At 34.9% G+C, this 288,358-nt stretch overlaps 12 protein-coding genes, 1 long non-coding RNA gene and 1 other non-coding gene across 14 annotated transcripts; 4 read left to right on the top strand and 10 right to left on the bottom strand.

The window, feature by feature from the left end:
- Positions 1 to 14,285: 14,285 nt before the first annotated feature.
- On the bottom strand, positions 14,286 to 16,471 carry LOC136822744 (uncharacterized). Its single transcript, XR_010848940.1, has 3 exons — positions 16,309 to 16,471; positions 15,137 to 15,203; positions 14,286 to 14,475 (listed from the first exon to the last, which is right to left on the bottom strand). It is a non-coding gene; the product is annotated as an uncharacterized lncRNA (long non-coding RNA).
- Positions 16,472 to 92,528: 76,057 nt separating this feature from the next.
- LOC136822765 (uncharacterized) lies at positions 92,529 to 93,935 on the bottom strand. The gene is made up of 2 exons (XM_067079047.1): positions 93,831 to 93,935; positions 92,529 to 93,557 (listed from the first exon to the last, which is right to left on the bottom strand). The coding sequence occupies exons 1-2, from the start codon at positions 93,933 to 93,935 to the stop codon at positions 92,529 to 92,531; spliced, it is 1,134 nt and encodes a 377-aa protein (XP_066935148.1).
- A 39,990-nt stretch (positions 93,936 to 133,925) lies between these two features.
- On the top strand, positions 133,926 to 135,744 carry LOC136822764 (uncharacterized). Its single transcript, XM_067079046.1, has 2 exons — positions 133,926 to 134,250; positions 134,597 to 135,744. The coding sequence occupies exons 1-2, from the start codon at positions 133,926 to 133,928 to the stop codon at positions 135,742 to 135,744; spliced, it is 1,473 nt and encodes a 490-aa protein (XP_066935147.1).
- Positions 135,745 to 155,750: 20,006 nt separating this feature from the next.
- LOC136822724 (uncharacterized) lies at positions 155,751 to 160,235 on the bottom strand. The gene is made up of 5 exons (XM_067079003.1): positions 159,910 to 160,235; positions 158,577 to 158,764; positions 158,074 to 158,182; positions 157,409 to 157,634; positions 155,751 to 156,915 (listed from the first exon to the last, which is right to left on the bottom strand). Exons 1-5 carry the CDS (start codon positions 160,205 to 160,207, stop codon positions 156,117 to 156,119), a joined length of 1,620 nt encoding a protein of 539 aa, XP_066935104.1. The 5' UTR covers positions 160,208 to 160,235; the 3' UTR covers positions 155,751 to 156,116.
- A 2,055-nt stretch (positions 160,236 to 162,290) lies between these two features.
- Positions 162,291 to 166,410, bottom strand: LOC136822723 (uncharacterized). Its single transcript, XM_067079002.1, has 6 exons — positions 166,079 to 166,410; positions 165,336 to 165,502; positions 164,642 to 164,768; positions 163,956 to 164,184; positions 163,639 to 163,666; positions 162,291 to 163,242 (listed from the first exon to the last, which is right to left on the bottom strand). The coding sequence occupies exons 1-6, from the start codon at positions 166,374 to 166,376 to the stop codon at positions 162,661 to 162,663; spliced, it is 1,431 nt and encodes a 476-aa protein (XP_066935103.1). The 5' UTR covers positions 166,377 to 166,410; the 3' UTR covers positions 162,291 to 162,660.
- Positions 166,411 to 168,914: 2,504 nt separating this feature from the next.
- Positions 168,915 to 171,097, bottom strand: LOC136822722 (mucin-7-like). The gene is made up of 3 exons (XM_067079001.1): positions 170,992 to 171,097; positions 170,181 to 170,730; positions 168,915 to 169,002 (listed from the first exon to the last, which is right to left on the bottom strand). The coding sequence occupies exons 2-3, from the start codon at positions 170,654 to 170,656 to the stop codon at positions 168,924 to 168,926; spliced, it is 555 nt and encodes a 184-aa protein (XP_066935102.1). The 5' UTR covers positions 170,657 to 170,730; positions 170,992 to 171,097; the 3' UTR covers positions 168,915 to 168,923.
- Positions 171,098 to 173,809: 2,712 nt separating this feature from the next.
- Positions 173,810 to 177,336, bottom strand: LOC136822721 (uncharacterized). The gene is made up of 6 exons (XM_067079000.1): positions 177,049 to 177,336; positions 176,632 to 176,819; positions 175,815 to 175,923; positions 175,190 to 175,502; positions 174,870 to 174,894; positions 173,810 to 174,711 (listed from the first exon to the last, which is right to left on the bottom strand). Exons 1-6 carry the CDS (start codon positions 177,296 to 177,298, stop codon positions 174,388 to 174,390), a joined length of 1,209 nt encoding a protein of 402 aa, XP_066935101.1. The 5' UTR covers positions 177,299 to 177,336; the 3' UTR covers positions 173,810 to 174,387.
- Positions 177,337 to 178,814: 1,478 nt separating this feature from the next.
- Positions 178,815 to 262,204, top strand: LOC136822763 (serine/threonine-protein kinase Nek10-like). Its single transcript, XM_067079045.1, has 28 exons — positions 178,815 to 178,832; positions 181,790 to 181,869; positions 183,004 to 183,090; positions 186,332 to 186,421; positions 186,875 to 186,914; positions 187,458 to 187,549; positions 235,902 to 235,962; positions 236,170 to 236,197; positions 236,402 to 236,463; positions 236,593 to 236,685; positions 237,595 to 237,659; positions 238,210 to 238,312; positions 238,693 to 238,821; positions 239,429 to 239,470; positions 240,041 to 240,136; positions 241,050 to 241,095; positions 241,633 to 241,754; positions 242,261 to 242,363; positions 242,693 to 242,771; positions 243,645 to 243,774; positions 244,249 to 244,319; positions 244,700 to 244,742; positions 245,001 to 245,581; positions 258,017 to 258,072; positions 260,572 to 260,678; positions 260,915 to 261,025; positions 261,236 to 261,314; positions 262,012 to 262,204. Exons 1-28 carry the CDS (start codon positions 178,815 to 178,817, stop codon positions 262,071 to 262,073), a joined length of 2,676 nt encoding a protein of 891 aa, XP_066935146.1. The 3' UTR covers positions 262,074 to 262,204.
- Positions 188,295 to 190,084, bottom strand: LOC136822751 (uncharacterized). Its single transcript, XM_067079033.1, has 3 exons — positions 189,927 to 190,084; positions 189,251 to 189,453; positions 188,295 to 188,481 (listed from the first exon to the last, which is right to left on the bottom strand). Exons 1-3 carry the CDS (start codon positions 190,063 to 190,065, stop codon positions 188,461 to 188,463), a joined length of 363 nt encoding a protein of 120 aa, XP_066935134.1. The 5' UTR covers positions 190,066 to 190,084; the 3' UTR covers positions 188,295 to 188,460.
- On the bottom strand, positions 205,110 to 206,923 carry LOC136822752 (uncharacterized). Its single transcript, XM_067079034.1, has 3 exons — positions 206,741 to 206,923; positions 206,065 to 206,267; positions 205,110 to 205,296 (listed from the first exon to the last, which is right to left on the bottom strand). Exons 1-3 carry the CDS (start codon positions 206,877 to 206,879, stop codon positions 205,276 to 205,278), a joined length of 363 nt encoding a protein of 120 aa, XP_066935135.1. The 5' UTR covers positions 206,880 to 206,923; the 3' UTR covers positions 205,110 to 205,275.
- Positions 216,887 to 219,944, top strand: LOC136822719 (piggyBac transposable element-derived protein 4-like). Its single transcript, XM_067078998.1, has 2 exons — positions 216,887 to 217,997; positions 218,402 to 219,944. Exons 1-2 carry the CDS (start codon positions 216,967 to 216,969, stop codon positions 219,729 to 219,731), a joined length of 2,361 nt encoding a protein of 786 aa, XP_066935099.1. The 5' UTR covers positions 216,887 to 216,966; the 3' UTR covers positions 219,732 to 219,944.
- Positions 222,815 to 222,887, top strand: Trnaa-ggc (transfer RNA alanine (anticodon GGC)). Its single transcript has one exon. It is a non-coding gene; the product is annotated as a tRNA-Ala (tRNA).
- LOC136822720 (uncharacterized) lies at positions 223,243 to 225,118 on the bottom strand. Its single transcript, XM_067078999.1, has 3 exons — positions 224,895 to 225,118; positions 223,785 to 223,996; positions 223,243 to 223,336 (listed from the first exon to the last, which is right to left on the bottom strand). The coding sequence occupies exons 1-3, from the start codon at positions 225,040 to 225,042 to the stop codon at positions 223,325 to 223,327; spliced, it is 372 nt and encodes a 123-aa protein (XP_066935100.1). The 5' UTR covers positions 225,043 to 225,118; the 3' UTR covers positions 223,243 to 223,324.
- Positions 231,289 to 233,118, bottom strand: LOC136822758 (uncharacterized). The gene is made up of 3 exons (XM_067079039.1): positions 232,894 to 233,118; positions 232,284 to 232,522; positions 231,289 to 231,724 (listed from the first exon to the last, which is right to left on the bottom strand). The coding sequence occupies exons 1-3, from the start codon at positions 233,048 to 233,050 to the stop codon at positions 231,716 to 231,718; spliced, it is 405 nt and encodes a 134-aa protein (XP_066935140.1). The 5' UTR covers positions 233,051 to 233,118; the 3' UTR covers positions 231,289 to 231,715.
- Positions 262,205 to 288,358: the final 26,154 nt, after the last annotated feature.

The raw sequence follows: 288,358 nt of genomic DNA, 5'->3' as shown, positions 1-288,358 counted from the left end.
AGCTAATTCCCCTGCCCTTGTTGTTCTCCTTTCTTTCGTACCGGAACTCATCATGGGTGTCTTCAAGCGTTTGAACTGCCTTAAACCTTTACGGCGGACCATTCTTCTGACCGATGTTCTACTGATGCCTGTATGCTTTTGAATCTCACGTGGGGACATGTGGCTTCCAGGGTTTTCCTCTTGGGAACAGATTAGCTCTTCCACAAGGTCTTCATTTTCTTCTGTGCACGCTGTCCTTTGTCTACCGGAGCCAGATTTTCTTTCCATCGATTCCGCTTTCTTTAAATCTTTGCAACAGTCTGTAAACAGATGATCTATCCCATTTCTTTGTAGGATGTTCTGTGCATATACGGTTTGCATTCCAATTCTTTTCCAAGAAATCATTTTTTATGATCGCCTTATCCTCCGCTGAAAACACCATTTTTGTTTGAAAAATTTGGTTGATCCTATCAGCGTGACGACGTTTAGTCTGGAAATGAAATCTAACGTCTTTTTCGCAATGCAATGAATTCAAAACAAGCAGCCTGGCGGCATGAAGGCCCAGCATCAGAGATTGCTGTTAATTTTGCACTTCAAAGAATAAAGTGCTCTAATTGTTTGCACTCGTTGGTGTTTTTTTTTATTTCGGACATAAGACTTTTCTCTTAGAGTAGTCTGTCGGAGCCTTTTTCGATAACAAAATTCACGACTGTATAGAAGTCTTGCGTATTTTTGCGCATTCGAAGATAGAGCGAAAATTATTTTTCTTTTTCTCGCCCTTTTAATCGAACGGGCTTTTTGTCGGTACAACGGGCGAAAAAGACTGGGCCAGTGTGATAAATGCTCAGCTTGGGTGGGGCTTGGGTTCTCTACAAGGCCTCTGGACATCAACTTTTACAATTTTTATATTTTTATTCATGTACCGCTGTCGAGACGTTCAACATCATATGACGTATGCAAACGAGCACACAAACGAATAGATCAAATGTTACAATCACGTCCAAACAACTATGCGATTACGTTCAAACGTCAATTTACGAACATTAATGCGAACAGTTCCAATATATATTTCATATGCTACATAAATGAACCTGTGTACTTTACTGTTTTACTTTGTTTGTTATCTCACACTCCTTAACCATAGGTCAACAACAAAGTGGCGGTTTTCGGACCATTATTTAAAACTTTTTTAGCATTTTTGGCATTAGGTATTTCGACCAACTTCAAATGTTCCTAATCTTTAGCCTTTTTCTTTGACCCAAAGTTAGACTTCCTTAGGATGGCTCTATTCTCATCTCACATCATAGTATACTGATCAATGGATTAACTCTCTGTAAACCTCGAGCAGTTTTTCAGAAATTTAGGAATTCAGGTCAAAATTACCAAAAAGCAAAGTTCTGACAGGAGTAGACCCTAGTCTATTGTTTTTTCCCCTTCGAGTTTAACGCCCCGACGGGGCTAGAGGATAAACTTCTGGGTGGGAATATTCGACTTTCTATAAGCTGCCGTTTCCGATGAAAATTTGAGGTCCCTTGAAGGTTTTCCGCTCTCATCACTTTTTCTTGCCTGGGGGTAGTGATTCTATAGTTTTTCGGGCTTTTAAAACAACAAATAACTTCTATTTGAACATTATAATTTACAAAGTGAAACCTTTGAGATCTTGGATGAACACTCTTCTATTTAATTAAAGTATTTTCAGGGTTGTTCAAGAAATCGGTCTCAGTGAAATTGAGTGCGGGTACTTTTTAAATTTAGTGATATAGAATTCCAAGGTAGTTAACGTTAATTACGGTGATATCGAGGCAAGGTTTTCTATCTTGTAGAAAAGTCAAACAAAACAATTCTTATAAATCGAACATTCGAATGTTTTTTTATTTTTTAATGATTTAAATCATTAAATTGTTCACGGAATTGGAAATCGAACTATTTTATTGTTTCTCTTTACTTAAGAACAACAGAATAAGTGACAAAAATCAAATTTCAAAAAAAAGTTATGGCTGCTTTTGCCTACGGGTGTATAATAATAATAAAGATTAGATGACACAATTTGAATGCTTCATGAAAATGTAAAAAGATATCTTCATGTCTAATAAAAAATAAAATCATAAATTTGAGTTGCCTTTAAAATCAGGATCAGAGTGTAAAGTCTAACCTTCAACAAGTAAAAACAAAAGTTAAGGAAATACATTTTCCTATTAAATAAAAACTGTTAAAATCACTAATATAAATCTTTTATAGAATATAAATACGTTTCCTAGATAAATCTTTATAGAATGTACTTTTTTACACAAAAATAAGATATGTTCTAAACTTCAATATAAATCTGTCAAACGAGAACTGGAATTCCAGAGTCATTTTCCATGTTTCAAACTGGGAAAATTAACTTTGCAATTACATGTCTCCTTTTTTAAGATACAAAAATATTAACTCTGGTTTTTGCTGTGAAAATAACAAAAGCTCCTATAGTAAAAATAGTCAATAAATGAAACCTGCAAACAAAAGAATTACTCCTACAAATGTTATTTACAAGTGAGCAAAAAAAATAAAATAAATGTTATCAATTTTGTAAAAAATAGACCAAAAACAAAAACAAATTAAAATAGATTGTCACTTTTGCCAGGTGAAATTGTGTTTGTTTATGAAAAGGCTTGTATCATTGTGGAGATTAAGTCTGAAAAGATAAATACCTCTTTTGTCATTTTAATCAAGTATAATATGAAAGACTAAATTGTAAACATCATGTCAGCTAGCCTAATTATACAAACATTAAAGATGAAGTCTTTCAGTCTAAGATCCCTCATTGTATGGATATGCTTGTGACAGTGTTAGTTCCAGAATTATATTCCATAATGAAGTCACTGCCACTTCCCAACAATTTGTCTTCTATGTCATCCATGTCTTCAACATCTGCATTTGAAAGTTTTATAAACGATTGAACCACATCATGTGGCATGTCTAGTGATATAACTACATCATCTTTCTTCATGAGGGTTACCTTTGCATAAAAGAATTTGGGTCCAAGCCGCCCTTTACCACAAATGCTACAAATACCTAATTTACCTTTCACGATAACATTCCTGTTGCAAATAGCACACCGATGGTTGACATCCAATGTTGCAATGGTTAAGATTGGAAATTGTATTGTTTCAACTTGGTTGTGGTTTTCCTTTTCATTGACTGGATGAAATATTGCATCAGCTGTTGAAATTTCTGTGTGAGCCGTCGAAGTTAAATACTTCCCATTGTAAGTCTTGACGCGGAGTTCTTTAAACTTGTAAGAACCACTGGTGCGGATGCGATTGGCATAGTTTCCCCATAATATCAGCTGCATCTGATCAGATACTGAGTCATCGTGTATGTAAGTAGTCAGCTTAAGTCTACTCCCAAAGCGTGTCTCTTTCTAAAGGAGCAAGATTGAAAACATTCAAACATAATTTCAAACATGTTGGCCTGTGGCTCAGGGGGTACTTATCCAAAATTGAGTACTCTTGGATGGGATGACAAAGTGACAATTTGATCATTTTGAGACAAATTTCCCAACTACTATAAATTTTAGGAAAAGTCAAGAAATTTCAGAAACAAATTTATTGAAGGAGCTGTGAATAAAAGTATATCCCAAAAACATAAAAGGCCTCCCTAGTAGATATAGGGTTTAACTTTTAAATTCTGTCCAAGCCTGTAATGCAATTTTCACTCACTAACCTCTTCAGCTTGGTGGATTACAGAAACATAACATTGTACATTCACTATGGCATCTTCAGGTTTTTGTTCAATTTGACTCAATTGAGTGAAAGTATGAACGGCTTGAACTTTGCTTTTCACAAGATCGAAAGACAATTTCCGTGTTGACATCTCGACGGCAGACTGTTGCCCAAGTTTGAAGGTTGTAACATCCCTGACATCATCATGCATTGGTTGGAAATTCACTAATTTTACGGGCATATCTTGCAACTTGGCTGACTGGAACGTTTGGTGTAGTTCCGGCTTGTAGCAAACCAAAGAGCGTTCTGAATCACCATCATCAAGAAGAGCATTGAAGTACCTCACCCTTGATGGTGATGTAGTCAAGTTGAAAAGCTTGATAACGTACCCATGATATTCTTCATCTAAAATAAAAGAGCAAGAAAAGTTGACTACAATTCAATGGTTCGATATATACCAAGTAACCCTTAGTCCTTACTGTAGTTCAATAAATTTGAATTTAAAAACCTGAAACATTAACATGCCACAAGATATCTGTCAGAATGTTAAAAGATGCAGGTGCATGTTAAAATCTTGCAGCTGGATGATCTGAAAGTTCAACTGTACGTAGAATTATTTGTTATTTTTCAAGACCTGTGGTTGCTTATCTAATGACCAAAACTTTGGGCACAAAATATGGTCTGGTTTACCTTCAGAATTCAGTTTCTGTCTTTTAGGTGTTGTTGGGATTGAATCTTTATCTCGTGAGCAGCCTGATTTAATAAATAAAAGAGGTGCGATTATAAAAAGATATTTCTCAAATATTGACATGAAGTATTCCGATATTCCGATGCAAATAAAAGTCATTTTAGTTATAAGATTGTTTTATTTATCACCCCAATCAGCAATATAAGTGAGAATTCATATTTTAAATTTCTTAAGACCAGTCTCTCCTATTGGTACAACCAATGACTTTTTCCAATTGATGGATTAGATATTTATTGGTTTTTGAGCCTTCTTTGGAAACCTGACTTAACCGATTGTTTATCTGTTTTACAGTAACCATAGCCAAAAAGTCATTCAAAAGTCACTTGATAATTAATCAATCATTTACAAGCCAATAAATGACCAATAGATAAATCAATAGGTAAAAAAGCCTCCCTCATAATCTTGATAATCGATTGTCTATCAATTATCAGAACCAATCGATAGCCAATCAATCGGTTGGAAAAAATTATTAATTGTATTGAGTGGGAGGGACTGGTTTGAGATGAATTTAGAAGCTATGCGATGACTTTTTTTCTTGTCAGGCATTTGTCAACTGACCAGGACAATTACTTAAAATTTTTACCTGCTACTTGATTGTCTGGTTTAGCTTCATTTTCTGAAAATAAGAAAGTAATTACAGTTTATAGCCTGTCAACTGCCAGATGCTCCAAAGGTTACTAGGTTTGAGAGTTGAAGTATGTGAATGCCAAACTTCAAAACTCAAATAACAGTTGACGCTATCTAATCTATCTTCAAGGGGGATTGGATTTTCATCGCATAAGGGAGCTTATCGTATAATAGAGCGTTGTTTAGGAGTTTCTTGTTAAGGAATACTTTATCGAATAAAACGGATATTGGATAGTGGAACCTCAAATTAGTGTGTCAACTGTAAAAAAAAATTTAAACTCAAGACACTATAATTAGGGCCTATCTTGATCAATTTACTTTAAATTTTGCTCTTCTCTTCATCTGGGCCATAAAAAGTTGAAATTTTCTATATTAGAGATCCTTTTGAAGAGTTAAAATAACTGATTGATTTTACAGGTCTTTGAGGTCCCATAAGAGGTTCTATTCTTTCAAACATCCCTCTTAGCCATTCCATTCACACCTGTTGCTCAATATTTCTTAATGATGCCACTTGGAAACCATTTAATTGAAGGAGGATACGGTTAGGAAAATTTTGATTTCTATTCTATGATTCTGATATTGTTATATCGGTGTAAAATTTACTGGTTATCAAAGATGCTCACTGTAAGAATATGAATCATGTAATGTTTACCTACCTTTCGTTGGAGTAAGTGTTGCTTGGGATCCAGAATCCAGTTCTAAATTGAGAAAGTGATTTAATGAGTTTCTCACTGTAAAATTGAGCATTATTATGTGACCACTTTGGTCTAGAGGTAGTGTGGGTAAGTCTGGGTAAGTGCAGATTACCTGTCAGATACACAGACAACAAACAACAAAGGTTGCTGAAAGTGTGCTAAACTCTTGCCAAAGGATACAGAGGAAATCTATGGTAGAGAAATTTCTTAAAAGTGATCTGAAACAGGGCCACAAGGGTGTTACATATTTAAATTTCAATCTGAATTCTGAATATACCATAATTTTCAGTTTTAATTTCTGCCCATGAGTTGTGTTATCCTCCTTCAGATAACATATCTTTTAAAAAATTTCGAAGTAAACTCATCTTTTAAACCCCAATACATTAGACGGATTAATTGCTTACCTTGAGCTGCTGCTTTTGGTGATTGAGGTTTGATTTTCTTTGGCATTGTGATCATTCAATTTTGTGGTTTGCAAATGTAATTAAAGTCAATTAGATCTCGTGTAATCTTTCCTTGTCTGAGGTTGATCCGCAAAGAGAGAGCTCATGCATGGTTTTCAAGCTTCATGCTGCCATAGATGTATTTTGATTGGACAAAAATTAATTACGCAAACTGATTGGTCAATAGAAGCAAATTTGAGCACGTGACATAGGCAAATGGCATATTAACATTTTACTCCAGGTTTTTTTCCACTGCGCACATGTTTCTTTATGTCGCGGTCTTGCTCTCTGTTATATTTTTCCTTGCTCGCGCCCATTGAGTTCTTCTAGCCCGAAGGGGCTAGAGGCGACTCTTCTGGATGACGCGTATTTTTTACACAAACGCCGGGTTGAAACTAAAATCTATCGCTAGGTTTCAAAAAATGTAGTCCTCCGAAACAAAAGAACCACTGGATACAATCCGTTGTCATGATTATGGCGCGTTCTATGCGCGTTTTGGATGGGAAATAAGAGGCTTCAATTTTTCTTGCCTGAGAATGGTTGAAGATTCGCCTCTAGCCCTTCGGGCTTGAAACTCAATGCTCGCGCCTTCCCTCTTCATCCATTATCCCTACGCCCTCTAATATTTCGATGGCGTATTATTGGCGACCGCCCACGCTAGAGAACATATGGGATGGAGGAGGCGACGCGGGTAGTCAATCGTCGGGAATAGCGCGTTGTTTTCATCAACTGACGCACTAAAGCTCTGTAAGGTTGGGAATATGATCGTTTTTGTTGATATGAATATGATAATGGATTTTTACTTTTTTTCGCGATCATGAATGCCTTCTTCTTTTATTAATGTTAGATAGAGATTTTGATTTTTATTGCATCGTGATCTGAATAATATATACTGTGAATATTAGTACTAATATTGAATGATGTCTTAAAGTCATTATGAACATAAACATGATCAATTAACGAACCAGAAATGTGTGTTCCTTCATGAACAATCATTTCATAATCTTGTAGTAAGTAAGTTTTCAGGAAGTTACTTTCTTCAGTAAAAAAGTTCTTGTTAAAGTCTCCAAGGATGATATGAGCTTTGTCGACAGTTCCTTGTAAGTGGTGGATTATATATAAAAAGTTTTCATTGTTAAGATTCTGTTGGCGGTATAGAAGAATAATTTTCAAAGGAAAATTTATTCTACAATGCTTGATCGTAAATCGTGACGCTCCAGGTATATTATAAGTTTCCAATATTTCTATTTGTTCTTTATAAGCAATAGCTGTATTAGAATAAGGGTGATTTGCTTCATTATTATAATTTAGGGAAAACATTTCCAGTACATTTTCTATTTCATTACAGTGAGAGTGGTCCGCTAGTTGAGTTTCTGTCATACAAATTAAACAACTCTCTGTGAGTATTTTGTCAGCTCTTATATCTATAGAATGTTTTCTCAAAGATCGAACATTTAGGAGAGTTATAATGATGTCATTTGCATTTGTTTCATCGCTATTTTCAGTTTGAAATGATAGGTTTTCTCTCAAGTAGTTGTATTCCTCGGAGGCCTTCTCGTCACATTTTATGATTTTTTTATTAAAATTTCCCATCAAATACAGACCTTGCAATGAAGTAACACGACTCAAAGCAACATAAACTTGACCTGGCTTAAAACTTCTTTGCCCGTGTAAAGTAACATCAAAAACGATTTGAGAAAATGTTTTCCTCCTGTACTTTATGAACGGTGCATGCCCATGAAAGCATTAGTGGAAATGGATGCGTTTTACAGTGCAGTGGGAAAAGGTCTAGTAGTCCTAACACCAAAAACTCTTTTTCTATTTTTTCTATAGGAACAAGGTTATTAGATCGACCATAGTTATCATTACCTTTCGCTTTCAAACCAATCTCGTCACTTTCCATTTTCAAGTATATGCATTTTACGTTTCCACGATCGTCAAACTTTATATGTTCGACTACTCCAATCTGACCATTGCAAAGTTTATCTTCGACATCGATATTTGATGTTAGCATAACTCTAGCGCCATATTTGAAAATAAATTTGTTCGCTAAGCCTAAGCCTCCTGTTTGCATTGCCCCCTTTTGTACACGTCATTTATATATCGGCATTGCTTATATTTCTTGGAAACTTTCTGATGAAAACTACTTCGAACTCTTCACCAGGAAGCTCATCTAGTTTCTTTTTGTTGTTATGAGCATGTACTGGCTTATTTTCAGCCCATAAATGAATTGCTTCCTTTGGATAATTAGGGTGGGTCTTCAGTGATGGTTCTCTGAGCAAGAACTTCCATGTCATTGTCTCGGATGACCCCTATTCTGATATTGTTTAAAATATCAATGAACCTTTGATCGCCCCTTTGTCTCATCACCTCAGTCCAAGCTCAACAATTTTGAAGTTCCTCCAGCAAAGATCAATGTTCAGCAAATCCTCTGAAAATCGGGAAAATATTGTACCACCTTTAATCGGAGGCAATTGATAGAAATCCCCACAGGCTATGATTGAAATACCTGCAAATGGGATATCTTCACCGCAGCCAAAGATATCACAAAGTCGTTGATGAATATGGAGTAAACGATATTTTGAGACCATTGAGATTTCATCAATGATTATAACTTTCAATTCTGATAGCCGTTCCCTGAGATTTGACCTAGGTTGATCATGGAGTCGGGGGATATGTTTAGAGTATTCGTGATTAGGTGGGATACTAAAAACCGAATTTAGGGTTGAACCAGATACATTAACTGCTGCTATACCAGTCGGTGCCACAATTAGCAATCTTTCTTTAGATGCATTTTTTGTTCCGTACGTCAAAGCCTTCTGGAGATAAAACTTGATGGTATTTAGAGTGTATGATTTTCCGCAACCCGCGCTACCTGTCAAAAATATATGAAAAGGTGTCTGTCTTTGAACTCTATTAGTTCTCAAATTTTGGGATAATTTTCTGCTCCATTGTACAATAAAGTCAAAAATTTCTCTCTGCTTCACATTGAGTGATCGAATTCTCAAACTTAATTCGTCATCTGATATCAACGGCTCGATTGTTTGTAAGGAAGTGCCCCCACGGTAATTGTTTTCATTTCCTTCTTCTTCGTCTGATCCCTCGCCATTTTCATTATTTTCTTCTTCTCTAACCATATCGTTTTCTTGTTCGCCGTAAATGTCATACCCTCTGGCATTTTCGTTGAAGTTCATCATGGCTTCATCTACGACATCGGCAAAAGGTTCAAAAATGGCTTTATTTCTATTAATGATCTCTAAAACCTCGGGTGATGATAATCTTTCCATGTATGTTCCAGAGGGGATAGCTTTTAGTTCTTCTTCATTTCTGAATGGGTAGAACATGAATAGCAAATGATGTGCATAGTGCTCTGGCTTTTTCTCTCTACTTGGTACATGGTATCTCAAAACGCACCTAGTTTTTCGCAATTTCAACCGCTCCTTACTTGACATTAGTGGAACTGATTTTGGTAAGCTCAAGTCCGCTACTTCAGATGCATCTAACTCTTCCAAAATTTCTGGTTGATAATCATTTTCTTCTTCTTTGTTTTTTGAGTCTAAAGAGTAATTTGCTAAAAATTGTGCATAACATAACCGATCCATTGCACTATATCTGCCGTTCTTAAAACTTGCATTCGGCCTATCCAAATATCGATCCAACATATTTCTCTTGAAAACATTTGTGTCGTTCTCATCCATAATTGAAATTTCTTCTTGGGTTTTGCAAACACGATACCGGTTGTCGGGTAGATTACTGTTCGCAAAAATAACAGCTGGAGATGTTTTTCGTAACCAAATCTCTGGAAGGATAATAGAAACAGCTTCTTGGATTGACATTTCCCTATGCGTTCGATATGCTCTTGAAATGGCTTTCATTTTTTCTCTTAAAGATACGTTGTTTTCTAGAGCTACTTTTGCTGCTTGCTTCATTGCTTCTGTTGATTCGTCTTCGGATTTCGAAATGTAAGCACACATGTAGGACACTGCTCGGTGATAATCCAGGACGGGCTGGATATCTATATTTGCTTCCCATGCAAGCAACCCTTCTTCGAAATAGTTGTTTATAAAACATGCTGCTGGTGAGCGTTTAAAATGTATTTGGAAACTTCTGTCTGTTGAAATTGCAAGTTGCTCGTAATAACTCTCTTTTGAAATTCCTAATTCTCTGAGAATTTCGTCAATAGATTTTGGTTCTTTATAATTATCTTTTGATGGATCAAGTACATTATTATGCCTTGGATCAAAATTTTTATCAATGTATTCTTTCACTGGGGCAAGAATACTTTTTCTCGTATTCAAGATTTCATCTCTATTTGGTAAATTTTCCTCTAAGGGCAAGGCAACTATCGTTCTTTCAGTGAAAAATCTACCGAAATGGTATCTGCAAGTTTGATTTTTATATTTCTGACACGACTTTGTATGACGATGTGTTTGATATGTTATGACTAATTCATAGAGTTTGCTATTCTTATCCTCTGGCAGGTCACATTTAATAACTCCATCAATAAATTTTACATATTCATTGATAGTCTGGTATGTTAAAATGGGAGCATTTTCGATCCAAAGAAGACAGTGAGAATGAGCACTACCTCGAGCCTGAAATTCTATCCTTGAAGCGTGATGTTTTAGTTTTCCTCCCAGTGCTCCTTTGGCAATGATATGTTTAAAGAAACATTCTAGACGATATTGAAAGTGTCTTGCTAATACAACAGGATTGGATTGCAGTATTTCTGTTCTTTCCATATAGCTCAAATTACTTATTTGATCTTCGTTCATGTCCACTCCTTTTATTTTTTGAATAATTTCAACTAATTCTGGCCATTTTAAGTCGGCGCAAGACAACGTCATAAAAAATGTTGGCAATCCTAGTTGTTTTACCATTGCGAGAACTTCATAGAGGAATCTTTTCCAGTATGCCGGAGTACCTTTCAAATTATTCATAAAACTATACGCATTATCGTTAGCAATTAAATTAGTTATTGTTTCTTTAAAATTTTGTGATAAACGGCCAGCGGTCAATCCTTCTGTTTGAATCTTTTTCAGTGCTGTATTAATGCTACTGTTCAAATTCAAGTGTTGCATTAAAGATTGTGCATAAAAGATGTAATCACTATCAGATGAAAACTTTTGAGAATAGTTTAGTAATCTCTGATTAAAATATCTGCAAGGTGTTAATTTTTCTTCCCTTTCGTGCGTATATCAAAATTTACAGGTAGGAAACAAATGTGGGTGGGCAAGTATTTCGCAATCTTTATCACAAATTATGGGCAACGGTTCCTTGTTTTCCCCTGGAGCTACAGTGACATTTGAGTCGTCAACAATCTGGTGCGGCAACTCTGGTACGAACACTGTTTCAGAAGCGGGAATTCGGAAATTGTCCAATGGGTTATCATCTTCCTGTTCTTCTCGGGTAACTTAATGCATGTCCCAAAAATGCATTAATTTTTCCGCCCCAGTTCCAGTCCCTAAACCATAACAAAGTATACATTTTTGGAAGCGTATTTGGATGTAGAATACCGTATTCGGTGTAACTTAAATTCTTTCTCAGCAGAATTTGAGTTTTTTTAAGAAAACTTGATTATGACGTCATTATTTATGACGTCATAATTTTAAAAAGTTAAATATCTCAAGAACTAATACTCAAAACTTTATAAAATTTGGACCAATGATAGAACTCATCAAGAGGAGGAGAGTCTTTTTTAAAAAATCTGAAAATTTGCTGATGTCAGCATTTTATCGCAAAAATTCGAATTCTTGCAATTTCTGCTGATGTCATTAATTTTGGGAAATTTTTTCAAAACTTTTTGAATTATCTCAATGTACTCTACCACTGGTCCAAATTTCATAAAGTTTTGATTTATATTTCTCGAGATATTCAACTTTTTGTATTTATGACGTCATCAATCATGACGTCATAATCAGGTTTTCTTAAGATATCTCTAATTATACTGAGAAAGAATTTAAGTTACACCGAATACGGTATTCTACATCCAAATACGCTTTTAAAAATGTATAGTTTGTTATGGTTTAGGGACTGGAACTGGGGCGGAAAAATTAATGCAATTCTGGGACATGCATTAAGTTACCCGAGTTCGTCAACTTCATTGCATTCAGTGTCACCATCTGTTGCAATTTGCTGAATTTCACTCTCATTGACAAAATGAATATCATTACTTTGTTCATTTCCATCGTCGTTATTGATAGAATCTATCCAGAATCTAGGTATAGAGTCTATATTTATTTCGACGTCGGCATATAAAGCATTATTTTCCTTGAGATAAGTCAGATAAGTCTCTCTTATATAGAGTGGTCTAACGGGTTCGAAGTAAACATTTGACTTGAATGTCATTTTCTTTTTTAAGGCCACTCGAACTACACCATTGTTGTCCATTCCAGGAAGGCAGTATGTTGCAAATATCATCGGCTTTTATTGGTACGTTACATATAGCGCCTTTCATTTTAGGGGCTTGACCTTTGCTCATAATTGTTATCCTTTTGAATAGTAGTCGCTTAGCAATAATCACCTTTTCTAGCTTTCTGATATCTGAAAATCTCTCTGGTAAATTTATGATTTGTAAGTCATTTGCAACAGCTTGGCAGGGAATTTTGTTTTTAAGTAATTTTTTATGGCAAGTGTTACATATGTACTCCTTGTTATCAAAACTTAAAACGCGATAAAAAAATACCTCTTGATTGACATTACCATACCTATTTTCATCAAATAAGATTACTGATACTTTGTAAAGAAGCCTGTTACATATCACGCAAATGTAAAACGGTCCTTGTCGTATTTCAATTTTAAATCTCTCTATTCTAGCTGTTCTACTATCTTTTTTTCTTGTTGCTCTCAATTCAGACCTCTTTTTGTTTATTTCAGTCTTTTTTTCAGGAGTCAGATTTGCACGGAAATTAGCCATGTTTACACGATTTTTTTTCATTTAATTCAGCCCTTTTTTCAGGAGTGGCGTTTGCACGCAAATTCTCATAGTGACACGGCTTCTTTCATTTAGTGCAGTTCTTTTTTCGGGAGTGAAATTAGCACGAAATTTGGCCGTCTTAGTACGATTTTTTTCATTTTCTTTAACTTTCTCAGGAGAGGCATTTGTGTTATTTCTCGTGTCGACACGACTTTTCTTATTCAATGCAGCTCTTCTCCACTTTTCCTCTGCAGTAGATATGCGTTTCTTAAACGCTCCCACTAAAGTGCGAAAATGGGTTTTCAGGTTTTGGAAAGACTCGCCTGTAAGAGAAACTTTTATATATTGCACTTCCATACCAACACTCTCCTTTGAAAATTGAGTAAGATGAAAAAATTTCAAATAGCGTTCAATTTCAAATTTAGACCTGAATACTAACAAAACCAAAACAAACCACCGTTCCCGTGACACCGTCAAACATACCTTCCATGTCACGGCTGTGTGAATCAAATAGGTAGTATGAATTATTGTGAAACACGAATGCTGTACCGCTAGACCCTCCTAAAAATATTCCGCTATTATAACCGGCTGGTATATCTATGAAATTGAGACTTTCTGCCGACAATATGGACGTAATTGGTTGTGTTTTTTCAAAGTCAATAACGTTATTTTCAAGTACAATTTGTGAAGGCAGGTCAGTAACATACAAAAAGTCATCTACATATCCAAAACTGCCGTAAAGGTCGTTGCCTATCTTTAGAATTACATCTAAATCATTTTGGGTCCAATAATGTATTGCTTTTACACGCGAATAGACTATCGCCGATAGGGACATGAACATACACTGGGAACCCGCTGTACGACCGAAAACTGCTGCATTACCTTGGTGAGTGGATGCTTTAACTACTTTGTGAATCGTAACAGGGCCTGGATTAGTTTCTATATCACCCGACTGAACTAGTATAATGGAAGAGAATAAAATAACTGCTAAAAATGGGAGGGGTTTTAGAAATGGGGAAATTTCATTACTATTTGGGGAGCCGTTACTTAATTTTCTATATATAGAACGAAGGTTAAATTGCCTGGTAGAATCAAAGTTGCCGATCGAAATCCGATAAGCTTCGATAGATATCATCTTATTAAACGGTGTATTAGGGATGTAAAATGCAACAGAAATTTCGTAGAGATTTCAATTTATATTCAAACAATTATAATAAATTATGAATTAAATAAATTAGACAGTAAAAGGCTTTGGCTTTGGCTATGGCTTTGGCTGAATGAATAGGTGGTAAACAATCCACGACGAGGGCTTAATCGTAGATGATACCGAAACGTTAGGTGATACCAACACGTTAGTTGTCGAATCCTAAAAATAAAGGAAGAGTAATAAATTGAATAAAATTTAGTATTTATATCGGAGGGGGGGTTTACACCACCCTGTCAGTTTTTTGCTTATAATTCCCTTAAATTTTTTTTAAATCTCATGAAACTTTGCGACTTTTAACATAATCACATAATGCAAAGATATACCAAATTTCAAAAGGGATCTCCAAGAGCTAGTACCAGGGCCAAGTATGGCAGTATTTCACGAAAAAATTGATAGTATTGTGTATTTGAGCAAAAGATTGATTAAATCTTAAGTCACTATTATGGGCATTGGAAACAGACTCTGCTATTATTAAAACATAGTCACAAAATAGATATTTTTTCAAAAAGGACGTTCTGTTGAATAATAATGTAGTCCAGCAGAAATTACATAATGAAAAATACCTTACATCAGCTGATCGGCCGCAGTGACGCATGCTGAGTTTTTTTCTGTATGGCTGTTAGCTATATAAGTGTCTGCACGGCAAACTAGAAAATGGAGATACATCATCAGGTCTCGAATTCAAAACCTAACGAACGCATATGTACTTTTAAGTTTGCCGCACGGACACTTGTATAAGGTAAACAGTTGTAAAGAAAAAACTCAGCTTGTGTCGCTGCGGCCAATCATCTGATGTAAGGTATTTCTCATTGTTACTCACCTGGAATCAAGATAAATGAAGGGATCGATTTCTTTGTAGAAAGTACCACGTTTGATAGGTTGCAAATCTGAAAAAATAAGTGAGAAACAATAAACACCAGCTTTTGTCTCGATCAACCATGAACCTGTGTACTCTCAGGTGCCTAATAAACGTGCCCCCACGCTTATTAATTTTTCAAAAATTTTCCAACCCCCACGGACTATACATTTTTGAAAAATTATTAAATTTCCAACCCCCACGTTCATTTGTACCCCAATTCTGCCATAGCAACCTTTTCGTATTCGGATGTCGATTAGACTGCTTAATATAATATGGTCTGTGGTTTATACAATATAAATAGCAGTGAGAAACTATAGTCCGGCATGAATCCGTGGCGCAGTGGATAAGGCATCGGGTTTCTGATCAACAGAACTTTGCATTTAGTGGGTTCGAATCCCACCGGTGGCGATCTTTCGGTAAGTCATTCAACAAGCATTCAACAAGTTGAAAAACATAGAAAATAACTCACAAAGTCCCAGAACATCAGAAAAATATCAAATCAGAGACTGGAAAATACGAAACAAGTCAAGATGTGACTTTCGAGGTTATGAAGAAGCCACGACCGCATCACACATGGGAACATCGTTTGGATTATTCGCGTGTGCGTATAGTTACTTTTTACATGATTAGCACAGCGAGCGCTATCGGATTTATATCGCGGAAATCATGCACCAAGCACCGTGAACGTTCCGGTGCAGCTCGATCCGGAGAATTCTTCCACCGGAAGCACCGGAACGTTCCGGTGCACGAAAAAAACGGCACTTTTTGCACCGGATGTTTCCGGAGCGCCGGGAGGGTCCTTCGATTAGTACCGTCTGGAACAAAGCATCTTATGATCGACTTCGGTCACTTCGATTGACATCCCCTGGGTTTGATAATTTTAAAGTCTCAAGGGCAACATCACTGAAAATTGGCCTATTTTGTCACTTTTTCGGGCTTTTTAAGCTTTTTTGAGTGGGTTCACAGATTTTAGGGGCAGGATTTTAATGTTATAATTTTTCCTTGGGGGCAGCCATGACATGCTCTGAAAACTTGGTGGCAGTGTATCTAGGTAAAAATTGTTTCCTTGCCACACCAAAGCAGTTATACTTTTACAAAGTTACCAGTAAGTAAAAATTAAGTTTTAAATTTACCTTTTGTAATGTCACATTTGTCAAAATATGTTAGGTTTTTCCTGAGAGCTTCTTCTTTTCTTTTTTAAAGTTCCAACAACCAAGATTTGTGAGGTGGCTAAACCACACAGAACTTCACATGAAAATATCATAGTACAGTAGAGAGATTTTGACCAACGTTTGAGTATACTTTAAAAAGATCAAAATTCAATTTCTCCCAACCAAATTTCAGAAGCAAGAAGTTAAAAAGATAGAACGTAGGAAGGTGCGCACGAAAATACTAGTTCTTATCCGCTAAGCGAAGATTTTAACTAGCTAGCCTGTAAAATGTGCGAAGTATATTTTGAAATCCCGTCTAGTAAACAAATGGTAACAAACACACACCACAGCGCTCTTGAAAGGCCCGTTTGCTTGCGCTGGGCCAAAAAAAAAGAGAAGACATTGTAGTGCTTAGATCAAAACTCTACCGAAGCATGCGAAAGGTTAAGAAGCTGAACCTTAAAAAATGCTGTTGAAAAATAAATCAACATTATACTGCGACGTAAATTTTGTAACAAATTGAGAAATAGGACTCGTACTAAAACAACGATAATTGCCTTTGTAAACAACAAAAGATAAATGATGAGACAGAGGTATTTTTGATTAACAAGTTGTGCTATATCAATGTTTCATTCTTATGTCTTCAATCTAATGAATCCGAATAAGTTTCTTTCATCATTATCTCTTCGTAAAGCTAAAATCATATTGTGAGGTTTCCAGAATGAAGAAACATGAGGCTCTAACTTCCAAAAGGTTAAAGAAACACTTAAGAAACATGGTCAAGCTGAAATTCAGAAACATGATTTTTTAACCAACGAAAAAAAATATTTTAAAAATAATTTTAATAAAAAAGAAACATAAGGGTGGGTGGGAACTATCAAATTTAAGAAACATCTATGAAACATATCCAGCAAAAATCGATGATTTCTTAAGAAACGTCGAGTCTGTTGAGCAAAACGTCAATTAAATCTTTATCATATTATATAGATTTCAGATACTGGAAGCCCTGGAATGCTTATCTTGCTCCATGATGGATATTTTTTTGCGCAAAACAAGCTGCACCTTGGATCATCCAGGCTTTTATTGGTTGCATTGACTTTGGAAATTTTTATCACGGTGATGAATACGCCACAACGGTTATTCAAAGTACCGTCATTCTTCTAATTTAATCCTCCGGAAAAAATAATTATTTTGAAGGGGTCGTACTAATAATAAGAGGAAATAAAATACCTACCTTGGAAATTGACGTTGATTGTCGTACTAATAATTAGAGTAAAAGAGATATCAAATCGTATTAAATTAGGGGTTGAAAAATTAAAAACACACTTTTTGGTACTTTTTATTTATTTTTTCTTTCTTTTTCAAACTCTTACCAACTTTTCTCTTTTCTTCAAAAGTTTCCAGTTCCTTGAGAACTTTCTCTCTCATTTGACTGTAAAGTTTTGCATTGACCGTTTTGAAAATGAAATCAGCTGGTATCTCCATACCTCCTTGTCTTTGAAGTGTCTTTGAAACAAAAAAAATTCGTTTATTTTTACTATTCGTACTATAATTAGAGGAAAATTTGACTTTTATCGTACTAAATTAGAGGAAAATCAGAAATTCGTGATCATGGACTCGTACTAATAATTAGAGTTAGATAAATTATTTCATTTTGCCAAAATAATTAATTCGTACTAATTAGAGGACGGATTAAATTAGAAGAATGACGGTATTCATCTCCTTCCATTCAATTTTGCGATCAAGGATGAACATGACTGTTCTTCGAATGAACTTTTTTCAGGCTTAACCCAATTTTCACTCTGTATTTTTTAGTATCTTTTATGTACATTAAGCAATCGGTCGGGTTAATTTGTCATATATACCAAGTCAGCAGCCCGTCAGCAGTGAAAAGCAAGAACATTGATTGGTTCTTGTGGAGGAGAAGGATCAATTAACTCTAAAGCATCCACCACGCTATATTCTGCAGTTGTTGAGGACGGGTCGGCAAAGGCTGCTGCCGAAGTTGATTCGACGGTTGTTTCTGGTGTTGATATTGTTGTTGTTGCAGGACCAGTTGTCGACGATCCCAACGGGAAAGCTTTAAGAATAAAGGTATATCTTATAATAAAATTTTCATGATAGAGCAAACACTCAAAGTTATATTACCTTACCAAGTCTTTACTACAGGCTAAATTATATCAGAATAATTTGATTGTTTGTTTTACCGGTACCAACCCTAAAAACACTAAAATCCATGTTTGTTTTTAGATTCGCTACGGTATGCTATTGGCCTTTTTGTATTTGCTACATAAAAAGAGCTCTTTTCTTTAGAGAATGTAATTCATCACGGTAGAATTGATAACAAACGTTTAGTCAAAGGCTAACACTAACTTTCACGAAATTCAGCGGTAAACAACCCCTTCAGTGCATCTTCGTGTCCTGGCTTCTTCATCAACTCGTTGATTAAGCCAGGAGTGGCGAAATGGGGAAATAAATGAATAACCATTTTTTGTTTTTCTTTGCAAAAAGAGTTAGCTGGTGATAACCGTGGTGCTGATGAAGGGTGTGAGTCTATAAAAAATCAATTGCGTTGAAAAATGTTAAAATGTTAAACTAGCATGTATTAAATGTGTTATAAATAACTTAACACGCTTTGGTGAAAAAATTTTCCCGCAAACTTCTTCAATTCTTTTCCATAACAACTTTCACTCTATTTTTATTATGTTATCAAGGAATCGTCGTCAACTTTTTTTAAATTGATGTAATTAACATTCAACTTTTTGCCATAGGCCAAGGCTACGGCAAAACTTGCAAATTTTATAACACATAAAAAATGAATAGAAAACGTGCACATACTTTAAAAAATCAAAAATGTCATTTTTTCTCTTTGTTTTGGTTCCTTTGTTTGAATTGAAATGCCAGAAATTGCTCCAAAATGGCATTTCAAATGCCAACGAAATGCCAACACGCTGGCATCATCAGGCATTTGACAAACAGAACAATAGTATAGGTAGAACAATTGAAAACAAAAGAAAATCGAAAGTAATATGCCAGGGTGTCTAAACGCACCCACTGTAAAAATGAGGATTGCAGATAGATGTTCACATTTGCGCGTGACGATAATTGATGACTCTTAACATCAATCAAAAGAAAAGAACAAAATGCTAGAAAAATTTTCCCAGTTTCCCAGTAAGTAAAACGAAAGTCAAGAGATAGGAACCTTTCGACAAGGTATCCCAGAGAATTGTAATGGAATAGAAAAACAGCTTTTCTGATTACTTAAAGCTCAACGATCACTTCTTTTGAAAACTCTATTGTAAAAACGTTGAGTAAGTCATTAAACGAAAGTCCAGAAAAGACAGCTCGCCATATAAATCGGACGGTTTCTACATGCTTTGACGAAAAAAATAAAAAAATTTTCCACTTTTTTGCCGATTACTAGTTCAATTTTTAAGAATAACGAACAATTTTTTAGTCAATTAATGCAATGATATTAAATCGATTCTGATAAAGCTGTCAGAAATTGAGTAAAATCAAGATGGAATTATAATTACCTTGAGTTCTAGCTTTCCATAAAATGATGCGGTTGTGATGCGGTTATATCAATAGAATCACTAGGAAATTCTGAGCAAGAAAATATAGGTACCTTTTTGTAGGAGTGAGGTGTGCCCAAAATATAAGCCCCTAAAGTTTACACTTAATTTAGACCTGAAACAAAAGAATTTTTTTGGAGAGCCGTTTTTCCATTGTTTTCACGAAGCTGTTTTTCCATCTCTTAACATTCCTCTGGGTATCCCAAGAATGTTTTAGTGTCACTCATCATATAGGCGATGAGAATAATGGTTTTCCATCAGGAATGTTTAAAACGACCGCTGGAGGGGTTTGTATAGCGTTCATCCCCAAATCCGTCATCGTTCCGATGTCTCTTTTAAAAGGTTGATCAATATTATTGTAATGTTCTAAGAAGGCTTTTATGCCATTATTGAAATCATCAGTCGAGAATTTTTCTAATTCAAGCATTGAGCAATTCAAAGATAACCGCTTCTCTTGGTGTGATTGGATTTTGTCGATGAGATCTTTGCATAGAGCGGCGTTGTGTTGGTCAATTATTCTTGGTGATAGGTTTTTGAAGCAGTTCAAGAGAAGCGTATCCACGTCATGTGGGTACTTTTTTGACTCGTTGAGTTTCTTCTTTGTAGTTTCTGCAAGTTCATCAGGAAGAAAGCTTTTAAAGAAAAGCCGGTTTTTGATGCGCCTATTGAGACCAGCATTGACTTCTAGAAAGGCTTTCATTTCCTTATCGTATCCAGCAAAAACAAACACAGGATTGGAATTTCCGTTTGGGCAGGAGGTCATATGTTCCATTATGGTCTCGATAGCCTCTTTTCCATAATCCACACGGTCCGTTTGCGATGAAAGGCGTCGACAAAAAGTATCACACCATCGGCTTCTTGGATCTTCTTTTGTGTTCTTATGGCCGTTCCCCCAACATGTTGAGCGACTAAATGAGTCCGCTGGACTTCTACAACGTAATCCTTTTTAACTACGCCTATTTCTTTCAAGATACCTGAAAGAAACAAGCGATAGTTTTCTGGACCTACCTGATTATGAAACATGTAACATATAACAGTAATAATGAATTCTTAATTTAACATGAACAATTTCAATTCTCAGTATTGAGAATCAGTAAGGAAAGAATAATTATGAAGAATGTGAATATGGTTTTCAAAAATCCGAAAAAATGATGTATTTCCGACATATTTCTGGCTGCACAGGGCAAAAATTATTTTTTTGAAACGGTTTTGGAACCTTTTGGTAACATTAAAACGCATCTATGGGCAAAAAATAATATCCATCAAACTCCTAAATATACCCCAATACCCCCTGTTTAGTACAGTGTGTTTGATGATTTGCGCTCACTTTCCCACTCTTCAATAATTGTTTTTTGTATTGTAATGTCTTCTTTCACAAACCAACTTTCAATTTGGGATAAAAACGGCAATAGAACGACTTAATTTGTTTGAAGAAATAATGAAATTGCTCAAACATTGTTCCACACATTTAATAAGTATATCACCAGAGGTGCCAACTCTCATGCATTGAGAGTGAGACTCACGCATTTCAAGACTGTCTCACACAATTCGAGAAAGGTTTGATTTCTCACACATTTTTAGCTTTTGAGAAAAAATTCCTTGTTTTTCTGATTTTCATCAAAACAATTTCCCTGATATTCCGATTTTTGGGAAAATAATTTCCCCAATTTTCCGATTTTTGGAAAAAATGTTTCACAATTTTCCAACTTTCGGAACAAAATCTCCTAATTTTTCGATTTTTCGGAAAAAATTCATTCTGGGTTAAGAATCCGGATTTTGGTTTAAAATTTTTATCTCAAGCAAAATGAACATCTTAAGTTGACAGGTCTGTACACTCATATCTTTCGATCAGATCTGATCAGATTACCATTCAAAATATTTTAAAACGTCCTAAATGAATCTGACAGAGTACAAAGTTTTGACCAAATATATCTAGCGTCCTAGTAGTAAACAGTAGTGGTAGTACTTAATTTTTGTCCCAAACTGCAGAATTGTACACAAATAGTCAACAGACAATTTGAAGTTTGACCCTAAAACCTCATGTATATTACACAGATGCTAAGCAGATAATACAAATTTAGACCCTAACACCCCCTGTATAGTACAAAAATACCAAGCAGCAAATTTGAATTTTGACCCTAACACCCCCTTGTATAATACACAAGTACCAAACAGCAAAATATTTTTCAAAACACCCACCCACCCATGATACATGCCGCTGTTTTGTACATGGACCCCCCCTGGTATAATGTACATAGATAGATAGAAGCTTATGTTTGAAGTCAATAAAATTTCACTTTTGCAAAAGTCAAAATGACTATATGGGCGATTTGCACTAAATCTGTACATTGTCCCATCCGAAATCATGAAAAATAGAGTTCAATTTCTTAACATCATTCTGTTTTTTTTTATGACAGTCTATAGAATAGTAACCCTTCGAGCATCTTGGGGGGGGGAAGAGGCTTTGGATTGGAAAGAGGATTGGAAAATGCTATTGACTTAAAATTTTGACAAGTGTTAGGTATTGATGATAAAAGCTTACAACCAAAATTTCAGCAAAATCGGACGATTGGTTATGCTGAAAGTGAGCATTTTAGGCAAAAAATGGACCAGTCTGTAAAATACTAACCACTCACGTGACAAAATTTTGCACACTGCCTCAGGTAGTCAATATCTATCACTGGTGCAAAATTTCAAGTCAAAAGCTTCAGTAGTTCCTAAGTTCCAGCAGGTGGTCAACGTTTATTTTAAAGACCGGTCTGCAAAGTACCATAAACTCATGGAATTGATTTTTTTTTGTTACTAGTCTCTTTTATTTGACAAATCAGCCTTCAGGAACAAATTTCAGTCAAATCAAACGAGTAAATCAGTCAATACATGATTTTGATCAAAATTGGTCAAACCTTCAAGGTCATAGCATTTTTCGATCTTGAGATTTTACGGGGGGCCTCGAGCCCCCCCCCCCCCAAGATGCTTTCCCCATCATTAAATTCTTTTTATAGATAGAAAAACTAGATTGTAAGGAAGATTCTAAAAAAATAGCTGTTTTCTTAGACGACTACGTTACAGGCACACTGCTTTAAATGTTCACGCAGTGTGCTGATAGAAAACAAAGTTTGACACGCCTTACATTTTTCTTTTATTGATGATGATGAACTAGTTGTTTGTGGGTTTTCATCTGCCAGTAATGATAAGTCGTGTTGGATTGGCCGTATGTAGATTTTAGCTTGACCACCTCAAATGCATGTTTTAATATCTTGACAGTTGGCCATACACCTCAGCAACTCAAAACCTCCAGCTTCTTTTAATTTGTGGAAATTCTCAATTAGAACATCTTTAACAACTTCTTCTGAATTTCCAAGCTCATGCTTGATCTTTTTAAATCCAAGATTCGTTTTAGAAAGCAAAACTTTTTTTGTTTGCATTCGGAACTTTTTTGGAGAACCGAAGTGCCACACATGAAGTTTGCTGTCCACGGTTGTGCAACACAGGCGACCAAACGTTCTGTGAATACTCTATCAGCTACAAGATTTCTTACATTGGTGGGTTGTGTTGCTATTGATCTATACTCTCGTTTGAAATTTATCCTGTCGCCAACAGTAAAAGTAAGCCTATTGTAATAGAAACCTTTTACCGCTTCAGAATTTATCCTTGCTTAATGGTACAGGACAAGATAATCACACCATAAACCAATGACTTGATACAGAACTTCAAATCTTACTTGTGACAGTGGTGACATATTAGGCAGTGTATCGTTTGTATTTGGTGTAGACTGCATTGGTTGAGCCTATAATTTTCAATTGTTGAGATTTTTTTCTTGTAAGAAACCCTGCACTGCTTCTGCAGAAGTAGTACTCTTGTGAGTACAACACGTCTTGGTTGCGAGTCAAAAGGCAAGGCAAAATCAAAATAATCCATCAAGACCATCAGCAAGGTAAATACTAATTATGCTAGCATAGCATTGATGGTTAAGTCTCATATCTGGCTGATTGTTGTGACTCATCTAATGCTTCAATGTTCTAAAAGCTCTAATGTTTCAAAATAGAACACATTTTGAGTACTTTTGACAAGCGCCTTGAAATGCTGACCATTTAAATCAGCATCTGTTAAAAATAAATCTTAAGAAAGATTAGATCTTTCCATTGAAAAATTGTCCAGGAACTGGCTTTATAATACCATTTTGGGCAATGCAAATAGCAGCTAAAAGTAAGCCACTGTGTACTGAGACTTTGTAAACTATAAATACGAGAAAGTAAATTCTATGGGCAAAGACCTCTGAAAAAGTAATGTAAAAAATTTTAGCTGTAACCTTTTTTGCCAATGTAGAGTTGTATTTATTACTTAAATATTCAAACAGTTCATTTTTCGACATATTTTCAAATGTCATAGTCGACTCCATCTCTTGTCTTGTTTGTGACAGACCCACGTGAATAACCAAAAGAAAATGATCTACATGAGATGAAAGCTTTGCGCACGCTGCGCTGGAAGTGAAATGATGATCTATCTCTCCTGATGATCTATCTCGACTGATTCAGACCTCGCTTTGACATCCGCGGAGTACAGACGTGTCAAAATTTTTGTTGCTTAAAACACAACACACCTAGTTTCTCGAGCCAAATTTTGATTTTAATATGTCTATCACAACAAGAAAGCAAAAGAATGACCTTGCTGATATTATTGCTGAGATTCCTGATGATTATCCCACCCAACTGCAGACTCAAGATCCACCACCAAAGGAAGGAGATACATCAGTTGTTGATGGGGAAGTATATTATTCTACCTCTAAGTCTTTTTTTGATTTGGATCCCACACGAGAGATAACTTTGGAAATGATTTATTATGAGATGAGAATTATAAAACATGACATTGCTGAAAAGATCAAAGATACTAAGGATGAGATCATCATTAAACTTCAAAACGAAAACCTAGCTATGAAAGCAGAAATTGACACTTTGAGGCAAGATTTAGATTCAAAGTCCTTGATTATTGATGATCTCAAATCTGAATTGAAAAATATCTCAAGTGACTTATGTAAAAATGACGACATGATACAACTTGAAAGGGAATCTGCTGAGCTTCAACAATATACAAGACGAAATAACATTGAAATAGCTGGTATCCCTGATTACGTTAAACAACAGGATCTAGAGGCAAAAGTTATTGAAGTCGCTAAAGCTGTTGACATTACAATCTCTTCACAGGATATTGAAGCCTGTCATCGACTCACTCAAAACAAAAATCAAAACGGACCAAAACGTACTATTGTCAGATTCGTAAACAGAAAATTTGCAGAAAATTCATCAAAAAAGGAAAGGAATTCAAAAAAGAGAGAAGTTTTGTCAAAAGTGAATCTTTCTAACACGTTGTATATTAACAATAACCTTTGCAGTTATTATCGATATCTTTGGGGAAAAGTGAAATCACTCTATAATAAGAATGCAATTGAGTCGTTTTGGGTCTTTAATGGGACAATTAACGTGCGTTTTGCTGACAATAACAATGAAGTAATGAAAGTAACACATCTGAATGACTTGATTGAATCTTTTCCTGATTATAAAGACATTTTCTATTCTTAAAAAGTAGATAATTCCCTGATTTTTGTTACGCATTTCTTTCTATTGTGATAGAGTATTCTCTTATTGATATTATATGACACTAGTTTTGGCTCGGGAAACATATCCCTTTGAACTTTGAGACACAAGATTAACAATTCTTCAAGCATGCAAAGTGCGAAGTGCACTGTTTGCCTAAAAAAAATCTCTAGAACCACTCAAATTTTTCATTTTTGTCCAAAATGTGAGGGACGATCCCATGCAAAGTGCCTCGGCGTTGAACCAAAATTTGTAAAAAACATCTGGCTCTGTAAACTATGCAGGCAAGACGCTTTACCTAATTTTGAAACTGAGGATAAACTACCTATTGGCAAAGACATAAGTCATCTAAAATCCTATTTTAAACATCTCAACTCAAAATCTAATCATGTTTCTAACTTTGATTCTCAAGTCGACGATCAAGAAGACGATATAACTTATGATGATCATGTATCTCACTTTAATTGCAAATATTATAGTACTCAAGAATTTTCTTCTCTGCCTCTTAAGAAAAAATCTTTTTCTGCTTTCCATCTAAATATCTGTTCTTTGGAAAAACACCATGACAATCTTACAACTTTACTTTCTGATCTTAATCATAATTTCAGTATTCTCGGTATCACTGAGACAAGGCTCCATTCTAAAATTGAAGATACCGAACTTTCCATCAGCGGCTTCAATACTTTTGATACTCCAGCAGTCTCCACTGCTGGGGGTACTGCCCTTTTTATTTCTAAATCTCTTAAAGGCAAACCTCGTGAGGATCTTCAAAATTTTATTAATTCTAACAGCGGCAATCTTGAATCCACCTTTGCTGAGATTGTTTTGAAGAATCGAAAAAACTTCATCGTTGGTTGTATCTACAAACATCCTCTTCTTGATGTTGATCTTTTTAATAAAATTTTATCTCCTTTGTTGAAGAAAGCCTGCCAAGAAAATAAAAATCTTATCTTATTAGGTGATTTCAACATCGATCTTTTAACTTGTGACACTGACCTTTCTCACTCTGCGTTTCTCGACAATCTCGGTGCCTACCAAATCCTACCAACAATCACCTTGCCAACAAGAATTACTGACACTTCGAGCACTCTCATTGATAATATCTTTACCTCTCCTGTCAACTGTACTTCAGTCTCTGGAAATCTTACTGTTGCTATTTCCGATCATCTTCCTCAGTTTTTGGTTCTAAACACAGACTGCGGTCCCGAATTTAAGCCTGAACTTCCTTTTCGTCGAGAATGGTCTAACTTTGATGAAGCCAGCTTCAAGGAAGAATTTGACAGTTTTGATTGGGAAAATCTTCTTGAAATCGACAAGGGGAATGTAGACTCATCTTTTAACACTTTTCAAACCCATTTCTCTTCATTGTATGATAAGCATGTCCCTTTGAAACAACTTACTAGGCGTCAAGCTGATCTCCTGCTGAAACCTTGGGTTACGAGTGGCATTCGTACCTCAATGAAAATCAGGGATAATCTCAAAAATGACTATCTGAGCGTTCCTGATTCTGCAAAGGATCTCAAATCTTTCCTTCGAGGTAGGTTTAAATTTTATCGTAATCGAATAGTTTCACTCATTCGTGCAAGTAAAAAACTTCATTATTCTTTAAACTTTAATAACCTTCGTAAACTTTGGCAAGGTGTCCGGGAAGTCATATCTTCTTCAAATTCTAGGTCTAGTATTTCTCTCAACATCAATGACTCTCTTTCTTCATGTCCTCAAGAAGTCTCAGAAGGCTTCAATGATTTCTTCTCAACGATTGCTGGTAAGATACGATCAAAAAACCCTTTCACACGTCATCACTTTTCTGAATGGCTATCAAATGAACGTCGAAATCCTAACAACTTTCTCATCTCGCCAGTCTCCAAACTCGAACTCTCTAAAGTTTTAATGTCCTTAAGTGAGAACAAAGCTTCTGGTCCCAATAGCATCCCTTATCGTATTATTTCTTCTAACCTAAATAGTCTTTCTTCGATCTTCACTGACATCATCAATCTTTCTTTTTTTACTGGTGTTTTTCCAAGTCAACTTAAAGAAGCGAAAGTCATTCCGGTCTTCAAAAACAAAGGATCTCCTTTTGATGCTGAAAATTACAGACCCATTTCACTTCTTTCAAACATCGACAAAATTTTTCAAAAACTTATGCACAAACGACTGATAAATTTTCTTGATCAGACAAATTCCATCTATTCTTTACAATTCGGTTTTCGCTCTGGACATTCTACTGAGACAGCCCTTCTTTACTGTGTTAACCAAATCTCAAGTGCCTTGGATGAAGGTGATTTCGGTTGTTCCATCTTTATTGATCTGCAAAAAGCTTTTGACACTGTCGACCATTCCATCTTACTCGCTAAACTAGATTTCTATGGCATTCGGGGAAAATCTCTTGACTGGTTTCGTTCTTTTCTAACTGACAGATCACAGTTTGTTTCAGTTTCAGGTAAAAATTCTACATCTAGACGCATGCAACATGGTGTCCCCCAGGGTTCTGTTCTTGGCCCCTTCTTTTCCTTCTTTATGTGAACGATCTTCATACTGCTCTTCGATATTCTCTTGTCAATCTGTTTGCTGATGATACTATGCTCTTTCTGAGAGATGAATCTTTAAAACCTATAGCTAAACGAGCAAATATCGACCTTAAGCTTCTCATGAACTGGCTGAAGGCGAACAAGATCTCGTTAAACGTTGGTAAGACTGAACTTATGATCTTTCGTCCGATTCGAAAGAAGATCAACTATGACTTAAAAATCAAAGTCAATGGACGCAAACTCATACCAAGCAAAGTTGTCAAGTATTGGGTGTATATCTGGATGAACATTTGAACTGGAAACACCATATAAACTTTGTTTGTAATAAATTAAAGAGAGCTAATGGAGCTCTCAGTAAACTCCGGCATTATGTCGACAAGAAAACATTAACATCATTATATCATTCTATTTTTCAATGTCATCTTTCTTACGCAGCCCAAATATGGGGTCAACGACAGACAATCTATGCTCGCAGGGTCCACATTCTTCAAAAACGAGCTCTTCGGATTATGACTTTCTCTGACTTTCGTGCACATTCATCTCCTTTATTTTTAGATTTCAAGATTCTTCGCTTTTTCGATTTTGTCAAATATCTAAATATTATCTTTCTTTTCAAGCACTTAAAAAACAAACTTCCTACTCCTTTATTGCAAAGTCTCGAGTATAAGCGATTAAATGATACTGATCGTCATGAAGTTATCCGTTCTAAGTCCGGACTTTTAAAAATACCCGAAGTAAATACAGTGACTTATGGCAATTACTCAGTTTTATACCAATCAATTCTTGCTTGGAATGAAATTCAAGATTTCTTGACATTTGATGACAACTCCACACTTGCATTGGATCGTCTTAAGGACTTTCTTAAGTTATACTTTTTGTCTTCGTATACTTAGCTCTCGTTACAGTTTGTCTTCTTAGTTATTTGGTTATTTGAGTTGGTTTATTTTGTTTTTAAACTTTATTTTTTAAAGCATTTTTACGAAAAATTTCTTGTCAATTTCTACTTAAAATAAGAGCTTAAATTTATTCAATCTTGTAACTATATCGTGCGCGATCGTGCGGCCACCTCCTTAGTTTAGCTTTTTTGTCTATGAGTGTGGTCGCTCGTCTCGCTTATTAGGACAAATAAATCATTTACTTACTTACTACTTACTTACTTACTTACTCCTCATCGAAATTGCCTGATATTGTTTGAAGTGCTTTTTAGTGAGTGAGGCCTGTGAAGCGCGGGTTTTTAGGGACGAATATATCCTAACCTGAGATCAGATCGTCATTGTTTTCTTCCCACCACGCTTAAGCTCTAAAGGATGGGTGAAAACATAATATTCAAGCGCCTTCAGAGGTTTACCGTGCGCGTAAGAAAATTATGACCAGCTGTTACGATACCAAGATTTTATACTTTTTTCTGTGGTGGCGGTGGCTGAGATAGTTCAGTCTACAGTTGAAACACCTTTTGTTTTGAACATTAATCATTAATTTGAAGTATGAATATGAGAACCTGGAGTAAATTTATTGATTTATTGATTTGATTGATCTGCTTTGCACCACTCATTGCACATTGGGGGCAGATTGGCTCTGATATTGGATTACTTTGGACTTTCAACTTTAACTTCATCATCATTCAATGGAGTCCAAATTTAAATGGCAACGTTGTGAAATCAAAGTTTGTCATTGTGGTTCTTTGGAAGAGGAACATACTCACTGTCCATGCACAAGCTGCGAGGGTTCTGCAGTTTCAAGATCTACAGAACATCGGCATTGGAAACAATCACGTATAGTTTTTGTAGTGCCACTGAAAGTGATACTGATACTGATACAGAAATCAATGAAATTGATAATAATGGCTCATTTTCCAGTAATGAACGCCATGATGACGAATCACTATCAAATGCAACAGAAAGACCGAGCCCCCAACTACTAATAATCAACTTGTATTGGTAGACAATAATATCTATAATGATGGAAGAAGTTCTCCTGAAAATGGTCAAAATAGCAATAATACTGATGCTCACGATGGAGTCGATGATGTGTAAGTGCTTATTTTAAGATAACTACTAGTTCAGAGCGAAGTTGAACATATACCGTGAAGTCGGGAACTTGCATCAGTGGAGGGAAACTTGCATAGCCATTAAATGACTGACCAATCAAAGCAGCAAAATTTCAAAACAAATTAACTATGTTGCTCCGCTCGTAGCTCTACTCCACCATTTTTGTTTTGATTTGACTTTGAATTTTAGTGACCAGCCAGGTCATCCACTGATGCAAGTTACCCGACTTCAAGGTAACCCTGCCGACAACCCAATAGACTGTTCATTGTTTTCTTAATGCTGGAAGTAATTAGACCGTCACGTTTTCTCTGAAACCAGGCATAATTAATCGAACCAATTGAACCAATTTTTAATCGAACTTTGTTCTCCCATTAATGTTCGAATGTAAAACTTTGTTTGGCAAAATGTTTGGTTGTCAAACTTTTTTAAATAGAATACTCACAAAGTTGTTTATTTTGGAATAAAGCGAGTGTTGCATGCCCCTCTCGTAAATGAAAAAAAATTAAAAACTTTTACACACACCTTGTCTAATTCTGTTATGGCACTTATCTGGTCTGCAAAGTAGAATCAGAGGTATTTTTTAAACATCTAACTTAGAGGGTTTTATTTATAAACATTTAAAGGACCAGATAGTTGCTACAACAGAATAAGACAATGTATGTCGGCATTACCAGAAGTTATGGTATACATTGAAACCTTCTTTTCAGTGAGCAGCTTGTTGCCCATCACGTTGGAAAGACAATGAATGTTGCCGCTGAAATGAATTCCTCTCGCAAGTTGACTGAAAAATTACTACGGTACACAGGAGAACTTTTGGAAATTTCATGGCCTGAAATAAATGATCACTGGCCTAAAAGCTATGCCAGAGCACAGCCGTATTCTGTTCCAGAAGCAAAGTCAATTTGTTTTCATAAAGAAGAACACCCCCTGCACTGGTATGAGCTAGATGTTGGTGAGCCATGCCGAGATTGTCTAACAATTCCAAATATTCACAGGTATAACCTTTCTCTGAAAGGAAAATTACTTCGTTGGTTTTCTTCAGAGAGGATGTGTGCTCTCATGCTTGGCCATTGGAAAAAGAAAGACAGGTGGCTTAACAAAACTGGTCCTACCTTCCCATTGAATAAAATATGGGATGGCTCAAGGCTTAAAGAAGTCCAGTGGTTTTGGGACCCTGCTTCATCATGGGCGCTTCCACACCAATGTCATAAGTGTGATAGTATCATTAATATGCAAAAACTAGACCCTAACCCTGGTCAGAGGATATCTGTCGCTTGTGATCACTGTGAAGAGCTGCAATTGGTTCAACCAATTTTTGTCAAAGGTGACCCAAGAAAATGCATCTTCAATACAAACATAATTCCAGAAATTCAAGACCAGTTCAATGAAGAAATGCAAAATTTTCCATTTACACCAGGTGAGGTCTATTTCAATTATTTTGTTACTGCTCTTATATATGTGACAATTTTGAAGTGTGCATTTTACTTTTTTTAACCTTTCCACTTTTGAATTAAAAGAAGGGAGGACCAAACAGACTTACATTATCAGTATACATTCTCTAAAATGATGTGAAGATAATGCTGTGTATTTTAATCAACGCAAATATATTTTGTACATTTTTATGCTGTTTGATTATTACAATTACAAGATGGTCACTATCCAAAGCATGTCGAAAAATGCAATTCTTGGACTGCTGAAGAATGGCGAAAATTTGCTTACCCAATGGCTGAGGCTCTTCTTCTCAAAATTGTTTCTGATGATGAATATCACCTTGTCTGGCTAACTGCTCGCATAGTTGAGCTGCCGTTTCACAGACGCTCTGGTCTTACTGAAGAAAGTGAAAGATTTGGAGAAAATCTGCTGGCGTCGGTTAATCATCTTGGAGAACAAGTTGGCCCAAAAAATGTGTTATTACCTGCCACAATAGCGTTCATATTTCAGAAGATATTCTTCGGTTTTCTCAATGTGACAACTTTTGGGTTTGGGAAAATAAACGATCCATCAAACGGTAATTCCTTTATTCCCTCAATATGCATATGTAAGATCAAAATTAAACCTTCCTTCTGCTAGTCTTGCTAGGGAGGTGAGAAAATTGTAACCAATAATGTAATTAGGGTCCAGTGCAGTACCTTAAGGGACGAAATTTTAGCGGGAATTCAATTTGGTGGATGAAGGACATTTTTGTTCAAAAAACGCTATTAAATAAGAAAAGACCTGTTTATAGTACACATATTACACATTTGGGGGAATAAGTACAGCAGTAAATTTGGCGGATAATGGGACCGGACGGGAAATAAATTTCTTCCCTTAAGTTTGTTTGAAATGGTTGATATTTTTCGAATTCTGTCATAACAAAGACAAGGGTTTTTTTTTCAGATTCAAAGCTGTTCCGACGAATTTCAAAAATATCGAACTAACGTATGCTAAGGCTGAGATTGCTCGAGAATCCAGAATGCTGGACGGAAAAGAAACACCTGGTTGGACACACAAGCAGGTAAGTTTTTACTTGTTTTATGTCACTGGGATTAAAAACTACCATAACCGAAGGAATTTAAGATCAAAGCGGTTCTTAGCCAAAAGATATCCAAAATGGTGCTATTTAATAGATCGATCCAACACTTTAGTAGTCAACAACAGAAAAATATATCTTCCAGAAAATGCAACCTTGCAAAAAAAAGTTTTCTCACGACCATCAAAAGCATAAAAAAGTGAGAATCAGTTACGAGTTTAGTCAATAAATTGAATATGGCCATTATTATCAAACATCAATTTTCAGATTATCTTGTCAAAAGTTTTTCATACTCCTATGAATGGCACAACAAAAACTAAAGTCTGTCCAGATATAATTAGCAGTGGAAACAAGAATGCCTGTAACTTTTGATAGTCAAATATAATTATGGAGATTTTTTTTGCTTGTTTTAGAGAATCAAAAGCGTTATATTTGAATGTATTTTTGGTTGAAAAATTCGCGATTTTTATCGATTAAATTTGCGATTGTAAAAATTGAGCTTTTTTTCTACTTATGCAATAACGTTCATTTTTACACCAGTGGTAGTTCAACCTTAGTTTAAGAAGTTTATTGAATTCCAAGGCAAACAGAAAAGTCCTTCGGGAGATATGGGACCCGAAATACCCCTTGGTAGCACTTTTCTGTGAAATATCAAATCTCCAACTTATTACTAAAAACGGGGGTAGTGATATGATTGATGAAACAGTTTTTTCGATCATAACACATTTTACGATCTCTTTAATGACCTCATAGCCAAACTGTGTTTAGTGTTTTGGGAATTAGCAAAGTTGTAGCAGGGCAGGACCGCTAGGGATGTTTGTAACACGTGAATTTGTTGTGGTAATGGAGTAGTGTTCAAACTAAAATGAATACAAAGAAAATGATTTAGAAAAATTGACAACTTGACTAAATAAATGAAAATTAGGAAAATGAAAACTAGCAAAATGACTAGTTAGTGAAAATATGACTAATTAGTGAAAAAATGTCTAATTAATGAAAAAATGGCTAATGATCAAACAAAAAAGGCACGAAAAGTGAAGAAGGTGAGAACCAAAGCTGTGACCACCAAGAAGCCTGAGCACGAACGTGCGAATGAGAATGCGTGCGAAACGAGTGCACAGCTGAGAAGACCATGAAACCTGGGCACGAACGTGCAAATACAAATGAAAAGTCCAGAAAATGAACTGAACTGAGCTAAAATGAAAACAAGGCAAGGCCAATGAAATAGAGAATAAAGTTACCCTTACAGAGACAAGGCGAAAATGTGACTCTTGAGCACATTTTCAAAAAGATTTAAGTAATCTGTACCATGTTTATTTTAATTATAACTAAAATGAAAGCAAAAAATCTTCGTTCTAAATCACCATTTTTTATAGAATGAAATATTCTTTCTGAAAAGAACTTAATGGTCTGGAATTATCTTTCATAATCATTAGGTGTCTATTGAAACTATCGAGAGCGGCGCAACAAGGACAAGGACACTCAGTGGAACAGAAGCAATCATTGTTAAATTGATCTCTAATGGGATGCATAGAGGTATTTAATGTACATTTCAAAACATTTATTTTTTTATGGCACAAAACGACCCAGATTTATATATCCATTGCTATGAACAATAAATAACTTCAACTACAAAAAGTTATTCAAAAATAAGTATGGAAATAGATACCAACTTTAAATATCCTAATTTTAAGCAGGAACTCGTAAACTAAATCATAAAAATATTTGCCCCAACCAGGAATCGAACCTGGGTCAATCATAAACGAGTATGATGATCATACCACTAGACTATTTGGGGCATGAGTAGTATGGTAACAGGTCTTAATTTTTTTATTTTAGAAGCAATGATGATGCTTATCAAACTTCCAGAGTACAAAGATTACCAAAGATTGCAAAGATTACCAAAGATTGCAAAGATGAGCTAACAAATCTTTCATCACTTCCAACGAGTTCAATCCTAAGGAAAACGGATTCTGAATCAATCAAAAGTTTGGGAACAAATGCTGTATTGGAAGGAGTTTTTAAGGATAATTCCCACCCTAACTAAAATGATTAAAAAGATCACAAAGGACGATGATTATTTGCAAATTTGCAATACAATAGTTTCCTCTCACAATCAACATCTAAGTGCATTGAGACATAAAAATGGCTTATTTTTTCGTCAATGTGGGTTACTAAGAAAGGTATATAGTATGTTTATTTACAAAGGTTACTATGGTTGCATATCTTAAAAAAAATTAATAGTATAAACTGAAGATTTGTACGTCTGGGGAGGTCTGATCCGAAAAAGACTTGGCAGACTTTACATTATGATATTGTACTTGAAGGAAAAAAATTCCCCTGTTTGAAAGATAATTTCAAGTAAAAGAATTCCAGCTTAAAAAAAAAATGAAGAAATGGACTTTGCTTCATATACTCTTTTAAACATTTTATCAACAGGGACAAGAAATGTTGTGCAAAATGAAAGTGTCAACCCTTCCTACAGAGATAAGGACAAAACTGATCGAAATGGGGAATAATCATGACTCTACAGTTCTCAAATGGAAGACAGAGGTACATACAGTAAAAACGACACAAATGATCAAATCATTAATTTTTTTATTCAGAACAGGATTTTAGCGGCAATGATTATACATCTATAGATTTGTAGGACATACTGAGTATATTGAGAAATTATATATTATATTGGATATTTATTATACAGAAGAAGAAGCAATCAAAAAAGGTGAATGTGGAGAAAATCCTATCGTAGTTGGGGATAATTTGGATGGAGAAGCCAACACAAAACATCAGACTGAAACTAACACGAACAAATCATTCCACTATTTCAACATGTATGCAATTAAAGAGAAAGTATGTCACTTATCTTCTTTTATTAAGGTGGCCTGATATCTTTCAGATGTGGTCTTGTTCCTAAATAACATGGATAACAACTGATTACATCATTCAAGGAACCTTATTTTGATTAGGAGTAAATAATTTTGAAAAATTAAATCAAACTAGTTTTTAATTTGCCACATTTTGGTTCTCACAAAAATCACATTTTGTTGGAGTAATATCTCTAAAACCATTTAAAAAAAAAACACCCTTCCCCAAGTTCTACCCGAAAATGAATTTTTTTTGAAAATAACTAGAACTTCTCAAAATAGTTTCTTTAACTTTTGACCAAGACAATAGACCTTTTCATAAATTACGTTACAAACATCACTTGCCTCATTTTTTGAGATTATTGCCATGGTTATTAACCCCCAGTAGATTTTATTAAAACTGCTTTATATTCTTAAAAAAATCATTGAATGTCTTAAGTGACATAATCACCATGGTAATTATTTGAATACGAGGCAAGTGATGTTTGTGACGTAATTTCTGAAAAGGTCTATTCTGAGCTTTTGCAAACATCCAATATAAAGCTAATAATAGGTATCTTAGCACCTTATGCTATGGTTCTTAATCAATGATGTCTGAAATTTTTAGTACTAAAACCCCTGTTTTGCTACTGTTTACAAATTGTTTTCACAATTGAAATGTAAATTACTTAAACAAATTTATTAAAGGTAAATGGAAGTGAGTTAAGTGATACTCGAAAAAGAGAAATCAAAGACGTTTCTCCCGAGGAATTTATGCCAACAGAGCGAAGTCTCCAAATAGTTGAGAAAGATTTCGTTATCCTGGCTGCCACAGTTATAGTGAAATATATCCCTTCGATGAAGATCTTCAAAGATGTGGTTGTACAATGCAGGTATTGCCAGCTTTGTCATTTTAAAACAATCTATTATTTTGAATTTAAAAAAGTGAGTAGAAATAACATTCTTTGCCCTAGGTTTTAGACATGGATGAACAAACAAAGCTTGGTTTACAATAATAAAAAATCTCTTTTACAGGTTCCATTAGGCGCATACGCCCTCAATGAAAACCGACATGAGGATATGATAGAGATTATTGAAAGAATACAAGACAGGTAAACAAAAACATCTTTCATCAGAGAGAGAGAGAGAGAAAAATTAGATCCTATTCTTGACATCCCTTTAGCTTAAAAAATATCTCCATAAATTCCTGCTCAAATTTTGTCAACCTTCTGTTACCAGGGAAACGAACATTTATTTAAGAGCTCAAAAACTATAAAAACTTCAATAATGATTTTCAGGTATGTGGTAAAAGATGAATCAGGTAAAAATACGACCTTCTTGGGTGGTGATCAACTAACGGAAGAAAGGGCCAGAACAGTGCAAAATGCTCGCGCAAATGGAAAGACAGTGGAAGAACGTTTGCAAGGCATTGCACCAAAATTTGAAGATCGGCATGCCATAAGAACAGCATACGATGTAAATATATTTATGTAAATGAACTTGATTTGCCTGCTAAGAGATGAATATAATACATCATGTTTATGGCTGATTGTATTAAAAGTCAATACAAAACAAAGAAATAATTTGATATTATATGTTTATCATAAGTAAAGACCTATATGCAGTGTTTTGTTGGCTGGTGCATTCTTCAGGCAATACAGGACTTAGTATTAACCCCACAATATTTTCCTATTTCTTCCATTTTAGTCTGCTCTCAAAATCTTCAGAAATACACAAACTACTGGTGACAGTGGGACGCAACCTCGTGCCCGTGTATCCCAGGCTTTATTTATACTACTGATGGACGCCAGAGAATACCCTGGTGTTGGCTGATGCGAGTTCCCCCTCTCAGAGGGGGAACTTCTCAAAACAATACGTCATAAAAAAATCTGACGTTACAATGTTGCACTGCAATGCAATGGTTTCAAACCCAGGAACAAATGAAATCTGACGTTTTGTTTTTGAATTACGTAATCTTACGCGTTCGAAAACCAGCCAATGCCAGGGTATTATCTAGCGCTATCAGTAAGTATAAAAAAGCTGATAATACGCAGGGAACGAGGTTGAGTGGGACGTATCTTCCGAACGCCATAAAATCAGGCAACAAAAATGCCTTGAGAAAAGTGGAAAACAAGTTCCAGGAAGTCAAGGAGTTCTTTGATGTTGAAACAAAAGCTCTGTTAGTGTCAGGATTTTTGGAGCAAGTAGGTAAAGAGAATTGATGGTCAGAAATGTAAAAAAAGTAGAAGGCTTGAGGTCATTACTAAGATGATAAGATTTGGTTGTGATTGATGCTGCACAGTGCTAAATGGAGACCAGAGCCATAAACAAAATTAAAACATCTTTTATCACAACGATGGATTGATGGATAGAATTCTAGAAACTTCATGTTTTGTATAATTTAACTTTATTTTGTTATCATTCAGGTGCAGAGAGGATTGAAAATTATCATCCACCGTCTGAACTGGTAACCAAAGACCCTGACACAAGGAGAAGATGGCTTCATGGAAGGATACATTTGTTCCTCAAAAACAATGTCATGGGTTGTTTGAACTCGCTGTCAAAGATGTTACCAGAGCAGCAAACACACAAATGCCGTGACAAAAGCGGTACTAAAGTAAGATTCTTTCGAGACAAAATCCACCCAAATTCTAATTAGTACTAAGAGATAAAAGAAATAATAGCAATTTTTCTTTTTTTTTTTGAAATCATCCCAGGCCAACAAAAAAATTAAAAATATTTATCAGAAGAGATCAAGAGCCTATGAACACATTCGTTCTCTTCTTTTTACTAGACTTTCTTCTTTCTGCCTGCAAAGAATTTACACGAGGAGATGAAGCATGGTCTTCCACCACTGGCAACACTGGTACAACCAGAAGCACCCAAAGTCAAAGATGATCTGTACAAATAAAGCTGTACTAGACTCTGCACAGGTCTTTTGCTACTGAATGCTAATGATGCAGTCAAGGAAGGAGATGGTGATAGACTGGTCCGATTTTACAATATCTTCACTTTCATTTTTCGCATGAATGGGAATGATAAATATGCCTACATTTGTCTGAGGCTGAAAGCAAGGGAGCTTGCTTTGCTATCCCCAAGAGACTTTCACCGGCTTAAATGGAACAGGTATGTCAATAATAAGGGCGGTTATGGCCAAAACATCTCATGTGACTTAAGACAGAGCACATTAACAAAGTAACAAAAGCATTAATAAAGTCTCAAGGGATGCAAAGCCTGACAGACGAGTTTAGCTAAAGAAGGACAACCAGATAGAAAATAAAATTTAGCCTGAAGATTACTTTCATTGTCATAATACTTAGAAAAGCCTCTAAATTTTATAGGTTAAAGCTGTTTTTCAAAGCTGACGTTGAATGATAAAAAAACCTATTAAAAACATGCAAAAACAATCGAATGTCTTCATTTTTTCTCTCTCAAGATCGAGGACTTTCAATTATCTTTTTACTTGAAACATTAAGTTTGCAAAGCATAGATTTCAAAACACGGAATAGAAATTCCGAGGTCATTTTGAGCTCCGAGGTCATCCGAACACAATGGTGTAAACTATTTCTCCGAAGTCGTTTTACAAGGTGAACAATTTCCGAGGTCATATTATCCGAACAATATGGCGTAAACATTCATTCTGGAGATCATTTTGAGCTACTGCAACGAGTGAACTAGTTCCGACGTCATTCGGGCTACGAAGTGAGCTAAATAGGTCAAATCCGAAATTTAAGCTGAACTATTTCCGAGGTCATGGAGCTATAAGGTAAAGTATTTCCGAGTTTTCGAGCTCATAATAACTACCTCAGCGCAGTAGGTAGGATTATACCTAGCACCTACGGGAACTAATTTTCGTGGAACTTCTTTTCACGGTGAAAAGTTGAAAGGGTCCCCAAATTAGTGCAAACTAATTGTTAGCAAAAAAATTTCATTTTCCTAGGGGTTATTAGATAAAACTACATTTTCGAGGAACTAATTTGCGCGATACAGACGCGGCACTCTTTTGCTAATAGCTCACTGAAAAATTTTTTTAGCACTCTGAAAGTTTTTGACTTTTATTATAATTCTATTAGCAGCATTTATACCAAATTTTACAATAATACACCGGCCAGATCAGGTTTTATGACTTTTTTGTGCAGGCATATCATTAAATCCAGCCAAAACACTGTAAAATTCTAAAATCTTAAATTTAGCATAACTTTTGATGTAGGCATTCAACTGACTTCAAATTTTGACAGGTTTTAGGTATCAATAATAAATTTTAAAAAATATTTTAAAAATTTTCAAAAACTGCTGACGTCAACAAAAATGACGTCATTGTCTTTTGAAAATATTTACTCATTTTCTGCATGGATTTTAAACCTCAATTTTATTAGTATGTTAAAAACCGGCAAATATGTTAAAGATATTCTTTTTGGCTTTTAGAAATTCAAAACAGAATTGAAAAATCCCCATTCGTTCAACTTTAATTGCAATTTCATCGAATAGTACTTTTTCATTGGTCAGCGATAATTGTGAAACTTTGTGATGACGTCATCACCTTTATGATGGCGTCATCAACCCAAATTCTTTTCTATGAACTCCTATTATGGTAGAGAACATTTCTGCCAAATTTCAAGTCCATATCTTTTCTAGATCAAAAGTTATGTAAGGCTGGTGGAAAACACCCCCCCCCCCCTCCTTGAGAATACAAAATCCAAAAAAGCCTGATAATAATAGGGTTAAAACATTATTTTCGAGATTCGGGTCTAAAAAAATTGCCCAGTTTGCTTGATTCAATTTTCACCCGAATACCAAAAATTTTTATGAAAAATACCGAACTTGGAATTTTATATTTACCGCTAGGTTAGTTACCAAAATATGAGCTATAATGAAATACCTTCTTGCATCCTCGAACCCATCGCCCACTGCTGATGCTGATATATGGTGATTGATGGGGAGCATCGACGTGACGTGGGGATAAGTGTCGGAGATAGTGACTAATTTTTCGGGGTAGTTTTTTGTCCCTGACCAAATCTTTTCCTCAAATTGACTTTTTTTATTTCCCTCGTCTACTGGATCTTTCCTTTCCTATAAATGATTGTCTTACAGTTTGACCGAATTTGATAAGAAATCGAGATACTTATATAATAATAGCCTTTTCGCTTGCGATTTAAACTCGCACGGGACTTTTATTAGAGGGTATTGTTTTATTAAAGAAGTAACAGTTTTTCTGCCTGTTTTATTCGAAATACGAACATTCGAATTCCCCTGGTGAAAACACGTCACTGAATTAATTGAAAAATAGAGAAAAAACAGGATTACCCTAAACATAGTTGATCAGTCATCGTGTAAATTCTAAAAAACTTCTCGGTGAAAAGTGTTTATTGACATCCTATTTTGGTATTGCTGCATTCAATATTAATGGAAAAACGTTGCACAGCACTCTTAAATTGCCAATTAGAAACTAACTGAACCATGAACTCAAAGGAAATTCACTTGATAAGTTACTACACAAACTGACCTTGAAGATATAGAGTATATCATTATTGATGAATTTTCTGTAGTAGGCCAAAGAATGTTAGGCTGGATAGATAGTCGATGTCGTCAAGCTAAGGGAAACATGGAAACATTATTTGGTGGAATATCTATTATATTAGTTGGAGACGTTGCACAACTGCCACCTGTTATGGATGATGTTTTGTATAGTTCTTTTCCAAAAAATGAAATAGCACTTGCTGGCTATGTTGCCTATTGTTGTTTTAGATCTGTTGTGAAACTCAAATCAAATATGGGATCAGCTGGTGAGAATGAGTCTCAAAAGAAATTTAGAAAAGCTTTGAAAAATTTGAGAAATGGAAAATCAACAATGGAAGACTGGAATTTTTTCTTGACTAGACATCCTGAAAAAAACCCTGTTGACTATGATAAATGTATTAGACTGTCATTTGCAAATGAAGTTGTGAGAGAACATAATGGGAGAATGTTGGATTCTTTACAATCACCTATTGCAGTCATCAAAGCAAAAAATACTCCACCAAGTGCGTCAAAATCTTCCTCAGAAGAATTTGGTTTAGTAAATGAAGTTTTCCTTGCTAAAGGTGCCAAAGTAATGTTTACAAGAAACTTGTGGTCAGATGTAGGGCTTTGTAACGGAAGTTTAGGCATTGTCAAAGACATAATATTTCAAAGAAACCATCTACCACCTGCGCTTCCTATAGCTGTTATTGTAAAATTTGATAAATATACAGGGCCAAGTTTTTTTTTGATGACGAAGATAGTTGTGTTCCAATCGTGCCTATCGTTGAGACTTCATCTGAAGATAATATTCAGAAAGAAAGGATGCAGATACCTTTGAAGCTTGCATGGTCAATAACAATTCACAAATCTCAAGGTCTAACGTTAGATAAAGTTGTGGTGGATTTGGGAAAGAAAGAAAGCATGGATGGTTTAACTTATGTTGCATTATCACGTGTGAAAAAGCTAACTGACATGGTCATTGAATCATTTCCATTCAAAAGAATAAATAAATTGAGTGATGGGAAAAGATTTAAATTTAAAGTGGGCGAAGAAAGCAGACTAGAAGAGTTAGCATCAAGAAATAAGAATGGATATTAAGAAATGGATGAAGGAAAAAGTTTGCATGAAGAATGGAGACTAGAAAAATTAGCACAAATAACAAATGAAAAGAAATGCATATAATTTGCACATTCACAGTTAGTGATGTCTTGTCTTAATTAGACGCTAAAGGTAGTAAAATTTCTTGCAATATACCTTTGTATATGAAATCTTGACTTTTACTTCAGATCAAAAAATTGAAATATTATTGACAAAAAAAATGAGTTCCGAATCAAACCATTCAATGTCCCAAGGTTAGTTTTATTTTTACATTCTATTTTTTAATATCAATTTTGCAAAATCAAATTTTGCGAATTTTCTTCTTTATCTTATTGTTTTTTTGCAAGAAGAAAATCTTCTTTTCCAAGCTTCTCTCAGTAAAGAAGGAAATAGGGCCAAAATTTGTAATTTCTGCTTTTTTTCTTAAAACCTTTTGCGAAACTTGCGAAATTTAATTCCAGCAAAATCTATCAATTTATGCTAATCGCAAAAATAACTTCTCGCAAAAATTTTAAATTTCGCGAAAAAAATGTTTTGCAAAAAATTAGTCCCCTTTTTTAAGGTATGTGGAAACCTTCGTTTGGAATTTTTATCAAAAAAGTTTTTTTTGTTTAATCTGATGTAAAATTTCCAGAGCTTTCCAGACATGTAATTATTGTTTATTTATTCGAAATATTTTGGATGTTATGATAGAATTTGTATCTCGTCCTTGTTTCCCTTGTTTATAAATAAAATGTCTCTCTTCTCTAGTTCAATAAGACCGCCAAACAATGTTCAAAAAAGAAGAGGGGAACATTTGTGTTTTGCCCCTTTTTATATAAGAACGGCTGCTTGAAAAGAATTTCTTAGAACAGTCAATCTTGTGCCCATTATCTTTTCGTCCATAATAGAGCCCTTTAGAAGTTACCAAAACAGATGAATGTATCATGATAAGGATATATGATTTATTTCGAAATACAATAGCGAAACTTTTTCGACAAGAATAATTTCATTAAATCTTTCTTGTAAAAAAATGTTAGAGAGAACAGGAACTTCATATTTATAACTTTTGTTGTTTGATGAATAGTTTTGTTTAATCTTTGTGCAAACAAAAGATTAAGGGGAAAACTTAAATCGATGATATCTCAAGACAGAAAATTGGGATACCTAGGGTCATTGCACGAGTAATAAGTCCCCTTATCTCTGAGCTACGGACTTCATTTTTTCTTTATTGTACTCGTGAAAGATAGATCTAAAAAACGTTGCCACGTTTTTCTTTCTTTTTGCCTTAAACTGAAGTTATGACCCTTCAAAGCAAAAAATCGCCATTATTTTCATGTTTTTTGTCGTTTTTTGACGTTTTATCGAATAATTCGAAAACTAAGCGTTTAGAAAAAAAAACGTGGCAACGTTTTTTTCGTCTTTTTTTCTGGATCATGATCATATAAAAAGCTTTATTAAATTGCCAACATAAGGGGACTTATCACTCTCTGAAGATGACATGGTCATTTTTCCTTTGTCACCTTTTATTTCTTTGTCAAATTGACAAAATTTAATGTTGTCAGTATCATTCGATAGAGAATTTAATAAGCTTTCCAAAAATATATACTTTTACTATTGAAATATATCTGTATCGAAAGCTATTAATAAAAGAGTCAGGTGTGGTGTAGAAGGTTTCCACATACCTTAAGGGTAATTTAATCCGCACTAATTCCTCCAATTGATTATTGCAGCTAATTTTGCAAACTCTTTGCTCAAAATTTATTTTGACTAAAATCCTTTTTTGTTTTTACTATATGTCTCAATATTCTATTTTTAGATTCTCTTTCAACAACGCCTGAAAAATCTTCATCTACAAGCAGTAATAGAGGCACAGTATAAATTGTCAATCACATTTTTATATACAAACAGTTTTAGATGATTCTCGAAATCACATTCTATGTCTACATGCAACAAGCGAAAAAATAGGAAAAAATATTTGAGCTGTTTTCATTTCAATTTTTAAATGGTAACTTTTACCTCGTGCAACTTTAAATTTATCTTTTAATTTAATTTTTTCATTTTTAAAGACTCGGCCCCAGGAAGAAAACGACTTTAATATTCACAATCATCCTCTCATTCATCACCAGCTAAGCAATCTGCTAATTTACAAGGTAATTTAACTTCATTTTACAATTCAGTTGACAATGTCAAACTGAACGATGTCTGATTTCAAATGCCAATTTTTGGGTTACCCTTAATAAAGGAAGAAATTTTGGCTGGAATTTAATTTGACGGAAGGCCGAAAAAGTTTTTTCAGAAGGAATTTAATTTGGCGGATCAGCCATAAAATTAATTTCTGTTTGAATTTAATTTGGGGGACAATGGATTTTAAAGTTCAAAATCAAGGTGAGCATGTTAAAAGTACACCCTTTTGGGCCAGAAATAGTGAAAAATTTAACTAAATATGAGAAAATTTGGCAGGAATTAATTTGGCGGATGACGGAAAAAGGAAATTTTGGTGGAAACATAATTTGGCGGATTTTGGCCAAATCCACCAAAATTTCTTCCTTTAAGGTAGTTTGTCAGAGCTCAAATTCCTCCCCCCAAAAAATTAGACTTTATTTTATTTTATTTTATTATCATAAATTTAATTTTATTTAGATTTAACTGGTTACATTACAAATGTCACTCAATCAGTCATGAGCAAACACACTGGAAACGAATATTTTGATGTACATTTGGATGGATGGATTTGATTTGATTTGGTGAAAAACTTTGTTTTTAACATTTTTGTTAAATATTGAAACCATAACCGAGTTTGCATTAGCATAAAACGTTATTATTTATTTTGTTCTTCTGACGATTCAAGTCTAAGGCTGCCCTATAGAAATGTTCTAATTCCTAAAAGAATTTACCATTTCCACGTAATGCCATTTTCACATGGAAAGGAGTTTTACAAGGAAATCGACCTAATGGCTTAGCTTTTGTTCAAGTTCTTCTTTGAACAACCTGTGCGGGCACACGTTGATCGAAGTGAACTTTTTTGCATTACGTTTTACTTTACTTTTAGCATATTTTGCATTCTGTTACCTTTATTCCATTCATTGATGAGTCGAAAGAAATCTTTTTGACACGTTTCATAGTTGGTCATCATGTAATTTATTCTGATTGATGATTATTTGTATAATTTAGATACAACTTGTACAGATCTAACACATTACATAAAAATAGTTTATTCTATAGTTTATTCTATGAGAGTTTTATATTTTAACATCGAAAGTAGTAATATTTTGGTTTATATTTATATCAATCAAGGCAGAGAAAAACTCACAAAGTACGTTTGCTGCCAAATAATTTCATGAAAGAAAATTTAAAAGGAGGAGGGAAATTAGGTCTAAATAGCTGAACGTACTTTATGAATGCCTCGGGTTATTGATTTTTTTTACAGAGCCTTATTCCCATTTATTTATCTTTTGTTATAATACGCCTAACTTTTTTATTGGTGTAATAGACTTGTTGTTTTTGAAAGAAAGCTTTATGCAAAATTGATTTTGTGCAAAAAGATTTTTTCTACACTGAACTACTACCAGATCTAAAATGTCTTTTCATATTGCGTTAGTCTAGTACAGCAAGCCAATCGCCAATTAAAGGTTTTATGCAGATTTATAAGGGGAGCCTTCGAAAACATTGGACCCGGCGTGCTGACAACGCATTATAAAATCCATTTGGTCATCCTAACCAAAACATTAAAGCGAAAGTTGTTTAAAGCTATAACTTGACTTTCTTGTTTTTGATTCGTTGTATGAAAACAATAAAAATAACAAAATTGATTTCAAATAAATGAACAATGGAATGTCTTTGTCTGAAAATAGAAACATTCCATTTCATTTGATTTCAAAACATTCTTAAAAGCCTTTTGAAAGTTTATTTATGCTGAGAATGTATTTCTGAAGAAATGTTTTCATGTTTTGAAAAAATCTCTATACAAATGTCATATTTGCTTTTTGTTGTGATCAGCACGTCTGATTTTTCAGCGAACCCTTAAAAACAACAAAAACCTTTAATCAAGCTTTTAAAGTATAATTATGGGTGGCATGTTTAGTGCAAGCTATGGCTAGTCCTAGGGGTATTTGAAATTTTTATAAAAAACTACATTTTGCAGAATTAAAAATTAGTTCCCGCGAAAATTAGTTCCCTTAAGGTATTGATTGAAGATTAATTTGAAAAGAAATAGAGTACTAAAGCACTACTCTAAACCTTTCACACACTCTATAATACAGCATACCCTTAAAGACAATAGTTTAACGCATATTTTATCATTTCCTTACTCAAGAAACAACATTTTTCTCCCCTGCACGGACGAAAATATTTTTAGTAATTCTGCTGACGTCAGGTTCAGAGTACTGTTTGTTGATAACCCCGTATAATGGCTCTAACTTTTCCAGCACGCAACATTTTTTTAAACTGAAAATTGAGTGGGTTTAAGGTATTAACCATGGTATCATTGGTTCTCAGATACAAAAAATAGCAGATCTTTCTCTTGAATCGCAAGTGGTGAGGATAGTAAAATGAGCTTTCAAAACGTATTAGATACGTCTTTCGGGCTGGAAAGGTTAAGAAAAATCCTCCGTTGCAAATCCCTGTTCCCTGTGCCAAAAGTACTTGTGATAGCGTACATTTAAGTACTGTTAAGTGTACCAATACTAGTTGTTCAGTTTATATGGACCATTTTTAATTTGAAGATGTTTGTCCCTCGATTGTTGGTTTTATTGTCATCATTTTCTTGGAATTTTATTTTATTATAGGCATAAAATACCCAACTGCTATTTCAAGAAATAAGCATCAGCATCATTTCCGCGTCGAAGAATACAAGAACCTCAAGATCACATCGCACCTAGTGGGAAATGATATGACAACTAAGCAACTTGCTAAACTGAGAAATCTCATTCTTACAATGAAGTTGAAAGACATGTATTGCTTACCTTTCGAAAACAGAGGACGCGAGCTCTCTATCGAAACGTTTCCAGAGCTAACTTCTATTTTGGAAAGAGTTTTTGAAGCAGGTGGTATGGAATCGCATCCTAGGTTAACAACCTCAACTCTATTTCGTGCAGAAAAAACAATCTCTTTATGCACCAAGCAAGGGAATGCATCTTGATGCACGCGTCATCCCACTTCAAAGTTAGTTTATCTACATGCTACAATTACACCATGAATTACCGGGAAAATAGCAGAGCAGCAATACAGCACCATCACGGCAGAGGAATAAATGCAGATATCTCCCTAAAAAGACCTCAAAGAGCAAATTCAAGAAAGGTTGGCTTGTGCTTTGTTTACAGGTTGTCACCTCACATTTCTTTTTAGGTTTCTTTAAAAATTATACATTGACTTGTCGCTTCGTTATTTTTCGGTCAGACATTAAAGACAGAGAATTACTTTCAGCGCTGTCTTGAAAATAGGTTTTTTCATGAATAGGGGTATTCTTATGAAAATAGGTTCCTCAGAAAGAGGGAAAAAGTGGTAAACAAAAGAATTAAACAAATGCGCTCTTAATCATTTTAACAGCACTCCTTCGCAAAGCCTTTATCACAGTGGCGTCACTAGGGTGTCGCTCCTGAAGACTCAGCGACACCCTTTTTTGACAAACAAAAGTTTTTGAAAGACAAGAAATAAAAAGCGCTGGTAAGAGGACGACGCGCGGCGACTAGCGCTCGTACGGACACGCGCGGTGTGCGACTTTTTTAGAATATTACGTCGCCTTCAATGGGCGGTTTTCAATTGGCGGCGATGTTTTAAATTGGCGGGGATATTTAGATTTTAATAAATTTACGGCACCGAATCAAAATTCAGTATTGCGATTCCTTAGCTTAGTAGAGCTCGGTAGAAATGAAGACAGCTCCGGGACCGTAAAATAAGAAATTTTTCTTCACTTTGGCCTTCATCGTCTGCACAAAAACAATGACACGGCTACCGACTTTAATGTTTATTGTTATCCTCTTTGTTAAATTGATAGCAGAACAAAAGAGGTCTCGTCGGTGACCGTAAATTATAATTATTGTATCAGAAAACGAGTAGAAGAGGAGGGGACCCATTGAATGCAAGATCTTTCTTCGATTATATTATGATGTGAGACTATTACCATGAGAGAGCCGAGAGATATATTTGGAATACTGTATCAGAAAAAGTTTTCAAGACCTGATCCCGACCTGATAGTGCTTCTCTTGTTTTTGGGAAGAATTGTACTGATGAAGAAAAAAGAATGCTATTTGTCGTAAAGACAGCAAAAGTTGCTTGTTTCCAGAATGGCAAATAATAAAGTAAAGATTTGTGATTGAACATTGACTATCGTATGTGGCAATATATAAGAGAGAGTACTTGTACAGATCCTATGCTGTAGTTTTCTGATTGGATTGCATGACATGATATTGTATTATACTGTAATGGATAGATGATAGACAGTTCTTGGTTTTTGACTGGTTGTGGCTTCTTGTTGTTTTATGAATTTGAGACTTTATGCTCGATTTTACAGACAATGACATCTTTCGTTTTCGAAGAACATAAAATTGTCGGTGCTTATTTTCAGTGACAGCTATACGAGATCAAGACTCAAGACTCAAGAAAATGTTTTTTTTTTGGGGGGGGGGTGATTACATTGTTTTGTATACGGTATTTTAGCCTGCTAGTCTAAAGTAATTTTTATTTATTTTGTTGAAGGTTATTTTTATGATGAGCTATGTAAAAATCATACAAAATACTTTTATGTCAAATCACAAAATTATCACTCAAGAAACGAATTTTTCTCTTGTTGACTGTTCTATATAACACGAACATAACATAACTTTTTGAAAAAAATGAACAAATTTTTTCTTCACTCTCCATCGGCACACTTTACAATAGAATTTCATTTTATATTTTACAAAAGGAGCGCATAAACTGTAAGACGGAGAGTTTGTTTATCCGGGAATTTTCCTAGGACAAAAGGAATTTCCCAAAGGGCAATATCATTCTTTTAGAAACCACAAGCTATTATTACGAACGAGACACTCACTCTTTGAATATTTTCAATTCAATGTGTGGCTCTGCCACCCATTCAACAAATGGTAAACTCGTTTAATGGTGAGTTGCCGGTTAACCACGTGCAACGTGGCCTGTGTTTGGGGTTCACAGGTATTGGGATCTGCAGCCCATAACGTCCCCCGGTTGTTTGGAAGTATTTGGGCGTTATATTTTATCACCGCCCTGATGAAATTAACAACCGCCCTCTAACCGCCCATTTGAAAATTGAAATTTGCGACACCCCTTGAAAATCCTGGCTACGCCACTGTTTATCAGCAAGGGGGTTTTTTTGTTCATCTTGTTATTATTTTTTGTTTTTTTTATAAGAACAATAAAAAAATATATTTCTTATCTAAAAAGCTTAACCGAGCACTTGTGAGAAGTGAAATGTGGGGCAGTTGACGTGATGTCAACTCAAAGCTGAATCACGGGGGAAATAAAATATTCTAGTTAGAAGGGGGTGTTGGGTTGGAGATTGCTGGGGGACGACTACTACATTTTTAATTTTGCATGGCGTGATTTGGACTTTCTTACGTGATGGCTGATTCGAAATTATTTTTGGCGTGATGGCGTTATCAGCATTTCGGCTTAATGTTATGTTCATCATAATGGAAAAAACAAACTGTCGCAAGCTTTTATTAATCGTAACAGTAAAGCGTAGTATACTTTTTGAAAAAGCAACGAGTCAAAAATCGGTAAAGAATTTTTTGATGACATACATGAATTAATTTAATTTGTTTTTCTTTTAACTAACCGCTTAACAAATTAAATCTACTTTTGCAGCGTTTTTTGGGTTAGTTTTGGTCATTTTCTGTTTTAAACTGGCAATCGGAAAGATCCGGGAATGAGAAAGTTTAAGCATCCTACGGTAATGTTTAAAAACCCTTTTTACAATTGATTTAAGGAGGGGCGTTGAAAAGAAGGGGGTGATTATTCGAAGTAATACGGTATGTCGTTTCCTTTGACATATACGGATATATGCGTATATTTAGCTCAATAAAAATGCTCCGACTCTATAAGTGAAGCAAAATCTTTACATACTTACAATTTTCTATTTTATCAAAAAAAAGTTTAGAAAAATGTTATATAATATTCAATTTACACGAAACGGATGGAGGTATATATTTTTTTACTTAAAAAAGTCATGACGAGGATAGCAACCTTCTATATGCCGATCAGCGGGTCTCTATCAGAGTTTTAGAGTTTAACCTGATGCAACAACAAAATAAGCATGTTTCGACTAAGTGAATAAGGTCGTACAACAAGAAACAGGAAATATTCTTCATAAATCACCAATTGCAATTTGAAACACAACAAAACATAATAAAGTTGGAGATGACAAATGAATTGACATCTGATGCATTTAAGAGAGCATTTGAGAGCATACAACGCACTAAAATAGGTGAAATATTTGAGGTAAACAAAACAAAAAGCCAAACCGAAAACATTGAAAGTCAGAAAAAAAGATAAAGTGAAAAACACTATTGTTACGGGTCCATCTACCCAAAAAATAAAACCAAAAGAAAAATTTTCATCGCAATAACAAGAACTAATCACTTTCACTTTCAAGTCTATGCATATACTCGGGTGTTCGAGCCATTTCTCGATCAAGAGCGCACCATTTACAGTAACCAATTTCCTTCTCCATCCATTCAGGAGGAGTAATTGAAACAGATCCTGATTTTGGGTGACGAAAATAACCCGACTCTGACTTGTACGAATTACCACAAAAAAGACACATACCTATGTCAAATCCTGTATAGTAATACTTTTGCTTTGTTTCTTCATCCCAGAGATAAGCGTCGAAATCTTTGTCTAAGAACCTCTGCTGAACAACGGTTCGAAACGGATGATTATCTACGATGTGACACCATCTCTTGCAGACAAGGGCAAGGGTGCTATGCATGGATTCTTTCTCGTGACAAAGGTCAACGAAAATCTTTCTTAAAGTTTCTACAGGTAGCTCGTTTATCATAGACCCATCAGGGTTATAGCACAAATCGCAAATCACATTGTCAATATTCTCAACAAACATTTCTTCTTCAAGACAAGAGGGATGAAAAAATTTAAAGCATTTGCTGCATTTTTTCAAGTGAGCAAGATCAGACTCTGGCTGCAAGCATTTACAATGCAAACGTACTTTCCAATCATAATTGGTCTTGATTTCTGAAGATGTTTTATCGCTCAAAAGAATCGCACTCTCAATGCCTCTTCCTGTTTCCAAGAAAGTGACAAATGAGCTTAGGAGTTGATCAGGCTTGAAAATACATTCACTTGGATCTTGGTCGGTACACAAAAGATGTGCAATACATAGTGAATATACAGCACTAAGTTCTGCTGTGTCAGCCTGCGGAACATCTATCACCTCAAAATTGATAACCTCACCCGGATATTTTATCAATTTGCGTACTTCTTTTACAAACGAAAATGGATACATAATCAGCCCCTTTTCAGTCACCTCTGATGTAGAACGAAATGGATCGAAAATAAAGATTTTGTCAGTAGGATCTTTCTTCCCGACTATCACGGGAAAGCTACTACTGACAACTAGCCATTGACTAGGATAGACATTCACTATCTGCACAAATCCTTCATCGGGTCCGTAAAAGCCATTTTTCATTCCAACTGATTGAAGATCCGTATATCGAGGTGTCTTAATAAGACCCCCAATAAGGTTCATCAGTTCATGAGAAAAGGAACCACCCGAAAGGATACGACATTTATCTCGTTCATATAAAATAACTTGCATTGATTTGCATTCAGTTTCAACCCAGACATCATCAGGTCTTTTGGAATACTTTGCCGTACGCCTGCGTTTTGTAATTCGATCATCTATTTCGTAATCAGTAAAGCGTCTTCGTTTATTCCTCATCGGATTTTTACGCTGCTTTAATTTGGTATCAATGCTTTCGTCGTCCGTGAGATCGTCATCTGTATTCTCTTGATCTTCTACCTCTGAGGGCTGTAAATCAAAAAATTGACTGGTGGATTCAGGGACTGATACAATTTCAGCAAGTTCGTCGACACGTTCTTCAGAAAAACTTTCATCTATAGCGTCTCCAGGTAGACTTTCAGCATTTTCCCACGCTTCTCCAGTTCTGATCCTTCCCAATGAGTCATAATGAATGCTGTCGAATTTGACTGAAAGTTTTTTAAGCCTTTCATTGTCTCTTTGCTTGTTGTTGTGTCCAAGCATAGAACGGAGAAGAAATATATGATTCACTTGACCACACATATTCAAAAAATGTGTCGAATCTTTAAATTGTCGATGCAATTGTTCCTCGACTTGAGTGTTTATTTGACCATGAAGCTCGGGGATGAGTGTTATTCTTCTCAAAACCTCAATTTCTGAATTTGTGTTCCCTTGATGAAACCGATCAAATAAGCAAAAACGCCTATCGCTACCTGTAACAGGATGGCAATTGGGTTCCACATTTTCTGAGCAAGATAAATGATGAATTGGATTCATCCATTTAAATGAACGATTTAAGTTACCACTGCTTGCAGCATCTACCATCTCACCATCCTCAGGATCCTCAACCCTCCCATCAAACGGATAAAACAAGTTACCATCCTGATCACCTTTGTCATACTTCAACGTGTCTCCTCGTCGAGCCCCATTTGCGTGATTTGCAAGTATATGAGCCATATCAATAATGTCGAGGCCCTACCTGTCCTACCTTCATAAAATCTAATTTGCATCAGAACAGAGAAAATCCGAAAAGGGGTTTTAGATAAATTGGTCGAAATAATCTTGAAAACATTATTTTAAGAAATTCAAACTCAAGGAAAAGATATTTCAAAACAGTGATAGTGTCGAAACAGTCTAGCACAAAGAATCTACATTCAAAACAAAACTTGGTTCAATAGTTGGTGTAATGGGATTTCCGAGCCCTCCATCTGAACTTACTTAATTTCATGAACAGATAGAGTAAACAAAACAAAAGGGGAGACGAGTACAGAATGAACTTAGACAAAGTCAGTTCCCTATAAAAATAATCTTTGACATAACCAGCTCCTAGAGTTACAAAAGAAAAGTTACACTTACATTATGAAAATAATCGTTGAAGCTCTAATATTTGACTTCACTAACCTACTTATAAAAGAAAATTGACCTCTATATATACTAGGTCCCTACTCCTAAAAATAAAACTTAATTACTTGATTATATAATCCTAGTGGGGGTTAATAGGGTTAACTTTCATATTTCAAAATAACAAAATCATAAAAATTTTCATAAGGAAGGCTGAACAGGAAAACATAGAGGAAGGTCATTTTAAGATGATTAAAAGGTTCTGATAAGAGGGTAAATAAAAGAAATATCGTTAAATTTGCCTTACTTCTATTTAGATTAGTAGATATTTGCTTTCAAATAGTAGAAACGGTGTACTCTGATGAGACTCGTAAAAATGGGACATGGGTTTCCTGTTGTTACATAATAGCTCACGTAACCAAAGTCGTTAACATTTCACAACCTGAGAAGGGGGGGGGTTCTGGCTTCGCTCGTGATTCAACATCACGGGGGCACGAAAGAGTGTTGCCCTCAACACACAAATCCAAGTGTCTTGATCACATATCTTCTTCTGTTGTGGGAGATTGTTGATTTTGATAGTTGTTTCTAGCATTGTAACTGTTGTGACGGGCATTATGATATGACTGGCGAGGTTGCCTTTGCTGTTTTGAATAACAGACTCTGGCTATATGACCTGGCTTCCCGCAGCGAAAGCCGGTGAGTGGCTTCCTAATTTTGTTTTCATCATCTTTGGGCCCCATGGCTTCCACAGCGGCGAGGATGCTCTGCATGGTGGTTGCGTCATCCCTTGGGGGACTAATTGATTCTTTTAACAAAAGGGCATGGGTTGCATCGCTGTAGGACTTGGGTTGCTTCATCTGTATATAATTCCTATAGGGTAAGTCTAAGCCAGCAATCATAATATCTAGTTTGGTTTGGTCCGCCACTTCCAGATTGTGTGAGAGCTTTTCCACTTTTTCTAAGTATTTTGTAATGCTTTCGCCTTTTTGTTGAATGCCGTGTAGCTCTTGGCGTTTCCGATATTTCAATTCTGGAGCGTCAAATTCTTTTCGAAGACAATCAGATAACTTTTTATAGTCTTCTTTCGAGTTATTAGGTAGGGTCAAAAAGAACGTGTACGCTCTATTTTTTAATAATAGAGGTATTACTCTTGCTTTCTGCTGATCGTTTAATTGGTAAAATGACAATGACAAATCAAGTTTGGTCAAAAACTCAACTATGTCTTCATCTGATTGCGCACCAAATTTTGGGAGGGAAGCAATGTCCACTCTATTGGCAAGTAGGGAGGTAAGTAAAACTGTGTCTGACATTGGATTCGACTCTTTCACAATTTTCATTGTGTTATTAGGGTTGGGTTTTTGACTGTCACTTCTAAGCCCGCGAATAGCAGGGGTAGAAATGTCAATAGGGAATGGGGTTTTGGACGAGAAGGGTTCTCCACGATTGACTGTGTCATTTGTTTCCATTCGTAATCTTTCTAGGAGATTTTCATGGTTTTTGTTGGTTTTTTCAACGAATCGTTCTAAAATTTGGTGGGACTTCTTTAGAGATTCGAAAGCTTCTTCAAGCTCGTCTCTCAATTTTAGGGACGGGGGTGTGCTATCAAATTGCACTTCTTCTTGTAAGGTCTTTAGTTCTTGAAGGATCCTGTTGACTTCTTTGGATAGGGCTTCTTCTTGTTGGGATCCTTTGTGTTGTAGGGATTCAATCGATGGGATCGAAGGTGTTCCTGGCTCTTCTGGTTGTCCGTGACCTTGTTCAATCTTCTGTTCCAATGTTCGGGGGATATCCTTCAAGGTATTGACGTATTGTCTTTGGCCATTAGACAACTCGCTGATACCTTGCTTGGCGATTTGGATTCGATATTGGATATTCTCGTACATCTCTTCCCGTGATTCTTGGTCAACAGAGTCAGTCCTTGCGTCATGAGTCTTCTCTCCCGCTGAATCCCACTCTTGTCCTAGATGCATTCTGATTGCACCCAGTGCGTGGCGTCGTGCTACTTCTAAGTTGTCGTGAGTTGACATGATTACAGTATCTCTTTAGATCTAAAAGAGGTAAACAAATAGTCAATCGCTCTTTCTTTTTTCTTTTCCTTTTTTTTTTTTTTTTTTTTTCTTTATATGCATATATTTTCTTTTTGGGTCAAAGGGGATTTGTGCCATAGAGGATTCGCCTCTAGGCGGACCGGTCAAATTTTTTTTCTTTTAAGTACTTCATCAAAGACTCCCATTTAGTCTTTGGCTAACCACCGTCAAAGAATTTCTTTTTATTCTTTGGAATACCATAGAAGCTCCCTTTTAGCTTCCGTATACCTTCAAAGGCTCCCTTAGTCCTTTGGCTATCTGTCTCAAAATTTAATGGGATACTCTGTCAAATCGCTGGAGTTTTCTTTTCTTTTCTCCGCAAAATATTTTCGTTACATGTTTTGACTTCTACATGTACAAATTTTCAAAATAAAAAGGGTTTCTTTCTACAATTAGCTAATATTTTCTTCAAAGGGGATTTCTCTTTAATTAGTAAAATTTACATCGCCTACATCAGGGGCTACGTCAAGGTTAATTGAGGCAAGTTCAAGTTCAATATCTGATTTATTAAATCCGGTTTCAAATAAGAGGAGTAGATCAATTATATCTATAATTCGATAAAAAAAATTGATAGAGGGATTGAGAAATCATTTGCTTGAGATTTCTAGGTCAATTAAAGTTAATATTAACAAAAAAAAATAGGCATGCCAAAAGAAAACATCAAAAGGGAGTAACGGATAAGCTACCAGTCGCGAAAGGAAAAGGAGAGAGGGGAAGGGAACATTTCTGCACTCGTCGAGGGTAAGGTTGGAAAAGAAAAGGGGACAGGTGGGCAGACATCTCGGTAGAACCTCCATGTCGAGGCCCTACCTGTCCTACCTTCATAAAATCTAATTTGCATCAGAACAGAGAAAATCCGAAAAGGGGTTTTAGATAAATTGGTCGAAATAATCTTGAAAACATTATTTTAAGAAATTCAAACTCAAGGAAAAGATATTTCAAAACAGTGATAGTGTCGAAACAGTCTAGCACAAAGAATCTACATTCAAAACAAAACTTGGTTCAATAGTTGGTGTAATGGGATTTCCGAGCCCTCCATCTGAACTTACTTAATTTCATGAACAGATAGAGTAAACAAAACAAAAGGGGAGACGAGTACAGAATGAACTTAGACAAAGTCAGTTCCCTATAAAAATAATCTTTGACATAACCAGCTCCTAGAGTTACAAAAGAAAAGTTACACTTACATTATGAAAGTAATCGTTGAAGCTCTAATATTTGACTTCACTAACCTTCTTATAAAAGAAAAATTGACCTCTATATATACTAGGTCCCTACTCCTAAAAATAAAACTTAATTACTTGACTATATAATCCTAGTGGGGGTTAATAGGGTTAACTTTCATATTTCAAAATAACAAAATCATAAAAATTTTCATAAGGAAGGCTGAACAGGAAAACATAGAGGAAGGTCATTTTAAGATGATTAAAAGGTTCTGATAAGAGGGTAAATAAAAGAAATATCGTTAAATTTGCCTTACTTCTATTTAGATTAGTAGATATTTGCTTTCAAATAGTAGAAACGGTGTACTCTGATGAGACTCGTAAAAATGGGACATGGGTTTCCTGTTGTTACATAATAGCTCACGTAACCAAAGTCGTTAACATTTCACAACCTGAGAAGGGGGGGGGTTCTGGCTTCGCTCGTGATTCAACAATAACAATTACATTTGGTATGTGTTTGAAAGAAAGGATACCATCAACATAATCTCGGCAACTTTCAGCCCTTATAAGGAATTTTACGTAATACACTATTCCGTGTAAACAAGAAAATGTTAACCATCCACCAGAATGACCCCAAAGCTTAGTGAAGAGCTTTTTAAATCTTGGGCCTTCTTTTTTCATGTTTTTTTGAATACGAGTTAAGATGTCAAGCTTAGAGCCATCACTGTTAAAACCACACGACTTTGCAATACTTTTTACCTTTCTCGAAGTTTCATTACTAAGCATTTCCAGAATTCTTTCTTCACAAACCTCTCTGAAATCATCTTCCATGGTATCTGTACGTGTGGAAACCTTTTTGAATTCGGTGTTCAAAAGTATGGAAGAGTTTTTTGATTTCTCATTCATGAAAGGTGACCAGTTTGTAAGATTAGGTTTGATTTTGGATACTGGTCCTGGTCCAGGGAATGCTCTTCCAATGATTTAGAGTTCTACGTCCTCCCAAAATCTATTAGAGTCTACCTCGCCATCAAAGTCTTCCTCGATCTCATCCTGACCAATTTCCTCCATGGAGCATTTGAATGCAATTTTCCGATTAACATCCGTTACTAATGCCCAGGGATGATCACCACAAATAGAGCATTTGAAAAATACCTCAGGTGTTGCCAAGATTTCAAAAAGCAAAAAAGCATTAGAGACTTTCTGCTGGTCCAAAACACAATCGGTAACAAAAGCCGAAGCGGAAAGAAAAGAGTTTATTGAGTTGTTTTGTAACACATGGCCACGAAGATGCATGCAAAAATCGAAACCAAGTAAAAGAACGTTGTCAAAGTTGTGTATCCCATCCTTACTCTCCTGGTATCGATAGTAAACTTTGCAGGTCGAACAATACTTACTGTATGTCGTAAAACCTGTATATATGCGGTTCAACGTGACTAATCTAGCCTTGCGGGAAACGAGTTCTGGAAGAGGTAAGGTTCTTCTGCAGTAAAAACAACAAGTTTCACTCGGGACTAAATCCCTTGGTATGTCAGAGAAATCATTGTTTCTTTTATTCTCAATATCGCACTCAGAGTAATGTTTTATTTCGCGAATGTACGAGCAGGTTTTAAAAATATCAAATTGAAGGTGGTTTTCATTTTCTATATGCTCATCAGCGATACTGGAATTATTTGAAGACTGTTTGCTTCCCTTGTCACATCCAACCAATTCAACTTGGCCAATCCTTTCCACCTCCGGAAGATTTGGTAAAAGGTTCTGCATTTTCAAAAACAAAACTGACAAAGCTTTATGCACACAAACATATCTTCGTTTGTTACACCTACAGTCGAACTGTCCGGTAAGACAATTGTAAGAAACCACAAATCTCTGCAACCTAGCGTTATAATGTACTGCTTCAGAAAAAACAGAAAGATGAAAATAGTTTCCGACTTTCCAGGGAACGACGACTTCTTTTAATTGTGAATTGGCAGAATTAAACAAATCAACACACTTCTCAACAGTTTCTTCTTTGAAAATCGCTTCCATACCTTCATCAGTTACTGTTTCTCGAATGGATTCTTCAGTCAACTGTATTCGCTGTGGGTACTGAGCATTATCGTCAACGTTGTCTAAATGTTGACAGGAAGTTGCCTTACGATTTTCGCTAGAGACTGCAAAAGCGGTCTTACAAGCATCGTCCTCACAATTAATTACAGGGACCTCAACTTGCAACAACTTTTGGACATGAATAGGATAAGGGATCCCCGTTTTGTTCTTCATGACCATAAATAGAGCGTTTTCTCTATCAACACAGATCGCCTTTGATGGTACACTGTCCCCGTGTTTTGTAGCAACATGTCTTGATAAAGAATCTTTTCGCATTTCAACGTTACATATATCACATTTGACGAGTACAGGCGGTAAATAATTTAATTTTGATTTCGGAATACGGTAAGACTCTATACCACTTCCACCTCCTTTGACAGTTGGCTGCTCTGTAGATGATTTTTTTTCTCGGTCTTCTTTATTTTGATGAGCGCGGTAATGCGACAAAAGGTTACATTGCTGCTTTATTACTTTACCACAATCGGGACAATGGTAATGGTAATGTTTATTATCTTGGTTCGATACACCAATGAAATGGCTTGATTTTTTGCATGCAACAGACATAACATTATTTAGTTTGACTGCGTGTTTTTCAGAAAAATGTGTCTGCCTTAAATGTCGATTGAGACGTGCAAGTTTTGGGAATGTTGTAGCATCGCACAACATGCAGTGAAAATGATTCTCGCTGTAATTCGAGCAGAGTTTTTTATCTTCATTGCAGATGGAACCAGCAGCTTTGAATCTCAGAGCAGAAGTTAAACCTTCGAATTCATGAATAGGTATATTGTACCCAAAATTTTCGCTGTCAGTTACGCGAGATGCAATAGAGAAATCAACAGACTCAGGCTCAGATTCTTTGACCGTATTATCAACTGAGGTAGTAATGTTATCAAGAAGCCTGGTGTTGGGTTCAGATTTTCTTTCCGTGGTTTCAGTGGAAGCAGTATTATCACCAAGAAACCCTTTGCTAGGTTGCCCAGAAGAGGTTGTGATGTCAGCTTGCCGTTTTAGGTCACTCAACAAAACTTCTAAATCTATTCCCCCAAATAACCAGCGAAGAAGACAACAACGCAAAAAGCAACCATAAGAGGAAACATCCCTTAAATACGAATAAACAGAGTCGTTCCTGACGATATCAGTCAATAGATAAAAATTCTCTCTCTCGTATATGCATATCACAGCAGCTAAAGAAACCAATACACCACATATTACCCCACAAGTTTGCAAAGGATAATTTTCAGAGCATGCACCCTTCGTGCAAGAATGCGGTACCTCTGTTGAGCTAATGTGGCAGGAAATGGTCCGCTCAAACTTATCTAAGCTCAATCTTTCAAAAAGTTGATCTATTCCTTCAGAAAGAATATCGGGTATTTCCCAACCTGTTGAACATGCATAGTAGATATTCTTCTTTTTTAGATCAATGATCGTCAAGGCGTAATGGCAGGCTGGGACGTAATCAGAAACGTCATCACGGGCCCCAAGAAATGTTCTAAACTGACCCGTCGAATTATCTTTAAACCTTCCAGTATTCAAGATTAAAATAATGATTTCAGGTGTACAGCGAGATACGACAGTATCACTCCATTTTCTGTCACGAAATTCTTCCGTGAATGAAAAACAAAGTGCCTTATTTTGTTCATCAGAATTAAGCTTTTCTGAAACTAACGAAATAATATTATCACTGACCCACTTGTTCTTAGAAAAATCTTCAGCCAAACGTCTAAGGTTACCATCCTCGGAGATAGCTGTGCTTTTAGATAAAATACTCAAAACTGATTGCGTGAAATGTTCACTTAATTCATTTGGAGAATGGATCCCCTTCTTCACCTCTTTGAGAAGGCTCCAAGACACTCTCTGAATGGTACAACTTTTTTTCTTTTGATGTTTTTCGCCACCACAACGCACTGGTTCGGCCTACAAATAAATGAGATTGAGATTTCACTGAATGTACACCTTTAAAATGACTTATCCAACCTTGATTTTAAAACGATATTCCCCACTCTCACTTATCGAATCTTTAAAACCCCCAACCAATACACATATTCTCACAATTCTTATTCAATCATATTTTTCAAAGTTTCTCTTTGCCTGAATTATTTTTGACCGAATACTCAGCGGTACGTAGAATCTAAAATCAAAAATCTTACCATTTCTATTTTCTTTTTGCAAACGATCACATGGTCTAAATATTTGTTTTCGTCCGAAAACGACTGTTTCTTACAGTAGAAGCACATTGATTTCTATAAGCAAAAATGGCAAACTATTATTAGGGCAGTGCCACTACTGAGTGTCAATGGGACAGTTTACGCTTAATAAATTGTAGTTAAGAGACCCTCTTGTTCATTACAATACATTGAACAAAAGTCTTCCGGTCCCCGTGAAAAATTACAAAAAAGCTCACAATAACAATTATCATCATGTACCCCTATATTTCCGATTTTTCATCAGTGGTTTATATTGGTCATTGTGCCAACATACAGTTAATTTTGAGGCTTATAAAAAGAATCCGTTGAATTTGATGTTTCATCAGAAAATAAAGTTACCGTTCTATACGTCGTTCTGAAGATTTTCGGTTGACTTTGATTTGTTTTTTTAACACAGTGGGTGGCGGGCCGCCGAGAAGATCTCGTTTCCTATAAAGAGAGTTTAATTTTCGACTAATCAGTCAAGATTTGGACCAGATGAATTTGCGTACTTGGCAAACATCCTTGAAATACACGCTCGTACACAAAATCAAATTAGTGGTAAAATGAGTCGCAAAATAATTAATGTGATACGCAGAAAATCTCTAAAAATTCATCTAAAGGCATAACGAATATAAATAATATTATTCCGTGATATATCATCAACTTACAGGTTTTACAAAGTCTTTGAGAGTTTTTGTCTTTATAAAGCTCCTGTACTCCGGGTCATCATTGAGGCAAGTGTAGTTAACAAGCCTATAAAATTTGAAGGTTGTTTGCTAAACTCAGCAGAAATGGAGATTATGTGTGGCAAAAGAAGGCCATTAGTAACAAATGTGCTGGAACTTTTTGAGACTTCAAACTAAGAAACTTGTTACTCAATAAGGAACTGGGGACTAGTTAAAGAATGCATAGTATTGAATATTAATACCAACGAATGTTGGTGTTTCCATGCCCTTATTGTATTATACGTACTTTTTCATTTCTTGATCTCTGAACTTTAAATCAACATTCCTGAAAAAAAGTATTGATTTGTTTTTAGCTTTTTAATTTATATGAACGTATCGGAGTGAAGCACCATAGGTATTGTTAAGACATCTTACACATTTACCCCGAGCAGAAAAATAGCGCGGCAGCCCGGCTAAAAACGTTAGATATCAACCTCAGGAAGTTTTTCTTATGAGTGTCTCATAAAGCTTTCTTCCTTTAAAGTATACCTTTCTATTAAATTCCACTCAGTCGGATGCTCAATGTATACTTGTTGTCTATGATATCCATAGTCGAATTTGTTCCTTTGAAAGGGTTTTGCCTTTTCGTCTTTGATTTTGTTTGGTTTGCTTCTTTCGTTGGAGCGTTTTTCTAAAAAAAAAGATTTATAAGATGGTGATGAAACATTATTTTACACATTGTGGTAGAAAGTAGGAAATTTGGGCAAAACTTATGAAAAAAAGTGATCACTTTGTTCCCAGGGGGGGGGGGCGTCGCTGACCTTGACGACTGACGGCGATGAGCCGCTGGTGTCTTCTCCGAAAAAGATGACAGAGCAATAATAACCATGTTAGAGATTTCCAGAGGTTGAAAAAGGGACCCTGCCCAGCGGTATGTCCCTGTACCCATTTTTGCTTAAGTGCCTTCCCGGGGCTTTGTTCATCCTGTTGTCCGCTAAATAATGTTATCCCCGAGATCGTACGTCTTTCTCAAATTCTATTTCGTCCAAGATATGTTTGACTTACTTGGTTTGGTTGAATGGGTAACAATGGCGTCAAAATATCTAGGGAGTCCACACCGATCTAGGCTGAGGTGGAGTGGATCACTTCTTTTCCATGTTTTTGTATCTTTGTAATCCATCTCAACCTTGAGAAAACCAACTCTCTTGGACTGGCACACCTCTTCCCAAAGAATATTCAACCACGAAACATCCGCATCCAAACGCTCAGGAATTGAAACTACAGTTATCTAGAAAGAAAAATGTTTTTTCCGTACTCTTAGGTTCCAAATAAACGGCCCCCCGCTTGTTAATTTTTCGAAAATTTTCCAAACCCCCAGACCTTATTAGGACCCTCCCCCGTTTATTAATATCTAAGAATATTTTCAACTGTTAAAGAGAATGCCCCTTATTTTGCTCTAAATAGCCTGATTTTAGCCTATTTTTACCTTATTTTTGGGTTTCAGAAGTACAATTTCCAACCCCCCCGGCAATTAGGTCCCCCCCGTTTATTAAAATCTAGAAAATTTTCCAACCTCCCCCCGTTTATTCGAACCCCCCCCGTTTATTTGGAACCTAAGAGTGCATTCTTCAAAATAAAAAGTTAATAGCATCGATTCAGAGCACTAAGTATATGATATTTAGTCTGAAATAAACGTGTCTTACCTCACTGAAAGGAAATTTTTCTTTGGCAGCTTTAATGAGATCATAAAATTGACTGCGCGTATCATAGTGACTGTTATTAATATTGTTGGTCCCAACAACAAAATAAATTTTGGAAGGGTTAACGTGACATGCCTCCATTTCCTTTCTCACATGGTAAGCTGTTCCACTAGGTGTACAATTGAGATAAAATGTGGGCGGAGCGACCAGTAAACGGTTTTGCAAAAATGGGCGTAACAATGAATCCGAAAATACGGCAACCTGAAAAATTAGGGTGGAAATTGTCACCTGGAACATACACACTAACCTATTCTAAATTTAGATTTTTGTGATTATAAAGGATGATTGAATGATGACAGTTAGATCCTCTAAGCAGCATTCTCTAGAGATAGTACTTATAGAAAAAGTTTTCTTTTGGCTAAAAATAACATTAAAACATCAAGCTTCTAAGAAGATAACCTTCCCATACTTACAGGGTTCAAATTGCAGAAAGGAGACGGGTGAAGAATTTTATTTTGTTTATTCGTAATGCCAGATCTCCAAGGATCGGCACGATACGTTTTACCAGTCCCTACACTAGAAAAGAAAATTGGAAGTTTTCAGAAAAACTCGGACCTATTATTATGAATGCTATTATACTGTATATCGGATTTCTACTGATAAAGAGATCAAATCTTCTTAATAATCAATTCAAGAAAAATGAAAATATTGTCGCAAATTTTTGCTTATAAAAATTTGAAACCTCTGTTCATGAAGATGAGAAAAGAAATGATATTAATGCAAATTTGTGCTTATAAAAATGTAGGAACCTCTATTCATGAAGATGAGAAAAGTAGCAATATTAATGCAAATTTGTGCTTATAAAAATGTAGGAACCTCTGTTCATGAAGATGAGAAAAGAAATGATATTAATGCAAATTTGTGCTTATAAAAATGTAGGAACCTCTGTTCATGAAGATACCAAAGCAATGATATTAATGCAAATTTGTGCTTTTAAAAATGTAGGAACCTCTGTTCGTGAAGATACCAAAGCAATGATATTAATGAAAATTTTTGCTTATAAAAATTTGAAACCTCTGTTCATGAAGATCAGAAAAGTAACGATATTAATGCAAATTTGTGCTTATAAAAATTTAGGAAACTCTGTTCATGAAGATGCCAAAAGTAATGATATTAATGCAAATTTGTGCCTATAAAAATGTAGGAACCTCTGTTCATGAAGATGCCAAAAGTAATGATATTAATGCAAATTTGTGCTTATAAAAAAGTTAGAACCTCTATTCATGAAGATGAGAACAGTAATGATATTAATGCAAATTTGTGCTTATAAAAATGTAGGAACCTCTGTTCATGAAGATGAGAAAAGTAACGATATTAATGCAAATTTGTGCTTATAAAAATGTAGGAACCTCTATTCATGAAGATGAGAACAGTAATGATATTAATGCAAATTCGTGCTTATAAAAATGTAGGAACTTCTGTTCATGAAGATCAGAAAAGTAACGATATTAATGCAAATTTGTGCTTATAAAAATGTAGGAACCTCTATTCATGAAGATCAGAAAAGTAACGATATTAATGCAAATTCGTGCTTATAAAAATGTAGGAACCTCTGTTCATGAAGATGAGAACAGTAATGATATTAATGCAAATTTGTGCTTATAAAAATGTAGGAACCTCTGTTCATGAAGATGAGAACAGTAATGATATTAATGCAAATTTGTGCTTATAAAAATGTAGGAACCTCTGTTCATGAAGATGAGAACAGTAATGATATTAATGCAAATTTGTGCTTATAAAAATGTAGGAACCTCTGTTCATGAAGATGAGAACAGTAATGATATTAATGCAAATTTGTGCTTATAAAAATGTAGGAACCTCTGTTCATGAAGATGAGAAAAGTAATGATATTAATGCAAATTTGTGCTTATAAAAATGTAGGAACCTCTATTCATGAAGATGAGAAAAGTAGCGATATTAATGCAAATTCGTGCTTATAAAAAAGTTAGAACCTCTATTCATGAAGATGAGAAAAGTAGCGATATTAATGCAAATTTGTGCTTATAAAAATGTAGGAACCTCTGTTCATGAAGATCAGAAAAGTAATGATATTAATGCAAATTTGTGCTTATAAAAATGTAGGAACCTCTATTCATGAAGATGAGAAAAGTAATGATATTAATGCAAATTTGTGCTTATAAAAATGTAGGAACCTCTGTTCATGAAGATACCAAAGCAATGATATTAATGAAAATTTTTGCTTATAAAAATTTGAAACCTCTGTTCATGAAGATCAGAAAAGTAACGATATTAATGCAAATTTGTGCTTATAAAAATGTAGGAACCTCTGTTCATGAAGATGAGAAAAGTAATGATATTAATGCAAATTTGTGCTTATAAAAATGCAGGAACCTATATTCATGAAGATCAGAAAAGTAGCGATATTAATGCAAATTTGTGCTTATAAAAATGTAGGAACCTCTATTCATGAAGATGAGAAAAGTAATGATATTAATGCAAATTTGTGCTTATAAAAAAGTAGGAACCTCTGTTCATGAAGATGACAAAAGTAATGATATTAATGCAAATTTGTGCTTATAAAAATGTAGGAACCTCTGTTCATGAAGATGACAAAAGTAATGATATTGATGCAAATTTGTGCTTATAAAAATGTAGGAACTTCTATTCATGAAGATGACAAAAGTAATGATATTAATGCAAATTTGTGCTTATAAAAATGTAGGAACCTCTATTCATGAAGATGAGAAAAGTAATGATATTAATGCAAATTTGTGCTTATAAAAAAGTAGGAACCTCTGTTCATGAAGATCAGAAAAGTAATGATATTAATGCAAATTCGTGCTTATAAAAATGTAGGAACCTCTGTTCATGAAGATGACAAAAGTAATGATATTGATGCAAATTTGTGAAGATGGAGATAATTAAGATGAAGATGAGAAAGTGAATACCTTATCGGGGAAAAATTCGTCGGGGAAAAGTGACGAAATTTTGGACAAGTGACGAATAATTTTCCCCGACGAAAATTTTCCCCGACGAAGTTTTCCCCGATAAGGTACCCACACTACTAGGTCTTAAAACATCAATTGTGGACACGGTTGATGTTTTTTATCCACAGTCAATCATTTTTATGGACAGTCAATATCCAAACATCGACTGTCAATACTTTTCATCAACTGTCAATATCCAGATATCAACAGTCAACATCCAGACATCAGCAGTCAATATCCAAACATCGACTGTCAATATCCAAACATCGACTGTCAATACTTTTGATCAACTGTTGAGATTATCTAATTGACTGCTGATGTCTGGATATTGACTGTTGATATCTGGATATTGACAGTTGATGAAAAGTATTGACAGTCGATGTTTGGATATTGACTGCCCATAAAAATGATTGACTGTCCATAAAAATGATTGACTGTGGATAAAAAACATCAACCGTGTCCACAATTGATGTTTTCAGGCCTAGTAGTGCCACTTGTCATTCATATTAAAACAAACACGCTACAATTATTTAAACAATGAAAATAATATAAATCTTACCTCATTGTCTTCATTCCTCGGAAGAAAATCGAAAGTTACAAAAAGTCTTCAAAAATGTGATTTACCAGCAATATAAAAAAGTAACAAAGTATTAAACAAACAGTGAGGTATATAAAATTCCGTTGCAAAAGTTCAAGAAATTTTTCGAAATTAAAAGCACGTGAACTTCATTTGTAAGCTTCTTCTCACTGAATGCTATTTAAGTTGAAATGTACAGTTTGTTCGCGTGCGTGTAGGCAAAGGTTTACTTTTAACATTGTTAGTTCTATTGTTATTACTTACCTTATGTATGATTCCTAAAATTCCTTTTTAATGGTGTTTACATAATTAGATAAGTCAGAACACTTTAATGAAGAAACAACATTAGCGATAAATATTTTGTTTCACCCCCTGAAATAAACTCTCTTTGAAAGAGAAAAAACTCCATCGCTGTTGTCCAGGGAACCTAGATTCATGAAAGGAACCTGCATTCATTTAAAACCTATTTTCATATCAGCGCTTAAAGGATTGGTGTAAAGACATGTACCTTATCGGACAAAATCTTCGTCACCTCCACTTTAACGTTTCAGGCTTGTAAAAGTGAAAATTTAACTTTCTGCCAAAATTTTGTGCTTTCCATTCTCGATTTTTCGAAATCTAGCGATAGATTATATTTTCAATCTGGCATTTGTGTGAAAGCCACGCTCCCCGTGCGTTGGTGTGCGACTTTTTTAGGATATTAACTGGCTTCATTTTCTTTTCGAGAGTTTCGCTTCTAGCTCTACATGCTTTAAATTTAATGGCCCTTATTACGCTATCATCAAAATAACGCCAATAAGGGCCAGCGTAAAAAGGTCCCCTAAGAAAATGTATGTATATTGCTAAGTTAATTTATATCATTACTTCTACTGTAATCATGTAGGTTTTGAACCTCCATTGGTCTGCATCCAACGTAAAACTGTTTCTTGCCAACTCTAATGTAAAAAAGACGATGATAGACTCAAAAGATGCAAAAGTATTAGTATATGGTAATTACTTTTTGTCTTTTATTTTCAACAGGGGAAATTATTGTTCGACTTGGAGTTGGGGAGGGGGTGGGGAAACTCTTAATAAGGATACACTCTACTTTCTACTTTAAAAGCAGAAACTTTCGTGAGCAGAAGCTTTTAAGTTTAAGTTTGGCGAATTTTGCTTTTGGGACAAATTTAGTGAATTCTAGAAAAACATAACCCGTCTTTCTATTGGCTTGGGGATCCATTGGACTTTTGGGCTGTGGCACAAGGGTATAATTCAGTAGCATTAATTCAAAGCACATCGTTTCTATCTATCAAAGGTGATATTACCCCGGTACAAAAGCCAGGCAAAAGTTGGAGGAAGATCAATGCACCCGATCATGATTGAGACCAGAGCAAAACATATGCAGTGACACCAATGACACATTTATTTCTTGAAACAAAAGAGGTAATGATTAATTAACTTTTTCCAAGATTTTCGTTTGAGTACTTTCCTGACTTTGAAATCGTAATGGACGTTTTAGTATTCAAGTTAGTGGTAGGTGTGGTTTGACGTGTTTTTGCTGGTTTTTAATAATTGTCCGTTAAAATGGATGACGATACAGGAATATTTCATAAGAATTTAGAAGGAGGCCCATTGACGTGATTCTATGAAATAAATAGGAGGCCTACCACTTCTCACTTTCATTTGTAGTTAAATTTCACTGTTTTTATTTTCGTTTTCTTAGCATGAAACTATTGAAGTTGATGTTGGTAGTGAAAAACGGAGCCAAACTACGATTACGCGTGGTGGCAAGGCCTGTACATTTATCAACATAAGTTATTTTGAGTCAGATAACACATTTCGACGATTCAATGAGATCTTCAAGCTGATGGAAAATCCAGGATTGGACAGTAAATTCAGAAGCACTTTCACTTATAGGCTGAAACCAAATTTTTCGTTCATTGTAGATAATGGGCCAGGAGAGGCACCAAGCAGTTGGCTTGTTAGAATGCTGCCCGTGCGCTTATTGAATTATTTCAATTTGGATTCCGTAGCCCAGCTTTCGTTTGCTGAACACAACAGCAAAATGAATTTTGTAGAAAGAGTGCATACAAAGGAAAACTTTATATGCACATGGCCCTTTTGACACAAAAACCGTCCATCAAAATTTCAAAGTCGGCTATGAAAAGCACAAAGCCAATATGGAAGCCATGGCAACAGAAGTTGTAAATTGTATTTCTCAGGGACAATATTCTGACCATCCAATTTCTACTTTTCGTGGCATTAAGAATGAGGAATATGTATTTGACGACGAAGAGAAATTGAGACAGTTTTTATACTTTTGTCAGAAGAAGGAAAAGGGGAATGCGATTGGAGTTACATGCTTAAAGACGTCCCATTAAACAGTGCTATGACGCTCACTTGTGATGCCAATGGAAGTACAGAACGAAGGTATACGTGTTTGTCGTTTGTAATAATACCATTTGTTCTCTCTGAGAAATGTAATTGTTTAAACATAAACTTCATCTCAATTGGGATATCATAGTTGCTTCTGTTACATTAGGAATCAATTTAAAGGCCTCAGATAATCAATATTGTATCCTTTAGCAAAATGGTAAACATTATTAGAAGGAATATAACCTAGGTTTGCGAGTTGACAGGCATGTTCGAGTCAAAAATGAAAAATAACCCCTACGAAGATTTTTTCCCAAACATTTGCTCCAAATTTTAAAAATTGTGATGCTTTAGACAAAGAGTTTCTGGGGTTCTAGTGAAATTTTGGAATGGATTGGTTTTTCATAACCATTAGAGAGAGACTTAAAGGTCTTAAAAAGGGACACTTATCGCTTGCATAAGCTAGTACCAAACCCTACTATTTGGATGTAGCTGACGGATAGTAGGGTTTGTTAAGTTGAGTGAGATTTCGTGTGCAACATGATTTTGAAAAACTTTTGCCATTAACAATAAAAGCTTACACACATTTAAATGAATCTCAAAGGCTCTCCTATTTATTGTTACAGGAACCCGTCTTTAGGTTTTCTTGAAACACAAGAAAATCAACTCGACGTAACAAAATCTTACACGAAAAGATTTTTTTTTAATCGACCCGATGTGCCGGTTTGGTACAGGCTACGCTCGCACATACACGGTACGATTTTCACCCGGAATATTACTGATCGTTTACTATCCTTTCACTTTAGATACATCGACGATTATAAATATTTAACCAGCAGTCAACCAAGAACAAACTGGATGGATAAATATAGTTGCGTGGTTTATAGGTAAGATAGGAGCGAATTAAACTATATTCTTTGGAATCTTTACGCTAATCTCATAATTTTATTTCATAACTAAAAAGTAGTGCACTGTTAAAATAATTGATGATAGAAATGATGCTAAAATTACCATTATTGAATGAGTCTCTGCAACCGGTGATTTTCCTCTAATTTGTCGGCACTTAAGAATTAGCTTATGTTGTGATTATGATTCTTCAATCTTTGTCTTTTCTCAGAGAAAATTGGACAAATTCAGCCCCAACCTATTCCAGATTTCTTGCGATGGTTTGAGACAGAGGAATTGCATTATCTCTCTATCGAGAGGACAAAAGAAGTGATCAAGGCTAGATGACGGAAGTCGCGGAATTTGATCGCGACATAACCCGCGGGGGAGAAAAAAGAGATAAAAAAAAAGTTCAGAAGGCAATATAGCAACGATGAAAAAAGATATATCTACTTACCTTTTTTTTCAAACCCAAGAAAATTTACTTGTCGTTCTAATGCAAAAAAACAGAAGTCTTTAGCTGCTTTCGTTCCCTCGCTATGTTGTTTTTAAGTCGGGCGGCTGCAATCTTTGTTGACAAAAAAAAACCGGCACCCGGTTTTCCAAACAATGACCTTCACTATTGTTTGGATTCCCAGTGAGATATTCGGTCTCGTAACTTGCGGTTTTTTGTAAACAATGGGGAAGGCTTTTGGCTTTCTTTTGCTTCATGGCTGCCTTCATGAAACAACACCGTCTTTCTGCAATTTTAAATCGAAGAATTATATCCAAAAATTTTATGTCAATCGTTCATTTTTTCTACCTCCGCCAGACATGGTAAGAAAGCTCTAACCTTCTTCTTTCACCCTGTGAAGAAATTTTTTCATAAAATCAAATATCTCACTGGGAAATTGAAGATTTGTACTGATTGGTAAGTGAAAATTTTCGACAGACAAGATTTTTATTTTCGGTTGGAACATTGCGTAATTTTTTCACGTTTTCTGACTTTTGATTGGTTTAAAAACGTTCGAGAAATGGCGGCCTCAAATATAAATAAATTTTTCTCAGAAAAAGATCTCAGACAAATTGTGTTTGAAAAATTACTTCCAGATTTTTGGAATGTTGAAACTAGTCAAGTTAGCTACAAGATTCTTTCTGAAATTTTCTCTTTCCTTGATGAAAATTCTCTCTCTGCCAATGCCAATGTAGTCCCAATTTTGAGTTTGTTGTGTAATAGAGATGTCTCTGCAATTATCAAGAATACTTCAAATTTTCAAAGAAAAATTAGGAATTTTATTTCCAAAAATAAAGACTGCCTTGACAATAGAGTTGTGGATCTCTATAATGGGGAGGGTTCATCATTACAAATTGGTCCTCTATGTGATTCCATTGGGTTCACCTCAAAAAAACTTGATGTGAATGATGTTAACTGTTTAAAAAATGTATCAACGGAATTGAAAGATAACAACAACAGTGGTGAAGTAGTAGTTTTAACAAATGGAATGGTCTTGGAGTTAAAGTCCTATTGGCTTAAAAATTTTGATTGGGAAAGATTTCATCAATGCTTTATTCCATTGTTTCCTGAATCTGCCCATTCATTTGACAAGTTTCGCAAATTCGTTAAAAGTTTAAGTGAGAAAAAAGAATCCTTGCGAAATGAAAATTTGAAGACCTTTTTAAACAAGCCATTTTGTTTTCCACTTCCTTCGACCAAGAAGACCTCAAATGTTTCTAGCAACAAGCCAAATTGCAGTGAAATTGTAAGTCCTGAAGAGTTTGATAAAACAATTACTTCCTTATTAGAAAAGATAGACGAAGTAGAATCTAAAGTTTTTATTTTATCCGAGTCCCTAAGCGAAGGGTAAGCCGAGCCGAAATATCATCTGCAATTTCAAAGACGTGCGGAGAAAGCTTATCACAAAATGAACATAGTCTCATCAGAAGACCAAGAAATATTTGGTATTAAGAAAAAGAAGTAAAGATGGTTGTTTGACAACACAACCAAAGAAACATCTTCAATGAGGGAGAAATACAGATCAGACGGAGAATAGGAGAACACTCGGGAAAAGAAGCACGATACACAACTGAAGAAGTAATTGTTCGACTTATTTTGTTAGCTGGTTCATCCTTTTTTATACGAATACAATTTCTTGAACCGTAACCTAAATCTCATCTCTTAAATTCGAATAATGCTTTACAATGTCAAATTTTGCCAGAAATATCCCCTAACCCTATAAGCTCCTTCTATACCACATCAATTCTTGTCATTTTTAAAAAGATTATATTTATGAATTATTTATTATCTTATATTAATTTAAGTCATTTTATGTAAATAAGGCATACTTTGGATTTTTAGAACACGAATTATGAGTAAATAGATATAACTATGAATTTATTTAATATTGACTTTAATTTTAAAGAAGAAAATCATCCAAAAATATTTAATAATTCAATATCTTATCAAATCAAATCGTCCGCCTAATTTCATTAAAATGGCAGTAATGTTATGAAATGAGACGGATCAAGCATTTTACCCAGATATATATTATCAATAACGAAAAGTTGGTTATTTCAGCCTGGTTTAGATCTGCATCTTTTCGAAAATACGTAAATAATAAATTGTTAATCTTTCCTTTTATTAAAAAAGTTTTGTAATTTCTTTTACAAAAAAGGTTCACCTTTTCTCAATTTTGAATTTAACATTTCCATGGACAAGAAAATAAGTAAAAGTGAATCTTCACTGCGTGGAGAAAGTCTTATATTTTCACTTCGGAGAAAAGTGGTACTTTTCGTGTCTAAAAATGTAATCATTTTGTACATCGAAAAGTTAATCATGTCGATATTTAGAAAATTTAGGCTTTTCGAGAAACAGTGAAGATTCACTGTTACTTGTTTTCGCACAGAAGAAAATTCGATGATTTCAAAACAAGAAAATTAAGAGAAAAGTTAACTTTTCGTCATATATCTTGCGTTAGAGAAGACAACTTTTCATGCAGTGTAATACCATTTGTTCTCTCTGAGAAATGTAATTGTTTAAAGATAAACTTCATCTCAATTGGGATATCATAGTTGCTTCTGTTACATTAGGAATCAATTTAAAGGCCTCAGATAATCAATATTGTATCCTTTAGCAAAATGGTAAACATTATTAGAAGGAATATAACCTAGGTTTGCGAGTTGACAGGCATGTTCGAGTCAAAAATGAAAAATAACCCCTACGAAGATTTTTTCCCAAACATTTGCTCCAAATTTTAAAAATTGTGATGCTTTAGACAAAGAGTTTCTGGGGTTCTAGTGAAATTTTGGAATGGATTGGTTTTTCATAACCATTAGAGAGAGACTTAAAGGTCTTAAAAAGGGACACTTATCGCTTGCATAAGCTAGTACCAAACCCTACTATTTGGATGTAGCTGACGGATAGTAGGGTTTGTTAAGTTGAGTGAGATTTCGTGTGCAACATGATTTTGAAAAACTTTTGCCATTAACAATAAAAGCTTACACACATTTAAATGAATCTCAAAGGCTCTCCTATTTATTGTTACAGGAACCCGTCTTTAGGTTTTCTTGAAACACAAGAAAATCAACTCGACGTAACAAAATCTTACACGAAAAGATTTTTTTTTAATCGACCCGATGTGCCGGTTTGGTACAGGCTACGCTCGCACATACACGGTACGATTTTCACCCGGAATATTACTGATCGTTTACTATCCTTTCACTTTAGATACATCGACGATTATAAATATTTAACCAGCAGTCAACCAAGAACAAACTGGATGGATAAATATAGTTGTGTGGTTTATAGGTAAGATAGGAGCGAATTAAACTATATTCTTTGGAATCTTTACGCTAATCTCATAATTTTATTTCATAACTAAAAAGTAGTGCACTGTTAAAATAATTGATGATAGAAATGATGCTAAAATTACCATTATTGAATGAGTCTCTGCAACCGGTGATTTTCCTCTAATTTGTCGGCACTTAAGAATTAGCTTATGTTGTGATTATGATTCTTCAATCTTTGTCTTTTCTCAGAGAAAGTGACCAGGATGGAAAATTGGACAAATTCAGCCCCAACCTATTCCAGATTTCTTGCGATGGTTCGAGACAGAGGAATTGCATTATCTCTCTATCGAGAGGACAAAAGAAGTGATCAAGGCTAGATGACGGAAGTCGCGGAATTTGATCGCGACATAACCCGCGGGGGAGAAAAAAGAGATAAAAAAAAAGTTCAGAAGGCAATATAGCAACGATGAAAAAAGATATCTACTTACCTTTTTTTTTCAAACCCAAGAAAATTTACTTGTCGTTCTAATGCAAAAAAAACAGAAGTCTTTAGCTGCTTTCGTTCCCTCGCTATGTTGTTTTTAAGTCGGGCGGCTGCAATCTTTGTTGACAAAAAAAAACCGGCACCCGGTTTTCCAAACAATGACCTTCACTATTGTTTGGATTCCCAGTGAGATATTTGGTCTCGTAACTTGCGGTTTTTTGTAAACAATGGGGAAGGCTTTTGGCTTTCTTTTGCTTCATGGCTGCCTTCATGAAACAACACCGTCTTTCTGCAATTTTAAATCGAAGAATTATATCCAAAAATTTTATGTCAATCGTTCATTTTTTCTACCTCCGCCAGACATGGTAAGAAAGCTCTAACCTTCTTCTTTCACCCTGTGAAGAAATTTTTTCATAAAATCAAATATCTCACTGGGAAATTGAAGATTTGTACTGATTGGTAAGTGAAATTTTCGACAGACAAGATTTTTATTTTCGGTTGGAACATTGCGTAATTTTTTCACGTTTTCTGACTTTTGATTGGTTTAAAAACGTTCGAGAAATGGCGGCCTCAAATATAAATAAATTTTTCTCAGAAAAAGATCTCAGACAAATTGTGTTTGAAAAATTACTTCCAGATTTTTGGAATGTTGAAACTAGTCAAGTTAGCTACAAGATTCTTTCTGAAATTTTCTCTTTCCTTGATGAAAATTCTCTCTCTGCCAATGCCAATGTAGTCCCAATTTTGAGTTTGTTGTGTAATAGAGATGTCTCTGCAATTATCAAGAATACTTCAAATTTTCAAAGAAAATTAGGAATTTTATTTCCAAAAATAAAGACTGCCTTGACAATAGAGTTGTGGATCTCTATAATGGGGAGGGTTCATCATTACAAATTGGTCCTCTATGTGATTCCATTGGGTTCACCTCAAAAAAACTTGATGTGAATGATGTTAACTGTTTAAAAAATGTATCAACGGAATTGAAAGATAACAACAACAGTGGTGAAGTAGTTTTAACAAATGGAATGGTCTTGGAGTTAAAGTCCTATTGGCTTAAAAATTTTGATTGGGAAAGATTTCATCAATGCTTTATTCCATTGTTTCCTGAATCTGCCCATTCATTTGACAAGTTTCGCAAATTGGTTAAAAGTTTAAGTGAGAAAAAAGAATCCTTGCGAAATGAAAATTTGAAGACCTTTTTAAACAAGCCATTTTGTTTTCCACTTCCTTCGACCAAGAAGACCTCAAATGTTTCTAGCAACAAGCCAAATTGCAGTGAAATTGTAAGTCCTGAAGAGTTTGATAAAACAATTACTTCCTTATTAGAAAAGATAGACGAAGTAGAATCTAAAGTTTTTATTTTATCCGAGTCCCTAAGCGAAGAGAGTTCTGAAAAAATAAAGAACTTGGATGAACTCAAATGTCTTCAAAAAGAAAATGCTAGAACTAATTTAGAACTAAGCAAAGCTTTAACCAAGTTGTCACGCTTGTCAACACGCAATGTTAACAAACGTGTGAAACGAAAAAAGAATCGAAAATAAATCTATGAAAGCAGAGGTAGATCAGAAAAATGAAAAAATTGAAGCTCTTGAAGCCTCCTTGGCAGCAGAGGTAGATCAGAAAAATGAAAAAATTGAAGCTCTTGAAGCCTCCTTAGCAGAAGCCATTTTTGACAATGAAAAATATGTTGAGAAAATGAATAAAAAACTCTCAAAAGCCTTCGCAAAATCAACCAAGTATAGAAGGCGGGGTTATGAATGGTTCTTCCAAAAAACATAAACTTTTCGAAAAAAAAATTAGCGAAACAGATGGTGAAGGGTTTCAATCCCACACTAAAAATCTTAAAGCTGAGATTAAAATTTTGAAACAACATGTAGAGTATCTTGAAAATGAAAAGTCGACTGTTGAAGAAGAATTACAGGATTTATTAGAAAAAAATGAGGTAAAAGTTTTTCATAAGGGTCGTTACAATGCAGACATTCGGGCTGTTTACGAAGATCTCCTTTGTATGGGTGTGGGTACATCCAAAGTAAAGGAGGTCATCAGAACAGTGCTTAAAAATATTGCTAAGCGCAATGCACCTGTCCTACCTGGTCCAACTTTCGCTAAGGGAATGCTCCTTGAGGCAAGATGTCTTGCAAGACAACATTTAATGTACGAGTTGTCTGGGGAAACAACTTCTGAAAAGGAAAATCCAAATGAAAATGCAACAAATTTTTCTGATCTCAACACTCTTCATTCGGACGGTACTACCAAAAAAGGCCATTCATATTTAACATATGACATTACAACTAAATCTGGTAAGACTCTCAATGCTGGGCTTCGCCAGACCAGTTTTGGTGACGCTGAAATGCAGCTAAAAGTTTTGCAAATGATTGTTGATGATATTTCTAAAAAATCTTCGGATAAGTCTTTCAGCAGTAAGGTTTTTGGCTCAATTAAAAATCTCATGAGTGACCGCTGCAGTGCTCAAAAAAAGTTCAATCAAGTTTTTAAGGAGTACAGGGGTAGTGTCCTGCCGCAAATTATAGAGGGATGGGACACTATGCCAGATGACGAAAAAAAGAAATTAAAAAATGCGAATGAGTTTTTTTGTGGACTCCATTATTTGGTCGGCCTAGCTGACCAAGCAGAGGCCACACTTAAAATATGGGAGGGTCTCCTGTCCGAAAAAGATCAAAAGGTAGGCTCGCTTGCTCATGGTGGATATTCTAATGGTGAATCAGGTTGCACTCGTACTATAAGGACTGTGTGTAAATCTGTCCAAAGTCGGGGGTGCGACAAAAGCGGTCGCATGGTTCAGTTTAGCACCTTTTTGCTCAGTGAACACAACATTTCTGAGATTCCACTGTACCCTTTCTTGGGCAACAGATTCAACATACTTTTTCTTAATGGTGCTGGGGTATTTCACTTACATTCCCTTCTAGAAACTTTTTTTGCTGATTTCTATGATCAAAATAAACTTTTGACTGCAGTCTATCATGACCTAAAAGTTGGGTGTAAAGGTCTGGGTGTGTTACACAAAAAAGTGACAGGTCCATTTTGGAGGCAAATGGTGGAATCAAAAACAGCCTTAAACATGTCAGAACATTATCAGACAATGTTAAAGAAATTTGAAGAGTGGAGTGTCGATTCATCTGAATTTCTTTTTGGTTCTGATTGTCTTTTTCCAAATCACATACACAAAGATGCGATTTTTGAATCTTTAACATCTCCATTTGAACATGATGAAGCCATGACTAAGCCTTTGCTGGAAATGATATTTGCCAGCTTTGTGGTTGTATCCAAGCGAATGTTAGATGACCACTTAGCTGGTGGAAAATATGATAATCCTTCAGACCAAATTTGCGCTGACGCTAAGGCAGTGCCAACAACCAATGCGCTGAATGAAAGAACATTTGGAATGCTTGATTATTTAAAACGCTCCAAGCCAAAAGCGCTTGAAATTGTTTATGAGGGCATCATCATGTTCAAATTGAATAAAACCAAAGAATGGAGAGACAGTCTGTCCAAATCTGATTTAGAAGTGGTGATGGAAAGGGCTCGGAAAAGTGTTAAAACTCAGAAAAAAGATTACTTTGACCGAAAACAACAAATTCATAATGAAAAAGTAGAGAAAACTAGGCAAGAAGCAGCTGAAAAAGAGCGAAAAGCACAAAACCAAGCTGCATTAAAAGAACAATTGACTGTTCAAATTCAAGAGAAATATAATGGATTGTGGGTCGATAAAAACCAAGTTGAGCAAGAACTGAGCAATTTTGGAACTGTTAAAAGCAAAAGAGAGGCTTTGAAAATGCAATTAGATTTCAGGAATAAGGTTTTGCAAATGAAATGTGGTAGGTCACTTTTCTTCCTTACTTCACAAGGGAGAAATAAGAGCATAGAAGAACTGACAAACAATTTGCTGACAATTATTGAAGAGAAGGAAGTCCAAAACACTGTTGAAACAACATCCTCTCATTTGAACTTTTCTGAGCCAGTGATTTTGTCTCAAGAGATGGTGAAAAAACAAAAAGAAGGCATACTTTCTGGTGGGAAAAAAAAGAAAAGTACAGAACAAAGGGAAAAGAAAAATAAAGATGCCAAAAATCAACCAAGGCCTAAAAAAAGATCTGCTGCAAATCGTCAAAATCGTTGCTATTAATTCAGAACAGTCACCAATAATTTCTTCCCCCTTTGATTTGATTGGAAAAATTGTTAGTCATAGAACTGAAAGGGATGATGAGGTTGGGTGGCATAAGGGGGTAATTATCAGACAAGTAGGACGAGCAATAAAAAACCCTAAATTTCTCATTCAATATCATGATTCTGATTCAGAAGGTAATGATACATGCACTGCAAATTTGTATGAAGATTTTTTGAGCGGTGACTTGACTCTTGTAGGCATAACTTCTTCAGATTTCATTGATTCGAAATTAGAAGTTCTCTACTCTGACGAAGGGGAGATTGATAAGTGGTGGGAGGGAAAAGTTGCAGATATTGATGTGAAGAGTGTCAATAAAGACAATCCTGATTTTTATGTTTACTATGAGTTGGATGAGGATAGTGAAGATGAAATTGTGGATAAAGAAGACTTTCTAGAACCTTTAGTGGAATTGTATTTAAATGGACAAGTAAGATTTTTAGAATGTGTGATAGGATTATAAAAATGAATTGCTCTATAATTTGAGGTAAAACAAAAATAATCCTGATTTTTATGTTTATTACGAATTACAGGAAAGTGAAAATGATATTGTTGAGAAAAAATATTTCCTGGAGCCTTTAATAGAATTATACTTGAATGGCTGTATGAGATTTTTAGAATGTGTTGTAGGACTAAATAATGAAATTGCTGACTGACTGTTTTTACATCAAATTTACTCCTTGAACTTTCAAAGAATATCAAAGGATTTGAGTCATATTCAACCATGAAATTTGTCTATAAATTCACTTAAAAACCCACTCTTTGAGAGAAGGCAATATTTTGCAAAGCAAAGTCATCTAAATAAAGGTAGTGGGCCACTAGAGGAAAATTAAGGCAAAAACTGAGAATATATCAATCTTGTCCTTGTGAAAGAAAATGAACTGTTCAAAGGAGACAAAAAGACTTACATTAAACTTTAGGAAATTTTTTGACAATTTACATTATTTTGAATACAACACAAGCTAACAAGCTTTCATAAATCATCTATATTTTGTCCTTAATCCACAGTGTTAAGTAATACAGGACCATCAATTTAAAAAAGGAGTGATGGACTAGAGGGCTGCGAGGTGGGGCAGTTCCTCAAACTTGCAACTTAACTATCCAATTGTAAGCCATGGTATAGTTACAACCATTATTTCCGAAAATCAGAAATTTATTATGCTTTAAAGAATTCATGACGTTCTTTATTTTAGGGTATGTAAGGAATTCATGCCGAGACCATTGGGGATTGTTGAACCACGCATACATCATACTTTTGCCTGGGTCTGGTTGACCATTGTCGTGAAAACCGTCAATGTGAAAGTTCAATTCTTTCAGCAGGCATGTTTTAATAATAACAAAAGCTTGCTTGTATCAATCCTGTCACTAATCAATATCGTCAAATCAACATGAAGCAAAAGATTTTAGCCTGCGTCTTGTTGACAATTCTCATTAGAGAATTGAAATTCTTCTTTCTTGCATTTTTCAATTTTTCTTTTCTAACAAAACTATAAGAAATTAGAAATGAATCAATTCATTGATGACATCAATGCTCCCTCCCCACCTTCACCGGCATCAACAATTGCTTATGTAAGAGTTTATTTTAATTTGCTTTGGTTAAGGTGAGAATGGATTATTAACCTATGTGTATTCTATTGTTCTACATTGTTTGTCAGGTCACATGACATAAATTATCAAATCAGTTTCTCAAAAATGATTGACAGTTGTACTTCAGGGCTACAATATTCTTTGTTAAACATATTCTTCACAATAGCTTGAATGTAAATTTTATCTTTTATCAGGGCTTAAATGATGACGAGGATGGTGGGGTTACAGCGGAGCATATCGTTGTTATGGTCCAGGATACCGAGCAACCATCTGACGATGATGATCTTACACAGTCCTTGGATGAAAGTTTTGAGCAAAATGAACCAGTAGCTAATAACCAGGTACCAGAATTAGAAGCTAATTACCAAGTTGAAGCATTAGAAGGTATAAACCAAGTTCCAGTTGTAGAAGCAAATAACCAGGTACCAGCATTAGAAGCTAATAATAACCAAGAAGGTAACCAAGTTCCAGCTGAAGAAGGTATAAATGAAGTTCCAGCAGAAGAAGGTATACATGAAGTCCCAGCAGTAGTTAACCAAGTCAACAAAGTTCCAGCAGTATTTAATCAAGTTAACCAACTTCCAGTAGTAGCTGCAGGAGTTAATCAAGTTCAGTATGGAAGAGGTGGCAACGGTCGAGGCGGAAACGGTCGAGGCGGAAACGGTCGAGGCGGAAACGGTCGAGGCGGAAACGTTCGAGGCGGAAACGGTCGAGGCGGAAACGTTCGAGGCGGAAACGGTCGAGGTGGAAACATTCGAGGCGGAAACGGTCGAGGCGGCATTGGTCGAGGCGGCAACAATGGGCGAGGACGCGGTGGACATCAGCGTGGAAGAGGGGGGTTCCACCCTTACCAGTATCAACCACCACCTCCTCCAAGCCCAGTGCAAATAGCACACCTTCTCCTCCTAACAATCAACAACTTCTTCTAAATTTTGAACTCGATTTTATATTGAATCGATACATTACAGCTCATCATTATATTTGTTATATTTTTGTTACATTTTTTTATCTGAAAAAAGAAAAGGAATACCATGACATTTCATTTCTCACATTTGTGCTCAATTAACATTTTCTGAACCAATGTAGAACAGAAATTTCGGACACATGTAACATAAAACTTTTCCCCTTTTGAATAGAATGATTTTGAATTTTGGACACATTTTGAAAGTTTCTGGTTTGCCTGGATTTTACTTCTTTGTGTGTTGTATCCTACATTGATGTGGAATGATCAATAACATTAACATAAATATTTTTTTGTTACAGTGAAATAATAAAATGAAAAGTAACTAATGACAAGTGCTCACCCCAAAACAAAAAGGAAGGTAAAAGCTCAATATATGCCTGGTTATTTTATTGTATGGAATGGAATTGAAGAGACAAACAAACGGCAGTAAGCTTTTTTGTATCTTTTCTGTGTATTTTCAAAGTTTTAGTGTGCAAAATTTCAGGCAAATCGGACCATGGGATCACTTATTTTTCATCAAAATGTGTAATTTACAGACCAGTCTGTAAGATACCTATCCATACAGAGAAAAATTTCTGAAATTTTGGATGAAAAACGGTTACCAGGACAGAAGTAACTGCCATTTTCCTTGTTTTCGCATAAATTATCTCACAGAATGTCATTTTGCATAAATTAAAGATGAATTTGTATACCAAAATGTTTTTGTAAGATGTCTTTTAATACTGAGAAGCATTTCTGAAATTTTGGGCGTAAAACGGTCACCAGGACAGCAGTTACAGCAATTTTCCTTCTTTTCGCATAAATTATCTCTCAGAATGTTATTTTGCATAAATTAAAGATGAATTTGTATACCAAAATGTTTTTGTAAGATGTCTTTTAATACTGAGGAACATCTCTGAAAATTTTAGTGAGATACACACACCAGAACACAAGTCATTTTCTGATTTTAAGCGCTACTTTTTTGCATAATTTAACTAATTATTTTTTAATTTATCAAATTTTCAAAAGGTAGGCCCAGAACCCGGTTCGACACCTAAAGTCCGTGCAGCCGTCTGTACGGTATATTATTGCGTTTGAGATTATTTTTAAGGGTTCGAATTCTTTCAGAAAATTACCCTCGAATACTTTAGATATTTTACCTCTGAAACAGAATACCAAATACTATTAAGTTTGTGCATATTCCAAAACGTCCTATTTTTGTATATCATTACATTTCATAGATCCCCGAAGACGTCCTTCAAACACTCTCATTGATTTGCTGTGTAACGCCGAATGAGTTTAAGCATGCTATCGGAGACCCGGGGGGGGGGGGGTACTAGGGTTGCGAGCTGACGGGGGGGGGGTGCCGCCCGACTTTCGAACTTTGGACCCTTACCGGGACTAAAAAGGAGAAAACAAAGGAAAATTTTGCGAATTTTGTGACCCTTAGCGGGACAAATTTGACCAATTTTGACCAAATTTCGATCTTTCAGGGGGTAAAAAGGTGAAATTTTCCTATTTTTCCGACCCTTAGTGGGACTGAAATTTGATTTTCTGATTTTTCCGACCCTTAGCGGGACTTTGGAAGTCCAAAAAAGGTACCCTTCAGGGCGGCACATACCGTACCCTCCATTTGCCTAAGTACCCCCCCCCCCCCGGGATCGGAGAAAAGAATGAAAAATTGAAGACGGCGATTGAAGATGAAACATAGTCAATATAAAAAAACCCCGGTCTGGAAGCCTATTGTTCGATTTATTGTCTCGCAATTTTGGGGTCACGTGATCGAAAAGTTTGCAAAACAAATCTTCAAAACAGACAAAATGGCGGCAAAATACTGCAAAATGCTGTGATTTTTTTATTTCTTGTGTATCATTTTGCTTTCAAAGATGCCTGGAAGAAACTGTTGTATACCTCAATGTACTGCATCAGAAACTAAAAACCACGAAGGAGTCAAATACTTTCAAATTACAACAAGGAAGGATGAGTTTTACACGAGATGGAGGAAGAATATCCTAGATATTATAAAACGTTTTCGAGTCTTTGATGCTGCTTTTGTCAAGAGAATTGATAATGGTCGTGCTTATATTTGTTCCAAGCACTATACAGAAAATGAGTTCGAATTGACAAGTGAGTACTTTTCTGTTTTTATGATTTTAATAAGAATAAGCTGCTTTATATACAGTAAAAAAACCACTTGAATTTATCCTTTCAAACCAGAGAAAGTCTTTAGTTTTGTTTGAATTTTTCTATTTTTTTAAATACATATGCATGCTTGTTCCATAGAAAACCCTTTCGAAAAATTTCATAGAGCTCTGGAATAGTTCAAACTAACCATCTTATTATTAAAAAGAAGCCTATCCGTCTAAAAAGGTCTTTTCTTTTTATATTCACTACAGGAGAAGGAAAGAAAGATGAATTTACTGCCAGAATAAGCAAATTGAAATTGAATGGCTGGTCGTATTATGTCACTGACTCAAAAGTTCATTTTAAATATATTGATTCTAGTTACATTGTTCCAAAGTACGAAATTGTTGTTGACAAATGTTTATCGTACCAGGTGATATATTTGGGATGGGTCTTGCAAACCCCAGTCACATCGTCTACACTAAAAACATCATCCATGACTGTCATTATGAATGAAATTTTAAACTTCAATATTTGTCCTGGTATTACTTCTTCTGAACAAACAGTTCCTCACATTTGTGTCAAAAAGTTAAATGTTGATCAACTTGTACCTGGCTCACCACAATGTGATACATTTTACAGAGCACCGTTTTGTACTGTACTCATAAACAATTCAGATAAAGAAAATATTTTGTGCAAATGTTGCAAAGACCTTAAAACTTCTATCGGCAAGAAAGTTGCTCGACAAGAAAGAAACATTAACACACCAGCACCACTGTCTAGAACTCACCCAAGGAAACTCCAGCTGGCACTCGTGGAAGAAAGAAAGAAAAATAAGCAATTACAAGACCAGATATCAAAACATGGTATTAAAATTGACAAAACTTTAGCAAAGGACATTCATACTATCATGAAAAACAATGAGAATGATGTAACACCATTCATGGAATTATTCTGGGAGGAACAGAAAAAGGCCCATGAAGGAGGGTCTATGAAATTTCACCCAATGCTGATTCGCTTTTGCCTGTCACTCCAATTGAAATCTGCATCGTGTTATGAAGAGTTGAGAGCTTCTGGTGTTCTAAAGCTACCAAGTCAAAGAACTCTTAGAGACTATATACTGCATGAAAAGTTGTCTTCTCTAATGCAAGATATATGACGAAAAGTTAACTTTTCTCTCAATTTTTTTGTTTTGAAATCATTGAATTTTCTTCTGTGCGAAAACAAGTAACAGCGAAAAGCTTAAATTTTCTAAATATCGACATAATTAACTTTTCGATGTACAAAATGATTACATTTTTAGCCACGAAAAGTACTACTTTTCTCTGAAGTAAAAATATTAGACTTTCTCCACGCAGTGAAGATTCACTTTTACTTGTTTTCTTGTCCATGGAAATGTTAAATACAAAATTGAGAAAAGACGAACCTTTTTTGTAAAAAAAAAAACGAAATTCTTTTAATGAAAGGAAAGATTAACAATTTATTATTTACACATTTTCGAAAAGATGCAGATGTCTAGACCAGAAATAACCAACGTTTCGTTATTGGGAATATATATTCTAGCTTAAAAAAATACTTGATCCGCCTCATTTCATAACATTGAAAAGGTAAAAAACTTCTAATATGGAAACATTAAATTTCTGGTTATACTGTAGCGACAATTAGACGTGAGATTAAATTCAATAAGATATTGAATTATTAAATATTCTTGGATGATTTTCTTCTTTAAAATTAAAGTCAATATTAAAAAAATCATATTAATATCTATTTACTCATAATTCTTGTGCTAAAAATCTAAAGTATGCCTTATTTACATATAATGACATAAATTAATAAGATAATGTAAGATAATAAATCATGATATATAATTTTTAAAACAATGGCAATAATTGATGTGGTATAGAAGGAGCTTATAGGGTTGGGGGATATTTCTGACAAAATTTGACATTATAAAGCATTTTTCGAATTTAAGAAATAAGATTTAGGTTACGGTTCAAGAAATTGTATTCGTATAAAAAATGATGAACTAATTAATAAAAGAAGTAAAACAATTACTCCTTCAGTTGTATATCGTGCCTCTTTTCCCGAGGGTTCTCCGATTCTTCGTTCATTGAAGTATTGAAGATGTTTCTTTGGTTGTGTTGTCGAACAATCATCTTTACTTCTTTTTCTTAATACCATTTATTTCTTGGTCTTCTGATGAGACGATGTTCATTTCGTGATAAGTTTTCTCCACACGTCTTTGACATTGCACAGAATTGATGTTTCGGCTCGCACCGCCGAGCTCGCGATACGTTTTTCGACTTTCTGTAGAGAGAAACTGATAAAAATTATACTCTATTTTTTAAACAGGATTATCAAACAGATTAATTGTCCCGGGGGGGGTACTACCCTTGTGGACCGACGGGGGTGCTCCGCTGAGGTTCGAAAAATGGACCCTACGTGGGACTCGAAATTTGCGAAAAAGTGACCCTGAATGGGACTGAAATTCCAAAATTTTCTCAAATTTTCTACTTTTTCCCCAAATTTTCCAAAAATAGGCACCCTACGAGGGACTGATTTTTCTATTTTGGTGTTTTTGCGACCCTACCTGGGACTCGTGGAGGTTTAAAAAGGTACCCTAACCAGCGGAGCATCCCCGTAACCCATTTTGCCTTAGTACCCCCCCCGGGTTAATTGTCCATTTATTTTTATTGAAAATTGAATTGAACTTTAAATTGAAAATAACTAGTAAAAATCCAAAATGACTTGAAGATTACAAAAAAACATAATGGTCGTGTTCAGACCTGAAAGTTTAAGTTTAAGGTTTAAGTAGTATTTTGTTGATATGGGAATTCAATTATAATCACTTTTCTTTTGTTATCATCGATTGGCGATCTCGAGGAATCTCCTTTCCTAACTTGAAATCATGTCATCTTCTCTCTTGAGATAATTTGAAACAAAAAATATTTCAGGGAATCCCTCTGCAAAACACTCATTCGTGTTCGTTGAAGCCATTACTGCTAGAGATGCTCCGAGCGTCTCTAAGTCATAAATTTCACGTTCTTTATTCTTCATTTACAAAAGGAGCATGCTTTTCACTTGCGAATTCTGATTTTGTCTATTCAGAAAACTGTAACGAAATCGTAAAAACTTTTTTTTAAACCAGAGGGTGATTTCTTTTTAAACTTTGGTTTAGCTAATGAGAAGCGTGCCGTTAAATAGAAAAGGAATATAAAAGAAACATGTAGACCTAATTGCTTTAAACCTTGGTCTGAACACGACCAATAGCAAGAAAGAAATTACGCGTTTTAGACTGGTTATTTCAAAAATAACTTGAACAAGTGAGTACTTACATGATCATTGCATGGCCTTTTTAGCATTATTGACGCATATTCATCGCCAAGTCTTTACTTGTTTATCAACATTTTTCTATAAGAGACTTAATTGGACTGCAATTGAAAATATCGTAATTTCTCCATAATTATAAATGTGTTAACACAGGGTCCCAAAAGGAATGGTGTTGTTCAGTTCAAACAGTTAGTTGTAATTTTTTGATGAAACCGCCGAACAAATTTTTCAGCCTTTGAAATATCGCCAAAAAAGAGAAACTACGAATCGTTCTTTTCTTCCATCAAGTTAAAGCATTCGAGTTTAATTTTAACAAGTTTAATTAATTGAACTGATTTTAGGAGCTCTTCGTACACACCACTGCCCCAAGTTTACGAGAATTAGTTGAGGCAAAAACTTAATACTACACGTTTTTTATAAGAACAAACTATATAAGAACATAAGGCTTAAAAGGCCAAAATATTAAGAACAAGTTAGGAATATTTCAAGGCTTTGGGAACTCAAAAACTCCCGATCTCTTAGGAAAATGGCCATAAATACTCATAAAATGGGGGGGGGGATAAGAACATGTTAAGCACACTTTTTAGGCTTCTTTCCGAAGGCAAAAATTTTGGATGTTTTTATAAAATACGTGTATTCATGAAATATCAAAATCAAAGTGGTTTCTTTTTATATACATTCCTGATTCGTTCTGTATGTAAAACTCGTCAAACTCACTGACCATAAAAATTATTTTTGGCTGATTTGCAAAATATCTAATACATCCAAAATTTTTATGCTATCTATAATGTAAAATACAGGCTTAAATGCAACCTACTAGCCGTAAGCAAAGCGTCACAAACGCTGCGAGGCCCAAAACAGTGAATCGCTATACATTCAAAAAACTCAAACGAAACAAAGGTAGCTGTCGAAGGATTATACTATTTTCATTTTATGAAAGAATGCCTCAAATAAATTGTTCTTCTTTCCTTCTATAAAACACCCTTGCATTTGATTCAAATATATAAGGAGTAAAAATTGCCTCGCATTACATTTGTCAACTATAATGAAGTAAATCGAGATTAAGACTTAAATAAAAGATCTTTGAAAGATTTTGAAAAGTTTTGCAAGTTTTACAAAAACACAAAATTTTAAAAATAATCTCAAAATGGAATGAAATGAAAGCTTTAAAGTCATGTATAATGAATTTGAAGAAGATTAATTTGAGCATATCCAATTTCAAGCCCTTAAAACAAAAATCGTTTCTAAACATCTCCAATTAGTCTAGTTGTAGAAAATCTCGTGAAGATACTAAAGCACAATGCTTCAAAGCCAAGAAGGGGAGGATTTGTAAAGCTTTTTTAGTAGATTGACAAAATGTATAGAAAATTTTTTAAACTTTTAAACTAACACGAGTAAACGTATCGATGAATAGATTTTACCGGTATTCTTGTAAAGTTTGAAAATTTCCAAGAATAAATTCAGGCGAATTTTCAGCTATAGCCTCACCTAAAACTTTTATGTTAATAATGAATTAATGAGTTAATAATTTTATGTTAATGCGTATAAAATCAAAAAAACAATTTTGCATACAATGCATTAAAATCAATAAGTAATTGAAGAGGGAATCTTCATACACAACTATTTACTCAACTCCATTGAGACACCCCTGTGTCTGGATAAACAATTCTTTCAAAATCCCAATGGGGATAGAATTTATATACTTTTCGAGTTCAAAAATATAATGGAATGGTTTTGAACGCAATTTCTTAAATATAATTTTTATATGGGGATGAATTCAAAGTCAATTTCCCAGTGGGGCTGAAATGATAGGGTATTTTTCATCAGAGGATGAAATTTTTGCTAAATTTTCCATTTGCTAAATTGTGGTTCCATGTGGGAAAAAGTTCCACAGGGGCTGTGAGACAGGGATGTATTGAGTTTCTTTAAAAGTAGTGATACAAATTTTACAAAATTGGCCTACAAATGATGCAAATAATGCTGAGGTTGCGCGAAGTGTGGTTTGCACTTTCAACAGTTGTTGATCTGACATTATTGTCAAAATTAAAGATTTAAAAGAAAAATCTAGAATTTGAAAAATCTGTATATCATAGAGTACAAAGAGAGCTAATTAGTGGGGATGAAAGTTTATACAGTGCAATTTCTAAGCGGAGACGAAACAAAGTAAGAGATGTAGGACATTTCTTTCTCCTTTCGCCTTAAAACTTCTAATTCTAAGGTGCGAAAAAGAAAAGCGGCACCTAGTTTGGTCAACAGAGGACACCTCTTCTTTTTCCTGTCGTCACGCTAACAGGCACAGGGGTCATTGGACAATATAATATTTTTTAATTAAAAAATAATCTTGTCAATCAAGAGATCAATCCTAAAGAACACATTCTCATCTTGCTCCCATAAAATTGAAATATTTATTTTACTTTTGCCAAATCAGCTGCAAGAAAATCTGCTCCTTACTTTTATCCCGACGTAGAGATTACAATGTTCTTTAAAAACGAAATTATTACCTTTTTTTATTGTATTTGATGATTGTATTTTCGATAAATTCGGCATGAAAATTTGATATTTTCATGAAAAATATTTTCGTTTAAATTTCAAGACGAAAACTTTATATTTTCTTGAAATACAAACAAAGAAAAGATAGTCAATCTGGAAACATGAAATATTTCCTTTTTAATGAAAAACGACAAAAGAAATTATCCACCTTTTCGAAGCAAGAAATATTTAAAGATTATCTTTTTTCAAGAACTTAAAGAAAAAGAATCTTTTCTTAAAACTGTAAGGAAAAATCGATATTTCTGCAATCGTACGTTCGAAAACATTAAGTTTTCAAGGACAAGAAACTGGAAAGACATATATTTCATGCAGAGAAATGCGATCAAACCAAAAGCTGGTTTCAATCATGAAGTAATTGAAGAGTTAAAGGAGTTAACCAATCAACATCATCCAAACCAAAAATTTGTTGTCTTATCATTTGATGAGATGAAGATCAAAGAAGACCTAGTTTTTGATAAATATACAGGAGAATTGGTTGGATTCACAGATTTTGGTGACGATGACACTTAAATTTTGCCTGTCTCGAAAACATGGATACAGTTGCAACACATGTTTTGGCATTCCACTTGAGAGGTGTTTCATCAAATCTGAAATTTTGCCTGGCTCATTTTCCTACCAACTGTATCAAGGGTTTCCAAATAATGCCACTATTTTGGGAAGCTGTCGCTATGCTAGAGCTATCATGTGGTCTTAAAGTCGTAGCTGCAGTTTCTGATGGTGCCTCACCAAATAGAACGTTCTTCTCCATGCACGAACTCATTGATCAATTTGAGGAAACCATTGACATTTTAGATCATCGAGTTGTTTACAGGACCATCAACTTATATGCTTCGGACAAGAGATACATCTGGTTTTTTGCAGACGTGCCACACCTAATGAAGACAATCAGAAATTGCATCTACGTTTCAGGTCATTTTTATTAATGAATAGTTTTTCAGAGAATTAAAATTTTTATATAGTGTCGTTGTTGTCAAATATAAATAAAAAATCAGTTTCGAAATACCATTTAATGAAGCTCAAACTTTGGTACAATTAATGATCATCAAAATAATTATCTTTTCATTTTACAACCTGTGAGCTTATGGTTTTTTTTGCCAATTATACTTGGTAATTGTTATGTATCCATCCCAAAAATGTTATGTTATGATGCAAGATTTGCTAAGAAAGTATATATTGATTTCAACAGATTTTAAACCCATTTCAAATTTTAAAACTTTAATGAAAGATTAATAGCGTAAGAACAGCCTGGCCTGAGCAAAAACTTACTGGTTCTTATAAAAAAAATGTGGACTTGAACCAAGATTTACTGAATAATTGATTGTTTCAAAATTAATTTTCTTTATATAGCTTTTGTTTATAATTGCATAATTCTCTTATTTTCTAGGAAGCACAGAAAGTTTCAAACGAGATTTGTGGAATGATGGAAAATCAATTCATTGGTATCATTTCGTTAAAATGGTCAATGATGATTTAATCAGAGGCATCAAATTGATACCGAAACTCACAATACAGCATGTTCACCTGACACCATACTCCAAAATGAATGTCCGTTTAGCCACCCAAATTTTGAGCAGTAGTAGCAGTAAAATCCTGAAACTACGTTATCCTTTGGGCACCCAAGGAACTTCCGACCTTTGTTTGCAAGTAAATAAGTTTTTTGATTGCTTAAATGCTCGTTCCGAAGAAGAAGCTAAACTAACCAGAAATCCGAATTTGTTACCCTTCAAATCTGAATCGGATGAGCGATTCGATTGGCTTAAAACGAAATTTCTTGGGTTCCTTAAATCCTGGAAAGAATCCACTCAGAGTCGTGAGGGAGAATATTCGGAGACTGACCGGGATAAAATGTTTTTATCATGTCCAACTTACAAAGGAATTCTGATTTCAGTTAATTCAATGATTGAAGCTACCAAGTTTTTGCTTCGATCGAGTGTGAGCAGAGAGATTCAATCAAGACATTCTTGAGGAATATTTTGGACACCAACGAGCCCTTGGGCGACGAAATGATAATCCAAATTATTTTCAATTTAAATATCAAGCTAACACATTAGCAAAACAAAGACAAGTACACGACAAGAAAACTGGAAATACTGGTGGGCGATCAAGAAAGAAAAGGAAATACACATGGGATGGACCCATAGACAATGAACCAATGAAAAAAAGGAAACCTGGAAAGGACATTTATTGAATGATGGATGTCTCAGAACTTTTAGGAAAATCAAAAAGTAATTTGTTTTCATATTTATGTTGTGTTTTTTAAATAATCTTTGTGGTTTTGGCTCTTCCAGAAAAAAAATGTATTTACAATGTAGTAGGAAGATAGTCCCTTGAAGACCTTGATAGTCCCTTTAGCATAAATCTTATACTCCTGAAAATTTGAAATTGCTAATTTTCAATATTTTTCAATTCCAAATTCCTATTTCTCAATAATACCTGGACAATTATGGAAGAGTCTACCCATTATCATACTCTGTTAGGAAGAAATGAGGTTGGCTTGTTTTTTCTAATTTTTCTATAGAAAATATTTTTTAGGCATTAGTAGTATCTATATATAGTTTTAATATCAAAGCACATCATGTCTCATCCTCCTTGAAATGGTACGATGGCATTGCCTAATTTACCTTTTAAGAGAACTCCAAAGGGGAACGTATTCTAGCAATTTTCAGGTGTTCACCAATAGACAACAGAGAATGTTTTTGAATATTAAAGTAAGATGAATATTTTTAACACTACGTTAGAATTTTTTTTTCGTTCAAAAGTTTTAAATATTTTTACAAATTGTCACTAATAACAGGTTGTAAAAATTTTGTTAGTATCATTAAACCCAGTCAACTAGGGTCCTGGGAAATATAACACTGAAAGAGTCGAAAGACTATTTTATCCTTTTACTACTACTTTTACTTTAGGCCCCTCAAAATAGTTATTGAAAAAAAATCACCTGGAATTTTCTTAATTTGTCGCAAAATTGTAACATGAAAACTTAAGAATATTCTAAGAATATTGCCAAAGAATATTGCCATCATGAAATTTATTTTGTCAGCCCACAATTTATATTTTGAGCTTTCTTTTACTTTAAAATTCTTCTAATTTATACTAAAATTTCAAGAATTTCAGGGTTTTGCTTATTCGACTACCATTAACAAATATACAGTACATTTGTGGGATAATTTCTTTTCTTTCTTTCACCTTTAAAATTTCTATCAAATATCAATGTCAGCCAAAAGGCTGTAAAATATCTTCTATAAAACCACATCTAACTAACTATTTAACAAATACAAATAAATATAATATCAACAATTTAAAAAACATTAACAATAAAATAAATAGTACAGTAAAAACACAATGTGAATACAAATGCAAATGCAAAAATATCTTTATATATTTCTCTAAAAATTTGAAACAATAAATATATCTTTTTTCCAACATAAAAATATAATTTTAAGTTTGTAATCCCTTTTAAGTGGTCTTATTGACAAGTCTCTGATAAAAGCTACCCTAGTAAGCTAGTTTGCATGTGCCATTCTATAAAAGCCAAATCAAAAGAAGGTACCAATGAAACAAAACTGAAGTATTTATTTCAAAACCATATCAATGAAAATCAAACAAGAAAAGCTGACCATGAAATTATGATTACATATCTGCATAGTCAATACATTGACTATGATATCTGAGAGCCTAAAAAATCATCACACAGTTAAGTAATTAACAAAACAAAAAATTTAAATGTATATAAATGATAAACTGAGTAGCAACTAAAAACCATGAAAGTCTTGTAATTAACAGTCTACTTCTTTAGATGCTGAAGACATTTTTGCTTCAAGCCCTTTTCTTTTTCAGGTTTCTTTTTTTTCTCATTTCTGTATTTTTGAATAATGTCTTTAGCAGTTGAAAAGGCTCTCACTCTCAAGTAAAGTTTAAGTATTTTCTCCAATAAGTTCTCTTTTATTTCGCTTGAGCAATTGTTAAAAGAGTCAGTGACAATACTGTTATACAGGCTTCGAATATCCGAGTCTTTTATTAAAGAAAGAACTACTTTTTTTGTATCGATTTTTCTTCTCACTGCGCAAGAATTGGTTTCAATCCTATACTTCTCTTCTGTAATTTTAAAAATAGACTGGATTTCCAGTTTCACTGCTTTTAACCCTCCTCGGGTCAGGGCTTGAATTAAAAGTTGGTCTTGAATATCGTCGGTCAACATTTTGCTTAGAGCTGATATAACAGCTTGTGAAGTTGGACACTTATAATCTCTGCAATTTTTTGTCTTTTTCAAGATATTTCCGATGACATAACCAGAAATGTATTGTAAACCACTCATCTCGCGCTCAGTAATAATTGGAGGTTTGGGTTCTGGACCAGCAGCAGGTCGACGGTGAAGGGCCAAGATTTTGTCTGCCAGTCGCTTGGCGATTAAAGTTGAGTATGGCTTTTCAAAGCCTGAGAAATAGATATCTGAATTCAAAATTACAGTAGAGTAGAAGTTCTTGTAGAATTTTTCAGCGTCTCCCTTTTTCCCAAGCTTGGAATATTGTGATTTACACTGTTTGAAGAAATTTTCAGGAATTGGTTCCACTGTATACGTCTGAATCTTGTTTCGTACAGCTTCTGGATAGTTCTTATCCTCTTTAAAATCTTGTTGAATGTTTGTTAGTAAGCCTTTCAAGATATTTTTGTCGAAAAAGTCTTGTTCCTCCTTGGAAGTAGCTTCATTAGTTGATTCAGATGGATGTTTAGTGTTTGTATGTCGTGTCAAGCCTCCCTTGGATTTGCAAACTTTGGGGCATTTCGTGCAATTAAATTGGCCAGTTGTGATGATCTAAAAAAAGAATGGAACACAAATTAATTTTTGATTAACTTTTATAAACATAACTTCATTAATGGAATGAAAGACTGATCATTTGTTGTGATATAGTGCTCTGTGGTAAGTAAGAGTACCTCATCAACCAAAGTAAAAACAAGCACTAAGATGAAAATTCCAAAATAAAAACTGTCTTCACCTTTTGCTTTCCTTCCCATATTAAAAGTTTAAACAAAACTTCTGGCAAAAATAATAGCTCTATAAATAAAGCAACAACGTAAATCCATGTACCTCTGTTGTTTCAAGTTCAATTTCATCATTAAATGGGTCAGTATCTAGAAAGGCAATTAATAAATCAAGTGGCTGACCACAGAAAAACTCCTCCAAGGTCGCCATTTTGAGAGTTTGTTTTGCAAACTTTCGATCACGTGACCCGTTTCTCGAGAGAACACAAGCTCCGACCCATAACAATAGAAAAGAACAATAGGCTTCCAGACCGGGGTTTTTTTATATTGACTATGATGGAATTGAGCAGGAGAGGTATCGTGAACATGCGCTTTTTAAAGAAAAGAGATGTGTCTTGGAGGAAAAGTGCAAGATGGAAAAAATTGCAAACAAGAACTTGAAGAAGCATGAACTAGTGAAAGCGTTGCTGAAAGACGAGAAGAATGTACTGCCCCAGTATATTCCAAGACGTTTGAAGGATCTACCGACAACTCTCTACAAGATCGCTTCTGATGTTCCAGTAGCAGATCTTCGCCATATTTTAAACAAGAAGGTCTATCAACGATGGGAACGAAAGACGAGCTCGCAATGAGATGCTATCTCAAAATACACGGTAAGGAAGATTACATTTCAAGAAACGAAGTTCAATACCCCATGAAAGTTATAGACATCGCAAAAGAGGTTGTTCTGCAAGAAAAGCGATTGCTCTTGATTCGCTTTCAGGACACCCTAACCGTGAGAAAATTTCAAACAGGCTTCGAGAAATCAATGCTAAAAAAGTTAGAGGGTACAGATTTGGATTTTAAGAGAAAAGCAGTCACTATAGCAAAGGTTTGAGTAACTTTTTGTTTTTTGCCTAAATTACACATAATTTAACAAGAATGTCCTAGAATATGAGTGTAAAGCGGGCAGCAGAACTGAAATTAACTTCATTTTCTTTTATCTCGCATAAATTATCTCCTAGAATGTCGTTTTGCGTTAGTTAATGGTGATTTTTTGTGTGAAAATGTTTCTGTGAGAAACCTTTTAGGTATGTGAAGCATCTCTGAAAATATGGGTGTGAAGCGGGCAGCAGAACTAAAATTAACTTAATTTCAAAGAAAATACTTAAACTTTACTTGAGAGTGAGAGCCTTTTCAACTGCTAAAGACATTATTCAAAAATACAGAAATGAGAAAAAAAAAAAACCTGAAAAAGAAAAGGGCTTGAAGCAAAAATGTCTTCAGCATCTAAAGAAGTAGACTGTTAATTACAAGACTTTCATGGTTTTTAGTTGCTACTCAGTTTATCATTTATATACATTTAAATTTTTTGTTTTGTTAATTACTTAACTGTGTGATGATTTTTTAGGCTCTCAGATATCATAGTCAATATATTGACTATGCAGATATGTAATCATAATTTCATGGTCAGCTTTTCTTGTTTGATTTTCATTGATATGTTTTTGAAATAAATACTTCAGTTTTGTTTCATTGGTACCTTCTTTTGATTTGGCTTTTATAGAATGGCGCATGCAAACTAGCTTACTAGGGTAGCTTTTATCAGAGACTTGTCAATAAGACCACTTAAAAGGGATTACAAAGTTAAAATTATATTTTTATGTTGGAAAAAAGATATATTTATTGTTTCAAATTTTTAGAGAAATATATAAAGATATTTTTGCATTTGCATTTGTATTCACATTGTGTTTTTACTGTACTATTTATTTTATTGTTAATGTTTTTTAAATTGTTGATATTATATTTATTTGTATTTGTTAAATAGTTAGTTTATGTGGTTTTATAGAAGATATTTTACAGCCTTTTGGCTGACATTGATATTTGATAGAAATTTTAAAGGTGAAAGAAAGAAAAGAAATTATCCGACAAATGTACTGTATATTTGTTAATGGTAGTCGAATAAGCAAAACCCTGAAATTCTTGAAATTTTAGTATAAATTAGAAGAATTTTAAAGTAAAAGAAAGCTCAAAATATAAATTGTGGGCTGACAAAATAAATTTCATGATGGCAATATTCTTAGAATATTCTTAAGTTTTCATGTTACAATTTTGCGACAAATTAAGAAAATTCCAGGTGATTTTTTTTCAATAACTATTTTGAGGGGCCTAAAGTAAAAGTAGTAGTAAAAGGATAAAATAGTCTTTCGACTCTTTCAGTGTTATATTTCCCAGGACCCTAGTTAACTGGGTTTAATGATACTAACATAAATACTAACAAAATTTTTACAACCTGTTATTAGTGACAATTTGTAAAAATATTTAAAACTTTTGAACGAAAAAAAAATTCTAACGTAGTGTTAAAAATATTAATCTTACTTTAATATTCAAAAACATTCTCTGTTGTCTATTGGTGAACACCTGAAAATTGCTAGAATACGTTCCCCTTTGGAGTTCTCTTAAAAGGTAAATTAGGCAATGCCATCGTACCATTTCAAGAAGGATGAGACATGATGTGCTTTGATATTAAAACTATAAGACTTCATCTGATATTTTCCCAAATTGTCGAAGAAAGTGTCTAGGTCTCCTATAGGACACTTCAGAGGAGTTTTGGCATTTTCATTAAACCAAGATTGATAAGTAGTATAGCAGCCAGCTGGTGCTGATTTTCCGTTGATTTCAGTTACAGTTTTAGAGCCAGAAATAGCGGATGATACCAAGTTAGAAACAAAAGAGACTGGCATCACCCAATTCATATTCAAAATACCATACACAGTTTCAATTAGAGTGGCAAATTGTGTTTTACCAGAATCTGAAAGATTTTCATAAGTTTTTCCTGTTGATCCTTCAACAAAAGCTTTCAGAATTGAATTTCTACAATTAACATAACTGTCAAGGTCAATTGTTTTTAGTTCCTCATCAATTCACAGTAGATAGAATTTGGAACAGAGTCAAGTAATTCTTGAGTAGAGGTATAGCTTTCAAAGCCTGAGAAATAGATATCTGAATTCAAAATTACAGTAGAGTAGAAGTTCTTGTAGAATTTTTCAGCTTCTCCCTTTTTCCAAAGCTTGGAATATTGTGATTTACACTGTTTGAAGAGATTTTCAGGAATTGGTTCCACTGTATACGTCTGAATCTTGTTTCGTACAGCTTCTGGATAGTTCTTATCCTCTTTAAAATCTTGTTGAATGTTTTTTAGTAAGCCTTTCAAGATTTTTTGTCGAAAAAGTCTTGTTCCTCCTTGGAAGTAGCTTCATTAGTTGATTCAGATGGATGTTTAGTGTTTGTATGTCGTGTCAAGCCTCCCTTGGATTTGCAAACTTTGGGGCATTTCGTGCAATTAAATTGGCCAGTTGTGATGATCTAAAAAAAGAATGGAACACAAATTAATTTTTGATTAACTTTTATAAACATAACTTCATTAATGGAATGAAAGACTGATCATTTGTTGTGATATAGTGCTCTGTGGTAAGTAAGAGTACCTCATCAACCAAAGTAAAAACAAGCACTAAGATGAAAATTCCAAAATAAAAACTGTCTTCACCTTTTGCTTTCCTTCCCATATTAAAAGTTTAAACAAAACTTCTGGCAAAAATAATAGCTCTATAAATGAAGCAACAACGTAAATCCATGTACCTCTGTTGTTTCAAGTTCAATTTCGTCATTAAATGGGTCAGTATCTAGAAAGGCAATTAATAAATCAAGTGGCTGACCACAGAAAAACTCCTCCAAGGTCGCCATTTTGAGAGTTTGTTTTGCAAACTTTTCGATCACGTGACCCGTTTCTCGAGAGAACACAAGCTCCGACCCATAACAATAGAAAAGAACAATAGGCTTCCAGACCGGGGTTTTTTTATATTGACTATGATGGAATTGAGCAGGAGAGGTATCGTGAACATGCGCTTTTTAAAGAAAAGAGATGTGTCTTGGAGGAAAAGTGCAAGATGGAAAAAATTGCAAACAAGAACTTGAAGAAGCATGAACTAGTGAAAGCGTTGCTGAAAGACGAGAAGAATGTACTGCCCCAGTATATTCCAAGACGTTTGAAGGATCTACCGACAACTCTCTACAAGATCGCTTCTGATGTTCCAGTAGCAGATCTTCGCCATATTTTAAAACAAGAAGGTCTATCAACGATGGGAACGAAAGACGAGCTCGCAATGAGATGCTATCTCAAAATACACGGTAAGGAAGATTACATTTCAAGAAACGAAGTTCAATACCCCATGAAAGTTATAGACATCGCAAAAGAGGTTGTTCTGCAAGAAAAGCGATTGCTCTTGATTCGCTTTCAGGACACCCTAACCGTGAGAAAATTTCAAACAGGCTTCGAGAAATCAATGCTAAAAAAGTTAGAGGGTACAGATTTGGATTTTAAGAGAAAAGCAGTCACTATAGCAAAGGTTTGAGTAACTTTTTGTTTTTTGCCTAAATTACACATAATTTAACAAGAATGTCCTAGAATATGAGTGTAAAGCGGGCAGCAGAACTGAAATTAACTTCATTTTCTTTTATCTCGCATAAATTATCTCCTAGAATGTCGTTTTGCGTTAGTTAATGGTGATTTTTTGTGTGAAAATGTTTCTGTGAGAAACCTTTTAGGTATGTGAAGCATCTCTGAAAATATGGGTGTGAAGCGGGTAGCAGAACTAAAATTAACTTAATTTCAAAGAAAATACTTAAACTTTACTTGAGAGTGAGAGCCTTTTCAACTGCTAAAGACATTATTCAAAAATACAGAAATGAGAAAAAAAAAAGAACCTGAAAAAGAAAAGGGCTTGAAGCAAAAATGTCTTCAGCATCTAAAGAAGTAGACTGTTAATTACAAGACTTTCATGGTTTTTAGTTGCTACTCAGTTTATCATTTATATACATTTAAATTTTTTGTTTTGTTAATTACTTAACTGTGTGATGATTTTTTAGGCTCTCAGATATCATAGTCAATGTATTGACTATGCAGATATGTAATCATAATTTCATGGTCAGCTTTTCTTGTTTGATTTTCATTGATATGTTTTTGAAATAAATACTTCAGTTTTGTTTCATTGGTACCTTCTTTTGATTTGGCTTTTATAGAATGGCACATGCAAACTAGCTTACTAGGGTAGCTTTTATCAGAGACTTGTCAATAAGACCCCTTAAAAGGGATTACAAAGTTAAAATTATATTTTATGTTGGAAAAAAGATATATTTATTGTTTCAAATTTTTAGAAAATATATAAAGATATTTTTGCATTTGCATTTGTATTCACATTGTGTTTTTACTGTACTATTTATTTTATTGTTAATGTTTTTTAAATTGTTGATATTATATTTATTTGTATTTGTTAAATAGTTAGTTAGATGTGGTTTTATAGAAGATATTTTACAGCCTTTTGGCTGACATTGATATTTGATAGAAATTTTAAAGGTGAAAGAAAGAAAAGAAATTATCCCACAAATGTACTGTATATTTGTTAATGGTAGTCGAATAAGCAAAACCCTGAAATTCTTGAAATTTTAGTATAAATTAGAAGAATTTTAAAGTAAAAGAAAGCTCAAAATATAAATTGTGGGCTGACAAAATAAATTTCATGATGGCAATATTCTTAGAATATTCTTAAGTTTTCATGTTACAATTTTGCGACAAATTAAGAAAATTCCAGGTGATTTTTTTTCAATAACTATTTTGAGGGGCCTAAAGTAAAAGTAGTAGTAAAAGGATAAAATAGTCTTTCGACTCTTTCAGTGTTATATTTCCCAGGACCCTAGTTAACTGGGTTTAATGATACTAACAAAATTTTTACAACCTGTTATTAGTGACAATTTGTAAAAATATTTAAAACTTTTGAACGAAAAAAAAATTCTAACGTAGTGTTAAAAATATTCATCTTACTTTAATATTCAAAAACATTCTCTGTTGTCTATTGGTGAACACCTGAAAATTGCTAGAATACGTTCCCCTTTGGAGTTCTCTTAAAAGGTAAATTAGGCAATGCCATCGTACCATTTCAAGAAGGATGAGACATGATGTGCTTTGATATTAAAACTATAAGACTTCATCTGATATTTTCCCAAATTGTCGAAGAAAGTGTCTAGGTCTCCTATAGGACACTTCAGAGGAGTTTTGGCATTTTCATTAAACCAAGATTGATAAGTAGTATAGCAGCCAGCTGGTGCTGATTTTCCGTTGATTTCAGTTACAGTTTTAGAGCCAGAAATAGCGGATGATACCAAGTTAGAAACAAAAGAGACTGGCATCACCCAATTCATATTCAAAATACCATACACAGTTTCAATTAGAGTGGCAAATTGTGTTTTACCAGAATCTGAAAGATTTTCATAAGTTTTTTCCTGTTGATCCTTCAACAAAAGCTTTCAGAATTGAATTTCTACAATTAACATAACTGTCAAGGTCAATTGTTTTTAGTTCCTCATCAATTCACAGTAGATAGAATTTGGAACAGAGTCAAGTAATTCTTGAGTAGAGGTATAGCTTTCAAAGCCTGAGAAATAGATATCTGAATTCAAAATTACAGTAGAGTAGAAGTTCTTGTAGAATTTTTCAGCGTCTCCCTTTTTCCAAAGCTTGGAATATTGTGATTTACACTGTTTGAAGAGATTTTCAGGAATTGGTTCCACTGTATACGTCTGAATCTTGTTTCGTACAGCTTCTGGATAGTTCTTATCCTCTTTAAAATCTTGTTGAATGTTTTTTAGTAAGCCTTTCAAGATATTTTTGTCGAAAAAGTCTTGTTCCTCCTTGGAAGTAGCTTCATTACTTGATTCAGATGGATGTTTAGTGTTTGTATGTCGTGTCAAGCCTCCCTTGGATTTGCAAACTTTGGGGCATTTCGTGCAATTAAATTGGCCAGTTGTGATGATCTAAAAAAAGAATGGAACACAAATTAATTTTTGATTAACTTTTATAAACATAACTTCATTAATGGAATGAAAGACTGATCATTTGTTGTGATATAGTGCTCTGTGGTAAGTAAGAGTACCTCATCAACCAAAGTAAAAACAAGCACTAAGATGAAAATTCCAAATAAAAACTGTCTTCACCTTTTGCTTTCCTTCCCATATTAAAAGTTTAAACAAACTTCTGGCAAAAATAATAGCTCTATAAATAAAGCAACAACGTAAATCCATGTACCTCTGTTGTTTCAAGTTCAATTTCATCATTAAATGGGTCAGTATCTAGAAAGGCAATTAATAAATCAAGTGGCTGACCACAGAAAAACTCCTCCAAGGTCGCCATTTTGAGAGTTTGTTTTGCAAACTTTTCGATCACGTGACCCGTTTCTCGAGAGAACACAAGCTCCGACCCATAACAATAGAAAAGAACAATAGGCTTCCAGACCGGGGTTTTTTTATATTGACTATGATGGAATTGAGCAGGAGAGGTATCGTGAACATGCGCTTTTTAAAGAAAAGAGATGTGTCTTGGAGGAAAAGTGCAAGATGGAAAAAATTGCAAACAAGAACTTGAAGAAGCATGAACTAGTGAAAGCGTTGCTGAAAGACGAGAAGAATATACTGCCCCAGTATATTCCAAGACGTTTGAAGGATCTACCGACAACTCTCTACAAGATCGCTTCTGATGTTCCAGTAGCAGATCTTCGCCATATTTTAAACAAGAAGGTCTATCAACGATGGGAACGAAAGACGAGCTCGCAATGAGATGCTATCTCAAAATACACGGTAAGGAAGATTACATTTCAGAAACGAAGTTCAATACCCCATGAAAGTTATAGACATCGCAAAGAGGTTGTTCTGCAAGAAAAGCGATTGCTCTTGATTCGCTTTCAGGACACCCTAACCGTGAGAAAATTTCAAACAGGCTTCGAGAAATCAATGCTAAAAAAGTTAGAGGGTACAGATTTGGATTTTAAGAGAAAAGCAGTCACTATAGCAAAGGTTTGAGTAACTTTTTGTTTTTTGCCTAAATTACACATAATTTAACAAGAATGTCCTAGAATATGAGTGTAAAGCGGGCAGCAGAACTGAAATTAACTTCATTTTCTTTTATCTCGCATAAATTATCTCCTAGAATGTCGTTTTGCGTCAATTAATGGTGATTTTTTGTGTGAAAATGTTTATGTGAGAAACCTTTTAGGTATGTGAAGCATCTCTGAAAATATGGGTGTAAAGCGGGCACCAGAACTGAAATTAACTTCATTTTCTTATATTTCGCATAAATTATCTCCTAGAATGTCGTTTTGCCTTAATTAATGGTGATTTTTTGTGTGAAAATGTTTCTGTGAGAAACATTTTATGTATGTGCAGCATCACTGAAAATTTATACAAAAAATAGTCATCTTAAATAAAGTTATAGCCATTTTCCTGATTTTTTGCATTAATTTTTTGAATAATTGAACTCATTATTCCATAATTTATGCACTTTAAATATGCTTTGAATAGGTATTGATTACAAAAAAATCTACAGGTGAAATAGTTGAGGAGCTCCTGAAAATTTGAGGTCAAAAGCTTCATTGGATGGAAAGTTCTATTAATTTTTGTATTGAATCCAATTTGTAGAAAGCTTCTTTTGGTGCCGTTCTATATTGGGGTTTGGCTTATAAAAGGTTGTAGACTTATTCCTAAATTGTACCAAAAAAGCAAATTTTAGGCAACTTTGAACAAGCATATCTTGAGAACCGCTTGAGCTATGAAGTTGGGTGACCCCTCATTGTTTTTCTAACGGAAAGGGCTTTTAGAAAAACCTGGTTTCATTTGGATCAAACCAATTTAAAATTTCCACTGGCCCCCCTACCTATTACTAAAGTCCCATTGGTCATTCCATACCTCATTCGTGTATTCGCTATTTCCTAGACCTGTTCGAAATTATTCAATTTTTATCGACCTCCGTCTTTGAATATTTTCTTGTGATTTTTAGCTCGATTAGCGTGTTTCAGAAAATATGACACATGACTACTGACCCCTTCCCTCTGTGAACATATGGACGATATATGGACAATAATATCGTCCCCTTAATCCTGTGCATAAAACATTTTTTGGAAGGAAGGCAGCTGTTACCTTGATTAATAGGCTTTCTCCAAATCTTTTTGTGCTTAAAATAGTATATGTAATCACATGATAACGAGTGCAATTCGAATATAATTGCACGAGTGATTCTTTTGTTATTTATTTTCCAAGTCCGAAAGGACTAGGAAAATTCGAAACAAAAAAATCACTCGTGCAATTATGTTCGAATTGCACTCGTTATTCTCTGATTACGAGCTAATCGCACAATGGTTGTCCAGTCAGGATTAACCGCCTAGATAGGAACAAATTTTTCGATTTCACAAATATTCCTAACTAGGAATTAAGTACTTACCTTGGAATAAAATTTGTTCCTAAGTTAGAACAAATAAAGTTATCATAATTTACTCAAGAAATTGAAATATTCGCATACTCAAAGCAATTTTAGAAGGTTCCATTGCCTAATTTTGATCGAAAGTGAAAGTTTGAGCACGAGAGATGAGCGGAGGCTCGACTTACAAGCCCCTAAAGATTGTTCCGTATACCGCGGGAAAAACGCGGGTAAACCGCGCTTTATTTTTCGCATAAAGGCCTTTCTACATTACATTGACAGAATATCGACGGCCTTAATTTAAAAACATAAACATTCAAAATGGCGCCGTGCGGTTGTCCCATCCACAAGGCATGGACAGCCAAAGAAAAAAGATCATTTACTGTTTACAGAATATCTAAAAAGAAATTTAAAACGGACGTCATTAAATATATGAGAGATAGAAAATTGCTTTCTGAAAGAGGAGTTTTTGCTTGCACTGTTTGTGTAGAGAAAGGAGAAGAGCTCAAAAACCTGGAAGAATTGCCAAGTGAAAAATCTGAAGAGGCTGATCAGCAAGAACCTGTAGAAAGCTTTTTGCTGCAAATTATAAAGGAATTGATTGACTCAATCTATACCTCTACTCAAGAATTACTTGACTCTGTTCCAAATTCTATCTACTGTGAATTGATGAGGACTTTTGGTTCCAAAATATTGTTTGAAAAAATGCAAATTGATGGAGAAAACGTTGCAAATCTGCATAGATCTCATGAGAAACTAAAAACAATTGACCTTGACAGTTATGTTAATTGTAGAAATTCAATTCTGAAAGCTTTTGTTGAAGGATCAACAGGAAAAACTTATGAAAATCTTTCAGATTCTGGTAAAACACAATTTGCCACTCTAATTGAAACTGTGTATGGTATTTTGAATATGAATTGGGTGATGCCAGTCTCTTTTGTTTCTAACTTGGTATCATCCGCTATTTCTGGCTCTAAAACTGTAACTGAAATCAACGGAAAATCAGCACCAGCTGGCTGCTATACTACTTATCAATCTTGGTTTAATGAAAATGCCAAAACTCCTCTGAAGTGTCCTATAGGAGACCTAGACACTTTCTTCGACAATTTGGGAAAATATCAGATGAAGTCTTATCGGGTGTCCAAAGATAAAACAAAATCTGCAGACATTATCACCACGACTCTTCACATTAGCCTTCCCGATGAAGGACTACAAAAGAAGGAAGAATTGAAATGCAAGCATTGGCCTAAGCTTAGCAAAGAAGAAGAACAACAAAAAATGGAAGCAACCATTGAAAATTCTGAACGCATATTTCGTCGTTGTCGTCTCCAATATTTTACAACAATGATTGACCTGTTTAAGACTCAGCGAAAGGTTGAGAGCAGAATTGCAGAGCTTATGGAGTTACAACATAGAAGATGTGTAAATGAGGTATCACATGAAATTTTTTATATTATCAACCTTTCTTATAATAAAAACAAGCTGTTGCTGGTTGCCTTGCATACTTGGAATGCTTTTTAGACAATGTCACTATTTAGAATCATTTGAAAATGACATATGAATGCAAAAACATTATGATTTATCTGAGGCAAACTAGACAGCTTTCACATCAGCCGTGCAAGATTTCATTCACACCTTCTAAAATCAAGATTTTTTTGTATCTCTTATATAATGTGTTATCTTGAAGACAGAATAATAAGTAAATCATATAAAAGATTTCATAAGTCATTATTAACCTTTGATATGGAGAGGGATTGTGAATATATATTTGAATTGGCTTGAGTTAGGCTTAGCTAATGTTTACCATTTAAAGGGACATAACAGTACTTGCGAAATTTGTAAACAAACTGTATATATGCAGCGGATACAAAATCAAAAAAAATGTCACATGTCAAAATAAAAAATCAAGCCAAATATACCTAATTTTGATTGTTCAATTGTTTTACAAGTTTGTTTTGGACACATGATTTTAATTGTTCTCTTTGATGACACATGGTTTGCGCAATGTTTACATTTTACTGTTTTAATGTTCCTTTAATGATATTGATTTTTTTTTTCTACAGAATTGCAAAACTCTATATACCAATCGAAAAAGAAAATGTGACAAGTGTGGCTCTGCAGTCAAAAAGATAGTAGAAGAAAAACAAGACCGTAAGCAGACAACTTCCTCTGGAGACAAATATATCTTTTTGGGTGAGAAATTGAATGTCAACAACAGAGCTCAACAAATTGGTGAACCAGTGCTATGTAATCCCAATAGCTATGAAAGTTTAGAAGAAGTGTTGGATAGTCTTCATGATTACCTCGGCATTGGGCAGGATCGTGAATGGACCTATCTTGGTTGTGACGGACCCCCCTTTACTCTGGCAAGTCGTCTAATCGAGAATGAGCCAGAAAGATTTGATTGGGCCATTATGGTTCCTGGAATGGGTCATTTGAGCATGAACCAAGTAAAATCATATTTTAAGGTACTATCATAGAGTCTTGTTATATATATAGTCTAGAAGTATAAAACCTTCAACTACTCAAAATGGAAACAATAAATACAAAAACCCACAAAACAAAAAGACAATACAAATACAACAAAAATCTAGAATGAACATTCACAGAAAATCAATCAGGTTGGAGTAGAAAAGGAAAATATGATGACATAGTTTTTAATGTGCTACTTTCTAAATATAGTACAGTTAAAAAACAACATATTGCTTACACCTACTTGGTTCAAAAGATAAAAGAGTAACAATAAGATATTCCTTAGTCAGATCAAAAGAAAATTTATGTATAAACAAAATGAAAAATGGAAAATAACAAATCCTACTTTTAGTTTTCTATTTCCAAAACTTAAAATCCCTTAGTTAGTACATAGTATAACAAATGACCATAAAACCGTCTTATTTAGAATGTTGTGCTCTTTCTTATAGGCATGAAAAGTTTCTGCCATTTTATTGGATTGCTGTTATTATGAATATTTTGTAATCAAATACTTATGAATTTTATCTTTAGATTGCTGAGCTTATCTGCATGGAACCACTCGGATCCGATGTTTTGAATTTTACAACACTTAAAGCATCAAAATTTTTCACCGATGCTGGAGACACACACAAGGCCTGGCAATCGCTGGAGATTTTCATACATGGCATTACTCTTGAACTGCTCCATATTTACTCTCAAACTACTAGTAATATGAGTGCAGTTGGCTTCATTGCTTGGCAAAATCGACAAGAATCAGCTACCCTGAAATTGATTTTTAATTTTGTTCTGAAGTTTGGTTTCGCAATATATGTACAAAGAGTCGGTGATCGCAACAATGATGTTGACATAAGTGATGCTGGTCGGTACTCGTTTTTGAATTTTTTCTACGCATTTAACCATCCAATTTATCAGGAAATCGAATATCGCGACCTATGCAACAAAGTCAAATATCCTGAAGCCATCAGAAAACAACGCGATAAAAATCTAACCTTTTCAATCTCTGAAAACCCTGGTAGAAATCAAGGTGGTGATTTTTTACTTGAGCAAAAGATTAAACGCCAAAAGATGTTATCACCAAAAGGTCCTGTGAAAAATGAAACTTGGCAGAAAATTTCTCGATCTGTGGATAAGTTTGATGAAATTTACGAAAATATGTCATCTTTTTTTAATGTGAAACAAGAAACTGTGTCTCGAATTATCTTGCTTAGCGAGGAAATATTGGAATGGCGAGCAGTATTGAGACACTCAGGATTTTTAGAGCATAAAGATAAGTTTGCAGCTTTTAACATACATGGTGAAGTGTTGAATGAACAGTTTTTGAATTTCTCGTCAACTTTGAAAAAGTAACGTCTTTCCTACTGGGAAGCTTATAAACAGGGAATTCCCCTTCAAAACATCAGAATTGGTGCTATTTTACCTGATGAAATTTTACCTCCTGACATTATTGTAGACTCTTCTGATGAGGAAGATTAGTATATTCTAGTTGATTTTTTAATTTAGATACATTTTCACTTTTGTAGGAACCCTCTGGGAAATCCAATTCTAGATAAGTATCATTATACTTTAAAGAAAGAATTGATTAGGCACAACAAAAGATACCCTTTTATTAGGAGATTTTAATTTTTATTGAGACATGTGTTTCAATCTTAACCTTAGAGTTTCAAAGTTGCAACACTTAAGAAAATCTAGCTTATAGGTCAACATATACTTTATACTAAATGCATATAATGTAAAACATACTATTTTATACTACTTTATTGCATTTTGGTCATACACATACACATTATCTGGTTCCCTTACACAGGTCATTTCATTTTATCAGCTTTCTTCTAACCTGAGATAGTTTTGTTTCTCTATGCACAGGACAATAGAATTTGAAATCGGATTTTTCTTGTTCCTCGGTTCTCTTTTTAAATTCAAAGCCAATGCACAAAAAGTGTATGTTATAATTGCACTTTCTACTAGAGCATTCAACCCATGGTGATTCAATGTCATCAGGTTGTCCATATTGGGCCTTGCAAATTTGACATGTATTTCTGTCATATTTTTGACTAGTTGTAATGTTAGATGATGGGGAGTTCTCCAAGAGAAAGTTGTCAATAGTGTCTTCGGTAATATCAGTAGATGTTTGTAAAATTCGATTAAATTCAGATTGATGGTTTTGACTTGGCTGCTCTTGAATTACCATGGAAGATCCTTCAGATTGAGACGTTGTAGATGTTTCAGTAGGTGGTGTCAGCAAAGCTTGGCTCAATGTAGAGGTTCTAGGTGTAGATACTGTAGATGGTGTCAGCAGAGCTGTAAGCTGATTGACATTTGTAGTTAGTGTTGATGGAATGGTTAGGTTTGAAATTGCAGACTTTACTGTGGCTTTTTGGTTTAATATTTCCAATGTTGTTGAAAAAATCTTTGGGATACCTCCCAGGTCAGCGTGGTAAAATTCAATATAAACATTATCACCTGTAGTTAATGTCAGCTGGGCCATTTTAGATAAAAGTCCAGTTCGTCTCTTTGTTCTTGCATTAGCTCGTCTTATCTTATTTGCAATATAGTTCAATGCCACATCTCTTTCCTCTTCGTTCTTTGGTTTCTTGCGTTGTTTTGAAGAAATTGAATATCTAATTGTTCTCAGGCATTTTAAGGCCTGTCCAAATTTTCCGTAATTTTTAAACACCAATAGCACTCGCCAAGAGGTGTTCATTCATACCTTTTTGGAAGCGTATTAGGGTGTAGAATATGAAAAGTGCTGTTCGATAATTGTTTTGTTTGCCTCAATAAAGATATATGGATAAATAATGCAAAAAATGTAAAAATGCTGACGTCAGCAAAACTTATTTTTTAAATAACTTTTGATTGGCTTAATTTTAGATGCTGAAATTTTGCAGAATGCAAGGGAATATTGAGAAGCACATTTTGGATTAAATTTTTTTTTAGAAATTTGATGACGTCAGCAGAAATAAGTAAAAAACGCATTTTTGCAAAAATATGCTGACGTCAGCAAAATTTCAAAATATTTTTTTATTTAAAATGTGCATATTCATAATGTCCTACTTTAGTTAAAATTTCAGCATCCAAAGTTAAGCCAATCAAAAGTTATTCAAAAAATAAGTTTTGCTGACGTCAGCATTTTTACATTTTTTGCAATATTTATTCATATATCTTTATTTAGGCAAGCAAAACAATTATTGAACAGCACTTTTCACATTCTACACCCTAATACGCTTCCAAAATGGTATGAATGAACACCTCTTGGCGAGTGCTATTGGTGTTTAAAAATTACAGAAAATTTGGACATGCCTTAAAATGCCTGAGTTCCACATTCTTTGTAAACGTTTACTACTTTTTCCATTTTTACTTACTTTTTTGCTCTAAATATAAAATAGAATGATATGTCATTTGCACAGTCATTTCTATCCATACACTTTTTAATAATAACAATTATAAGAATAAGGGCCAGCCTTATTATTTATATTTATTAAGAAAAATTAGTATGAAAATAAGCGTTTCTAGTGTAATGTAAAATATATACTGTAAATAAATTTTACTATGTTTATTAGTTTACTCTCTTATTTACATTTAAATTCATAACTAATGAAACTATCAGTTAATAAAAGCTTTTAAAACATAACAAATAAAGAAGAAATGTGATCAAAAGAGCACTTTTTCTAACCCTTACCTTCCAAGAAGACCCAATATTTTATACAGACCGGTCAATATTTCACCTAAAATGCTCACCTTCTGCATAACTACTGGTTCAATCTCGCTAAAATTTTGAGAGCAAGCTTCTATTATCCATATCTACCACTGGTCAAAATTTCAAGTCATAGCATTTTCCAATCTCGAGATATAAAAATTTAGGACTAATTTAAGCAAAAAAGGCAAATTTGGGCCGGTCTGTAAAATACACCCTATGGCAGGTGGGCAAAATCGACCCTGTGCCCCTTATATGTATGTCAAATGGAGTTCCTGTACAAAATTTAAGCAAAAAATATGGAAGAGAAAAAAAGTTAGAGGGGGGTTCTATTTTTGGAGGTGTCAAAAATGATGATGTCATCAGGTGGCAATGACGTCATCACTAATGACGAAATTTTGACAGAAGGTGTCAATCCATGATTTAGCCACACTGCCCAAATTTCATGAAAAAATATTAAAAATCTTTGGCTAGGGAGATTAAAGATGCATGAAGGGTTAATGATTGAAAACCTTTGACATCCGAAAAAACTCAACGCAAGAAAAACTCATTAAATACTAAGGTATAATATAAATGAAACAACTTAAGAACATCTTAGTACAGAGCCCTAATAACAAATAACAATAACAAAATAAGTCATCTCATGGCATCGATTGTACCCTATGGTACATTGGCTTCATCAAAGGCTATCATCCTATGCAAGAACTGATTTGCCATCTCGTTTCTTTTATGAAAGTTTGAAAAATCTAAGGCGAAAAAACAAACCAATTTTGGTCCATCACCCAAGTCCACAGAAGGGCCATGCTGCCATTGACCGACCTTCCAGTAAACACTTGTACTAATAATATGTCCCTCATCCATGTAGTTTGCAACGATCTCTGCACAGGTCTTTGGCATTCTTCCAACAGGTATGTTGTTTTGTGTCATAACAATCTTTATTGCATTTTGGTCGTACACATTATCTGGTTCCCTTACACAGGTCATTCTTTCTTCCATAGGCTTGACTTTAAACTTATGCCCGTTTATCGTGGCATAGAAAGACAGGAAAGGTTTTTGGAGCAGTTTGTTCTCTTTTCGATAAATGTTGTGTTTAACTACATCTTCCAGGTCACATTCCTTCATCACTTCAGACACCAAACAGCGAACTCTTTTAGTTGAAAATTCCGCCATGTCGATCACCACTTTTTTTTCCACTGACCTGTTCAACTCAATTTTTGAAAATGATTGAGTTTTATTTGAAAAAAGGAAAAGTTAGGAGTTTATTGCACACGACACCCAAATTACATTATATATAACTCACGTGTTTTTTTTCTTTCCCGCGCTATTTTGGGAGTCTGGCTTTTCTTCGGCCAGCAATCGGCGCCACAATTTCCTCGGCGCCGTTCCCAACTTATTGAAAAAAAGCCGCGATGTTTTGTTCTTAACTAGGAATATTTTCGGGGCGGAACATTTTTAATGATATTTAGACCACCCACCCATGAAAGTTTCCAAATTTTTGCACAGATATCAATTTTGCTGTTCTTTGACTTATGGCCATAGCTGGAAAATGCGACAAATCTTGAATCGTTGGCAGCTCGACTTTTAAAGATTTGTTCCAACTTAGGAACAAATTTTATTCCAAGGTAAGTACTTAATTCCTAGTTAGGAATATTTGTGAAATCGAAAAATTTGTTCCTATCTAGGCGGTTAATCCTGACTGTTGTCACTACTTTTTCCCAGTTAGGAAAGTAAATTGCAGAAATTACACTGAGAGTTTTATATTTTTCTCTTCTCTTTATGTCTTTCTTTTATTGTTGTTTATTGATTTTCTTTCTGGGGCTCACAATATAAATTACGAATGCAATTAAAACGTTCGATGCAAAAAAATCTAAGAAAAACATTAAAATCAATTTGTAAACATTGGCGCGGCATCGGAGAGTGTGATTAACTCTTTTAGGGCGTGTAAAATCGTGTGATAATGGTTTTTTAGCGCAACTGCATTTTTGAAATTTTTTTTTTTTTTTAATACTATGTATTGTATGTTAGTTTTCTCAGTCATTTTCTTTTTCGTTCTTTCCCGTACAGACGGCTGCACGGACTTTAGGTGTCGAACCGGGTTCTGGGCCTACTTTTTGAAAATTTGTGTTTTTTGATACTTGTATTTTGTCGTTTGTCTTGTTCTTGTCTGTTGTTTACCCTTTTTTGTTTCTTTGTATTTGTGTGGGAGTTTTTGTTTATTTTTCTATGTTTGTTAGTTTGTTTGGACTGCGGGTTGGTTCAGGGTTATGGAGTCTGGGGGAGGCTGAGTGTTGGACGTCCTTAAAACATGTTTAAAGCCGCTGCGCCTGCCGCAAGTCAGGGACTCCAGATTGCATTGGTTGGGTTTTTGAGTGGTTTTTGGTGTTTGTGTTTTTCTGCTTGGCTTTTTAAACTTTACGTCTATTGGTTTGTTGGTTCTTTTTCGCATAAAATTCTCATTTCCTGACAGGATGTTTGATTTATATATTTAGAAAAATTCAAAAAAATGGAAAAAAAACGTATAATTATTAAAATATTAGTGCCTTTTTATGTTTCATCTTTATTTTATTTAGTATTTTCAACACTTTCTCTCCTTGAGGTCAGATCTCTGATCTTCACCATATATAATAATCTTATAAAACTGACGTTGAAAATAGAACCTCGCGTATTAAATGACCTTAAATATTGTGCCGTAATAAGCCTGACCTTATAAATCGGGTCTATAAATATCGTAATTTTCCCCTTATATCGACGATCGACGCTTACTCGCTTTTTACAAAAACTGCTTATTCAGCAAAATCAGCGAGCCAAAAGGTGGGCCATATAGTAGGCCAAGTGAGGCGAGCCAGCTTTTGTTCAAACCCGGATTATTTTATAAATATACATGATATGCCTATGCCTGTATTATAACCCTGTAATCTCCCTATATTTCAATGATCAAAGCTTTCTAGACAGTATTGTTTTGATTTGGTGATTTAGTTCATGATGTCATAATGTGAGTCTTTTCGAACGTGCAGATCAATTAGTAAGCCAATGCGGGGCTCGAATTAAGATCACTCACTGCCTTTTACCCCAACCGACCAAAGAAACTGCATGTACACCGAACCAGCAACCTCATCGAGACAAACAATCCTAGTGATGAAATTCCTGTAACGCCGTTAGCTCCTCCACGACCCGAATCTCATTCTCCATCAAAATCCCTAAATCTGCCGCTAAGTAACCAGCCTTGTTCCGCTGATCAGTAGTCATGCAACATAGCCTGCCGAGGAGATAGCTGTTGATGCTAACGAGGAGTCGTCAACTACCACAAACGATTCACAGTCTTCATCGATAATAAAGCATCTCCCGGCAAAATAGAAATCGCAACAAAAAAGACAAAGGAAAGACTGCTCCGCCTAAATCTCCCTTGATCGGCAAAAAGAAAATGGGAGCTCAGAAGAAGAAAAAACCATCCAAATCAATAACGGTACAAGTCAAGGAGTTGGCGGCATCTACAGCATTCGCCCCACCAACTACAATAGCAACAGCAAAACTTGTGAAATATAATTTAGGTGTGAAAAAATAGAGAAGTTGCCGTTGTGGCTCATTCTTGATTCCGCAATTATTTTTCACAACGACAACGTCTATCTATCATTTTTTAAAAGTAACGAGAAACGAAAAATGCTGGAGAAAATTTCGAAGCTTTTCTTTTTCAATGCAAACTAAAAATATTGTAATGATCAGAATTATTTTGTAATGTTATTAGTAACGAGATTAACAAACTGAACTAATTTAAAATCAGTCTTTTGAAAATTCAATACTTGAAACTTACACATCTAGGTCAAGAAAAAAAGCTAATAAATGATAAAAAGTTTAAAGATTCCGAAATTTTTTTTCAAAAATGCCTTAGTTTTTGCTTTTTATGTTGATTTTTATGTTTAATCGTAACAATGATCCCTTTTTAATAATTTTTTTTTTCATATTTCATCTATAAATTATATTCCCAAATTTATAATTTCAAATGTAAATTCTAATTTATTTAAACAAATTTCAATTTTGCTATAAGCATCCAAAGGTTTCTGAGATGGACGCAACATATTCAAACAACTGTTATTAAATTAACTAAATTAAATTTAGGCTTCCTCATTGTCATTTTGAAAGAGTTCGTTTAGAAGAGTTTAGATTGGAATCTTTATGGTCTGTGTAACACCAGCATTAGCAAAAGCCTTTTGGCGTATTTGATTCATGAAATCTAGGTTTCGAAAGGATTGTCTCCATTGGGTCTCAGACGGGACGCCTACAAGATCTCTTTTTGCCTCCTTGTTTATTTCTTTGATAACATCGTCGCCCGATTGATAATATCCAACGCATTTGGTTCTTGACATAACCAGCAACGTAGATTTAATGGACAATAATTCACTTGGCATTTGTTAGTCGATTCTTTTCTTAAATGTGATAAAATGGTGATAATTTGCCAAATTTGGCTAAAAACCCTAACAGGCTTGAGATTCAGAATCCCCAGTCCAAATTTTAAACCAGCTTTTGGCCCTTTATTAATGAAGAAATGTATTTAGAAATGTATGAAATATTATGCCAATATGAATTGTTATTTCAACGTTAATTTTCTTAAAAATGAAAGTTTTGATTTAGGAATAATCAAGTTAAAAAGTAGCTAAAAGAAATTTTACATATTAAAAACAAGAACATTTAAGCCTGAAAATTTGGAAAAATTAAGAACAAGTTCCTCAGCCTCAGCTAAAATTTTCTGATTCTTATAAATAAATGTGAATGGAAAGTTGTAGACAAAAAAGTCATTCTTTATATATCAAATGGCTTTCTTTTTTAAGTACAAAGTTACTTAGAAAATCAAAAAATATAACAATCGTATCTTCAAAGCCATGGGAGTATGTAGTAAATGTTTAGTTTAAAAATGTAAAATGCAGAAGAACTTTTTATATTAAAAACTGAAGTAAACCGTTCAAAATATTAAACTATCCCAGAACTTCATTACACTGCTAACTTTAAATCTTTATCGTGTGATTTCATTTGTCATGTTTTAGGGATGGTTTAAAGAGTATTTGCAACATATATACAAGTATAGTTGTTGTCTAGAAATTTCACATAAAATAATTCTTTAAGAGTAACACAATACATTTAGAATATTTTATCTAGCAATAAAATCCGCAGTTGGCATGTCTTTTATGATGTGAAATACGCTAAAGGGAAAGTGAAACAAAGGGAAATACAACTTTAAACCAACAAATGTAAACAAGAAAATGTTGATGCTAACTAAATAACTAAATATAAATCACAACAGAAAATTTAGTGTTCAGTCTTTGGCATACTGAGCCAAATTTACTCAGTCTTTGGCATACTGAGCCAAATTTACACGAAGTTAGTTTAAATGTCATCTTAATGTTAATGTATATATTCTTTAAAGTCGAAAAGTGTGTACAAATCTGTACTAGCTTTAAAGCTAATAGAGTTCTTCAGGATGGTACTGCATTTTAATTAAAATTCTTTTTCTTTTGTGGACGAAATCAACACCATTTGTTTTTGATATGATATTTTCTAATCGTACCGGTTCCTTGGATCAATTAGTTGATTAATATTTGAATACGATTATTTTCACTTGTTTTTCACTTTATCTAAAGCTTATGATTGTTTACCCCCTGATTTACTTATCGCAAAGCTAGCAGCATATGGTGTAAACCATAATAGTCTATTATTTTTATATGATTATTTGACAAATCGCCAACATAGAGTTAAAACTGGAAATAGTAGTTTTTTATCTATTAGTATGGGTGTTCCTCAGGGGTCCATTTTAGGCCCAATTCTGTTTAACATATTTTTAAACGATATTTTACTCTCTACCCGCGAGGGGTAACTTTGCCGATGACAACACCCTCTTTGCAATCGCACAAACACTTGCTGAAGTTATTTTGAAACTTAATATCGAGATTCAAGATCTTTTACACTGGTTTAAGATCAATGGGCTTGTTGCTAACCCTGGCAAGTTTCAAGTTATGTTACTCGGTAGATTCGAACCTATACATATTTTTACTACAGGTAGTCAAAGTCAAAAATCAGGTTAAACTATTAGGTATATTTATTGATGAGAAACTACGCTTTAGCTCCCACGTTGAATTGAAATGCTAAAATGCGGGAAACAAAATCAGCGCACTTAGACGCATCCGCCCCTTTCTTTCTCTGAAAACGGCGAAGGCTTTATGCCACGCCTATATATTCTCAAACTTTAACTATTGTCCACTAATCTGGATGAATTTTGTAAAACACAACGATAAGCAAATTCAGAAAATTCAACGTAGAGCATTGGCTGTAGTTCATCAAGATCATGACTCTAGTTTATCTCAATTATTAACTTTATCTAAAACAGCATCTTTTCACATCAAATTCATTCTTAAAATCCTTGAAGAAATCTATAAAACTTTGAAAAAACAAAATCCCTTATTTCTAGCAAAACTTTTTACCATTAAAACTTCTGTTTTCAATCTAAGACGAGGAGAACAGCTTATGCTACCTCCAGCAAACACTGTCAATTTCGGTTTGCAATCTTTGAGTTTTGTCGGCTCTTTAATCTGGAATCGTCTCCCAAAGGATTTGAAAAGCTCTGCAACATTTAATATTTTTAGGGTAAAGCTAAAAATGCTTCCAGATAACTTTTGTACTTGTCCATTATGTAAATTGTGGTAAATAGCTATTTTTATGAAAGTTGGAATTTATTAGTAAACGGTCACGGCTGTAACTATTTAGGACACTAGGTCCTATTGTTGTTACCAACTGAAAATAAATTGATAATAATAATAATAATAATGAGAACTCAGCACGTTGCCTTTTGGAATCAGTTGAGGAGTCGAATGTTTCTTTGTCACTTTTCTCGGTACATTCACTTTTGGTGCCACTGTCACTGCTGCTAGATTCTACTTTTGTTGACTTTGTTACGAAGCTGAATGTCGGTTAAATCGGTGCAGCATTTCAAATATTCACGAGATGATCGTATGATAGATAGTGTTACTTTTCCAGTCTCAAATCTCAAAGCACTTGGAAAAGTTTTTTTTGATAACTTCTTCTTCAGCTTCAGTATTTTCATCAACATTTTCAGATCTCATTAGATTGTGTAATTTCTTTGAAGTGAACGCCGCGTTTTTGTTTATTTCTTAGAGAAAGTATGATTTGGCAGCTGTTTTTTCAGTATGTAGCATTAACATTGCAAGATCTTTTTTTCACTTCCGGCTTCTCTTCGTACGTTTTGATGACAGCAAATTTGCGCACCTTTGTTCCGTGAAACATAGGTTTTACTTCGATGTGACCGGCAGACTTTTTCCAGTATGATTTTATTTGTCCTGTCACCAAACTTGAACTAATTTTATTTCCGTACCAGCTGACAAAAAACGGTGAAGTTCAATGTCTTCAAAGCTATTTTTTAAGTATTTTAGATAGTATTTAGACTCCTTGTATAAATCTAATTCGAGCACGATGTTGGCTGGTCCAGATGTACCAAGTGTTTTGTGATCAACAACATTCACAATGTAAGTGTCATCTTGTATTTTACCACTTTTAAACTCTTAGAGCGTCATGTTCGCTAAAGCCCCAGTGCGTGAAGCATTGTCCAGACACAGGGACGTTAAAAGGTAGTCCCTGGCTGAAACAAAAGCTTTCACGTATCAATATACGTTTTCCTGCCTTATTGCCGACTTGATACTTTCAAGGACTTGAGAAGATGCATCAAAGGCTTTTAAGTCAGCAACAGTTATCATTTCTTCCAGCTGTTTCAATTCATTTACCCATTGTCGCTCTTTCTGTTTTTTACGGTAATTCCAACTTCTCCCTCTTCTTCTTTAGAAAACGTTTTTATTACGTCGTATTTGTCGCATTTTTAAACGTTTTTTTAAAACGTCGAAAAAACGTTTTTCAAAAGCGTCTAAATAACCTTTTTAAAACGTTAAAATTCTCTACTCTAGCTAGTAGGTATTTTTGTTTGGTAAGGATTCCAAAACTTGGGTGTTAAAAAAGTAGAGACTGTAAAACTTTTGGTAGAATTTTCAAGTTTAAAAAAGCACTGATAATTTGAAAATTTAAAAGATTGTTCGAAATATGTTAGCTAGTGGGGACTGGTTTAACTTGTTTTATTTTGGTATATATAAATGACAAAGAAAACTGTCAACACAAATATTTTAAAGTCAGCAAAATAATATATCTTTCAACAGTATAATAAAGCAATTCCAATTCAATTTCCGTGCATAATATTATTGATCTAATCTTTGTAGTGCTCTCAGAAAATGTAGAAATCAAAACAGCAGCGATTTTTCTCTTTAATCGTGTCTTCGATCGACCGCATCGTGTACGATAGAATAGCCTGGATATCCAAGCTCAAAATTTTAGAAAAAATAAGTTTTACCTCAGCCAGACAAAGTTCTAAAATTATAGAGCTTGGTTCATCTAGAAATCAGGTGAACCCCTGTTGACAGATTTTCCTGCATGAATCCCATGGCTGCAAATAAATATATGCACATAATGACATGGATAATTTCAAGATGGTACCCCAGGTAGTGATAAATCAGTTTAGAATGGCTGCCTTGACCATAAAATATAGACAGTGTGGTGGATAGTCTGTTAGACAGAAAGTGGAAAGTGAATTTTGGAGAAAAAAAGAATTATCAAAACAAAACTTTCAACCCAAAACAGCACTACAAAATTGGCAAACAGAAAAGAAGAATTGAAGCAAAATAAAGAATTATACCTTTAGTTCTTTACACGATGCAACCAAGTCATTAAGAAGATTTAAACAAGAATATCTAAGCAAGTATGAAAAGAAAACAACCAGAATTCCCATGTTTTGATCTTCCCACTTCCTCCCTACCATTATTGTTATTTTTATTTGGATGCGTGGTCAAACACCCAAGGGAGATAATTAGGCATTCTATTGTTATTTGCTTCGAAGAAGAAAAACCAGGGAGATTTGCAAGCAAAGTAGCATACGCGCCTTGCTGATCGCCCTCGCGATCCATCCAAATAAAGCGGACACCTCAAGTCGGCTCGCATAATTTCTTATAGGCACTCCACCATTCAGATCTCTGATTCGCTTGGACCCAACCAATCATAATATACGCATAATAATTATAATCATCCTCAGATCAGAATGCAGACAATCTAGGTAAACCAGACCGTAAACATAAGAAATATCAAAATAAAAAAAAAAGTTTACGGGCTGGTTATCCAGGCTAACGATAGAACAACACCAGAGGTAGCATCCACTGCGATCTCATTTCGGAAGTTCAAAGTGCTCTTTTTACATATTGTTTTCTCTTCTCTAATAGCTGTGAAAACATTCTGTAAAATTCTGAAACTTTTTCAAATGAGTCAGAATTCCTTTTTAATTACGTATAATTGTAGAACATGTTCCCTATTTATTAAGTTACACTTATTTTTTAATTGCGCTTTCATGGTAACCTGATTGATCAATTATCAGAAAGACACAAAATAAGAGTGAATAAATCACGATATCACAAAAATATAAAAAGATAGCTAAACATTAAACTCAATCAAGCCCAACAAAAAAATTAACAGGAAGTAAAATCTATTAAAATTTAGGCCTTCTTTCTTAGAAGAAACTTTACAGAGATTGAAGATTTTTGACATGCACAAAATCATACTTGACAGAACTGAAGTCAATATTTCAGTCTTAACTGACATTGATTCCTGCTACCATAAAAGAAACTACAAAATCCAGTGAATGTAAACCCTACATTTAGATGCTACTTCAAGCTTCAGATGTCAGGCATCAAGTTGAATTAATTTTCCAAAAAATCAAAGTTAGAATTTGTTTGTGGGCCTTGAGGAAAACAATCCCTTGTAACTAATATTGTCAACAAGCTAAAGAAACAGCAAATACATTTATGTAAGGCCTCCAAATTATCCCACAAGAACATTCTTCTTCACCAGACCTAGAACCATCATGCTCAAAGAAAACAACCTTTTTTTGGATAAAGTTCACTCCCTACTTGCATCCTTCCCTTCGATTTTGTGTTGTTTTGGTTTTCTCTACCAAGTTTATCTATAAATCTGCAGGGTTTTTCCGCAAAAATTACCGACCCTTCTACAAGGTCGGTAAGGGCAAAGATAAAATCAAGAAAAGCGCCAATTTGATATCGTCCATAAACACAGACTCTATCCGCCGCCCAACATATATATAATAATATATTATACTGACGATAGCATCGTCTACCTCCCTGGCCGAGCAGTCTTGAAGTAAATCTCTTATCGATTCTGAAACAAATTCTTTGTTATCGAGTGCAGATTTGTTGTTGTTTGAAATGCTTGGTTCAGGAATGTCGACAAATGGCAAAAAATATCCGTATTTGATGATGTCTAGAATGTACTTCGGTGCCTTCAAAGTCTTTGACCAGAAATCCAGTTTAGGCTTAAGTTTTCCTATTACAGAGTGTGTTTCCGAATTAACAAGAAAATTTGAATTGCACTTATCTTTAGTTTCTGGAGCCTCTCTTTTGAGGATTGCTTGAATCTCTTCAAAGGTTTAGGTTCGGATCGGATTCTTTCAAGTGTACGTTTTTCAGCTCTCTTCAGACGCTTCTCGTCGGCGGGTGGTGTCGGATGCAACGCTGTCGGTTTCGTACTCTTTAACAGTACTCCATCCACCGGGGGATTTATCAGCGATTTTTACAAGTTTGTTTCTTTTCTTGAGATTTTTTGATAGGTCTTTTAGTTTACTTTTTGCCTTCTTAATGTTCTTGTGCTTAAGGTGGCTTAATGCTTTCTTGACTAGGCGAAGCTGATTGTCGTTAAACTGATATTGAATCTTACAAGATTGCTTGTTGAACTTTTCTTTCTAGTCTTTTCTTTTGACGGTGGTGTCGTCCTTGAAATCTAGGAATTTTTGATTCAAGTACTCTTTCAGTTTGTCGAACATATCACCATCACCAACATCTTCTTCGGAAGTGGATAAAATTCTCCTTCGAGGTATACTTACACATAATTGGTGCAGTAACAAATGTGAAGTTTCTAGAAAATTCTCTGGTTTTTAAAAAGGTTGAAAAACGTTCACAAAGCTGTTCAATAGAGACAAGTAGTTAAAAGATAATTGGAGGTTGAAACATATTCCCATGAGGTCTCGTCATTGCCATATTCTCTTGAGTATTGAGATAAATTTATGAAATTGCTTCCTTCAGTCGTTGAGTTAGTCTAATAGAGAAATAGTGTGCATAAGTAGTGCAGCTGAAAAAGATGAGATTTCCTGGCTATAAAAACTCAAAGGTAAGACAAAAAAGATCTGTTCATTAACTATGTATGTCTCAGATGTCCATGATAACATTGAATTTTAGAAAAGTTTAAACCTGCTCTACTTGTGTCAAGCTCATCGAGGAAGATGAGGTTAAAGCTCGCCATTTTCATTCAACAAAGAGATCACTTGACGATTTGTGTGCTATTAATGATGGGAACTTGTTTTCAATCTATGTTTGGAGAAATCTATTCAGATGAATTTGAACTCAAAATTGAATATTCTGGATCTCATGCTTCTTTCTTAAACCTAGATATTTCCATCAAAGACGGGATTTTTTCTTACAATTTGTTTGGTAAGCGGAGTGCTTTTTCTTTTTCTATAGTTCGAATGCTACATAAAGATAGCAACATGCCTGAATCCATTTTTTACTCTTCGTTTGTTGGTGAACTTTCTCAGGATTGCTCGATCAACATTTTTGAGGACCTGAAATTTAAAGCATTGCGCCCGTTTTATACTTTCACTAAACACATCTTTTTACAATCTTTTATCTGTGGTGGTGTCTAATTAACACTGCTTGGCCTATCTACACAACCCTATTTCCATCATATACTTAGGAGGATATTTTCACAAATGGCCTAAATCCTGTGTAAAGGTTGAAAACTGAGGGACAGAGTATGTGTTTTCTTGAATTTTTTTACTCATATTGGGTTGCTTTCTTCCTTATAGTCATATTAGATCACTAGATTTGCATTGATGGATTTCCATGTCATCATATTTTCCTTTTCAACTCCAACCTGATTAGTTTTCTCTTTAGTGTTTCCATTTTGAGTTATTAAAGGTTTTGTACTTCTATAAAAGATGAAACATAAAAAGGGACTATTAATTTTATAATTATACGTTTTTTTCTTATATTATATTAACTTCTACTAATTGCAATTCAGTAAGTCTAAAAAAGCCACCATATTAATCTTAAAGTAAGTCTAATTTTGTCACAGAGTCAAAGTATAGCCTTTTCTGGGCCTATTTCCAATATTTGACAGTCTTGCATTGGCCAATATTCACTGGTGGTTGTTTGAATGTTACAAGTGAAGTAAGTCTAATCTTAAAGTAAGTCTAAAAAAGTCACCTAACATCTATGGTGATAACTATGGGTCGAGTGTGTAGATGCCGCAAGTCTTGAAATCACAGATGAGGGAATCTGACTGAAGTGTCTCGTGCAGCTGGAATACCAACGGTGGATACAGAATTCCAAAACAATATAATATAACTAGTGTCATCCAAACATGCTAACTAAAGGGAACTAATTTTGTCGGTCAAAGATTCGAGAAAATCGCAAATCGCCGTCATTAAATCTAAGAAAAGTTTGAAAATCTCTCATGGATCAAAACACTACCCTCAACATAAATGTCGCAGGTTAAATTAAAAAATATTGTGTCTTTATATTCAAATTTACCTTATTTCGCCAGTCTGTCAAATGTTTTCACAATTTTGCCGTCAGCTCAAGGAACACGACAACATCAAGTGGTTGTGCTAGGTGAGTTGCGTTTGGATTACTAAATAAGTATGAATTAAATTAAGTTAAAACATGAACGAGAACTGGTAACAATAAATTTCTAATTGAAAATATGCTATTTCAGAGCTGATTTGAAAGTAAGAATTTGTTTCAGATTGTTAGGGAAATTATTCCAGGTCGATGTGGTAGAATTTACGAACGTTCGTTTTGCAAAATTATTTTTAGCCAGGGGCACAACGATATTGTTTTGAACCGCGAAACGAGTTTTTCGTTCGTGTCTCTTGCTTAATGGTTTAACTTAGTTACATAAGTAACTAGGAGCAAAATCGTGTATCCCTTTGAACATCATTAACGTTTTGTTATACTCTACTATCTGGTCAAATGTCTTGTTCAGTGGAATCACTTTGGATATGTTGTCCATAAGTGAATCAATCTTTTTAAGGTTGGCTTTCGACATAGAACTCCAGGAGTTCCACACTCTTTTGTAGTATATCTTTTGAAAGTTCAAATACAGAAATCCTTTTAATAAGAGGTTCAAATTGGAAAGGTCAGTGTCTACAAATTCTTGTTTTCGGAGTTCAATATAAATGTTCTTCGTTAACGAATTAGGCTCTTCAGCAGCAGGCTTTTGATTGATTGCGGAACGTTGAGCATCCAATTCAACAACCTTTTCCACAGCAGAGCGTGACATAAGTTTTGGACGGCCCACCATAACAGACTTCTGAAACGATTTAGTAACTTTGCAGACTACCACACATCGACGGCCTGTAACCATTTTCGCACTAGGCTGTTCGATCAACGCATGTGAAAACTTATCCGCCACTTCTGACACAATTTGATAGCGTACGGGCTCGACGACTTCCGCCATCTCGATTGGAGGATCTTTAACATTACCCGTAATTCTCACACTAACAGGTTTGATATGAGGGGGTGGGTCGTCGATGAAATCGAACACAAAACGAACAAGTGTCTTACCATCTTCAAGTTGAGCTTCCCATTTTTCCTTAGACAACAAATGCTGCAACTGCTCATATTTCAAGTACAAATCCTGGAGATCCTTGAGACTCGACAACAGTCTTTTTCTTTCCCAGGTATACATAACACGGTCGAGATTAACATCTCCGTTTTTGCTCTCGTAAGCATGTTTGATTAGTCTATATGAATCGACGATTGATTCAAAAACTTTGTTTCTTTCCACGAAGAAATTTTCTACAAGTGACATGATTGACAAACAGTTGACTTCAAACCTCAATCCATGACGCAAGAACCAATCCATACTATTTGTGACTGGAACAAACGAAATCCATTTTAGGATACGAAGGACGATGTTCTTTTTGACAACGAACTTCTCAAGCGATTACTGTCTCAATATGCATCCAATGCTCTAAGTGATTTACTGTTAGTGCCGGAGGCGCAACGACAGGGTAACAAACAACGGCAGCAAGAAAGCCTTAAGATTTACGCGTTTTCGATGTGTATCTTTGACGGCTAAAAATAAGCACAAATACAAAGTTTAAAGAAAAAGCTAGTAGCAAAATAAATAACACAAGAAATCAGTACAAACCAAAGTCTAAGGGAACAATAAAAAGTAGACAAGAAAATACAGAGCATACAAAACAGAACATCTAAAAACACTTACTAAATCACTGTTGGCGAACACCTCGAACAGATACACAGACAGCTTACAGCATACTTCACTCACAAACACTCATTCACTGCCAATTTGTAGCATTCACAGCTCAACACAACTCGACATACACTTCCCTAAGGACAGAACACTTGACAATACATACACATAAACAACATTCCCAAGACATTTAACATAAGACAATACACAAGACACTTATACAAACAGCTATTAAATACACTAACGACATGGGAATATAAATTACAATCATAAAATACCTATGAAATATACACCTAAATGGAACAAATATCTAATAAAAAACTATGTACATAAACAAAGTAAATTACTGCTCAAACGGCAGTAACACGAACAATACGTTATGTGAGACATAACTAGGGTATTTACTAACATATTTTTTGTATTCTCATTCAAATAGTTTGAGATTTTCTTTATCTTACTGAGACTAAGATAAGCCTTTTTACGAGCATTGTTAGCTTGGGCTTCCCAATTTAAATTTTCATCAAAAATGACACCTGAATATTTCACACTATTCTTACATTCAAGAGTGTCCCCTTAAAATTTTATTGGGACTAGATTCTTACATTCTTTTAGCTTCTTAGCTCGGCCGAAGTATATGACTTCCGTTTTGGTTGTATTGATTGTAAGTTTATTAAGGTGGAACCAATGGTTAACCTCGGAGAGTTGATCTGAGAGATCTTTCTTGAGTTTCATTGGACAGTCAGAACTTATAGCTATGATTGTATCATCTGCATATAGGTGGTGAAAAGTAGTGGCTCTTATGCCTGTGGGACTCCGTATGCTCCTTCAGCTGTCATGTCTGGAGAGTGCACTTCCATTCTTTAGATCATAGCATACCATAGCATAGCATTCTAATCTACTATCTGCCAGGACAGAGATATTAAAAAAATAAAAGACCCTTAGCTCATCTGTAGGGAAATTAAATATCTAAAGTCAGGTTAGTGAAAGGGGTTTAGGATATGACACTGATCTGTGAAAAGAATACGAAGAAAACAAGAAAATATCAGAGTCCTTCCCCTCTCACAAAAAATGTTTCTATCGAGATCAAGAGAAAAATAAGATTCTCCAGACTGTCCGGATTGAACATACTAACTAAGATAAATTGTTTCAAAACATTCGAAAATAATTGCGCGCTTGTTTGGACCCTAAAAACATTCGATTTTCAAAGTGCTATTTACATTTGAAAATTCAAATGTATTTTCGGCGTAAGCTCTGTTTAAACTTAAACACGGAAAAGCAACAAATTTTGGTGTGGTTTTTAGCAGTTTTGAAAGTCTTTAGAGGGAGTGAGTTATATCGGATCGCCCAAAGTTACCTTCATTTTTTTTCTTTTTTCTTATCCACGGATCGCTGATAGTCACCTCACTGTGTTTCCGGGGGTTTTATTGTTTGGAATTGATTAACTAACAGTTAGGTAGGGTCAGGGTTGCTAGTAACGGCTTGTCACTGTGCCGGGTGCATACTCGGGGACTTGGGCCCCGCAGGGTTGCTAGTAACGGCTCGAATTTCAGTCAGGTTTAAAAAAGGGGTACTTTTACCCATAATATAATAACATTACCCCGTCTTTTGCCAGTTCGGTATAATATGTTATGAATTGCGTGGTTTTGCTGTGCGACGATGGCTCAACGGATAAGGCGTTGGTTTCCGAATCCGAAGGTCTTTCTTTGATGGTGGCTCGAACCCCGCATGGTGCGATGATGTGGTTGGTCAAAATATGATTCAGATATGAAAACTAAGTCTCCGAAACTCATACAGTCAGAATAAAGGAAGACAGGATCAGAGATAAGAACATAAAATAAAAACACGAAGGGAACTTTGGGCGATCCGATATAACTTCTTCCTCTTTAGAGCTTGTGGAAGAGTTTTTATGGTAAGTTGATTACGTGTGTTTGCCTGGGTTTCCAAAGTTCAGAAAGTCCGTCAACAAGGGTTCGCACCCATTCTGTGTCAGAATAATCTACTTGCACCAAGCTCTTAGAACTTTTTGAGGTGAGGTATTTTTTGTGTTTTCTCAGATTGTGAGCTTGGATTCTCAGGCTAATTCCGTTCGTTTAACTTTATTCTGGATGGTTCATAGAAATTGTAAAACATGACGAGGGAAAGAAACAGTTACATCGCAAAGTCGGAGTCTCCATCACTTGAACACACACATGGAACGCAGATTTGAGGAAATTTGTTCTATGGAATAAGGTTTATAAAGCAAACTTATAAAGTGAAGGGACTATAAAACTTCTCCAAGTTAAGGAGACATTCGAATTTCGAGTTAAAGAACTATTGTGTGTTAAGGTTAAGTCCGTTTGTTCAATTTATTTGCTGCGATTCCTGCAGCAGTACCAGGCTCGTAACAATATTCAATATCTTCCTCTTCAAAGTGCTGTTCTGCGCAATCCACGTGAAACCATTTGCCGCTATTGCCACAACTCTTCCGACTACACTGAATCCAGCGTACGCTATCGTCTGCATCTTCGTCTTCTGGTGCGAAACCTAGTGACAAATGCAATAATAGTAAATTATTTCAAACCAATTAACCTCTTTTTTACAGAACATAGATATAAAGCTTTTTGAGGCAAAGTTCAAACGTAGTTTATTGCAAGCTCTAATTTATTTAACTATTGATAACATTGATAGTTCTCTTACATATTTCACATACAACCCCATCGTCACTTTATTTGCCATCATCGACATCTTCGGTTTCTCGATCAGCAGTGGTGCCATGGAGTTGTTGAGCAGCAGCATTCTGTATGTTTGGCGTTAACGAACGGAAATGGTTGTCGATTCTCATTGTCTTGTTTGGTCTTGCATTTTTCGTGGACGATCTTCTCTTCAACGAATGGCCTGTCTGGTTCTTGATACTCGTTGATTTTATTCTCGGCGTTGAAAAGAAGATTGCAACGTCTCAAATTGTCCCCTTCTTTGATCACGAAAAGACAGCGAAATTCTTTCTTCCATATTTGGTTTCTGTCCCTGTTTGATAAAGAAATTAACAATAGAACTTAAGAACCTTGTCAGTTGCGACTTGAAACGAAAATTTTATAGCTGTGTTGTCTTTTCTTCCTGCCTACTAAACGTTCATCATCACACATATCAACAAAGTAACCTATTGTAAGTGTAATCATTGTTTAAGTACACGCTTTTTAATAAGAACTGTACTTTGAAGAAGTGTACTTTGGATGAGGGTCAAGTATTCTTAAGAAAGTGCCATAATTGAGGGTAAAATATTCTTAACGTATTCTTACTTTTTTAAATTTGACTTTTTTACAAACTTTTTTACTTTTGAGTGAACATTTGGGCTAAAATTAAATTTCTTCCTCAAAGCTTCAAGTTATCTCTAACAAATTTCACCCTGATATTATTATAGAAGATATTCTTATAAAAAAAGCGTGTGTTGAATAACAAACCCTTTCTTATCGTGGTGTATCACCGACATATGTCTTTTCTTTTCAGCTTCAGAATAAAGGATCGTCGAGGGACACCTAGAATCATCACCTAGAATATTTCAATGAAAACTCTGTTAGGCAATTACCCAATTATGATAAGCAAAATTGTTTTGAAACTAAAAAAAATAATAAGGCAATCTAAATTGCTTTTCTAAACCCTTTCGAACTTAAATATGTAAAATGACGTACACATTCTTTTTAACAGTAACGACGACTTGGATGTTTTTATATGAAAAAAGAGGTCAACTAATTTTCCTTATTTCTTTGCATCGCCGCCTTTGAATGCTCCTCGGGTAAGTTATGGCATGTCTCAAAAACCTGAAAATTACCATAATTTTTGAAGGCCATTAGCCGGCATAAAATGGGGAAAGCAATGCTTTGCTACGAAGGGTACCATGATGAAGTTTCGCAATAGGGGTGTTACCTAATTGTTTACGCCCTTATTTTTGCGATAAACCGCAAAAACCAAAAAGTGCTGACGTCAGCAAAACTTGTTTTTTAAATATCTCCAGTTTGGCTAATGGTAGAAACATGAAATTTGAACCAACGTTGAATATCATTAAAAGGATCATTTCGCAAAAAAAAACTTTTCGAAATTTTGCTTTCGTGAGCAGAAATCAACAAAATACGAAATTTTGAAATAAAGTGCTGCTGTCAGCAAAATTTCAAAAATATTTTTTTGCAAAATGATTCTTTTAATGATACGCAACTTCAGTCCAAATTTCATGCTTCTATCTTTAGCCAAACTGGAGTTATTCAAAAAAACAAGTTTTGCTAACGTCAGCATTTTTTAGTTTTTGCGGTTTTTTGCGACAATTAGGTAACACCTTAGCCTGGATATCCAGGCTGTAAACTATTTCGCAGTCTAGTTTTTGATATTTTATGTTCTGGTTTACAGCCTGGTCTCCTTAGAGCGATTTGCATTTTCTTTAAGAGAATGCAGTCCGCTTGCTTGCGCTCACTTCGCTAAAACCGTAAGGGCCAATCTACGCGGCGTTGAGCAATACTAAAGCAAAAATAGGATAGTCCTCCAGTTGCTAGTTAAGATAGGGCTTTCTGTTACATGAAAACATGAAAAAGAAGAAAACAGAGGCAAGTTCATTTTCCAAGAAAACATGGTTGGTCATGATAATGCATGATGTTTTTAATAGTTTTAGATCTTGTAAGACTGCTTTTTATTAATTTCTGTTTTGCTGCCCTGGGTTGGCTAGGAAACATGGATTTTCACTTTCATTCTCTAGGGAGACCAAGCTCTATAATTTTAGAACTTTGTATGTTGAGGTAAATTTTGTTTTTTCTAAAATTTTGAGCTTGGATATCCAGGCTAGTAACACCTCTACAGCGAAACTTCATCATGGTACCTTTCGTAGCAAATCATTGGTTTCCTCATTTTCTGCCGGCTAATGGCCTTCAAAAATTATGGTAATTTTCAGGTTTTTGAGACATGCCATAACTTAGCTGAGTCCGTCAAACCTTTTGATTTTTATGTTTTGATTTACATTTGAAATATAATGTATTGTTTTGAAAAGAATTCGAAGGTCATTAAGAGCCATCTGTAAGAATCAAGCAGTATGAGGAAACTGAGGAAGTTACTTTCTCAGAATTGGCCCACTTTATATATATGGTAGGTATGAATGGGGTGAGCATCCTGTCAAAACTGTTTGGCATAACTCCAAGCGGTTCAGGTTTTATGGCAATATAAAAAAGGGTAGTTTTTGATATTTTTGAGCAATTTAACGCCAAAGATTTTTTAAAGTACTGCCCGATTTAGGCCAATTTTTCCCCGGTAACTAACAGAAACGACATGGTAGACATGGTAGACATGATAATCTCCTTTCTAAAGGTATTGCTGAAGATTTCGTGGTATTTTCATAATTTAAAAGTAAAAATTATAATAAAAGCAAAATGGAGGCCCATTTTATCATTTTTTGAGGCAAAAATAGGCCAAAATGACCCCAAGGCTATAAAATTTGCTGATCCCGAGCCCAAAACAAATGAAAATTCAGAAAAAATTACTAAAGAGTATTCCTAGGGCTTAAAAATAACTATTGAAGAAAAAATATGCTAAATATGTTGGAAATACATTATCTTGATATGCCTCCACAAAGGTTCTTGTTCTGTCAAATCCTTCAATTTTGAGTATTTTAGACTAGAACCCGGTATTATCATTGATGACCATATCAAATATTTACAGAAACTTTATCGATAAAAGGGGAAGATTCTACATTGTCCTTCTGGGGACTTGAAGAACTGTCGTTACTCTGAATAATATTTAACAGAAATTTGTTAAAATAGTAATAAATGGTAATAGAATAAGTGAAGTAAATATAGCTGAAAATTTGTAATAAAGTAGTAAATTACTTAGAATGAATTATTTATATAAATCAAAGGAAATTTTTGAGTAAGTTTTGAATTAATTTAAAATCAAGGAATAGTCTATAATTCATCATCGATATACATCTTGACATGTTTTGCTATCAGATAGTTTTTGCGTGGTTTCAAATAGATTATGCAACAAGTTTGGTCACATCAGTTCCTGAAAGAACAAAAAGCTGGTCTTTAAAAGTTTGATGGTTATTCAAAATACGAGGTTTGAATTTGTAAAAATTAGGAAAGTGGTATACATAGGTTATTTTTAACATCAGAAATTCACCTTTTTTTGAATTCTGTCTTAGCTTGTTTAAAGTCCTCCTCTGAAAGAGCTAAGAAGCGTCGATTAACAGGAGTAGGAGCAGATATAACACAAATAACATCATCAGAAGAGCATTCTTTTCAGCTGACATGGTATACCGGGTGCACCAAAAAAAAGTATACAGGTTTGTCGAGATATTGTGAGCTTCAGAATTTAAATTTTTTGTTCATTCTTTTTTTATCGTATAGAGGATGCTCTAACTTAAATTTTGAGCTATCATACATTAGGTTTGAAAAAGTAGTTCAAAAGTTATTTTTAAAAAACTGACTTTTTTCCCATGTCAAAATTTCAAAAAATCATCAAAAACAGCGAGCAAACTTTTCTCTTGACACTTACTTTCTTTACACATAAAAATACCAAAAAATGCAACTATGTTCATCAAAATTCATTACAGAATTAAGAAATATGGTAAAGCAAGCTATTCCCATGTGGGATAATATTTTTGGAAAGGCTGACAAAAAGTTTTGTAAATCTCCAAGAGAGGTTTTGATGTTATGTTGTGTGCTATGTGAGAAAACTCTTTAAAAAATAAATCACCATTTCTCGACTAGTTGCTTAAAGAACTTGGGTCTGCATTGAGTTTGATCGTGTTGGAAATTTTTAGGACGGGCAAATAAGATGGAGAAACTGTTGGCAAAATATAAATAAGAAAAAAGACAAAACAATAAGATGAAGAAACTGTTGGCAAAATATAAATAAAAATGCCATTTTGTCTTATTTAAAGCGTGATTGCTGTTTTTAATGATTTTTTGAAATTTCGACATGGAAAAAAAGTCAGTTTTTTTAAAATAACTTTTGATCTACTTTTCCAAACCTAACGTATGATAGCTCAAAATTTAAGTTAGAGCATCCTCTATACGATAAAAAAAGAATGAACAAAAAATTTAAATTCTGAAGCTCACAATATCTCGACAAACCTGTATACTTTTTTTTGGTGCACCCGGTATATCATGCATGAGACAGTAACAAGATTAGACATCACCTACAATAACAAAGAGAACTAGCCGGTACCCGGCGTCGCACGCCGGTTAAGCTGTAGCTGAACGCACTAAAAGTCCTTTGGATGTTGAAGCTGGCTTAAAAAAGCGAATAAAATTGGATCGTGTACTGTCCCCCCGTGATATAATTTTTTCTTTAAGTCAAAAGTTATCAGAAAGAGCATCGTTTTACTGTACCAGTGCCCGGGGGGGTACTAAGGTTGGTGAATGAGGGGTATGTGCGGACGGGACCTCCGAAAACCGACCCTTAGAGAGACCAAACTTTAGTGAAAAAGTGACCCTTAGAGAGACCAAACTTTAGTGAAAAAGTGACCCTTAGAGAGACTTTTTCGAAAAATTTTCCCTGATTTTCAAAAATTTCCTACCCTTAGTGACACTTTTTTGTAATTTTTTCTCTCAAAATCAAAATTTGTTTCTAAAAATCGTGATTTTTCCCACCCTTAGAGAGACTACTTTGAAATTTCCTGATTTTTGTAACCCTTACTTTGAAAGGTGAAAAACCCGACCCTTACCGTCCGCACACATACCCAGCACCTATTTTTGCCTAAGTACCCCCCCCCCGGGGTACCAGTGTCGTTGAAACGACTCTGCAGGTAGCTTTTTTAACGACTGGATGGCACGATTAAGTGCGGCCCAGTAGTATATGGTAATATGTTTTTGCCTAGGCGGACTGTAAAACAGTCAAAATCTGTTATTGCTTTTGAAGATGCTGACTGTGATAAATTAACTAAGTTGAAAAATCAAAAATTGAAACATCCTCTTAATTTAACAATAGGTTATACGAACATAAATTCAGTGCAATATAAGTTAAAAAACCTAAATGTCTTTTTGAAAAATAATATAGACGTTTTAGCTATTGCAGAAACTAAGCTAGATCAAGCTTTTACAACCAGCAAGTTGATACTTCCGGGCTACAAAACACCCTTGCGCTTAGATGATACTGATTCAAGTGGGGGACTTCTGGTTTACGCTAGGTCTGATATCTTAATGCATCAGCTTACGTCTTTTATCTTCCCTAAAGGCATAGAGGTCATTCCTTTTGAAATAAACCTCAGGAAAACTAAATGGTGCTTTTTTATGATTTATAGAAATCCTACTAAATTTAAATCAAAATAAAAGATTGAGCAATTTTTATCATATTTATCCCTAAGATTAGATTTTTATAGTAGAACTTATGACAATTTTGTGATATCAGGTGATTTTAACTTAGAACCCGAAAATGAATTAGTTAAAAACTTTATGAATGCACATGACCTTTACAATCTGGTCAAAGAAAAAACCTGTTTTAAGTCAGAAGCTGGCACCTGTATTGACTTGATTTTAACAAACAGGAAGCATTCCTTTCAATTCACTGGTGCTCTAGAAACGGGTTTAAGTGATTATCACCTGCTAGTTCATACCATGATGAAATCTACATATGTTAAGTTACCACCTGTAATTAAAAGTTATAGGGATTACAAAAATTTTAATTCAGTTATTTTCTTAAATGAGCTAAATAGTATACTTAAAGACAGAAACATCATAGATTATAGTATTTTTGAACGAATATTTGTAGAACATGCACCATTAAAGACAAGGTTAATCCGTGCTAATAATAAGCAACATGTCACCAAAGACCTCAGGAAAGCTATTATGCTCCGATCGAAACTTAAAAATGTAGCAAATAAATCCAAGAATCCTGAAGATGTTGCTCGTTATAAGCGTCAGAGAAACCTTGTCGTTAATATGAATAGGAAAGAAAAGAAATCTTTCTTCAGCAAAAATGACCCAAAACAATCTCCCAAAGGATTTTGGGACACTTTCAAGCAATTCTTTTCGAACAAGGTCATTAATGCTGATGAGAGAATTCAGCTCATTGAAAATGGAAGCATAATATCTAGAAATAGAGTAATATCAGAGTATTTTGAAAATTCTTGAAAACAGGCAAGGTGTTGATAAATTTGAGCTTTCACCTGTAACAAATTCCGAAACACTCAAGGTAATAAAAAACCTGAACGATTCTAAATCAGTCAGTGGTGATATTCCTACCAAAATTATAAAGTTAGCCAAGTTTGTATGTGCTCCTACTTTGACAGCGTGTTTCAACCACAGCCTTACATCTCAAAATTTTCCTGATAGCTTGAAGCAGGCTGATATAATCCCAGTCCATAAAAAGAATAGTAAGCACGACAAGTACAATTACAGACCGGTCAGTTTGCTCCCCTCCTCAGCTAAAATCTTTGAAAAACTTATCTCAAATCAGCTTAATATATTTTTTGAGTCTTTTTTCTCCACAAGACTATGCGGTTTTCGCAAAGAGTATAGCACACAAAGTGCTTTACTAAACATGTTGCGAAAATGGCAGTCAACTCTCTCTACTTCGGGTAAAATAGGAGCTATACTGATGGATCTGTCAAAGGCCTTTGATTGCTTACCCCATGATCTTCTGATCGCCAAACTTCATGCATATGGATTGGATTGTAGAAGTCTCGCCTTCATACATAGCTATCTTTCAAAAAGGAAACACAGGGTCAGGGTGGGATCATCTTACAGTAACTGGCTACCTTTGCTATTTGGAGTGCCTCAGGGATCCATTTTGGGTCCAATTCTGTTTAATGTTCTTATAAATGATTTGTTTTACTTTGTAAATGAAGATGACCTCTGTAACTTTGCCGATGATAATACTCTCCATAAATGTGCTTCCTGCTTGGAGGAAGTCATTGAAGCTTTGAATATAGACATGCATATTATTCTATCCTGGTTTGAAGATAATTCCCTCGTAGCAAATCCGGAGAAGTTTCAGATGTTATTTCCAGGTACAAAGAATGCAAATATAGCTCTTGATTTAGGAAATTTTTCACTAAAATCTTCAGAGTGCGTTAAACTTCTTGGTTTAGCCATAGATAGTGCCTTATCCTTTTATCCGCATATTCAGGATCTATGCAAGAAACATAGGATATATGGAATCTTTTCTAAACAATAGCGATTGTTATATTTTGCACTCGACTTCGTCGGCAATTGTTAGTTGAATCAGAGAACAATAAAAAGCGCGGTCCACTTATATGTTTATATTAACGCGCCAAAATATTTGATTGTTCCCCATTAGCCAATGAAAATTGCTGAAATTATATTACCCCGGGTTTCCCTCGGTTCCGTGAGAAATTTTATCAAAACATAAACAAAGATTTCTACCAAAACGACCGGGAAGAAAGTTTTATATAACAAATCAAAGAAATCTAAATCATGGCTAGCCCTGTTGAGTTGGATTTCGATGAATTATCGCCTGTATTTGAAGAAGTTGAAGATATCCAGACAGTTGATTTGTTTGAAAAAGAGGCTGCAGTTCCAGTATCCTTTATTCACGAGGAAGACATAAGTGACGTTGAGGATGAAACTACAATGGACACTGTTCCCACGATTGTTTTTGTCAACGAGGAAACATTGCAAACTATACTTCCTCAGTCAGAGTCAGACGTCTCAGACTCTAAACCATTATTTAAATGTGACCTTTGTCAGAAAGAATACTTCAGAGAAAGGGGAATAAAGACACACAAAAAAACATGCAAAGGTAACCGCCAAAATTATTTTGATCATTATAAATTCCAGTGAAATAAAATCCAGAGTTTTATAGATTTGATTATAATACCAAATGGTTGTTTGTTTTTCAACTTCATTTAAAACTTGATTCACCACATTTTTTTGGTAGATAGAAGCTTGTTTTATGTAATAGCTTTTTTTTTTCGAGAAATAAAGAATGGCATTATTAAAGCAAACTCTGGATATATGTAGATTTTGTTGCTCATTCCCGCCCCTCTGAGACTGTTCTATTTTATGCCTGAGTATAGCCCTTTTCATCATGGGTGTTAAAGAAACAAGAGTTTGAACATCATTTTTTCAACTTTTCATGTTTTTAGGATCAAAAGCACAGTCCTCAAAGAAGCCAACGGCAGCAAGTGGAAAGCCCAAAAAACCTATTGCACCAAAGAAAAAAACACCAGCTGTGTTGTTGAAGGAAAAATTCTTAAATTTGTCCGTCAACATATTGGAAACATCGTTAAAATCTGCTGCTGATGACCCTTTCTTCATGATCAGAGAGCCTGGCAAAAGTGCAGCATTGTTGGCTTCAAAACTCATTCCGCTATCAAGTAACGAAAACGCCAAAATATTTGTGGAAGGATTCATCAAAGCAATGCATGAAAAATTGAAAAAGAAGAGTGTGTCAAAACCTTACCACATAAACTTATTCAAGCTTTTTAACAAACAGTGTTTTGCAGATGAACATATAAATAATTGGAAGTTATTCCTAGCATTGGTAGGGAGTGATCTCGATCAAACAAGAATGCTTTTTAATTTCGTCACCTCAAAAATCCTTGAGCAGTTACTAAAGATAAGAAGGGAGTTCTTTCTTCCTGATACAAACAACAAAGAGATCTATGTTAGTGTAACAGGGTCTGAACTCCAAACTATCCGATACGTGTGTGGATATTTACTATTTTCATTAAAAAAGTCACTGAGAAATGATAAGACATTAGATGGTAAAGCTACCATGGAGGTGCTTAAAAGCTGGGGCTACAAAGATTTTGAGGATGAATTTGATGACAATATAGACGAGGACCACTTTACCCTTGCTTGGGTACAAGCTGTGAATAGAGGAAGTTTGATTTATGCTGTTGACGATTTTTTTCATTTTATTAAACATATTGAATTGTCAACAAAAAAGCTTCTGCATCAAAAATTTCTTGCAAATTATAAAGGAGATGATATTCGTGAAATGCTGAGAACTGAATTTAGTGCCAATTTGAATGTTGAAAGATGCTGGCAAAAGCTTACCATGGATATACCTAATGAAAACATTAAATCAAAAATAAGATCAAAAATTATTGGAAAGTGGATCAATTTAAGGATAAATGGATTCATCAAGTCAGTATTGAACATTCGAAAGTTGAATGCCAAAAAAAATTCAGAAAAATCAGAAACAGTCAGTGAAGCTGGAGAGCCTGGTATAAGAAAACTACTCGCTACAAAAAGTAAAATTATATACTTCAAACAACCTTATTTATAAATTTTTATTCTAAACACCATTTTGATAAATTGATTTTATAGATTTTATTTATTTCATTTGTGTGTACTGTAACTTGATCTTTACCATTTTCATACATTTTAATTTTTGCATTTTAACATTTTTGCTTTCAATGCACAAACAAACCTATTCCACCTGAGTGTAAATATTTTTATTCTGAGCATAATTTTGATAAATTTATTATTTTTGTTAGCATACAGTTTTTTATGTATTTTATTTATGTGGGCTATATCTTGATTTTTACCACTTTTATAAATTTTGATTTATTGAATTTTAACATTTTTTGATTAAGTTTTACAGAAGCCAACCTGCCATTTAACCTGAAGGTGTTTATTTTTATTTGAAGCATCGTTTCCATAAATTTCTTTTGTTTGTGAACAGCTTTCAGGTTCAATATTTTTATAATATGGATTTTTGAATATTTTTGTCTTCTATTGCATCTTGATGTTATTTTAGCTGCCTTCTTTTATTAGCCTTTCTTAAAAATGGGTAGGATGAGATCATGATTTACTCATAGTACAGCTCTTGATTTTGAACTTTATTTGACTAATTTATTAAATTAAAGCCTGACAATTTCATTACTTGGAAAGTAATATCATCTTATCTTCATCTTATTTTTTTCATATTATAGTTTTTGTAAAATGTCATTAGTGTATTTTCATTCATTGATTAATTATAAGACAAAAACACTTATGGAAAATTAATTCTCTACACCTTTGCTTTTTGGCATTGCTATAATTCAAAATAGACTGATTGACTATGAACTTAATAGTGCACAATTGAGAACTCTAAACATTAAGAAATGTATCATTCAGATAAAAAATCGGGGACAGCCAGAGAAGAGATCACAAACCCTCTATCCTGAAAAGTTTTATTTCTACTTGGATTGTGTCTTTCTTGAACGGGGTTGATTGGGTTATCCCATCATATATGTCTAATTTTAGAACATTGAAATCGTGTGTGCCGAGCTATCTCCTAATGGTTTTCCCTTTACACTCAAAACAAACCACTCTCTCTGAGCAGAAGAGATTTTATTGTTTGTATCCCTCCACCGCAAATCCTAAAAGCTAAGCAAGTTGAAATCTTATTAAAAAATTTAGGGGTTTCCTCTGCATTAAGCAAGTTGAAGCTAGCCTCCCGTTCGCTTGCTTTTTTTGGCTGCTTCAGGCTAGATAATTATTCTCAAAACGGGGCGCCAAAACCATTTTTAACGATAATTATTTCCGCGGCATAATTTAAGTGAATACAACACCAATGGACTCTTCCAGAAAAAACTATTCATGGGGGGGGGTGAAGGATATCTTGTCCAGGGGGTATTGAGAAAAAAAACCTGAAAAACTGCTATGTCCATGGGGTGAATATTTGTGTCCAGGGGGTCAATTTGATGCTTGTCCAGGGGGTATAAAATCGAAATGTCCAGGGGTAGATCAAAGACAAAATAATATATCCTCCATCCCCCATGAACGAATTTTTTCTGGAAGAGTCCATTATGCAAAGACAATCAAATAAATGTCGACAGAGCTAGAATCTTCTCGCGATATTTTTAAAGGTATTCTGTCAAAATTAATGGGATTTGTATCGTCGAAAATTTATATTAGAAATTACTACCTCCACTTTAATTAACAAATCAAACACAAATCAATTACATAGCTTAAGTGAATTAATTAGGATGATATTTTGTATCATAATTTAATCTTCGTGTATGGTGTGAAGTCATAATTTTTGCCAAAGATTTTCATTTTTAGTGCTCGGGAAATGAAACTCGCAAAAAAATCAGCTTGAAAAAAATTACCCGGATTAGATACTTTAAGAGCGAAAAATAAACTAGACATAAATGCAAATTAGTCTTCCCTTCTTTAAGGAATTATCTTTTCAATCTAGTGAATGTATAATAAAAATAGTGGAGCAAAAAATATGCACCTAAGTATAAAGCTAAATTTCCCTAAAAAACGACGCATAATTTTATAGTGGATCGATTATGTAAATCCTTCTAGATGGGAAATAAGCTTGCATAAAAAACGCTGAACAAATATAGACTCTAAAAATTCTATATACTAAGAACAGTATCTCACTAGGTATGAGCCTCGATTTGGCAATCACCAATTTATAAACTGAAGACATAATTCAGAGCTCAAAAAAATGAATCAACGACATCCACCATAAAGTTACTTTTTCCTCTTTGGCAAGGGTTCATTTAAATCGTAATCGGCTGACTGCACTGGCTGAATACGTCCTCTAGTGTTAGCAGTGACAACACGTAAAATGTCCGACTTTAACAGCATAATCTTTCGTTCGTTTTGAGAATATTGTAGCATGGTCGGGTTATCGGAGCCACCACAACGCATTCGTTGTTTGGAGAAATTCTCTTCTACTGGATCCTAAAAATCAAAGAATATTTAAATAAAATCTTTGCTTAAGTAATTTTAGCCATTCAATTGCCGAATCAAAAATCCAGTCTGTAGTAAAACTGATATGTGGTTCAATTCCGATTCGATGATGAGCTGGACAGCTTTATAGTATATTTATTCATTAACGAAAGCAAAAAAAAGAGCAATAGAATATTATTAAAGATAATACCTGGTTAAACTTGTCAGGTAGTATGTAGGTTTCAGGGAATTCCGTCAGCAAATGCTTTGCAAGTGAACAGAATGAGTGAACTAAAAAAAGAAGAAAAATGTAGATATGAATGAAATGAATTTCAGTGAAAAATGTGATATTGCATCCACTATCAAATATCTTATTGATTCACGTTAAAAATAACATCACAATGTCAGGAAATGTCTTTACCTACATACAAGATATCAAAGTTAATCTTATCCAACGTTTCTTACCTGTTATTCTTATTCCAGTGGTTGTTTGGCGGCTGATCATCAGTTTTGGTTTGACCTCTTCAGGAACACCTTTCAGGTTTTCGACTTGTTTTTCCCAATCCGAAAAAAAATCCAATAATTCATCTTCGAGAAACTAAAATACAGAGAAACTTAACTTAAGGGAGCTATTTTTGTCGGGAACTAATTTTTACGGGAACTAATTTTTGCGATTCGCAGTTCAAGATTTTTTATATTAAATATTTGCGGGAACTTAATTTTGCGGATTTCTCACTTGAAAGAAAATTAGAGCCGTACTGTGAATTATTCAGCATTTTAAAAAATTTTGCGGGAACTTAATTTTGCGGTTTGGGCCTAAACAGGCCTAAATCCGCAAAAACCGCAAAATTTAGTTCTAGGCAAAAATTAGTTCCCTTAAGGTATTATAAATTATATGAAAACTAAAGATATCACCAGAATCTAATACTCTGGTAGGCTTTCCTTAAGTATGATAGCTAAGAAAATAAGCAATCAGGAATATCAGATAAAAATACAATTAATAGCGTAAATAAATACTTAAATCTTTTGTCTGTAACTTCAAAATAAGGTTTTAAATCGTCTTTGTTTCTTCTCTGTCCAATGAAGAGTGACCAACCGTTTAAACAATCAAAGAATCGATCCATTTTTCGAATGTATTTCCGAGTCGAGGTTGTGGACTGAAGATTCTGTTTATCAAGTGCTAGTGCAACGCTGTTGCTCAAAACCTGTACAAAGTAAAAACTTTTTAACTTAGTATTATACACAAAAGATTTAATTCACATATAAAAAGATCCTTTTTGGATGAAAGTTTATCACAAACAAAGTCAATAATATCTGAATGAAGTAAGGCTTGAGTTTAAATAATGTTTCAAGACGAGATTCCACTAAAAATGAGAAGACTCTGAATCTATCAACGCTAATAAGTATATCCTCCCAAAATTTTAAATTTATGACTAACCTGGGCTGCAAGGTTCACTCTCATTCTTAATCTTGGTGACAAATGAATATGTTCATTGCTTAGCTTGTACAACTTCCTCATAGCCACACCATCTTCGTCTTTAGTATCTGGGATGAGATCTTGCTCATAGACTGCGATAATATGCTGCCAGCTCAATTCGTAACCATCAAGCTAAATAAAAGTTATCTATATAATTATCAGCACAAAATTTCCCCATTGTGTAGTAGGGTAAACCTATTAAAATTCAAAAAATCCCTTAACAATCAAAGCAACGAAATTATGCAACGAAATTTTGACTTTGTTTGAAATGTTTCCAAATTATGGATGATGCTACAAAATTCGACTAAAGATGGTGTAGCTGGATTCAAAACTTAAAGACTGGTGATTATGATATCTAACAGTCATCAAAACCTTGCAGAGATCAAATAGAAAGTACAGAATATTAGTGAACATAAAAAATTAACGAGTGCTACTTACTGTTAGCATTCGTGAACATAGATGTGCATGCGAGTTCTCCAAGTTGTTTCTAGCTGTTTGATCAATGAGGGACATCACAAAAGAATATATTTTATTAGCAACATTGAACCGATTCCAGCACCAATAAAGGGTACCATCCATTGACAACTAGGAATCAATTTGACAGTTAATATATATTTAACTGTGTTTTCTAGATTTACTGGTTTTGAGAGTACTAGAAAGTCTTCATCAGTCCTCAATTTAAGGAAGCCATAATCATTACCAATTTTCTCGAATTTAGGAAGTGAGGGTGCAACTGTCGTTAAACTAAAGCGTATTGGTACCAATCTTTTGCAAACATCACATTCATCACGATGTTCCAGAAAATTAAACAATTCAGTTTCAGTTGAGTATAACGGATGTTTTCTCTTGAGTTCAAGCTTTCTCTTACAATTTCCACAAAGATAAGGCGGGGCATGAGTATCACTCAACACGTCAATGTCAAACATGCTTTCATCTCGGTGTAAAGTCGGTGATATGTCTTTTTTCGGTGTAAGATTTATCGGTTTTGATCACCTACAACAACATCTTCTGCAAATCCGTTGCAACTTAGCATTATGGTTTTCGGCCATTCTGAAAGATCAAAATAAAAGCAAATCAATTTTACAGAGGTAATTTTAAAATAAAATTAAATGTAACCAAAATTTTTGCAATAAGTAATTTTTGTTATTATTTTGAAACTAGAAGTCACTTTCAAGTCAAGCTAGCTGTTGGGTATAGCCTGGTTGTTCTCATGGAAATAGTCGAGCCCAAACCTGGGCGGCTACAGTACCCTAGAAACTATAAAGAAAACAAGTTAAATGGTTGCTATTGTGGGGATTGGGCAAGGCAATAATTGCTCACTGCTTGTCCTCACTCAGAAAAGCTCTTCTCAATTAGGAACAGCTAATAGAATTGGCTTTGTTGAGAAAAAAATGTCTCTTTTCAGAGGACATTTTACAATAAAATTAAACAACAAACGTGGCCATTTTTAGCAAATTATTCAAATAGAACATTACTTACATAATCCTTGCAATCGTCTATCTTAATTTCTTTCAGGAGTTGCTCTATCTTTTTAACATCAAAACCGGTATTCGTGCTGCAAAACTGGCTGTAGGCATTCAGCGTTGTTTCACTGGGTAGGTTGAGAAATGCTCCAGCTTTGAGATGCCTGTAAGTAGCTGAAAATAAACAAAGGCTTACAATGAACATTTTCAAATAAAATTTGATAGGTCAATTTTTTGAGCTTTGTAGAGCTAAGCAGAGTTTGCATTGGGATATGATCCCCCTATGTTTATTTCATCCCCCCATTATACTAATTCCCCCTTTTTTGCAGCAAAAATTTGTTTAGAAGAACTCGCTCTAAATGCATCACCAAACACAAGCAAACAATTCCACAATATAACAATAACTAGCATTTTATTTAACATGATGCACATTTTTGATTTGCTGGTACATACTTTTACTTTACCGCCTGTAGTCATTTGTATATGACTAAATTGACCAAAATTTTGATCCCACCCATCATCCATCATTCCCACTCCCTCCAATTTTTTTGGTAAATGTTGGTGCCATCCTACAAAGGCCCCTAAAAATTCTGTTTTTAATATCAGAAGTAAGCCCCTTTATTCTCACTGGGATGTAAATCATTAGTTTCCATAGTTATTCTAAAAAAATTGCAATGGATTTGATGTTTTCAAAATTCAAAATATTGTAGATTCTATGTATTTTTTTTTCAAGCTTGATCTGTAAACATACCTGGAGATTTCAAGAAGATACTGATTGCCCATCGAATGATTAAAGGATGCCAGCGCATTCCCCTTTTATCTTTCAAGGATGCATATTTTTGTTGTTGTTCCCATAAGATTCCTTGGGGTGTGTCAGCTGGAAAACCTGCATCATTACTTTCAAAAACAGCTGGAATGACTTCTTTCCATTCATCAGGCAATGCCACAGCTTCATTAGTCATAAGCTTTTTTACTTTAGTCTTCAAGCGTCTAATTTCATTTTGCAGTTCTCTTTTATCCCTTTGCAATGTTTTGGCTTTGTTTTCCAATTGTTGGCGAGTGAGATAAATATTTGGAGTGTTTGGGTGGTTAGTCGTTGGAAGTTTTTGAGCCCTGCTGGACATGGAAGATAAAATTTTACGTCCATAGTCTGCACAAACTTTACATTTAATATTATCTTTGGAAATCAATTCACAGTTTACATGGCGGATTGTAAGCTTGTCTGGATGGATTTGGTTGAATCCAGGTGCTTCGATGCAAGCAGCAACTTTTCCTTCCTTGTCGAGAAATGTGAGATCACTTCCTTTATCAACTTTTTTCTTGACAAGTTCCTGATATCTTGTATTACCCTCACATACATTGTACAATGCCAACATTTCAAAAAATTCATTAGCATTTTTCATTGACAATACCGAACCAAACTTTTGGTAAAGTTCATGTTGAGCTGCAAGCTGTCTATTACTGACAAACACCTTCCATTGACAACTAGGATCAATTTGACAGTTAATATATATTTTAACTGTGTTTTCTAGATTTACTGGTTTTGAGAGTACTAGAAAGTCTTCATCAGTCCTCAATTTAAGGAAGCCATAATCATTACCAATTTTCTCGAATTTAGGAAGTGAGGGTGCAACTGTCTTTAAACTAAAGCGTATTGGTACCAATCTTTTGCAAACATCACATTCATCACGATGTTCCAGAAAATTAAACAATTCAGTTTCAGTTGAGTATTGCGGATGTTTTCTCTTGAGTTCAAGCTTCTCTTTACAATTTCCACAAAGATAAGGCGGGGCATGAGTATCACTCAACACGTCAATGTCAAACAATGCTTTCATCTCGGTTGTAAAGTCGGTGATATGTCTTTTTTCGGTGTAAGATTTATCGGTTTTGATCACCATACAACATATTCTGCAAATCCTTTGCAACTTAGCATTATGGTTTTCGGCCATTCTGAAAGATCAAAATAAAAGCAAATCAATTTTACAGAGGTAATTTAAAAATAAAATTAAATGTAACCAAAATTTTTGCAATAAGTAATTTTTGTTATTATTTTGAAACTAGAAGTCACTTTCAAGTCAAGCTAGCTGTTGGGTATAGCCTGGTTTTCTCATGGAAATAGTCGAGCCCAAACCTGGGCGGCTACAGTACCCTAGTAGAAACTCATAAAGAAAAACAAGTTAAATGGTTGCTATTGGGGATTGGGCAAGGGCAATAATTGCTCACTGCTTTGTCCTCACTCAGAAAAGCTCTTCTCAAATTAGGAACAGCTAATAGAATTGGCTTTGTTGAGAAAAAAATGTCTCTTTTCAGAGGACATTTTACCATAAAATTATAACAAACGTGGCCATTTTTAGCAAATTATTCAAACAGAACATTACTTTGAATCCAAAGTAAATCTTTTAGAAAATGAAACCAGAATCAAGTGAGTACCTTTCAGAATAATCCTTGATCCTTAGAGTCTTGTATTACATGACCAGGATGTTTAAAAGAGAAAAGCTCAGGCAATGTGCAGATCACCCCTAAATTACAGAGCAAAATAATAGCCAATTTCTCCAAAATCCTGTAAGTTCCTGCAAATTAAACTGATATAAGTGTGTTCTAGCTATATTCATGAGTGGCCACAGAAAAAATCATAAAAAAAGGAAATGTATTTCAGAAGATATTGAAAAATCAAAACTCACCTGAGTTCTCTCTAACTTGTGTCTCCTCGTGCAACTACCACAAAAACAAATTTGAATAATTTTGGATAAACGAGTCCAATCTGTCAAATTTCAAAGGGAAACCCCAAAGGGGTAGACAATCTTTGAAATAAAGCCTCACTGGGTTTTCCAATGCGATGAAATCAATCAAAATATGAAAAAATTCCCGCGTCACCAAAAAAAGTGGAGGAACTAATCAGTGTAAGAAAATCGCCATTTTGAACTTCCCGCTAGAATTCGCGCCGACGAAGTGTGCGCATGCGAAGACATTGTTAAGAACAATGCAAAACAATGACCATTGTCCGGACTTTAGATTCCATATATCCTATGTTTCTTGATATAAGCAAAAAAATGTTTTTCTCTTCCTCTTTCAGACCAATGTTGCTCCACATTCGTGCCAATTCAATATAAAAAAGCTTGTAAATTAAGATTGATGATTTTAAGCAAACTTTATCACTCTTATTTAGAAACAAAACTTTTAATGCTGGGCCTTCATGCCCTTGGGCTTCTTGTTTCCCTTTCAAAATGTTTATCAGAACTGTATTGTAGTAAAAATCTAATCAATCTTCTGACAGGAGATTTTTTTTGAAAACTTTTGAAAGATAATAACTTTAAAATCATAAATCATGAAGGGTTTTGGTGAAAAATTATGTTTTTTAAAAATTAACATCAAAATATTTATGGAAAGTTATCACGAATATTTTCAAATATAAAATCCTATTCGTACTACTGAATTTTACTAAACTGATTTCTAAACATAAGCTACAGTAAGGTTTCCACCATCAAACGTTTTGCCTCTCTCTGCACACTGAGAAACAATCAACTCTTGATTGAGCTATAAAAATCCTAATCATCGACATAGCTATAGACAAATTAAATCATGGATATGGTAATAAAAACAATACTTCTTCATTACTAATGTAGGTGATCTCTTTAAATTCTAATCACAATTCTGGAATGTAAACGAAACCGCTTCTTCCCATCCTAAACGCATGACCCGATCGGTATTCAGACGAACGACAAACCCAGGATTATTAAAATCTATCGCCAGATTTGAAAACAAAAATATGACAATCCGTCACTGCGAATATGTACAGTGCAAATTTTGAGACTTCACTTTTTCTTGCTTTAGATTCACAATCTAGCCCTTGCGGCTTTAATACTCAATTCTTACAATCTCTCGTTATTTATCTCTGATTTAGAGATGCTTGTTTCAAAGTATAACTTTTGGCTTCAAAGGTCAAAACTTACTTGTTTGTGTATCCGAGCCAATCATGACATTATGTAAAGCATTCAATCTACAAAAGCATTATACCAAAATTACTATTTTCTCCTCTTGATAAGCATGTCAAATACACGTTTTTTCAATAAGAATAAACTAAGGCTTCGATGGCCAAAATGTTAGGAACAAGTTAAGAACATTTTAAGGCTTTGTCGACTCTAGAGCACCGAATTTAATAAGATAATGGACAGAAATACTCAAAAATGGGTAAAATAAGAACATGTTAAGAAATTTTTAAGGCTTAAACTTCAAAAAGTTAAGAACATCCGAAGGCTTCAACAATTTCGGATGTTCTTATAAAAAGAACGTGTAAATGAGGGGGAAAACCTCATAGAACAAATTTGATAAAACTTTTGTCTGTATAAATTTGTTTTCAACCTGAAATGAAAACCACAATTTAATTTGACATCACTTTACTTTCAATATATTACTTTGTGCCAAACTGTCTCAACATCGTTAAAAATGTTGCTGACAAAGGAATCTATGCAGTAATGGTTTTCTTCAAACTCCTTCAGCTATTCTGGGAAATATTTCAAACGATTGATAGGAAATTGAGTATTAACTTCATACTGAATAAGGCCTATCTATACTGAAAAGAATCAGGTGGTCATTTTTTGGACCTACCCCGGTGGGATGGAGGTCCTACAAATTAACCTTTGTCCGTTCGTCCGTTCGTTCGTTCGTTCGTTCGTTCGTTATTAGCTTTCCTCGCGATTGGCTCATTAGTTTTTTTCTGATTTTTTGCACAAAGATGTGTAACTATAAACCCTCGAATGTGACGGAGCCCGATTTTCGAAAAAAAATTTTTTTGGGCAAATTTGGGCCAAAAAACGGCTAAAAAACAGGTTTTTGGACTTTGTGAAAAATTGGATCATTAACTTTTTCTGATTTTTTGCATGAAAGTAGGGTACCATCATAGGTAAAAGATGGCTTAAGCAGATTTTTGCAAAAAAATTTTGTTGGCTCAAAAAACACATCTTTATCTATAAGAATGACTATTAATAAGCATACATCAATGTTCTTAGCCAAATTACTCAATTTTTTGATGAGATGATGTTTTTTGCTCACAAAGTCTTGAATATGAAAGAATATTTCAAGAACATGAAATTTTGGTTTCTAAACGTTTTTTTATAAGAAACAAACGACTAATTTTGATAGATCGTCACTATTTGTGCTCTGAAGGATTGTTTAATGGTCACGCTCCAGGGCCGGCGAATTGGTTTTAAAAGTGAGGGGGCTAAATGATTATAGTGACTAAGGAGGCCCCACCATGGTTGGGGCCGACGGGCGGGAAAATTTTGGTACTCTACATTGGCTTAGAAGTGATCTAAATTTAATTTTTATGAAGTTATTGGAATGAAAACATCAAAGAAATTAAAAAAGTAACTAAAGCGACGCTCTCGAGTCGACACAAACTCTCTACCAACTTCATCTAAATAAAGTTTATCCGTTGGATTTTTATGGATATGGAGCAAAGAAAGATTGTTAAACCGTTTTGGCTTCATTGTTGAACGTAGCCAAGTCTTTTTTCTCTCACCCTCTCTTTTTCTCTCTCACTCTTTTTTTTTTTTTTGCAAAAAAGTGGTGGGGGGGGGGGGCTATAGCCCCCTAGCCCCCCCCCCCGGTTTCGCCGGCCCTGCGCTCACGTAGATATCAATTATATATGTATTAAATGCATAACCAGGTAGGTCCATAAAAGTATCACTTGTTTCATCTCAGATAGGCGGCGTGTCCTCGAAATACATAGGAAAATACAGGGCGGGGTCAATAAGGTTTCATGAAAAACAGGGGACCTTCAAAAAAAACCCAGCTGACACACAACGTTGTTTTAACGTTAATCGAATGTTCATAACGTCCATATAACGCTAGACGAACGTTGAAACAACGTTTTGTGTCAGCTGGGAAAAAGCAAAAACTTAAAAGGTACCTCAAAATTGGCTTAAAACCCAAAGTTCTTAGGCAGTTTCATAGACAATTTAGGGGTTTGAACTTCTCATAATTAAAATGACCAAGAAGTGGAGGTAAATTATTTCTGGGATGTTCCAAGGCTATCTCTTTATCTTTGTAAGAATTTTATTGAGATGTTCAATTTCTCCAAAAAATAATAGCAACGCAACAAAAATAATGATAGAAAAAATATTAGCACGATCCTTGATTATAACAATATCCAAAATATTTTCACTGTTACAATGAATCAGAATGAATCTAGAAATACTTGCGTATTTTCACAGTATTTTCAAATGTTAAAATGTAATAGAAGTCCCCACTGAAAAGTTTTGATTATAATTATGTTTCGATCAACATCATCAATATTTTTTACTTCCATTCCAATACATTCATGATTGACTTGAGAAAAGTCAGGCAGAAAAAAAATTGTTTATAATACGGTAACTAGGAAGTCAAAAGCTATAGAAAGTTCCTGTTATACTGCTATTGATTTCATTCACCTTCGCCAGTAATTAAGTCGAATTGCTTGCATTGTAAATTTCTATATTGGCTCTTCAATTAAAATTGCCTATAAGTATTATGTGAAGGAGTACCTGACTTATTTCGGCCGTTCTTTAGGTCTTAATTGTCAACGCAATCTACTTACAACGGCTTGATTTTCTTCGGCCATTTATTATATTTCAACAATCATGGTAAATCCATCTTTGATTGGTGGATTTAAAATATTTTCTTGTTAGGTGGAAACCGTATGTTATGCTTTGTTTAGATAAAAAAAATATCCGAAATGTGTTTGTTGTTGTTTTGTATCGTTATTTTAAAGTTGATTACAAAATTCAAAATTCACATCGTAAAGATAGGACGTAAAAATTAATGATACCAAAACTTTCAGAATCATGAATCCAATCTACGTATACTACATATTTCAAAAGAATAAATTATTATTCCACCCATTGATTGAAAATCAACCAGAAAATGTCTTATACGAACTTTCAAACCGCTTATCTTTACTCGACTATATTAATGATTTGATGTTAAGTCAGAGAGTAACGAGTCCAATTTCTACGAACGTTTTAGAATGCAACTGTCTGCTATGCCTTGAGAAACCTTGTTCAATCTGTACTCTATATCACATACAGATTAATTTACAAGATCAAAATCTTTCTTTGATAAACGTTTTCTAAGGACAAACTATATAAGAACCTTCAAGGCCTAAAATTTGAAAAACATTTTGAAAACAGATCCAGGCCTTGTAGAGTCTAAAACATACAATTTCTAAGGAAATTACTCACAAAATGTTTAAAACAAGAACACTTTTAGGCTAAGAGTCCAAAGAATTAAAGAACATCTGAAGGCTTCAAAAGTTTTTGATGTTCTCATAAAAAAAACGTGTATTTGAAAATCTTCTTACCACTTTTGTGTTGATGTTTTTTCAATTCAGTTTATCGTATCATCTAACAGTCAAGGACACCTTCAAATTAGCCTATCATAGGTTGATTAGCCTATCATAGGCTATTTAGACTATTTTATATAGGCTATTTAGCCGAAAATCGATAAAAACTTCGATTTCTGACGAAATATAAATAGTCGCGTCTATTTTTCACCATTACTTCATTGCCCAAAGCCAAAAGAATCTTTTTCACTTAAACTGATATAACATTCAATTTTGGAAACAGAAATATGAATAAATTTATTATCCATCGGCTAACTAACCGATTATAGGCTAATTTTCTGATAATGAAGTGCCGTGTACAAAAACACATATTTGTTAAAAAAATTTTTTTTTTTCAAAAAGCCCGATTTTCTTACCCTTCGCATGCGCACGCATGCGCAGTACAAAAAAGTGGAATATTTCCTAAACCAAAATTGACCCAAAGTCAAAATTTGTCATGAACATTTCTCTGACAATGAGAAACCATGTATTCCTTAGAGAAGACGCGACTATTTTTATTTCGTCAGAAATCGAAGTTTTTATCGATTTTCGGCTAAATAGCCTATATAAAATAGTCTAAATAGCCTATGATAGGCTAATCAGCCTATGATAGGCTAATTTGAAGGTGTCCTTGACTGTCTAAGTTTTTTGATCGGTTTAGGTTTTTGAATCGACAATTTTTTATTTAAACCCTGTTATTTTTTCGGGTAGCATGCCACAACCACTAAGCACTTTTGTTGAAAAATTTGGTCTCTTACTCTATTATTCATCGTATGTAAGCGCCATTAAAATGTCCTCTGACATTACATTGCGGACCGAACAGCTGATGGTTGCAATCGACGTATAGAATGATTTTACGTTACTTACAACCAATAATCTGTTGGGTCTTAATGATGTAATGTCAGAATACATTGCAATGGTACATATCACCATTTTTCATTTTTGAAATATTTCTGAGGTGGGTATCCCTTTGATTAACCTTTCCTGGATTTTTGCAGATTTTAAGAGATCTCCTGGGTTTCTCACGAAGTCACGCTAATCCTCTAGATTTTCCGACAACTTTACTCACCCGGGCAGAAAATATAATTACATATGGGGAGGGGTAAATTTCTTCCAATGACCTAGATAATAGGCGATAATAGTAGTTTTGGTGTTGAAAAATGTTTATCTCGAAATCATAAATAAAATTTTAATTGGTTAAGAAATTTAGATAAATTACTTAATAAACGGATTTATTTACATCGATGGATGTTTGACAATTCTATATATATTGTATTTAAATAAGGATTTTTTTAATCTAAAAAAGTTACGAACATCCGAAGGTTTCTAAGTATTTTTGATGTCATTAATAAAAAGATGTCTTCAGTATTCAACTGTCTTCGTATTTTTATTCACTTTAGCGTACAATGCTGAATTGGGTCTCACCGATGCATCCGTTTCATTGGTTACTGGTGTACTGTAATAATTAACTTCGTCATCGTCATCACCATTATCATTATCATTTTTACCATTATTTATTATTTTTCCCGGCTCACAGTACTCTGTTACCAGATTTGATTCATCGTCAAGGGCAGCATTTTCAATTTGATCTCTAGTCTTCAGTTTGTTGCCATCACTGGATTCTTGCTCGGGAATATCATCGCCCTTAATATCCGAAGATTCCTCAATATCCTCTTCATTTTGGCTTTTCGATTTTGAGTGTCCATCTTTGTCAAGTGCAATGTACGCTTCGGAGGAATTCTTTTCGTGTGTGTCATTAATACTGTATTCACATTCTGGTTTTCCACTTTTATCAGGCACACTATCATCAGGATCAATCGAGTCGTCTCCATTTGTATCGCCTTGTTCAGATTGCATTGAACTCTTCTCAGAAGGTGAAACTTCCAGGGTCTGATATTCGGGTTCGAGTTCCTCATATGTTGGGTTACTTTGACTCTTCTCAGATATTATTCCAGCCTTTTCGGAAGGTGAAACTTCCAGGGTCTGATATTCGGGTTCGAGTTCCTCATTTGTTGGGTTACTTTGAGTAGAAATGACCACTATTGCATCATGCTCTTCATTTTGTGTTGAAGCTTTCATAGAGAATCGATTATTCTTAGGCTCGATGTCATGATATTCAGGTTGGTGGTTCGACGGTAAAGCGTATGTGTTTAATTCGGTGTATTCCACCGGTGGAGAGTTTCCGTCAACTTGCGCGTAGATGGGTGTAATCGTTTCTTCCTTGGCCCTTTTTCTTGCATATCTGTAACAAATCAAGAAAAGTAAGAAATTAGCGATTTTACGTATATGTGTGTTTTTCTGTGACAGAGACGTTTAGCTTCTGATTCGCTGAGGACGACGGTAAATCAACATTTTTACCTCCCGACTTTGCGGGTTCAAACTGCTTCAGGCCCTCCGCCGTCCTCAAAAGAGCATAAATTCGCTGTAATATCAAAGGTTAACGTCTGTAATGATTTCAAAAAGTAGAATCTATTTCGGACACGCTATTTTAAAAAGTACCTGCGACGCGAATGAAATATTTTGGCTCTTAAAAACCCTCTAATACAAACTATTGTAATGGTCCTTTTGAATTTTGAATTATATCTTTTTAATTTCTCACCTTCTGTACAAGAGCAATGCCAAAACCATTGCAAGGATGACAATAACGATAATGATTACGATAATGGTGACAATAAGACCATTGTTATTTGAATATTTAGCGTCGTCTGTCATTGGTGATTTTGTTGTGGTGGTTTCTGTTGGTTCTGTCCACAAAGATGAATTCTTTCGTTTCTCTGTGCTGTAAGCTGGTTGTTTTGTAGAATTCTCTGGGGATTTTGTACTGGTGTCTAGTGGATTTGTGGCTTTTTCCGGTTTTGTGCTGGTGTCAGGTTGTTTTGTACTGGTCTCTCTTGGTTTTGTGCTGGTCTCTCTTGGTTTTGTACTGGTCTCTCTTGGTTTTGTACTGGTTTCTCGTTGTTTTGTGCTGGTGTCTGGCTGCTTTGTACTGGTGTCAGGTTGCTTTGTACTGGTCTCTCTTGGTTTTGTGCTGGTCGCCTGTGGTTTTGTGCTGGTCTCTCTTGGTTTTGTACTGGTCTCTCTTGGTTTTGTACTGGTCTCTCGTGGTTTGGAGCTGGTTGCCTGTGGTTTTGTGCTGGTCGCCTGTGGTTTTGTGCTGGTCGCCTGTGGTTTTGTGCTGGTGTCTGGCTGCTTTGTACTGGTGTCAGGTTGTTTTGTACTGGTCTCTCGTTGTTTTGTGCTGGTTGCCTGTGGTTTTGTGCTGGTCGCCTGTGGTTTTGTGGAGGTCTCTGCTGGTTTTGTGGTGGGCACTGATGGCGAAAGTGTTGGTTTAGTTGTAGATCGATAATCAATTGGTTTAAGTTGCTTGACAAATGGTTTAAGTTGCTTGACGAGATCATCGATTGAACTTGAACGTGGAAGAGGATCTATTGAAAAAAAGTTTCAACAAAATTATTGTTTATTCAACATTCAGTTCCATTATTGCATGGGATCATCCCCCCCCCAGGAAGATGGGGGGGGGGAATCAGATTTTGGTGCCAGGGGGGAAGTGAAAATTTCAAGCTTGATGGGGGGAGAAAGGCGAATAGGGGGTATATTCAGTCCTCTACCTAGTGGGGGGAGTAATAGGATAAATACAGACCTTCCTGGTGTGTTTGGGCATTCAGGCTTATGAGCCTGTCTTTCTTGGGATTTTGAAAGTCTTTTTTTTGCTATAGTAGCTTGCGAATTGAGGCGAGTCTGGATCATCACTTTGCAACCTTATACATCGTTAGGGGGATTCCATTGGGGGCGCACAAATTTTAAAGACAGGGGGGGGAAAGGCCAGGGGGATTTTAGCTCATATTAGGGGGGACCAAAAAGCTGGAGGACGCCATGTATTGGAAAGCTATGCTGACCTTGTACCTGTTGAAAAATAAACGCAGGGCCCTCCCAGAGCCTTAGAAATTTTTTCTTGCCTACAAATTTCAACACATCGCAATGATCCTTTCCATTGGGACATATGTATGTTAAAACGCTTAGAAGTCCATCCAATTTCCGCCGGTCTTCGTTCGCGGAAAAGATCTAGGATAGAGAACATTTATCATTATTATTGTTATCGATTTTGCTGCTTTTTGAGCTTCTTGTCTCATGGAAACTTTATCTAAGCTGGCTCAGCTCAACAAGTTACAGTTGTAACTAAGAGATTTCACATCTTTTGGGAAGAAAAATGGTATTACATACATACCGTAGCAAGGAATTTTCTCATAATTTTACAAATAAGAAATCTTCAATTTAAATAACCGAAAGTTTTCGATTTCAATTTCAGTTCAATTTCGTTCAAACCCTTTCTCTTCTTTTGGATCGGATGGCTTCACTTTTCTTCCGCTGCGGCTGCATTTTTTTGTAGCAACGAAAGAAACTGAAATTTTAATTACTCATAGTAAATTTTGCCTTTTGCACTTCCAAGTCAAGAAACAATGCAGACTGCATTGTTTCTTGACATAGAATAAACTCCATATGGAACAGAACTTTTTATCTTTAGCTCAAACTTCGAATGATTGAAATTCTGATTATTTGGCAAATCTTTTTTAACTTGAGTGAAGGAGTTTTTTCCTGAATAGAGTTAGTAGAACCAATGGAAATGGTCTGAATAAACAGGGGTGCTACATTGTTAGACAGGATAAGATTTAACGGAATGAATGATACTCACTAAATTTCTACCAGAAATTTTCATATTGATTTGATTTCGGTGTTCTAAGTCCTGCCAAACAAGCCTACCGCTTTCTTCGAAACCCCATATCTTTATTATTTTCCAATCAGCATTTGAACATCGGAGGTTGATATGTGTAGTGTTTTTGTAAATCGTTTTAAATAAACCAGAAATATCGTCACATTCTGTAAAAAGCGAATTTAAAACAGACATTAAATTTTCATAGCGTCAGCCTGGGTTTAGGTCCCAGGCAAAAATTAGGTCTCCCCCCCCTGAGTTTTAAGTCCCCCAAAAAATTTAGGAATTTTTTGTTAGCCCCCAGGACTTTTGACCCTAGACACTTTCAAAAAATTGATCCAGTAATGAAGGGTTTTCCAATGTAAATTGCGTCCAGTTCTAAGTTTAAGATAAAATATTTTGGACACTTTCTATAAAAAAAGACTTTTTCAGATTCATGGGCTTCAATTTGAGTAATTGAAGCCAACTATTAAGCTGAATTATTTTAGCCTCCACATTAAGTGATGAGATTTTAGCTCCCCCCAAAAAAGTGGTGTACTTCCAGCCCCCTCCTTTTTTGGGAAAAATTTAGGGTGTAACCCCCCCCCCCAACCAGCAGGGGGGGCTGACGCTATGATTTTCGGATTTCGATGATTTCGATGAGCTATACCTGAATCTAGCTAAGATCGATTTAAAGCTCGATTTAAAGCCTTTGTAAAGATTATTCACGCTACTCATTTTTTTTGTCATTAGTGGACCTATTTTTCGATAAGTTTTTAAAGGATTTATTTTTTTGGTGCCTTAACTTTTGGCCTTACCTGTATATATAAGTTCGTCTTCACTATAACAGCTTATCTCGGAACTCTGGTCAACCCGTCCAATATTCGTTCTGTTTGTACCGGCCCTACAAGTGCGGCCGTTGACGAAAGCGCCACCATCGAGAACATCTGATTGGTTTTTGTCATTGTATAGTAATTCAATCTCATCCGATGATTTGCCACCTTTTCGGTCAATGATTAAGTTTCCATAAGCACTACCAAGTAAATGGAGGGTACAGAGTAAAACAATATTCATAGCTTTTGTATGTATCACTTTCAAAGCCATGTTCTATTACACTCAATATATATGTTCGTAGTGATGACATGTCTAATGAACTTCTAGAATATTTAAGATTTTATCCTGTTTCACGTTTTTTCCTTTTTTGTTGAGTATTTGAACATATTCCATTCACTCTGTATAAATAGTTAGCGGAATAGAAAATTTCCGCCTTCAGAAGATACTTTATTAGGCGAGGCCAGTTTAATTTGTTGTTTTACGGGTCGGTCGGAGAAAAAATAAAAATAAAAATAGAATTTCAATTTCACCTATAAAATCTACTAAAAAGGCAGCAACACATAAAATTCTCAAAACCTTAGAAAAACTACCAAAATTTTGAAAATTTGACAGTCTGTATAAAAGCAATGAAAATAAAAATCGATTTTATTTTAATTTCGATTTCGATTTTTGGAATTTCAGGGTCGGTCGGGCCCGTAAAACAACTAATCAAATTAGTCTCACCTTATTGGTTAAAAAAACCACCGTTTAAATGTGTATTTAAATAAAACCATTTTTCAAAATTTGGATGATTGTCTGCAAGCAAATTCCGAAAATTTTTTCAGTCCTCAGATATTTTTGAGAAATAATCGCTTCGCGTTTCTATCAATATAAATGTAAAAATTGCATCTTTTGCAAGATCTCTTTATACTACAATTAGCTCACATTAGAACACCTTTTATATAAGGTATATATGTATTTGCAACAGAAATTTTGAGAAGAAAAGCAATTCAAATTATATTTTTAAAAAGAACAATTATTTACAGTGTATGTTTTTGAAAATTCTACATTATCTACAGATATTACCTTTTAAAATTATATTGGTTATATAGTTATCGACTAGATCAAGAATCAGAGCAAGCATTCTTTAAATTAACCTTTTCGTATTGCAGAGCCTGGCAAGTCTAGTTTTAGGCTATTGTTCCGGGGGGATGCACTGATCTTGACAGCCAACGGGGACGTACCGCTGGAGTTTGAAAAATGGACCCTGTCAGATATGAATATTTGGTAAGTCTGGGACCCTGTCAATAAGAAAAATGTATAAATTTTCCCGTTTTCACCCTGAAAAGTGGCCAAAATGATTAAAAGTAGACGAAAAATTGAAAAAATTTCTAATTTCCACCCTATAAATTTTCAAAAATTCCCAATAGTCGCCCCTGTCAGATACATATTTTGGAAATCAATCTGGAACCCTGTCAGATATCTTCAAAGCCTAAAAAAGGAACTCTGACCAGTGACACGTCCACGTACCGAAGTTTGCCTAAGTCCCTCCTCCCCCGGGATACTGTTGTAAGTTACTTAAAAGCGATTCTAAGAGAGCAGGAGGTTATGTGCGATTTTAAACTCAATATAGTAGTAGTAAAATTGAATTAAATCTTATGTGGTTTTTCTTGCTTTTCTTTGTTCATTTTTTGTCGAAAAGTATTTTCGTAAGATTTCTTATTTTCGTATTAGTGTATTATATGTATACAAAATGATGTAAGATAAAAGTTTGCGTTGGCTTCGAAGGGAAAATTTCAAGAAATTTTTAGAAAATACTATTTTTAGCGCTTTATCCAGGAAAAATAGCGAACTAAAGTGAAAAATACAAGCGAAAAGAGATTAAAAATTGTTATAATTTCTGACGTCAGAAATAAAAAATGAGAGACATGATGTCAACGCACTGATGTCAACGAATTTTCCTAACAACGGGCAACTCTGGGCAGTGTAGGCCCGTCGTCATGCGAAAAGAACCAATTGCATTGCGCAAAAAGCCGTGTAGCCTGCTTTGAAGTAGTAACCGGTTAACAAATGTCATTAAATGCTCTACGAGAAGAAGGTATTTTAAATTTCTTCAAAATTTCCTTTTGAAGCCAATGCAAAGCTTTAAAATTTACATACTTTGATATTTAAGCTTAACTTTCTCAGTCCTCTATCTCTTCGTATTTTTATTCACTTTAGCGTACAACGCTGAATTCGGTCTCACCAATGCATCCGTTTCATTGGTTGCTGGTGTACTGTAATAATTAACTTCGTCATCGTCATCACCATTATCATTATCATTATTACCATTATCTATTATTTGTCCCGGCTCACTATATCCCTTTAAAGGCGCTGTTTCATCATCGGTAGCTCCACCGTCTACATGATCTACCGCTGATCCTGGAACACTATACTCTGGCGAAGGTTCTTTCACGTTTTCAGTATAGCCTTTCCGTTCCGAGTCTCCAGCTTTATCAGGAACGCTATATCCTACAGAACGCTCTTTGTAAGGCGTATCATTTTTAGTATTGTTTTTAGATTCTGACTTTCCAGTTTTATTAGGAACGCTATAATCTAGTGCTTCATCGTTAATATTGTCTTTTGTTATACTTCTCTCAGATGTGATTCCATTCTGTGGTGAAGGCACTATATTAGGGGTCTGGTACTCATCTTCAGGTCCCTCTTGGTTGCTATTGGTTTGTGTAGAAGTAGCTGACACATAATGGCTGTTGTTTTGTTTCGGAGTCTCCATGGAAATATGATTATTTCTAGGTGAATAGCGAATTTCAGGTTCGATTTCACGGTACTCAGGTTGTGGGTTTGACGGTAAAGCGTATGCATTGGAGTCGGAGTACTGGTGTATGAGTTTGCTTTCTTCTTCTTCTCCGTGTGTGGAGTTTATGTCGACTTCACATTTTGCGTATACGGGTGAGAGCGTTTGTTTCTTGGCTCGGCGGCTTCTTTTACGTCTTGAAGAAAAAGAAAATAATACTGTGATTCATGCATGAAAGGCACCACTTTAATACCGAGTTTATGCATGTGTGTTTTTCTGCGACGGAGACGATAAGGTTCTAACTTGACTAGATCCTGACTAAGTGAGGACGACGGTAAATCAGCACTTTTACCGTCCTCGATTTTGCTGGTCAGAACTGCGGGTTTTTTCAGATCGCTTCAGTCACTTTACCGCGTCCTCAAAAATGCAAATACATAAACTCGCTAATAACCCCCGAAGGGGGATACTTAGGCACAAATTGGTGCTGGTCATGTGCGTGCTTAAAGGGTCTGGTTTTTCATCTTCTAAATCGAATGTCTCTCTAAGGGTCAACCTTTTGCTGAAAGTAAGGATTGTAAGGGTTTGGCTCCAGTTTATTCTCAGCTTCGAGAAATGGGGAATCAGTACGCCTTTTGGCAACTTTTGTGACATTGCAAGTGTTTGTATTTGACTGTGTAAGATTTTTTTACCTCCTATACAAGAAGAATGCCAGAACCATTGCAAAGATGACAACAAAGACACCAAATACGACACCAATAATGAGACCACTGTTATTTGAAGATTCGTCATCTTTTGTTACTGGTGATCTTGTGTTTCTCCCTGGTGTGGGTGGTGTTGCTCCTATTGGATATCCATCATCGATTTGCTTGAGATTTTTTATCAGGTCGTCTATTGAATTTGCGTATGGTAGAGGATCTATAGAACATTTTAAAAGAAATTGAATTACACTAATCTCTTTAACTCGACTCTCTATAAATCGAATGTTTCCTTAGCTTGGACAAGTAATTTTTCCTTGCGGGTTCGAGTTATAGAGAGACTCAACTGTAGCACCTTGCTTGTTGGTAGACGCTATACTAAGAGAATTAATAGACTTCAAATTAGTAGGTGACCGTGGTGTTAATTCCCAATATGTCATGCCATTTTTTTGAGCTTGTTGTTTGTTGAGTCGAAAACAACCATTAAAAGAGTGCTCAATACTCTTCGTAGAGCGAATTCAATAAAGTTGTATTTTAAAATACATGGTGATTTTTGAAATACAACTTTATTGAGTCGAAAACAATAAATTTTGATTAAACCTGAGCTTTAAAAAGCATTTTCCCAATATATGACATTGAAGAAAAGTTTTCACACTTACATTTAGCCGCTCCAGCAAACTTGAGAACATCACAGTAAACATTTCCATTTGGGCATGTGTACGTGATAACTCCTAAAAGTCCATCCAATTTTCTTCGATTTTCAAAATTCTGTAAAGAGGTATTATAAGGCGTTTTTACCAAATAATTTCTTTTTTGAATGGCTATATAAACCTTATTATTCTCGAATTTTCCCCGAAGGTAGGAAAAAATGCTACTTTTTCTTCGTCAAATGCTCCACTCGCTCTTGATCCTTCTCTTTGATTGTATAGTACAAAGCAGAGAGGCATCAAGTACCATTTTGTACCAAGTACGAAATTTTTGATATGACCTGGCCTGGTATTGAACCCACGACCTGGCATACCATAGCCGAAGGCTCTATCTTTGTACTACAGTCGCTGAAATGAATGCTTGCCTAGAGAAAATAGAATGATTCCAGACTGGTGATAATTTCAGAAAGTTTAAGCGTAAAATCAAAGTAATCAAACTCATTCATGATACTTACTAACGCTCTGCTGGACAATCTAACGTTTCTTTTCTCTCCATTACTTAATTCTTGCCAACCGAGTCTATCACGCTCTTTGAAACCCCATATTTTTATATTTTCCCATCCAGCGCTTGAACATCTCGTAGGGATTTGAGTAGTTTGTTTGGGAATGGTTCTGAATTCGTTCCCATTAGTGCTTCCACATTCTGAAGATTTATTGAATATGGGTTAAAGTAGCTTGATTCGCAGACCGCTATAGATATACTTCCTATAAGCATGAACATATAAACGACTGGACATCTATCTTTTATTGTCTCTTTGAAGCGAGCTTCGTTGCCGCCTGTATTTCAAAATTGGTATGAAAAATCCGACAATATTCCGTCATAATTTTATTTCTTTGAATTATTTAGGTAAAAGGATTGATAGAGCTTGAACATTACTCCTAATGTACAAAAAAATTATTTTCAAATTTTTTCACAAGTTTGTAATATATTCTATCAACATTTTCAACTCTAAAATGCAGAATTTCAACTGCGTGTATACTTTTGAATCCCTTTTGTCACTTCAATAATTTTTTTTATGACTTGAAAAAATAGCTTGCCAAGTTTAGAGCCTGTGTCATAAGAATATCGAAATTAGAATGCGACACTTTTTAAAATTATTAGACACTTTTAAGTCAAAATTTAGAAAATTTAGTCGGAGTTTTGACAAGCTGACGATGATTTTGCCTCTGTTATCTTTGTTATGATATAGATAAAAGACTTGAGAAGAGTAGAACAACAGAGACTTTTGTCAAAGTTTTGACGTTGTTAGCAAGGTACTCCCAAGTGGTATATCATCAAAATCTATTGTTTCATTTTATGATTTTAACGAGGCGGCAACGAAGCTAGCAGCCTTTTCTACAAAAAGACAAAGGAGATGGATGTCCAGTCGTTTATATGTTCATGCTATAAGGAACTTTTTCGTCGGAGTATGAGCAGAAGCCTAGGGCATAAACTGTATGTTGGTGTTTTATGCTTCAGTTGACTTAAAAAGCTAAGGATTCTCGGTATACCACAACCATCATGGGAATCTTATTAAGAAATCAAGTCACTCCTATAACCATTAAGTCACTTGATCGATTTTAAAAGGGGTCACGTACAAAACGATAGTTTATACGATTCAAGGAAATGCATATCACTTACATTGTTTACCTTATAGTGACCAGGCTACAACAGTCCATACCGCTAGAATACACTTTACTCAGGCTAGAGTTTTTTCGTGACCTTTAATAACTAATTTGATACATTAAAGGAGTTCTACTAACCTCTACTTTCATTTCATTTTCTCAAACTATATTTTTAAGTCTTACCTGATTGTAATTCACCTTCAGTATAGCAACTAATCTTTCTGCCAGGGTCTTGTGATGATAAACCAATGTTCCTTCGAATATTGCCCTTGTTAGTATCAGCCCTACACGTGCGGTGATCCATAAAAGTGCCACCTGCCAAAATATCTAACGGATCCTTGTTTTTGTCCAGTAATATAATCTCATCCGAGTCCCCAATTTTTCTCTCAATGATAAAGTTACCGTTTATGCTTCCCAATATGTTGAACGAAACGAAAAAACAGACGCACAAAGCTCTTGTGTTCTTCATTTGCAAAGTCATTGTTCTTAAGTGGCCAGTTTATGCTTGTTGCCTACTTCCTCCTAGATTGATCGTTTTACTGAAACAAGAGGAAATATTGTTTAATGTTCCAGTCATTTTCATAGAAAAGACATATTTTCTTGTCTTTTCTATGAAAATGACTGGAACATTAAACAATATTTCCTCTTGTTTCAGTAAAACGATCAATCTAGGAGGAAGTAAAATCTTTCAAGTTAAACAATTATGATTTGAAAACATCATCCAAACCAACATTCAAATGATATCACGTATCATGGACTCTATGTAATCTGATAACAAAAGTATATGGTTAAAAATAAAAGTAAAAGTATAATGAAGTAAAAAAACCTAACTACTGTACGACCACGTCACGTCCAGTTAAAATTTTCTACAAAAGTGAAAGCTCAAGCCAGCATGTTAACACAACATTGATTTCCTGTTCTTTAAACTGTTATTATGAGCAGCCAATTCAACTGTTAATTGCTCACATCAATAACGTCATTTCTGGCGAAAGGAGAACCAAAAATTAGATGATGAGAGAAGAATCTCTCGAAAGGCTCGAATCGCGTTACGTTAGCCAAACATAAACCGCGTGATTCAAGCTGATAAACTTCCAATACCAAAGTGATCTGTTTCTATAAAGAAAAACCCTTAAAATGAAACTACCAAGCTAATCACAATATCAAAAAATCACTGAAAATCTGTCTGGCTTTACTAAATGAGTTGATATAAACATCTATTTTTTTCTCTCTTGTCATTTCAATAGTCTTGTTCTCTTATAGTTGATGACGATGACAATAAAAATAATATCATAATAAAGAGGAGCTATGTGTGTATTTATGACGAGAAGTGAAATTTTTTGTCATGAAACTTGAGAGAAATTAACATATTCATCTCTCCGCATTATCGCATAAAGCCACTCTTATACGGTAACTATGGCAACAAGAATTTGAAAGTATTTCTAAAAGAATGGCATATTATGGATTACCTTGTCATTTTTTTGCTGTCAGTTATTAAAACACGTAACACTTTAGCGGACGTTTCTTAGAAAAAGTCTTTCTCTTATGTTTCATATTCCAATTTGCTGAGTTTGAAAAAAAAATCTAGGAATTACCTTTTCCATTATTGTAAGTTTTGAAGTATACAAGTATCGTCATTTTAGCACGTTAATTAATCAGGCATAATTACCTGATTAAGTCTAATCAATTTGATCCTTAGGTATTTTAAGAAGCTCTCAGAAGATGTATCTTAATGAAATCTATGATATTGCCCATTTGACTTAGGATTGCTGAGCCGTCAGAACTAAAATGAGTTATGACAAATTATCTGTCATTACTTGTGTATTTTTTCTCCGGGAATTCCCTTCATAAACACACTTGTCAGCAACTGCACCAGATAATATACAGAATCTAAGTCATAGAATTTCCTCTATAGGTCAATTCACATTGGCAAAGCGTAATGGGTAAGCAGGACCACTGCGTGCTAATGACGAAACACTATTGGTCAAAAGTTTTGATAAATTTTGAAGATTTTTTCGTTTTGCCAACCGGGAGTCGTTACTAAAGTGCAAGCAGTCCTGATTACCCATGAATCATTTCGACTGTGAAATGACATATTCTAGCTATATCCTAAACAAATTGACCCATAATCCCTTCATCCAAGTCGTTTCCAGCTTGCAAAGCAGCGTTGTTTCAACGTCTTTCTAAAGACCGTGGTCTATATCTACAACGTTGTGTGAAATACTCTTGTGGAAGAAATTATGGAGAATTGAAAAAAAATTCAATATAGATTTTCTTATACTTAAAAAAAACAACACTCTATCCACTCACTATACGCGTTGAGAATTTTCACAACAGAATCACTTGAATTTTTGAGAAATTGTTCAAAAAAATAAAAACAGTAAAGTTTGTTTACATTTTCAATATTATCTGAGTCTTAGGGAACCTAAATAAAAATTTCATGATTGAATCCAAAAAATTGGGATTTTCTCCTAAATTTGTTTTCATTATAAGTAGAGAAGCTTTTAAATATTCAAGAGAAAAAATGAAAAGTTTTTTTTTTGGTACAGTACGTTAGTCTGAACATGAAATTTCGAAACATATGTCGCCTACATACATTCAATCATTCATTACAAGTTTTTTTATAAGTTTTCTGAAATCTGAAACTGGGATCGTTCTTAGGTTTTGACTAAAATTGAGCCTTATGCTCTTATAAACAACGTGTATTTCGTGAAATTTTGTCCAATCCTGTACCATAAAATCATCTATCGTGGACATTTTATTAATATCAAAGGTAGAAGTCGAGTTTTGCAGGTCTTTTTAGTCTATTTCAATGGTAAATCGAATTAGAACACAGGCCAATGCAGTCTCATTTTGTATCTTTTCATTCGTGTAATAAACTTGGAAACAGTCAGCAATTCATAGATTGCACCATACAGTCTAATTTTTGTTGATGAATCACCTCTTTTTATTGACTTTGGTGTACAATTTTGCAATCTCTGGTGGAGTCTCTGGTCGATCACTGATCGGTGTACTATAATAATTCAACGTTCTTTTTTTCGAGTCCTTTCCCAACGCTGTTTTACCTTTCTCCTGGTCAAAACGTATTGAACTGTAACCACTGTCCAATGCTTTATGATTCATCTTATTGTCTTGTGTAGAGTTTTCATGTTCTATTGGTGCGACTGCATATTCATTCCCAGGAATTTGATGGCCAATCACTGCTTCATTCGGCTGATTTTTTGGTTGGTTTAAATCGACATCCTTCACCGTACTATAACCACCACTTAAGGTGCTATCATTTGAGTGGTTGTCATGGTTGCCTTTTAAAACATTTATTCGACGAGGGGTAGTGTCACGAGCTCGGCTATAATGGTAGGTGTCACTGTTAAGTGTGCCTTGATTTTTCTTTTGGATCTCTCCTGGCTCTAGCTCTTTGTATTCTGGTAGAAAATTTTTAGGTTCTGTATATAATGTTGATGTTTCTCCATTAAGATTCTGTTCTTTACGGTTCCGTTTGAAGCTGTTGTACGCAGGATCCTAGAACGATGATGAATAACAGCTTACCTTAGTATAAGTGATTGCCAACCACATTTAAAGTTGAGAGACGTTTCCTTTATTAAGCTATTGTTGATTCAAAATATCGGTCTAGGATTCAACTATTCACCTTTTTGATTCATGTACATTCTGATGTCTTCTGAAGGTAGTTTTTGGAAAATCTGGCCCCTAACGCAAAAGTACTGATGATGAAGCTCGGTCTCGAGCTGGGCAAATCACTAGGCTTTTCGAGAGAACCAAATTTAATAGAATTAAACTGGACAAGATGATACACTAAATATGATAAAAGAACTTAAAGTAAAGAGTTTTGTTTCTAAATTCGTAAAATACATGTGCATGTTATTGAAACAATCAACTCTATGTCATTTAAAATCTTACCTTATGTTTATCGCTCCTTGATTTTTTCCTAGAAAAAAAGAGTAAATGTTCTTAGTTGTTCTCATTTAAATGTTCTTAAGATGTTCACTTATTGACTTAGAATATGCTTATCAGCATTTTCTTTGCCATCTGAATTCTCTTGATTGTATTGTATTCTGGATTGCTCTTATAATTTATCATTAGTTTTACCCGGAATACCCATAATCGAGCCTTGTTCTCATAAAATTGTTCTTATAATTATATTGTAAAAGAGCGTACAATTTATATTATGAAGCACTGGATACTTTTTTGAAGTTACCTATAATGTTTTTTATTACCTTTTTCGATAGCACGCGAGAGCTACGATCAATAAAGCTGCCACCAAAACGATAACAATTGCTATAGAAATCCCTATAATTGTGCCTGTTGGTATACCATTGCTAAGTTTTTGAGACTTCGCAACAACGATGGTTGTATTATTCCCTGTTGTTTGTATTGTAGGCGTTGGCGTGAATGGTCGTGTATCATCGCCGTATAAAATTTCTTCGATCTTGTTTGGTAGAGGATCTGAAAGTATAAAATACCAGTTTCTACACATTCCCGGAGATAAAGATTTTACCCGGGTTGTTTTTTGAAACGCAATCTCGGTCTTTACTTGTAAAAAAATTCTCAGCACGGCCGGGTGATTGTACTGTTTTTGGGCTATTCATTTTGTCTGGATTTATTATGTCTAGAAAGATTAATGCGCAACAATGTTTTCATATCAAAATTTTTAAGAATTATCTCTAAATAGAGAGTTAAATAGCAGCTTGACAGAATTCTAAACGTTGTCTGTTTCTGACTAAAGTATTCAAGGGGATGCGGTGCAGCAGCGGTTTAGTTTTTCAGAAATAAAAATCGATGGTAAACCTTCAACCATGGGATCTGCTTAACAAACTCAATGTCATCACTATGATGATTAAAGTTATGACGAATGACAGGTCATTTAAAACTTCCTGCATTATTAACTAATTGGAAATCTTACGGTGTCTTATGCCAGTAAATTTCATCACTGTACACAATTCTTGTTTTGCAAGGTTTGCTGTCGTCGATTGACATTGATATAATATTTGCACCAGTAATCCGTCCCATTTGCTTCTCGTCTTGAAAACCTAAACCAGAAATATTAAATCACGCTTTACGTCCAACATAATGCGTGCTAAAAAAGGGAGGGAATTATCTTGTCGATGAGGTAGTATAGAGTATAGTCACCTACTCTAATGATATACGGGAATCACAGCTCTTGCCGATACACCGTGGTTCGGTTACATCTCGCGAGTATAAGACTAACGATATCTGGTGTACTCAAACAAGCTGAGAAAGACACTCAGAAGAGACTGGACGCAATCGATGAAATAAATGAAAACACGACCTCGACTGCACAGAAGTACACGTTTTTTTTATAAGAACATCCAAAATTTTTGAAGCCTTCGGATGTTCTTAACTTTTTGAGTTTCAAGCCTAGAAATGTTCTTAAATTCACCATTTTGTGAGTGTATTTGCCAATTTTTCTAAGAAATTGGGTGTTTGAGTCCACCAAGCCTTAAAACGTTCTTAACTTGTTCATAACAAGTTCATAATATGTTCTTATAAAAAAAATGCGCAGACACCTTTCAAACAAAACACTCCTAACAAAGATTTTGAAATATTCCTTCGTTCATGTCATGAATTTCACTTACGAAATAACTATCTTTGGCTTCCAGCTCATCTTCCAAATCTTTGAAATTGATTTTCAGAAGCTCCTTCCTATCCCAGATGTAGATATCGTTTATGTTTGATACTTTACACCTGAGACTGGACGTCTGTGATTCGGCTGCAATTGTTAGAAATCCATTCGAACACGTTTCTATAAATCAAAAAAGTAATACTTCGTTTATTGATATTATTGATCGCATTATTTACCTTCAGTATCTTTTTTTTGCGTTATTATAGTCAAGTAGTTATAGATCCTTGGAATTTTGTCATGGGACAAATGATATAGGAGAGTGTGAGAGTCTTGGTTTTATAAATCCTGTCAACTTATCCAAAGAAACAATCTGACATACTCCAATCCCTGTAGAAGGGGTCATTCTCCCCAAGAATATCGTTTCGAAAAGTCGAATCAGTCAGTTCAATGGAAATCGATAAGAAAATTCAGTATCATACCTAGACAGGAGACCTGTCCTGTATTTTTATAATCTGATATTTACAGGACCGGTACGAGCTGTGAGGCAGATTTCTGCCTCAAATAATTGACAGTGGGAACTTGCGTTTTCTCTAAGAAAATGTGACCAGTGAAAGAATAGTAGAATTTGATTGGCTGTGTTTTCAACCGTTATTAGGATCTGGGAAATTCAAACTCTCAACCCTAACCGTGCTATATATTTGGCCATCAGTATATAAAATAAGAAATCATAGCATGGATCTCCAGGCTATATCATACCTTGACTTTGATATTCTTGACCAGTATAACAATTCAATTTAGATGCTCCTCCAACGGACGAGGCTATCGTTCGTGCTACACCATTAGTGAGGCATTGCCTGTTCATCCCTAAATTTTCAAATTCATTCTTAACCAAATTGGGTCGTGAAATATCGGGAATCAATGTTAGCTTGTCACTTATACCATGCCGTTGTCTTGTGATGGTGAATGGCTCTTTTTGAGCATCGTTGTATCCAACAAATAACAATAATAGAGTCAATATCGACCGTTTAACATAATGATGGTCAATTTTTGACATTTCTGTGTATTATAATAATGCCTGATTCTTTTTCTTCTACAATATTCTGGAAACAAGATGAACAAAATTCTGCAATGTATTTTTCTTGTTTCCTTACCCAAATTTAGGTTTACATTCCATCTTACAATCTCTCTATTGAAATCGTCATATGTTGATTAACCGTAAGTAAAGTAAGAGATTGAAGCGTGATTCTAAATTAAAAAATCCGTCATTAGAATTGATCGCCTTTCTCTTAAAATAGTGAACCAGAACCAGAATACATTCAATTAGCATCAGTTATTACCAGCAATGAAAAATATTTCATTACCTAAAACTCAATAATTTATTAGTTACCTTATGTGTAAGTCTGATCAGAGTAATAAAACACATACAACTTCTAAAACGCGGAAACTTTTTGACTCAGTTCCATTCAAGTTCCTTCTTGTTATAGAGAAACTACTGTATTGGCTGATCGTCGAAAAGTTAAGTATCTTTGCCTATCCATCTCTAAAAGCAGTTGTTGTTTTTTCTTAAAGTATCTCTAGGTCATTAAAGCTTAACAATCAACAGTGATCCATAATTGAGTCATTTATCTGATTCATTTATTACTATCAAAACTTTAAAATCAACTGTGAGAAGAAACTAGGAGTAGGAAATGATACCCATAGGATGCCAAAAATCCTCCTCTTTTTATTTCTTTTTTAAGTCTTTTGTAAGAATCGTTTTATAATTTCAAGCATTGATTTGGTTTGGTTATGAATACAAATAGGTACAGGCTATTCCAGGGTGCAATACAGTTTGGAGTGGGAAAACCCAATTGCAGCAAACATTTCTGGTTCACCAAGTCCTTCTAAGATTCCCTCAAGGCAGATAAACCAATCAGAATCTAGTTTGATTTAAAACCCTCCTATTCATCGAAACTTGTTTGGTTACTTTTAATGTTTCATGGTGTTTCTAGCGTGATAATAAGCGTGGTACAAATGTCTCTAAAACGTCATTTTTGGATATTTTTCAATATCTATTTGTATTACTTATCATGTTAAAATAAAATGCTCAGTTTGAAATTTCATATTTTTAGTTTGTCATAATTTTCGCTTTCTTCCTTGACAAAGAAACGAAATATGATATCATGTTCATGCTGGCTTCTCTCTCAGCATTCCAATTAATTTAAGGTTTACATGTAGCCAAATTTCTGACATTTATGGGCAATGATTACTTTGTAATGGCGTTTTCTGTTTTCACTCATAACTATTTTGTACAAAAAAAAATCTAAAATAAAAATATTAAGAAAATAAAAAAAAGGGGTAAAAGATGCAGGCGTATATAATCTAGGTTATCTCAAGAAAATATTTACAAAAAGAAATGCGCTAAAAAAGGTAAAAATACCCACCCAAAAAGATAACAAAATATTGATAAATAAATCCTTTCCAAGTCCCTAAAGATTCTTATTCATCATTTTTTCTTGTTGATACGTGATTTATCGACAACGGCGTATAAGTCCTTAATATGATCTGGTTCGTTCGGTTTATCAGCGACAGAATCATAAATACCATCACCAAAACCTCCCTGTTGCGGTGGTTTTCTTATGGGAGTATACTGTGGAACAACTCCATTCTCATCCTCTATCCTAGCATCTCCCTTAATTCCATCGTAATGATTACTAGATGATGTGTTGTACTTTTCAACAGGCGGCTCATAAGCCGAAGTATTATTTCCACTTTTCTGATTCAAATTTTGCTCAATAGTATCATAATTGCTTGAAGATTTTCCGTTTCCTGGTTGGTATGGTACTTGCTTCCTCATTTGATTAGGTACAGGCTCGTACGTATTTTCTGGTTGTTTCGTTGAAGCAGTTCTTGGAGCTAGTGGAGGTGCATTTTGAGGGGAGTTTGGTAATGTTTCGTAGTTGTTTTCAGAAACACTAGGCTGGTAAAGAGGTACGGCATCAACTTCTTGGTGCGGCTTCACAACCTTATTAAGCTGCTGACGTTTATTGGGGTCATAATGAGGAATGGAGTCATCGTTACCAGAAATGAGAGCTACTTTCTCATTGGTGATATCTTCATAAGGTGAATGGTCTATTGGATTGGTACTTTGATCAGGAATATTGTTCACATTCTCATAGTTCTTAATGTTGACATATTTTTTGGTTGGTTGGTATTGCTCAATGTCTTCTTGATCGTTATCAAAAGATCCTACCGATTGTTCGTCTTCCCCATGAACAAGATCGTATAAGTCAGTATCTTGTTTCCTTCGTTTCTGTTTGTTTTTATTACTGTCCAGTAAAGGTGCTTCGATGTCATCGTTCGCGTTGATATGTCTTTGTCCTCTGTCGTCAACCAATTCATAGTTCTATAAAATTATACAGAAATAGAAAATAATTTCTCATTGTGTTCTGCACTGTCAACTTTGGTATCAAAATATCACTTATCATTTATAAATTACGCCGATTTGATAACTCGCTGAAATTTTGACGGCGATTTATTTCTATATAGTTAGGCTTCGCTTTTTTTATTTTTTCCTTTGATTTAGATTTCAATTAGATAGCCTTGGGTAGAGTGAGATATACTAACGTACATGTGTTTCCATGATAAAGTGAAGAAGCTCTATTACCTTTTCCTCGTCTTCGTCTTTTTGATGATTGGCACTGAAAGAAAGAAAAACAAAAATTCGTATTGTTTTCTCTCTCAAAATTGATTTTTTGAAATAAGTATATTATTATAATGGGCTTTTCTAGGTCAAAACCATATAACTAACCCCTGTTGAAGAGGTCCAACCCCTTTGTAGCCGGAAATAATCTAGCCCTCTGGAATTCCAGGTAATTTCTAGTTTAAACACCATTGAATTCCAGGTATTTTTGACCAACTTTTATAAGTCACTATAAAGTTTGACCACATAAGACCTCCTTGGACCTCTTCAACATGGGGTATACGTTTTTGTTTTTTTTGGAAAAGCCAGTTATAGAAGAAGGTTTAGTTTGGATGCATGAAGAAAATAAGAAAAGAAAAGAAAAGAAAAGTGAAAGATTAGGATCGAATTTTAGGCTTACAGTGCGTGAAACTCTACATCATCTGTCTGGTGTAATGATAGGTTTTACGACTCAGTTGCAAGTGGTTCCCAGCTCTATCCCTGATACGTCAAATGAAAAAAAATTGAAATTTGCAAGAATAATCTTTCGAATTGAGAAAAAAAAGATGGATGTAGAATTTCAAGAAATTTTTCAAAATCAGTAAAATGAGAAGAAAAAAGGAAAGGAGAAAAATTAGTTCATAATTTATTTTTTAGTTAGTTCAACGTCCATTTATTTTTAAAGATCTGTAAGTTTGAGAGTAATCAATGTATAAGGTCTATCTATACACATTCGACGCAGAACATTATTGCCGTGCACTAAAAATCTCAAGTGTAAAGTTTGATGCGAGAATTTTGCTGTTTTAGAGTTTTGAAATAAGCCTATTGTATAGACCGATTCCGCGTTACGTTATTTTTATAGTTACATCTCAAGGCTGTAAATTTATTTATTGACCTGCGCATAGTTTTGTTGCTTGTTTTTGGTTGTGGGTGGAACGGACAACCTGCTTGAGTTTTGGTTGAAGACTGTTCCTAACAGAACTTTGCGGATTCGGTCTATAAGAAGTTGTTTCAAGTTTGGGGTTCAGTTCTGCCATTATGGAAACAGACATTTGAACTTCATTAAGAATTGCTCTTCCAATCCGAACATTTTCATTAATAATGGCAGACACAACCTTGGCGATTAAATACGGGAAATGGCGGGCATAGCTTCAGCAAACAAGAAAACTACTTAAATTTGGAGATTATTTTTCTCACCAATATTTCATTATGCAACGTCGAAGACAAATACCGATCAAGACGACATCTAACGGCCACACGATTGCCATGAAGATGACTAAGGTGACGTTCCATTCGTTCCACTTGAATGAAGCTTTCTTCTTTACCGCCTTTTTAGTTGGTGGTGATTCTGTTGTCTCCTTGATGCTCAAACTCGATAGTTTTGCTGGTATGTTTTGATCAAAATTGGTTAAAAGACTTAAGCTCGTTGTTTTAGGTTTTGCCGATGTAGTCAATGGTTGAGGTGTGGTTGAAGCAGCTTCGGTGACTTTTTGAGTTTCTGGTGTTTCTGTTGTCTCATTGATGCTCAAACTCGATAGTTTTGCTGGTATATCTTGATCAAGATTGGTTAAAAGGCTTAAGCTCGTTGTTTTAGGTTTTGCCGATGTAGTCGATGGTTGAGGTGTGGTTGAAGCAGCTTCGGTGACTTTTTGAGTTTCCTGTAGTTTTGTCATCTCATCTTGTGTAGAAACAGTAGGGATTCTTTTGACTTGGATTGTGAAATCTTGTTCATTTAAATTGGCTGGATCTATATGATGAGATAAATATGAAATTATTGCCTTATTGGATACTCTCATTTTTTAAAGAAACAACGATGTTCAAAAAATGCCGAAAATAAGAACAGTTCAAGAACGACGGAGAACCTGAATGTCAATTTGAAATTTGAAATAATAATTATTAATTATTAATTGTATTATGGTCATGTAGTAAAAGTAGGGTACAAAGCCCAAAAATAAGAACAGGATATGAACAATTTGAGGCTCAAAAAATAGATAAGAACAGCCTTTACATGTTCGTTCGCCTGGTATCTTGACAATTGCACATTGCTCATTTGTTTGACTCGTCCTGTACCACAACTGTAGCAGTTGTCCACTCCAGTATGTAACATTTGTATTGAAACACTAGAGAAAAATTTGTTAGCTCGTTTATTTTATATATAATAGGACGGATCCTTTAATTTTTAGAATTTAGTTGGCGCCCTAGTCCGATTGTATTCTTATCGTTCTCAAATGATAACAATGACCATTTTGGGCATTTCAAGGGGCGTTTATTAAATATTTCCAACAAAGTTTTCCTTTATATGACGATTCTTTACAGCTACTTATTTGAAAGAAGCTACCTTATCTCAAAAAATAAACGCCTCTCCTACAGAGGGCGTTTATTCAGACGGTGCTTATGTTGTTGAACATATATTCAGATATACTTACGATCTCTTCGCCATCCTTTGTTAGTACGTCTCCATAGATTGAATTATCGTCAATCAGAGTATCCCATTTCCATTTTCGAGTAGCAGTGTTTTGAACGACGTTTTTGACGGCTTTGATCATTTCTATTCCTGTGACATTAATACATTGTCGTCCTCTAGCCGTTATAAAGCTACTGCATCCCTCTATAAGAAATAAAATGCCAAGTGAATGAGGTTTGCGATAATGCAACCATTTGATAATGGCTTGAGTAGCCAGGCAAAGTAAACGTGACTTGATTCATTCAAGCTTAATAACCAGTAGATCTTGGCATGAAAAGCCAGATAATTTCAGAAATTTTTACCGCTATCTAACTTTACTTTAAGTTTACCTTCTGATAAGGCTGTAAGATTCACACATTTAAAGTCTTCACTGGATATCGGTATTGCTGTTGGGTTATCCTTTGTACAATTCATCTGTTGTGAATCTTTCACCACAACATCAGGGATTCCATTCTCACCACGCCTGATGGTAAATTCAGCTTTTCCATCGGCCACCATCAATGAAAAGAAAATCATGAATCTCCATGCTGATTTCATTGGTTTCAAACTTGCTATTAGTTAATTTACCAAATTTGCGTGTTTTTCAAAACATTGATCTACATAAAACAAATATGGAACAGTAAAGTTCACCGTTACTCCAACCTTTATATCTCGAATGTCATCTTAACTCGAAAAAACTTCATGGTATCGTGAAAAGTCCTTATAAAACCCTCTATAACTCGAACCTCCGTAGTACATTAACTGGAACAGTTTTGTTATCCTATTTTGTAAACCATCTACAATTCTCCCATAAATATAACTATTCCAGCCCCTTGTCTTTCGAGCTATGGAGCCTTTACTGTGCTGTTGCATTGCTCAGCTGCTGTGCTATATTTTCGCAAGCGAAAGATAAGTTTGAACCTGAAAAAAATTACTTGGCTGGGGAAAAAATTCAAAACCTCAATCAGTTTTTCTTCTTTCTCTCCCTTATCATCTTTCCCAACCTGTGAACGACGACATTCCTTTTAAAACACACCCTACTTTAATAATCAACACACAAAATTGCCAACACACATATACACACATGACTTTCTCCTAATACTACACTAATACTACAAAAGTGAAAGTCATCAAAACTGACAATTTTCTCTCTTAACCTCTTTGTCTCCTTCGCTTTTCTCTGACATCATAACCACTTAACGAGATGAACTATAGGAAATTTGATGCCAGATTACTACTCCTCTATTGAACTATCAGTTTCGTTGCCAATTTTGTTTTGTCACTTGATCACAAGTTTTTTGGCATACGATAAAATTTTAACGTGACCATTTTTTGTAAGCATAAGTATTAATTATGATCTTGATTCTTAAAAGAGTAGAAACATAATAGACAGGGCTCATTTTACCGAAAACTAATTTAATTATTTTTCGTATATTAGGATACCCGGGGCCCATTCTTATTCGTTTCTCCACCCTACGCCAACAGATACAGTCTACAAAAAGGGGTTTCGAGTTCGTATGGTCTAATGCATAAAATCAAGAGTTTGAATTCCTTTCAGGTAAAGACCTCTGCCTTAAATTCAATATCTATTCTTGAAAGCTCCACTTTAAAAACGTTCGTGTTATCAACCAATTAAATGCCTTCTTACTAATTGTTACTCTGTTGGGGTTTATTGTGTAAGCAGGATAACCTTCCTCGATGAAATTTGACAAAATAAACACGATAATCTCAACTTAACCCTTAAGACATTTACAATTGGTTGGAATAAAGTAAATATATAACTTTATAGCTGAGTTATCTTCTTTAATGTTCCTGTGAACGTTCTTATGAAAAAAGAGGATTTGGAGATATAATGTAATTACTGTTGAGCAATGATGATAACTTGTTATTATTGACAATGACTTTTTTGGTTTGCCCCCTTTTTTCTAAGAAGTTCATGGAAAATGATGAGAAATTTTACAGAATGTATCCATTTGTAGCTGCTGTTTATAAGGTTGCATTTTTCTGCACAATAGAGTAATTATTAGAGTTTAAAGATAGATTTCTTGCCGAAACTATATGTAATAGGTTTATAATCCGTCAGATATCACTTGGGAACACAAATTCTTTATAGGAACCGGTAAATTTTGGTTGAGGCTCAGCTGTTTTCTTTTGAGCTCTTAAAATCATTATTTTCTTATTCATTTCTGAAATCTGAGGCTGGGATTGTTCTTAATTTGTCCGTTTCAGCCAAAATTGAGCCCTGTGTTCTTATGAAAAACGCGTAATACTCATGATTTGCTAGCCTAAAACATTTTGTTTCATGATTGATCGTACCCAAACTTCCCAAATTACACAAATCATTATATTCTACATTCAGATTTGAAAGTGAAAAAAAAACTAGTCTAGGTTATACCTGATCTTTATTATACTAAAATAATATGTACACGAAAGTTAATAATATACAAGTTATGATCATTTTGGATAATTTGGTAAATAATGAGATTAATGATAGACGAAGATTTTTAAATTGAGAATTTGTCATCCAGCAGGTTTTTTTTTGTAACCCTTTTTGAGATTCTCGAAATTATTGATTAAATACTTTACAATAATATGTTTGACGACAACAATAATATATACAATACTGTAAATCTAGCTTACTTTGGATTGTCAAAAAAGACAAAAATTCTATTTGATGCTCTACTTTATATCATCCATATGATTGAGGAAGGTATCGAGTTAGGCTGTTCCCCGACGTGTTTTTTTATCAAGAAAAAACCGATATTTTGAGTTTCGTTTCTTAAGGTTTCTTTAGAGAATATTATTGGCTGGACAAAGTTTCACTTTCGTTGAAATTTCACTTGTATAGACGGAGGCTTCCCATAAGAATGTTGCTTTCAAACGGTTCATAATTTTTTTGTTTAAACCTTAATGAATTTTTTTCAGCAATTTTATATAGTTAATTTCCGAGGAATGACCATTCTATTTTTTCACCTTAGCATATAAATCATTCGTCTTCTTGCCATCACTATCGGCCGGTGTATCATAATAAAACTTATCGGGTGACTCTCCCGATCTTGGTACTAAGTCAGCATTCTTTTCTGGTACACCGTACGGTTGTTCCGGTGTTTTGGCTGGTGTGCTACTTGACGACGGTTTAGCGTATTCGGGTTCTAACTCACGGTATTGCGGTTGAGGGTGAGCGGGTGTTGCGTATGATGCGGACGTGATCATCACACTCTTTTCACTATCATCATTCACTTCATAAACGTTATCACCAGTTGCGTATATACTCGGATCCATTTTCTATAATTAATGAAATAAAAAATGCTCATTTAGTTTGTTTTCTGACATGCGATGAAAATTTGAAGATATTTTACAAATGCCTTTTATGCTGTATATCTATCTCTATGTAGTAATTTTACGAGGAGCGTTCAATGGCGAAAGAATATGAAACCTCTTACCTTTCGTTTATCCGCACTTCTTCTCCTAAAATAGAGGAATTAAGAAAAAGCCTATAATTCCCATGTTGGTGAACATATTGGTATTGTTTGTTTGTTAGCTCTTGCTTTAAATTGAGGATCTCGAGCTTAGTAGTCGTACAAGAAGTCTTGTTTTCAGTTTCTTAGTTATCTGTGCTTTTAAGGACGTATAGGCCCGAAGAAAACCCTTCCCCAACATTCAAAAAATTCGCGTTAATTGCGTAGAAAAAACGCGGGTGACGTCTAGTGTAGGCTAATCAATGCTTTGCTTAAAAGAAAAGAGGTAAGCCCTCGAATGTTACCTTTTCATGTACAAGAAGAGTGCTAGTGAGAGTGCGACCAAGATGAGGACGAGCATGATCATTCCGATCACCAATCCGGTGTTTATGCCTCCCTCCTCACCGTCGTCTCGTTGCTGCTCCACTACGATCACCTGTTTCGTCGTTGCGTTGTCGTCTGTTGTCGGTTTTTGTCGGAGAGTAGTCGGCGTCGGTGTCGTTGTTGTTGTAGTTGTTGTAGGAGGAAGAGTGGTGGTCGTTGTTGTGGTAGTTGTCGTTGTTGTTGTGGTGGTTGTTGTTGTGAATAAGACTTCGCTGAGGTTGTCAGCAACGGGATCTAAAACGGGAAAAGATACGAGAGCTGTTCAATGACATAAATTTGAGTTTTTACATTGCTTTCCATTGTTCTGGTAAATAACGTTCAACTTAAGTTTGAATAAGATACGGCGAGATTTGACCTACGCGCACTTGAATTGAAAAAAAACACAATTGCTCCACATGAATGAATTCTAAAACTCGAAAATGCTTTATTCAAATCCTGCTTTACATCAACAAAGTCAAGTACTTCATTTCATATGTGCGATGGTCTATGATTAAAATAAAACACGGTTGAGTTATACGTAGCCTGTCAAAGACCTAATCTACTTACAAGTTCTGTTACCAGTGAATTTGAGTGTGATACATTCTACACCAGTTGTTCGACAGTAAATAAAAATACGAAGCAATATTCCATCCCAGTTGGCTCGCTCTTTGAACATCTTTAAAGAAGAAATTCGAGTAGAAATATAATGAAAAGAAAACCTTATCGGCCCTTTTTTTCGCCGGCCCTAAATTAACGCCGGCGCTTAATCCGCCACTACCTAATTTTGTGCATACCCCAATTTTCTCTTACCAGAGTGTATCTCACGTTTGTTTATCGTCTTCTAGTACCTCTACGGCAATGAACCCGTTGATATCGGGTCTGTGTACAGACTAACCCCAATTATGGCCGTAAAAACGCTTAAACATACGCTACTTCGGTTGATAAACGAATGGAAATTTCGATTAGAATCAATAATTTTAGGTGTAAAGTAAATGAACTGGTAAATGTTTTCTTCTAAGGGCCTAAAGGTCAAATTTACATTTACTCTTATTTTTATCTTTCGCGAATCAAAACCTTTTTCCCTAGTTTTGCCTTAAATTACCAAGGTATCTCTAAGTAAAGCCCTTTTCGATCGCGAATATCAACTGACGACCGTAGCATAATGGTAGAGCATCCAGCTACGGTGCGCAAGGTTGTTGGCTCAACCCCCATCCGGGTCATTCCAAAGATTTCCAAAATGGTACTTGATGCCTCTCTGCTTGATGCTCAGCAAAGAGTGGCGCCCTCCCCTACCTTCGGGTAGACAGATATCTAAAGAGGAGCCTTCGGGTCGCCTCCGACTGCGGTCGCAGACTTACTTACTTATGGTATAACTCATGCTTACCAAGTCTCCGTTTTGTTGGAAAATCAGTTCAGATCTAAGGAAGGTGTCTTCCTGATAATTGAAATTCTTCCATCCATCGGGACTCCACATCATAATGGAATCAATTCTTTCAACACCACATTTCAAATAGCTGAAGGGATATGTCTTGTCTGTGCGCTCTACTACCACCGGGCCCAGGTCACAAACCTCTGTTAATGAAAGAGTTTGATTTTAACTTTGGGCAGTTAAAGTTGAGGAAGGTTACTTAAGTTATTACTGATGTTTATAGAGGTTGGGGGGGGGGACTTAGGGTTCAATTTAAATTGGTTGCAATAAACTTGAAAACGAATAGAAAAGTGAGTCTTATATAAAGGAATAAAGTTTTAATGACACCCTAAACTTCTTTTTGTTATCAATTAATCAACAAAACGTACTTACCATTTCCAATATATTTCATGCCAGTTCCAGTATAACATCTGATTCTTGAATCTCCAATAGCTGACGCTATGTATTTCTTGGTGTCAAAGCAAGTACCGTCAGACCTGAAGGTAGATTCATCTTTTTCTGTCTTCTTCCCATCTATCTCTATAAACCTATCGGATCCATCTTTCCTCCTCTCTAAAACGAATTTGGTATAACTGCCTTGGAGTAGCAATGCCAAGCATGAGAGGCACAGAAAGCTTTGCATTCTTGATGTTTTGGGTTTCAAATTCTGTTATGTTTTCTTTTTCTAAAGAAAATATATGACAATAGAATAGGTACTTTTTTTGCAGTCTTGCAACACGTCATTTACATTCTTGGCTTGACTTTCATTGAATCGCTTGTCACAGCTTCGAAATTAACATGCATGATTATTTACTCAACTAATACTACGCTAATGAACTGATTTGCATTAACTTTCATTTTCGCCGATGCAATTTTTCCCCTCAAAGCTGCTTGTTTACAGACTTTCAACCACTGCATTGATACATTGTCAAATAAATCATTCACCCCTCACGATATTCATCAATTGTAAGCTTTAAAGCAACTGTTTTCTTTCGGCTTCCATAATTTTCGAGTTATGGAACTTCTATGTTGAACAATAATAATCATCAGCAAAAAGCTAAGCAGGCTCACAATTATTATGACAAACCTCTCACTCATCTTTTATAGATTTTCTACCGTCCCGCCAACAGCTGAATATTTTACATAATATCCTCTCATAAAAACGACCAACCAACATTATTATTCCAAAGTGGTTTTTCGAACCTCGTTAAGAATTATGGAAACAAGAAATATTCCGACTATGATCAGATTGATGTTTTCAAAAAAATGTTCCCTTGACTTTTTATTTTGTTATGATTTTAACGTACTTTTATTTTCATAACCGTCGAACTAGCTCAACCAGCGAACTTTTTAAAGTGTGTTTTTACAGTGGATCTGTAAGAGGTCAACGAAAATGAGAATTTTAATCTCCTCAATATTTTTAGTATAATTTCGTTTTTGTACTTAGGTCATAATTCTTTGGGTAATTACTCCGCCCCATTCTACAAAAAGTAGATTAGCCGAATGTCAGTTTAAATTAAGTTTAAAAATTCTCAAAAATCGTTTAATGTACTTCAAAATGGCAACAATTCTCTAACAGATCCACAATTTTTCTTTTGTGGAAATAAACTAAAAAATACTCACCATTACCTAGCCTGGGTATCCAGACTCAAAATTTCAGAAAAAAAAACACTCTTACCTCAACATACAAAGTTTCTAAAATTTTAGAGTCTGGTGCAACTAAAAAAGTCTGGTACATTTTGAATGACACAGTCTGTAAGTGAACCCTTGTTGACAGAATCTCAAAAGTTTTGGAACCCAGGCAGACACACATAATTACCTACCATAAAATCTCTTTTACAAACGCAAAAGCCTTTCAAAACTACTTTAAACTACATCCAAACGTCAGCCACATTCATAATTCCATCGGCCATTTTGTTTAGAAATGAACCTGTGTTTTCATTTTCATTTCTTTATCTTTTTTTGCAATGTCAGCTTTTTCCATGAATCATGTGCACGCATAGAAAAATATCGAAAACCCTGCGAAAATAAGTTGTTGATAAGTTGTTGTGTATTGGAAGCGAAGAGAAAACCTTTCTAATCATTGAATTGTACAAAATATGATCTCTCGTTTACCAGACCCCTTTTTTAAACGCGGTCTTGTATTTGTACGGTACAATATGAAATACAGCATTTATGTATGCGTTTTTAGCCAATCAGATTGCTCATATTTTTCATATCGATGATAAATTAGCTTATGGTCTGGATATCCAGGCACCATTACCCTACATAAGTTTAAACTCCAATGAATGGCTGTCAAATATTCACTCATATCTCCAATATCGAAATTTTTAACTGATCCATCCATATTCTAACGATTGATACTTATACTATAATGTCACAAATTGAAAGATCGCTATAAAAAGGAGCTTGAAGCTTAAAATTTCCTTTACAAAATCAAAACAAAACTAAAAAATCTAAGCCATGTTTTCATACCTCAAAGGGTTAACGACCTTTAAGATACTTTTTGCTACCCTTAAACATAAAAGAAAAATCTCGATTTATGTCGGTTATTTTTATTTTGATGAATTTTTAGCTTTCCGTCCTATTTCATATAGATTTTTTAGAGGGGATTTAAACTTGTGGGTTTTTATTAACCCCTCCTATTATGTAATATCATATATTAATATCATGATTTTGCTTTGCTATCCCTAACGTCACATGGATGTTTAAGTTTTGCAAGCCGTCCCATCAGGTGACTGGAATTACGCACTCAACTATACAGCTGGCGTTCTCTAATTCGACATTCTACTATGCGATGATATTGAAAGTCACCGTCAATAAGAAACTCTTATAAACGACGCTCTACTGTCGATACGTTTCCTTATTTGATGAAACTCAAATTTCACTGGAAAATCAAATTAGAGACCAACCATATTCTTTTCAAAATTCACGCAAATCCGATTTTTCAGAAAACTTGCGCGAAACATTTGATAAGCTCATGCATTCATGCAATCAAAAAGTGAATTTTGACGCTCACGCAAACTTTCTTTCTTTGAACAAACAACAAAAACGGCCCTGTCAATCCTTCATAAACCAGTTGGGGTCCCTGCTATAATCTTAAAGTATAATTCTAGCCTTTTTTATATTTCTCATGCAATCGTTCGTTTTAAAAGACGTGTTTAACGCCATTTAATATTCATTCATCATTCATAACTTAAACCGGGGTAACATTTCGCGCCGCTTATTGCTCCAATAGCAATCCGTGCTGACGCGTTGAACCCCCTTGCCTGGTTCCTAAATAACATGGATTGTTCTAAGTAACATGAATTGTTACTGGAACAATGAGAGACACGAAAGGTTGACCCGATATTAGTGCAGCAATCTAATATATACAAACAACCGAACAGGAGACCAGCGACTTTGAGGCAAGCGTTACTATTACGGGATTGATTGAGGTCTGCAGATGTTTTTTCCATAGTTAATGAATAAACTTTTACCTTGGAAAAGGGTATCTTAAATTAACAATCAAATTTGCTACCATTCATGAACTTTTTGTTTCAAAGTAATACCTTGACCAAATATAATACATTGTTGGATCTTTGGACCAATTTCTTGCAAATCGGTTCTGATTCTAAGTAACTGACAACCTCCATTGTTATGTAATCTCCACTAGAAAGTGATGTTTATAATTCTAACCTTTTTATGAAGTTTCGTTTTTTATAACCAATCATTGGTAGATAGAAACCACAGGTGACTATCAAAATTTGGTTTCAATTTTTATTCAGAACATGTTCAGAACATTTTAAGACTTAATGGGCTCTGAGAACACCCAATTTCTTAGAAAATTGCACACAAATACTCACAAGGTGCTGGAAATAAGAACATTTTAAGAACATTTTTTTTAGACTTTAAACTCAAAAAGTTAAGAAAGTCTGGAGGCTTCAAGACTTTTTGACGTTCTTATAAAAAAGTTGCAAGCCTGGTTTTTACATAACAAACATGGGTTTTCTCAAAAGTGATAAAGACTTTAATTACTTGATACTGTTAAGCTTTAATTTCAAAGAATATTCGACCGATTAGCACATACCTAAAGTCCATATTTTCTCACCGATCTTTTTTTTCTACGTTGTTTGTCTTTTCGGGTCTTTTGGAGGCCTATTTCTTTCATGAAATGTCGTGGTCGGCACATTTCAATTAATTATTTGACCAGAACTTGTTAAATGTTCCTCATGAGATTTCTGTTAATTCTTTTTAAGCACACAACGGTGTTTTAACGTTGATTTAACGTTATTTGAACGTCTTGGACGTTAGATGGACGTTGATACGACGCTTTGCTTTTTCGAAAGTTCATAATTCCAGTCATCAATGAACGATTTACATGTCTTGATATTTAATAATTACTTTTTTGATCCTTCTTAAAATCTTACCGGTTTTTGACTGTCAAAACATGTTTTTGATTTGAGGCCAATATACACTTTAAACCAAAAATTTCAACAAAAGCCAAACCAGTTGATAACAAAAATTAATATAATTTTATCGGATAAGATTTTAACTAAACTTTGTTTGTAATTATGCATCAAACACGTTGCATACAATTGGACTAAACTAAATTTAACTAACGCTAAAACAACAAAACAGCCCATCCGAAAAGGCATCTCTACCTACAAAGACTTACCGTCGTCATCAACTCGACCCCAACTCCCTGATTCAAAAAATCTGAAAATTGTTAACACCCTTAAAACTTTCTTAAATTGTTAAAGATATTGGAATTTCAAAAATAATAAATTTTTCGTCGATGGTGTTGACTTTATTTTTGTTTTCTGAATTGTTCACTAATCTTAGACCGCATCTTATTTTCAGGAACTGGGTATCTTGAATACACCTTTTCAACCGTAGTTGCGCGGTCAGGCGCGTGCCACTTAATTATTTAATCATCCCCCTAAACTCGATCCAATCCTTTTTGACGCATTTTTCTATTGTCTATAGGTTCAAAAAAAGGACTAGGACGGTTTTAGTGGGATAAAGCAGACAAAAAAATGCCCGCGCGAAAATTGGCGGCTACGGTCGAAAAGTTGTATAGAGTTCAAAATAGTTATGTGAATCAAAAATCAATAATTTCTATCATTATAACAGTGTTATTTTATTTCTTCAGACATTGGTACTGCTACTATCCTCCACATCTCTGGTTATCATCCACCTATCAACTTTTGCATTGATCGCACTCACCAAAAGGTATCAACCGTTTCTTTGTGAAAACTCGGCGTAAAAACAACTTTAAATCAAGCCTAGCCTAAGATTTCTTAGGGAATGTTTAGAAAGTTTTAACTATTGGGCCCCTTTTGTTGTAACAATCGAAAAAATGTAAGCATTATTAAAAAGAACGTTAATTCGTATGATTAGACTCCAGTCATAATTACCTTTCCTGATAGTAAATGTTATAACTTGAATAATTTCATTGCCAGAGTATAATGAAAATGATAACACTAGTTTAATTTCATCCGTCTTGAATTTCGTCGGAAAATTTATAATTTACTATGAACCTGACTCACTTAACCCACAAGTTAATCACAATAATTTGGGAGATTGGCCTTGTCTTTCTGTTTAACTTGGTTGATAGTGATAGGATGCAATATCGGGTGGAAATTGCTCATAAAGGTCTCTCAAAGACTCAAAAGGGTCTTTTTGGACCTACCCCGGCGGAGGTCCTATAAATTAACCGTTGTATGTTCGTTCGTTAGTCTGGTAACTTTTCTCGAGATTGGCTCATTAGTTTTTTCTGATTTTTTGCACAAAGATGCATAACTATAAACCCTCGAATGTGACGCAGCCCGATTTTTGGGAAAAAATTTTTTTGGCCAAATTTTAGCCAAAAAACGGCTAAAAAACGGGTTTTTTGGACTTTGTGAAAAATTGGATCATTAATTTTTTCTGATTTTTTGTAAGAAACTAGGTAAAAGATGGCTCAAGCAGATTTTTGTAAAAACGAATTTTTCAGCTCAAATAACGCACGTTTATCTATAAGAATCACTATTGATAAGCATACATCAATTTTCTTAGCCAAATTACTCAATTTTTTGATGAGATATGTTTTTTTTGCTCACGAAGTCTTGAATATGAAAGAATATTTCAAGAGCATGAAATTTTGGTTTCTAAACGTTTTTTTTTATAAGAAACAAACGACTAATTTTAATAGATCGTCACTATTTGTGCTCTGAATGATTGTTTAACGGTCATGCTCACATAGATATCAATTATATATGTGTTAAATGCATAACCAGGTAGGTCAATAAAAGTATCACTTGTTTCTATTACAAAGAAATGCGGCCCATGTAGATTTATAGGCCCTTTTTCTTTAAACTTTTCTAGTGACGAAGCAAAGATAGCAGTCAGTGAATTAAATGTCGTGGAAAGATTACTGCAAATTATTGGTGAATTTGACTCGACCTCCAAACAGTAAGTCAAAGTTCAATCCATATTCTTCTAGATAATTTTTCCCTACTGATCCAGTGAATAGTTTTACTTTTTTTGAACGCTATCAAAGATTAACAAGAACTTCTATAAAACTGAGGTTGGGGAATATGTTTGACCATGTTTAGCACAATTGATATATCTCCTTGAGTGGGACGGAAAGTCGCTACGGATTTTCTGTAAATTTTTGAATCTGATTCATTTCTATGTAAAGGGATCATTGGCTTTAAGGCTCCGATAGGATTCTTTTCCTTCTGAAGAAAGGTGCTATGTCCAATCTATCATTCGAAATGCAGCGCAAATCTCAGTTGAAGATTCCTTTCTAGCCCTTTTGGTCTTAAAACTAAAGTTACAATTTAGATTGTTTTCAGGGGCTTATTTGAAATTCACGGTTATTCAAAATTTTATAATCTGGTTTTTGAACATTTTTTTTGATGCGACAATTCTTTAGTTTATGACACATTACCGTTTTTACCTAGTTTCAATCTTTTTCCTCTCTTTTCTCTCTTTTTTTGCCCTGTTACTCATGAATGAAACGTTTGTCACAGTATAGTAAAGAATTTTTTTTTCTTTACCCATTGCATAATAGAGGGTTGAGAGCTAAAATTAGAATTTTTTATTTTACCATATTATGTAAACATGATAAAGTGACATACTTACAAGGCATGATATTCGAAAAATTAATACATCATTTTGATGTGGTAGTATTAGGTCTTGTCTCGAAATTTGTCAGCTCTATTGTTTTAATTCAAGGTCTTTTGGTCACTTCGTCACTTATGATAAATGGTCGAGAATTTTTCAATAGGAACATAAAGAGTCCCTAAAATTCCGCCTTAAAAACCACTTCAAAAGCTCAGTCGTTTCTTTCGAGAGTGTTTACGTTTTGCTGACACAAGTGTCAAAGTCATGCAATATTTCCATTGATATTTAAACGCCCTTTTCGTGCCATTGTCGGATATACCCGACATGCGTATTTTATCTATATTTGCCATTGAAGGATATATCCGACTGCATTAAATCTGTCTCCAAGCCCCAACATTGAAAATTTTCCATAAATGAAAAACAAGGACCTAATCTATTGACCCAAGGAAAAAATCTGCCAAACTCCAGCAAAATCGGACCATTTTTGACGTCTCCAGGCTGTTTCAAAGATAAAGTATCATTTTGGTGCTAAATTCTGGTCCCATGACCCGGAAGTGCCAATATTTTTCGAAAAAATTGTCGGATATATCTGACATTGGCAAATTAGGAAACTCGTGAGTTTCTATTTTTGATAATAAATTTTCTTGGCAACAGAATCTTCATCTTTTTAAAAGCCGGGTCAAATAGATCGAGGTGCTAAAATAAGGTAGCGGCACGGAAAGGGTAAACAAAGCGCTTGCGAGATTTTAAATTTCAAAAATCTTCTTTCATCTGTGATTCAAATGAATTTGCTCAGCAAGTTTCAAAAGTAACAAAAAGCCTTTATGAAATATCGTTTGAAATGTCTCTTCAAAACAGTCACAACCAAACTTAAAATACATTTTTTTATAAACCAATCAAATGAAGTGTTTTGTGGTCGACCAAAACTGTAATGTTATCTGATATTCCATAATATGATCTCATTTTATTGACATTTCTCGAAATGAAAATAATTTCTTTCACAGAACGTCTAGCTCAAAAGTGTGATTTGGTATAGTTGCTTAGCCCTTTCAAGTTTCAATCGAAATTTATCCTTGTGTAAAAAATCCTGAAGGTTAGCTTCACTAATTAAGACTAACAATCTCTTTGAAATAATGTCTTATAATAAGGCTCCAAGACGTTTCATGGCCGACCAATTTTACTCTCGTTCAGAGTTTTCTATATTTTCCTCGCCGAAAGGCTCGGATAATATGACGAAAAATGTGAACTCGAAAAATATATCCGATATTGTGTACTCAGTTGTATCGTGTGATGACTATACGTACAGTATTCAACCAAGGGATTTGATAGTATTTTGTGGTAGGTGTCGGTTTGAGGAATGTTAACCTGGATTAAACCAATATTAACCAAGTTAACCAATATTGATATTGTGTGTGTTTTTGTGTTTTTTTTTCAAAATTTTGATATCAGACGGAGGGAGACAATCAATTCAAGCTTCTTTTTGCAATTTTCAAAATATAAATATAAAAATGTCTTTTATTTTGCGGAAATCGACAGTTTTTACTTCGGAATTTTGGAAATCTTACAAAAATCGTTTTGGTATATTATAACCGTATCCGAAAAAGATTTTTTTTATTCGAAATCATAGTAATGAGGAAATTTCGTTCTTAAAATTCCAGGAAGAATGGCAAAGTGGCTAAAAAATAAAAGCAGAATTCACCGGTATCAAAATTAAGAATTTTACCCTGAATTTCGGAAATCACGACTCTTTGATATTGTATTAACAAATTGTTCTGAATTTGGACACATTTCACCAAACAAGTAGTAGGACCAAAACTAACAATTTCTGTTCAGTAATTTAAATAAATGATCAAATTTCAAACACGTTTAATTATCAGCCGTTCAAGATTTCTTGCTTGGTTGCTAGGCATTGATTTGACCTTGGAATCTTTTTAGAAAATATAACATTTAAGTCAGCTGGTAATGACAAGTATAATGAACTTTGTCAACTTTCAATTTAGAATATTCCATCAAAATATATTTTTTAATTCTCACTTGATCACGCCTTGAGGTTGGATTCTATATGCTTTCATCCTCTTATAACATACGTCACGTTATAGTAAGTATATAGTGATAGATGATGGATGTGCGACTTTAAAAAAAACTTATACTTAGGAAATTACAGCACACCAAACTACTCACAAAATGCTGAAAATAAGAACCCCTTGATCATTTTTATGCTTAAGGTCCGAAGAAATGAAAGAAAAACAACATCAGGCTTCAAAATTTTCATGAAAAAAATGTTGACTCTCAAATGAAAAAATGTCAGATTTTGTCATTTTTTGATTATCCATATCTTCTTAGTTTCAAATCTTAACTCAATGTGGTGCTCTCGAAAGCTAACTCTCAAAGAATTTATCCCTTTGAACAAGCAAGCAAAATATTTTGATTATTCTGAGAGCATAATTAAATACTAAAATTTGAAAACAATAAAACGCTTGGTGTTTTGTTTACGAAAAAGTATAGCTAGTCCTGTAGAAACCAGTTAATGATTGTTTGTATATTTTCCATCAGAAGTGCAGTATCGTGAATCTTCTATTTGCAGGGTTGCATCCACGCTTTTACGACAGTTATGTACAGTGCAAGAAATCAAGCAACAAATACGTATATACCATGGTGTACCAACTTTATTGAGGTATGTATATGATCTTGACGGATTTTATATTTTGAGTGAATGGCTTTTCGCCAAAAGTGCGTACGTGTTTTTTTCGGACATATTTTCCCAGATATTAGTCCAGAGATTCGGAGAAAAGTAGATATAAAACGTCTTTTCATGTTTTGTTCACGAGGTTCATCAACTCTCCCTCGTTTTATGTGTGTTTTTCTACGGTGGAGCTGGTTAGCTTTCGATTCGTCTAGATCCCGACTGACCGAGACGGTTACTTAGCACTTTTACCGTCCTCGATTTTGAAGGTCAAAACTGCGAGTTATTCAAAATTGTTGCAGTCACTCCACCGCCCTCGATTATGCAAATACATAAACTTGCTACTATGTACTATTTGGGACTTTATAGAATTCTCTCATCTGAGATGCCAATGGCATTTGAACCAATCTTCACGTTAATATAACTTTCTTCAATTTGTTTCAGCCTGCTGAGAAGTGACGCCATGAAGCTTCTCTGGAACATTGTAAGTATCATGTTGGTTAGTTAGCGTTATTCAGACTTCGATAGTAATGATGATTTTAAAGACTTGACTGCACAGCGGGGACTGCAGGCAGGGATTTTCTAAGCACTTTGAGCTGGGGCCGTTTTGGTGAATGTAGATTGAGTTTCAAATATGTCTGAAAGGGGATTTGCTTAGTGAAGCTGTACATTGATGTAGCTGGGGGTCTGGTGGGTGTTCAGAGGTCGAAGCTCCTGAAAAAATCTTGAATATCCAGATATATTAGTTATTTTTGCTTGTTAACAACAAACGAGTTCAATTTTGCTAGAGAATATCTTTTCTATTTTGGATTGAATTTCAAAAACTCATCTTAGATTGAATATTTTGGCCGGTATACGGACATAAAAAAGGTCCTTAGAAAAATCCCTGCTGCAGGAGAGGAATATATTTGAGAATAGCAGATTAAGAACACTTTAGACTAGGGCTAGGCCTAAATTTATGGTGAAAAAATGTCATATAAAATTAAAAAGAAAATATTGATTTTATTTTTCATTCTTCGTTTGGTAGCTTTGTATATTGGTGCACTTAGCTGAAGATACAGAGACGAGTAATATGGTTCGTTTACTTGGTGGTATTCCTATACTGGTATCCTTGTTGCAGTAAGTCCCCCTGTCAATTTTGTTTTCTGTATAACACTCTGTTATTGAACCGAATATGATTTATTTGATTGCATTTAAATAGAATGGCTAAATGTAACGATCGAAAAAAAAAATGAGCTAAGAAGGTCTGGGATATTACCATCCAATAGATGCACACATATAACCTAAGTAAAGGCAACCTGTCTCCTGGACTGGTTTCGATTGAATAATGATGAAGTGAGCCTAATCCCATAATAGATCATACACTAGCCCCCCCCCCCTCGCGAAAAGCTTTTTAAATACTTCATTCTTTGAAATAAACCAGGTTTAGTTGCGTCGCATAAAAGATGTCAGGGGTCCTAAAGATTTGTATCTCTTTTTGGAACTTCGAAGTCCCTGTGAGGGTTGCAAAATCGAATCAAAATTGTATGTGATCGATCATTGACAATCTTAAAAAGATAACAGAATAACAGAAACCACCTTTTTCAGATGCCCTTGCCCTGTGTAGCCTGAAAATAGCTTGTAAAAACAAGTAATTGTGATCCTGGTTCAATGAGTCAAGATTCTATATGGGTTTTAGAAGAATTATAAAAACAAGTAATTGTGATCCTGGTTCAATGAGTCAAGATTCTATATGGGTTTTAGAAAAACACTTCAGCATTGTTAGACAGCTGTCGGCCACAGACATTATGTTGAAATGAAATGTTTCCGAGCCATGGCCTCTAGTTTAGCCTCCAAGGGATAAATCAAAATACTACCCGTCATCGATTTATGTGCATGATAATTCTACTATTTGCAAAGTTTTAAAATGGTTTAACATTTTAGATAAACATTTTGTGCAGATATTTATTAAAAGTTTGGATTATAAGTTAAGTGCGGGCATAATAATTCCAAGTTGACTAGATTTTCACTTTTCATTTTTATTTTCTTCTTTATTTTGATGGTCTTCTTCCCTAAAAAAACAAAAGAAAAATAATGGTTGGATGAGAGGAATTCTTGATATCAAAATATAATGACATTGGTTATCTGACACTCAATGTAAAATTTTCTTCCGGTGTGTTAAAGCTTTGAAAGGCGGGGAAACTTCCAACGTCTGGAAGGTTTAAATTACGGAATTTTGCCAAATCGCGTCATGGATTTTGCAGTGAGAGGCCTGAATCCAAGCCCAACTAGGGATGTGGCACATCAAAGGCCGACTATCATTCTTCATTTTCTCTCCAGTGGGAAATTGACCCGCGCTTATAGCAAGCTTCAGCGTGGGCGGCCGCCAATCCACCATCGTAATATCAGATTAAAACATGTGTGGTCTCATGCATTCATGTTCTCTGAAATTCTTTAGAGATAATTTTTGTACGCTTGAAGGTCGAATGAGAGTTGTCTGTTATCAATATCCTAGCCAACCACGACTTTTTATCACCTTTGTTCGGAAAAAGCCCTGTCCATCTGGTACAACTGCAAACTGATGTAGCTTTTATTTCATAGTGAACAAATACACGTTTTTTTTAAGAACAAACTATATATAAGAACATAAGGCTTTGTGAACTCAAAAACACCCTTTTTCTTAGGGAATCGGTAAAAAATATTCACAAAATGGTAAAAATAAGCAAAGGCTTCAAAACTTTTGGATGTTCTTATAAAAAAAACGTGTAAAAGGTTTTGGTCGAGACTATTACATGAATACAATTGTGCTGAATTATAGATTTCGCTTAATGTTGAACTTACAGCCAGACTGAAATTGTATGCTCCAATCTTTGCTTCCTTCTGCTGGTCGGTGTCGTCATAAAAATATTCTGTCAGTTCACAAAATATTGAAATGTCATCAACTGGTAAGATGTTGAAGGAATTGCAGGCGGTGTTCTTTAAACATAACCATCGGCAGTCTTCGACGTTCTCCATCATACCACCTCCTGTCAATAGTCTGCTTCCTATTGGTTTAAAAAAAAATTAAAACATGCAATTTTCATGATGCCTGTAACGGCACACGATGTAATTTTCTTCTGACACGTTAAAGTTGTGAGGGTTGAGAATATTTTCAACATCTGGAAGGTTTAGATAACGCAATTTCGCCAGACCGCGTGCGAGAGGCCTAAACCTTAGCCTTCGTTTTCGGGGATTTTCGCGTCCAACGAAAATGTTTTCAGAATGCGCTATATCAAATACCGGCTATTATTCCTCTCCGATGGGAAACTGAGCCACTCCTTGTGAGCCATAGCTTGGAGGGCCGCTAGTACGCTACGGGTAATGACATAGCACTTGTGGAAACTCAAAGTTGGGAAAATTTCAAGATTTCCCAAAGAGTGTCCGTGGCGCTCGGATTTACACAATCTCGTAACGCCAGGTGATTCTTTTGACACTGTATTGTCAAATGTTCCAGTGAAAAAATAAAAGATTATTTTACCTTTAAATATGACGCCGTCTGTTTTAATCCAGCTGGCAACAGCGAAGTTATCTGTGAAAAAGTAATGGCTGCCACATTTGGCAAACGGTAGCAGGAATGCGAGATATGTTAACAATGCCATGTCAGGAGAAACCTTCATTTTATTGCTGATTAGCTACTCGGTTTGCTTGACCTGTAAAAATGTTATGTATTTTTTACGTTTCCTTCCCTAACTGACCTCTTCAATCCTTTTCTTAATGAATTTGTTCTTCCGTCGAAGGAAATTATTTTTTAACAAAAAAATATAAAAATTTTGATATAATTTGATGGTGATATTTTTAAAAATTTATGAAATAGCTTTTAAAAAAGTTTGACATTTGTTTGATTTTACTGAATAATGGTTGTTTACGGAAATGGTAAGCTGGTGTGCAACGATTGCTATTGACAATTTTGATTCAAGTGACAAGATTCGCTATATATGTGCGATTCTCTTCTAATCATAACAATTTTCTATAACTTTGCTGTATTTAATAATATCATCAAGATGAGGCTAGCATCATAGTGGGACGAATCCCAAGATGATACAAGTCATCTGGATGATGGCCGGTCATGCACATCAGGAGTTGTAATAACAGAGATTATAGGATTATTAGTAAAGTGTTAAAAGACCGAAATTAGTCGAAACAAACTGAATGTGATTTGTGTGAGATCTTGCGATTGGATTTCAAAGTTGTCGCTCCTATAATTTTAAACCTTTTTGCTATGAGGGTGGAATATGCAAAAATTTGCATATGTATTAGGTAACTAGGAGGAAGAGCCCCAAGACTGTGCAATTACATGGTTGAATTAAAAGAGAAAAAATCTGGTAGAATGTCTTTGGGGTGAAAATAGACTAGAATTGCAGATTTTATGCAATGAGGACTGCTGTAGCAGAAGATCGTGATGTATAAATGTGAAATAAAAAATGAACAACAGATGAGATGGAGACACCCCCACCAAGGGGGTGCCTGGAGACAGGTGCGGATCCTGGAGTAAGCTCTCCTTGCCACTCTAGAGTCACCCACCATCTCATCCTGGCAAATTTATTTCTGTAGTGCTGCAGCCACTACAGTGTGAACTGAGAAAAAAAAAAAAAATTTTTTTTGATTGATTGATTTGCTACTTGTTTGATTTGCTACTTGATTGATTGGCTACTTGATTGATTGGCTACTTGATTGATTGGCTACTTGATTGATTGGCTATTTGATTGATTGATTTGCTAATTGATTGACAGGTTGGATGACATGTATCAGAGATGTTGAATCATGATTTTATTAACTCAGATTTGTATATGATGATGATTATCATTGTTTTAGCATTGAAAATGTGTCAAAGAGACATAAATGGTGAAAATCAAATAAGTAAACTACGTTGTGAAATAGTACTTGAGCAGGTTTTGAACCTTAGACCCCCATATTCCGATGTGTGAAAGTTACCCATCCACTGTACCATCAGGCCTTAGATACCAGGAAGGAAATATTTTATTATATCTAAAAATGGCGAACGCCCCCTGAATGTATTATTATCAAAAAAAAAGAAGTTTATGAATGGTGGAATAATAGTAAAGTATAGTAGAGAGAAATACTCTTACGTTGACTTGGCGATTGTCAAATGAATAAATAACAGCCAACGAGCGACAGCAACAGCAGCCAAAAAACGGTGACGACAATAGAATAGTAGAAAACAAGTAGAAAATGACTTTAAAAAAACGATTTGATGGCTATTTGTAGCTGAATCAAATTTTCGCTGGCGTGGATGCTCTTTGCAGGTTTTATGCGAGTGAGTGATAGAAATTGAAAAAGAAACAAATTTATGTATATTGGATGTACCATTTTTATAAACAGAAACCAAGGACACGAATATACTGCAATGTCTTCTTCGGCTTTACTATTGTTGGATTTTCCCGTAGCGAATTCCAGGAAGCTGTGGGTCATGTGGGGAAACTGGACGGAAGTAGAAGTGAAAGTGATGGTAAGGTATTGTTAGTATTCTTTTTTTGGAGTAAGTTGGGATTGGGAGTATTCTAAATCGAGCTCTAGTGCCGTTTGTACTTGGAACCTTGGTGTTGTGCTGAAAGAAATCAAGAAAGGGAAAGTGAAAATGGGAGAAGACGAAAGTGGAAGGAGGGGGTGGCAGAAAAAATGTTATACTAGAGGTCAGGATGATTTAGGATTAACAGAGTATGGAGTGTGTGAAAGACCAGAATATAGTGTTGAAGTATTACTATTTAGAGTAAATTGAAATCAGAAGTATCATAGTGGGGTTCGAACTTGTTGTGCCAGAAGAAATCGAGAAATCGAAAGTGAAAGAAAGAAATCGAAAGTGAAAAAGAGAAATCGAAAGTGAAAGGACTGCAATCCAAGATGGCGAGGGGACAGCAGAACATGGAGTGTGTGGAAGACCAGAATTGTGTATTAGAGTGCTGCTATTACGAGTAGGTGAGTTGAAATCGGAAGTGTTCCAGTGGGGTTCGAACTTGGGATAGTAGTGTTGTGATAGTAAAAATCGAGAAAGTGAAAGTGAGGAATCGAAATTGGAAAGGAGCAATAGTGAAAAATCAGGACGATGTAGAGGACAAGAGAGCATGGCATGAGCTCTAGAGTAGAAGACCCAAATGGTGTATTGCTGTTCAGAGTGAAAAGTTAGGATCGGAAGTGCTTTAGTAAGGCTCAACCTTGGGATCTCAATGTTGTTCTGGAGGAGATTGAAAAATCGAAAGTGAAAGGAGGAAATCGAGCGTGACTGAGAAAGTATGGAGCTAGACCACATCAAGATGGTGGAGAGTCAGCAGAGAAGATTTGGCTGATTAGTCAGAGCGCGACGAGCATTTTTTTTCCCCGATAATTTTTCCTATCCGTCATTCCGTGATTGAAGGGGTAAAAGGAGGTAGGGTCAGGGTTGCTAGTAACGGCTTGTCACTGTGCCGGGTGCATACTCGGCGCCTTGGGCCCCGCAGGGTTGCTAGTAACGGCTCGAATTTCAGTCAGGTTTTAAAGAGGAGTACTTTTACCCATATTATAATAACACGCTCTGAGCATTTAGCGAAATGTAGCAGAGACCAAGTTAAGCAGAGTTCGGGGTGTGTGGACGATGTAATAGTGCAGTGAAATGTTGCATTTTGAGATCAGTTGAAGTTGAAAGTAACTATAGTAGGGTTGTTTAAACATGGGACCTTAGAGCTGACTGAAAGAAGTCCAAAAACTGAAAGTGACAGAGAAATGAATAGAACCTAGGAAAGGAAGGAATCAAGTCCAGCATGATGGAATAGTAAAAAGGTTCCTAAGGTATGAATTGGGACAAAAAGTTAGGATCGGAAGTGCTTTAGTAAGGCTCAACCTTGGGATCTCAATGTTGTTCTGGAGGAGATTGAAAAATCGAAAGTGAAAGGAGGAAATCGAGCGTGACTGAGAAAGTATAGAGTTAGACCACATCAAGATGGTGGAGAGTCAGCAGAGAAGATTTGGCTGATTAGTCAGAGCGCGACGAGCATTTTTTTCCCGATAATTTTTCCTATTCGTCATTCCGTGATTCAGGGGGTGAAAGGAGGTAGGGTCAGGGTTGCTAGTAACGGCTTGTCACTGTGCCGGGTGCATACTCGGCGCCTTGGGCCCCGCAGGGTTGCTAGTAACGGCTCGAATTTCAGTCAGGTTTTAAAGAGGAGTACTTTTACCCATATTATAATAACACGCTCTGAGCATTTAGCGAAATGTAGCAGAGACCAAGTTAAGCAGAGTTCGGGATGTGTGGACGATATGATAGTGCAGTGAAATGTAGCTGTTTGAGATCAGTTGAAGTTGAAAGTAACTATAGTAGGGTTGTTTAAACATGGGACCTTAGAGCTGACTGAAAGAAGTCCAAAAACTGAAAGTAACAGAGAAATGAATAGAACCTAGGAAAGGAAGGAATCAAGTCCAGCATGATGGAATAGTAAAAAGGTTCCTAAGGTACGAATTGGGACAAAAAGTTAGGATCGGAAGTGCTTTAGTAAGGCTCAACCTTGGGATCTCAATGTTGTTCTGGAGGAGATTGAAAAATCGAAAGTGAAAGAAGGAAATCGAGCGTGACTGAGAAAGTATAGAGCTAGACCACATCAAGATGGTGGAGAGTCAGCAGAGAAGATTTCACTGATTAGTCAGAGCGCGACGAGCATTTTTCCCGATAATTTTTCCTATCCGTCATTCCGTGATTCAGGGGGTATAAGGAGGTAGGGTCAGGGTTGCTAGTAACAGCTTGTCACTGTGCCGGGTGCATACTCGGCGCCTTGGGCCCCGCAGGGTTGCTAGTAACGGCTCGAATTTCAGTCAGGTTTTAAAGAGGAGTACTTTTACCCATATTATAATAACACGCTCTGAGCATTTAGCGAAATGTAGCAGAGACCAAGTTAAGCAGAGTTTGGGGTGTGTGGACGATATAATAGTGCAGTGAAATGTTGCTGTTTGAGATCAGTTGAAGTTGAAAGTAACTATAGTAGGGTTGTTTAAACATGGGACCTTAGAGCTGACTGAAAGAAGTCCAAAAACTGAAAGTGACAGAGAAATGAATAGAACCTAGGAAAGGAAGGAATCAAGTCCAGCATGATGGAATAGTAAAAAGGTTCCTAAGGTATAATTTGGGACAGTAGTATCATGTCCGTTGAGGAGAGGATAGACTAGGATGATGTTGTAGCTATAGGTTGTGAATGATTTTGGAAGAGGTCTTTGAAGTTATCATCTTGTTCAGTTTTATTCCAATCTTATTGCAATTATATATCCATAGTGAAAGAAAACAACAGAAAACTAGACAAAAAAAAAAGGGAAACAAAACTAGTAATCTCCTAGGTAATAAAATTAGGTTGTAAAAAAGTTTTTATGGAACTTGGTTAACATGAAAGGTTCTAATTTAGTTAATGTAAAATAAGTAGTGTATGATTGGATAGGTATGTTCAAATATTGGGGTGTGGTTTGACATCAGTTGAGGTGAGAATTGTGCCCAGGGTGGTGTTGTTGCGATATACAGTGATAGGTTTGGGAAGGATGGTATTAAGGATTGGATCTTCTTCGATAATGGTCCATTTCTCATAAATAGTTTTCCTGATGTTGTTGTCTTTATTGTTATAGAGAATCAGGGGTAGCATCTGACGAGCTGGTGGAGGTGGTTGATTATTGTTCAAAAGTTGTTCCCTTGGGATTTGTAAGGCTTTCACTAGATTTCGATTGATAGTTTGGAGGGGGTACCCACGTGCAATGAAAATTTTGGTGAGATGGTAAAGTTCTTTTTTTAGGTCAGGATCATTGCTTATGATCAGGTTGTATCGGAGGCCCTGCGAGTACACTATGCCTTCTTTGACGTGGTGGGGATGATTGGACTGGTAATGAAGTAATTGGGATCTGTCGGTGGGTTTGCGATAAATGGATGAGTGAAATTTGTGGTTTTTAATAAAAATTGAGATGTCTAGAAAATTTATGTTAGATGTGGAACTTTCGAAAGTAAATTTTATGGTGTCATGGATTGAATTCATGAAATTGGTTAATCTGTTGAAGTCCTCCTGGGAGCCAGAGAATAGAAAGAATATATCGTCGATGAATCTCTTCCATAAAAGGATGTACGGTTGGAATTCCGTTAAAATCATGTCTTCAATAGTGCCCATGAAGAGGTTGGCATATTGAGGGGCATAGCGACCACCCATTGAAGTGCCAGAGTTTTGGAGATAGTGTTGTTCTTGAAACCGAAAGTTGCTATTCTTCAGAATGAAATCAAGAAGGATACGAATAGTAGTAACGTTGGGAGCACCAGCTGGTAAGAGGTGTGGGAATGTGTTATAGTGGTGAGTGGTAGCTTGAAGACCCTCCTCATGAGGGATATTAGTATAAAGAGCAGTGACATCTGCTGTCACCATGAGAATGTTGTCTGGAAGGATGTCATAACTGTCCAGGATCTGTAACATGTGTTTGGTGTTTTTGAGGTAGGATGGTAAATTTTCCACCAAAGGTTGCAAGAAGTATGCAATGTACCGTGAGAAATTGTCAGTGGGGCTGTCAAAGCCAGAGACTATTGGTCTGAGTGGGATATTGGGTTTGTGAATTTTCGGTAAGCCATGGAAGATTGGGGTTCTTGGTGGGTTGTGAGGTGAGAGGTATTTGGCTGTGAAGTTGTCAATGTAATGTTTTGTGTGAAGGTAGGATATTGTAGACTTGGCATCGCGTGTGATGTGATTTGTAGGGTTGAAGTTAATGGTGCTGTAGGTATTATCATCGTTCAGGTGTTCGTTTAAGATCTTGTTAATGTAATCCTGTCTGTTGAGAATTACAATACCACCTCCTTTATCAGCTTTCTTAATAATAATGTCATGGTTGTTCTTTAGTCGACGAAAAGGAATTAAAAAGTGGAGGTTGTCGTTTTGCATATGGCCATCATCGAAAGGAAGAAATTGTACGTTTTGAAGTTCGTCGAAAAATTGATTGATGGTAGGGTGATCAGATGGTGGGGGTATCCAGTTGCTGGGGCCTTTTGAGGGTAGTTGTTTGGTGCGTGTTTGATTATTTTCTTGATCTTGATTTTGCAGTTGATCTTGATTTTGTGGTTGGGCAGGATTGATGTTGTGGTTAGGTGGGTTAAAATGGAGAGTAGTGTCGATTCTTTTCTTGAGGGATTGGATGACTTCATTGGGGTTGGACTGGCGTTTAAATGATGGCATGTTGGGAGAGTAATTAAGGCCTTTTGATAGGACTGAGGTTTCTTCTGGGGACAGTTGGTAGTTGGATAAATTGTGGACGAGTTGATTGTTGTAGTCCTGAGTGAATTCGTGTATAACTTTTCTTCTTATATGGCGTTCTGGAATTTTCAATTTCCAATGTTTCGATGTTGGAAACAGGTCGTGGAGGGTAGGGGTTTTGTATCCACGGATTTGGTCTTGGTTGATTCTCTGCATGTTAGCTGTGGACAAAAGAGAGAGAAGATAAGATAATGTTGTGGTAAGGGGATGAGTATTCCTGTGTTTGCAATCTTAGAAATGAGTTGAATGGGAGTGGAAGGATCAGAAGACTTGGTGGAGAGGCAGGTGGTAATATGTTTAGAATGAGATATATGCAATACTGGTTGTGCTCCCAATCCCAGGGTGGGTAGGATGAGGTTGAGTAGTTGAAGTTGATGTGGAAATCTAAGTCTAGGGAATTAAAGGTCCAGATATGAGGTTTGAAGTGTGGTAGTGAAAAGTGAAAAATAAATCCAATAGTTGAGATAATGCAGAGTTATTTATAAGCAGATGGAGAGTTTTTGTGAAATGAAGGCAATGATATATATGATGATTTGAAGACAAAATAGATTTTTCCCTTTATATTTTTATAATGTTATTATATATTATTACAACAGAATGGATTTAAGACAAATTTATGTTCAGATAAGAATGGTTTGTGTACAGGTTCATTGTTCTGGATTGTGGGGTGTTCCATTGATATTCATGTATCGTTGAAGGTAAATGTCATAATAGTACCAGTGATGACCCTTTTTATCAAGATTGTTGCTGATCCATCTAATTTGGTCAAAGCGTTTGTTAATTTTGTCATGTCGACGGAAATGAGTACTATAGATGTATGAAAACAGGAGTTCAGGTGATCCGCCATTGCCATAAAAGAAAGTCATCAGTTTGAATGTCGAGGTGTCAGGTGTGGGGGTTTCTTGAGAGCATCTGACAATGTTTGTGGGCCATGTGTTGATTGGAAAGAAGGCTTGACCATCAATATCATCCGTTATTGACAGTCTTTCTTTCTCGTCCACTACTGCATGAAAGTGGTTCTTAGTGGCACAATGTCGAAAGGAATTTGCGTATGTGAGGTAGTCAATTCTGAAATAGGATAGTAAGTAAGTATAAAAAGATGAGTTGTTACATTACATCCAAGCTGTCAGAGGCAGAGAAGACTGGTAGATGTGTATCTGGATTGTGGAGCATGGGCGTGTGAGTATGAGTGTCTTAATGACTTAAAAGTAAGAAAGAGAGATATTAGTTGAAATCCGTTTTCAATTTTTAGCAAGTTGAGTAGAAGTTCTGGCAAGGAAGGTGTAGAATAATTAAGAGAGAGCTTATTGTGGTTCATGGGTATGGAGAGTGAGAAATTAAGGAACCAAGTGGAAATCTAGTGTACTGTAATGAGAATCCGGAAAATGAGGGATGAGAGCAAGAGATATAGGAGCTGTTAATTTTGTGAAACCATTTTATAGTGAATTAGATATTATCATGACAAATGTTAATAATAGTTATAGATATTTTTAATTAATTTTATAGCATAAAGTGTTGTGACTAGGGGCGCATCCTTCGTAGCATTTCCACAGCCTCAAGGTTGATTTTGTGTTGGATATAGGTTGTGACGCGTTGAATGTTTTGTGGAGGTGTTGGTGATAGAAAATTGAATGCTGATGGTATGTATTTGTATTGTGAATTTGGTTGGTCTATGTGGGTAGGTTGGATTTTGGAGATGTATTCTGGATTGGAAATATTGGAGTGAGTTGTCCGTCGAGGATCAATGAATTTTTTAGGTGGTTCGGGCTGCAATATGTTCAAGTCAGGTGACATGACTTGAGCCGCTGTTTGGAAGGTGACTTGATGTTTGGGTCTGGGAGGTTGTGGGGAAAGCATCATTGTTGTTGGTTGTTCAGTGCAGGTGGGTAAGTTTTCAATGGAGTCGTTCAGATGGTCTTTGGAGGGTTGGCTGCATGTTGTTGTTTTGTAAGGAGTTACAAATTTCCTCTGGCGTCGTCGTTTGGGTTTGTGGGTAAGTAGGTGGTGTCCGGTCGTTAAGTTGGTGTTCTCTTTATTTCTTTGTTGATTTAGAGACATCTGAAGGGAGAAAGATAAGTTGCAAGGTTGTATATAAAATGTAGTGTCCTTGTGTGCAGGGTTCTGAAGTTGCGCGCGCTTTGATTACTTGACTGTTATATTAGTGTTTTATATAATCTTAAACTTTTGAGTGTATTATGTTTACGTCTTTTATTTGGCATCTTGGAGTATGGTAGAGTTGAAGAGTGTCAAAATGGAGACAAAGAGATACAACTTAAAACATGAGACAACCCTTGGTGCATCTGTGGTTTTTGGAATGTGGCTAATGAACGTTGAGTATAAATTTTTTGGGAAACTATAGGTTGACAGAATGTCTGTTTGTTTGTTTTCATCAAAAATATGGGATGGTTTAGGATTTTGTTGTGAGGAAAGTTGGCTGTGAAAAGTGTAAATTGAATGTGATGTCTTCTTAGAAACATTGGTCGTATCTGTATCAGATTATATATATGTTGGATGAAAAGTATAAATTTTATTGGGAAAATAATAAGTTGATTCATATTAGTCACGTATCACTAGATTTTGGTATGTGCGTGATATTTCTTATACTTAGCAGTGAGGATTTGATTACTGGTTGTGTATTTTGAGAGGAAAATGGATGAATTTTTGTGAGCCATGTTCCCGAAGGAAATTTGTTTTAGTTGGAGAATGGCTGGATTTAGTGTGATCTTTCGTTTTGATATGAGTGTACTCTTTGATATATTTGTTATCTATTAAATTGTATGTTTTGGTTTTTGATCAGTGGTTTCAGGTATGTCAAAATGATATATTTGATCGCGTGTTTTCGTTTTTTCCGAGAAAGATTTGGAGTATTACGTTTTAAATGAATTGCAAGTAAAATTTTCCATAAAATTTCTTCGTTTGGTCTGGGTTTAGACTAAAAGTTGACGTTTTGCTTCAATTTTAGTCAAGAATTAATTTGTTAATTTAAGATGATGTCATTGCGTATTATGTAAGGAAAAGTTGGAGTATTGCGTTTTGGATGAATTTATAATGAAATTTTCACGTTTTGTCCGAATTATAGAATAAAATTTAACGTTGTGTCTGAGTATTTCCCAAAATAAATCAAGTTAGTTAGAGATGATGTAATTGCGTATTATTCAAGGAAAATTTGGAATATTACGTTTTAGTAGTTTTAGGAGTATAGCGTGTGTTTAATTTAAAATGAAATTTTCACGTTTTGCCTGAATTTAATGTGTAGCCTAAATTTTGTCAGAAATAAATTGAGTTAATATGAGATGATGTCATTGCGTATTTTCGAAGGAAAATATGGAGTATGCGTTTTGAATGAAATTTTAAGTGAGTTTGAACGTTTTGCCTGAAATTAGAATTAGAATTTGACGTTTTGTCTGAATTTTTTTCGGATATAATCAATTTAATTTGAGATGATGTTTAGGAAAGTTTGGAGTATTGTTTTAAAATAAAATTTTTAAATGAAATTTTAACGTTTGGTAAGGATTTAGAATAAAGTTTAACGTTTTGCCAAATTTTTGTCAAAAATTGATCAAGTTAATTTGAGATGATGTGTTTCACAAGGAAAATTTAGAGTATTGGGTTTTGAATGAATTTGAAGTGCAATTTGAATTTTGGAACAAAATTTGACGTTTAGTCTAAATTTTAATCTAGAATAAATCACTTAATTTGAGATGATTGTAATGGCGTGTTTACCAAGGAAAGTTTGGAATATTATGTGTAGGATCAATTTTAAGTAAATTTAACATAGTGTCTAAATTTAGAATAGAAATAAACGTATGCCTGAATTTCTGTTGGAAGTGATCCAGTTAATTTGAGATGACGTTATTGCGTACCCCAAGGAAAAATTTGGAGTATAGCATTTGAAAATAAAATTTTGAATAGAGTTTTCACGTTTTGTCTAAATAGATGAAGTTAACATGAGATCATGTCATTGTGTATTCTACAAGGAAAATTTGGAGTATTGCGTTTTAAATGCATTTTAAATGAAATTTTCACGTTTTAGCCTGAATTAAACGTGTTGCCTGAAATTTTAGTCAGAAATAAATCAAGTTGGTTTGAGATGATATCATTGCGTATTTTCCAAGGAAAATGTGGAGTGTAGCGTTTTAAATGAAATTTTAAGTAAAATTGAAGGTTATGCCTGAATATAGAATAGAATTTGGCGTTTTGCCTAAATTTTGTCGGAGATGATCTTTTTATTTGAGATGATGTTAGTGCGTATTTTCCAAGGAAAATTTGGAATATAACGTTTTAAATATTAAAATTGAGAATGAAATTATAGTGTTTTGTCATGATTTAGACTAAAATTAACGTTTTGCCAAAAATTTTTTCAAAATTGATAGAGTTAATTTGAGATGATGTGATTGCCTATTATAAAAGGAAAATTTGAAGTATTGCGTTTTGAATGAATTTTAAGTGAAATTTTACGTTTTGTCTGAAATTCAGAATAAAATTTAACGTTTTGCCTGAATTTTTCCAATTAGTCAAGTTAATTTGGGCTGATATAATTGTGTATTTTCCAAGGAAAATTTAGAAGATTGCGTATTAGATGAATTTTAAGTAATTTAACATTGCTTCTAAATCTTGAATGTAATATAATCTTTTGCCTAAGTTTTAGTAGGAAAGTGATCCATTTAATTTGAGATGATGTTATTGTGTGTTGTGCAAGTGAAATTTGGAGTATAGTGTGTGAAATAAAATTTGGATAGAATTTTCACGTTTTGTCTAAATTAATAAAGTGAATTTGAAATGATGTCATTGCGTATTCCCCAAAGAAAATATGGAGTATTGCGTATGAATGAAATTTTGAGTACAATTTAACATTATGCCTGAATTTAGAATAAAATTGAACATTTTGCCTAAATTTTTCGTCAAAAATGATCAAGTTAGTTTGGGATGATGTCATTGTGTGTGTGTGTGTTCCAAGGAAAATTTGGAGTATTGCGTTTTAAATAAAATTTTAACTAACATTCTAGTGCATGCCCGAATTTAGAATCAGATTTTATCGTTTTGCCTGAATTTTTTCAAAAATTAGTCTAGTGCACTTTGAAACGATGTCATTTCGTATTTTAATAGGAAAATTTGGAGTATTGCATTTTAAATGAATATTAAATTCTAAATGAAATTTTCACGTTATGCCTGAATTTAACGTGTTGCCTAAATTTTAGTCAGAAATAAATCAAGTTAGTTTGAGAAAATGTCATTGTGTGATTTCCAAAGAAAGTATGGAGTATTGCGTTTTAAATGAAATTTTGAGTACAATTTGACATTATGCCTGAATTTAGAACAAAATTTAACTTTTTGCCTAAATTAACATCAAAATGATCAAGTTAATTAGGGATGATGTCATTGAGTGTGTTCCAAGGAAGATTTGGAGTATTGCGTGTTGAATAAAATTTAAATAACATTCTGATGTATGCCAGAATTTAGAGTGAAATTTTACCGTTTTGCCTGAATTTTTCCAAATGAATCAAGTAGACTTTAAGATGATGTCATTACGTATTTTAAAAGGAAAATTTGTGTATTTTAAATGAATTTTAAATGAAATTTACACGTTATGCCTGAATTTAACGTGTTGCCTAAATTTTTGTCAGAAACTAATAAAGTAAATTTGAGAAAATGTCATTGTGTAATTTCCAAGTAAATTATGGAGTATTACGTTTTAAACAAAATTTTGAGTGGAATTTTGAGTAGAATTTAACATTGCGCCTGAATTTAGAACAAAATTTGACGTTTTGTCTAAATTTTCGTCAAAAATGATCAAGTTGGTTTGAGATGATGTCATTGCGTATATTCAAAGGAAAGTTTGGAGTATTGTATTTAAAATAAGAATTATTTTATTATTTTTTCCCTTCTAGTGTATGCCAGAATCTAGAATGAAATTTAACCGTTTTGCCTGAATTTTTCCCAAAATTAATCAAGTACACTTTGAAATGATGTCATTGCGTATTTTAAAAGGAAAATTTGGAGTATTACATTTTATATGAATTATGAATGAAATTCTCACGTTATGTCTAAATTTAACGTGTTGCCTAAATTTTTCAGAAATTAATAAAGTAAATTTGAGGTGATGTCATTGCGTACTTTCCAAAGAAAATGTGGAGTACGCGTTTTAAATGGTTTTGAATGAAATTTTAGGTAAATTTGAACGTTTTACCTGTCTAAAAAAATTTTTCCGAAATAATTAATTTAATTTGAGATGATGTTATTGCGTATTTTCCAAGGAAAATTTGGAGTATTGCGTTTTAGATAAAATTCCAATGTATGCCAGAATTTAAAATGAAATTTTACCGTTTTGCCTGAATTTTTCCCAATTTAATCAGGCACACTTTGAAGTTATGTCATTGCGTATTTTAAAAGGAAAATTTGGAGTAATACATTTTGAATGAAATTTGAATGAAATTTTCACGTGTTGCCTAAATTTTTGTCAGAAATTAATGAAGTGAATTAGAGGTGATGTCATTGCGTATTCCACAAAGAAAAAATGGACTGTTTCGTTTTAAATAAAAATTTCTTTTATAACATTCCATTGTATGCCAGGATTTAGAATGAAATTTAACTGTTTAGCCTGATTTTTTTCCAAAATTGATCAAGTAGACTTTAGAATGATGTCATTGCGTATTTTAAAAGGAAAATTTAGAGTATTACATTTTAAATGAAATTTGAATGAAATTTTCACGTTATGTCTGAATTTAACGTGTTGCCTAAATTTTTGTCAAAACTTAATGAAGTGAAGTCATGGCATGTTCCCCAAGGAAAATATGGAGTATTGCGTTTTGAATGAAATTTTGAGTAAAGTATAGCGTTTGCCTGAATTTAGAATAGAATTTAACGCATTTGTCTAGAAGATTTTATTCCAAATTATTCAAGTACACTTTGAAATGATGTCATTGCGTATTTTAAAAGGAAAATTTGGAGTAATGCATTTTGAATGAATTTTAATGAAATTTTCGCGTTATGCCTGAATTAACAAGTTGCCTAATTTTTGTCAGAAATGAATCAAGTTAATTTGAGAAAATGTCATTGTGTGATTTCCAAGGAAAATATGGAATATTGCGTTCTAAATAGAATTTTAAGCAAAATTGAACGTTTTGCCTGAATTTAGAATAGAATTGAACGTTTTGTCTAAAATATTTTTCGAAATAATTATTTAATTTGAGATGATGTTATTGCGTACTTTCCAAGGAAAATTTTGAGTATTGCATTTTAGATAAAATTTTAAATACAATTTTAACGTTAGAATAAAATTTTTGTCAGAAATAAAACAAGGTAATATGAGATAATGTCATTGCGTATTTTCAAAGGAAGATTATGGGTATTGCATTTTATATGAATTTTAAAACTATAAAATTATCAAGTTATCCTGAATTTAGACTTTTTGACTGGTTTCTATCTCTTGTTTTCAGACCATTTAATGTCTTGAACATAGTGAAAAAAAAAAAAAAAATTGATAAATGTGTAAATTATTATGGAACGACAACAATGCATCTGTATCAAGATTATTAGGCTGTAGATTAAAACCCGAAAGAAACAGAGTATTATCAAAATAATTTTTGTAGGTTAGCTGAGATCCAAAGATGTGTGTCAGTGTTGGTCGTGGCGGTGTCATTTGTGTTAGATAATGTCGATCCAGTTCATCTTTCAGTAATAAAAGGTCAGAATTTATGAGTGAATACAAAAGGCTAAATGTACGTCCTCAAGTCTGTTCGTTTAAAACTGTCAAAACTGTAAATTTGTTAATTTGTGATTTTGTTATACAACTCCAAAGATATCAGATGAGAAGAGGATTAGTAAAATTAGTATAGTGTTAGTTAATAAATAGAAGAAATAGATAATTTCGATTGAATAATGATGAAGTGAGCCTAATCCCATAATAGATCATACACTAGCCCCCCCCCCTCGCGAAAAGCTTTTTAAATACTTCATTCTTTGAAATAAACCAGGTTTAGTTGCGTCGCATAAAAGATGTCAGGGGTCCTAAAGATTTGTATCTCTTTTTGGAACTTCGAAGTCCCTGTGAGGGTTGCAAAATCGAATCAAAATTGTATGTGATCGATCATTGACAATCTTAAAAAGATAACAGAATAACAGAAACCACCTTTTTCAGATGCCCTTGCCCTGTGTAGCCTGAAAATAGCTTGTAAAAACAAGTAATTGTGATCCTGGTTCAATGAGTCAAGATTCTATATGGGTTTTAGAAGAATTATAAAAACAAGTAATTGTGATCCTGGTTCAATGAGTCAAGATTCTATATGGGTTTTAGAAAAACACTTCAGCATTGTTAGACAGCTGTCGGCCACAGACATTATGTTGAAATGAAATGTTTCCGAGCCATGGCCTCTAGTTTAGCCTCCAAGGGATAAATCAAAATACTACCCGTCATCGATTTATGTGCATGATAATTCTACTATTTGCAAAGTTTTAAAATGGTTTAACATTTTAGATAAACATTTTGTGCAGATATTTATTAAAAGTTTGGATTATAAGTTAAGTGCGGGCATAATAATTCCAAGTTGACTAGATTTTCACTTTTCATTTTTATTTTCTTCTTTATTTTGATGGTCTTCTTCCCTAAAAAAACAAAAGAAAAATAATGGTTGGATGAGAGGAATTCTTGATATCAAAATATAATGACATTGGTTATCTGACACTCAATGTAAAATTTCTTCCGGTGTGTTAAAGCTTTGAAAGGCGGGGAAACTTCCAACGTCTGGAAGGTTTAAATTACGGAATTTTGCCAAATCGCGTCATGGATTTTGCAGTGAGAGGCCTGAATCCAAGCCCAACTAGGGATGTGGCACATCAAAGGCCGACTATCATTCTTCATCTTCTCTCCAGTGGGAAATTGACCCGCGCTTATAGCAAGCTTCAGCGTGGGCGGCCGCCAATCCACCATCGTAATATCAGATTAAAACATGTGTGGTCTCATGCATTCATGTTCTCTGAAATTCTTTAGAGATAATTTTTGTACGCTTGAAGGTCGAATGAGAGTTGTCTGTTATCAATATCCTAGCCAACCACGACTTTTTATCACCTTTGTTCGGAAAAAGCCCTGTCCATCTGGTACAACTGCAAACTGATGTAGCTTTTATTTCATAGTGAACAAATACACGTTTTTTTTAAGAACAAACTATATATAAGAACATAAGGCTTTGTGAACTCAAAAACACCCTTTTTCTTAGGGAATCGGTAAAAAATATTCACAAAATGGTAAAAATAAGCAAAGGCTTCAAAACTTTTGGATGTTCTTATAAAAAAAACGTGTAAAAGGTTTTGGTCGAGACTATTACATGAATACAATTGTGCTGAATTATAGATTTCGCTTAATGTTGAACTTACAGCCAGACTGAAATTGTATGCTCCAATCTTTGCTTCCTTCTGCTGGTCGGTGTCGTCATAAAAATATTCTGTCAGTTCACAAAATATTGAAATGTCATCAACTGGTAAGATGTTGAAGGAATTGCAGGCGGTGTTCTTTAAACATAACCATCGGCAGTCTTCGACGTTCTCCATCATACCACCTCCTGTCAATAGTCTGCTTCCTATTGGTTTAAAAAAAAATTAAAACATGCAATTTTCATGATGCCTGTAACGGCACACGATGTAATTTTCTTCTGACACGTTAAAGTTGTGAGGGTTGAGAATATTTTCAACATCTGGAAGGTTTAGATAACGCAATTTCGCCAGACCGCGTGCGAGAGGCCTAAACCTTAGCCTTCGTTTTCGGGGATTTTCGCGTCCAACGAAAATGTTTTCAGAATGCGCTATATCAAATACCGGCTATTATTCCTCTCCGATGGGAAACTGAGCCACTCCTTGTGAGCCATAGCTTGGAGGGCCGCTAGTACGCTACGGGTAATGACATAGCACTTGTGGAAACTCAAAGTTGGGAAAATTTCAAGATTTCCCAAAGAGTGTCCGTGGCGCTCGGATTTACACAATCTCGTAACGCCAGGTGATTCTTTTGACACTGTATTGTCAAATGTTCCAGTGAAAAAATAAAAGATTATTTTACCTTTAAATATGACGCCGTCTGTTTTAATCCAGCTGGCAACAGCGAAGTTATCTGTGAAAAAGTAATGGCTGCCACATTTGGCAAACGGTAGCAGGAATGCGAGATATGTTAACAATGCCATGTCAGGAGAAACCTTCATTTTATTGCTGATTAGCTACTCGGTTTACTTGACCTGTAAAAATGTTATGTATTTTTTACGTTTCCTTCCCTAACTGACCTCTTCAATCCTTTTCTTAATGAATTTGTTCTTCCGTCGAAGGAAATTATTTTTTAACAAAAAAATATAAAAATTTTGATATAATTTGATGGTGATATTTTTAAAAATTTATGAAACAGTTTTTTAAGAAGTTTGACATTTGTTTGATTTTACTAAATAATGGTTGTTTACGGAAATGGTAAGCTGGTGTGCAACGATTGCTATTGACAATTTTGATTGAAATGACAAGATTCGCTATATATGTGCGATTCTTTTCTAATCATAACAATTTTCTATAACTTTGATGTAGAGTCAACCTTATAATTTGAAGTTTCGCGGTGTCATCATCCTATGGGACATTGTACAATATAGTATTTGCACAGACTAATATTTGGGTATAAAACTAAAAGAAAGATTGTTATTTAAAGCAAGAGTATATAACGTTGATCATTAAACCAAATGCAATAGCAACTTTATGTATTTGCGAACGGCTTTTGAGAACGGCGGAGTGGCTGGAGCGGTTAGGAATAACATAGCGTCAGCCTGGTCCCAGGCAAAAATTAGGTCCCCCAAAAAATTTATGAATTTTTTGTTAGCTCCCAGGACTTTTGACCCTAGACACTTTCAAAAAATTGATCCAGTAAAAAAGGGTTTTCCAATGTAAATTGCGTTCAGTTCTAAGTTTAAGATAAAATATTTTGCACACTTTCTATTAAAATATTGGGCCGCAGGCGCAGATTCCTGAGCTTCAATTTGAGTAATTGAAGCCAACTATTAAGCTGAATTATTTTAGCCCCCACATTAAGTGATGAGATTTTAGCTCGCCATAAGTACATAGGTCCCCCCCCAGAGGCGGATCTGGGATTTTTCTGAGGGGGTTCAAAAATCTCTTTTCAAAAAAAGAGGAACGAACGTTTTGGGCGTAAATTTTGCACCCGCCCTGTTTGGGCGGTGTCACCTTTTTTCCATTCAACATGGGGGACGTTAATGAGCGCCTGCACGTCTGCAGTTCCCATTACCTATGAACTCCAAACATAGGCCTCTGCGGGGGACCATTCAAAAAGTACGTTCGTAAAGTACGCTCGAAAATGGCAAATTTTTGACTCCCCCTCCCCCTTGTACGCTTTATGTGTACCCCCCCCCCTTCAGCGTACGTACGCTTTTTATAGTACACCCCCTAACCAAAGTCGAAACTTGTAACTCTTGTAACAGTAGAATATGTAGGTATCCAATCGTATTTATAACAAAGTCTCAAGAAATTAAAAGAATCTATAAGATGAACAAAAATACCCCAAAGGAGAAATGATAAATAACAATCGCAAATACCATTTTTTGATGTGAAAATATTGCGTTTTTCTCTCAAAAAAGACAGTTTAGGAAAAATTACGAGCGTACTTATTTCTCCTCAAGGACCCCCCTCCCCCTCGTACGTTTTTGGGAGTACCCCCCCCCTCTCGAGCGTACGTACTTTTTGAATGGTCCCATGCGTTGAAAGGAGGGCGGTAGGCCGATATTTTTGACCCGGCTTGAACAGCCAGATGCTAAACGTGTAATAATCGTTTGTGGTGATATTCATATATACATTGGGAAATTCCCTAACTGCAATTGCGCACATCTAGTTTCTTCTTTTCAATCTTATCACACACACAAAACGTTCATAAAACGCAAATATAGTTAGTATTATATTTCTTATATTTCTTTGATTTAACCTTTTTTATTTTGATAAAACAGACACCCAGAGCATGCTCAGAACTGCTTGTTTGGTGTAAATTCTTTTATATATTCATGGTTCTTGCAGAAAATGTTTTTGAGAAAGCCATAGATAAAAGAGCAAACAAGAAGCCCGTTGGGCGTGAAGGCCCAGCGAAAAGTAACGTGTTGAAATCAAGCGTGCAAAAACAGCAAATGTATGACCCCGTTTACATGGATCAAAGTGAAGACATGAAAAAAAATTTCAAAATAACCGCGGTACTTCTCATTGGTTAGACGCTTGAAATTTTATTGAATGTGGTCCCCTACCAACCGGGACTACACAGGCGAAGGCCCATCCGGTTGAATACTCTCCTCGGGTACCTAATAGCTGGGGGGTTTTGGAATAAGCGGGGGGGGAGGTTGGAAAAAATCTCAAAACTTAATAAGCGGGGGAGGGGTTGGAATAAAAATGTCCTGGGTGGAAAATTTTTGAAAAGGAGGATGCATGTTTTTTTTATAAGCATATGTTTTTCTTATAAATGTTATGCCTATAAAAAACAAAAGTAATACAGCAAAATTAGGACAAAAAGACTAGAGGGAATTATTAAAAACATTTTCGCAAAGATCAATAAGCGGGGGGGGGGTTGGAATAAGAAGGTCCTGGATAGAAAATTATTTTCGAAAAATTAATTTGCAGGGGGATATTCAAAAATCGTCAATTTTTTTACCCATTTTTTGCCTTTACAGTTTTACCTGTAACGTCAGTCTTTGGCCAATAAAATATTTTACCAGGCCTTAGCAGCGGACCCCCCTCGCGAAAATGTCTTCAACTACATTCAACTTTCCAATAAAATTCTAGCCTGGGTATCCAGACTCAAAATTTCAGAAAAAAAAATCTTACCTCAACATACAAAGTTTCTAACATTTTAAAGTCTGGTGTAATTAAAAAGGTCGGGTACAGTTTGTTTGATACCGCCTGTGAGTGAACCCTTGTTGACAGTATAAAAAGAAGCATAACCCAAAAATAAACATTTCCTTGGATTCTTAAATAAAAAACAATTAGAAAATAGAGTCGATGTTGTAGATGTTCTTGTTGTTGTTTTTTTATTTAAAAATCCAAGGAAATGTTTATTTTTGGGTTATGCTTCTTTTTATACTTTTTGAAATTGTCTGGCACTGTTGGACCTTGTTGACAGACTATCAAAACTTTGAAAACCCAGGTAGACACATAATTAACTTACCATAAAACGTTTTTCACAAACTCAAAAACTTTCAAAACTACTTTAAACTACATCAAAACATCAGCCACATTTTATAAAGGCTAATTTCCTGCGGCCATTTTGTTTAGAAATGAACCTGTGTTTTCATTTTCATTTGTTTATCTTTTTTCACAAGGTCAGCTTTTTCCATAAATTATGCGTACCCATAGAAAAACTGGAATATAAAAATATAAAAAAATCCCACAAATATTCTGCTTTAAGTAAGTGGGCGCTTTTTAACGAATAAGGTGCACTCACCTGTACTCACATATGCAGGGAGAAATATCTCTGCAGGCATGTTAGTTGGACCAGACCTAGACCAGACCGTAAACCAGAAAAATAATCTTAAAAAAACTAGACGGTGAAATAGTTTAGGCGGTCATCGAAAAATTGTTCTATTTGCGTCACCCGCCCGCATCAAATTTTCCGCTGATTTTCCGGTGCGGAGATGCAGAAAAAAATCTGGGAAAAGCAATTTGTTCTTTTAAAGTATAGCTTTTTTCTCAATTGCTCTGACGACCATCGAAAAATTGTTATGTGGCGTGATTAAAAAACCCGGGAATGTTTTTGACCGCCCGTCCGTCCGCCCGCATGCATTTTTACGGTAACACCCGTTGCGACGCGAACAGAGCATTTTTTCAATGACCGCCTTACGGTCTGCATATCCAGGCTAATAGAATTCATGTGGATAATGTGAGTTAACAATTAATGTGACAGATCCAGAAATGACCATTTTCACTGTTCATTCATTGCAACCATGAAAAAAGTCCCAATCTTGTTCAAATTTACACATGAGCTGCATTTTAGTCTCCATTAACATATTCCATAATCAGCTTATTTGAAATAATTCTGTGTCGAGTTTGAAAAATCAAGCCACCACCGCACCTTTCGTCAAACGGAGACAGATCCAGAAAAAATCATTTTCATGCACGCGTAGCATCATGGAAAGAGTTCCAATCTTGTTCCAATTTACACATGAGCTGCATTTCAGTTTATTTATTTCTATATCAGAAGCCATTATTTCCTAAAAATAAAGTCTTTTTGAAAACAAGAAACTGAAAATGAAAGTGGTTTAAAGGTAGAATTTTCACTCATAAAACTGTATGAAAACTTGAGCAAAGACTATAAGATATGGCAGAATGTTGAAAAAGGTTTACAAAGAAAAATCTTTACAAAATTCCTTTGTTTTGACAATCTCTTGACCACTAAAGCAAAGAAACTGTTCAAGAAAGTATGAATTTACCTTCTCGCTTCGACCGCCATCTTGTTTTGTTTTGAAAATTGTTTTGAAGGAGCGCGGAATCAGAAAATATTTCTTTTATAGCCAGTATCCGACTTTAGCAAGCTTTTCCCTGTCCAGACGGCAAAAAGTGTGGTACTGGTTTTAAGCGCCGTTTCTACCAAAACGGACGGACAGACAGCGGAAGGACACGGACGGAAAATTGCAAATGAAAGGCCCTATCGCTAGCGCTGGGCCAATAAATGGTTCTGAAGAAAAGTTTGAAGAAAAAATAAGACAATTTATAATATTAAATACTTTACACACTTCAGTTTCATTTCGTGAATATTTAAAACACAGTAAAAAAGTTCGATAATTTATTCTCATAACCATTTTTTTTATGGAATTTCTTTGTAGCGAATTAATTGGCTGACAATCAAGCAAAAACTTTTCATGTTGAGTATGTTTACATTATAAAACCAGAAATGGATAATATTTTGAAAACAGTGATCAAGTTAAAAAATAAAGGAGATTATTTATATAATACATACAAGGGAATACAATATTCTTAAGATGGAAAAATAAAAGATTGCCAAAAAGTGGAGTACACCATGAGTACTGATATAATGTGTTTTATGTGCAAATAGACTCAAGAAATTCTAGCTCTCAAATTAGATGAATAATCTCATAAAAAGTACTTTTTACATTCAAAGTAAAAAGTTTGATGTTTTTAAGCATTATTAAAGGTACTAACAGTAATCATCAACAATCTGTAGGAAAGCACTTTTTCAACTTTCACAATTGTATGGAGTGTTGTTTATAATTCTTTTGGTAGAGATTGTTGTTATATATCATTTCATAAATTCTGCATTCAATCGTACTCTTTTATGTTTACTTGTAGGGGGTGGAAGATGCAGGGGCAGTACTCTCAGAGAAAGTTCATAAAATGGGGGGTCATTATTTACTGATTTTGGGGTGATTTTCCCAAAAAACTCAAGGAAAATGAAGGTTTGGCACTTTATCAGGAAAATTTGATAAATTAGAGGTCATTACAAAATGCTAATTGGGTGATTTTTTCCAAAAAATTGCAAATGTCCACCTACAATTAAGCACAAGAGGGTAATTTTTTCAGAGGTCACCAATGTCTCTTTTTGTATAAAAGTACACCATATTTTCATATGATCACGTAAAAGTAATCTTAGTTTTGTTTTGCAAGTATAAAGTGGTATGAACTCTCTCTTCTTATGACATGACGAAACCAAAAATATTTCCTCGCATCACATTATCTTGAAGCATGCATGAAGGTTCACCTTTCCAGAAATTTCATTCTTCAACCAAATTCAATCAAATTGCTAAAATGTTGTTCCCTAACCTTCTTCCAGTCTCTGTTAAAAAACAAATTTTGTTTTGTTTGTTTATAATAGTTTTCAAAAATAATGCTAGCTCTGGCTAGCTAGCTTTTTTCCATGTGAAATTCATCAATGTCCAATGATGGGAGAAGAATCTCTCGAAACGTAGCAATGTGAAATTCATCAATGTCCAATGATGGGAGAAGAATCTCTCGAAATGTAGCCAATCGCAAATCTCGTGATCCATATGTAGCTAGGTAGATTTTTCCCCGTGATATTCCCGATGCCCGATGATGGGAGAAGAGCAGCCAAACGTAAATTCGTGATTATATTCAAGACACGATAAACTTCCACCAAATATTCACAAATAAGTCCTTCCCATAAATAAATTCCAAACTTCATTTATCAAGCAAAATTGATTTAAGTTTTGTTTTTGTTGGCATGAATGCTTTTCTTCTAAAAATAAACCAAAACAAAAATGTTTCCTCAGAATGAAAGTCTTTTTCTTTTGTCACTCTTCACCACATCAAACCAAAAGCAGATGGAAATTCCATCACACAGAGTCTTTGTCAAAGTCATCATACATTGATTGATATTGTTGTGTGATTCTCAAATTTACTGATTAAATTGAACCAAAAATGTCCTCAAAAAGATAAGTAATTGCCTGATTATTACCACTTTTCAGGACTTCATCCTTTCTTTAAAACACTGCATTGAACGCTTGCAAAGAAGTGAGGTCGTTTGCCGTACGAATGGCTACCCTTCAAATCATTTCAATATTTTGCCGGCGACGACATGCGACTGAAAGTTATTTTTGTAGGAGAATCTTTTACGCTCAAAACGGTCGGTCTCGTATTTTCGAGAAATTTCCTTGAACCACCTCAAATTTGCCATTTCACTGGATGCATTTTCTGAACCAGGTTCAAAATCAAAGATTTTCCTAGCACAGAACATAGCTAGATATTAATCCCGCAAAAAAAAAGTCATGACAAAGATTTTTTACAGCGCGGGAAAGCTAGCTACGCCGTACACACATAACCTAAAGATTTTTTAGCGCGGAAAAAGCTAAGTTTGTCGCGCACACCACGGAAACGCACGCCACATGCATACAACCCCTGGTAAAATAATATCGAGATATGACCAAAAAGAAAAATCAGTTCCGATCAGAAAACTAGATTTCACTTGAAGAAAGGGTCTTTGTTTTTTTTATGTACTAAAAGGGTTGGGGTGGTTCAGCTGAACCATTTGAACCCCCTCAGATCCGCCGCTGCCCCCCAAAAAAAAAGTGGTGTACTTCCAGCCCCCTCCTTTTTTGGGAAAATTTAGGGTGTAACCCCCCCCCCAACCAGCAGGGGGGCTGACGCTATGAATAACCCCCCATTTAGAAAAATCAGATACTACCCGTCTCCGTTTCAGAAATACACAGATACATTATCTTGCTAATGTCTCTTTATCAAATAAGAACTTTTATCCAGGCTTGGTGACATCATACGTTCCCCGTGCCATTTTTTCATTCTTGTCAGACTCAAATTGTTTGTCATCTTTGAAGGGATTTATTGGAATATTCCATAGAATTCACTGAATATATTCTGAGAAAAAACTGAAACCCGTGCAAAGTTTTACGTGTTATATCATACTATTTGAAATTTCGGAATGGTCTTCCAAATTGGTGTATCAAAAATTATGGCTATTTTCCTACGAAAAATTGGGATGAAAATTTTTTCTCAAAAACAATATTTTCAAGATTTTGAGACAAAGAAGCTTTTACAAAAATTTTTCGAAAAATATTTTTTTTAGTTTGGTTAAAGATACACCATCTAACGCAAAAATATTTTCAAAATGTCTTCATTTTCTTCTTCACCATTTTTAGACCTACCTGGAGGTCCTATAAATTAACCTTTGTCCGTCCGTCCGTCCGTCCGTTAGTTACCAGCTTTTCTCGAGATTGGCTCATTAGTTTTTTCTGATTTTTTGCACAAAGATGTGTAACTATAAACCCTCGAATGTGACGGAGCCCAATTTTCGGAAAAAAAAATTTTTGGTCAAATTTGGGCCAAAAAATGGTGAAAAATCGGATCATTAATTTTTTCTGATTTTTTGCCTGAAAGTAGGGTACCGTCATAGCTAAAAGATGGCTCAAGCAGATTTTTGTAAAAAAATTTTGTTGGCTCAAAAAACGCATGTTTATCTATAAGAATCACTATTAATAAGCATACATCAATGTTCTTAGTCAAATTACTCAATTTTTTTATGAGATAGATGGTTTTTTTGCTCATTAAGGCTTACTTTTGAAGAATATGTGTGTTTAGTCATGAAATTTTGGTTGCTTGCTTGCATGTTTTTATAGAGAAACTGGCCAAATTTGATATTTTTTTATGAGCACAAATATCAATTACTTAGGTATTAGCTTTTCTCGAGATTGGCTCTTTCATTCTTTATGATTTTTTGCACAAAGATGCATAACTATAAACTCTCGAATGTGACGGAGCCCAATTTTCGAAAAAAAAATGTTTTTGAGCAAATTTGGGCCAAAAAGCCGCTAAAAAACGGGTTTAGCATACTAGCATACTTATATACTTATAAGCATGATATCATGTCATCGAAATATATTACCTAAAGATGATATGACGTAAATATAATTAACCACGTAAATATAATTAATCCTTGAGCGACTGATTCTTTTGGTACACCGCCAGCCACACTTTTGCCGAGAAAACCCGTCATCAATCTTTTTTTGGCATGGAGAGTGTATGACGTGATATATCGGCATCAGTTTTTTTGGCATGAAACAGGAAGAATCAAATAACAAGTTTTTTTTTAAGAAATGCAAAAAGAATGTTCCTTGTCTTATTTTGAAAGAACCCTAGTCATTTCGCAATACTGGTGTCTCTCTAGTTAGATAATATTTTTAAGATTAGCCCTTTCCGTGCCGCTGTCGGCATATGCTGACAAGAGCATTTTCGATTTCTTTGCCGGTGTCGGCATTTGCCGACAAGAGAGGTTTTTTTAAAGTTTATTGAAAGTTCGATTTTGAACTAGATTTCATTGAATAGCACAGTTGAATAGTTAAAATATTATATTTCTGATATTTCAGAAAATAAAGCTAAATAGGATGTTAAACTCTGTGGTCGCTCGTGTCGGCATATGCCGACATTTGGCAAAAAGGTCGAACCTTCATTTTTTTCCATGGCAAATAAGTCTAACCCTTAAGAATTACGAACGGCAGTTAAAGGGTTAGTATGATATGGTTGTATTTTGTAAAAAAAGTTCAAAAAACCTACGAACTCTTTCTTTACGGGTATTTCAACTTTTTTACATATCCCTTTTGTTGTCACATTTAGTTTTTGAACTCTTTACATATCCCCTTACATATTCTTATTTCTCTCCGTTCTTATAATTAAAGCATTACGAATCAAATATATACGTCACTTGGCAATTGAACTGTTGTTTTCTTAATAATAAAAAAAGGAAAGAGATTTGTCGATTAGAGTCGACATTTGGTTTTTGATGAGTAGAAAGAAGTGAGGGGAAACTTGTGTGTTATGTTTTTGGTTTTCAAATGTGAAGTTCGTTGTGCCTGCGTATAATGTGAGAAGAGAAGGAAATGAATTTGTCTCAATAGACCTTATCGGAGTTTTTTATTTTTCTAAAAAAGCGATGCATTGTGGGATTGTTTCGAGTGTTTTACAATAGAAATCTCTTAGGAATTCCTTGAGGGAATTCTATTGTAATACACTCGAAACAATCCCACAATGCATCGCTTTTTTAGAAAAATAAAAAACTCCGATAAGGTCTATTTAGTCTACGGAAAGTCTGCAAAATAATGGTTTTTTATGCCACTGTACCTAATTTCATGTTTTCTACTAAAAAATTCACGCAGTTAATGCACGCTTTCCCTGGACTATAAGAAATCTAGTTTTGATGACTTGATACTATTCAGTTATATACATCTTAAAAAGCTTGTTTATCCGTTGATAATTAACCAACAAAGTTGTTTGCTTTTGCACTGACGGTTTGTGTGACCCGAAACTTTGCAAAACACCACTTTTTATACTCTAAAGACACCCCCTTCTCACAGACCCACGGGGACCCCTTCCCACTGGAAAAATTTGCCAAGATATCGTCCCCGGTGGAAAATCATCCTCCAATTTTTGTCCTCGTTGAAAATAATCAAATAAACCAATCCTCACTGCAAAATTTTATGCTTTTCTTCCCATCCCCACTGAATTTTCTGTCTTGAAAACAAAAGATTCGAAATCCCCAGCGATCCCCAGCCATAAAAAATATGGGGATATCAACCCCCATTGAGTTTCAGTCCGTTATTTTTATCCCCACTGGCTGAAAAATTCCTACCGGGTCTGTGAGAAAGGGATGTCTAAAGTGTATTTGTATTTGGATCTAAATCTAAACTTTTTTGTTTGTTCATTTAGATACAATTAAATAATCAAAGAATGAATTACGAATGAAAAAAAATATTTAAAAGAAACAACATAGAAACACAACTGATAAAAATGGACGAAACACGTTTGACTTACAATGATTCTTACACAACTGACAAGGATGAACCTTTCATCCAGTCAAAACGACAAAAAGTCTACCAACAACTTGGTCATTTCAACTCTGTTAATCCTGGATCTGCTGATGCATGGGCCAATCATCACCAACAACCCAATACTACTGGATTTAATTATTATCATCATATATCAACTGCTGGTAGTAGACCTTTATCGAGTGGCAGTGGTCTACCTCTTATCACTCCCAGTCTTGTTCCTGTCAGTCTTCATCAAGGTTCTTCCAGTCTTGTTCCCTCGACCATACCCTCTAATCTCGTTCCGTCTGACGGTCATCAAGCAACTATCACAAGACCTCCTGGTCTTCCTACAAATCCAACAACTGTGACACCTAGTACCATCAGACCTAGTCTAGTTCCCAACAGTCACTACATGTCTACACCTGTGCAAGGCTCCCATTCTTTTTCATTTAATCCAAGAACCGATGATACGGAAACCCTTATTACTCCGAGGGATCATGACCCTGCTACCACCTCTCCTGATCCTGCACCTATCAGTAGTTATCAAGTTACAGTCGTACCTCCACTGCTCCATTCTTATTCATCATTCAGCATGATCAACCCAACCTCAAGGACACATTCACGATGCCCTAAAATGGAATGGAAGACTCACGCACAGGATCCACTTTACGCACCAAGTATACCGACCTACAATGAAACAAGTGGACCAAAGTTTGATATTCCTGAGGACATAACAATCAGAAATTTAGTACAACTTTACCTAACGGATGACCTCCTTGACGAACTAGTACAAAACACTAATAAGTATGCTGACCGAACAAAAGAGTCGGAAGGAAACAAACCCTCTAGTAGAACAAAACAATGGAAGCCTGTTACCAGATCCGAGATTCTTCAACATATAGCGCTTGGTGTACTTATGGGCATGCGCAGCCTACCGGGGATATCTGATTATTGGAGCAAGGATCCTTTGTTTCATAACCCAGTCTTTGGTGCAGTCATGAGCCGAAACAGGTATAATTTCTTTAACTTTCTTGTTTCGTGAATGGTATTGAGGTTGGTTCAGTGTAGTAATTTTATATTTTAGGAATCTTTTATGGCATTTTCTGTCATTTCCACCATTCCCACTCACGCAAATGGCAGCTTTAACCTTTTATAGTATTGTCCTCAAAGAAAACGGAATTAAACTAAAAAGACTCTTGATCACCAATTTGAGTGACGTTTTAGATACAGGCAAACACAAATCTCTCCATAGCTTGATCATCTAAGGCTAAATAAGATTCCGAGTTATTGAGAGTCATCTGAACGATTGACATTTTTTTTAGAAATTTATTTGTTCTAAAGTACTTTGGAAGCCTTGGTCTCTAGGCGAGCTTTTCCTCAAAAAATGTCATGCGTTTTTATCTTTGTATCTTTAGGTATCAGCTGATCTCAAAATTCGTTCATTTTGCTGATGAGAATGGTCCCGTTACTGAATCCACCAAAACGACCAAACTCCACAAGATCTTAGCCGTTTTAAACCATCTAAACCAACGGTTTAAAGATACCTATAATCCAACAAAGGTTTTAAACATTGGTGAATTTGCTTTAACGTCTGAACGAAGTCGATGCAAGGAGCCTGGGTTTGAGCATAGTGGGAGCTTGAAATTTGTATCGCTACACGACGAAACGGGTTACGTTCTAAACACTAGTATCCACGAAGGGAAACGTCAATTTGATCCACTTACAGAAACAATGACCAAGGTGGAGCCAGAACAAATCACATTACAACTTGTTGGACCGTTTCTCAACAAAGGGCATCAACTTTACGTCAATGATGTCACTGTATCTTTAGCCAGAAACCTGATTGCAAATAACACCGGCATTTGTGGTGAGATAGCTCCCAAACACATACAAACCACATTCGTAGACAATTTCACCGAACAAGATTTGAACAAGGGTGAAACGACGCATTTAACCAATAACAAGATGCTGGCTTTACGATACAATCACCATAAAGAGAAAGACAAATTCTACTTGTCGACAGTACATGCGCCAGAGCTGTCAGCAGCTACTACAAAAAGAGATCGAAATGGAAATTGGGTATCCAGACAAAAACTCGTTTTAGATTACAATAAGAATTCAGTATTAGCCGACAAACAGTATCAATCGATTCAACAATCATCGATGGTCCGGAACTCTCACAAATGGACTACCAAAGTCGCTTACCATCTTTTTGAAATCGCCTTCTTCAACGCACACGTTCTATACAGCAGCCAACCCAAAAAATCACCAGTTTCTTACTTAGACTTTAAACTTTCTTTCGTTCGTCAAGTCTTAAGTGATTGCCCAAGATTCCTCACGATTATGGAGAACCCAACAGCACCGAATCCATCAAAATCTGGCGAAACACAGCATTTCTTGATGACGGTTCCTACAAAGAATCCTAAATACCCGTTCCCAAGTAAAAGATGTCAATTATGTCATAAGAAAGGGAAACGTAGGGAATCGAGATACCAGTGTGATACTTGTATTGGAAACCCAGGGTTTTGCGTTGATCCTTGTTTCAAAGAACATCATCAGCAACGACAACAACAACAACAACAACAACAACAACAACAACAACAACAACAACAACAACAACATCATCAGCAACAACAACAACAACAACAACAACAACAACAACAACAACAGAACAATGACATCAAAACACTTCCTCCAGTGTTCGCTAAGGAACCTTTAGAAGAAAACAGCATTTTAGAAGAATGATGTATGGTTTTCCCATTACTGTATGTCTTGCGTTACCCCGGATTGGTTAACCCTTTGTTACTAATACCTACATGACTAGTTTATTGTTGTTTTTTTGTTTATGCTTTTTTTTTGAAACTTTTCAACTGCATTCTTATATATTTTTTATAGTTAGTATTACTCTTTTGATCAAAAATTTTAAGTACTTTTGGAGACTAGTTCAGTCTATATAAACTTTTTTTACTTTTTTTTTTTTTTTCGACATAACCAATAAAGTTTTTGGTTTGTGCACTGGTGGTATGTGTGGCCCGAAGCTGCACTCCTAAAATTACACTACTTCTTTTACTCTAAAGTGAATTTATATTTGGATGTCTTTTTACAACCTACTCATTGTGATTTATGGTTTATTAGTCTTTTGTTTAAAAGTTTTATTTGCTTTTGACTTTAGACGGCACACAGGGATGGATAACACACTATTTCAAACAGTCTTTAACTTTCCATTTGCCTATGACCAAGATTAGGCGTAGAAACCAATCAAGTAGTCAGACGACTGAAAATAAGTGGGAGTCGGTAGATTTAAGTCTGGCATGAAATTATGGTTAATCCTCGAAATAGTAAGTTTTGGGGAAAATTTGTCCCGATAAATACAATAATAGTATAAATAAGTGAGGATCGCCTACAACCATAACTGCAGGGAGGGAGGGAGGTAAAAAATATTTCATCCTTTCAGCTTTCATTTAGAGCGTCGACTTGAACAGGGAGTTGCGATGGCCATTATGAACATGACGTCACGTGGCTATTAGCAAAGTAGACTCAGTTGGCGGAGGGCGGCCACCCAGCCATTCGAATAATGTATGTAGCGCTTATCAAATAAAAGTTAAACCGCGATTTAACTTTCTATTTTTTACTCCTGGAACGCTGCGGGCAGAACGGATGGCCCAGAAGTGGGTGAACGATAAGGGAAACCAGTGTATTAAGTTTTGGCATTTGTTTATTGGCTAACCACTCCTATACAAGTAATTTTGGGGATAAAATATTTCCCATATTTGACAATAATTATAATGTATAAGATGGCCGCCTGCAACCACGCTCGCAAGCCTTGAAGGGAGGGAGGGAGGTAAAAATAATAATTTTCTCTGTCTTCACTGTAAGATGAGCTTCTTTGCGAATGGAAGATCAGTGCTCGAAGTCATAGCTCTAAACCACCTATAGATTCTACCGAAAGGAGCAAATGCGACGGTGGCGTACTATGGGCGGACGGCCCACCAAAGCCACTCTACGGACCTAATTCGACATAAAGTATGTCCGAAAAATAGAATATTTGTGAATAAAACTTTCACCACTGCTTTTAAAATTTAGGATTTTCATTCAAAGGAAAATTTTGACCTATTCTTCAAGATACACTGTTGGTTTGAATTAGTTATTCAAGATTTCCCACCCATAGAAAACTGAAATTAAGATTTCATTTAATCATGAAAAATGCAATAAACTAATACAAACGATCTCCTAAAAACTAAATGAAAAATACCTTAGCTTATACAGAGAAGTGAATCAAATTGAAACATTTTTCTTGAATGTGAAAAAGATGAGATTTCCTTCATGAATAAGTATAGCATTACCTGTTTGCATTATTGTGTCAATTTTTGTTGTAAGTTCGAGATTAGTTCTATCAAAGACACCACGGCAAGCTGTGTTTCAGTATTCAACTAGTCTATCAAAATAGAGAGAAAATAATTGACAGTACATCGTATTTTAGAAAATCATTCTTTCACTTTTTGCGCTATGATTTACACTGTTATGATGAACTGTATACCAGTGTTGAGTTATTTTATGGTAGCCGTTTATTCGACCATTTATTTCATCTTTTACCTTATGTATATGTATGGTATGTTCGACTGATCAGGTCAGTTACCGTAAAAGTGGGGAGGCTGAAGGCTCAAAAATGAGATGAAATTCGCTAAAACTTTGAGAAGAAAATCTAATTTGTTCCAAAAACTAGTCTCCCCGCTTCCGCCGGGCCTGCTGATTGATGGTTGATCACCGATAACCCCATCATTGGATCTCCTTGATAGAAATTTTTTCAACCTCTGAGTGAAGAAAAGGATGGATATTGATAACAGTGTTCTTTTTCGACGACCGTCAGTCAAGAGAAAAACCTACAAGATTCGAATGGAATGTGTGTAAATTTTAAGTAGATTGATGGCACAAGCTTTACACAATACAATTTTGTCAGCCCTCACAGAATCCAAGTAAAACTCAACATAAAATCGGACTACAGTCTGTAAATGGAGTATTTGCGTGAAAGTGAGACTTCGATTGAAAGAGAATGAGAGAATTTCAAAATCAGCCTATGTACTTTATTCCTTTGGATGTAATTTCGTTTCTATAGATTTCTATAAATGTGTGAAGTGCTTACTACGATTTCATAAAGTAAAGACTGTCTCTTATCCGCTTGGATAACATTTTTAATGGCCAGTCTTTTATTTTGATAGTAATGGTTTACCACGATTAAAACGACAGTTACAGGGATATTTCGTACTCCGAATATAACCTATGAAGGCTTAGCAGAAGTGAAAACTAGAAGCTACAAAACGAGCACTTTACCACCAGCCAACAGTTACTACTTAAAAACCTTAACGTATGGGTATGACTGGACACAGTTGAGTGTCCGAGAAAATTCGAGATACGGAGTAATGTTTACAGGTCACTGTTTTCAAAAGGGAATAGAAAACTTGTTCGACTGCACTTGTTAAGGAGATGTTCGAGTTATAGAGTTTCGAGTTAAAGAGACTAATGTATAAGTAACAGTCGTCCAGTGGTTATGCAAGACTATTGAATTAAATTTGTAAATAAGTACGTTATAACACTCATTACAATAAAACACAGTGACTGTTGATGGACTAGTTGTCCGAAATCGGGGCTAATGCCTCTCCCCAATGTAGATAGCTTAACAGTTCTCTCAAAGTTAGCGGGTTGGTTGGAGATTGGACACTAGCTGTGTCTCAGTTCGTGGCATTTCCATTGATTCGTAGAATTCAGGTACCGGATGGTGAACATTGAGCACGTCGCTCCCCTCGTCTACTACGAACTAGTTAAATAGCAACGAACCGATAGCGCAGTTGGGAGAGCAATCGCCCGGCAAGCGAGAGGTCGTGGGTTCAATCCCCACTTGATTCGTTACCTTTGAGAAAACTGGGAAGTACATTAGTGCAGGATCCGTTGATTCATTACCCACAATAAAACTATGGATAATGAAAAATTAAAAGTTTTGCCGTTTCGTTTTCTTTCAGATAAAATACGTCATTTTAGGGATATAAAAATGGGTCAAAATTAGTTTGAATATTGAAAAAATACAACTATCAAACAGATATTCTCCTTCAAATGATTCTTCCTTACAGATGCCTGTTTGAGGGGGGGGCATTTATTCGAGGGAGATGTTTAAAAGTAGGGGACGTTTATTCGAAGTTATGCGGTATTTCTCACTCCTTCCAAGCTTCAAATATCATTACAGAATGAAATAGGTTATTGAATATAATGATTATATTTCTAGAATATTTTTTTACAATTTCTTTAAATAGTCTTTTTCCATTGTTTGTCTTCGCGTTTGGAGTTTGTTATGTTTGGGCCTGTTGAGAAAAAAAAACAATTAGATCGATAAGTATTTGAGCTGTCGGTAATTCTTCTTAGGTGTATGCAAAGTATAGTTTTAAAACGCTTCCTACGATACTTAAATTTTATACACCGTATATTTGAATATAATCGGCTTTTAGGAGATACAATTAGCTAATAAAAAAAACGTTCTTCCTTGGCTTGTAGGTCGAGCCAAAGTTACTACGGTGGAGTCTTAGTAATTCAAAAACGTACGGGGAATCGAAATTTGTCCGAGTGATGGAAAGTTTGACTCATTTACAGAGGTTTATTACTTGTGAGTTAGGGGAAAATCGATTTACAAAGGTTTGTTACTTGCGAGTTAGGAAAAAATCGATTTGTAGAGGTTCGAATTATAGAGACTCTACTGTTTGTCGGATAGGAAAATACACCTAATTAAAAGCAAAAACACAAAATAATTCTTACCGTGAAAGCATAATTATCAAAGCCATCTTTATCTTGAGGTACAATAAAAGACGTATGATCAGGTCCATATATCGTAGATTCGCAATACCATTCGCCCGGCTTTGATAATGCCAAATTGAATGATTTACAGGTCGGATATGAATTGCACGCATCCATACAATCGGCCAAACCATTTTCTACGTAAATCAAACGTTTGTCTATGACTCCGTCTCCTGCGTGGCGAATTAAAAAATATATTAATTAAATTATCTATCTCCTGCTATTTGCTTACACAGTATTTTTAAACAAAAAAAAAAGTAGCTTTTCTCCCTCTCACGCCGTGCGGGCACAAATTTTGAGAAATTGTTATGTTAAAGGTTTTATTTTTACATAAGTGTTCCTTTTTCATATCAGACATATTTTATATCAGGACAGCGTCTCCCTATTGTTATTTTATGCTGAATAAACAAAAAATATTTTTTCTTGTCCTCTTTTTGATCGATCTTGCTCCACATCCGTGTCAATTCAATGTGAAGAACTTCAAATTAAAATTGACGAGTAAGCAAACGATATCACTCTTATTTAGAAACAAAACCTCTAATTTAGTGATTCGGTTTTGATTCAGGTTGACGCCTGGTATGTGACGTGAGAGGTTATTTCAATGAGTACATCCCTTACTGTAGGGTAAAGTTAAGGCTTAACCGATATGATTTTACAGGTGGTTGCAGTATAACTAACGTAGCATTGCAAGCGCTTGAGATGAGAAATTGCATAATCTAGCAAACCAAATTAGTCTGCAATAACTCTGCAATGCAATAAAAACTGTTTCAAACTAATTTTGTGCTTGTAATTCGTTTTTCCATCGAACTAGTTCATCGAATTAGTTTTATTGCTTGTGTAGTTTCAGACTTTTTGTTTTAGGTAGATTCACTGCATATATCTTCCAGCGGCAAGAATTGCCTTGCAGCTACCAAAGAAAATATCAGCTTTTTCCCGCTCGGAGCTCGATTTAAAAGGAGACTCGGAAAAGAATCCAAAATGGCCCCCTCACAGCTAACTCACATTAGACTTTTATTATTGTGTAGCCTTTAGCTAAAGGGATTTTCCTAAAATGTCATTATATTTACAAACCTGTAAAGAATGTCTTTTCATGTTTGACCAGAGCTGCCACGATAAATGGTGTTGGGGTTTCGAAAGCTTGATAGGTTTTACCAGCCATACACACGGCTGTCAGTGTTGATAATACCAAAACGAGGTTGTAATATACTGAAGATGCCATCTTGAAATGTATTGAAATCTTGAGCGGATCCTTTCCAATTCGAAATTTTGAAAATTGAATCTTTCAAACCTTCCGACCTTACTGTAAGAATGTTTGTGTTGAAATGATCTTTACCTTGTGCGGTGACCTCTTTGACCTACCAGTTGGTTCGAATTTTTCTTTTTGATGGGAGAAGTTAATGAATAGGGTATTCTTCTTGCGGTTTAATGATTGTAATTGGTGTTTTTATGACCTAGAACCTCTTTTTCATTGTGATAAATACACTGCGAGGAAGATCTCGTTCGCCCGCTTCTTTTACTTTATAAGGAACACTCTATAAAGCTCTCCTTTTTTTGAATCAACGGATTTGATGTCTATTGTCGATTCATTGGGCATAAAAAGCTGCCTTGGACTAAACAATGAACAATAAATTTCGTAACGTCAGGAAAAAGTTTTCATTTCTTCTATTTAATTATTTAAGTCGATTTCTATTCAGTTGTGTTTATTCTCAAAATGTTAATGTTATGCTGTTACCTAGGTAAGGATTCGTGATAGTTACCATAAGTGTTTTCTAATTTCCTTAATGTAATTTATGATTCATCTTCAGAATTTTTTTTTCTTTTTTTCCTTTCTTTTTTGTTGAAAAGGTCAAATCATCGGAAAAAATGAAAAAGAAGCGACTTGGCAGGGGGTTAAAGGGTGCCCAACATGAGTTTTCAGTACTCGGCAGGGGTATCAATGGAGAAATAAAAAGCTGTTTTGTTTACTCTCGGGTACCTAGTAGCCGTCCCCCCGCTAATTAATTTTTCGAAAATTTTCCACCCAGGACATTCTTATTCCAACCCCCCCCCCCGCTTATTAAGTTTTGAGATTTTTCCAACCCCCCCCCCCCTCCCGCTTATTCCAATCCCCCCCGGCTATTAGGTACCCGAGAGTACATGAATTATCTCAATCACGAATATGTTTTCAACGACCATGAAATCTTTCTATCAAATGTTTAAACCGTTTCATTGTAGCTGAAAGCTATTCCTAGAGCCACGATACAACGGAACCTAAGGATGGGTTGCGAGGGTACGTCCGAGCTGAAACTGAAAAATTCACCCTGAGGGGGGAGACCTTTCTCTCAAAATTTTGGCCAGGTTATTCGGAAACAATCGACAATCTTAGTGAGAAAGGAAATTTTTGAGACTTTTGAAGCATTTCATAGAGAGAGTTAGATTTTTAAGCCCTAGTAGATATCTGTAGGGAATAGAAAAGCTCCCTTGCTGGTCGCACCTTAATCAATACACATACTTCCAAGTTGACCTCTGCCCCTTTCCCTCGAAAAGGAAGTCACAGTTGGAGCTTTCCGTTTGGATATTAACCGGGTTTAAAAAGGAAAAATTTATTCGAAAACTTAAATTTTAAACATTACAATGGAAATTGAACGAAAGTCGCTCATCGATAAAGAGGTCTACTGCTTCACAACATCTCAATTTTTTTAAACCTTGACCTTCCGACCCTAGATTTTTTTTTTAACTTCATTTCAAATTAGCTGGCAGTAAATTTTCAATTGCGTATTACTAGTACTTTTGATAGATTTCGAATTAGACAGCGATTTTATACTTTTTGGAAATGCAATCTGGAGTGGAATATTATGTGTATAAAATTTTTCTATAATTTTCAAACACGAAGATGAAAAACGAAAAAGAAAAAAATCAGCTTTTTATTATCTAGCAATGCTATAACCACCATTTTTGGACTTGAGGAACGTCAATCTTTGCCCATGTCAGCTGTGAAATTTTTTTCTCGAAAAAAACAATTCAGTCGAAAGATATTGGACACGAAAGGAGGCTTTTCATTAACACAGAAAAAAGCATGCCACGAGTGTTACTGATTTATCTTGAATCTTATCTAAGTCAGAAATAAATACTTTTTATTAAAAATAACTGATAAAAACTTATACGGAAGCAGTCCGTAAAAGTTGGTTCGGTTCTGACTATCGATTTATAATCCAATTGACCATTTTACTACAAAGCCCATAAAAGAGCATCTCGCCAGCACCAATGTTCTGTTCACTTGAATGCGGCGATGTATATGATGATCAAACAACTTTTTCGAGGAAAGACAAAAACAAATGAGTGTCATGTTGTCTACAAAAAAGCCCCTGGAGTGAAATTTGCGCGATTGGTTTTACTTATCACAGCGCCCGTAAACCTTGGAAGTTCCTCTTCTCAGATCTGTACTACGGCTCGCTCTCAAAAAGTTTCTAATTTAAACTTTCAAATCGATAGGATCGGTCAAATCTTTCAAATGATAAAATACAGACTAATCAACCAATCAGTGTTAGCAAAGTGTTTTGAAAGTTTACCCAATTTTTTAAGAGGTAGTTGCAAGTACGGTGTATTTAGTGATAAACGTTCGGCTTTCTGTCTTGTGTCCAGATAAAAGATAATGTTATTAAAACAAAACAACACCTTTCATAAGTATGTCGCTGTTCGTGGTGCTGTCTTTCAGTTTTAGAAAAAGAAGTGCTTCGTCAATTCAAATTTATCTTGGAAGAAACGGGGCTTCGTAAAGACGACATGTTTTTTGGACCTACCCCGGTGGAGGTCCTATAAATTAACCAATGTTTGTTCGTCCGGTCGTTCGTTAGTCTGTTCGTCTGTTACCAACTTTTCTCAGGATTGAATAATAGGAATCTTTTGATTTTTTGTACAAAGGTGCAAAATGGTAGTGGCCAAAATGTGACGGAGCCCGATTTTCGAAAATAAAATTTTTAGGGCAAATTTGGGCCAAAAAACGGCTAAAAAACGGGTTTTTTGGACTTTGTGAAAAATTGGATCATTAATTTTTTCTGATTTTTTTACATGAAAGTAGGGTACCATCATAGGTAAAAGATGGCTCAAGCAGATTTATGCAAAAAAATTTTGTTGGCTCAAAAAGCGCATGTTTATCTATAAGATTCACTATTAATAAAGCACACATCGATGTTCTTAGTCAAATTACTCAATTTTTTTATGAGATAGATGTGTTTTTTTTGCTCACGAGGGCTTACTTTTGAAAAATATGTGTGTTTAAACAAGAAATTTTGGTTGCTTGGCGTGTTTTTACAGAAAAACTGGCCAAATTCGATATTTTTTTATAATCACATTATCAATTTTTTAGGTATTAGCTTTTCTCGAGATTAGCTCTTTCATTCTTTATGATTTTTTGCACAAAGATGCATAACTATAAACCCTCGAATGTGACGGAGCCCAATTTTTGAAAAAAACTTTTTTGGGCAAATTTGGGACAAAAAAACGGCTAAAAAACAGGTTTTTGTACTTTGTGAAAAATTGGATCATTAATTTTTTCTGATTTTTTGCATGAAAGTAGGGTACCATCATAGGTAAAAGATGGTTCAAGCAGATTTTTGCAAAATAATTTTGTTGGCTCAAAAAACGCATGTTTATCTATAAGAATCACTATTAATAAGCATACATTAATGTTCTTAGTCAAATTACTCAATTTTTTTTATGAGATATATGTTTTTTTTTCTCATGAGGGCTTACTTTTGAAGCAATTGTGTGTTTAGACATAAAATTTTGGTTGCTTGGCGTGTTTTTATAGAAAAACTGACCAAATTCGATATTTTTTATAAGCACATTATCAATTACTTAGGTATTAGCTTTTCTCGAGATTGGCTCTTATATTCTTTATGATTTTTTGTACAAAGATGCATAACTATAAACCCTCAAATGTGACGGAGCCCGATTTTCGAAAAAAAATGTTTTTAGGCAAATATGGGCCAAAAAACGGCTAAAAAAAGGTTTTTTTGGACTTTGTGAAATATTGGATCGTTGTTTTTTACTGATTTTTTTCAAGATGCGTCAAGCAGATTTTTGTAAAAAAAAACCGCATCTTTATTTATAAGAATCACCATTAATAAGAATACATCAATGTTCTTAGCCAAATTACTCAATTTTTTGATGAGATAGATGTTTTTTGCTAACTAAGTCTTGAATATGAAAGAATATTTCAAGAGCATGAAATTTTGGTTTCTAAACGTTTTTTTTATAAGAAACAAACGACTAAGTTTAATAAATCGTCACTGTTTGTGTTCTGAATGATTGTTTAACGTTCATATGCTCACGTAGATATCAAATATATATGTGTTAAATGCATAACCAGGTAGGTCCATAAAAGTATCACTTGTTTTATAAGTGTCTGCCCCTTTATCAGGCTTGTATTATTTTTAGCATTCTTTTGTTCTTAAACAAAATAGCCATTGTTTAGATACCAAAAACCGAGCCTGCATATGTTTATAAACGTTATGCTTATAGAGTACATGTATTACTTCGGCTTCTTGTCGTGAGACCTCCCCAGTCCGGCGCTAGGGGCCCCGTAGCGCGATTATTTTGGCTAATCTCGTTCTCGATCAAGTATATCCATACCTTGCGAGTAAATTATCGATTCTTTAGAGATTATAAAAGACATCGCGTGTCGTGGTCTTTGATTTGAAATCTAACTGTCATGAATATAAAAAAGCGGTATCATTAATAAATTCGGTTCCCATGGTAACTTTTTTCTTGTTAACATTCTTATTGTTGCGTTGTCACTTGACTCTGCTTCTAGAGGTTTTTGTTAAATTCTCTCAAATGTTGATATGATCATATTATTGTAATATAACGGCAGCAGTTTTTCTCCCCGTAAAGGAAGCATTTGCTGCAAATCATTTCAACTTCCTTCCATTTCGAAAGCAGTGATTATTCACTACACTAACAGGAAGATTCTGTACGCCAGAAAGAAAATCTTGTGGTCAATTAAGGAGAAGGTTGAAGTTGTTGTCGTTGCTGTAATCATCATATGAACACCTGATTTGTTTTAACAGAATTTGTAACAGATTTTTGAGATATTTTGATTTGGATGAAAAGCATTAAAACTATAAATAGATTGTAAACATATATCAATAAAGAAATCAGAACTTTAGTTTGATATTTTGGTAGTCATCGAACTCGGGCAATCAATAAGGCAAATTACTGGACTATCTTTGTTGGTTGGCAGAGGCTCATCAATTTCCCTCACTTTTTGTCTTCATACTTGCCGGGTTCTCAAGGATCACATTTTCCCACTATTCAAAATGGCGCAATTTGGAGCTCACGAGCAAGACGTGTCGAATTTTTATTCACGCATTGCTGATATGAGTCATGATTACAATAAAGGATTTTTAACGTTTGGTCTTTGGGAAACTAAGGATGGGGATTCGATCGAACCACCACGATGTTATGAGGAAATTTATGATGAAATTTTAGCTGGAAACCAGATTCTAAAACATCATCGTGTTTTAGAAGTAGCATGCGGTCAAGGTTCTGGAATGTTGAAAATCCATAAGAAATATGGATGTGATATAACTGGGTTAGATATCAGTATTGGTAATGTAGAGATCTCCAAAAGGAGGTTACAAGATGCAGGATTGAGTGTTATCCATGGTAGTGCTACAGATATCCCACATCCTGATGCAAGCTTTGATTTCGTTCTGTGTGTGGAAGGTATGCCTCATTTCAATACACGTGAAGATTTCTTTCGAGAGGCTTATCGTGTTTTAAAACCTGGTGGTAAGCTGTTATTGGGAGATATTGTATCATTACATCCTATCCAAGACCTATCACTATACAAGAGACTCTTTATGCAAGCTGCGTTGAAAATTTGGGTGTCGCGTAAGGAAAATTGCAACTACGGTTTAGAAGGCTACCAACAGATACTGAAGAATCTTGGATTTGGTGATACCGAGCTAGATAAAGTTGGTCATCGCGTGTTTCCTCAGTATACTAAATTCAATCTCACGATGGAAACTATACGTGAACAAGCCAAGATCCGCGGGCCGTTCGTTGGTTACTTTGGCGGCCCGATCATCGATTGGATTGTATTGAAACTTTTCAACTTGGAAATCATAGATTACATCTTGTTGTCCACAGAAAAAGAAACATGAAGTTAATTTTTTTTTTTTTTTATTATATATTACGGTGTTATTAATTAATTTATTTATTTACAAACATATAAGCATTCAATAGTTAATTTCCAATGGCTGTATCTTTTTATTCTATTCGTTTAGTCGAGGCTAATAACGAAAAAAGAGTACCACATGTTGAGATAATTCTAACTAATAAGTTTTTGTAAGAACAACGAGGCTAAAAAATTCAACAAAAAAAAAGAAATTATAATAAATTGTTAAAACAGTTTAAGATGAAAGCTGAGTTTGGAGTTGCAAATAAACAATCTTCACTGAACCTCACTGGTTCTTATAAAAAAGATTGTATTCTAGACATGCGTCTATCGTTGATTAAGATCAAGAATAGTAATGCGTTGTAATAAAGGTCTTCATTAACTTAATAATAATGCAATTATTGTTTCAGGTGCTACTAAAGAAAATATTCATATAGAATTCACAGTGCACGTAAATAAACAAATCAACCTATTTACAAAAAAAGTACTAAAAAGAACATCCAATCACAACATTTTTGAACAAAATTGATTACATATACACGGGTTCCGCTAAAATATTAAATAAACAACATTTTGATTGGATAGAGCCAATCCGAATTCAACTTGATATTTTTCCTTGAAATAATACAATACAATCAAAACAAAAGAGCAATCTTTAACCAGTGTATTCGTTGCGTGGTGAATTGATGCACGATGACATTTTCAAAAACAGATATTCTTCTTCGCTCCATTATGGTTCCTGAAAAAATACAATTTTAAAGGAAGTTACTAGATCACCATCGTCTATAATTAACTATCTGTCTGTCTGTCTGTCTCTATTTTATACAATCTAAATTTTAAGAACAAGAACCAAAAATGGGTACTTGGTATGCGAGGACTGTAAAGAGTTAGTTGTTGACCTTGTGAAGTCGCTTTACAAAATAAAAGGTCTTAACTACCGACCAAAGATCAAAATAATTAAGTCTCGTGTATCCAAAATTTTACCATACAAAGTATCTCTATAGCGAGAACATTTTTTTGTTTAATTCGCATCAATGAGGGTCACTTACAAGCCTTGCGGAACAACCGAAAAAATGGGGAGGATGAAGGCTCAAAATGAGACAAAAACCGCTAGAAATTTGAGAAAAAAAATCTCATTTGCTCAAAAGTATGAAGGCTGAAGTCTCCCCAGTCTCCCCGCTTCCGCCAGGCCTGATTTATTTGCTCAAAATGTAGTCTCTTAAGGGGTCTGTTTTTAGTGTAGTCTATACTATAAACTGTGCTTAGTTATGTCTATTGATGAGAAAAATGAACTTTACCACAACGCTCCAGTTATCTTTGCCATCTTCGCCCTGTGCAACTTTGTCCACGACGGTGTCTTTGTAATGATATTTGGTCAATTCACAATAAAATTCTCCGACGCCCAACAATGCAATGTTGTACGAACGGCATTCTGGGTGGACAATACATTTGTGGCGACACTTGTCGTCACCTTGATCGTGTTGGATCACATCTGAAGAGATGACTTTTGAATCTGCTGACGCAGTGTTTACTGGATCTATTGTTTGAATAGAGTCGATATAATTGTTGAATTGATGAAACTTAGATTTTGCATAAGTTATTGGATTTAAGTCTTTTTCAAGGGTTAAATATGGCGGTGTTAGTGAGTGACTATTGGATACTGCCCAAACATTTTGTCCCTTGTGAACTCGAAAATAAAATTTAAAGCGATAAAACCATGGCGTTCTAAATCTAAGAACGCCATGGATAAAACTTATGGAGCCATTCCGAGAAATTATAAACCACGATTGGAAAAGTCTAGGTCCAATTGAAGCACGGTGTTAGTAGAATTTAAGCAAATTTCAATTTTGGTGAATTTTCGATAAAATAAAGAATTATCAATAAAGTAATATGAATCTGATTCTTTACCTTTGAGCCAGACTTTTTCTGTTTTGACGAAATTTGCCAACCAAAGGGCGGAACCATCCGAAGATTGTCCGCCACTGTTATACCTCAGAACACCTCCTTCAATGGAGCAAAATAATGCTGAACTGATCAGCAGCCAAACTCCCAAATTACGGTTCATTTTCGAAACGTTTTTGTCCCTTTCTCAAGTCGAGTTGGAACTTGTTGAAAATTTGGTCTATTTTTCTGTTAAAAAAAGTCTACTTTATTTACACCATTTTGAAATTTCAATATTTTATGAAAAAAATATATTTATAAATGATTTTCCATTGAATGATCTCTTAGCAACGGATGGCGTTTCAAATGGAGGTGGTGTAACCTGATTCTATACTGGACCATACAATCCGATTTCAAAAATCATTGACTTATTCAGTATAGATGTTAAAAATAACTATCCTCGAGGTTTGAATTGTATCAATATCACAATATTCTCGTAATTCCACTTTACCGCCTCTCGCCCACTGCTACTAGAAGAAGGGCGGGATATTGTTACAAATCTTCCAACCATGGGCAAATTTAGCATGCAGTAATATGTCATGTTCAGACCTGAACTCAGTGACGTAGCAGGGTGGCCAGCGATACTGGAAATACTTGAAAATACTTGAATATACTGGAAAAAAATATTGGTACTTGATTATACTGGAGTTTTTGAAAAAATGCCCATTTTTCCAGTATATACTTGAAAATGATAAATTGGAATACTTGAAAATACTTGAATTTCTTTTTTCAATCAAATCTTCTATTTCCAGGGCTCTTACAGGCTGTTTTGAAGTATAAATTTTCCAAAATTTTCTATTCGGACCCAACCATGGTGGGTCCTCCTGATAACAATGTATTGTACCCTATTTGTAAGGTTAGACATTCTTGGTTGGTCTTATTCACTTAACCTATTTGATATGGCTTTTTTAAAAAAGATGAACTTTAATGGGCATATTAAAAATGAAAAAAAGTAAAAGCAGAATCTTAGATATTCTTCAGCTCAAGTTATTTACTGCAAGATAATCCTCATTGAGCATTTCAAAAATCTAGCCTTTGGAGCATGCAAAAAATGAAAAAAGTAAAAGCAGAATCTTAGATATTCTTCAGCTCAAGTTATTTACTGCAAGATAACCCTCATTGAGAATTTCAAAAATCTAGCCTTTGGAGCATGTATTGAAAGAATATATCCAATGTGCACATTTCCACTCTTTCTCTGCCAAATGGATATCTGATATTTGCAAATCAAGCTACTGCTGAAAAATGGAGCCCATGGTAAATGAATTGTGCAGGCTAATGCTAAAGCGGTCAGGGAAAACCTGGAAAACCTGGAAAAAGGGCTATTTTTAGAAAAAGTCAGGGAAAACATGGAAAAGCAGGGAATTTTTGTAAAATTCTTCAAAAGTCAGGGAAAAGTCAGGAAATTTCTTTCTAGAGTCCCTTGAAATTGATGGTTTTAGCCAATCTTTGAATCCCTATTTTTCAAAATTTTCTTTGTCGGACCCAACCATGGTGGGTCCTCCAAGTAATCATGAAACCCACTAATATCAGGACACTTGACCTATCTAAAGTTGATGGTGGTATTTTTGAAAAGTTTGAAAGGTAGTGACATGAAAAGTGCTACATGAAAAGTGCTCGCCAATTTTCTATGTTAAAAACTCTCGCTAGAAAATAAACCTTCTGGGAGCAGTGAGCCATAGGGAAATGATTCTAGAAATAGGAAGTTGAAAATTGGGAAAATGTCAATTTTTCAGCAAAGTTTTTGATTTGACTGAATTGACTAAACTCTTAATTACACAGTTTCTTCGTCTGCTCGAACTGGAAATGTCTTAAAAGTCTTGAAGTCTGATATTTGAAGAAAATATTTCAGATAGTCTCTAGAAAACATTCTGGAAATATCGGAAAATTTCTTCCTACTACTTAGAATTGCAATAAAAGAAATTCTACCCACTTCGCTCGCAACCAAATCTTCTGATTTGACAACCTTGCTGCGTAAGCTGTTAGTAATAAAATTCTAGAAATTAGACAACCGCTGTAGTACGCCATGGTGTCATAAATCCACTAGTTTCTAGAGCACATTTTGATCTGTTGTTTAATTTGAGAAAATGTCAAAATAATTCTGGCATCAGTGACATTATCTTGTGCACACAATTTTGTCATAATATTTTTAAGAAAGGGAAGCCCATAAAATTTCTGGCAAATTGAGGATCTGGATATCCCTATTCTAACGAAGCACCATACGTAAAGTTCAAAATATACTTGAATTTTGCACCTTCATATACTTGAAAATAGCAAAGATATACTTGAAAATTATCAAAAATGCTCCAAAAAGTACTTGAATATACTTGATTTTCAATGACTAAAATCGCTGGCCACCCTGCGTAGCTACGAGGGATAAAAGAAAGATGAAGCTCGTAGAGGTTTTAAGTGGTTTTCTTTTGGGAACTTGCTTTTGACACAATGATCTTTTTTCAAAGTTGTTTCAAAGTAAAAATTTCAAAAAAGTTTTGAAACCCGTCTCATCTGTCTCTTGCTATTCATGTTCTGAAAGCGTCATAAATAAACAGTTCTTTTATGTTCTCTTTATTGTTCCACTGCACTAAAATTCCAATTCTATGACGGACGTACTCTGTACCAGAGTGTATCTCACGTTTATCGCTTCCTATGACACTCTGTGCGCATTGTCTGTTTGATAAGAAAATTCCTGTACGGAGACTTCTGCGATGAAGTATGATTTATAAATAGCAACACTTCTTTCGTCGTCTCCCTTCTCTCACCAACACTCCATCGCAGCGGTCGGTTTGAAGAATCTCAAATGAGAAAAGACAATGACAACAGATCCTCTACAGCAATGAATTTTGAAATTAGCCGTAGATAATGGGTCTGTGTACTGACAATGACGGGCGGGGTGCTGTCTCTGTTTTTAAGGACTGTGAAGGGATATTTCCCCTTTTCTGCAGACTCTCTCTAAATTGCATTTCTTCTTCTTTTACCAGGAATCGTCAATACTCATACGATGATGAAGTCTTTGATGGATCTTCCTCTGTCCGATTCAAGGTGAGACAATTATTGATTTATTCTCGGACACATGTAAGTTCGCTTTATACATCGTATCCGCTATAATGGATAGTGTTTAGGTTTCGTTAAGCTGCTATGAACCAATATTCGATGAAGGGTTTCTTGCAAAACGAGATGTGAGATATTTGACATTTTTGTTTATTTGATATTCACCTAACCTTGAATATTTTTACAATTCTCCTCTAGAATAATGACGTCACCAATTTGAAATCAGGTAACCGATGATTTGCTTCTTTTTCGTAAAATTTGTTGAAAAAAAACTTTCTTATACAACCTAACCTACATCTTAAATTCGGAATGAAATCAAATTTTGAAGTTTCATCATTAATGTAATGTTTTAGATTATCTTTTTTTCGGGCTGAGAATGTTAGTACCAATTCTATCAAATTGTTTTAAAATTATGTTCTTGTTATTTCAGCTGTTTGTGCCGCACTTACACAATTGATACTCAATGATACGAACGCAAGACATCTACTACAGGTAAAGTCATATTTTTAAGGTCCTTCCTACTTAAAAGCAAATCAGAGCAAATTAGTTTTACTGTGTTTTCAGCGGAACTTAACTGTAGCTTCTGTCGGACCAACTGTAACGTATCCACCTTTTTTCCAGGCAAATGGAATATATTTTGTTGCACTTCAAATATTCACCAAGAAGTCCAAAGAAGAACGAAACCATTTAAAATCTAACGAACTACAACTACAGGTGGGTGAAAAAAATTTATGAAGGGTAAATGAAATCATAAGGGACCACTCAGTAAGAACTCAATGATGTTCTCACTGTTACTTCCAACGGGGCTGAATATTTGTTTCAGGCAATAAATGAGCAAAAGTTTTCGTATGTTTTCAAGCTTTCTTGCTGTTCGACTTGTTAGCTTTTGTCTCTTTGGTACAGTCGAGTTCGAATCCGTAACTGGAGTATTTTACTGGTCTCTCTGGAGAATTATCCATTATCTACAACTCGACAACTAACTCCCCTCCACATTCGATTTTTAATGGAGTATAGTTATAGAATATATTGGCCAAGCCTTTACACAACTGTTTTTGATCTTGTCTGAACTTTTGCCCTTCGCATCTTACAATAAAGTGAAAACAGTCGCTCTAATGTTGTCTTCTTATTATCAACTCTCTCTGTTCAGTCAGTAGACAAGAATACACCTTTTCAACAGTAGCTGCCAATTGCTGCGCGGGCATTTTTTGTCCGCTTTATCCCACTAAAACTGTCCCAGTCCTTTTTTCGCACCTTATAGACAATAGAAAAATGTGTCAAAAAAGGATCGGATCGAGTTTAGGGGAATAATTAAATAATTAAGTGGCACGCGCCTGACCGTGCGACTACGTTCGAAAAGGTGTATTTCGCTGGGTCTGTTTGTTTTCCAACGGTTCTGTTGACTGGGCAGAAGACAATTTGTGATATTCGTGATGCAATGTTTTTTTACGGAAACACCCAAAAATCCGGTCTAGTTTTGAAATTATTCAATAAACTTAATGGAAAACGCCCGGGCTATTCTGGGTTCTTACGTTTAAAACATTACGCCATCAATATCATGAATTTCATTGCGACTGTATTCACTTCATTATAAAAATCGTATTATTTCTTTCTGTATCTTTGCAGAAGAATGCATTTCGGACGTTGAGGTTTATGTTTAGCATGGAACGTAATCGACAGTTATTCAAAAGGTTTGTTGTAGCTTTTGTAAACCATAGGTAAATACTGATACATATAGCTCTCATCTCGCTCTCTCTCTAATTCGAAACTCTATTATTCGGATCTTTCTGTTATTCGAACTAGAATATTGGGTCCCTCATCTAAAAAGTGGTTTACTCTCTGCAATTCGAATCTTTCTCTAATTCGAAGAAAAATTTTAAGTCTGTTGTAGATCGAATTAGAGAGAGTCAACTGTAGGTAAGAAAGATTTAATCCCCAAATCCAGTGTGCATCGAGCTAGATGGGAATACGAAAGCTACTTTTCATGCCCTAAGTAATCGTTGATGATCCTTTTTATTTCTATGAATAAATAATTACAATAACCTAATGTCCTTTCCCTTTTTTACTGGGGCGACTAAAAATTCTCAAAAATTTTCAAGGGATAGTAGCTGATGTAAAAGGAGTGACCCTAGTGATCAAATTTCCAAATTTCAAATTTTCATAGATACCAGTTTTTCCCGAGACCATGCATCGATTTTCATTAAAGACAATGAATATTACTTTTTACTGACCTCCTTTCAGGATATTTCCACCAGACTTGTTTGAAATTTTCATCGATGTGGGTCATTATCAACAAGAACTTGATGCTTATGATAAATTGGTTCAAATTTTCAACCAACTGCCCGTAAGTAAATATACTCTTTTTTTTTTCATAAGAAGAAGCAAAATTTTAATGAGGCTGTTCTTAATTTTTTGGTATTTTAAACCTAAAAGAGATACTGGTCTGAATTAATCTTCGGTTTAATACCCTATTTTTTTTCTGGTTTTACCCATAGTTTGAATAAAATGCAGCTTTTTTTCTAGCCTTTCCTTCTCCTTTCATGGGTGGCTTTTTATTACCTTGTGATCACTCCCAATCCTTTATTAATTTTAACTCTAGTTTTGTTGAAAAATCCTCTCCCATCAATCGAAATTTTTATAACGGGACACACCCTTTTTCGATTTTTCACGGGCAAGGCAAAACGGTCGTTTCGTTCAGTCTATAAATTTTTGAATCATTTTCAGGATGAAGAAATCGACATAATCAAAGAGAATGTACAAGCGGTCAATCATAATAAAGAACCTATATATCATATACAACAATATGCAGTGTATGAACATTTAGGTTCTGGTGCTTTCGGCTCCGTTTACAAGGTAGCGTTCTCATTTTTTGGAATATGTTGTTGTATCATTGAGGCGAGACTCCTGGATGGGGAATGAAACCACTTATTTCCCATCCCATCGCCCGCGTGTATTCTTTACACAAACGCCGAATTGAAACTAAATTCTATCGCTAGATTTAAAAAAATGTAGTCCTCCAAAACAAAGGAACTGCTAGATACAATCTGTCGTCATGATTACGGCGCGCTCTATGCGCGTTTTGAATTGGAAATAAGTAGCTTTAATTTCTCTTGCCTGAGAAGGGTTAAAGTTTCGCCTCTAGCCCTTCGGGCTTGAAACTCAATGTGTTGTATCACAATCTTTAAAGTATGTGAACCTTTATCATAATACTTTTAATATCACGGACTCGGCCTAGTCTCTAAGAATCATAGTTGCAATTTTTACGCATTCAAACGGAGTTTAGAAGTCTTACAGATTTTCTCTATGCTATCAAGAATTTTTTGCGAGCATAAACTTTCGCGAATTGCCTTTTTTCAATGACATTTAATTTCGCAAAAAGGGCTAAAATTCGCGAAAAATAATTTTTTCTGCTCGCGAGAGTTTTTATGCTGAAAGTAGTTTCTTTATTTTATCATCCCAGGTGAAAAAGAAAGGTGGTCAAACATTCCTGGCAATGAAAGAGGTATCATATTACTGTTCCTTCATCTAAGGGAGAAATATCGAGGTCAAGATGCATAGATCTTTCCCTTCAAATGGAATTTTATGAATATCGTTTGTTACTGTTCGAAATTGAATGCCACCATGGGAGGTCTGACCAAACCCAGGATCTGGAGTGGTGTCAATGCCATACTGAGGGGATGGGTCCCACTTTGAAAATTAGAATAAAATTGGTGCCTGACTAGAAGTTAACCAGATTCTGAGCTATGAAAATTACTATGGGATTACTTTGAAATCTCAAAAAGACAGGTTTTGGGCCATTGGTTGGATATTCCAGAACCTGACCCCCCCTCATCCTGCCGAAGCTACATCAGTAGAGCTTCATGGCTATCTCGGTGTCTTCTTCTCGAAATTCAATGCTTTGATTAGATGTTTTAGGTGGATGGTTATTCTTTGACCTGCTTTCCTTTTTAGTTTTTCTACTTACCATTGTTAAATCTATTACATATACAGGCAAATAAATCATTGAAATGAAATGAAAAATGAAAAATGTTTATGATTGTGATTTCATCCACATAACCTTTTCTACCACTAGATTTCTACACATAACACTGAATTTGGTAAAAGTGCACGAGAACGTAATACGAATGCTAACGGCATCATTAATGAATGTATATTTGTCAAGAAACAGGTATTCGATAGTCATTCCAAACTCGATCACCCTCCTATAATTTTGAGGACGTTTCAAACTTCACTCACTTGTTTGTCATTACAGAAACGTTTGAAATATCTTATCTATTATTTCAACAATAACCGTCGTTTTGGGTAAGGTTCCAGTTTTTGGACTAAAATCCCACTTTCACTTTTCTAGCAGAAAAAGACCAATACTTCGGGTAGTTGAAAAATGAGCTTCGGAAGGTTTGAGAGTTTCTTAAACACAATTGACTGTACCTTTGTAAAAAAAACCCTTCTTATCTTATACCAGCTATCCCTAACCTGTGGAAATTTTCTGGGAAGGTTCGGTGGAATCTCAGTCCGGGAAATGAGGGTAAACATCCCTCTTGGAATGACTACCAGCTTTCAAGTGTTGAATCTGATAAGAAGGCTAAGAGTTGGGGAGCGAGTTGCGAAGCTCTCAGTGTTATGACAGGGTATTACACTGAATAAAAATATGTGATGAAAGTCGTAAAAATTTGCATGTGGTTTAGGTCGCCGTTAACAAATCAAAAGTGCTAATCACAAAATTAGTGTCTGAGAAAGCTAAGAGTTTTGGTCTAGCTAGCCTTAAGTTTGAGATTGGCCTTTTTTGCATAGTGAAGAGGATCCCATCGGCATGAAACAGGGTCAATCTCAAAATTTATGCTCAGACAAACAGAAAATTCTTCGTTTGTTTTCTAAGGCAATAATTTTGAGATTGGACCTTTTAATTTGTCAACGGCGAGATGTTTTAATTTAAACGAATAAGGGAGATACTAACAGGCTACATTGCCTGAACACTGGGAACTGGGCACTTTTAGCCATTCTCAATGACATACATATAACAACTGAAGGAACTTTGTTTCGAATTCATTTATTTAGCTTTTCTTCTTTTTTTTTTCTTCTAGATCAACCATGTCAATATCGTGAAGTATCACAAAGCTTTCGTTGAAGGTGCCGTGTTTATTGATCTATCACTGTATTTTTTTTCACTTTTTTGCGCTGACAATTTTTCTTCGATAAAGTCTCAGCTGATTTAAGAAAGACCTGGTTTAATGAGAAAGAAAATGGTGGCATTATATGAAGCTCTGCTGCGTTAATTTCGAATTGTGCTGTGGCAGATATTAACCCAAGCGTTCTGGATTAAAACTGTAGGCTGAAATTAAGCTTGTACCAATCTTCTAAACAGTGAGGTCCGATAAAATAAACGAAACCTTTTGACTTGAATTAACAAACTTTCTTCATCACTACAGTCATGGTCGAAATATATTGAGAATTTTTTGTATTTATAACATTTTTCAGAATTCTCGGCCTTATTGAAACGATTTCGACCACTGCATCTTGAGATATCCTAAGGTCCCATATTAAAACTCAGAGTTTTATAATACTCTACATTCCAGAAGTGACTTAGAGCACTTAAAAATCATTTGTTATGTTTAAGATTTGGCAGGGAATTCACCTTTTCGTCAAATATTTGATCCATGATTGTAGGAGACAAGCTGTACATCATTATGGATCTGATAGATGGTGCGCCACTTGGTGAACATTTCAACGCACTCAAAGAGAAACAACAAATGTTCAGTGAGGATCGACTCTGGAATATTTTCATTCAAGTACATTTATTTTTATGCTTTTATATTCAACTTGTGCTGGATTTTGTAATAGGTATTGATGGAATCAATAATTCTGTTATTAGTAGAAGTACTTTCTTAGGGCGCAACCACATGAATTCTATTCGAAAGTTGGATGTATTCGAAAAAAGTTGTTGCGGATCCTAAGGTTTGGCCCTCTACTATATTCGATTGATTCGATTGCCAATCGAAGTTCGATTCGTTTCGATTGAGACTCCCCCAATTTCCCAACTTTGTGCTGAGTTAAGTAGACTGCAGTGTATGATTACCTCCTTTTATTCTGACCATCCTGTTGGTTTGTAGAATAGACTCGAGTATACTTCTAAATGAACTTTGTTTCCTGAAAACTTTGATGGTTCTGAGACTAGTCTATGAAAAGGCTAAAACTGTTTTGTTATTATTGCTGTGCATTTTAATTTTAGCTAACGTAAGGCAGCTTTTCTACGATAAGTTTTCTCATGAATTTGAATATTTTCTTTTGCTGACAGATTGTTCTCGCGCTGCGATACATTCATAAAGAGAAGTCAATTGTTCATCGTGATTTGACTCCTAATAATATCATGCTGGGAGAAGATTACAAAGTCACTATCAGTAAGTCCGCTTAAGTGAGAACGTCAAAAGTTTTATCGAATCTACCCCCCCCCTCTGTCGGTCACTGTTTTTTTCTCGACACTTCCCCGTGTGTAACTACTTTTCACAAATATTCTCCATATTCTCCTAGAGGCACTTTTTCAACCCCGGCCAACATCAGAGTTTTTGAAGATGGCTTGATTGTCATGGTTAATTCTTTAATATTAGAAATAATGGTCTCGTTTCACAAACAGGAATAGTTTCTCCAAAAACAGTAAACAGTCTTGATAAAAAAATCATACATCTTAACTATTTTTCCGAAAATTAATCGTCTTTTTTCTTACTCGTAGCGGATTTCGGTTTAGCAAGGCAAAAGAATTCAGATGCAAGCAAATTAACATCAATGGTTGGAACTATTGTTTATTCTTGGTAAGCAACCGGTGGTAACATGCTACAATCATGGTCGTAATATTTGAGAAAAAAGGGAATTCCTACGAAATCTTATAACCACAAACGATTTGAAAGCGCTCTTTAGGTTAGGTTGGAAGGGTAGAGTTTTAACTCTGAGTTTTAACGCTAGACTTAGGATCTGAGGATCCAAAAGTTCAAAAATGCTCCAATAGGGCTCAAAATATAGCCTGGAAGTCTATAAACCCCTCCCGAATTGAAATACTCCAATCAATTAGCCGAAAAGTGACTTTCTCGCCCGAACTCTAAATTTCGAAAAACGAGGAAAAGCTAAATTCTCAATATGTTTTCACCATGATTGTACCAGCATTGCTTTTGTTTATAAACAGACATACTTTCTTTTTATTAAAAGAGCAAATGGCTACCATGTTGTATACCAAACCTCATTATTGTCATACGTGGGCATAGACTCAATTAACGAAAATAAGCTTCTAATTTATAGTTTTATTGTTCCATACGTCGTTCTGAATTTTAAATGAAAAAGACTAGATTAGAAATTTGCATAATATTTTGTGAAGCCGGCCTTCTCCACAGCCCCGGTTACCATCCTTGGTCACATGTTTGCGTCACTTCTTTAATGGAAGGAAATTAATTCCAGTTTTTACAGTGGAATCTCTCTAATTCGAGCTTCTTTTATTCGAATCTTTCTATAATTTCGAACTTATTGATTCTCAGTGCAAAGCGAAACCCTAATAAAATACTCTCTTTATTTCGAATCTCTCCGTAATTCAAACAAGTTAGAGTTCGATTTCGAATTAGCGAGAGTTAAGTGTATTGTTGCTGCTCATCTAGTGTGTAGTGTCATAATTAACATTTTCTCCTTTGTCTCTTTAGCCCTGAAGTTGTGCGTGGTATAGAATACGGCGAAAAAGCGGACATATGGGCTATCGGATGTATCCTTTATCAAATGGCCTGTCTCGAGCCACCCTTTTTCTCTTCCAATATGCTTTCACTCGCTACTAAGGTATCATTATGTTTTAAAAATCATTATGTACGTTAAACTAAGAGTCTACTTCTGGCTGAACTTTGCTTTTTGATGATTTTTGCAAAGACCAAGTGAAGGAGATTAGGAGCACTTAGTGAGGTAGCCTTTTTAAAGAAAATTCCAAATAACAAAAAAACTGTTTAAATCTGAAAAATATAATTAAAAATGGAAAATCAACATGAATCACAGATTCGAAATCCCTTATTCTCAAATAAAAACATATCGCTAAATCGTTTTTTGACCTTCCACAAACAACTATAATCCGGCGGACTGTTTCACTTAAGCAAAAGCTAAAAGTTATATACTACCAGGCCACTTAATCGCGCCATCCAGTCTATCAAAAAGGCTCAAGTGGAATCCAGGCTACTGGAAACCTACCCCCAGTAATTTTGATTCGACATATTTGCACACCGAAAACTCTTGTGCTAAACACTCTCGTGTTTTTTTTTTCAGATAGTTGAGGGCGAATATGAGGAACTGCCAGATGGTTTGTATGACCCCCTTGTCTCCACTGTCATACAAAGGTATATATGATCTTTTGGAATACGTCATATCGCGTTCACCTTCTAAGGAGCGACTTGTTTCAGCTTATTTCATCTTTAAGGGTTCAAAGCACTGACCTTTATATACCCTGGCTGGATAAAGTTTCTCGATTCCGGCAACGCAAAATCTTTATTTAGAGTATTATGAAAATGGTACCCGAATGGATAACCCTGTCAAGTAGTGCTACCATTAGGGCACCACTACCAAAAAAAAATCCGATCAAAAAAGTGGTAAAGCTTGGTCCATGGTATATAAAGGCCTTTCGTTCAAAGACGTCAGCAGAGTAAAGTTATGAAATCTGTTTTTTTTCACTGACTTTAAAAATTATTGATTTTTTAATTTTTACTTTACTTACTTTTAGGTGTTTGACTGTGAAAGCTGAAGAGAGACCTGACATCATTGAGGTAAGAAACTGCAATTCTAGAATTACTGGTTTCCATAGTCCTTCCTTCTTTCGCCTCACAAAATCACGATTGAATAATTCGGAAAAGCAAAGAAGGTGTATAAAATAAATAAATTTGATGCTGAAAGTTGAATATTTTGATTATTCTGCTTATAGACGAGGCCAGAAATGCTTTTGCATCTCGAAAAGAGTGTTTTAAACTAGATTTTGTTCGTCGTTTTATTTATTTCCCTTTTCAAGTATTCCTTTAATCTCTTAGGTTGCATCTTTGATTACTGACCTTCTAATCAGTCACATGGAGAAGCTTCGTATGCAAACGTTTGATTTGGAGCGCCGGCTGGAGAAAGAAAAGAAACGCTTACAGCGGCATACAGACGACATGAAAAATTATCACATGTCGTATAACAGTGGCAGCGGAAAACAGAAATATGATGAAAGCTTTTCCGAACAAGAGAGCGGAGCCACCAGTGACAATCAAACAGACTCTTCACTACCCTCTAGCGCTAGAAGTAGACAAAAATCATTACCGAGCAACAACATTAAGTATGAAGAAAGCTTAACTCCGGCAACAGATGATGATGGTGGTGGCTGTAGACAATTTAAATCAAAACCGATCAAAATACAACAACGTTCTGACCAGAGACGTGAGATAGTTTCAAGTTCTGGCTCCTTTGAAGAAGATACTGAGGAGGATGACCTATTTAAGAAACCATCAAATCTACCAAGGCGTTTGGATCCGCACCAAAACAACAACAACCGTAGAAAGTTCTCACAAAATGATATTCGTACGGAAGCCGTCGTTGATAAAATGATGAATCATGTCAAAAGAACTCAGAGCTGGTAAGAAAGAATTAGATTTTTGTTGTTGTCCTTTTTGGTTTAGCCCGGAATTTGGGACATATAGTTGCTTTTGAGCAGTTTTTCACATTCTAAAGTGCACTACAATCAGTGACAAAATACTTGGCACAAAAGGGAAATTCACAGGGGTGTTTTGAAACCACAATCGATTTGTAAGTGCTCTAAAGTAGGTTCGAAGGGTAGAGTTTTAACTCTGAGTTTTAACGCTAGACTTAATACTTAGGACCTTAGGATCTCAGGATCCAAAAGTTCAAAAATAGTCCAGTAGGGCTTGAAATATAGCCTAGAAACCAATAAATCTCTCCCAGATCGAAATAATCGATGAAATCAAGTTGAAGGCCTAACAATTGACATTCTCGCTCGAACTTCAATTTTCGAAAAATGGTAAATTAGCCAAAAGTGCCAATATATTATGGCACTGATTGTAGATAGAAAATGAGGTATTTTCTAATTCTCGGCTCTCTGGTGACTGTTTGTCCCTCTTTTAATCGAGTCAAAATCTTACTAACGTGTCCTGAATTTAATCACCGCTTTGGGAAAGCCTTGCTTGAATTTTTGATCGAAGCTAGGTCAAACATAGCCCAGGGGCCACTTCTTGCTTTTTGATAAGCTAAGTTGCGCTGATAAGTGGCCCGGCGTAATTTTACAGACTCTATATTTTGGCTTTGCTTGAGGTGGTACCAAATCCATGCAAATAGATCCAGTCTCTTTAGGAGAAAAATAAGCAAATCTTTGAGGTATTTTCATGTTTTTATTATAATCTCGTAAATTTTGATGGGGTTTTAGAATATATTTTATTGTTTGTTGTTTCGATATAATTTTTGAAAACGAAAGTGAAAAAATTCACGATGGCGATATCCTCTAGTTTACTTCACTGGACTCAGCGCCGTCACAATCATCAAGAAGCAAAGTTCAGTCAGAAGTAGACTCTAGTCTTGGTCAAACATTACCAGAAAACCTGGTGTGACTGATAAAGGTTATGATAGAATGGGTCCAAATTTGGTACACATCTTTCTTTTTTCAGAGTGTTTTGATACTTAAATATTTCATTGTTTGAATTTCAATCAAATATGGATTGAACAAATTCAGTATGAAATTTTTGAATAAACAAAATGAAATTTATTCAATACACCGTTTAGGAGTCTCGCTATCTTCACGGTACTCCATTGCAGAGGCCGGTAAAAATGGTAGGTAAAAATGCGCACTTTAGTACTGTGAAAGGTTAGAGGAATGTAAACATTGTGAATTTTTTTCTCTCCTTTAAAGAGAATGATTTAGATATTTGAACATGATATCAATGATAATTTTATAAGTCTCTCCTGAAAATTTCACAAAAATTCATCAAGAGGAAAAGAAGTTATGATTAAAAGGAGTTCTTTACCTACCGTTTTTCTGCTATGTTTCCTTATGAGAACCAATGTTTACCTACCGTTTTTTTACGGAGGAGAGTGAATTTTCCGTGGTCGCTAAAATCAAAACAATGGAAAATTGGATTGACGCGTGCGCAGTCGACACTCCTAAACGGTGTATTCATCATTAGACTAAAGACATAAAATAACATAACAATACATGAAATAAAACCTAAATTAAAGCAAAAAAACATTCTGTTGCCATTCTGTTGATTTTATTCTCAACATAAAGTTTTTGAATCTCTGTCATGCGATCCATCAATTATTTGGTGTAACTGATCGACTTGAATTTGATAACTATTGTTTATCTTTATTGCCCTATTCATTTGACTGGTGCGCATTGCATTCTGGATACACGTGGTTGTTTTCAGGTTCGATTTGCATGTACCGTTCACCGTGTGGATCATTATACATGTTTCTGGAGATATCAGAATCCTCATCAGGAGTATAATATCCTTCCTCGACATCTCCAACATCGCTGGAAACATTACTATCAGATCCTGCCACATTGTCAATATTTCTTCTCCCCTTCTCGTTTGGTAATGGCTCGTGTAGTCCTCCTTGATCCGCAATTTCTCTTCGAAAGATTTTGGGAATTTTGAAAATTTCACTGAATCTCTCCCCTGCTCCTGGCATAAATATGATAACTAAGGCTGCATTCAACGAGGGATAAAATAAACTGGAAATGGTTGCAATTGCTGAATAGTTTGATAGTAAATTGTTAGTTGAGTCTATGAAATCCACTCCCTGCTGGCTGAGACTTTGAGTGTTAAATGTTGTACAGTTAGTCTCGTTTTTTCTTTGAAAACACTCACACGGCAAACGTATGACTGAATTTAGTTGAAGAAGGATGGTTTCAGTTGAAAGAAATGTAGCCAAAATAAATCTTGTCACAAATGTTCTTCCATTAATCCAACTACATCCCAAGCTAACGAAAGCAATTACGATTGCGATGCTAAAAATGGCGATGTCTCCTTTTCGACCTGAAGAGTATACGTAGCTCATGTTGGATAAAATCAAAACTGCAACAAAGCAAATAAATTTCGCGAAATTTGATATGTCAATGTCATCTTGTTCTTTGATAAGTACTTTGAATACATTGTAAAAAGAAAGTGACACTGCTGACCCTAAAGCAATGGAGAATGATAAGTCACCATAGATTTTGAGCTTTTGACACCAGGTATAAGCATCTTTATAAATGTCTGAGAAGTTACACAAGAACAACATTGTTGAGCTTGCACTGAATAAAATTAAATTTATGAACAGCATTTGTTGTAAGAGAAATGAAGCAGGATCTTGGTTGGTATTTAATATATAAATCAAGATAACAGTGAGCGCCAATGTCCAAAAGGATAAAACACCAAGTGCTCCAAAATTTAATTTCTTTTGATGGTCATGAATTTGAACAGTGTAGGAAATTTTTGATATGGTTGATGTAGTCATTGGAGTTGTAGTCAATGGTACTGCGATTGTTTTATTGTGTGATGTATCGTTTGATGTGCTGTTCGAATTCAATTTTACACTTGTCAGTGAGTAAAACCATATCCATAAATATATGAAAGAGGCTAATAATGCTACGATTAAATATATGTGTCGAATGTTTCTGCGTGCATTTTGCTGATCCATCGTAGACAAACATAAAAAAAGAACCACGAATTCTTTTAAATGTAAGTACCATAACAAACTTGCGGAACCCAATTTTAAAGTATTGAAAGGTTATCTGACGAAACATGTTCTTTTATTTGGAGTAATATGAAACCTTTTAGTAAAAAAAAAACGACTCTTTCTTGCCACTTGTAGAGTCTTTCTGTTTGTTTGTGTGAATTTTGTATATATTTTATATAATCTGTATGTCTATCATGGAGCAAGAAAATCCTCAAAGGAATAATGAAAACGCTGAAGAATTTGCTTTTTTCTTAATCATAGGCTTTATAGCCTCTTTTATATATTTATGGATATGGTTTTACTCATTTCCAAGTCAAGCTCAATTGATATTGAATTCAAACAGCATAGTAAATAATACATCACACAATAAAACAATCGCAGCACCATTGACTACAACTCCAATGACTACATCAACCATACCAAAAATTTCCTACACCGTTCAAATTAATGACCATCAAAAGAAATTAAATTTTGGAGCACTTGGTGTTTTATCTTTTTGGACATTGGCGCTCACTGTTATCTTGATTTATATATTAAATACCAACCAAGATCCTGCTTCATTTCTCTTACAACAAATGCTGTTCATAAATTTAATTTTATTCAGTGCAAGCTCAACAATATTATTTTTGTGTAACTTCTCAGACATTTATAAAGATGCTTATACCTGGTGTCAAAAGCTCAAAATTTATGGTGACTTATCATTTTCCATTGCTATAGGATCAGCATTTTCTTTAGCATTTTATTACATATTCAAGATATATGTCAGAAATCGTGAAAACCTGGAGGTCACAGACTTTGCTCGAATGGGATGCTTTTTGGTTGTATGTCTTATATGTTTCATGAGTTATATTTTTACTGTTGGCATCATATTGAACATTGTCATTTTCTCAATTGCTATTCTGATTGTACTACTATCAATAAACGTCTTTTGTTGTGATTGTGGAACATTGATTACTGGATTATTGATGTCTATTCTACTAAGCATAAAGACTGCGGTACTCCAGTTTGATTCACTGTTACAAGTACAATGTGATTGTTTTAATGAAATCATCGATGAATCTTGTGGATATGAGTCAATTGGAACCCTTAACAATATCTTGTCAGAATATTCAGCATTTGCGACCATTTTTAGTTTGTTTTATCCCTCGTTGAATGCAGCCTTAGTTATTATATTTATGCCAGGAGCAAGGGAGAGATTCAGTGAAATTTTCAAAATTCCCAAAATCTTTCGAAGAGAAATTGCGGATCGAGAAGGACTACACGAGCCATTACTAAACGAGGAGGGGAGAAGAAATATTGACAATGTGGCAGGACCAGATAGTAATATTTCCAGTGATGTTGGAGATGTCGAGGAAGGATATTATACTCCTGATGAGGATTCTGATATCTCCAGAAACATGTATAATGATCCACACGGTGAACGGTACATGCAAATCGAACCTGAAAACAACCACGTGTATCCAGAATGCAATGCGCACGGGCCAGAGGGTCGGAACCAGATTTTACCAGCACTTTTCACGCAAACCGGTCAAGTTGATCCAGAATGCAGCGCTCATACCCCTCGAAATGATTAAATATTTCAGTAGCTTTTTACTATAGAAGCAATTTTCAGTAATCTTTTATTTTTGAGATTTTTATGTCTAAAATGTTTTTAAATCGCTATTATTATACTGAGCTATTTACCAAAAAACTGTTTTAAAACCAGTTGTGTTATATCTTAGTAGTTATAAAATCTGAGGCTTGAATGTTCTCATATATACAGGTTTTCCCTTTATTCTTATAAGATTGCTCTGGAAAAAAGATCTTGTAATTTTGAGTTCAATGAAATATCTTTAAGCCTTATTTTTTACCAAGGGGGTTATTCTATACCACCTTGGCACTATTTTGGTTAGAACTCTTCATAGAATTTGTTAGGACACACAAAAACTAAAACTTATGCTACAAAGGTGTACCAAATACCTGCCAGGTCGGTTTTTATGACTTTATTATCAACCTATTTAGTCGAGACTTTTAGAATTTTTAAGGTTTGAGGGTATTAAAAATTAGAGTGCCAAATTTTGTTTAACTTATTGCAAGCTTTCCAAGCAAGACGCTTGCTAATTCTAAAATTATGTATCAAAAATGCTACCCCTATAGTTGGAAGCTCAATAGACCTTGTTTGGAACGAGAATAATACCACCAGTTAACAAAGCAAAAGGAGAATATAGATACCCAAACGTGTGATTACAAAAGTCTATAAAAACAGAGGTCCGAGTTAAACATAGTTGACGTTCTCTAATCGTTCGGCGTTTTACAATTCGATAGGCTCCCTTGTTCGATGAAATTTAAAGTCCTTGTCAACAAGAAACTCTCATAAACGACGCTCCCTTATTCGATAAGCTCTCTTATTCGATGAGCGTCAACTGTATTACATAGTTTTCCTTCCCTACGACTGTTGAAAAAAGAACAGAATTGATTAGAATTACATGAGGTCACTTTTTGTTTCAACCATTTATTGAGCTTAGATATAAAGTTCTCGCGGATGCTTGTTTAAGCAACTTTTAGATTTTTTCTTGGAAATATATACTATAATAAAAGTTTGCATTAATTGAATTTTGCTTGCTCGTACATATTTATCCTCCTTTTGTTACTAGACAGTTAAGTACTGCACGTAAAAATATGAAACCGCATTCACATGATCTCTACGACGTTAAGTTCATATCTTTCCGCTCTCTCTATTTACAAAGACAGATTAATAACAAAGTCAATTGCATCTACCATTACAGTATACAGTCACAGTGTCATGAAAAACACACATGATAAATATTTTTAAAGCTGAAGTGAAAGTATAATGTAAAACAGCTTGCGGAGAAAGATTTAAAGAATGAGAGGTGTCCTTTTGCTACTATTTGTATTGGCTTCCATCGTTTACCTTTGGTTATGGCTGTATTCTTTGACAAGCGTCAGTATCATCTCATCAAAGGCACCAATGACTTCATCCGATGGAAATGTTTCTTTGAATATCACCACAACGTCTGCAGCACCATCACAGTATTATCAAATTCACATTGATGACGATTCCCAAGATTTGAATTATGCTGCGCTTGGAATCTTTATTTTTTGGACATTGATTCTTAATCTAGTCTTAATATACATTCTTGATAGAATGCGTGAAAGTAAATTCTTCTTACTACAACAAATGCTGATTTTTAATGTTTTTTTGTTTGGAACCTGTGTACTCGTTTTCTTATGTCATTTCACAGACCTTTACACGAACGTAAACGAATGGTGTTCAAGGCTTCACAAATTTGGGAGACTATCGTTTTTAATCTTTGTTGGGTCTGCTATTTCTCTTCTGTTATTCAACGCCTTCAAAGCTTACAATGTAAACAGAATGGATATGGGTTGTCAAATTACATGTTTTCCTAAATGCCTTTCATTCATCTTGGCTGGTGGCGTATGTTGTTTTGCTTTCTTTGTAAACATCTTCTTATTGGATATCATTCTATTTGGTGTCTGTATATTAGCTGCAATGCTATTCGAGTTTATTTCGTGGTACCGCCACAATGGTGTCGACTTGAAGACAGCACTTTTTGGTCTTGTATTGATGATTTACCTTCCAGTAACTGCTGTCATTTATGAGATGAATCCGTTACTGAGATTACCATGCAGTTGTTTCACCGAATCTAACTTCACCAATGGAAGTTGTAGCTCTTTTTACAAGGACTCAGATTTCATTAATGGGACCAATGATCTATTAAGGAGAAATTCAGCTGTGGCAATGATATTTAGTTTGTTTTATCCGGCTTTGAATGTAGCTTTGGTTATATTGGCTGCGCCAAATGATGGTATCAGAGGCATCTTTGCTGAAATGTTTCCATTTCCGCACATCTTTCATCGAAACTTTGATCAGCATGGATTGCTAGATGAAAATCAACGAGTACCAAATCCTTACGGATCCGATTCTGGTGAAAATAGTGACAGTGATGATTTATCTGATGATGGTGGTAGATTTCGACAGAAAATAAACAGATCAGATGCTGGCTGTAGTAGTAGTAGTAGTGATGGCAGAACTGATGACGGTCGCAATATTGACGAAATCGATCCTTTCCAAAGTGCATTAGGTCAACCAACAGATAACGCCCATCAGTCACCATCACCTTATAATGATCCTTCGCGATCATACGTCCAGAGCTTCGTGGACAGTCAAATTGAAATTAATAATCAAGCACCTACGAAATCTCAAATGGATAACGAGTTACGGTCGAACGCAGGTAGAGGACAACGACGTAAAGTTCGTGACGAAGGACATGGTGCTCATATTGAAATCAGACAACCACCACGACGTGATTGCTGCACAATATTGTGATGAGAATTTTGATATCATGCAAAAAACATCTTCAGAACTTAAAAATTCTTGAATTACATGTTTTTTTTATAAGCATAACGCTTATAAGCATATGAAGGCTCAGATTTGCAGAATTCCTAAGCATAACATGAGCATATATGTCAGCCTAAAATATTTTTCAAGTGGTCATTTTTATCTCTTTAAAAAAGTTTTGTTAGAGGTCAAGTTAAAAATAAGACATTCCACGGCTAGCTACATTCCACTGCTCCCAAAATCTGAACAAATTTTTACAAAATTTCTGAAATTTCATTAAAAACTTGGCTCGGGGGTGAATCATAAGCATGATTCTTAAGCATATAATAAGCATAAACTATGCCTGGATGCTTTGAGAACTTAAGCATACACGAGCCTGACCAAGGGGCATACACTTGCTTATAAAAAAAAAAAACATGTAGATTAACAAACTTTTTACTTCTAACAATTTTGATTTTTAGCACTATTTTTGGAATCAGTTCAAATATCTTTAGTAGATTAAATTTATTAGATAATGCTTTTTTTATTCAAAAAAAAATTTTACCTCGTGTATTTTTTAACCCTTTCAAGAATACGATGACGAATTTATCCGATATGTGGTGTTAAAAAGCAACCCTCCTGTAATGCCCAATTATAATTCGAGAGTTACATATTTGGTCAAATTCAAAGAATAGCGCACCGCGCTGAATCTAAAAATAGATTTTATTTTTGACATAATCATTACTCTCGATGTGTTTGTACGAGTTCCAATCCCATCAACCTTTGCGTTAATCTCTTTTGCACGTTAATTGCATCATTTGACAAAAGATAATAACAACTTGCACGTATCATTAATTCAGCCGCATTGAATTGTGGGATTGCAACTCGTACAAATGTCAAAAAAAGTCAAAAATAATAATTATGACATATGTGTTGAGGAGCGCTATTATATTTCATTTCGGCTCGACAGTGAAGATTTTAAATTTTCTTTTGTCATAAAGTCATGGGATATTTCCTAACTGGCGTCAGTCGTTTCTCTTATTCCGTGCACTTTTAAGAAAATGCCCGGAACACAGACTCGGATAAAAATCTGATGACTCCACTCTTATAATTTAAGTCAATTGACCAAGTAACTTTTTATTTTGAATCTAGTTGAAATTTGTTGGAGAAGAAACATCTTGTGAAATTCTAAATAGAAAGCTCCTCTATACTGGTTGGAATGTAACACCACAGAATACTTTTTTCAAACTCCTAATTTAGAACATATTTCAAGGTTACCTATTCTAACTTTTCCGAGGCTTCATATAAATCAGAGCAAAGTTTCATTTTTCTTCGTCGAAAGGAGTCACTTTTGAGGCCCGCAAACTTTTTTTTCGAGTCCTCGGAGTGGCGAAAATCGCCATTCATAGAACCAATAGTTCTTTATTTTAAAATTCAAACACACCATTGTGAAGTATGGTCGTATTTCAAGATTAAATTTTACCGATTGATTTTCATTGATGTTCTTCTACAAAAGTATATGTGTTTTAATGTGGTATTGTTAAAATTGAAAATAGAAGAAAAGCGCTAATTTTTTTAACTAGATATAAAAAGGACGGTATAAATTGAGTATATATAAAGGAGGACTGTTTAGTAGCTGGACACACTCGGTAAAATGGTACATTGGTTTTATCACATACTGATCATCCTATCCATACTTAATTGCACTCGAAACAGAACAATAACTTTCTATAATTTTGGTTTGTTCTCCATTTGCGGTGGCAATTCTTCGACATCGAATCAGACTTCTTTTCAATCAGAAGCCCAATTGTACAAGAATATTCTCGACCGAGTCTTCGAAAAGGATATAAAGTCCTTCTCCCCTGCAAGCTACTATCCTAACAAATTAAAGTATTTCGCTTTTGATGTTTGTGACAATATGACAGAACTAACAGCCGTCATGTCTACTATTTTGCTGGATACACAGTATGCTATAGATTGGCCAAACGTGAATAATAAGCAGCCAATCATAGCTTTTGTTTTCACCTATCTACCAGTAGAAATGACATCACTCGTGCTTAAAACCTTTTCGTTGACCAATGCTTATGTTCATTATTTTGAAATGGTTCAATTACGTGATGGAACATTACAGTCTTCAAGATTCCAACGATATACGTCAGAACTTTTAAAAGTCGTCAATAAATTTGAATGGCAGGACATTTTTTTAGTATCAATATCAATAGAGAATGATTTATTCCCATATCATATTTATTACAACTTCAGTATCCAAGAATTGAGCAAAGCTCGAAAATGCATTCAAACTTTACATTTAACTCCAGCTCAAGTTTCAACTATGAATTAATCTTTTGATGAAATTTGGTTAAGAGGTCATTCAAATCCAGCAGTTATTCTATATGGAAGATACAATCACATTGCAAAATTATTCGCCAAACTGAAGAGTCTTTATAATAAAGGCTTACAGATTTTGACTCACGATATATTTTTTTCAAAATACACCTTAAAAGAAATTGAAGTTTTCCCTGAAATGATTCTCAGTCTTGTTCACTTGAATAGAATCGAATTTAAAGATTTCAATTTTGATCAATTTCCAAATGTCACCAACAAAGATTACGAAACTTTTCATAAATTAAGTCTCCATCTAAGGTTTGAGTTTGGAGTTATTTTCCGGAATTCCCTTGTCATTAATAAAGAAATAGCACAGAATCTATCAACCATCGCGCATTATCGGCTATCAATCAATGATTTTCTTAGGTCGATGAAACCAACTCATGGTACAGATTTTGAAGCCTATATCTATATGGTTAACACAAGCCATTTAACTTGTGATCAATATTATTGCCATGTTAACCTTATGGATATGTGGAACTTAAAAAAAGGAACACGTTAGGAACTATAGTCATCTAGGAAGGAAAACTACATGTTTGGATATTATGTGTGGACCAGGGAGATATAAAGTATACGGTGAAATACCCGGAGGTTATGGATGGAGATGTGATTTATGTCCGGTCAATCATTACAAGTCGATTGTTGGTGATGATGGATATGTACCATGTCGTGGGAAGTTCGATATAGATAACGAGTAGCGTACACGATGCATTGACCCTTACAAAGACACGTATCCAAACGCTCTCCATATGCTTTTGTTCCAGATCATCCTAGCATTGTCGGTAATCGGGATTTCAGCAGGCTTTTCAACGCTGTGGATATTTATTGTTAGAAGAAATACACCCATTATTTCAGTTGCTGATTTCAAAATTTCAACAATCCATTTAATGACTATTATTGTAACTTTCGTTTTGGTACCAATCTTACAGTTGGTTAAACCTTCCATTGAGATTTGCATCGCCAGAGTCTCAGTTGCCATCACTTTGGTTTACACTTTGAATATTAGTATTACGTTTGTCAAATCGCAAAAAATCTTACGAGCATTTTCGAGTAATGTCAAATTAACACAGGACGAGGCTAAACAGACGGTATCTCTTCAAATTTTCGTTGTCGTCATTTTACTTCTTGTCTCGGCAATTTTGAATGTGATTTTACACCAAACCAAAAGTTCGTTCTCTACTTTTATAAACAAGAACACTTTTGAGAGAATCCATTTTTGTGATATCTCTTTTATTGCAAGTATTTTGATCGACTTTGCAATGGTTGTACAACTCGGTTGTTTCATGCAAGCATTCCGTTGTAGACATTTACCAAGTGTTATGAACGATGGAATGTCATTGGTGTATGCTTCATTCGCAACAATACTAATGTCTACAGTAATGTTTATTATTACGCCATTCCAAAAGCAGATCGAGAAAGAGCTTTACCAAGAAGCAACCATTGTTATAAACACGTTTGTTATATTCGTCGCATTGTACGGACAAAAAGCGTTCTGTATAATAGCCTACCTGCACCGAAACACGAAAAGGTATTTCCAGGAACAAAGGATGAATGAAATGAAGCAGAGAGTGAGCGAATTAACACATCAACAACATCAAAAAGAGCTTTAACAACATAATAACAATAACATTATAACGAGACTTATTCTTTGTACATTTTTTGTAAAAGTAAGTAAAGTGAACTTTGGAGGGGAGGGGAGGGGAGTATTTGCCTTTAAGTTGTGTAAGCAGACCGAATATACGGTTACTGTATTTTTGAAATTAGAAACTACTGTACATAATACGCGTAAGGTTATGATTTTTATCGTTTAATGTAACTTTATTGTCTTTCAAAAGGGAAATAATTTACTTTAATTTATTTTATTAAAAATTATGATTAGATAAAGAATACTAATTTGAATTATTCATTTTTACACACTTTTCCATATGCTAGTCTAGTCTGGAATCGATATCAGATGCCATCTTGTCTCGTTTTCCAAACTTTAATTCTTCTCTCTTCAGCCTCGTAAATTATGGTTAAATATACCATGAATTACCATTCCTCCGCTATATTTTGATTTTATATGATGAGATACGGAAGCTCTACATTCAAAAATGTTGAGCCTGTAACCACCAGAGCTGAGTAAGTAAGGAAACAACCAGCACACGATTAAGAAATTTTCTTTTGACCTGCTTAACTTTGGGAAAATATTCAACATGTAATTCGCAAGGCCGCACAGTGGATTTTCTGCGAGAGGTCTGAACCCAAGTCCTTGTTTTAGGTCCAACTGCAATAGTTTACAACTAAAGATAATTTAACCCAGCTGATAGTCTGGAGTCGTTTATAATGCGTGTAATACAGTAGTATATCGTATTATATGATAATACGATTATTGTTACGGGATTTAATTTGTATAAAACTAAAATTGTATAGACTAAAATTGTTCCCCCGATTACTTTTTGCTTTATTTCTACTATACTACCCAACTGAGAAAGCGGCACATCGAATGCTGAACATCACAACTCTCTCACCCCGCTCCTTACTTTTAGAGCTTTAGCATGGGCGGCCAAAAATTCAAAATAGAATTATCAGATAAAAAAACAAGCCTCTCACCTTTTATTATTTTTCTGTTATTTTTAGCTCATACATTGACAATCTAAATGCTTTGGAAAAGACGCCAACAAAACATCGACCAAGTAAGACGTCTTTATCATTACATTCCCGCCATTGTTGTCTTGAAATAATTTAGTTCAATAATTAGGTTCTTATTCAGGCCTTAACCCTATTATTATCAGGCTTTTTCGGATTTTGTATTCTCAAGGGGGGGGTGTTTTCCACCAGCCTTGCATAACTTTTGATCTAGAAAAGCTGTGGACATGAAATTTGGCAGAAGTGTTCTCTATCATAAAAGGAGTTCATAGAAAAAAATTTGGGTTGATGACGTCATCATAAAGGTGATGACGTCATCACAAAGTTTCAAAATTATCGCTGACCAATGAAAAAGTACCATTCAATAAAATAGCAATTAAAGTTGAACGAATGGAGATTTTTCAATTCTGTTTTGAATTTCTAAAAGCCAAAAAGAATTTCTTTAATATATTTGCTGGTTTTTGACATACTAATAAAATTGACGTTTGAAATCCATGCAGAAAATGAGTAAGTTTTTTCAAAAAACAATGACGTCATTTTTGATGACGTCAGCAGTTTTTGAAAATTGTTAAAATATTTTTTAAAATTTGTTATTGATACCTAAAACCTGTCAAAATTTGAAGTCAGTTGGATGCCTAGATCAAAAGTTATGCTAAATTTAAGATTTTGGGATTTTACAGGGTTTTAGCTTGATTTTATGACATGCTTGCACAAAAAAGTCATAAAACCTGATCTGGTCGGTGTAAAATTGTAAAATTTGGTATACATGCTGCTAATAGGATTACAGTATGTGGCCCCCAAAACGGCGATCAAATTTAAAATTTCTCTCAAATCTAGAGGAAAAAAGGTTTTACAAAGATTTTTGCTGCATGAAAAACTTTAACATCTCTACTTCATTTCCCAGAAGTTCTTTTTCAAAATTTTCAATTTTAACAATATTTTTCAATCGCTTAAAGATAGGTAGCTTTTTTCTAATGGCCCCCAAAACGGAGGTTTGCAATTTTAGCGATTTCTCGAGATATCTTTAAGATATGAATACAAAACTTTGACCATTGTTTGGAAATTTGATTTAAAGGGTTTTGGGCATAAATTTATTTGATAAAATTTTTACAGTATACCCCTGGTTGTCAAAATACAGGTTTGGGGCCCCCAAAACGGAGGTGTAGTTAAAATCAAATTATTAAGCCCAGTGGTAATAGGGGGAAAAACTGTGAACATATTTGTGTTTCCCCTTAAATTTACGACCCGATTGATGTAAAATTTATGATTTTAATGAAATATTTCAAGATTTTCGATATTGCAAAGTCCAAACTGAAAATTTAGAAATTTTCAAAATGACCATTTTGATTTAACAACGTCTTAATCAAGTTTCTGAAAACAAATCTCTTTTGAAAATAGTTCCATTCATGTATGGAATAAGCTGTAAAAATTTTAGAAAAAAAGCTTTACTGAAACTGAAAATATTAAGCTTTAAAGATATTTTTCTCCTATATTTTGCAAAAAAATGAGAGAATTTGCCGTTTTTGCTGATTCAGCGAAAAAAAATATATATAATGTTAATTTTTTGTTATAAACTATTAACTCAAGGTGATAGGAATGGAATTCCAATATTTTTTGCTGTTTCTCATATTTAGAACTTTCGGTTTTATCAATGCTGATTCTAGGGTCCCAAAATACTGGTTGACCTTCAAGATACTATATCTTTTACCCAGCCTCTAAAGTCACAGATGTATCTGCATTTTCTGAACGGCATTAGGTGTAGAAAGGTTCCTATACCCCGTTTTCATAACTTATTTTCACTATCCAAGGAGCTAGAGTGAGTTATACTTATATGCATTTTTTATCTAATTTTGGTGTTAAAATATTTCCTTTAGACGCAAATATGTTATTTTGAATCTGTCTCAAACCAGCAAAAACATGCTCATTTTTAAGTATAACCATCTTTCTTTCAAAATAAACAAAAATCGTTTAATTCTGATAAATCTACAAGTCAGAATCTTCATTTTAATGACGACCTCCGTTTTGGGGGCCGTCTCCGTTTTGGGGGCCATATACTGTATATTAAAAGTCGAAAACTTTCAGAGTGTTAAAAATTTTTTTCAGTGAGCTATTAGCAAAAGAGTGCCAGCCTGGTGGAAAACACCCCCCCCCCCCTGATAAAAATAGGGTTAATGGAAAGCTTTAGCGATTTTGTCTTTTAGTTAAATTTGCTCAATTGAAAACGACTTAATGCATAAAAAATGAGGGAAAATGGAAAAGGAAAGTGAACAAGCTTCAGTCTATTTCATATAAACTATACTCTCTATAAATACAACTTTTCGACCGTAGGCACCAATTTCCGCGCGGGCATTTCTGTCCGTTTTACCACCCTAAAACCTTTTTTTCGCACTTAGAGACAATAGAAAAAGGTATAAAGAAAGGATTGGATCGAGTTTAGGGGGGGGGTCATTGAATGATAAAGTGACACGCGCCTGAGCGTGCAACTACGGTCGAAAAGGTGTACTATATGACACTGTATGAATTTTTTGGGCATTTTTTTCTAACAGCATCAGCACAGACGACTTTAACGATATCACCACGACGCGTTCGAGTCATTGACGATCCCGTACTTCAAATGTTGACGCAACTTCATAAAATCATTTATATCACTCAAGTATGTGATAAATTCCCTGAAAGTTGTTGACATGTAGAAATACCAGGGTGTCTGTTTTGAAAGCAGGTCCCGATAACTTGATGTAGAGATACTAGTTTAGTAGGTTTGAGCCTTGGATGACTGATCTCTTTTACACTTCTTCATCTCAATTTCATTAGTGTTTATGTATCTTGGCATCTACGAGATGCGCGACATTTATAGTTTTGACCATGATTTTTTGTTTCTTCTTCTTTTAGCTACCACCACCCATGAAGATTGATGCAACACGCCGGACGATCGACCAATACAAGCGGTCTTTATTTTCAGCTCCGAGCTCTGCATTGTCCTTGAAAAATGAACTTAAAAAGGTCATTATTTTGCTAAACTATTTGTCTGATTGTTAATTTGAATAATGGTATTGATTAAAAGGCCGGTGGGTTTTCCAGCTTATGATTCGTTAAGAAGTGCCGTAGCTACGGGGCGTGGCAGGGGGGCTCGCCCTTTTAAATATTTTGAGAAATGTTTTTTTACAAATCTTAATAAAATAAGTTAAAAATCCTTTTCTCTATGACATTTAGTTATTGGAAGGATCAAAAGAACATGTTGATATCGTATCGCCTTCTTTAGAAGGTTCTGGCAGATTCAATACTTCCCTTTGTAAGTCTAACATTTAGCTTCATTAAGCTTACTTTTGATAGACTAGGTATGCTAAGAAGCAGTTTCAATCAGTTTTTTCCTACTATTTTCTGAGGCGCAGGGTTTTTAAATATGTTCTTATTAGCTCCTACTCTAATCTAATCTCGTCCCTTCAGTTAACAACCTTAAAACCTTACTTCATGCATAACTCAAACAAATTTGCGTTCCCCGTATATATTCGAGTTATGGAGACTCCATTTTCTTAAGATTGCTTATTTCATTTTATCTAGTTCGAGTAAAGAAAACGATTTAAGTTAATTTCATACTCAAAGCTTCATGCCATCAATCTTCAGTAAAATAAACGTTCTATAAAAATCTACAATTTAATGTCTTCAAAACTTTTTCTGACTCCAATTCAAAATAAAAATCATTCGAAAGTCTCGAAGAGAAATTTCCGTCTGTGACGGCATTTGGCGATGTTTTCAGTTCGCTTGTTTAACAAGTTCCGACCCGGATAGGTGGCAATCTCAAATTTCTCCTGTAAATATGATAAACAGTTGTTTGTTTCTGGGGTATAAGCTCTCTTGTGACACACTATTTTCCACGTAACTGTCGGGTTTCCATTCTTTTCCTTGATGTTTCAGAACTCTGTTGAAAGGGTTGCATTGTTTCTATAGTTCTCTACTGTTTTTATATTTCATTTTTTCTTTATTTTCAGCCAATCTGAACGAGCAAGCGATAGATGCAAGTGTAACTTACGAAGAGTTGAAGGTAACATAATATTTAAATAAAAATTGAAGCCAAAAAGTTAAAGACATTCTAGATACATTTATCAAGCTGATTGCTGATCTTGTAAAAACAATGCAATTTATTTATTTGCTGCAACAAAAATGTTGATCATTTCTTATTTCAAAAGTTCAGCCATCTTATTACTGTATGTTTGACGTTTCACAACTTACATACTTCCCGTCAATAGGCCTTTTCATAAATTATTTTGTGACTACAACGACTGCCTCGTTTTTAAACCATTACCGTGGTTTAATTTCCGCGAGGATTATATTTCGCGAGTTTTGCGATATTTTTCGAAAAATCGCGAAATTTAATCCTCGCTAAAATTAATCATCCACAGTTTTTCCAGGTTTTTCTCTAGAAATCTCAAAAACCCTTAGGAAATTGAAATCAGATCAGATAGTAGAAAAAGGCATCATCCCGCAAAAATAATTCCCTCGAAAATTTAATTATTTCCGAAAAAATTTTTCTTGCGAAAATAAGTTCTCGCGAATATTAATCTCTTGAGACTTCAAGTGCTACTTCTTAAATAGAGTGAACTTTTTATGAACTCCTCTGGGAATCAATCACCTTAGCAATATTTTGACACCCCTGTGTCACAGACCCGTTGGGACCCCAGATCCACTGAAAAATTTGCAAAAGTTTCGTCCCCAGTGGGAATATACCCTTGAATTTTGTCCCACTTGGAAATGACCTTGATTTTATCCCCATTCGAAATTTGTACAATTTGTTGGGTTGGATTAAAGTGAAACGATTGATATAGTAGTTTATGATTCTTTACATGATATAAAATCTAAGACATCTGATATCTAAAGTGTTCAGTGAGAGAATGATCGAGCCAATCTCGATCTCCCCGTAAAATATAAAATAACAATAGAAAACAAAGTCGATATAATCTATTCCGCCTCATCCGTACGACGGCTCATTCCGATTATCGTGAAACTGTAAGCGCGCGAAAAGCACGCAGATTATGTAACAGATGTAAGAATCTTTACACTCCCGAAGAAGAAGTTTTGGATCGCAACGATCTCAAGTTATAAGTCTTTGCTAATGGATTCAATTTTGTTTTACTGTTTGACAATTGTTGTTCATTGGACGTTGTTCTTGTTGTATGTACTGTTTTACATGTAGATGGACCAGTAGAAATTGTTCGTAAATCTATTTTTGGAGTGCGTGGAAGTGCAATCAATTCATCTTGATTATATTGATAACAATCTGATAAACCAGAGACGACAGGAATGAGCGGATTAGAGACGACAGGAACTGATAGGCCAGAGACGACAGGAACTGACGGACCAGAGACGACAGGAACTGACGGACCAGAGACGACAGGAACTGACGCACCAGAGACGACAGGAACTGATAGACCAGAGACGACAGGAACTGATAGACCAGAGACGACAGGAACTGATAGACCAGAGACGACAGGAACTGACGGACCAGAGACGACAGGAACTGACGGACCAGAGACGACAGGAACTGATAGACCAGAGACGACAGGAACTGATAGACCAGAGACGACAGGAACTGATGGACCAGAAACGACAGGAACTGACGGACCAGAAACGACAGGAACTGACGGACCAGAAACGACAAGAACTGATAGACCAGAGACGACAGGAACTGACGGACCAGAAACGACAGGAACTGACGGACCAGAGACGACAGGAACTGACGGACCAGAAACGACAGTAACTGACAGACCAGAGACGATAGGAACTGACGGACCAGAGACGACAGGAACTGATAGACCAGAGACGACAGGAACGGGGGTACAGCAGTTCAAGGGGACGTTTGACGTTATGTTTGCCTTCAATGCCAAACTAATCAAGGCTCCTCGAACAACATTTTTCCTTCCAAAAATTAAATTTTCAATCTTACCCACATTCCATAGTTGTCTCTTTTTGTTTTCATCCTTAACCAAAACTAAAGACCCAACTTTTGGGGTGTCGAATTTCTTGACTTGCTTGTGATGTACTCTCAACTCTGTGAGGTATTCTCGGTACCATCTTTCCCGCGCATCTTCAAAACATTTTTTGACGTGTTGATAGCTTTCTTCCAACGTTTTCACGACTTGTCCGGTTGGTTTTNTAAGAATCTTTACACCCCTTACAAAGTAAAAGTTTCCCAAAGATTTTGGTTATCATTTAAAAGGTAGGCTTGACAGGAGTTTTTGTTTTACTATATACATAATATAATCTAAAAATCCTGCTTCAAAATAAATGGCTAATATAAACTAAATAAAGAAAAAATACAGAGGTGATAAAAATATCTCTCTCTATAATAACTTTAAATAAATCAAAACGTCTAAAGTGCCAAAACGCTACAAACGCAATGCCATAAATGGATATTTGTATCGCTCCCACAAAATATCCATGGACTTTGAAGCAGAAAAACAAGCTGTTCGCTCCAAGTTCCAAAAAGCAGCTTTTCCTACACGTTTTATTGATAGTGTAATTAATCAATTTGAAGAAAAAGTTAATTCTTCTGATGAGTATCCTCTTATTCTTGATTTTCTTTTTGAGGTCCCAAAGAGAAAAATTTTGATTGAAATACCGTTTTGCGAGAAAAACGAAATACTAGTGAAACGCTTATTAGACAAATTAAAACTTTTTACGAATGATAATTTTGATTTTATTATCAAATGGTCAACGCAAAAGGTGAAATCTTTATTCCCTATAAAAGACAAGAACCCGTATCCAGCCTGCAAAAGTTACCAAGGTGATCGTTCTTGTGGTCAAATTTACATTGGTGAAACTAAACAAAACGTTGCTACAAGATGGGGAGAGCACGAAAATGTCACTTTAAAATCAGAGTCTGCAAAACATTTAAATTCCTACCCAAATCACAAATTCCAATGGAAAATTGTCCTCAATGCCCCAAAGAATTGAAGAACTCGTAAAAATCTTGAAGCATTTTTTATTGTTCTCAAGAAACCTGGACTTAATGGCCAATTAGATTCATCAAAATTACTGCTTTTTAGAAATGGAGTCACGTAGATATTTTATGCATTTTCTTTGTTTTTAGAATGTTTTTAATCAATTTTTAATTACTCTCGAAAAAACTGAAGTTTTTAGATGTAGATAAAAATGTGTGTAATCTGATAGAACACTTTGTATTTTTATAAGCTTGAGAATGGTGATACCACCGAAATATATTGCTTGAATGTTTTCAAAAAATTTTAAACTTTGAATAATGGCTTCAAATTATGACATAAAATCAAGAAGAAATGAATACATTAAAACCAGGTAAAAAAACTATCTGAAAAAATCGAAAAAGAAAAAAAGAAAAAAGTAGCTGTTCCAATCATCCTTCTAAAACTTATAAAGCAAATTAACTTTGATGTAGCTTTAGCATACAGCAGAATTTATTATCATTACAATCGTGAAGTTCCAAAAATCTATTCATTGCTAAGAGTATCATATTTCCTATACAGAAATTCCTTTTCTCATTCGTATTTTTTTGTAGCCTAGTAGAAATCTCTTGGTCAGTCAGTTTTTTTTGTTTTTATGTATGAGTAATGAACAAAAGCTTCTGCCTTCAGCTTGATGTCATCGTCAGATTTTCCAATCAGTTCTCCATCATTGTTGATGAATTTAACAAAGTTCCCCTCTAAAAACACTTCAACCACTGCTGGTTTACCATCTAATTTTGTATAATACACTTTGGTGCATTCAATAGTCCTCCCAAATTTTTCCCCACACTTCACAGCCATCATCAAATTTTATCTTTTCTTTCCAAACAAATTTATTGAGATAACTCAGGTCCAAAACCAGACGCTTTTTGCCCATTGAACTCTTTGCTACTGATAGAGGAATTGTCATGTAAGGGGGATCTTTCACCTCCACAATAAAGTTTTTCTCTAGGAGATTGGTAATAGATTCTTCAACAAAATTAGTTTCCTTTTCAGATGATATATTATTCTTAAACTCGGCAGATGCTGGTATATATCTCAAGGGGATTTTGTATCCGCTTTTTATGACATTCAGAATAAAATCATAAAATCATTAGCCTTAAATTCGCTTTCCCAGAATCCTACATGCCTTCTTAAATTTCCCCTTACCCTATCTCGACTTGGATTATAAGATTCCCTGGAAGGTGCTAATATCTCATTCTTAGATTTCTCAGACTCAAAAAGAAAATTAAATTTTTCACACCAATTCGTTCTTGCAGGGCAACTGTACTTCCAGTGGTCGATACCGCCACATCTGAAACAGCCTGCGGTGCTGGAATCTGGGTAGATTGCGTGGCCAACGGAGATGGTGTTTGATATCTTGGTTGAAATGAGATGCCGTAGTTTCCGAAATTCTGTTTCTGCTGAGATAATGGAAAATTTTAGTTGGCAGGAAGCTGTTGATTGAATTTAATGAAACGAGTACCTTGACCTTGGTTCTGCATTTTTCTTACATCCTTTGCTTTTTCGGACAGCGCACGAGTCTCTTCCTGCCGCATCTTCTTAAAGTCATCTGAATCACTGGCCCACTCATCAGTCAAATATTCAACTACTGTGTCCCATCCAGCAGTTGATCTATCAGCAAGGATCAATATCTTTCGACGTTTCTTGATGGTTTCACTAACATCCTCTAACCCGACTCAAGATATTCCTTAGCCTCTTCGTTGAAATCGTCAAGCTCGTCCAACCATTGGTTCTGAATTTTATTGGATTTGTATTTAAATTCGTACTGTTTTTTGTTTAAATGTTTATTTTGTTTTGATGAATATAATTTACCTTCCAATTCCTTTTTGTCCCTCTTCCTCATGTTTTCCATAGAATCTAATTTTTGGGGTATTTGAGACAGTGTAGCCTGGAGTGCCTCTTGTCCAATAGGCTGAGCCATCGGCATGACATTAGAGTTGTTGGTTGGTATCTGTACATTGGGAAGGTTTTCATGACGGATAGTTCGTTGTTCTTCTTCTTGAAATAACATAATATTTTCACTGACATCAACCTCTGAGATCTCTTGAGTTGAAGGCCTAGGGATCGAAATCAAGGGCATTCTGTCACTTACATCAACCTCCAAATCAATTTTTTCACTGCCACCAACAGACTTCTGCTTGCTAAACTTTCTCGGTCTAAGTCTTGACGTGATGGAATTTGATGTGATTGTGGCTGATCCATTAGATCTTTTCTTCTTCTTTTCACCAAAAATTAAACTAGAAAGCTGATCCATCTCTCCCACTATGTTAGAGAGTTTGAACGATGTGTGCTCATCTCTAAAAATCTACCATTTTTATTTGCACGCGGAAACTTTTTATCTAATTAGTAATTTGCAGAACGGTTCAAACTTAGCGATGTCTTAGGGAACCGTAAATAAATTCACAAAATATTAGATATGTTTTTGTAATTTTCCAATAAAATCAGTGTTGAAAAATTTTTTTACAACCCTCAAACCCTCAGAGAGTACCTTAAGGGAACTAATTTTGGAGGGCATTCAATATGGCAGATGACCAAAAAAGTTTAATTGACGGATAGCGGAAAAAAAATAAATTTAGCGGGAACTTAATATTACTGGGTGTGTTCATTCTTTTTCCAGAGAATAGGGTGTGTTAATTTGTTTTTATGGGCCACACTTGGTCTGGGTAATAGTAGCCTTCGAGTCTTTGTTTAGGATCGTTCTTTTCACATAAATATGCGAAATTAAGTCAGCTCTCGGTGAAAAACGCCAGTGTACTAAGTAAATTATTCTTACCATAGCCTAAAAACTTTCCCGTGCATTGGACCACAGCAAAATTACCATCAAATATTTCCATACGAGGTCAACAATGCGTTTTTTCGTCGACTTGTAGTGGATAAGGATTGTGAGTTTCAAAGAAATATATTTCTTAATCGCAAAGCTATGCAAGAAATCAGTTGCGAAAATCGTAAAGGAAATGAAAGAGTTAGGAATTGTTAAGAAATATTTCTGAAAATGGTTACTTAAAAATAATGTTTTTGAATCTGGAAATTCTTCCTTCCTTCCATTTACTAATGAGCCATCAGGGGCACATCTTTTTAGAGTGCCGAATCGAAAGTCTTAAACCAATGACGATGTAAATTATATACAAGTAATTAATATCATATTCTTGTGAATTTTATGTAGCGTATATAACCTTTTGTGTCCCGAGTTTAATCCTCTAAATGAGGAACAGCGAGATTGTAGAACATAAAGTATTTTCTGATTTTTATCAGCGAACGCAAAATTCACACCAAGTTCAAGACCGGGTTTTACAATTATGAGTACAAATTTTGAGATTTTATCTACAGCAGCACACGCACAGTTGGTCTAAAATTTTCATCACTGCTTCATCAGGAAAGAGTTTTCGATCCCCATGCAGCTCAAAAACACTGTTTTCGATCTTTATTATCAATCCCTCAATAAAAGAACGAAAGAAATGCATTTTTGGAATATGTTTGTAAGCCACCTGCAACTGCCATGTTATCTATCTTGTAGTCATTTTAGCAAATTATATTTTAGACGAAAATTCTTTTTCTGTTTTTTTCTAAAGGTATTCACTTCTCTCACAGGTACATGCTTTCTCTCAATTGCGTTATTCTTTCAAACAATAAACCTTTTTTAATGAGATTTTCAAAAGATTCTAGAATAACTATTCTCTACCTTTTGGATACAAAAGCAACCTGCGAAAATATAAATTAGTTTTACTTGATCAATTATTACTTCCATCTAGTAGATTTATCAAAAAATGTTGAACATTGGGTTTAATTCATTAAATACAGACACTAGATCACAGACCTGGTCACAAAACAAAAATCCAAATAGGCTCTGTGTAACCTGAGATCAGATTGTGGTTGTTTTCTGCCCACCACGTTGAAGCTCTAAAGGGATGGGTGAAAACATAACAATCTGACGAATATGCAATCTCAAAATCGTAAGAACCGCGTTCGTCTAAAAGGACTAGAAATGACAACAAAGTTGCGTGATTGTGTTTTTGAATAGGGCACCGTATCAGTTTTTATTTTTCCGGCGCAGTCCGACTTAAAGGTCCTACTTTTTCAGTATGCCCTTTGACGTTATTGTGAAAAAGAACTAATCATACAAAAAAATGTGAAGAAATTATCGAGTACTTTCTGCATGCTAACAAAAAAAATTTTTTTGGAAAGAAAAGCATATTTTTAAAGAACTTCACAGAGCTAACCTGATAACAGATGTTCGTAATTTTCTTACGCGCACGGTAAACCTCTGAACGCGCTTGAAAATTATACATCTGAGGAAAATAGTCCTCCCTCGGAAAATTCTACAACAAGAATCTTGTTGTGCGCCGGAAAGTTAAAAACTGATACGGTGCCCTATTTATAAACAAAATCACGCAACTTTGTTGTCATTCCTAGTCCTTTTAGACGAACGCGGTTCTTACGATTTCGAGATTGCATATTCGTAGTCTTGATTAGGATTCTGTCTGATGAGCCCCTCTTTACACGTTCACCTGACTTAATACTGAAGTCTCTATACGTGTCGGCCACGATGTCAATACGGTCATATTTCTCACCATTATGGATGGTTCTCAGGAATTTCTTGATCCAACCTTTGAATGTTTCGGGAAGGTTTCGCGATATTGTACGGTAATGTGCAATCGTATCGTTGATAAGACGTTTCTTGTTGTCGTTGTAGCGTGTCATAAGTGCCCCGTTTTTTCCCTTGTTGACTTGATGATATCCAGTAGCATACTTTTCTGGTTCGATCGCTTCGTGCCATCAGGAAATGCAAGACTGAGAGCTACATCATAAAGAGGATATGAAAGTGCCATTTCAAAATCAATTGGTTTTCGAGCTTTAGCTGACAAAGTTAGTAATTTTCCCAAGATATTTTGGTTTGCCTTGATAACCTCTGAGGATTTGTTTTTCTTCGACTTACGCTTTTGTATCGCTTGACTGAAGAGAGTTGGTTTTTCCTTTGGGATTCTGGCGTTAATAGATTTCTCATTTGAATGTAACCGCTGTTTTTTGAAATCCTTATACAGCTTCTCTCCGTTCACTTTAATGTTGAGTAGGTTTTCTGTATCTCCCTTGAAAGGTAAACCAGAGCTTAGATTGTACACAGATTCTTCCTTGTCAACCTCAGCGCCAAAAGGATTCAGGAATCTATCAGCCAAAACACTGGTGAGCTTCTGGACATACTTCTCTGATTTGATGACTTGGGAATTTCGAAGAGGCTTGTACTGTACAGTATTTTCGCCGAAACCACAAAGATCTTTTAGTCTTTGAATAATTTCTGCTTGCTTTGGGCGATTAAGGCACCATTTGCGCACATTCATCGGATCGGATGCATATCCCTTGATTTCACCTAAAATACAATTTAGTAACATTGATTGTTGGATTTTATTTTAAATTAAGTGTATCTCTTGAGCGTTTCGAGCCCTACACGGTTAGACTTAAAATATGTTATAAATGAATTAAGTTTTGATTAGATGCCTGAGCACCATATGGACAATTACCTGTAGTTTTAGCGTCTCTATTGATAGTCTGTTCTCCTCTTTGTCAGCAGCAGTCATGACTGGATAGAAACTTTGAGCTTCCACTGATAGGCCATTTTCTTTCATATCGTCTTCTGCTCCAGGATAGTTTTCTTCAAGGTTAACCATAGTAGTAAGCTGAGTACCTGAGAAGAAAGTTAATGCAAACATGAAATAAGTGTAACGAATGGGAAAACTTTGAATGTTTTGCTTTTAAATAAAATTGATATCGTTTGCTTACTTATCAGTTTTATTTACAAGCTTTTTGATATTAAAAATTGACACGAATGTAGAACAATAATGGTATATCAACACAATATAACAATAGGCAGACACTGTCCTGAAATGAAACACGTGTCTATGAAAAGCGAACACTTATGTAAAAGTAAAACCTTTAAGATATTTCATTGCCTTCCAAGACAAGTTAGCTTCCAGAAAAATAAACAACAGAAAACCATGTACCTCGCATAATTTCGTTTGTTCAATATGAAATACATGGACAGAAATTCCTTCTAACAATACATAAGAGATTTCCAGTCATTTTCCTGGATGGCAGTGTGCGCCATCGTTTGAGCTTTAATCAAATCAACGTAGATCATCCAAAACTGGGCGGTCTTGCCGATCTTTCCAGTTGAAACTACTTTTCTGTAGTGTACGTATTTGTCAATGAATCTGTTCAATGCTACGCAAGATCGGTCATCCAGCTTGGACAATTCGTTGACTCCTCTCAAAGCAAAAGGAAGACGAGGGTTTTTGTCAAATAAGAAGCGTCTTAGTAGCAATCTTTCCAATGACTCTGAGAAGGCTTCATGTATCACCCAAGCACGGTTATAATGCGATCCGGCTAAGACCCCCTCAAGACACAAGTCCGACTCAAAGATGATATCTCTGAAGCCAGTGGCTCTCACCAAGTCACCAAGAACCTAAAAAGAAAAGAAAGCAATGGACTGATAAAAGGTTCGGAGACGTTGTATTATAAATACAGATATTCTGTAAAAATAAAATGCTATACCTGGAAGTTTTCTTTCAAGAAATGGAGGCTTCCAAGATGAACAATGACGTTTTTGAATAAAACAGGATTGTTCCATAACATGGTAAAACAATTGATAGCAGCTCCAACATCCATCGTAGCATGGACATATTTCATATTCATCGTCACGGTTAGATTTTGAAGGTACTGGAGGTATCGAAAGATTGTTCTGAACTCAGTTCAATAACTTTGGCATTGATTGGTGGAAGGTATGTCTCAGTGGTCTTAATGGGATTTCCTTTCGCATTTGTCATATTCTGCTTGAGATTCCACCCTTTGTAAACTGGTATCTGCTGGTCCATACTTGATTGGTGTCTCAATACGATCCAAATGAGGTATTTCTTATCAAAAGATGAACTGTCACACAAGTCGACCTGTTGTTGGAAACTGGCTGATGGATTTTTCTTCCTGTCAATAGTGATACTTTCAACATTTACATCATCGATGAAAATCTTGCGATTTTTAGACTTTGTCTTTTTTACATTATCTGACGGTTTAATGTTTTGAAAAGCGACCATGTGAGTTGTATGGATCGATCGTTCTCCTACTTCTTTGCCTGTCTTGATATCGAAATTGTCGATCCAATAATGAGCAAACAGTGCTGCGATGGTATTTGGTCGGTATGGCAACACAGAGGTTGATTTTGCTGCCTCTTGAGCCGCTTCAGCTTGTGCAGTTTCTATGTTGCAAACACTATTGTAATTTATACAATGCCCAAGTCGATGAAGCAAATCAATCACCAAACGTGATCCAGTCAAATTATGAATGTCGAGACCAAGAAGCAAGTGCTTTGTTTGAAATACTGTTCCTTTCATGCAACTAAAGACGATGTCCTCTGCAATCGAGTTGGTTAAAAACCGACCTATCGAAGTAGATCTCGACGCTCTGTTTTTTGCTGTGTTTAAAATTGTTTCGATGAGCTTTAATAGGATTTTCGGTGGTTTGAATACCTCGCTATCTATCACATCAGGGCTAGAAGGCCAGGCAGGCTCTGTTATATCCTTGAATTTCTGTTGGATTGCATCTTAAATAATTCTCCCTGCTTTCAAAACAATGCGCTCAGGGTCTTGGTGGAAGCTTGTTGATGTCAGCGACTCGGTTGCAACAACTATTTTTGGTTTATTTTCTTCAGATGTTAAGAAAGATATCCTATCACCGAATTCATTTTTCAGCCGTTCTTTCAACTTGGCTCTGTAGCAAGTGTCTCCTTAAATAGAAAATGAATACATAGCCGTTAAAACTGTAGAGGTCAAACACATCACGTCCCAAAAACTAATTAGCCCATAAAAATTTGTTGGCTCAAAAACGCATGTTTATCTATAAGAATCACTATTGATAAGCATACTTCAATGTTCTTATAGTCAAATTACTCAATTTTTTTATTAGATAGATGTTTTTTTGCACAAGAAGTCTTACTTTTAAAGAAAATGTGTGTTTAGACATGAAACTTTGGTTGCTTGGCGTGTTTTTATAGAAAAACTAGTCAAATTCGATATTTCTTTATAAGCATGTTATCAATTACTTAGGTATTAGCTTTTCTCGAGATTGGCCCTTTCAATCTTTATGATTTTTCGCACAAAGATGCATAACTGTAAACTCTCGAATGTGAACGAGCCCGATTTTTGAAAAAAAAATGTTTTTGGGCAAAAAAACGGCTAAAAACGTTATTTTTGGACTATGTGAAATATTAGATCATTGTTTTTTTCTGATCATTTTGCATGAAAGTAGGTAAAGATTGCTCAAGCAGATCTTTGTAAAAAACAAATTTTTCAGCTCAAAAAATGCATCTTTATCTATAAGAATCACATAAGAATCACTATTAATAAGCAGTAGCGAGGTTAAGCAAAAAGCTATCTATTACGTACGGAATCTATTACGAGTTTTTCGCGGGCTAGAGCCCGAATCTCAAGGCTAACTCTGTCCCGTGAAATTTGACCTGTACGTCATAGCTTGGGGAGTGGATCTATTGCGCGAAATTCTCCAATCTCACGTAATAGATATCGATTAGGATATAAGCATGATCCACGGGAAATTTACCTTACGGAGATTGGCCTGAATCGTTTAGGATAAAAAATCACCCGAAAAAAATGAAAACAGAAAAGAAACTTTGGTAATTTTTTTTGATTTCTGAGAAGTTTGAGCTGAGAAAACTAACAGAAGAAATTTTTTGAATCCCATCTGCCGAAACTATGATGCAAACAAACAAAGTGAAAGGATTTTTTGCACAAAAAAAGGTCACGAAGTAAGTGTAATAAAATAATCTTTGCTGGCTTTTTTATCAAACCAAAACAAACAGAAGTTTCTTTCTGGTTCTTTTGTTTTTGTTCTCTTTTTTATCTTGCTTTTTATATGCTCTCAATGTCCAAATACATCCAAAGTAACAATTACAATAATGAACAGCATGTAACCATATTTCTTTTTCATGTTTTTCAGTGTTTCTTTGGTGCCACCATCAAGTGCGGAGAAGCCAAAGTTATAATGTCACCCACCCAAAGCAACAAACACGAAAAAGACTACTCTGCCAAGCTCAAATAAATTTACCCTTCCGCCCGAAGCATAACAGAAGAAATCTTTATTTATTTTTCCAATTTCAACTGCTACAACTAAGCAACAAGATTCAATTTCTGCTCTTCGTCATCAACTATATATTTTATGTACAAATCAGCCTGCTAAGAACCTGATGTGACACAACCGCTGAACTTCAAACCGTTCCCAAAAACCGCTCTATCTTCTGGGCAACCGCTACTGCTTTAAGTTCTCAATCCTTTACTGAGAGATTTTAATTGACTGGTCATCCTTTAAATTCTTCGACATTATAACTTTATAACGTTCCAGAAAGTTTGGTTTGATTGTAAAGAGACATCTCCCTTCCTAAAAAGGTGATATCGGTACCTTGGAATGCAAAGAAGCGGAAGAAGGAACACCTGCCAGATATAAAACTTGAGACCTGGTTTGCACACTTTTCTATAAGAGTGTTTTTATTGGTAATGCTAATGGTGAAGCATTAAGGATGACAGATTGTACACTATGCTCTTACAGATTATTCTTTTGTTTATAAATAAAGCAGTACTTTTTGATTGGTACCTATGTAAACTAGGAATAAAATTATATATTTTTATTGCAATGTTAAGAATTCATTGAAATGATAAGTCATAGACATATTTTTTGTTTATAAAAATGTTGAATAATCAATATAAAAGGGGTTGCGCGCGTTTCAGAACTCTTCCGTCCCTCCACTCTGTTTGCATAGCAAAGACATGCGGGAGGCAGGAGAGACAAAAACAAGCCGTAAATGTCATGTTTATAAGTTGCGAAGCGATCCAGAGCGGTTGGTTCGAAACGCAAGACACAGGACCCAGGAGGAGGCAGGACACAGGACGCAGGTCAGTGCTGACAGGTCAGCTTTAATTGCTGTAAAAAACAAAGAAAATGTTTGAAAAACACTTGTAATTGTTAGAAATATCATTCTGAAGGTATTTTATTGGTCTAGAACCTTTTTAAAGGTCAAAATCTATCCACATGCTTGCCACACCTTGTATTTTGTGCTAGCGTCATCATTTACATAATTTAAATGTCATTTTGTCAATATTTAGGATTGATGGCTTGTCATTTAAAAATCTTTTAAATAGCGGTTTGTGTAAACCGCAGGTTACAGGTTACAGGTCACAGGTTACAGGTCACAGGTTACAGGTCAACAAAGTGCAGACCGGAAAAAAGATAATAAAATCGTAACATATACATAACATATAACATCAATACATAACGCATTAAATTACAAAAAAGTAATACATGTTATTTAGATATTATAAAATGACAATTGAATAGAATAACAACCTAGTGACACTTACTTACAAAAATAATGACAAAATCATAAAATATGATGCCTAACAAGACAAAAGCACGAAAAATATTTATCATGCAAAATGTGATGTTGATGGTGTGAATGGATATAAAACGGCACCAATCAGAAGCTTGTGAGGTCCCTAAGAGAGTGGTTTTAGAGAGATGAAACTAATTAATCATTCAATTGTTATTTTAATGACTTAATGACAATTTTTGACAAAAATATTGACAGAATCACAAAATATCATGTCTTACAAGGGAAAAACACCAAAAATATTTTAGCATACCGAATGTGATGATAACAATATGGCTGGATATAAAATTACACCAATCAGAAGCTCGTGAGTTCTCTGAGAAGGTAGTTTTAGAGCGATGTGTTTTATTATATGTAACCATCATATAACATTACAAACATTACAATATGTAATATACCTGTTATACGTATAATATGGTTTCAAATATTTTCTGGTCTGCGTTATACACGGCGCAAACTGCGAAAGATCGATAAAAGCACATGGTTAAATTTTGATGTTTGAAATGGTTTTATATGGATGAAATTGCTTGAGAATTATATTTTTGATAATTCTTTGTGTTTTCCAAACATTTTCCTCTCCAATGACATTGATTAGAGTCAACCTGTCATACTGACCTGTAACCTGTGACCTGTGACCTGTAACCTGCGGTTTACACAAACCGTTTAAATAGCGTATTTTGTATAATATATAATTTTCCATTGCGTATAATGTTTTTAGAAATATTTTTTAGAAACATTTTATACATTATATGTTACGACATACGAGTGTGTTACAATTTTCCAGTCTGTAGTTTGTATGACCTGCGTCCTGTGTCCTGTCTCCTGCGTTTTGAACCGACCGGATCCAGAGCCTCCTCGATTTGTAAGTTGTAAACAAAAATTTAATGACAAACAAACGCCGTATATCAAAGTAATACAGAGTAAGATGAAAACCCTAAACACTCTCGGGGGATCTTGAATTTAGAGTTACAGGTCACAATAAACAGACTGTACCTTTATAATCATGAAGGTTGGTGAGTCCAGTCAAAACACAGATTTGATCTGTAGCGTCATGCTTCACCTTACACCTTTACTTTACAAAATAGAAAATTTTTTACAATAAACCAAGGAAAAGGACTTTTTTTGCAAACTATCATGCGTAAAAAAACTGAAAAAAAGGAAGTGAGTTACTGCTTTAATATTAGAGTTTTTAATTATTCAAGATGAATCGCAAATAGCAAAAGGTCTATTTCAAAAATATAATTTTTTTTAAATAAGGCACGACAAATTTTATCTATTGTTCTACAGGAAGGCCTTCCGAAGAATATGGGTCAGTCCTGGTCAGCAATTCAGCATATAATAAAATCAAATCTCTGAAAATCTAGGGTCAGAAGGTCAAGATTGACATTTTGAGGCACCTAACTTTTTCCTCTTTATTGATGAATGATATTTGTGTCATTTCCATTGTGATATTCTGAATTGATCTAAGTTTGGGATGAATTTACAAATAGTCGCAAATTCAATATTATTATTTTTTCTCTTTTGAAAAATTAGGGTCGGTCAGGCCTGTAGAACAACAAATTAATTTGGTCTCACTTAATGCCAAAAAGAAAAAAACTTTCGAGCCAGAGAAACAATGCAAAAGAATGCAAAAAAGGAATATTCATGACAAAAGTATTAAACCACATTTTAAACGCATGCAAAGGAAAGTTTATAATTCACGACAAAAGTTTTCCAAGTTTTAAACGCATGCGAAGGAGAAGTTCATAGTTCACAACAAAAGTTTTCCCCATTTTAAATGCATGCAAAGGAAAAGTTCATAGTTCACGACAAAAGTTTTTCACATTTTAAACGCATGCAAAGGAAAAGTTCATAGTTCACGACAAAAGTTTTCCACGTTTTAAACGCATCTAAAGGGAAAGTTAATAGTTCACAGTAAAAGTTTTCCCCATTTTAAACGCATGTGAAGGAAAAGTTAATAGTTCACGACAAAATTTTTCCCCGTTTTAAACGCATTTAAAGGAAAATTTCATAGTTCACGGTAAAAGTTTTCCCAATTTTAAACGCATGCGAAGGAAAAGTTAATAGTTCACGACCAAAGTGACCCCATTTTAAACGCATGCAAAGAAAAAGTTATTTAGTTCACGACCAAAGTTTTCCCCATTTTAAACGCATGCAAAAAATAAGTTAATAGTTCACGACTAAAGTTTTTCCAATTTAAAACGCATGCAAAGGAAAATTTCATAGTTCACGACATAACAAAAGTTAATCCCCGTTTTAAAAGCATGCAAAGGAAAATTTCATAGTTTGCGACAAAAGTTTTTCCCATTTTTAACGCATACAAAGGAAAAGTTCATAGTTCACGAAAAATGTTTTCCCCATTTTAAACGCATGCAAAATAAAAAAGTTAATAATTTAGACAAAAGTTTTCCACGTTTTAATTGAATTGCATGTTGAAGAAAAATTCAATCACCAAGTCACTCAATTTTGCTACAATTAATTACTTACTTGGATAACTTGGAAACAAACCAACAAAACGATTCTTCTTTGATGCTGACAGTCAGTGTTTCTTTTTCAGGTTTATCCACAAATATTCAGTCACTTGCCTTGTCACCACAATTTAAATATAATATACAGGCAAATTGTTGCAGTTAGTTTGTTCTGAAAGTTGACAAATATTGTATCCATCCTGCTGTTTTTTCAACCAACTAACAGGGAAACAGAACAGACTTCATAATTAACCATTTCTTGTCAAAAACCAAAGAAAAATTGAGAAGGTGACCAACAGTCACAGTTGTTGTACGAAGATGGTACCTCCCTCCTAGTTAGTAGGCTATAGTTTGGCAACAACAGCAGTTTAATCATCATGTAGAAGGTGTAGATAACTCTCTTTGTTGTTAAACCAGCAGAAGAAAATTGAGGATCCAAATCAATGTCATTCCAATCCAATCCACAGGCACAGCAAGCTGATGTGCTGGCAAGGCAAGACGCAAGAAGAGAAAGTTTTTTGTTGGTAGGCAATAGCAACCGGTCCAAATAAATAAACGCGCGGGAAAACGGGGGAAACAAACCAATCATAGGAGTTCTTTTGCTGCAATATGAGGATTTAGTGCGAAAACGGAGCGATCTGAGGAAACACGAGATTTTGGTGTCATGTAGTCATACTCGAAACACTGAATTTTCAAAAAAGTTTAGCCATATAGGGACCAATTTACTATATCGCGCGCACATTTTACCAAACGAGATACGCGCTGCGCGCGCAAAAATAGTAAAAGTAATATAGAGAAAACTCTGACTATGCTTGTCTAGTTTTAAGTTTTGTGAAAACATTTGTCTCGGGAAAAAATTAAGTAGATTAAGATTGAAAGTAAGGGGATTTTATAGACCAAACCACCAACAAGAAAGCTGGAAAAGAAAGTTGGGGCCGAAAGTGAGATACGGAAAAATAAACATTACGTCATACGTCATAGATCGCCTTTTTGCTTGAAACCACTTTTTTTTCTATGCCGTGAAACTTTAGGAATCAGGCTAAAACGCCTTGGATCCAGTAAACTCACGTAATAGATTCCGTACGTAATAGATAGCTTCTTGCTTAACCTCGCTATTAATAAGCATGCATCAATGTCCTTAGCCAAATTACTCAATTTTCTTTGCTCACGAAAGTCTTGAATATGAAATAATATGAAAGAGCATGAAACTTTGGTTTCTAAACGTTTTTTCTAAGAAACAAACGACTAATTTTAATAGATCGTCACTATTTGTGTTCTGAATGATTGTTTAATGGTCACGCTCACGTAGATATCATTTATATATGTATTAAATGCAAAACCAGGTAGGTCCATAAAAGTATCACTTGTTTTTTTTCTTATCATTACTGAACAGTATCACGATTCGAAGTCGCTCAAGAAAGAAATGATGATGACATGGCTTTCAGCAATATAATACCCAACACTGAGAGCATTGGATCAAATCATGATTTCAGTAACATTAATATTGAAGACATATTCTTTCTCCAAAATGGTGAGTAAATATTTAGTTTTTGTTTTCATACCATATATCTCTTGAGTTATTCTTTTAAGAAGAAGTTGAGACTTTATCTCTTTACCTTTCAGATTTAGACGATATCCAAACTGATGCTTTAACAGAGGATGGTCTTCCACCAACATCGCCTGGTCTCCCAATGAACACTTCCATTATCAATACTGAAGTTGAAGAAGAATTGATTTCCCCAGAAGGTAGGCAGGTATTCATATATTGCTTTCGAAAAATGTTCTATATTTATAGTACTCTTAGCCTACTTAAGTCCATTCGCTTAAACTGCACTCCTTTTTATCATAATGTAGAAACCACTCTCAAGGGAATCTAATATGTTAGCATGGTTTCTACATGGTAACAAAAATGGTCCTAAAAAAAAAACAAAAAAAAAACCTACCGAAATTATTTATTTCCTCCAAAAACAGAATCGTCAACAACTGCAACCGATGATAGAATTACCGATCACATTACTAAAACAACAAAGGTTTCTTCTGTCCTTACTGTACCTTATTGGTATATATTTTCGCGTGTTACAAATTTTCGCGAATCGCGAAATTTTTTCGAGAAAACGTGATTCGCGTGTATTAAATTTCGCGATTGCCGACTTCTGGAAAATTTTCGCGTGTATTAAATTTCGAGATTCACTAAATTAAGTATTTTCAGAAAGTGGGAATATAAAGAAAAAAGATTGATTTTGCTTAGAACACAACGTTTTTTATGTAAAAATACTAACAAAATACTAACTCAAATCTATCAAATAGTAAAAATCTAGAGGAATTCTTCGTCATCTAAAACTTCAAAAATGTTTCTAGGATCGGGGAATTCTTCTCCTTCCTCCTCTTCTGTTTCTTGTCCCTCTCCTTCTTCTTCTTCGTAATCGCTCTCCTCGTCGTCACTGACAGAAACACAAGTAAGACCCTCTGATAGGCAATCTTGGTTGTTTTGGAGTGCTTTTGCTAGGTCGTACTCCTCTTCATGACCTATCAGCGGATCTATGTCATGGAAAGGATCTAAAGTTGGGAGCTTCGACTTGCCTAATTTGATGCCGTCTGTAATTCCGGACTTCTCCCAGCCGTTTAGAATAACTGATTTACCTGCTGCCGAGGTCATTTCGTTGAATAATTTAATTATCCATTTTGCATGTAGAGGCTTAAGCACTGAGAGCTGTAGAGGTACTTAAATATCTACGGGATCTTTACCAGCATTGATGCCATCTGATATTTGTTTTGCGTACCACTCGGTAAAATGACGTTTCATAAAGCTTTTTGCGAAACCATTTACCGTGAGGTCCAATGGTTGATAAAGGTGAGTCATATTAGCTGGCACTTTGGTGAAATAAATGTTGTTCTTTTTCAAGAGATCTTGGACTGCCGTAGTAGTTTGTCCTTTAAACACATCCATGATAATTAAACCTTTATGATCGGGCGATAAACCAAGTCGTTTGCGTTCTTTCTGGAAATACGGGATAATGATTTCATTCAATAACTTCTAGGACTCTGTTTCGTTGCTAAAATGAGTAGGGTTAGCACTTAACGAAAAACTGGAGGGAAAGTCTACTTTAGGGATACTTCTTTTCGTTTTTCCTGCGTAGATTAGCTGAATGGGTAGAAAATTACCATCTAATGAAATCATGAAAGTGGCAGTGATCATACGCTTGTCGGATACTCCTTTGATAGGGACTGATTTGGCGTTCTTGTCAGTTAATGTCGTTTTACCACATGGCACATATTTCATGGGTGTTTGATCGATATTTAAAACCATTGATTGTGGGATCTTGTTCTTTTCGACGTGATCAACGATGTCATGAATGAACAATAACTCTGCTTCCATTTTTATACCATCAGGAATCTCCACTTTCCCCGTCGTAGCAAATCGCTTGACGAATTTCATCCTGCGAAAAAGACTTTGTGCCCATGATCTTTTTGGGACAATTTTATTGATATTTTCGTCATCCAAGCAATTCAAAAAACCGATTGCAGCAGCAATAGCAATGTTAGAGTTCACAACACATCCTTTCCGTCGTAAAATCTTCAAATACCCGCTGACCTTAGAATCCAAATCCTTTCCGTACATCAATGGTCTTCCCCTTTTCGCACCTGGTATAGTCTTCTTAGGGGAGCGTTTAGCAACACCAGCGCGCATTACCTCGATTCGATACTTGGATTTAAAAGTTCTTACAGTACTTTCTTTAACCCTTTTAGACTTGAAATGTTTGATGGCGGCATTATTTCCATTTTCAGCTGCATATTTTCCGATCTTAAATCGTTCGTCGGGAGTAAACTTTTGATATTTATAGCGATTATTGGTGTTGGCTTTTGCCTTATCAATCGCCTCAACGACAGATTTGTGTTCCAGTGTCCCAAGTCCTGATTCTTTGATGGACGGTACATCTAAAGAGAAAAAATAAATAAAACATCGATATACATGCTGTAATGTCGAAAAGAAAATTTTCTGAAAAGGATTGAGTGAGAATAAATGGCAAATGAAGAACTCTCAGTTATGTTACCCTTATACAAATTCTGTCTGAAAAATATTCTCACCTTTGCTTCTTACTTGGTTGGCCAATGTCATTGCATGTTCTTGGTTTCTTTCAGCATCCTCCTTAGAGGTGGATGGTTGTTGTTCATTATCTGTGTTTTTATGGGCTTTCTTTGCAAGCGCTCTTATGATCGACATTTTAGAGAAGAGAAACTAAAGAAATGTTTTTCATTTTTATCACATGTCATTCGAATGTTTTGAAATTATTTAAGACCCTATTTATATTGACTTTCTTCTAATCGTAAAAAAAATAGTGGTCAAATTTGTCTCCCCGATGTAAATGGGCCTTTAATACAATCGAATGTTTTCAAATTACATAAGGTCCTTTCTGACTTTCTTCTTAACTGTATAAAATATTGGTGGTCAAATTTGTCTCTGTAATGTAAACGGGCCTTTGAAAACATTCGAATTGGTTTCCAATTCTTCAAACAACAGTGTCGAAATGTAAACATTCGATTTCACACAAAAGGCGTGTGTGGGGAAATTTCATCTGTCATTTGCTGATCGAAAGATGTCTCAATACAATAAAGAATTTAGATTTACTTGCGCAGTAAGAGGTGTCCACTACTATAGAGCCATATGGGACCCTATACCGGAAGAATCTCTTCAATGCTTTTATGAAGTCGACAATTTGTTTGATCGTTATGCAATCAAAACATTGAGGATCAATCACAATAACCAGTTAGTCGGGCATCTACCGATGGAGGTTTCTAGAGCTACTAAGTATATGTTGGAACGGGGAGCTGAAGTTACTGCTCAGTTAACAAGCGTGAACTATCGCAGATCTCCAATACTCAATGGAGGGCTCGAAATCCCTTCCATCATTGTTGTCAAACTCAACGGATATTCTGCTAGAAACCATCTGCTTATAAAGAGATACGAAAAGGTTGTACGAGAACGCTACGCTGAACCAAAAGACGAGGAGATAGTAGGATCATTTATGGTACCTACCGCTCGCGAACCTGAATTACCCCGGCCTGCCACAAGAAAGAAACCCTCAAAGAGAAAGACTGATAATCAAGAGGTTGTGGGGGTTCCAGACATTAGAACATTTTTTAATAGAATCCGCCCACCTACGAGTACGAATGGAAATGAGACAGGGGCGAGAGCGAGAGCGACCCAGAACCAAGACGAAGACCAACATGATGACTATCATTATTGATTGAAAAATTATTGATTCAAACCTACGAAATTTTAGTGTCTTTCATTTTTAAAAATTTCGCGTTTTTCAGCCTATTTAAAACATTTTTCGCGTGTATTTAATTTTGCGATTTTGTAATTGTGAAAAATTTAAACGGTATTAAATTTCGCGAAAATTGACCAAAAAACTCGCGAAATTAAGTACCCGCGAAAATTTGTAACACGCGAAAATATATACCAATAAGGTAACAAGAAACTAGGCAGCAAAGCTAATCGCACATATCACATGCGGATATGCTCAAACGAAGATCAAACTGGTACGGGTAATAGTAATATCAATGACGAGGACCAGACTGCAGCTATCAACAAAACTGTGTATGATGGTGATGAAGACAACAGCAACAACATCAGGTTGGTGCAGACATCCATGAACTGTACGGTAAAAATCTATCGAAGAAAGATGCAAGCAAACAGAGGGAACATCATTCTAACAATTGCAGATTTTAGAGAATTCCTTGATGTTATTCGCTCTAATGATTCCATCAAATTCTATTTTTCCGTCAAACTGCTTTACCATCAGGCCAAGGATCCAAGCCATATCACCAACCCTCCTGTCATCCACACCTCAAATGTCTACATGTTTCTAGACGATGATACGATGATACCAGAACAAATAGAATCAGCACTAAAGAGGATAATAGACAAGAAGCCTACGAGCGAAATGGTAGCGGATGGGTTGTTGATCAATTGCTCTCTCATACATCCCCTTACCAAAATTCGTGTCATCGAAAAACGCATGTGTAAACGTTGACAACACAGATGAAAGATGGTTTATGTGGGCCATCCTAGCCGCTCTATACTCCTGTGAGAGGAATAGTCAGATGCATACTCATTATCGTAAGCATGTGAGTAAGTTGAACTTCAAGGGAATCCCCTTCCCTGTCTTGATCAAAGATGTACCCAAATTTGAAGCCCAGAACAAAATTTCCGTGCACGTGATTGGATATGAAGATGAGACCTTCTTCCCTCTGTTTGTGAGCAATAACATCGAAGATGGAAAGAAACACGTTATTTTGCTGTAATTCTCCAACGGTGAAGGATCAACTCACTGTGCATGGATTAAAGATTTATCCAAACTATTAACTAACCAACTTTCAAACCACGACGGCCGAAAGTATTTTTGTATGTATTGATTGCATGGTTTTTATAAAAGCTCGGTGCAAATAGAACACACAAAGATTTGTAAACAACATTGCGTGCAGGCTGTGTCTTATCCAAAAAACAATGGTAATAACGATGTAATTTCATTCAATAAAATCAAGCATCAACTGAAACACCTTTCACAATCTATGCTGACTTCGAATGCTTCCTTGAGAAGATGACAGGGGAAGAGGATTCTAACAAGAAAACAAAGAAGAGCAACATCCACAAACCGAGCGGATTCGCTTTACACATTCTTAGCTCAGACCCGCGATTCTACAAAGAATCGTTTGTTTACTTCGAAGAAGACGCAAGAGAACAGCTTTTGGACAAATTGATAGAGGAAGTGGCTAGTCTTAGAAAGATCTTAGCAAGAAAGATTCCAATGGAAGAGTTGAGCAGCAGTCAGAAGAAAAACACAAAAAAAAACAAAAATTGCTACATTTGTGGTAAACTATTCCCAAAAGGGTGGACCTTCGATCGGAATAAAATCAAAGTCCGCGACCACAACCATGTCACAGGTAGGACCCATTTTTTTTCCCATAATCATTCTTCTTAGGCTGACATTTTGAAAGAAATCTTATAACCTTTGTTTTACCTTCAGGAAAATACAGAGGCCCGGCACATTCGGGCAACCTACAGCTAAGAATAAATCCAAAAAAAAATTCCTGTCGTCTTTCATAATCTTAAAGGTTATGATAGTCACTTAATATTATCTACAATAAAGCCAGAGCATGGAAAGACATTCTGTATCCCACAATCAAGTGAGAAATACATTGGTAAGTTGTTTTATTTCTATTATCTACCCCCCCCCCCCCGACTCGTTTTCTTTTCATCTTTCTTTTGCATCCTTATACAATACTGTACTCTTTTTACATTAGGCTTTACAATCGGAGACATCACATTCATCGATTCGTTCCAATTCATGCCTTCGTCAATGGATAAGCTCGCTTCGAATCTCGCAAAAGATCAGTTCCATCAAGTCACTCGATATCTGAAGTCAGTAACCTCAAACAACGACGATAACAGTATGAATGTGGCTGGAAGCGATAGCGTTTCATCCTTTTGACCAGAAAAGGTATATATCCTTACGACTAATTCAATGACATCACGAGGTTTGATGAAACTTAACTCCCACCAAGAGAATCCTTCTACAGCACACTTTCGGACGAGAATGTGAGCGAAGAAGATTACAATCATACGAAAATGTAGGGAAAAAATTCAAGGTAAAGGCTTTTGATTTGAAATTTTCTTAGTTTCTCTAAGTGCGGTTCTACTATGTTCCTCTTTTTGGACCTACCTCCGGGTACCCCGGTGGAGGTTCTATAAATTAACCCATGTCCGTTCGTTCGTCCGTTCGTCCGTTCGTCCGTCCGTCTGTTACCAGCTTTTCTCAGGATTGGCTCATTAGTTTTTTCTGATTTTTTGCACAATGATGCAAAATGGCAATGCCCAGAACGTGACGAAGCCCGATTTTTGAGAAAAAAATTATTTGGGCAAATTTGGGCCAAAAACTACCTAAAAATAGGGTTTTTTGGACTTTGTGCAAAATCCTGTCATTACTTTTTTCTGATTTTTTGTACAAAGATGGAGGGCAAGATTCTCTAAAGAATGGCTGAAGTGGTTTTTCCCGGAAAATTCTTATTCGCCTTAAAAAAACGGATTTTCGTATTTTAGGGGAAATTCCCTTTAACCAAATAAGAAAATATAGCTTTTCTCAATGTTGACTCATTATTTTTTTGTGATTTTTTGCACAATGATGCAAAATGGCAATGCCTAAAATGTGTCGGAGCCCGATTTTCGAAAAAAAATACATTTGGGCAAATGTGGACCAAAAACTGCCTAAAAATAGGGTTTTTTGGACTTTGTGCAAAGTCCTGTCATTACTTTTTTCTGATTTTTTGTACAAAGATGGAGGGCAAGATTCTCTAAAGAATGGCTGAGGTGGTTTTTCCCGGAAAATTCTTATTCGCCTTAAAAAAACGGAATTTCGTATTTTTGGGGAAATTCCCTTTAACCAAATAAGAAAATATAGCTTTTCTCAATGTTGACTCATTATTTTTTTGTGATTTTTTGCACAATGATGCATAATGGCAATGCCCAAAATGTGAAGGAGCCAGATTTTTAAGGAAAATTCTTTTGGGCAAATTTGGGTCAAAAACAGCTTAAAAGGTTTATTGGGCCTGAATGGTTTAAGTGATTTTCGTATTTTGGGGAAATTCCTTTTTACCATTTTACATTATTCAACACACAAGGTTTATTTTTCCATTCTGAATTTTTGTACAATTATTGTCACTTTTTTCTTATTTTCATCTGATGTTAATCATTAGGTAGGTCCATTCAGCATGTTGCTTGTTGAGTATTTTTTCATGTCTCAGTAAATTTCTAATAGACTGTTTCGTGATATTATGTATTGAAAGTATAATTGTTGTTTACTAAAGATGTTTAGATCTAACTTTGTTAAACAAGTCTTTTGTTTTAATCCTATTACGTACCGCATGATATGTAGAAAATATCACGAAATTCACTTTTCAAACGTTGAAAGAGAGAAAATCGTAAAATATTTTTTTGAAAAAGCGACCAAGATATGTAAATCCTGCTCTCCGTGCGTCTAATTTTTTTATTTTTGAAGTTGTCTTTTTTGATTCTGTGTCTCATTAGATTTGTCTCCATGAAACCATCTTGACTGTACAAAAGAATCCTTCGAATCAAAGTAAAACAAGAATCGCAAAATTGCGACTAAATATTTCCCTAAAAATGAAGGTCATTATTGACATATATAAAAAAACACACATAATAAAGTATACATATATATTTTTCCAGAAAGAACTGGCATGTTGTTTGCTTTGTTTTGATGTTTAAAAATATACTATTAAAAATGTACTTATCAGTCCTAAAAAAAATACAAATTTGAATATAATGAGGGCAATAAGTCTGGTTAAATGTTACTTTATTCACAAGATTTAAGGATTACTGAAAAAATACTACTGCAGATGAACGAAACTCAAAAACTAAAACTTTACAATGAATTTACATTACGACAAAGTAAAAATCTATCTTTAATAGCAACAAAGAAAAAAATGTGGCTCACAGTTTTAAAGCATTTAAATAGCTTGTAAACAACCATCCACACGGTTCATGAAAAAAATAAAGTATTTATCAAAAAAAGGTTCTCTTTCTTTTGGTAATCAATACACCGTTTAACAGGTGTCGGATGCGCACGCGTATGAACAATTTTCTATTGTTTTGATTTTGGCAACCACAAGAAACTTCACTCTCCCCCGTAAAAAATGCTAGGTAAACATCCAGTTTTCATAAGAAAACCCAGCAGAGAAATGGTAGGTAAAGAACTCCTTTTAATCATAACTTCTTTTCCTCTTGATGAATTTTTGTAAAATTTTCAGGAGAGATACATAAAATTGTCATTAATATCATGTTCAAACATCTAAAACATTCTCTTTAAAGGAAGGAAAAAAATGGCAATGTTTACATTTCTCTAACCTTCCAGCCACAGTACTAAAGTGAGCATTTTTACCTACCGCCTCTACGGTGGAGATGGCGAGACTGTTAAACGGTGTATTCCAACAAACAACAATCAATATACCGTAACAGGATCCCACGGTGTAAACATTATCAACCAACAAAACCCACACCACCAAAATTGTAAAAATAAGTCAATATAATTTCTATCAACAATTTCTCGTAAAATGTTTTTTTTTCCAACATTCTGACTGTCTGATACCAATCATGGCTGGAGTCATCATGTGTAAGAGTGACTTTGTATAACAACAAAAGTTTATTGAAAATCATCCCACGGTCATGGTGAAGCTAAAGATTTATCAACCAAACAAAACTGACGCCAACGCCAAGTCAAATCTGTCGCTTAAACATTTCCATGAAAATTACAATCGAAACTTATCTCATAAAATGCTTTTTTCAACATTCTGGAGGTGTTCAAAGTTAGAGGTATCATATGTAGAGCCAAGCAATACATGAAAAGTCATTTGCTATCCCATTTGCCATGAGATA

The sequence above is a fragment of the Clytia hemisphaerica genome, unplaced genomic scaffold (genome assembly GCF_902728285.1).
Source record: "Clytia hemisphaerica strain Z4C2 unplaced genomic scaffold, Clytia hemisphaerica genome assembly, whole genome shotgun sequence".
NCBI classification, from domain to species: Eukaryota; Metazoa; Cnidaria; class Hydrozoa; order Leptothecata; family Clytiidae; genus Clytia; species Clytia hemisphaerica.
This window is presented reverse-complemented; position numbering and strand designations above follow the sequence as displayed.

Coding starts and splice junctions, on each gene's coding strand:
- LOC136822751 (XM_067079033.1), bottom strand. CDS start 190,065: ATGAAGGTTTCTCCTGACATGGCATTGTTAACATATCTCGCATTCCTG. Junction 189,454..189,926: donor AGACGGCGTCATATTTAAAG/GTAAAATAATCT, acceptor TTAAACCAATAG/GAAGCAGACTATTGACAGGA. Junction 188,482..189,250: donor CATACAATTTCAGTCTGGCT/GTAAGTTCAACA, acceptor TTGTTTTTTTAG/GGAAGAAGACCATCAAAATA.
- LOC136822720 (XM_067078999.1), bottom strand. CDS start 225,042: ATGGCATCTTCAGTATATTACAACCTCGTTTTGGTATTATCAACACTG. Junction 223,997..224,894: donor TGAAAAGACATTCTTTACAG/GTTTGTAAATAT, acceptor TTCGCCACGCAG/GAGACGGAGTCATAGACAAA.
- LOC136822765 (XM_067079047.1), bottom strand. CDS start 93,935: ATGGCGACCTTGGAGGAGTTTTTCTGTGGTCAGCCACTTGATTTATTA. Junction 93,558..93,830: donor TTGAACTTGAAACAACAGAG/GTACATGGATTT, acceptor TTCTTTTTTTAG/ATCATCACAACTGGCCAATT.
- LOC136822763 (XM_067079045.1), top strand. Junction 183,091..186,331: donor TTTGACTCGACCTCCAAACA/GTAAGTCAAAGT, acceptor TTCTATTTGCAG/GGTTGCATCCACGCTTTTAC. Junction 261,315..262,011: donor CAGATTCAATACTTCCCTTT/GTAAGTCTAACA, acceptor CTTTATTTTCAG/CCAATCTGAACGAGCAAGCG.
- LOC136822764 (XM_067079046.1), top strand. CDS start 133,926: ATGGCTAGCCCTGTTGAGTTGGATTTCGATGAATTATCGCCTGTATTT. Junction 134,251..134,596: donor ACACAAAAAAACATGCAAAG/GTAACCGCCAAA, acceptor TCATGTTTTTAG/GATCAAAAGCACAGTCCTCA.
- LOC136822724 (XM_067079003.1), bottom strand. CDS start 160,207: ATGACTTTGCAAATGAAGAACACAAGAGCTTTGTGCGTCTGTTTTTTC. Junction 158,765..159,909: donor TGAAGGTGAATTACAATCAG/GTAAGACTTAAA, acceptor ATAAATCTTCAG/AATGTGGAAGCACTAATGGG. Junction 157,635..158,073: donor GTTTGCTGGAGCGGCTAAAT/GTAAGTGTGAAA, acceptor AATGTTCTATAG/ATCCTCTACCATACGCAAAT.
- LOC136822752 (XM_067079034.1), bottom strand. CDS start 206,879: ATGAAGGTTTCTCCTGACATGGCATTGTTAACATATCTCGCATTCCTG. Junction 206,268..206,740: donor AGACGGCGTCATATTTAAAG/GTAAAATAATCT, acceptor TTAAACCAATAG/GAAGCAGACTATTGACAGGA. Junction 205,297..206,064: donor CATACAATTTCAGTCTGGCT/GTAAGTTCAACA, acceptor TTGTTTTTTTAG/GGAAGAAGACCATCAAAATA.
- LOC136822723 (XM_067079002.1), bottom strand. CDS start 166,376: ATGTCAAAAATTGACCATCATTATGTTAAACGGTCGATATTGACTCTA. Junction 164,769..165,335: donor AAGCCAAAGATAGTTATTTC/GTAAGTGAAATT, acceptor TTTCTGGTTTAG/GTTTTCAAGACGAGAAGCAA. Junction 163,243..163,638: donor CAAGGAGCGATAAACATAAG/GTAAGATTTTAA, acceptor TCATCGTTCTAG/GATCCTGCGTACAACAGCTT.
- LOC136822758 (XM_067079039.1), bottom strand. CDS start 233,050: ATGAACCGTAATTTGGGAGTTTGGCTGCTGATCAGTTCAGCATTATTT. Junction 232,523..232,893: donor AGAAAAAGTCTGGCTCAAAG/GTAAAGAATCAG, acceptor TTCAAACAATAG/ATCCAGTAAACACTGCGTCA.
- LOC136822719 (XM_067078998.1), top strand. CDS start 216,967: ATGGACGAAACACGTTTGACTTACAATGATTCTTACACAACTGACAAG. Junction 217,998..218,401: donor GCAGTCATGAGCCGAAACAG/GTATAATTTCTT, acceptor TTGTATCTTTAG/GTATCAGCTGATCTCAAAAT.
- LOC136822722 (XM_067079001.1), bottom strand. CDS start 170,656: ATGACAAAACTACAGGAAACTCAAAAAGTCACCGAAGCTGCTTCAACC. Junction 169,003..170,180: donor CGTTGCATAATGAAATATTG/GTGAGAAAAATA, acceptor TCTTTCTTTCAG/TGCCAATCATCAAAAAGACG.
- LOC136822721 (XM_067079000.1), bottom strand. CDS start 177,298: ATGCAAAGCTTTCTGTGCCTCTCATGCTTGGCATTGCTACTCCAAGGC. Junction 175,924..176,631: donor TCCAACAAAACGGAGACTTG/GTAAGCATGAGT, acceptor TCTTCTTTAAAG/ATGTTCAAAGAGCGAGCCAA. Junction 174,895..175,189: donor CTCTTCTTGTACATGAAAAG/GTAACATTCGAG, acceptor CCTCTATTTTAG/GAGAAGAAGTGCGGATAAAC.